At 37.4% G+C, this 288,358-nt stretch overlaps 1 protein-coding gene and 1 long non-coding RNA gene across 3 annotated transcripts; both read right to left on the bottom strand.

Annotated features, from left to right (window-relative positions):
• Positions 1-13,469: 13,469 nt before the first annotated feature.
• Positions 13,470-21,394, bottom strand: LOC130143822 (uncharacterized). Its single transcript, XR_008819884.1, has 3 exons — positions 21,287-21,394; positions 16,321-16,530; positions 13,470-13,572 (listed from the first exon to the last, which is right to left on the bottom strand). It is a non-coding gene; the product is annotated as an uncharacterized LOC130143822 (long non-coding RNA).
• A 48,343-nt stretch (positions 21,395-69,737) lies between these two features.
• SPOCK3 (SPARC (osteonectin), cwcv and kazal like domains proteoglycan 3) lies at positions 69,738-283,310 on the bottom strand. Of its 2 annotated transcripts, XM_056326565.1 has the most exons (11): positions 283,215-283,310; positions 282,886-283,059; positions 199,668-199,713; positions 180,309-180,423; positions 142,241-142,367; positions 123,839-123,953; positions 90,567-90,686; positions 79,374-79,595; positions 72,507-72,569; positions 71,116-71,253; positions 69,738-70,091 (listed from the first exon to the last, which is right to left on the bottom strand). In XM_056326565.1, the coding sequence occupies exons 2-11, from the start codon at positions 283,057-283,059 to the stop codon at positions 69,919-69,921; spliced, it is 1,293 nt and encodes a 430-aa protein (XP_056182540.1). In that variant the 5' UTR covers positions 283,215-283,310; the 3' UTR covers positions 69,738-69,918. The 2 variants fall into 2 exon arrangements, with proteins under 2 accessions (XP_056182540.1, XP_056182541.1); XM_056326566.1 differs by lacking the exons at positions 142,241-142,367; positions 180,309-180,423; positions 199,668-199,713.
• Between the last annotated feature and the right edge of the window lie 5,048 nt (positions 283,311-288,358).

Raw genomic sequence — 288,358 nt, 5'->3', positions numbered from 1 at the left:
CTTATCAAGAGTAAACCACACTTTCCTACTTTGTTACTTTAAAAGGACTACAGACCCCCCCCCAAATGTTTTTACAGCAAACCTTTCTCACCCTGAAGTTTACCCTTCTGAGGGACAGGCTCTCAGTCAAGTCTTTCTGCAAATGGTTGTTGTATGAGGAAGAAAGATCAGACTAAAATTGTTGGTTGCTGATACATTTCTGACAAGCTAACCAGATGAAGTAGTTGGGGTGTGGGTGGATGTTCCCCATCTTCTCCTGAATGAACAGCAAGTCTGAAACTTCTAGACAGCCCACACTGGTGGGACAGTTAAACTCTTCACTGGTCCTGAGACACTTGTATGTTCTCAGAGACTTGCCTACTGTGACTTGATCACAAAACTGGGAATCAAGATGAGTGTCATATTTAGGATCAGGACCTTATTTTGTGTTTGTCCCACCTCAGACAGGTAGGAACCATTGGACTCACAGCAGGATGGGAAAGATCTTCCTCCTGACCTGTCCTGCCAGGGCTCTGGCCCTGACAGCACTGCAGTCTCCTGAGCTGAGCCTGCAGCACCCCACATCTTAGTCTTCTGCAGACTGAAATGATTTAGATCAGCTTAAGATATTCAGTTCTGTACAGGAGTGATGCACCACTTGTCACACAGGTTGACACTCAACAGTGTGATACATACAAACCCACCATCCCAGCCCTTAGGATATCTTGCAATCCTAGCATTACTAAAGGAGACAGGTAAAGCAATGAGCATGGGGCACACACATCTAATCTACTACAAACTTCAGAAATACTCCTCAGAGGATTGAAAATATTACTGCTGGTTACTTTATGCACAATATTATTTTAAGTTATTATTGGCAAATAATTACTGATACCCATGAGCAATTTGTGCAGAGCAAAACTCTTGAAAAATACTTGTTCCAATCCTTAGCTTCATTGTGGAAAAAAATTTATTCATTGCTACGGCCATCACGTGGGCTATAAATAGTAAATCCATTTAACAGGATTGTAGAATCGGTCAGAACACTGAAAAAATATTTTCTTTTTATACTTACCTCAAAACCCATACCTAGCAGTATCTTCAGATTCATCATCTTAGGAGGGCTAGCATAGAAAAAAGGTCAACCTAACATTCATCATACTTCAAATTGTTCAAATGCATATTAAGATACAGATGTAGTGGATTGACAGACTAAATTATTTTTTCGCTACTCTCAGCCTGCAATCCCATAGTTCTCAGTGATGATGGTTACTGGGTATTTTTTCAAGACTTTGTCCCAATAGTACAAAATGCACATATGTATAGCACTGAAAGACATTAATTCCCTTTCAGCCTTCACACTCTGCAAATCTTCTTTACTCCTCCACCCTACTCTGCCTCTAGTCACATTAATGGTCACACCAGCTTTGTCAGATAGCTGGATTATTTAGGGAACGCTGTACCAGAGTTTGTACTTTTTCTTTTGCTCAAATTTGTAATCCAGATTTTTTTTTTTTTTTTAAGAGTAAATATACAAGTACCTAATTCCCGATTCCCAGCAGCTTCAGTCATTTGCAGGCAGCTGATTTGCTTGTAGATTATATACAAAGCCATTCAGATGAATATGACTTTATAGTCAAAATGACTTTATGTGGATACTGCAAGCAGATAAACACGACACATTATTTGTTTCTGGTTTTAGACCTGTCCCTGTCACCTTTCTGGTTTTCTTCTCAACATGAAGTTCATCTACTTTCTTACCATGTTGGGTTTTAGTCATATTTGGTTACCCAGAACAATAGATATTGCTCTGCTATCCCTCCATAGTTGCCTATGTGGGTTTTGTACCAAAAGCAAAAAAGGCCCAGAGATACACGATTTAGTCTCTACAGCTCTTGGAAGTTGGTCAGCCTTTGCCTGCAGAAAGATTAAAAGAAATGCATCTTGCTCTGAGTAACGAGCGAGAAGGGAAAGAATCTGTCTCTTAGAAGCAAAATATCTAAACTACGAATCAACCTCAGGAAAGAGCTTGAATAGGGGTTTCAAGATGCAGCTTAGTAGGAATTTGATAGATTTCACTTCGTTGGCTGACCAATTTATTTTCTGCCAGCCAAAACAGTGTTTGTAAACTGTAAGGCCTGGTGACTGATGATGCCAAGGGCAAACAACGAACAGAAAATAAGAGAAAAGATGAAAAGAAGCTCTGCTAGCATAATGAGGAGAAACGGTCCTTCATCATCCCATCAGGGCTGCTGATCTGCGAGTGATAAATCACTGTCATCTGCCTTACAGCCTGGGATAAGCACAGCACAATAAATTCATTAAAATAAAGCATTGGGAGTGTTTGCATGTGTTTTTATGTGGTAACAGGTCTGCTTTCCTGACAGCTTCACAAAAATGCCTGTTTTGTCAGAGTGTATCCACGCAGATATAAACCGAGCTGTGTTCATGATATACATTAATATCTGAGCAACAATAAATGAGAAGCACACTTTATTTGATAGTGTAAATCAGTTTCGATACTATTTTGAACTAAACAGTGCTTTTTCATTGCCTTTATGCCAGACTCAGTGGACAGGAGCACTCTACTGGGTCTCGTTTCCTTTTGAATAATATAAAACAAATTAAGAATGGTTTATGATTTGCTGCAGTTTGAACCTATAAAGCTAAGTTTAATAAGAAAGTTAGTGACTCCAATTGTCCATTTTGAAATTAGAGTATTATTAAAAACAAAACTATAAAAAGGGCTATGGAACTTCAAATTTTGGTATTGGGGAACAATTGCTTTTTGATGGGATTAATATCACATCATTACTTCATACACACACAAATATGTACATTTACACCTACTAATGAAAGAGATTCCTTAATCACTGATGAAAATGAACAGCACTTCATCCAAGACAAGCACACAGCATTTTGTTTTTATGTAAGGCCACAGGTATTATGGGCCAGATCTTGTAAACTCATAGTCTAATACAGGCAAAAATTCTATGGATTTCAGCACTATATGTGATTTATGGATTTGGACTTACACTATTAACAAGAAAAACACTTCACTAGATGTAAAGGTTTAAAGTACTACAGAAAACTGAGTTGAAGACTTAATTTTAAAAACAACCATTTAATCAAACCTACCTTTGTGGTAACCTGAACTTTTTAAGGATACTCAGCTGCACCATTGACACAAATTTGATAAGAAAAAGTTCCTTCAATCAAAACAGAATGAATATCATGAAGGTTTAATTGATTCTCCATCCACTCCTTTTAAAAATTAACATTTTCCCATATATTACTTATTTTTTCTAAATCTTTCTGAAAAGTAAATACAGCAGGAGATTAAAGAATATAAAATGTGGATTAATTTTAGACATTTATTTCACCCTCTTTCTGCAATAAGGTCATTTAGATGGTCCTTGTCATCTTTCCCTCCTAAGAGTCCTAGTAAGCCAACGTCACATTTTTCCATTATTATTCTGTTATATTTGCAGCATCTTCATGTTTCAAAACTAGTATCTCAAAGTTGTTTTAGCTTTTCCCCTCATTAGAGGGCTACATGAAAATATCAGTACCAAATATTATCTTCTTGTTTGTGTCTTGCAACTCTTTAGAGAGTACATAAACTTTTGCATATATTTATTCATTCAGCACTGCAACACCCACAAATGGACTCACTATTTGTTAACCATTGCAAAAGCCTATACAGTGTCTAACATACATTATGCAAACATTATCTCTACATGAAGAAAACCAAATGATTGATGCCTTCATGCCTGTGCTGAATGGAATCACTGAGGGTTTTCTTAAACTGAAAAGCAAATCTGGTCTGTCAAGGCAGTATCAGAACACCTACCCACTCTCATGAACAGACCACTTTCTGTATTATAAATGAAACTTTAGAGGCAGAATTCAATTATTTCTCATAGTTTATTTCATGCATTCAGAACCCCAGTCTGCAGTGAAAAGCAGTTTCAAAGGAAATTCTTTTGGCATTAAATTTTCTTTACATTACAATATGATTTGTGTATATCCATCATGTAAACCTCACATTAACTTCTTTAGTAAAATTTCTCAAGCAACTACTCCCACCATGGTTTAATGTATATATTATACTTACAATTTCTTGTTTCGTAAGTAAGGAAAGAATTAAACAGTGCTGTAAGGACATTTAGTTTTCTCACGTAATGGCTTTCTTGTGTGTATTTTATTTAATCTGATCTGATCTAATTAAACTCCATGCAATGTCATAAATCATTAAGGCTGATTAACAAAACTCAGCATTTTCCTCTGCCATTAAACACTCATAGTAATATTTCAATTCAAATATAAAAGTTTGATAATTTAATTAGTGCTTTCAAAAGAAAATACAAACTAAATTGCTTATATTAGAGGAACTGAGAGAAAGTTGAAACTAGGTTGTAAAAAATCTCTTATTGTAACCCCAAAACAATTGACAAATGTATTACGTGTTGGTTTGGAATATATTTCACATATATTACCATCTTATACCATGGACGTCCCTATGAAGTCTTAAAAACCTCTGTTGACCCCCACTGAAACTGCAGTAGCCTAGGCTTCAAGACCACACTTTCAAATACTAAACTTTCAGATAAGCTGTGCAAAATCACCCAAAGTTTTAGGAGGATTAGATGGAAAAGATTCAATCTCTCATAAGTAATGAACTCTTTACTGCATACTTGTCCTTTGGGTAGCTACTTTTTTATTTAGTTACTTCAATTTTATTTTGCTCTACTTGCTTTAATTGAAATGGAAATGACATTCCTAATAAACTGTTAGCTCTGGGCTTCAGGTTACCTGTGTTCCCAAAGGACATTTAAGGTTCAAATACGGGCACATGTTCTGACAATCTCTAAACACCATGTACCTGGGGCCACAGAGCGTGGCACAGAGCCATTTACACAGAGAAGGCTGCAGGACCACAGTTGCATTATATGGTGCAAATGCTTAAGTTAAACATTATTTCTATTTCTAAAGGAAGGGTGGAAGTCACGAAATGTACTTACTTACTAAACACTCTTCCTCCTCCCAGTGAGCCCACCTCTGAATAAATGGGAGCGATAAACTGAAGCTTTAGTCTGCAAGTGCATTATCTCATAACTGACTAAAATCTAATGCCTCTAGCAGACATTTGTTGTACATAGAGCATAGAAGGGTGCTCTATAGCCTAGCACAACCGAGAAATACCAGCTCAATCCCTTTCAAACAGAACTGAAGTATTTTCAGAAAGCAAGCTGCTTATATGACTTTGTGATGAGCCACTACCTAAAGCAGAGCTCAAAATTCCCCTTGCTGTAATGACACCCCATGAAAGTCCACAGGCCAAGTCACATGATGGCTACAATCACTGCTTGGACGGAGAGTGGATAACCTTCCCGACCACACAAGTTTTGTACAGTGAAATACCTGCGGCCCAGGGACAGGAACGTCGTAATTCCTCGCTCTGAGCCCAAGGGCAGCAGCAAGCCTAGGGCAAGCTTTGAGAAGCAGCTGGGGCTGCTGCAGCCGTTGTGTTCCCACTCAGGAGGGAAGCTGGAGACATCAGACCCAGCAGCCCTGCACCTCATTTCTGTATGTCTGTATGGGGGACACGACCCAGCCCAGCAGTGATGTGGCCCTTCCCTGCAGCAGAAAGGTGCAATCCAGTATCCAGGTGGAGGGCTCCCACCACCACCGAATGATAAAATCATTTAGATCGGAAAAGACATTTATGATCATTGAGTCCAGCTATTAACACCCAGGACTGCCAAGTCCATCACTAAACCTTGTCTCTAAGCAACATAGCTATGTGTTTTTTAAACACCTCCAGGGATGGTGATTCCACCACCTCCCTGGGCAGCCTGTTCCAATGACTGACCACCCTTGCAGTGAAGAAATTCTTCCTAACGTCCACTATAAACCTCTCCTGGCAAAACTTGAGGCCTTTTCTTCTTGTCCTGTCACTTGTTACCTGGGAGGAGAGACCGACCCCCACGTGCCTACAACCCCCTCTCAGGCAGCTGTAGGCAGCAATGAGCCCCCCCAGTCTCCTTTTCTCCAGGCTGAACACCCCGGTTCCCTCAGCCGCCCCTGACAAGACTTGTGCTCCAGACCCCCCACCAGCCTCGCTGCCCGTCCCTGGACACGCTCCAGCACCTCCCTGTCCCTCTTGCAGCGAGGGGCCCAAACCTGAACTCGGTACCTGAGGTGCGGCCTCACCAGTGCCGAGCGCAGGGGGACGGTCACTGCCCTTGCCCCGCTGGCCACACCGTTTCAGCCACCAGCCAGGACGCTGCCGGCCTTCCTGGCCACCTGGGCACCCTGCTGGCTCCTGCCCAGCCGGCTGCCAGCCAGCACCCCCAGGCCCTTTCCCCCCAGGCCCTGCCCAGCCGCTCTCCCCCAGCCTGGAGCGCTGCGGGGGGTTGCTGTGACCCAAGGGCAGGGCCCGGCACTGAGCCTGGTGGAACCTCGTACAGTGGCCTCGGCCCATCGGTGCAGCCTGCCCAGACCCTCTGCAGAGCCTCCTGCCCTCAGGCCGACCAACACTCCCGCCCAGCTGGGGGCCATCTGCAAACTGGCTGAGGGTGCGCTCCATCCCCTCAGCCAGGCCCTCCATAAAGACACTGAACGGGCCCCAGCACGGAGCCCTGGGGACACCGCGTCTGACCGGCCACCAGCTGGGTGTAACCCCACTCACCACAACTGCTTGGGCCTGGCTGCCCAGGTAGTTTTCTTACCCAACAAATAGCATACCCATCCAAGCCACGGACAGACAGTTTCTCCAGGAGAATTGTATTGGAGATGGGGTCAAAGGCTTTATAATGTCTAGATTGACAACATCCACAGCCTTTCCCTCAGCTACTGGATTGGTCACCTTGTCTTACAAGACCAGGTTCATCAACCAGGACCTGCCTTTCATCAGCCCAGGCTGGCTGGGCCTGATCCACTGGTTGTCCTGAACATGCTGTGTGATAGTGCTGAGGATGACCTGCTTCATCATCTTCCATGCACCGAGGTCAGGCTGACAGCCCTGGAGTTCCACGGATCCTCCTTCCTGCCCTTTTTGTAGATGGGGGTCACAGTGGCTAACTTCCAGTCTTCTGGGACCTCCCCAGTTTGCCAGAGCTGCTTATAAATGATGGAGAGTGGCTTGGAGAGCTCTTCTATCGGCTCCCTCAATGCCCTCGGGTGGATCCCATCTGGCCCCATAGATTTGTGTGTGTCCAAGCAGAGCAGCAGGTCACTAACCATTTCCTCCTGCACTGTAGGGACTTCATTCTGCTCCTCATACCTGTCTTCCAGCTCAGGGGGCTGAGTACCCTCAAGGAACAACTGGTCTTGCTATTAAAGACTGAGGTAAAGAAAGCATTAAGTACCTCAGCTTTTTCCTCATCCTTTGTGGCAATGTTCTCCGTGCATCCAATAAAGGATGCAGATTATCCTTGGCCCTCCTTTTGCTTCTAATATATTCGTAAAAACATTTTTTGTTATCTTCTACAGCAGTGGCCAGCCTGAGTTCTAGCCTTTTTAATCTTCACTCTGCATAACCTCACAACGTCTCTGTAGTCCTCCTGAGCTGCCTGCCAAAGGTGGTAAACTCTCCTTTTTCCCCTGAGCTCCAGCCAAAGCTCTTCTCTGTTCAGCCCGGCCAGTCTTCTGCCCTGCCTGCTCGTCTTCCCACACACAGGGACAGCCTGCTCCTGGGCCTTTAAGATTTCCTTCTTGAAGAATGTCCAGCCTTCCTGGACCCCCTAGCCCTTCAGGACTGCCTCCCAAGGGACTCTGTCAACCAGGCTCCTAAACAGGCCAAAGCTGGCCCTCCAGATGTCCAAGATAACAGTTCTGCTGAACCCCCTCCTTATTTCTCCAGGAACTGAAAACTCTATCATTTCATGATTGCTGTGCCCAAGACAGCCTCCAACCACCACATCACCCACCAGTTCTCCTCTGTTCATAAAGAGCAGGTCCAGTGGGGCATCTCCACTGGTTAGCTCACTCACCAGCTGTGTCAGGGAATTGTCTTCCACTCACTCCAGGAACCTCCTGGACTGTTTCCCCTCTGCTGTGTTGTATTTCCAGCAGACATCTGTGGCGTTTGAGGCATGGACTTGGCAAGGGTGGTGAAGCAAAGGCATTTATTATTAGTTACAGCTTTTATAAGTTCATACTCTGTACGCGCACAGCTAAAAGCTTTACTATTAGTCAAACTCCACTGTCCGCACGCCCAGCCACTGTTCACTATAGACTACTCTCTGCTGTTCATGCTGTTCCCTTATCTTCTAGAGGTGAGATCACATTCCTCCTTTGTTTTTGTCTCATCCGGGTTTCTCTTTATACTCCCTCAAAGTTATTTACCTCTTTGCTGCAGGATCACAGCTGCACATCGTCAAAGCAAGGCCACAGCTGCACATTATCAATTTAAAAAAAAAACCCACTGTCTCCTCCCTACGGACATCCAGTAGGCTGAAGTCCCCCATGAGAACAAGGGCCAGCAATCATGAGACTTCTCCCAGCTGCTTGTGGAATGTTTTATCTGCCTCTTCATCCTGGTTGGGTAGTCTGTAACAGACTCCCACCAGGATATCTGCCTTGCAGGCCTTCCCCCTGATTCTTGCCCATAAACCTTTGACCGTGTTTTTACCATCATCAAGTTCTAGGCAGTCAAAACACTCCTTGACATACAGGGCTACCCCACCACCTCTCCTTCCTTGCCTGTCCCTTCTAAACAGTTTATAGCCATCCCCTGCAGTCATGTGAGTTATCCCACCATGTTTCCATGATGGTGACTGTCATAGTCTTTCTGTCATGCACAATCGATAGGGCATGGAGGGGTTTCAAGCATGGTCAGCTGTAGTTTGCTCTCTCCTTGATCCTCTTGCCATGGCTGGAACATAAGTAAGTAGTCATGTGATGGAAAGAAAATGAGGGGTTGCTTTGTCGTGATGGTTTTTGGATTCATTGTGTTTCTAGTGTACTTTCATAACAGGGAACAAACCTTAGGCACCATTCTCATTTTATTAAGATGTTTACATAAATATTGAAATAGCTCACTAAACCCAGTAGGTGTGTATCAGAGTATAACTGCTGTGAGCAGGGAATAATATTAATGGCATGGAGATGTCTGCTTATAGAGGTGGCATTAGAAAAATCATATATTCATATAACAAATACATGAGACTGGAGAGTGTATTTGAAATACCTTGAAATCGGATAGACACTTTTCTGCCTGCGTGAGTGCAATCTAAACTAGCTAGCAATATAGTTGGCCTTTAAGTTATTGTAAACATCAAGACAGAGCAATTCTCTTGCTCTTCAGTAAGAACAAAAAACTGGCACACTAGGACTCCATTACCTTGTCTGGACTGATTAAGAACTTAGTTTTGTGTAGTATTGTTACTCCCCTCAGCTGGAAAGTATGTAAGGGGAATAAAATATGATATCTCATTATTCTGCCAGGTCTGATACTCTGGATAATCCAAGTGCATTTTCATAAAGAATTATCCACATACTCCTTTATTTTCTAAACAAAAATCTAAATTTCTAAACAAAAAAATGAATGTTGTGGTTTAACCCTGGCAGGTAATTAAGTGCCACACAGCCGCTCGCTCACTCTCCTCTCACTTAGAGGGATGGGGAGGAGAATTGGAAAGGAATGTAAAACTTGGGGGGCTGAGATAAGAACAATTTAACTGTTGAAATAAAATAAAACCCAAAATAATAATAATAACAATAACAGTAACAGTTATAATGAAAAGGAGGGAGAGGAGGAGAGGAATGAAATCCAAAAGAAAGGGAGGAAATAAAACCAGTGACACACAATACCACTGCTCACTGCCCGCTGACTGATGCCCAGACAGTCCCCGAGCAGTGATCCGCAGGCCCTGGCCAACCCCCCCAGTTTACATACCAGGCATGACGTCCCATGGTATGGGATGCCTCTTTAACTAGTTTGGGTCACCTGTCCCTGCTGTGTCCCCTCCCAGTGTCCTGTGCCCCCCCAGCCCCCTCGCTGGCAGGGCCTGAGGAACTGAGAAGTCCTTGGCTTAGTGCAAACATCACCCAGCAACAACTAAAACCGTGTGCTATCAACATCTCAGTCCACATCCAAAGCACAGCACTGCACCAGCTACTAATGAGAAAATTAACTCCATCCCAGCTGAAACCAGGAAAATTAACTCCATCCCAGCTGAAACCAGGACAATGAAGAAAGCCATTTTCTGATTCTCCTCACCATGGATGGGTTCATCCAGGAAAATTACATTTTATTTCCTGTCCAATAGCTTGCTTCCCAGTTATATTTCTGGCCCTGCCCAGAAAGAGATTTTCATTCTTCCTGATATCAAGCATAAAAGAAAAAAAACCAACCAACTAAACTCGTAGCTGTGGTGACCTCCTTACCTTACAGAGGACACAGAGTTAATGTGATGTAAATACCTTTGTGCTACCCACACAACAGTCACTTCTCCCCACACCATTATCCACCCCAGACCTAAATTCCACCTGCTTACAAGCTTTATATCTGTTCAGTGATCCATATCTCTCACTTCATTATGAAATCAGAGGGGGAAAAATGAAATGTATAGACCTAGTACAAATCAGAAAGAACACTTTCACAAGTACAAGGAGCACTCATTTAACACATTTGGAAGAAATACTTCTAGAAACCTACTTCAGAGGACCCATGGCACATTCTTTCCTACATTTTTATTCCAACTTCAATCATATTTAGGTGTATTTTGTGAACATTTCTAACCTTACAAGGAGGATAATCACCAAGTAACACCCTAAGAGCACCTTTGTTCAAAACATTTTCACTAGTTTTCCTCAGGTAACAACAGGAATACTCAAACAATGGGAATGTCCTTTCCCTAAATGTTTTACTTATTTTAAAGGATTTGTTGTTGAGTTTTGTTTGTAAAAAGTGATACAAAAACAACATTTGGAGGATGGATTTCTAACTCCATCAGACAGAAAATACAGAGGCTTAGGTCAGAATCTGGTATTTGGTTTGGGTTTTTTAATAATTCATTGATATTTAGGTATAGGACTAAAGTTAATGGCACTTAAAGCATTGTGAATCAATATTAATTAAAGTGAAAATTAAACACCTATCAACTAACATTAGGCCAATAGTATGATACAAACTGGAAGGTAAGTTTTTTATGCAACAGGGAAAGAAAGAAAATAACTTTTTAAAAGGACTTTAAATAAATTTTAAAATAAATTAATACAATTTTCAATCCCGTTGAACTGTAGAGATTATTTTAAATTAATCTTTTAAAATCCACTTTTAAAAATCCTTCCAAATGTAATCCTTGGTTTAGATAAAAACCCAATTCCATTTTATTTTTTGTTGTTTATTTTTTGGTTAAACAGGCTATTCTATTTTAGATCACATGAGCTGCTATTAGAGTCAATGAATAATGATATTTCTTATGCAGTAGGGGCTTAGTCAGTCCCCATCATCTGTGGTTTATCCAAGGGGATTAACAATTTATAATCAAATCCAGGTGGATTAATCATGCCCTGGATAGGAAGGCTCAGAGCTGGCCTAGTGCAGAGCCAGGTCAGATCGGCTGGGCTTCTGAGGGCAGGTGTGGGACAGGGAATGTGCTCTGCTGTTTCCAGGCCACCCCACACACACACAAAAGGTTACTCATTTCTGTGTTGTGCAGAACCTTAGGAAACCAAACACAAAGACGCAAGTTAGTCATATTCACTGCAAATTTGTTCTTTTGAGCTCCACAAAATTAAAGTATAGAAAAATATGATGCAGATACAAATGGTGGTATGCAGTTAGCTTGGGTGCTGTTGGATTTACCAGTCCCCACTCAGATGCTTCCCCAATGTAATTCACTGTTCTTTCAGTCCAGAGCAGCTGTGCATAAAGGACAGAAGCCAACTCAATTCTCACTCTCACCAGCAAACCTGAGAAGCTCCCCAGAATCTGAAGCACCAGGAACAAAGAAGATCTTTTGAGTGGATGCGTGTGGACAGACTCTGCCTGCGTCGAGAGGGCTGGTGAAGAGCTGAAGCAGAGTGAGCTCAAGCTGCCTTTGAGCAGTGCCACACCACAACCTTCTTTGTATTTCAAGTGCTTCCATTATGTGTTTTTCCTGTTCTTTGCCTACCTTGGTCTCTGATTAATGAAACAGTGGATCACACAGCTTAGAAATTCAGTGTTAGCTTTTGCACTGGCCTGTCTTACTAAGTGACATAGTCTAATTCATTAAGTACTACATTCAGGTATAACCCTGATGCTACAGAAGCAGACCACTAGAGGCTTTACAGCATCCTGTAGTGCAGAGGTAGGCTTGCATGCCTCTGTAACAGCACCATGGCACGGCTATAGACACAGCAAGCCCTAGCTCTGTGTCTTAGAGCCAGAAGTCTTCCTGAGCTGTATTCCTTTCCTTATACCTGTACAAGGGCTATTTACAAAATCTGCCACTGTCTTTAGGTCTGCCCTCATTTTCTGCACTACCTTTCATATGATGATTTGGAAGGCAAGAAAAAAAGGAAGAAAACATAAGAAATAACAGTCAAGAGGACTGCTCTTTTACAAGCTCATTTACTTAGTTGCTTTGTGCAGAACAAGTCCATTTTCTTCTTGTCTTATGGCAAATATTTTTTCATCATCTTCCTTTTGTACAAAACATTTCTTTTGGCTACATTATCTAGGTAGCAGCTGAAGGTGAAGCATACGTTCAAAGACTAATAGGAAACACAAAGCCACTTGAATTCCACACAACAAAAATACACAAAACAGATCACAAACAGACATAGGAAGTATTTTTTATTTGCTTGTCAAAAGCAAGTCAACTACATGTTTACATGTAGTATGAGTAAATTGTTCTTATAATTTCAGTGTTATCCCTAGCATAACATGTAATTCAGTAGGCCACATACTGAAAGAAAATGCCTAAATCATTTTATTTATGAAAGACTGAGAAAATTTTGCTTTGTTTTTATTGCTTCTTTGGAATTTTTAATGATTTTGAAAAGCCTAACACTAAAAAGAAAGCAAAATCAGCTAATATCAAGTATTTTGTAACCTGTATTGTCCAGCTCCTTGTAATACGCAAATTTATATAAAGTACATAGCTTTGAAAGCACTCTTGATTATGAAAAAACATACATAAATGTAGATTTTGGAAACCAACTCACTCCCTTACAAAAGTTGCACCAATAATCCTGAAATCATTTATGTATTCAGACATAAAAGTGCTCTTAGTAGCTGTAATTGCATATTTTACAACAGTCTAATTAAAGAGCACATCCATTATATATAATATCTTGTTTGTAGTGAGCAGACATAAATCAGCACAAGGAAAAGCAGACAGTCTATTTCCTGTTCCCACCTGCTGACTCTTCAGTAAACAGCTTGAGGAGAGGGCAGTCTCACAAGAGAGATGAATAAATAATAAATGATTTGGCTTCCCATTTCTGCACCTTTGGAGTAGACTGACACTGGCTCACAGGTCCCTGTACTTCTCCAAATAACACTAGTATCTGTACTAACAAGGGTTAGCTGTACCTGATCACTGCCGTCATCTAGACTGTGTCTGGTGTAATCCGTTGGTAACAAACGATTTGCTCTAGGGGAAAGATCAAGAAAGAATTGGTTACTGAGATCTTCCTCTCTCTAACTTTGGAAATGCTGGGATCAAGAAATAAAGAAATTGACTTTAAGCATGTTGTGGAGTTGGCATTTAATGGGGTATGGGATCCCCTGATTCAGATATCTCCTTTAACTTGGACAGAGCATGAATTTGAATTTGGGTTTCCTGTAGTCTGTGTAAGGGCTCTGAATATTACAGTGAGAGTCATAGAATAGTTTAGGCTGGTAGGGACTCCTTAAGGTCATGTAGTCCAAGCTTCTGCTTAGCACGACTAACTTCAAAGCTTGTTCAGGACTTCAGCCAACAGAGTTTTGAAAACCTCTAGTGATGGACAGAGACCCTGCAGCCCCGCTGAGCAAGTTGTCCCAAGGCTTAACCACTCTCACCGTTAAGTACTTTTTCTTATGTGTAATCTCAATGTCCTTTGTTAAAACATGCAAAAAATGCAAATTATTCTTGCACTGTTCACCTCCAAGGCGTGGAAAAACACCATCCTTTCTGTTCAGGTAAGCATGAATCTGGGCTGCTCATGGATCAGCTTAAGCATTAAACTAAAGCCAATCTTAAAGTGTCTATCCCTCTCCAACTATTTTTTTTTTTAAATTTCATTTTAGATGGCAATTTATTAATTTCAATACAAATTAACTACTGTGTATACATGACTTTGCTATTTTTGTAATACATTCCGTGTAATATTGTATCAGTTGAAGGTTTAGACTACAGGTCAGTATCAGATCTTTCCCCTATTCATCAGAAATTGTGCCTGTCCCTGCATAAAAAACAAACAGAAAAAAATTAAAGCTTTACTACTTCTGTACCTTCATCCTGATATAGCATAGCACAGCTACCATTTTATGGGGAAAAAAGAAATTATAAGGAATACCTACACCAATGCTAAAAACAAAAAAAGTCACGGTCAGGAAACCTTAGTGGTGATTTCAAACTCTAAGTGCTCAGTACAAAAATACTATGTCAACACATTTTATAAAAAGCAAAACTAACGAAATAAATAATTTTTGCCATTACAACCAATGAAATGTCACTCGTTTCTTCAATTTAAAAGCAAGATTGTTCTTGACCTTTGGAGACACTTGAAGTCCATTGCAAAGGAACATTTAGTAGCTGCAGCTTGTACAAAGCTAAACAAGAATAAAGCCGCTTTAGCACAAGAAGTACAATTTAATATATGTTCCTCAAGGACTTCTGGTGCCATTTGCCACATATTTATAGGTGTCTTATATTTAAAAAGTTATAAACAAACTATTCTTTTCTTAATTAAAAGAAGTATTTTACAGTGCAAGCAAAAAACTAGGTTACCTAGCTGCAGCTGAAATTCACAGTTTCAGAGTAAGTTAAAAAAATTGCCTTTTGCTCATTGCAAAATTAAGATCAGGTTCTGATACAGAAAATTCAAATGGTGGTGTTTTTCAATAGTGACTGAGAAGTAATTGAGTAACATAAGCAAGGGTGAATATTATACTATAATTTTTTTAAGGCACATGTTTACCTAACTGAAGAAATGAGAAACTGGCTTATATCCTTATTTGCTCTGGATTCTATCTATATGAATTTTGAAAGGTGAGTTATCACACAAGAGCTCTGCAGTCACTGACATCCAGTGGTAAAGGATCAGCGAATCTGCCGTCAGGAAAGAACTTCTCAGCTCAGACAGAAATGGAGCAATGTTTTTTTGTGGAATTTTGTTGGAGAAGGTATGTCTGGTGTTTTGTTTTACTTTTGTAGTCGAGGTATGGTCCAGTACCCCAAAAACTCCCTGTGATGTTTATGCAATAGTGTCTACTTCTGGAAGGCTTCTGGGAAACAAAGAACCATTTCTGCTTTCTCCTTGCAGCTTTCAGTCTTTTCTGTAGCTAGTTGCATGGGAATACATATTGATGACACCCATGTTCTTAATCAAACACCTACTGTTTGTGATTGTGAAGATGGTCTTTTCCTGACCATTATCACTTTGCTCCTAAATCTGAAAATGAATTGGTGGCAATAATATTCACCTGGATCCACACACAGAAAACACTGGCTAAAATTGATCAACTGATTCTCGTAAGTTAAACACATTGAAATATCAGTACTTTTGATGGAAAACTGCCTCCCCTCCCCAAAATGTGAGAGAATTTCAGAGCATGTGGAGAAAGCAGAAACTTATTCCTGCTATGTAATGCATGGCTGATAGAAAATTAATGTAAGATATGTTCAAACTGACTGACAATGGCAACATGGAAAATGAGATGGAGAGAACAAAAGAGGTGTTAAATGCATTAAAAACTTGAAAATAGAGTAGAAATATATGAAAGGAAATGAAGACGGGAAAAGAAGAGTGAAGAAAAATGTATGAGCAGGAAAAATGATGAAAAGCAGGGCAAAAAGGTAAAAAGTAAACGGTCAGTATGAAGAGCAAGAAGCAGTAAGTGCTAGGAAGAGATATTTAATGAAATGTGCTGTACAGAGAAATAATAGCAAAAGGAGGATATAAATTGGAAACAGATCAAGTGCTTAATTTTGTAAAAGTTACTTGCTTACAAGAAAATGTGTAATTTATGCTTCACATTAAGAAGAGATTTGACTATACCGTCTGTTACAATTTAATAAATATTCATTTTTCACACAAAGCCTCTGTAAACTGAAAAGTAAACCAGAATAAAATAAAATAAAACAAATAATCAAACAAAACAGCAGAAGGAGAAAAAACCAACCAAACACACACATCAAAACTAAATATGCTGTTCTGTGCTTTTTGCAGTACTTCAGCACTGAGGCTCTTAAACATTGGGGTCCATCAAATTCAGTCAAGAACATTAGCCTGTAGATAAGGGAAATGCAGAAAAATATATTGAGGCAGCCGTTCTTAACTTTTTCACCAGTCTATTATACAGACTTAGACTTCCATGAAGTATGTTTTGCAATGTGGAAGAAACTGTAAAAATGAGAGAAAATAGAGATGTTAATATCAAGGGCATAGATTAAGACAATTACATTAATTTCCACCTGATAAATTACAGATTAACAGAAAGAGACCTCAGTTCATGTGGCTCTGAAAAGTACTGAAAGAGGCGGTCCTGAGGAAGGTTACTGCTGATGGGCTATTCCGTGAGATAATGCAGGATCTAAAGCAGGAAGGCAAGAACTGATGCTGAGAAGAGGCTAGGCATGAAAGGCATTTAGGAAACAATGTCTTTGCACAGACGGTGATTAATATGTTAAATGCACCACCAAAGACAGCAGCAATAGCTGTAACCGCAAACTCACTCCGAAACAGTTATACAAGCACTTAGAACAAAAAAACTATTACAGAGTATAAAGTCTAGACAGGTATTACTTGGTTATTGTCAGAAAAGGCAATGTGCCACCAACATATATTTAACATTCTGCGGGAAGGAGTTTTCTCCCCACTGCACACTGCTCATAGCCATTATCTTGCTGGCTGTTTCACAGATCTTTTGCACGTGCCCCTTCAGCAAATAGGTGTGAAAGTTAGTTATTCCTTTGAGAATGAGATATATCTTTATGGAGAAGGGCATCTTACAGGGAAATTGACAGTTCATGAGGGAGAATCAGAAAACAAAGATATTACCTAGTCTGCCTAGAACACATGAGTCTCACCTACACTCCCCCCACCCCCCCAAAAAAATCCAATAATAAATTAATCAACAGAATTGGGATATTCCTTCCTTACCCTTATACTAGTACAGGACATTGATTATATAGGCTGAAAAGTTTGCTGGTGGGGTTTTTTTTTGTTTGTTTGTTTTTTAATTAATCCTATATCCACCATTTTTATTAACTACAAAGACTGAGTGTGTGTTTATGGCTGTCTATAGCAGAATTTTTGGTGAGTGCACATATAAGGGTGCATGGACATATATTTGCCTTTTTAATACTAAATTATACAAATTCTTACACGTAGATGTAATCTAATCCTGAGGTTTAACTTTGCAGTTACCTGTCATCCTCTAAAGTCATTTATTAGACAAAAACCTAAACTGTTGCTACTTGTGTCATCCTAGAAGAAGGAAGTCAAGCTGCTGCCTCCAAAAGGACGTACATCTCCTAGCCCCAGCACACAGACTGAAGGGCAGAAAACCAAAGTCTGCTGCAATGAAAGCAAATGGGAAAGTCTTGGAAAGAGATGGAAAATTGTTGGGGACAATGAGCTTAGAGAGGAAAGAGAACTCAGTGAACTGCTAGTTCAATGTCCTTAGAAACATCCCAAAGATTGACCTGTATGATCATTGCATCCTAAATTCTTTGGAGCAGTTGTCTGGCCCCATTTATTATTGTTATTGTTTGTTTCGTAATACCAGCAAACAAGAATCAGGAGTGCTTAGTAGGATATACTGCATGAATGAGGAGAAGAACGTTTCTTCTGCTGTGACACGAGCCACAATAATCTATGCAAGTAGAGATCACCAAGGAGAAGCAAATGCATAGAATTAAGGTAACCAACCTGAAGTCATTACACATTAGGACAGGAGAGCAGCTAGAAACAGTGCCAAATTATTTCATCCAAGTGTTAAAAGAGTTTTTCTTGTAATAAAGATTATATTATTATTATTTACCCATCAATATTGTTGGGGGTTTATTCCTCCTGTTAAAATGGTTTCTACAGTCTTGAGACAGTAGCTCTTTTCATAGCACATAAGTAATCAGTGTGTTAGATGCCAGGAAGGCTGGCAACCTAATATGGAAAGAATAGGATAACAAGGAGAAATAAAGGTAACAGTGAAATGTCTTTTGTGAAGAACATCCTGAAATACCATTGCAGCCACTATAGGGATATTGACCTTTGAAACAAAGAAACTGCAATGCAATTTTTTTTTATTTTTTTTTTTTTGGTATGCCAGCCCCTTCTATAGTGACTTGAACTTCTATATTTTATGGACACAAATCTTCTCACTATATATTAATTCCCTTTTACCACTATCCATTTCCTGTAACCTCTGCCTATTTGTCCTTAGATTCTGAATGTCTTGTAGCAGTCCAGCTCTTTTAGTGAATTTTTGGCAGATGTCTAGGACACTGTAGATGATAACAAAGGAATTACAGTTAGTATTGAAATTAAATAACCTCCTGCTTTTCACTCGGCTTTTGTGGGAACTGTAAGATGAAGCTATTCCTGTTTTAATGGCAGCAATTCTCACGAAGTCAAAAGTGAAAATAAAGAGGTAGAGGGAAAATATATTTATCACGCTTAAAGCAACTGTTTTCATGGAACTACTCATACAGATGAGCATGTCCTTTCCTAGTTAGTTACAGCTAAAACTTTTTACTTCCAATGTGTATCTAATCCGCATGAATTTTACTTTTTCCCATCAAGGTGGCTGGGTTTGTTAGGTACTTTCAAAGTCCCTAAAAATCCTCTCAGATTTAAACGAATATGAATAATTGGGTGACATCTGAAAAATGTTTATTCTTTCCCTTTTCACCCAGTGCTTCAAGGTTTTTAGTAAATACATTATGCCATGGCCTAATGTGAGTCTTGGAGGACTCTAACCATTACAGAGCTTTGCAGATGAGAGTTTGGTTTTCTGCCAAACAAGAAAAACTTAATTTTTACAGTAACAGTATATTAATTTATGATCATTGTGAAATAGCACTTACTGAAATCAAGTAAATTCATTATTGCACACAACTGATGACACACAATCAATAGAAACTAAATCCTAAGCAACAATATTCATTGCTTTAATGATAATGTAGCAGCTTTCATCAGTTTCCAGATCAGTTTGTATTTTAAAGTCTATATTTCTGAAAATCTAATACATCAATAATTAATAGCACATATGAATAAAGTTTTGCTTGGCTTAACATAACTGAATAGCATGTTTTCTGTCTTCTGCACATGCATAGCTGTTTTACAGTGAAAAAAGAACAAATCCTTGATGCAGTGTAATTATTACAGAGCACTCTATGCAGTCATTGTAGCCCTTGAAGTGTTAAGAAACAAGAGTTTTTGTGACTATGTAACAGATGGAAAAATAGATTATTAGAGATGAGACTGCCCAAAGGTACAATCCTGTTAAACAATTGTGGACAGAAGCATTCTTCATGCACCATTTTCCAGTGTTAATGATTTCTTACAATTTCTCTGTTGTCCTGCACTGGAACAGACTTTTTTTGCTTCACATCAAATTTGCACAAAATAACACGAAATACTTAAGGTTAAGGGATGTTTGTTCTACACCTGTTTAGACTGTGACAGAGAGCAACATGGGAAGGAAGGGAGCAGCGTGGGAAGGAAGAGAGCATCAATTAACTCATAATCCAGAGAAATGCAGGAAACAGTGAAAAACAATAAAGACACTAATAAAAGCAAATAACATGGAAAGGGAGAAAAACTAAATGATAATGCCATTCTGGGGCAGCAAATGCAACCAATTCATCCATTTAGAAGAAGAAATGTATCCTTAAGGGCAAATACAAATTTTCAGGACCTTGCCTCAAAATATCCCTGTCTACAAAAGATTTAGGCTATTTATTAGCTTAACTTATTTAAAAGGCAAAAGGCAACAATAAATACAACTGCCAGTTGGTTGCTGTGCTGCCACCCAGTCTCTCTCTTACTCCCTCAAAGGGGGATGGGGTAGAGAATCAGAAGAGCAAATCTCAACACTGGTGGGTCATGGTAAAGACAGTTTAATACGTGAAGCAAAGCTGTGCATACAAGGAAAGTGAGTGAAAGAATTAATTCAGTTTCCCATCACCAGTCAGATGTCCAGCCACCTCCTGGAAAGCCTGGCCTCAGCATATGTCATGGTTACTTGGACAACTCCCATAACCATGAACATTCTTCCTTCCTCCTCCTTTCCCACAGCTTTTACTGCTGAGCACAACACTGTAGAGTGTGGAATATTCCTTCAGTAGGAAAAAGAAAACCTCGACATGATGTAGACACTGTTCAGTAATAGCTAAAACATGGCTGTGTTACCCACACTGTTTTAGTCACAAATCCAAAGCACAGCATCATTTGGGCTGCTATAAAGAAAATTATCTCTGTCCCAGCCAGACCCAGTACACCCATAGATGAGGTACAGGCCAGATGTCGATTCCTGTGCCTGACAAACAACCAGCAACCAGAGTCAATGAAAGAAATGTAATTTATGTATTTTCTTATGCATTGATTCGGACATAGCAGACATTGTTTATCCAGGTAGCAGGTTGCTTAAGTACCGGAGTTTACAAAACAGCAGCATTATGCTGGTTCACAATAGTTAGCATCTGTTTCAGGCACATGACCTTCTAATAATATATATGTATAATAAATAATAACTATATATAGCTAATAAGACCCTTATAAAGGCTCAGAAGAAAATATGTTTTAGTGGATATGATCCAAATCTGTAAGCTTGAGCTGCAAGTGAAATATAATGCTTAAGTACTGCATATGAAAATACAGTAAAAAAAAAAGAAGAAAATAGACTAGTGTCCTATTTACTACATAAGACAATGTCACTATGAACTATTGTCATCTGTACTTTTATTAAATCTACTGATGCAGTGACAGAGATAAAACTATAGAAGAAGAAACAGTGCTCTGAGTAATGAAATACTATTTATTAGTGTGGTTTCATTTTGTAAGGAAGATGTGTGGAAAAGATGAATAGTTTAACTGACTTATAGTCAAAGACATCATAGCTGGAATTACAGGTAATTATAATTTCTGAGAAACTCACCTCTGAGTTTGGACAAAGCATCAAGGATTCTTGATTAGCAATCTGCCACCTTTATAATGCTGTGAAAGGCGCAGGAAGTAAGGAGGGCAGTCAAATCAACCTTCATTAATCTTCTGTGCTTAAGCTTATAGGTCTTATATAAATAGAATATTAAGATAAATTACTAAGAGCCAGTGTTCTGCCAGAAAAGCAGTCTCAACCTCTTTTGTTGGCATACAGCTTTGACAGTGTTTTAATCCATATTAACTCTGTGCTATATTGTAAGTTTATATCCCTCAAGCAGATGGCACTCCAATTATTTATATTTGTAATAGACTCCCTCCTCCCTTGGAGAAAGCTAACGTGAGATAAATTTTAGAGCACCAAACCAGTATTTTAAATTGCCTTCAGTTGATGAACTAACTGTGGAGGATTTCTTAGCCCCTCTACCTACAGCCTTGTGGAAACTGCAAGACACCCTTTAGGTCAGTTTTTATGAGATATTATTTCCTCATTATATCATTAGCTGTGGTTTCATTAAGCTTGAGGCAGATACATCCAGCTGCACAAATCACACTATCCTTCAGACACAATTAGATTTAGGCAAAAAAAGAAGGAAGATACTGTAATTCAAAATGTCTTTCTTAACTGGGATTGGTGTCTTAGAAAATATCCAGACATCAGTCTCAAAAGTTGCTTTAAACTTAGTTCTTTAGAGTCCTAAATAGTCACAGGTCTTAGGGAGCAGTAGCAGGAATATTTTAGATCTAGCAGCACTGAATTCAAAGATAATTTGCATCTGCAAATACTCATAAGGGAGGCATGATTCACTTGAGGGCAAGATTTTCATATACATCCTGTAATAGTCTATATGTTGCTTTCTTGTGGACGCCAAAACTCAGTTTTTGAGGACTTTCGTGGTTATATTTTTGCCTTGAAATATTAGTTGCTGACATGATGATATCTGTAAGTCTTTCATTGCTAAAGTAAATGATGCAGAAAACAAATGTGGGATCTGAGTTGAAACAGGACAGCTGAACCAAGGCAAAAGGTGTCTGGTTCCAGTGACATTTTCTGCTAGAACTTAAAAGTGATCATGAAGAAAGACTTTTGCATTAGAGATATTAAAAACCTATGGTCCTCAGTGATGAAGGGTGCTGTAATATATAAAGGAATCAGGAGCCTGTGCCATACTGGACAACATTTAGGTATTGGTCATTCTCATACCAAATCTCCTTGTTCCAGGCGGAGCTGATTTATAAAGGGCAGAAGATACCCCTGTCTTAGGGAATATTCATAAAATTTTCTTTTGGAATTTTTTAACCAATACACAAAAAATGAAGTCTGAAAAATGCATTCAAAAATGTCTGTGATTGATTACCCCACCTAATGCATCAGTTTGTAGATGTTTACCACAGAGACAGCCTAAAGAGGAGGGAAGGAGGTCTCTGAGTTGGTCTAAACTTCTGTGATAATCTGCTTACAGAGCAAAACTGTGTACATACAAACAGGTTTGTCAGTATGCAAGTTTTGGTCAAAAATCCATGAAACCAATTATGTAATTCTTAGCCCACAGCTACTGGTCACTGTAAATGCCATTAATACCCATCATCTAATAACACAGAGAAGACAGATGTGTGTGCCCCATTGCTCTTCCTTATGCTAACTTCTGCCATTTATGTGCTAAACCACAAAGAACATCCATAACCCTTTATGATTTATGACACAGAAAGCTCTTACGCAGATTTACTCTCTAGAAAACAGAGAACAAGTTAATTAACATCCATGTTGCCTCTGAAGCACAGAAACATTTTTTAGAAAAAAAAAAAAGTATACTTCTGCACCTAATATTATTTAGGTATTTACCCAGTGTAACTCACACTCCCCTATCAGGCCACTGAAGCGCATGCAATTAATAATCTGGTCTCAGGTAAGTCTGAGTTGCTTTGTCTGAAAAAATAACTAAACCCAAATTAAAAGGAATTCGATCAAATTTGAAATTAGATCATTATCTTTAAAGGCCAGATTCTCAGCAAGCACAAATGAAGGTATGAAAACTTACACAAGATGACAACCAGACTATTAGTGCTAAACTTTGGCACCTGACATTAGAAATACTTGATATTTTTTCCTTTACTACAATGCAATGATTTTAAGCCACGTAGATCACGGAAGTTATTGCCACAGTATCATACTTATTAAAAATACCAAAAACAATAAATCATCTTATTAATCATCTCTCTTGCTAGCATAATAAGGAGATATGGCGCAATATGTCTAAGCACAGAAAAAGTACATCAGCTGTACAAATTGTATTGACTAAATGGTACTGGCTCCATCACTCTTACCACATGTGTTTTTCGTTGTTATTTCCCTGGTTGTTTTAATGTACACGTTCTCCTAGCTTGTTTACTAGATAGATACCAAATTTACTTGGTATTCCTAACACTAGTAGTCATGCCACATGCCATTTGGAATGTCATTTTTCCCCCCCGACATTTGCAGAAATCTTCAGATTTCCTTAAACAGCAAAAATGTCAGCCTATTTTAATTATTCTTATCTTCAGCAACCTCTACTAGCTCATAATAATTTTTATTTGTGGTCATCAGTAGTACATGGTGTAACAAGCCTACAAGACATCAGGGACAGCTCAAGTTCAGCACTACCAGGCTTTTTTCACTGATGTGAGCAAAATCTGAAAGCCAATATTATATTAAGTGTGACCACTGTACAGTACTTGGGAATTCTTGCATACTATTTTTTCTCTAAGTCATCTATGGGACTTTACAGTCTTACATACTCTCAGCAGGTTAACATTTTACCTTCTTTATTTTGAAGGCCACTTCATGGAAGTTTGCAGTTTCCTCTCAAATTGGCTTTGGCTGATCAAGCACACCTTGGGGAAGACAGAGCTAAAAATATTTTTTTTAACTGTCTTGGTTTTTGCTGCAATTGTCAAACTTTGTATTTTTCAGAATTCAAACAGTCTGCAAAGATCACTCAGGACAGACACTCTGAACATTGTTAAAAGTAGGGACAGTTTATTTTCATCAGTCGGGTAGATTTTTCTAAACAGCAGGGATGCTCTTCTGTTTCAGATACAATGGCTGTTCTACTGCTTACATCCAGAAAATAACAGTTGTTTACGTCCTATATGATTCCAGCAGGCTCAGATTTAATATATGTTTCAGAAGTGTTTCTCATTTTGTTTGTCATCACAGTTTCCAAAATAAAATTCTCCAGCTTGACTGATATGTTTGCATTGCTCTTTAGGGTTTTGGGGATTTTTAACAAATTGTGTACACTTAAGGTGGTCAGATTTATCTTAGTTGTATAGATTCAGAATGAAAACATTTTCAAAGTGTTTTCTCCAACAAAAGCATATTACATATTATTACAGGATATCATATAAATTAAGTTATGGAACTATGCAATGTTGCATTTTGTCTAACGATAGAGAATAATTAAGCTATAAATACATGTTTAGATTATATTAAGTGGCATATTTTCCAGTTGATGCACAGGAAATTAGCTGTAAAAGTCCTATTAGTGTTAAGTGGAAGCTGTATTACTAAATCTGTTTGCATCACTCTAAAGTTTTACCACTTAAGTATAGAAGCAGTCAGGAAATTTACTGAGAGGAAAATTATACCTATCTCTCCATAAAGATGTCAAAGTTAAAAAACTCAGTATATGACAATATTCATCACATTCAAGCATAATTTTTAACATGTTCACATATGCATTTACTCTGTCAGAGGTAACATAACTCGAGCTATTATTTTGAGGTAACAGGTAGTCTATATTGAACCAACATACCATAAACCACATCACAAAAACCCTAGAGTCAGCAGTTTCAGCATCCAAATCCACTTATTATCCCCATTTATTTTGTAGGATAGATTTATGCAACCAGACAGTGTGAATACATCACTTTCTGTTTGCCTGTTGTCCTATTAGACTTTATCACAAATTTTGCAAAAACAGCATCTGCATAGAAGACAGATCATTGCCAGGGACCTTGCACAAATCTACAAGAACAATTGTGCCTTTCATCTAAACCACGGTAAAATCCTTCACCTCCATGCCTGCAGACAAGTCCCAGCATTCATTCCAGAAATCAGATTTTAGGAACCCTTGCAATTGTTACTCAGAATAGTCTGTTTCACACTTCATACCAAATCTGACTACCATATATATATACGCATGTATCAAGTGCAACACGCATAGACAAAATAGCCAGCAGACAGACTGGTGGCACTGTAATCACAGCTACATTGAACTTGGTAGGTGAAAATTTACCTTGCCTCAGTGGATAAAGTATTGGGTGTTTTTCTAGAGGAATATTTTGTAGGAATAATTGTTATATTTCCATCACAGGTGCAGAATAAAGAGTTTAGATGTAAAACTTGTCATCTTAGTGATTTATTAAAACAGCAGATCCAGATTATTTTTATTAAATATTTTTAATAAGGCTTTAAAAATTCAGTAAGATTTTTCTGTTACAAAATGCTGATTTATTGGTACTCAAAATCTTTACAAAAAAGGCCAGCTTAAGTGCATCGTTTTATCAAACTTTTCTAGAGTTCCTAGACACTTGTAATATTCAGTTTAACATTTTCAAACTGAAAAAATCTTGTTTTCTCATTTCAAGTCCACTTTTCTTTTAGGACACCTAAGTTTAAAAACAAAGAAAAAAAGACATAAAAATATAAATTCTTTAAAACTTATTACTGATATTTTTACATAATCACTGTGTAATCACTTTGTCTACACTGAATCAGTGAAATCAGTGGAATCAGAGAAAGACTCTTCATCTGCATTTGTTACATATGAAAAATCATAGTTCAGGTGCAAAACTTGTTTATTGACTCTAATGAACCTGTCATCACATCTTTCCTCCAATTCCAGTGTCAACAGAAATGAGTTACAGTACTCTGTCTTGACACCGTTTGTTTTTTTTTTTCTCCCCTCTAGGTTTTATTTCCAGGTCTTTTTTCAATATTCCATTTTTTTTCCTCTAATTAAGCATTACAGTAAGTTTCATGAGAGTATGTCCATTCTTTTTCAATTAGTTTTACTTTTCTGTCTGTGTCCATGGGTTTGTATCAGCTCACTCAATCCAGGAAAGGATATCCACTTACTTTAACAAGTACTAAATCCGATCCTAAATCTAAGGGAGTCTTCTAATAATTCTGCTAATGATGTAGGAATGGTTACAGTGAAAAGATATTGAGTCCCAGGCTAGCTAGTTTCTCTAGTATTCCAATATGCTGAAAGTGGTCTATTATTTGATTTGTTAGCTTTATCTGGTATCAAACAGCCATTGGTTCCATCATATGTTGGAACCAACCTTCATTCACCAGATCTGCCACAGCTACACTAAATCCTTCAAAATTGCCGGCATATGTAGCAGACTCTCCATATAAATAGAATCAGTCTTTTCAGCCACATCGAGACTGACATCAAATCATCTATACTGTAAAAACCCCAAATCTCCACTTACGCTTTTTTCTCTGTCTACTAGGAAAATTTTAAATCACCCTTCCAAACCAGCTGTGAATATCTGCATTGCCAAACAGCATGTCCAGAAAATTATTATGACAGAAAAAAATCCATTGTATGCTTATGCAGTATAAAACATGTAAATATTTCATTTGTTAAGGAGGTTAAGGACTATGTCCCAAAGGAAAACATCAATTCAGTGCTAGCTGTGGAGTGCACTTGAGTAAAACAGACCTAAATCATGAGTGAGACAACAAGGTGCTTGGGGAATGGCCTGCCATCTCTTTCATCTTGGCCCTGAGCACCAGAGAAATGTTCTTAAAATCTATTCTTAAAATCTATCATACAAGAAAAGGAGTATGAAGTAAAAGGACAACCGTGCTAAACATGAACCAGACTGAGTTGTCACTGTTTTGCACAGATGTATGCATAGCTGTGGACTCTGTCCAGGGGGAGAGCTGTTTATGGCACAGCACAAAAGCAGAAGTGCTGTGAGTCCTAACACTACAGCCAAGGTCTCGGTGGTGGAACAGAAAAAGGAGCAGAAGCCTGTCAGCTTTCATTCTGGCCCTGTTTCCTCAGGCACAAATTATGAACCTCAGTGGATCTTACAGGAAAATACAGCTGTTTTTCAGCAACATTGTGGGAAACGCCTTTCTTCAATCTGTAAAAGAACTTCATACAGAATAATCTCAGATCACCCAGTTTTATGCAGTTTTTGTACATACAGGCTATGACATAAGCATGAGATTCCAAAATCAATGGCAAATTGAAAAAGAAATAAGTATGTATTATACTAAAGCAAGTAAAAATCATGCAAGGAAATGGACACCTTTTATTTTTCATGCCCCTACTTGTTCTGTTATCTTGAAGTGGGACATCAAAGAGATACATGTCCCAAACATGACAAGCCATATGTCTCTTATCACAACAGTCAGGCAAATGAAGCAGAGTAGTTACCATGCCTATAAAAAAACATTTTAAAGTCTGCTTTTAAAAATAAACTTTATATCAATGTACATTTTACAAAGTAATGTTTTAAATGCATAAATCAAAAATTAAAAGTGTCATGGACAGGCAGCAGTATATACAACATAGATACCATGAATAAGCAGCTACGGCCCCCATTATGTGTTGCAAACCAAATAAAAACACTAGTCTTTTAGAAGCAGTTTCAGATCTTTGTTTTTAAGAAGACCAAATGGGCAGGTCTATAATTAATTCCTAGTACAGAAACCTGCTTCTAGTTCACTTAGGGGCAGTCAATTGCAAGGATGAAAGTCAACAGAAACACAAGTAGATAAGATTTTATTATTGTTATTGTCTTTATAAAGAATACTGTAGATTTGTAGGAAGATGTTAAAAATATATTTCAAATAATATTTATATCTCTCTTTGGTTATTACAGATTTTATCTGGAAAAATGGAACTCGAAATTGCTAGTGCTCTACAATGCTCTGGAGCCTGCACGAGTCATTAAGTCTGAATGTCACCTTGCTAGTTTCCTGTTGTCTTGAGGAATAACGATCAGGTGGATCCTATCACTACATCATTTGCTATTCAAATACCTTGATGTATTTTTCTGCTGTCTAGAAGTTGCAGTAATGAAGAGACACCCGGAACTGACTCTCATTTACTGGCACAGACAGTCAGAAAAAAAGAAAGAATAATCTCGATGCCCCAAAAACCAGCTAGCACAGGTCCTATATTCTCTCTTCTTGGATGTCTTAATTCAGCTCAAAACGCTAAGTACAATCGCCTCCTGTGCCTCCTATGACACAGCTACTTTAAGCTTCATACCAGAACCGTAACCAAGTTCTTTCTGATACACATTGATTAGTGCTGCTTGTCAGCATCTTTGATGGATATACCCTTGGAGAGAAACGCAAACATATGGCAAAAGCAGAGACAGGGACTGGAATCGCCTGCAACTCAGTGCTGCTTGGTTACGAACTGCTGAACACTAGACTGTTGAAAAACCTGCCCTGACACAATGACTCATAGCACAGTGTGCCCGGGGATGCCACTTTGCATTCTTTTCAAAATAAACAATCTCCACATATATTTAATTATCAATTACAAGGTGCACAAAAAAATTCACTACATACTGTGGGCTAAATTTTTCAGATGGGACTATCTTCTGGGAAAAAGCAGCAATGCTAATTTTAGCCCTTTATAGACAAGAATATATTTTATTGCATGTAAATACAGAAGAGACAAACCTGCTGATTAATATTGACGTTTATTTATGAAAATTCATAGTTTTTGTGAAGCATACATAAAATTGGCACACGTTTCTTAGCTTGTGATCTTACCATAAAATTCATCCTTTCTGGGTTCTGCAACGCAGGGGAATGTAAAGCTTCAGGATTTGGTGTACAGGAACCTCTTAGAAATTCCATCTCCTGAAACATCTCCTACTGGAAAAGTGTTTCCTGTGATAAATTGCACACAGTAACATTTCTCATTTCTTATGACACCCTCTATTAATGTAGGGTTTGTCTCCCCTTCAAGTACAATGTTTGTTAGCCCACAAAAAACTATTTTGCCATTTCTGCTGTTAATTTGAAGGGTATTCTACAATCCAAGCTTTTAAAAATAAGATTTAGTTTCATGTTTTCATTGTAAAATTGCTTAAGAGACTGAAGAAAAGATTTATTCTTCAATAATTATTCTACTTACAAACTTGCCATACATTCTTCTTTGTGAGTAATTATTCAGGCAAGCCAGCTATACAAACTGTCAGAATAAAGTAATGCATTTTTTTAAGAACAAGTTGAAAGGTAAATACACTTCACTCTTTTTAAAGCTAAGGGGAAGTTTACATTTAACAAGTAAATATGAAGCTTATAAAATTTGAGATTTGAAAACTGATGAAGGATATAAGTTACTGGACCCTACTCTGGGAGCTTAAAATTATGCACATTATTAAAAATAATACTGCATACAGTAACACAAACAATACTATTTTTCTTTCTATAGCACATGTAGAGTGTGACCAATCCCATAAATAATGGCACATTGCTGATGTTTTCTCATTCAAGAAAGCCTCCCCTGTGTGAGGCTTACTGAGAAAGATAAGACTTTAAAATTGATGGCATGCTGTGAAAATGTTAGTTTGTATGTCGTACATAGTGTTATGCCAGTTGTAATCCATTTTATTTTTTTGTGATTTTGGCAGTTGAGAAATGTTCTGGCTCAACACTAAAGACACAACAAGCCCACATTTATCTACATTTTGGGGAGGCAGAGCACAAACCTTTTCTTTCTGCCCTCCTTCATGTATACCTCATGCCACCTTCAATGAAATGTTTCTCAGCTGTAGAAGAACAACCCTCTGTGATGCGGCAGAAGATAACCCCATCTCCAAGCTCCAATGCTAAAAATGACAGAAAACATGTAAACACTATTTTCATGTTGAAAGCAGCCATTCACAAAGGTTTGTGGACTGAAGGAAATCTTCCCACTGACAGCAAAGGACCATTCTGTTGAAGGAGATACTGGTCAGACTTCAGGTGGAAGCAACTTTATGACATGACCAATGATGCATGCAGTTTGAGGGCTTTAAGAATCCTGATTCTTGGAGATTTTAAAGTATCTGCTACTTCTGAGTCCTCAATATGTTTTACGACCTCTACTCAGTAAAAAAAAAAACACTTGCATAATCACTTCCAGCAAAAGAAAGTTTTAAAAAATTAACAATCTTTAAAGCAAATTATTTTTAAGTGAAATAGATATAAAAAAATTATTTTTCATTCAAGAAACTAATCTTTTAAAACCTGTATCTAATTTATCTTTAATGAAGGTTCACATCTGGCACTTTCTCCATGAAGTTGCTGGGATCTGTGTTGGCACCATTTTCTGAGGAATACCACCATTTACTTTTTCTGAGTTGCATATATCAACATTCTTTTAAACTTAAATTTCATGAAGATTTCCTGTTTGTTTTCAACTTCCATGCCTTCAAGGGTGTCCAAATAGCTCTTTATTCCATATGTATCAATTTTATGACTAAAAGAGGAGCACAGAAAGCTATCCCTAGCCTGTCAGGTCCCTGTTGCCAATAAAGATCTCATTTCCATAGCTGTTGTGCATATCACAGCTGTTTCTATGCTCAATGGTAGTCTGAAAACTAGCCACACAACCTTCCTCCCTATACACTTCTTCACATGCAGAACCAGTCCAGTCATGTATCCCTGATAAAAGATATGATGTGTTCTAACCAGTGCTTCATATGCAGCCTTCATACATAGGATCCATATGTAGGATTCATGTTAGTTAAGCTGTAGCAAGCAACAGAACATCAAAATAAAAGCTAAATGAGGGATCTCCTTAATTCAGTCCTTTATTATCACAGGCAATTGTGCTATGTTTTTTGCCGTAATAATTTTGTCTTAGTTCTAAACACTATAAAATAATCAAGTATCTAAATACATACCCATAGATGCCTAGCTGTTGAGAAACTGGGGGCAGGGAAAATGAAAAAAAAACCAAAACCAAACCCAAAACCAAACCCCAACACAAAACTTGGAATTATTTTGCTTTAAAATACAGGAAGACATTTGGTTTGTTAATGAAATATAACATACTCATTTCTTGGAATAGAAATACTTTAAGGTTCACGAAGATGTTTTAATATTTTTTAAGAATTATAATTTAAGTGGTCTGTCACACTGAGCAACTTTGTAAAATACTTGTAAGATAACTAGGAACATAACAATACTGCAAGTATAAGTGTAAGATATTCAATCAGGGGGATAAAATGTAATATATCAGGAAATATTCATTAATTAGATGCTTTGAGTTATAAAAAGGCACATTTAAGAAAGAGGTTTAAGCAGGTTTTTTTCCCCAAGATGTTACCTTTTACATCTGTTGACTATCTCATTTTTCAATATCAAGAAGGTTGTCAGTATTCAAGAAAAAAGATACCTATCAAACTTTTTGCTTCTTTGATCTTAATGAGCAATGATGACACTTCCCTCCTGTTTTCTGTTTAAGTCAAGCTTAGGTTTTCAGTTAGAAGGTAAGGACTGGGAATAAGAGGGGGATAAGCATAATGGGGATAGTTTTAACAAACACATTAGGTTCTGATGCTGAATAAACATGTCTATTGACATTAAATATTCACTGCTTTTGATATATGGGATACTGGGAAGGAAAAACTGACACATTATTGTACTGCTTACCAAAAGAAAAAAACCCTGTCATCTGACATGTGGCGACTGAGAAGCTTCCTTTGATGTATTAAACTGCAAGGACCTTCTCTCTATAGAGAACGTTGTACAGCTCCCTCCAGTACATGGACTTAGAATAGTATTTCTATGACATATTCAGCACTAGGTCTTTGCCAGAGACTAATTCTTGATAGAAAAAGACAAACAGTAAATATCAAGCTATACTCTAGATTAGCTGAACAATTTATTTTCCAGAATTTTCAGCAAAATCAATTCTAATTAAAAATATGCCGGTATTTCAACTAGCTTTATAAATGAAAAGGAGGTGTCGAAGCCTTTTCGACTCCTCCTCCTCCTTTTTCACACACACCCACCCTGCCCCCAGTAATGAGAGAGACTCATCCTGATATCAAAGGCACAGGTTAATTCGGAGCAGCAGTTCAAAACTGCATTGATACAATTGCCAGGGTGTAGGTCTGTGATTCCCAGGCTACAACTCACTGGTACCTTGACCACAAGACCCTCTCAGGTTGCTTGTACCTTCTGCTTTCCATAACTGTGTCATCTCACAGACTGACTAGAAAAGCAACATGTGATGCTGCTCACAGAGTCTTATTAGAGCGGAAAAGCTGGAGATTGCTGCTTGGAGCATCAGGTTTCATTCAAGTTACTGAAGCAGGAAAACCTGGATAATGTTAATTCATGATTTTTCCATCACCCAGTAAATCTTGCAGCAGCAAGTTAAGGAGTGTTAGTGAAATATTTGTTTTAATGTGTCTTGGAGAACATATTGATGTCCGGCTTTGTTACTATTGCAGCTGAAAACATTGCTACCAAAAATAGAAACCAAATAATCAAATCTCAACTGATTCCTGTACATGTCTATTTCCAGAAATTCGTATTGCATTAGTAATGCATTAAAATTCTCCACAAGCATTATCAATTGCCGAAGTTAGTTAAATACTAAGCTTTTCCTCATTATAATGCCATTAAGGATGGAAGTGTCCCTTCATGTGATTAATGGAACCATGCAGAAATTTGTGCTAAGCACCAATCCATTTCTAGTACTTGCACTTCTTGGTGGCATTGACCTTCTTGTATCTTTCTGGGATTCTTGCATAAAGATTCAAAATAGCTTCACCCAGCCTCAGTAACTTGTAACCTCTGCAGCAGGGAGAATCAGGTACTGAACTGTCTGGCACTTTGTTGAAAGCTTTTGTTAGTTTTTATTAAGCAAAGTTATCCCACTGATATGACTGCAAATCTACTGACTTGTGTTCTGCCCATGGGAGGAAACTGTTCAATTAGGGATCAAAGCGATTGTACTGCTGCCAAAACCTAACCAATGGCTGTGGTGACGTGCCTCAAAAGACTATACAGTGAAGGTCATTGTAACATTGTTTCTCTTTTAATATTAAACTTTTAATTTAATTAACCTGTGCATTACTTCTTTCCTCATTATGCTGTTGGATTTTAGTCTGCTATTATTTCAAGGCTGATTTTTGTAGGCTTTCTTTTCTTGTGGGTACTATTTTCCTCCTGCACGCTCAAGAGGTCTATTATGGCATGAAAAATAGACTCCAGAACATGCATTTCACATTAACAGCATTATACAGGTGGGATTTCCAAAAATACTTCTCTGGTGAACTCTTACTGGCTCTGGGTAGGAGCAATTTTCTGCCCTTCAGAAAATTCTGCTGTCATTTGCGACTGGTATTGGAAATGCAACTCCTTACTGCCACCACTGTAGGGAAGGGTCAGTTGTATTTGGGATGCTACCCAGAGTCCATGGGTACACAGGTGTCACCGCTGAAAGGGGCTGCCATCAGAAACAATCCTTTTAATTACCCAGACAGTCTTTCTTTAGCCAGCAGTTTCTGCACTCACAGCCTGCTGCCTCCCATTCACACACATCTGCTTTCAATGGTTTTGCTTATATTTATTCAGTACATGAACAATTCTGTGTTTAGATTTTTAGTAGCATTTTAAAATGTATTTGTGAAAGGAAGAGCAAAGAAATTATTGTGGCAATGGACTTACAAGTCAATATTCGCATGTTAGTTCTGGTTTTAAGAAAAGGTTTTCTTTTGTCAATACACTGTAGGATTGATTTTCATTCTCCTTCAAAGTAGCTTTAAAAGTTTCCCAGTATTAGCAATAAGAAATGCTCAATATCGGTTAGCAAAGTTAAGAACCCAAAGATAACAATGATAATCATAACACTTCAATCAATACAGAGGTTATTAATATTTAACCTCTGTGTCAAACCCACAAAACAATGTGAAATAACACAGACCTTAGGGATATTTTTTTCTTCATCTTGTAGTATATAAACCTTGCTGAAATGTGGCCTCATTTTAGCAGGCAGACCTGATATTTCCTAAAGGGAAAATTAAATGGGTCAGAGAAAAATAATCTTACAACAATTTGATGCCATGAGGATTTGAAACTATTGCTAAAGTGCAGGTCCTTTGACTAAAACAAGAAGCTGTAAAGTTGGTAATTTAGGCAATATTCAGGGCCTCCACTTGTCAGGATCCTGCCTGAACATCAAAGAAAAGCTGTAGAAAAAGTCTAGAAAATCTGAAAATAACAAACCTTCCATCTTTTTCCGCATGCACCTCAGTGACTTTCTTCCCTCTTCTACCCCAAGAAATCAAGTTATGAAAACTGCTGCGTTTCCTCTGTCTCAAATACATTTCAGGCACAGTTTTACTTCTTAAACCCTTCAGAGTTTTTATAGTACTGTGCTATCACCAAAACTGTTTTTTACACCTTCAAATTTGCTAAGACAGTGATTTTCTAAGAAGAAAGGAAAAAAAAAAAACCCAACAACCCACCAAATCTATTGAATTACTATTTAGGACCAGATGGAATTTTTTCAGGTTTTTCAAACTTATCTTGTCTTTTGAAGCATTCTGAGAAATGATTCTGCAGAAAACTTTCATCTGTCTTCCCTTTGAGGTGCCCTGCTTAATGTGGTATGTATTTCAGGAGCTGTCTAGCTCCAAGCCTCTTCTGGGCTACGTATACAGGACAGTAGCGAAACAAATGTCAATTATGTTGGGACCTCAAAAGTGCGCAAACAAAATCTTTACTCAGTTGCCTGGCAAAAAAAGCTGAAGTTTTACAGTTTTAATCATTCACTAAGTAAATGTTTGAACGAAGATTAATGATTCTGTATAGAGTTGAAACAGTAAGTGCAAATGCTAATGCTTTGCTTCATTTCTTGTTACGCTGAGGATTTAATAGAACTATATAAAGTTCCAAATTAATTTCTTTTCAGAATTAATGTTTAAAACTTTCTGTATTTCCCCCCTTATCCAAGGAATTGTACACAGTGACCAGCAAGCCTGGGCTGGTGGTGTGCCCTGCCTGAGAAGGGTCACAGTCTCCTGGCTGTCAGTCCTACTCTTTCAGGCTGCCACTGTTCAGTCTGTCCCAAAGGACCACACCTGCCTGTGGTTTGGTCCACATAGCAAAAAGAATCCCCTTGTTACAGCTGAAGTTTCATGAAATCCAAAAATAGCCAACATAAAGCTATGTGCCTTATTTGAATCCCTGCCACAAACTCACCAGTGATCTCTAAAAATCTTCCCCTCTTCGTATTGTCCTCTGTAGACTGAGCAGCGTGGGTGATGGCAGTATCAGACAGGGCAACACCACTGTAGGTCCAGGGGCATTTCCATGAGCAGCAAGAAGAATTTGTACCCACAGTCAGAAATTTTAACTTCTGGAAATTAAAGGTTTTCATATTGAGCTACACACTGGGCAGCTGCCACAATATAACCTGAAAAAAAAAAAAAAAAAAAAAAAAAAAAAAGGAAGGAAGGAATGAAGTCCCCCTGCTTACTGCTGACCTCTGAAAGGGAGAGAGAAAGGCGGGGGGAGCACACCACATAAAATGGATGGAAATTTTAAGTAACGACGTGTAAGATTATAGTTGGATTACGGTTGATTTTCCACCCTGTTCTCCAAGCAAACAGAAAGCCCTAAAAATATGAAGTACTTCCACGTGAAGGAACTTGTCTGGCCACTAGTTACTGTCGATAGCTTTGGGACCAACAGCACCAATAACTTTGTGATAAATGATCATGAGTAATCTTCAGAGACATGGCTTGTACCGATGTTGAGGTCCATTCAAAAACCTGGTGGAGCCCCTTGCTTCTGTACAGCTGAGTGAAAAATACTAAGAAAACTTTTTCTTTTAGGTCAAAAATGCCCTTCAGGAAACAGTGAAGTGTCTTCTGAATCTGCATTCTTTTGGTTTACCTGTTTGATACAGTAAAAAATCCTTTGCGGAAAAATAAAACAGAACTTCTACTTCCCATTTGAAGCTGTGCTTGGATTTGCCATTTATTTCACTTTCAAATACTTTAAATAAAAATATTTAATTTCTTTCAATCTCTCTTTTCCCCCCACATTTAATTATTTTTTGAGGCAGGACTAAATTTAAAATGGGAAACATCAGAATTTTGTATCTGTCACTCAGCTCTTATTGCTGCCATTTAGAAAAGATAGTGTGTGTCTCAGCAGAAAAGCTGAGGATCAAAATAATTTTAATTTAATAATTATTTTAAAAACTAGTTCAGTCAACTTACTTGTGTCTAAGCATATAATAAACAAAGTGGCTATGAACATATACAATGGAATATCTTATCATTAAAGAAAAATAATCCTTCATGTTTCCCTGCTTATACTATTAATGGTGAAAGTCAACCTCTGCTTTCCAGCAATGAAGCCCCATCAGGAAGCACTCTCTTCCTTATGTCGCAAAGGCAATATGAGGTGATCAGGTAAACAATCTAGAAACAAAACAGGAAAACACAGCTTATACTAATACTATTATATGTAAAATTTTGTGCTGGTTTTGGCTGGGGCAGGGTTGATTTTCTTCCCAGTAGCTGGTGTGGGGCTGTGCTCTGGATTTGTGCTGGAAGCAGTGCTGGTGACACTGGGATGTTCCCTTGCTGCTGAGCAGCGCTGGCACAGAGCCGAGGGCTCTTCTGCCTCTCACCCCCCAGCGAGCAGGCTGGGGGGCACAGGGAGCTGGGGGGGCACAGCCGGGACAGCTGGACACAGCTGGCACAAGGGACACCCCATATCGTATGGCGGTATGGTGTCGTGCTCAGTGTATAAAGCTGGGGGAAGGAGAAGGAAGAGAGGGGATGTTCAGAGTGACGGCATTTCTCTTCCCAAGCGGCCATTATGTGTGACACAGCCCGGCTGTCCTGGGGATGGCTGAACACCTGCCTGCCTGTGGGATGTGGTGAATGAATGCCTTGTTTTGCTTTGCTGCATGAGTGACTATTACTTTACATATTAAACTGTCTTTACCTCAACCTGAGTTTCCTCGTGTTTACTCTTCTGATTCTCTCCCCCATCCCCCCAGAGTGAGCGAGCAGCTGGGTGGTGCTTAGTTGCTGGCTGGGGTTAAACCATGAAAAACTGTTAGTGGATTTTCTTGCCACAATAATAGGACTGAGAAAAAAACCTAGCAAATTAGTTCTAATTAATGAGAATTAACATTGATGTATTCACAAAAATAAAGCTCTCTTGCTTTCCTGCATCACCTATATTATCTCAAAGTCAAAGCATATATAATTTAGAAATCTCTTAACATTTCAGGGGAAGAGGAAAGAAACACGGCATTTGGTCATCATAACATCTGGAGAGAAGCAAGGGGAACAGAGAAACAGAGGTAGCTACCAGTGTAATAGGTATTAAGTATTATTACTAACAGGGAGAGGATTTGATGTTAGCAGCTTTTGATTGACTTGATCCTAAATTCACTGAAGTCAATGAAAATCTTCCCACCTATTTCAGTGGGATTTAGAGTAGTTTTCAGTATGTTACAGCCGAGATCCAGTTACCAAAACAATTATTTCTTCATTCCTCCTGGAAAGAGTTCTCTGTACAACCTCTAGGGGCACTTAATGCTTCTTAAGTCTGAAAGTTATTGCTGAAGAAAGAAATATTTGCTGAATGTAAAACCTCAGAATATAGTCAGTGAACATGAAACAAGAACTGAAGGATTTTTAAAAAAGAAGCAGGAAAGCATCAAGGACACTTCTCACATCTAATTACTGAAAGAATTATCATTGCAATATTTATATTGTGTTATATATATAAACTGTGTGCAAGGATGCGTTATTTAATAAGACATTCTACACAAGAATATCATTAGTTATAAACACAAAATTTGCTTAGTACTAAACCCCTGTCCATGAATAAAGACCTTTTTATTATATGGTCTGTGTAGATATTGCACAGAGAAGCTGTAAAGACATGTAACAAGCACCTTTCTAGCCTCCAAACAATCTCCACATTTCAAATATTTGTATCTGAGAACCAGTTCTCCTTTGAGAGAGATTTTCTCCATCACTGTTTTGAAGGCAAGTGTTACTTAAATGTAGCAAAAGGGAGACATATGGAAAAGAGAGCCGAGGAAGTACTTTGAAAAATCTCTGTAGTAAAATAGAGAAAATCATAGCATAATCTTAGCACTAATACTGCCATTCTTGTTTTAACAAGGTATTTGTTCAATATGTATATGCATGTAATATTTCATTGAGTCTTTAACATCTGTCATTTTGCACATGAGAAATCATGCTCAGTTCTTGAAACAGCTGTATGTAAACCTGCAGCTTAAAAAAAAAACAGCGCAAAACAACCATCAGTACCTGGTTAGAATAACATTTGAGAAAAGAAAGGTGAATCCTCAGCAATAAACAAAGCCAATTAATTTATCAGAGCTCTGCAAAGCACCTGGCAGCCAGCAACATCCCGAATTCAAGGTCTTCTTGCTAGTGCTTGCTGACTTTTGTCCTCATATTAGAACATAAGGAATGTTTTGCCATCATTCAGCTACAACCTCCTTTTCAATCTCTCCTCTCAACAACAAGCTTTTCCTGACATTTATTTGTGAAGTTCTTTAACATGCAAGAGAAAGCACAGAAACTTCAGTAGAGGCCAATGTCATCTCAGCTGATGAATCCATTATTTCAGAGCTCCAGAGCTTCCAAGTGGTGACAAAGCCATGCTGCAGAGAATAATTTAAAACTGAAAAATGTTCACATACAAAAATGAATGAAATTTGAACCTGTTAAGTAATAAATCTATTGGGCAAAAAGTCTAAATATTTAAAGGGACAGGGTAGAAGTACTCAGGACATGAAGCAGAAATAGAGCATATACAGATACAGATGACGACATGTCTGGCATAAAATCAAACTAAAGGTCATTTTTCTTATACAGACTTGCCTTTCCTTATATCTGCTGAGACACTCAAAAGGAAAACCTGCAGAGAAGGACTGAATGGAGCATCTATGTAGTTTGTGCGAAGGGAGAAACCAGCCAGGACGCTGCCGGCCTTCCCGGCCACCTGGGCACCCTGCTGGCTCCTGCCCAGCCGGCTGCCAGCCAGCACCCCCAGGCCCTTTCCCCCCAGGCCCTGCCCAGCCGCTCTCCCGCAGCCTGGAGCGCTGCCGGGGGTTGCTGTGACCCAAGGGCAGGGCCCGGCACTGAGCCTGGTGGAACCTCGTACAGTGGCCTCGGCCCATCGGTGCAGCCTGCCCAGACCCTCTGCAGAGCCTCCTGCCCTCAGGCCGACCAACACTCCCGCCCAGCTGGGGGCCATCTGCAAACTGGCTGAGGGTGCGCTCCATCCCCTCAGCCAGGCCCTCCATAAAGACACTGAACGGGCCCCAGCACGGAGCCCTGGGGACACCGCGTGTGACCGGCCACCAGCTGGGTGTAACCCCACTCACCACCACTCTGGGCTCAGCCATCCAGCCAGCTTTTTACCCAGCACAGAGCCCACCTGCCCCAGCCGCGAGCAGCCAGTTTCTCCAGGACAATGCTGTGGGAAATGGTGTAAAAGGTTTTACTTAGTCCAGGTGGACAATACCCACAGCCTTTCCATTCATCCACTAGGTGGGTCATCTTCTAGAAGGAGACCAGGTTCATCAACCAGGACCTGCCTTTCATCAGCCCAGGCTGGCTGGGCCCGATCCCCCAGCTGTGCTGCACGTGCTGTGTGATGGCGCTCGGGGTGACCTGCTCCATCACCTTCCCTGGCAACGAGGTCAGGCTGACAGCCCTGGAGTTCCACGGATCCTCCTTCCTGCCCTTCTTATAGATGGGCATCACGTTAGCTAACCCCCAGTCATGAAGGCAACAATGCAGTTCATTTAGCTGCCAAATGTGGCAGCAACGCAGGTCAAATATGTTACGATAGTTAATTATTGAAGATGCTACCCAGGACAGACTACCAGCTCATCAGGAAACCTCCCACTTCGCCTCTTGATCTTGCTCTTTTAATTACAAAAAGCATTTTTTTGTAGTGTGATCAAGAACATCTCAAGAACTTACGCAGTGAGAAAGTAATTCTAAATACTCCCGTCAGTCACCAGCTTTAAATCAAGCATACGCCATTATGGACTCCAGAAGGAATCTGATACTTTTTTGTTTAGATATTTTCTTAGCATCAAAAAGTTGGAGATGTGTAAGGTAGGGAATCCATAAGGTATTATGTAATTTTTTTAGAGAACTACGCTATTATTCTCTCTTATCACTGACTTGTCACTATCCGGGGAGATTACTGAACGGTCTACCCACTGCTAATGGATATCTTTGATTACCTTCTAAAACATCTGAAATGAACATTAGCCTGCTGAGACCCCTGGCACAGTTTTAAAGTAAAGTAATTTTTCTTCAATATAGACACAAGCTATCCAGCATTGGTCACATCCATTGGTGTATCAGATACTGTCATTCAGTATTTTCAGCTCCTGAGATACGAACTTACTTGATCTGAAATTCTGACAATGATGTGGCAGAAAATAGCAGCCTTTGAGAAAGATTTTATTTTCCTACCTGCAACAGCTTGAAAGCTTTTACCTTAGCAAACATATCTGTGGGCAGGACTAATTAATATTTTTTTTCATTTTGTGTTTTGAACCCTATTATGTGATACTTAAAGATATCAGATAAGGTGCTGTCCCAAGAGCGCTTGTGTTGGCCTTGTCACAATGAGTAATCAGGTCTTGTTGATTTTTGGATGCTTTCTGTTGTCTTGGGGAAAAGATATTCTCAGGTTTATCTTACAGTGACAGATGGTTTGATTAATAAATGTGGCAAGAACTCTGTGTCATAGTCCTGGCAGCTGAGGCTCCACGGCACACTGTACACGGTGGTGTTGAGTGAGTCAATGCAGTGTTATACATGTATGTACCTGTAAGCACCTTTTCTTCATTCTTTCCGAGCTGTTATAAGAACAACTTGCCATAGCCCATTTCCAAATGTCCATGGTTTCTGAACTCTCCCTGGTCAGCGGGAAGTTTCCTTGCCTTCAGTGACACCACAGAAGCAGCAGGGAGTTACTGAAAAGGCTTCTTTTATAAACTTTGAGGAAGAGTAGAGTGCACAAGCACCTAGCTCTCTCCCTCTCTCCACTAGTACAATTAGGATGACTCTTCAGGGTCTCTTCTGCCACTCCTTGCAAGTGCCTTTGTCAGTCTCAATGCTATGTCATTTCCTCAGATCAGCAGCATCTTTCTTGGACATGTCTGCAGGATGAGAAAAGCACAGGGAGTCGATAAAGAGGAAAACAGCATGAAATGATTCCCAAGTAGCCGAGGTATAGCAGAAAAAGCCAGGAGAAAACTTTATGAAGTAGATGGTAACAGGCTAAAGAAGACAGAATGTGTCAAAAGATGAGTTTGGGGATAAACAGATGGGCAATTACAATGAATTAATTACCAAACATGGAGTTGGAAGAAATCACATAACAGATTGGAGTTGTTCTTGGCCATTTTCAAAAGGTTCATTTTAAATAGATTTCTTAATAGACAGAAAATGGTGTCTGAAATGTGGAGAAGGCAGATTTCTAGTCTAGTTTCAGAAACATTAAGATTCACTTGAGCCATTTGCTAAGGTGGAACTGGAATCTAAATCTACCATTGTTCATAGGAAAATACAAGGAAAGATCTCAGAGACTGAATCCATACTTCACTTGTTCAAGTGATTTAGCCTTTCTTATCTGTTTTTTTCCCAATATATCTACATTAGTATAAGTTTGCCTCATTTTGGCTCAGAAGAAATCACCCTCTAAATACACTCAACTCAAAGATACACCTAATTAAAGGCCCAATGTTTAGTATTTTTCATTAGGTAGGTTCACAGGGACTAAACACGTAATACATAGGTGGTTGGTCCACCTCAGACAGATGCTCTCACCTCCCTTCTGCTTTTCCAAGCTCCGCTGCAGAACCCTCCCACTTCCTTTTCTCCCTCCAAACAGGTCTTCCTCCCTTGCTCTTCAGGATACATAAATCACTGAGCTCAATCCTGAAATAGCATTTGAAATTACAGGAAAGCATTTACAACAGATGAAATGGAGAGAGATAAGGGTTCTATTTGAAATGAGACACTGGTTAATCTAATCTGTTGCTCACCTCACAGGAACTGCATACCTTGGTTAAAGAAATGCCTGAGATTGCTGCAATTGCTTTCATTCAATCACACTCAAGAAACAAGAAATACCTTAGTGTATTTACAACCCATTTCTTCATGCAGGAGGTCATAAAGTAAAATATGCAAGGATAATACTTGTTAGTAAGCTGCAACCCAAAAAGTATTTGCTAGTTTTATTTCTAATGCGAGTCTGCCAAACTAACTGCCTGACAGAATGCTGATTCGCATCTTTGTTTTTCAGCTGTTAAACGACATTAAAAGATGCTAAATGATGCACTGAGTGCTTTCATAATATTATGTTTCAAATTGCTGCCATTGTTACAAGAATTCACTTGGTGGTAAAAAACAGAGGGGCTGGCTCAGGAGACTGCCATTGTAGTCTGTCTGTATGAGAAGGTCTGTGCTTCCTCAGTCTTACTACTCTCAACAGCACTGAGTTGCAAGTACTGAGTATACAATGGCACCTTCTAAAACATTCAGATTTTAACAGATTAGCTTTTTCTGGAAGAAATTTAAAGAAAGGACTATAAATACCCCCATCTCAGTCTCTTTTAATGTTATTATTTAATCTAGGAATGTATTTTTCCTCCTGAAGATCTACTAGCTTTCATAAATAATTCATTTGGAGAAAAATTAATTTTGTTCTCTTAAAAATAAAATAAACAAGAAAAGGAAGGTAAGGGGAGGACATTTTTGCAATCCATTTGTCAGTTCATGAACTAGGGGTCATGAAAGGGCTCTGAAAAGTCTGGACTCTTTTTTCCTCAAAAATAAGTGTTTCATCTCACAGAGCCATTAAATACTTTTTTTTTCCTTGCACTCAGAAAAGCGAGGACAATTCTGCTGCAGAGAAAACCCAAAGATTAAATCCAAATATTGGCAGGTGAAAAGGTGGGAGCTTTTTCTTTCCTGTTTGTTAGCTTGGCAACAAAATGAAATTACTATCTGAAAAGGCTCACAGCAGTGTATTGCACCTTTCACACTTAGTAGCCCCATGAACATAGTGACTGGATTCACTTTTTTCTTCATAAAATATCTGACTTACTCTGACAAAGATTGGGACAGAGTAATGACTGGAACAAGACTGAAAAAACCCTCTGCTATACATGTTGCTTTATATTTTTGTTCTGTAACATTCAACTCTAAGGATCATCTTCCTTTTGTTGTAGGTAGATGGCAGGTGGCTTCTCAGAAGAGATTTTTCTAACTAAATATCTGAAATAAATAGTAAATAATGTCATACCATTATACAAAGTCATGCAAGGCATTCAGGTACTTGAAAGTACAACAACATAGCATTTTAAAAACCTTTTAGAGAGCTCACTTTCATCTACACAACATGAAAATAAAATCAATTCTGCTTAAAAATAACATAAGTGATCTAGTAATTGAAGCAATCTTTACAATACAGCTTGTGCAGTGACAGGAGAAAATGCAAGATATTTTTTATTTTCTAGAAAATGGCTCAAAGGCAAAGTGAGTGTAGCCCTTTGAGACCTGCAATAACCTACAACGAGGGCAACAGCCATCATACAGAAAATTTAACAGATGGCAGCATGGTTGCCATACTTTCAGATACAGGTTACTGAACAGATGCCTTTAGGGCTTAATATTAGATTTTTTCCCCTTTCTTCCAGACCATGGCATGGCTTTGTGCATATGTTTATAAAAAAATGTAAAACACTACAGGGAAATGAATAAAGTTTCAAATGGTAAAATGTCAACAGAAATACAAATTTATGGAGGATAATGCAATTATCAATGTTGCTAGTACAGACCGAAACATAACCTTACCCTCTGCAGTACACTGTATCTATCACACATTATTCTGAGCTATGTTACCATAGTTCAAAAAGCAGAGACATAAAATCTGTTACAAACCCTCCGTTTTCTTTGCCAGAAAGGTCAGCCACCCAACTGGATAAAAGTCACCTCTCTTGCTTACCAGTTTTAATCACTCAAAAGCAGCAGGGCGAGCATAGGAAGAAAAACTGTCATACACAGCTAGCATGAGGATTTCTACAATCATCTGAAAACTAAACCATGCAGAGAAATAGATCATCCATTGGTAAAATGTAACAGCAAGAAATATTATTTCCATCTCCTTGGGCACCACAGAGTTCACAGCTTAAACCAAGTCGAAATCAGAGTATGTTAATGTGCTTATGGCAGATCTGCCTCCTAACACGGATTCAGCCTTGGATTGCTCTGATACATTACAAGACCCCTAAGGACACACTAGGGTTTTCAGGTCCTGGGTCTTTTTTCTAGGTGACAAGACAAAACTCCTTTTGCCTTCACTAAGACTAGAATTTCATCTTACATACGCATACACAAATACACTTGAGTGCAGACACACATTTTTTCTAAAATTCTTTCAGGACAAATTACAGCTGTGTCCAGAAAATAAAAGAATCATCTAGAGACTACTCATCTCCCTTTCACAATGGGATGTTTCTATATGAAAACGGTGCATTCTTCAGGACATTTTAGTGAATATTTCTTAGCTACAACTGTATTTGTACTACTAAAACTGCATTGCTTAACTAAGGGAGAAAAATGCTTAACAAAAAAACTGGCTTCCTTGTTTTAAAACAAAGGCACATTGTTTGTACTAAAGAAGCATTCAGGTGGAAAGCATTGTGAGAAGTGAGCATCACTGTCACTTCCGCAGTTTTCCCTGTAGGAAAGGAAACGGTATTTTTACCGGTCTAACTAGTAAAACTGGAGGAAAGATGGGGATAGTGAAATACCTGAAAGCAGATACTGTGTGTCAGAGTACTTGCTGTAGCTTACACTGCTAGAAATGTGGTGTCAAAAACACCGCAGGGAACCTTTCCTAAGTTTCACAGAGATTTTGACATGAATTATTTTCCTAGGGAAAGTAGGGTAACCTTCAGCTGAGGATGAACAGACATAGTTTGCTTTCATTTTACTATGACGATCTTACGACCTTATATAATCTATATTCTCTGCCTCAATTCTCCTTCAGCATTGTGGCTACTTTCCAACACTTTATGAAGTGGTTGGACAGTGTGGCATTGAAGGTTGGTGGAAATCTGTAAGAAAGGCAAACTTCAAAGGCTATCTGAACAAACTTTAAGTGCTCCCAAGGAAATAATCTAGTGTTAGGGAAATAGCGTTAGCAATAGACCACAACAATTTAATATATGGATCGGTGAAAACAGAAGAACTTTCTACTTCTGTAGCTCTCCAGTCAGTTTTTCATCATGCTTATGTCATCAAATCATTAGTTGATAATTAGAAGCCAATTTCTTTCTCTGGAAGCCAGTTCGGGACACATCATCATCCTTGTCATCTTACTGTACTTATTAAAACAAAACACTGTGGAAATGGACTATAAGAGAAAACCCATCCAAACTACCCTACAAGAAGAGTGTTAAGTAACTACAGAGTATGTTTCCTTCATCCTTTTCTCTTTCACAATCTCAAAGTATTCTATTACCATAGTAAACAGACTGACACGAGTAGACTGGCTTAGTAATAAAAAGCTTTCATTTAAACAATATTCTTTCACCCGACAGACTCACAAGGAGAAAGGCTATATCATGAGCTGGTTAATCTAGATAGGAAAGCAGAATATTTCAATGGAATCAATATAAGGTATTGTGTTGGTCCTCATCTTCACTGATCATTGCAGTACGGTAATAAATAGCACAAAATTATATATAATGATGAAGCCAAAATGGAAGGGGATACAAAGTATTACAAAAGAGAAACAAAACAAGAGAACTGAACTACAGAAAATCATACAAAACACAGTAAACTAAAATTTGAAAAATACTGGCTACTTGACCTTTAGATAAATCAGGAAAATTTATTCCATTATAGTGACATAGATACTAAATGCAAATGATGAAAAAAACCTGATAGTTGAAAGAATTTTTGTATCAAGTTGCAAAAGTCCCACTCACATTGGACAAAAGAAACAAGTGTACGTCAGCTGTAAGGGTAGCAGGAATACTGTGCCTCATTTCCAGGCATATAAATACAAGAAAAATATTTAGTAAGTGGAAGAGAATTCTAACCTACATGATTATTAAGAAAGAGTGAGAAGAACAAATGTAGAAAGAAGCTGGCACTCAAGCTGCTGAGTTTGGACTTGGCAATGCTCTCAATGGTGCATAATATGATACTGTAAATATTTGAAAGGTATAAATGCCAAGGTGGTACAGCAGACATAGTGGTATGAACAAACCCCTGTAAAAGCAGTTGAGTTGGTCATGTAGCTGGATTTATTTTGGATGAGCAGATCCTTAACCAGATCGTTCATATTGCAGACACTAAAAATACAGCTTCTTCTTGCCTCCTTTGAATCAGAAACATTTTCCACTGAGTACTAAATATTCCAAGAGATGTAAACCTTCCTAAGAATCCCTTTTCTTTTTATGCCTGTATACAAAATGTTAAAAATGTGCAAACTAACATAGGAAGCTCCTTGGTTTGACATTCAGACACTATCCTGCATTGAGCCAGCAATATAAATAAAATTTGGGGTCTATTCTCAAATGAGTAAGTTCCATGGCTGGTGATATAACCCATCACCAATTACACGCCTCATCTAGTTGAAGAAAGGTAGGCTGACTTTGCTAGAGAAGTGCAGCAGCTGACTTCAGCCCGCAGGGACAATTGATTCCACATTTAAAGAAGGCATATTATAAACTGAAGTATATATGACAGGAGGCATATTATAAACTGCAACACAAATTTAAGATGTTTACAAATGATTTTCTACCTTCTCTCCCCATCACTTCTTACCCAAAGCATATACTACATTGCAATTGCAATTAATTTTTGGGGTTTTTTGGGGGGGAGAACATGGGGCTAAAAACGATTGCTCTTTTCCCCTTTATGTTTACATTCACTCACTTGTACGTTAACCAGACTGTTTTAGTGCTCTGCTTCTAAAGCAAATAGTCTAGTGTCTTCTGAATCCACTTCAGCTTTTCAGTGTTAATTGCCTTTCCCCCATATGTTCATTATTCTCTGCTTCAAAGGTTTTAGTTTACTTTGTTTCTCAGGATTTAGATTGTATTGACTTGGTGTCTTCATCCATTACTAGCACACAGAAGGTAATGTCCTCAGTAGTCAGCTCTTTCCAGAACCAAGGTATTGGGTGTATTATTTTGAAACCCATAAGGTGAATAATAAATATTTTAGAAAAGCCACATATTGGACAGATCTTTTTAAAATGGTAATAAACCAGGATTCTAAATTGACAGATTTTCTTTCCCCCCCTTCCTCCTTGTCTCCCTCCTTTCATATGACGGCGTTCACAACTAACAGTAGGTAAGTAAACACACCTCATTTTTCTGTACCAACCATGCCTTCTCTTTTTCAAATGCAGTAAAAAATGCTGCTGATAATTTATTAAACAATAATCCATACCATCAGGGCAAAAAATATAGATTCATTTGTGCATCCAGAGTTAATTTGAGACTATGTTCCTTTTGTAAATCAAATGCAAGAGATAGCGTTCCCAATAGCATTGTTTTAAGTAGAAGTGACAGCGATCTTGAGACCGTAAGAGTGATTTCTACCTAACAAAGGCACAATCCCATCACAGCCTCTCAGAGCTGTCAGGGTAGAGCACCTTGCCTAAACAGCTTAACGTCTCTGAGGTATATATAAATACCTCCAACAGTTTATGTGGTACCTTGTGTTCCCTGTATGCGATGCTGTGATGAGCACTGAGTGGAGGTCTGAGCAGTTTGCATACAAGGTAATACAGGGTATACTTTGTGGGCTGCTTCTCTTTCCTTCTTCTTACTTCTTTTCCTTTTAATCAGGAACAACAAAATCCCCCATGAAATAGAACCCAAGAGCCACCAGTCCACCTATAACTTCAAAGGCAGCAATCCTGGGGCAGAGCAGCTGACCAGGTAGGCATAGCAGTGAACAGACCAAACACTTCACCTTCTTGAGTCGGATCATGACCAAGGTCAGTTTTTCTGTCATGATATATCAGGGTACAATAGAAATTTGGAAGGAGTGTTGCATGTAACTTTGGATTTACAGCATCCTTATAGTGTGGGGACCATGAGAATTGTGCTCATTAGTGCGGCCTTGGTCCCTGACACCCATATGCTAGTTTCTACCTGGTGCTTCATTTCTACTCAGTGTAAGTCATGGCACAGAGAACTCTCACAGGCATTTCACAGGCTTATTCCAGTGGTAGCCATAGATATTTTACCTAATTCATCAAGCTTGTGCTTAACAAGTCTCATCACTACACATGTATTTTGTAGGCTATCCCCCAATTAGAACTTGATGACTCATTAAAGTACTTGTGCCTATATTTTGTAGGAAAAATACTATTATAATCTACACATGTTCATATTTCCTGACTTTCTCATTCTATTAATATAATCAAAAAAACCTATATTATGTTAAAAAAGCACAGAGTAGAACTCAGATCAATAATTTTTTAAAGTCCAAAGGGGTCTGTATAAACCTTTAGTCTGACCTGAATAAAAGAGAAGTTGGAGGTTCCTGGAATTTCTGCCTCCATACGGATGCAGCAGCAGAGCAGAGCCGCTCAGACGGCAGCAGCCGGCCTTGCCTGCAGCAGCTGTGTGGAGGGAGGGACTCCTCTGTGGCCCACGGCAACCTGCTTCTCGTCTACCTAGTAACTAGTTCTCTCTAACCTAGAAGCTACCTCTTCTCACTAGTAACATTCTACAACATTACGCAAGACAGAGTCCGCATTGCTTGAGCTTCTGGCCATCAGTCCTTTCAGTTTTAACTCACCGTTCACAGACTACAGCACTGGCGCTCCTGAGGGGCAGGGGAAGTGTGACCCTTCTCAGCCAGCGAGCTGCTGCAGGTGCTGATGGCACACGTTATGGTGGAGTCCAGGTTCATTTTAGGCCGACCATACAGCGTGGCCCCACAACATCCTGAAGCTCACAGCTGGATACCCTAGACATGTTGCCACAGTTGTCTTAATATTCCACTATTAGCACACCATTTGGTATTTGGCCAAAATGTCACCTTCTGGCTGTGATCCACTAACTACTCTTCACAGGTCCTTTTCAGAAACAGTTCTGCCTGAGAGAGAAGAGCCCACCCTCTACATCACAGTCTTCCCTGTTTGTTCCCCAGATACATGGTTGAACCTTTACCTTTATTAAAATTCTTATGGGGAGTTTGGGTCTAGCTAACCAGAGCACTGTGGCCTGTCATCTTCACTACATATCACTCCACTAGGCTTTGTGCCATTTGCAGAATTTCAGTGCTCTCAGCCAAAAACCAACAAAGTACTCAAAAAACCTGAATAGTTGATACAGGTCCCCAAATGAACCAACAGAAGGTAAAAATAATAGATGCCCATCAGTCTGAGTCTATACTAAATATACTTCTATAATCCCAATAAATTAATTTGTAATCTCATCAGAAATGATGAATATGTTATCAAAAGTTACACCATTATCAGTCACACAGTTCCCTGCATTCCCCTCCACAGAAATCAGTATTTGACTGACCTGCCTATAATGACGTTATGCCGTTATCCTTCTGAAATGTTGGTTCAAACCTGTTTTCTTTTACTAAGAAGACATTAGTTGTCTAAAGTTTACAAGTCTGTTTTCTTCTGCAAACAATTGATTATTAACTCATATAGACATTGTTATAATTCCTTTTGAGGACTGTATCTTTTAAAAATGTACTCTTTGCCTCTCAAGGTTCAAGGAAAACAAAATATTCAGTATCTTTTATACAGATGAATAAATGAGCCACAATGAGATAAATTACTAGATCCGCACAAAAGACAGTGTGGGACTGGGACAGAATCTATGTCAACAACTACAGTCCTGAAATAAAACACTTACTTCTCCTCTATACAATTTTTTGTATTCCTGGGTGCATCAAGTCCTTTTGCAATGTTCCTCAAACAACAGGCTGGGTAAATAGGTATCTATCTCATGGTTTAGCTTGGGGCTGAATCCAGAAACCAGGAACTTCTTTAGTCCCTTCTCTCAAGACTTTAAATATAGAACACCTAAACATCCAGAAACTCTCATATTTCCCCTCAGAATTCTGTTCCCTGGATCAGACCTGTAGAAATGTGAGTATTGTCACACTAGAAATTACTCTAATTGATAGGTCCTGCGAAAGCAAACCTTTATCACGGCATCACCCTACCTATATTTCCCCAATATAATTCCTATAGTTTGTGGATGGTTTGTCCAATCTTCTTGTTATGGGCTGTGGGCTTTCATTCTATGCTACTGTTTTTCTTCAAAGATCCCTCCTACTACGAACAGTTTTCTATAAACCTTTTTCTTCTGATTTCAGTTGTGTAAATTCACTGCATTTCCTGAAGCTGCATCCGTGCTGCTGAGAAAAACAAAAAATCCAAACCAAAAGCCAGCAATACATTCTGTGGTTTTTAAAGTTCCATCACTGAAACATACTTCGGGGCAGCAGGTGCACTAATGTGACAGAGAAGAGTTTTGCTCATTAACTTCAGTGGTTTAAGTTAGGATAATATTTGGCCCTAGAGCATTATCTTCTAATCTTTAGATGAAAGCAGGAAAAGCTATCTATGATACACCAGTACACTGAAACAGATTTAAGCTGCCTACCATAAAACAAGTCTTTGATATGCCAAAAAAAGGGGAGTGCTTTCCTGAAATGCCTAATAACTCTCACTGTTGAGCACATCTCTGACTTTCAGTGTCCACCTACTGGCATGGACCCAAATATATAATGTTTGTTTTCATTCTGAGTTATATGTAAACTCTAACCTGTTCCACTTCAGACTGCACACAGATAAATCACTTTCTGTGGAGAAGGATTTTTTAAACTGATCTTATTTAAGAAGTGTTATTGAACTTCAGAAGAAGATGGATATATCTTCAGTATCAATAACCTCAACAAACACTCTATTCTGCAGTCACTACTGTTGATTCTTTACAGGTTGTGTGCTTGTGCTATCAAATAGTAAAAAAAAAACCACTAAAAAACCCCAACCAAAGTAAAAGCGTGCTCCTCCTTCAGGCACTCTGTCACACAGAAACCCTTCTTTTGTGTTTTTCCTGAGATCTCATTTTGGGCAGATAGATGGGGAATGAATAGCACAATCCAGTAACCATTGTAAGTATTTCATCTATATTTAGGGGAAAAGTATTAACTTCCTGTGCACACAGACACTTCAGAAGCTACTCTGAGGCATTTTGTCAGACAATATATTAATGGAAACAAAGACGAGGTGAAGTGGACCTACATGAGCAGTCTAGTTCAAACCTAGTGCTCCTTGAGGACATGCTGATTGTCCTCACTTACTGATCTGTGCCCAAAGGCAAGGACTGCCCTGGGGCACACAAGAATTTATTTTTTTTGTGAATGCATACAACAGTATGCATTTAACATTAGGAAATCTGAAGCTGCCATAGATTGTGAGGTTCCCTACGAAATTCAGAAAAACAGTCATTCAGCCCAGCACAGGTTTTATTTCCTGACTACGCATAAAATTACATGTGCAAAATCAGTGATGCGCTACATTAATTGGCCTCAAAACCAAAAAAAAAAAATAAAATAAAAATAGACAGATGTGCCTGGGCTTTGGCAAGAAAAAATTTTGTCCAGAGACTCAGCACAAGTAGGACTGTTCTGACTTGGCACAAGAGTAAGAGTCACTATTTTCTGGTTTTGCCGTTACTGTTGGACAAAGAGCAAGTTTGTCCCCATCCTTGCTGGTTTGGCATGTTTACAAGGAGGCTCATCAAGACCTTTTAGCAAAAGCTTGTTGAGAAGAGCAGCAAGTAACGTAATCGCCAGCCACACAGAGTTACAGACCAGGCTTGAAGGGTTCATGCATCTTTTATGGTATGGATAGAGATTTTAATCATATCTATGTTTATTCTGCTTTCCTTTAATATGTCTAGATGAGAAAATAAATAGAAAGGTAATATGACAGTGATAGAACAGACAGACACTGCCTAAATGCTTTTCCGAGCTTCTTAAGCAAGGCACTAAAGCTGGCAAAAAAAAATGTTTGCTAGAAGTTCTGTTTTCATCATTCACCCCTTGGCTGGCACCTGTGATTGCTCACAGAGTTAATGGCAGCCTTGCAATTACTTTGATATGTTTCACTTCTCTGCAACACAGTTTTAAAGAATTTGCATCAGCAATACAGTAATCTGTAATGGCAGGGACCACAATAACACTAAGGTTCAGTTTGACATACCCATGTAATCTGCCGTGTTTTCCTTTATGCCTCCCAGGTAAGTACTGCTCACATACGCACCAAGAAAATGTATAATATGAGCCAAAGCAAAGCCCTTGAGGAACGGGGCCGTCAATAGTAAGTAATTCTTACCAGCAACAAATCAGTGACTTAAAACATGGATCCAGGGGAAACAGCCTCTGAATACTAGGACAGACCTCGCTTGGCAAAATTCATTTTTATCCCCGCCAGTCCCATTCAGATAGATGCCATCTTTCCTATTACTAAAAGGATCCATACATTCTTCCAACCACCAGCTCAGATAATTCTGCTGAGAACTATTTTTTGCAGTACATCATTATAAGTTTGCCTTTAAAATGAGTTATAAGTATCTAAGCCTGAAATATGCCAGAATGGCAGTTAAGGAAGTTCAGAGGAAGAGAAAGAGGTGCTAAGCCTGTCAAGCTGAGACAGTGGAGTGTTATGAATGCAGCTACCTAGCAAATCAGTCATGGGAGAAAGTTAAGCAAAAAGCAGCAGTCTTGAACTCCACAGTAAATCTGAGTGTGGAATATTGACGGTCCACTAGAAAAAAAGTTGAGAAACTTTTTATTGACACCATCAAAGAAATTATTGCATGGTAAGTCCAAAAATGCCAAGGTCAGGTAATTCTTTTGAAAAAAGATTCCAGTTACATTGGCTCTACACATTTATAAATTTGCCAAAACAGCACAAAATTTAAAGCTGCACAATAACTCCACTTTCAAAACCGAGAAGCAAGGGATTCAGGTTCATGCAAATACTCGGTAGCAAAGGTTCAGACTGAATAACTCAACACAAAATGCATAAAACATCCAGGATTCTTCTTTCTTCAGAACATGTATATCTGAATACACAATCTCTTTCAGATTATACATTACCTCTGATTGGAAACAGAGGAGATCAGATAACCAATGATCACTTTTTATTGTGGGTTTATTACCTGTATAAAATGAGTTCAAGACTTCACACTAAACTAATGTAAATAGATGACCATAGAAAACTCGTTTCAAGCAATCTCTTTGCTGATGGCCTCAGTAAACCTTTCCAAATCCTCGTAACTAGAGAATACAAAATCCTGATCATATTTTTTCCAGATAAACGCATTTGTACATGATGTTTTGGGAAAAGCAAGCCTCAGCCTATAGATCAATCCCTTAGTCTCCCTGGGCTTCAAACTTCATTCACCACAAAAAAATTGGAGGAAAGGCCAGTCAACATGCTAAGGGGAAGAGGTCCAGCTCCCTAGCAGATGAATGTCTGGTAGATGTTCAGAGATAATCCATTTCAGATCTCCCGTAGTCATTACAGAAGGTCAGTTAACCAGCCTCAAGAGTTTAGCTATGCATCAAGTTTGACTTACCGAGGCTTTCTTCATTATTTGTCTTAAAAAGAGAAAACCAAACCGGTCAGGACCACTGCAGTGTTCACACCCACTTTAGGTTGCAGGAGAAAAAAAAAAAAAAAGAAGTACAAACCTACATGTTTTAGAAAGAGGAGGCTAAGGAGATTTTGCTTTCCTAGTGGTTTTCATCTAGAGCTAGAAATGCACAAGCAGGAAAGCATGTTCGGCTTATTAGCGTAACAGCAAGATGCCGGCAGTTCTTTGCGGTTAAGTTTCTCACTTCAGACACCCAGACTGTAACATCCTGAGCATGAAATACATTGCTCTCCCACCTTTCTGTAGAACTAAATGTGATGAAATCAACCATTAGACCCTTTCAAAGTTTTCAAGTCAAAGTTTTTTAAATAAGAAATTAATCAGACTATCTGGCTTAGGGAATTTAAATTACTTCCCTCTCACATTTGGTATTTACCTCTAATTAGATCAATACAGCTGAAACTTCACTAGATCAACAAAAATACCATTACCCCCTTTGTCCTGCATTTCTGTCCTTGCATACTACTGTGCAGTCCCAAAAGTATAGCTCTGCCATTCCCTTGTTGTCCATAGTATATTTTCACAAGAAGTTGGAAATCTGGAAAGATAAGTATTTTCTAAACCTGCTATTGGCTCCAAAGAGAAGACGGATCAAGCTTCCCATGCAGTGCAGCCCCATCTCCCTGCAGAAGAGTAGCAGATAAGAAGCCTACGGGACAGCTGAGCGCACAGCTGTGGGGACACATGCTGCCCACGGACTCCAGAAGTGGCATGTAATCAGAAATGTGGATCATTTTTTTATTTGATTTTACAGCTCAGCTACCTTGCCACTGCAGGAATGAATATGACCCTCCTGTAATGGATATTCATTGCTTCTCTGTGTATATAGATTTTAGACACCGCACAGACTTGTTTGCCAGTAACTTCATGACAGGGCATTTCCAAATTAACAGAGACTAAGTGATTTTTTTAAGCTCTTTTTAGGCCCCTTCCCACATATTTTACAGCAATTCAGGTGTAAAAATGTGAGAACTTTCTAATTATTAGGTGTTTGCTGGATTAGCTAGACTTCTTTTTCTTACATTTGACAGGCAAATCAGCTTATCAAGGCTGCGAAGTCTCCAGTGATAAAATGCTCCTCTTTGTGTTGTCATTAATTTGTCATTCTCTTGACTGCAAAGCAAATGAAAGTTCCTTAGACCCATCAGTGTTTGTGGTTTTTTTTTCCCAGGATGGTAAAAAATTAAGAAATTTGGTCTTAATATGAGTCCAATGGCAACTCATCAACCATGGGGGAGACTAAGCTCAAGACTGGCATTAAAAAATCCCACGGTGAAGGAATATGACCTTAGAGCAAACACAACCTGCAGCACTTACAAGGAACTTTGTCTGGTACAGCCTGCAATGTTTAGGTAATAAAGCAAGACTAAATTTTCCTCAGGACAGATTCTTCAGTTCTTTCTCAAACAAAAATACTGCTTACCAGGTGACAAGGAATTATTTGCAAATTGTGTAAAGGCTTCTGCATTTTGCTTCTGAACCACAAAAATTTACAGAGAATAGGTAAAAAAATCTGGCATCCCATAAATCATTCTTTTCATTGGAAATAATACAAACAGAGTTTCTTTTATCCTTAAGCTGCCACATCACATTGTAACTACAGGCTTAATCAGAGCTCTCGCAGTGTGCTGCCAGTCTGTCTCAGTCCCTGCTGTCACCAACAAACACGGCTGTTTCTGTCAGGAGTGTGGAGCTACTCAAACCCTGCTTCTCTTTATTGCTTAGCCACAATAACCTTTCTTTCCTGACAGCTAACATACAATAAATATGTAAGGTACGTAATAAAGACAGATGGCACACACATCAAACAAACAAAAAAGTGAAGATTTCTCTAGTGTTTTCCTTCATATTGGCTAAGAACATGCTATAGAGAGTCCCCGTGTCAAAGAAACAGGGAGAGGGTTGCTCCCTCCTGTCACTGGGCTTCCCAGTGACATCTGCTTCCATATTGCCAGGTGAAATCCGAAATTCTTTTCTAAGTAGCCCAATGGACCTACAGCTATCTGTTCCTGAATAGTGAAAGAATATGAAGCTTTTAATCCCAAATTCATTTTAAGGTCAGATCTGTAGTTAAATAAACCAAGTAGCAGGAGAAAGAAGCAGACAGCTAAAACCATTAGGAGGCAGGATGCGCAGACACAAAACACAGTGACATGGAACACTTTGCAGTGAGTTTCAGATATGGAAATGGTATAAAACCCCAACCATTTTCTAAAAGAAGAAAAAGCCACATCAACAAGAAGTATCAATATAGTAACAATTATGATTTTGAATAAAGTTTTATTGGACAGTAGTGATGCAGGGATTGTAGTAACCCTCGACACGTGCAGCAGTTTGCTTGTATTTTTGAGTTAAGAATCGTAAATGTCATGTGCTATATAGAACAGTTCTGGGTTTGGCGGAGGGAAGTCTTGTGAGTTTCCGTATACCAACTTTTGGCCTACTAATTCTCTCAAACTTCCTTCTGGGACTCCCCTATCTCCCCTGTATCCCCTGTTTCTACCAAAAAAAAAAAAAAAAAAGTCCCCCAAATGTAATGAAAACAATGCAACTCGTACTGATGTCTCCTCATCCAGGTCTTACACATTACTCAGGAGCACAGTCACTATACGCTCACAGCATTTAGAACACGTCTTCTCTTTTAATGACATTGTGTAAAAGCCACAGCAGTCCTGAGCTGACAATCCCATCCACATGAACTACTTAGTAGGCTATTTGCCAACTTCCATTTTTCTTGTTACACCATTCTTCTTTTAAAAAATATAAACCCATTGAATTATAATCCATAGCTCAGCCTTCAAAAACTTGTGTCTATCTAGCTGTTGGCATTTCCTAATTGGAAGAATCTGTTTATTAATTCCTAATAGATGTTACTCTCTGGAATTCACCAAGGGCAGGGCAGAAGTTCACAGCAAATAGCAACACACGTCTGCTTTACATATGAAACAGTTGGTTATTCTCATTTGTGTCACAGCCACACATAGATTCCCCACAAAGATCTCGGCTACATTTCTGTAAGTGGTAATTAAATAATGTGGTCCCTGAATAATGCATGCTGTCTTCTAGTACTCTCTAAGAGGAAACAGACGAGGAAGAAGGGTTGGCGTGTGCTAAACCCTATCTAAGATCAATGATGGACAGTGGATAGGAAATGGCTTTGTGATTCCTGTTTCACAGAATCACAGGATGGCTGAGGTTGGAAGAGACCTCTGGAGGTCATCTGGTCCAACGCTCTGCTCAAGCAGTATCACCTAGAACAGGGTGCCCAGGACCATGTCCAGCTGGCGTCTGAATGTCTCCAAGGATGGAGATATTACCACCTCTCTGGGTTCATTTCAGAGCTCTATTCTCCAGCTACATTATGAAACTCACTTAAAAAAAAAATGAAAAAGGAAAATTAATCCCGATTTTTAAAATTTCTAACAAAAACTAAACCTAAAAAAATTCCCAAATAGTTTTGCTGTGATTTTAAAACTGCTTTTAGGGCATTCACTAATTGTCAAGGTTTTAACAAGAGTAGTGTTCTCTATGATCAGCAGCAGAACTCAAATACAAATAGAACATTGATAAGTTCTTCCAAGCTACTGCACAGCACATGTTTAGTATTTAATACAGAAACACTTAGGCAGTATTTTGCACATGTTAAAAGCAAAATGGGCAATTACACAACTATGACATTTTACCATATTCCAGAACATATGCTACATAATAAAAACTTTAATTACCACAATTATTGCTTTCTATGTATTTCTTTGTGTAGAAACAAGGCCTTCCTCCTTGTGTATTGCAAAGGAGAATTTACAATCACTTTTTTTTCCTGAGGAAAAGAAGCTAAAATTTATCTTCTGGGCAGTAAACACATGCATGTAATATTCTGCCTGTTCTGTCATCTAGTACTTATCCAAGAGTAGACATGACCACTGCCTTTCTGGAATCACCTCCTCATAGAATAAATCCCATTCTGAAGTTAGTAATCATGGCGTTACCCTTGTCTACTGAAAATGTTCATTAGACACTGCCTTCACAGATAGTGTTATTCATAAACCCGGTCCTACCCCCACAAACTCAAATAAAATTTAAAAATGAATGGAATTACCTTTTAATTACATTGAAAAGTTTCATACTTTGCCCTCAAAAATGAATATGATAAATTTTGGTGTCCCAGAAATACTACAATCAATATACCTAAATCTTCAGAGTGCATTTTTAAAAATGGAAGTATGAGATATAAATTTTTCTATGTATATATTTTGACCTCTAGGAAAAAAAAAAAAGTGGGAGAAAGAAAAAGTAATAAAATCTCTTGGAATTGCTTTAGTTAAAAAGGCATTAATTACTTTTTTTCCCAGTAATAAAAAAGCCAAAAGCATTTATCTCAAAGAAACTTTTAGCATTTAACCAAGACTGAAATAAAAATCCAGGTTGTAACTGGAGCGGGGTATTAAATAATTTCTCATGAAAAAATAACATTACATTTGAACTGCTATAAAGGTCTTTTTCCTCACAAGAATGTTAAAGTAAATTATCAGTGACTCCTTTATGCCAGTCAAATGCTATTAATATCAAAAAGCTTGGTGAAAAGAAAGCTTACTATTTCTACATACATTGTTTAATACTACCGGATGAGATCCTTAAGCAAGATGTTACACGTACCAATTCCAGCCAATAGGTCATGCAATATTTTTTTTCCTGAGGATCCAGATGTGGCTTTCCCAGTATACTATTCAACCAATAAAAGTGAAGGGCAATAGGCCCCACAGGAACACTTGCCTTAACACTAGGTCTCCCTTTCAAGAATTTACAATGAAAGTCAACAATGGCAAGGCGTATGTCCCGATTATTTGGACTTTTTATAAAGCATTTGACAAATTTCCACTAGGCAAGCCTTCTTTCAAGGAACAAACATGAGAGAGAGGAAAGGGTGGTGTAAGAAGGAAAATAATAGAGCGTGAAGTGCTTGTAAAAACATTTATTTTCTGAGTCAACTGCTAGTTCCCAAGGAGTATGAAGTTGGCCATCTGCTGCTGCTCAAATCGTATGTGAAGGGTCTTTGCTGAAAGAGATCTGAAAGACTGAGACCAAGAGCAACCTTGGAGCTCCCTGGCTGCTCTAGTAATTCTTAGAAGACTGGAATTATTTAGTGGCAAAATAGATGCAATGAAGGTGGAAAATATATCCAGATGCATGGAGAACTGACTTGGGCAGCAGCCAGACATTAGCTGTGATCATTTTCAATAGTTAACAGCCTAAGAGAGCAGAAGGACAGTGAACAGGCTTTTATAATGAAAAAGTCTGCCCACTGAAGTCATGTTTGAAAAAGGAAACAATATATTACAGTTTGGCATAGTTAAAGCAGGTGTAATTGAAAGTCATACCTGTTCCCTCTGTAGTCAAGATCATGCCTTCAGAGGATGTGTTGATTTCTTCATGAGCCTGTTGAGAAGACACCACTTGAAGAGTGACTCCTAGGACAGGAAGGATGTGTAGAAGTTCTGTTTTGGTTCTCTCCAACAGCTTCAGGGAGGAAAGGCAGGATCTGCTATATACTTCCATAGCTCGAAGAACACTGGAAGCCATTTTCTGGAGAAAGACACTTGAGCAATGGCTAGAAGGCTAACTAGGAATTTATTTTCTGCAAAAAGAGGCACTTATTAATGTCCTTAATGGCTGTCCTTTTGCGCATGTGTAGTCCACATATTGACCTTTTGAATTTACTTCAGTGAAGAAATGATAGAATCTCATCTAAAAATAGTATCTGGTCTAATAGGATTTGGAGGGAAGGGCTCAGATTACCACTACAATTAGATCATACGCTGAAGAACATATTGTTGCACTGCACAAACAGAGGAAGTAACTATTCTCACAACCATTCATTTTCATCCATTTCCTTCTTTATCATATGTCAGGTAGCGTCTGCTAGACAGCACTGCTTAGGCATAGTGCTTTTTACTAAATGGCAGCTGTTATGGTCTTCCACGAGGTCAAGGTAAAGCCCAGTGGACACTGGTGCTTTTGGTTCAGTGTGTCCCATCTTAGGTGATTTGGTATTCTTAATACTGAGTTGATGAATATCTTTAGTAGCACATGAAATTGCTCCTCCAGAACTCAAGGGGATTTGAAAAACTGGTATTTGCTTCCTCTAAGGTACCTATAATTTTATCATAGCCTATCATATCCCCAAGTTATCATCTTTACTCCAGGACTCAGCACCCCAAACTGTTTATCTTCTTCATATGAACCAGTCTTAACTTTGATGATCCTCATCATCCTTTCCTTTTATGGCCTTTGGAAACAGGAAAGACACAGAGATCAGGACAGAGAAGGAGCAGCAAGGGTTTATACAATGACATAAATTATGTTGTTTGGGTTTTGCTCTCTATTTCTTTCCATTCACAACAAAATAATTCCTGATATAATTGGCTTTCTTTGACTGCCATTGAGCATCCAAGTGATATTTTTTTTAAAAACTTTGTGCATAAATCTATTCTAAGTCACTATCCATTTCTGAACTGGTAATATTTAATTTGGACCTTCCCATGTGCCAGTGCCTAAACACTGTTTTGTATTTCCAATATGGGAAAAAAAATAATTCAGCTCACACCTTCCAAACATGTATTGTTGAGTGGAAAATTGTAAAGCTACAAGCAGCCTGTGAGGTGGACTATGAACACCTGGAAAGGACTCCAGCTCTGACAAATAACTTAAGCCAGGATGAAACATAATATTGGATAACGTATCTCTGCCTATCTGTAGCTGATATTCTTACTTAAGTTTGGTAGAAAAACTTAGAAAATTTTCTTAACTTTCAGTTGGTATGATTTCAAATTTAAGGATGCCTGGAAACTGCATAATTTAGCTCATTTCTTAGCAACATAGCTTTAAAAAAGAAGTCAGGGAGCTCTAGAAATTTCACTGAAGCATTCTGATGCAGTAATCATTTGATGACACCAAGGTGAGTGGTGTAGTTGACATGGCCAAGGGACAGGATGCCATTCAGAAGGGCCTGGACAAGCTTGAGAAGGGACCCCACGTGAACCTCATGAGGTCCAACAAGGCCGAGTGCAAGGCCCTGCACCTGGGTCAGGGCATCCCTGGTATCTATACAGCTGGCGGTCAATGAACTGAGCAGCCCTGTGGAGGACTTGGGGGTGCTGGTGGGTGAAAAGCTGGGTGTTAGCTGGCAATGTGTGCTTGCTGCCCGGAAGGCTAACTGTATCCTGGGCTACATCAAAAGAAGTGTGGCTAGCAGGTGATGCTGCCCCTTCTACTCCTCTCTGGTGAGACCACACCTGAAGCGCTGCACCCGGCTCCGAGGTCCTCGGTATAAGGTGGTCATGGACCTGCTGGAGTCCAGAGGAGGCCACAAAGCTGACCAGACGGCCAGAGCACACTCTCCTACGAGGCCAGGCTGAGAGAGCTGGCTTTCCAGCCTGGAGAAGAGAAGGCTCTGGGCAGACCTGGCTGCAGCCTTTCAGTACTTAAAGGGGGCTTCTAAGAAAGATGGAGACAGACTTTTTAGTAGGGCGTGTTGTGATAGGAGAAGGGGTAATGGTTTTAAACTGAAAGAGGGTAGATTCAGGCTAAATATAAGGAAGAAATTTTTCACAATAAGGGTGGTGAAGCACTGGAACAGGTTGCCCTGAGAGGTGTTGAATGCCCCATCTCTGGAAACATTCATGGCCAAGCTGGATGGGGCTCTAAGAAGCCTAATCTAGTTGAAGATGTCTCTGCTCATTGCAAGGGGCTTGGATAGATGGCCTGATGACCTTTAAAGGCCCCTTCCCAACCCAAACCATTCCACGATTCTATGATTATTTCAAAAATCAATGGTTTTGGTTCCTGGATTCAACTAAAGGAAATTATTGGAAGCCATTGCTTTCTAGGTGAAGTACCTGACCTGCTGTAATGTCAGCATTCTTAATAGGAAAAAAAAAAAAGTTATAATTAGGTTTAAGAGAGTAATTACAATGCGTAACTTTCAATGTGTTTTTTTTAAAGTGTTTTTATTACAAACATGCTATGCTGAAGGAAAACTGCAACTTCTGGCTTTTTTTCTGTAGATAGGCTACAGTATCATTTCTTCCATCCCAAAGGAGAGGGATTGGAATCTCTCCCCGTGTGAAAAACATAGGCTTGACAATTTAAAGATGTTTGCTCCATGAGCAGGTATAATCCCAGAAGGATGGGATAAAGTGTTGGCTACAGACAGACATAACGATCACAAGACTAACAGCCTTTAGAAAAAGCGGTGGGGACCAAGATCATTGTGGGGCTTTCTCACTAGGTTACTATTCTGAACTCTGCCTTAGTAGTGTACTATTTTTTAGACTTCTGCCTTGTTTTTTCTCCCCTTTGCTATAATTTCTCTTTTTTTTCTAACAATAGTTGGACCAAGAACACTTTAAGAAAGTGAAGTTAAGAAGAAAAATTGGGAACAAACCTCAGAAGCACAATACCTGTTTCTTTTTGAGATAGATAAAATGGTAGGGAGAAGCAGCTAGCTATTCTGTTCTCATAGTCCAGCCCGGAGAAATGGTAAGTTGACACATCTGACCGAGCAAATGTCTTTTATGAAGATAAAGTACAGAGCCCAGAGAGGCCACTGTTGTGGGACTATCCAGTTTGCATAACCTCACTATGCAAAAAGAGAAAAATCTTTCCCTTTCTTCCATCACGCTCAGGCAAACAGCAGCACTACCATAAAGCCCTTAGGCTTTCCCCTTCAACAGATCATTACTCTGTGGCAGAGCTGATCCCTCTGTGCTCAGGTCTCAAAGTAACTACACCAGCTGCAGAGGAGCATGGAGAAGGGTAACACAGAGATGAGATGTGCCAGGCAGGAGAGGCTTCTGAACCCCTGCGCTGCTCGCCATAGCTACATTCCTCTGCTGCGTCAAAGGAGATGGGGGCTGCATGGCAAGGTTCCTGCCGGAATGTAGGAAGGAAAAGACCTGTCCCTGTAGAGTAGCAAATAATGGGAATTTTATTCCTGCTGTTGAAGATTAAAAGGCTTTTTTTCCTATTGTCATGTAGTGGCATTCAAGGAGCAGTGGAGTGGCAGATAATTTAAAACAAATTGACCTCTAATTAACAGTAAAAGATGACATGTATTACAGATTTGAAAGGGGAGGGGGGGGAAGACCTTTTTTCACTCAGGTTCTCATAATAATTGAAATCTAAATATGGCCAGAGAACAGTTAACCAGGCACCTAGTGCTTAAGGTGTAAGTCAGATCTATGAATCATAGAAGTGAACTGTAAATTAGAGGATCTACTTATTACCTGTTTGGCCTTAAGAGGTACCTTGTGCCAGCACTGTCATTTCTTTTATCTTTGCAAAACAGATACAGGAAATTTGCTTAGATGGCAATGCTTTTTCTGCTGATATTGCCAATTCAAATAAAAGTTAATATGCAGAGAGATAAAATAGCAATGCAATTTCTACTACCTAAGAATCGAGCTACCTTAATGGACAAGATAATACAATTTTCGATAGCATCATTCCCCTTTTATATCAGAATCTAAGTAAATTAACGTTTACATAAACATACAACTCTGGACAATTCCCTGCACTGAGTCAGGCAAGCATTTGTAGTGGATGTACTAGATTACATCTGGGCAAACACCTGCTATAAACTACTTCTTCTGAGGAACTCCTTAATGTGCCAGTAACACGTCCTCAGCTCCTAGGCTGGTCAATGGTGCAATTCCTACAGATGCTCTGTGCCATGATGCCACTATGGGAGCAGAAATTGTCTCAGCACTCGTGTAATTTCTGATGTGAATAATATCCTCTAAAGCTACATAGTCTAACAAAAACATGTGTGTGTGTGGAAATTATGAGGGGAAAGAGCAACATGAGCAATGAACTTAGAAGCCTCAGTCTTTTATTCAGTGAGAAGATCAGTCAGCTACTCAAATACATAAATGCCCCAACACTGTCTTATTCTAATTTTTCTCCTGCCTTCCTTTCCTTTGAGCTGGCTTTAATTACAATCTTACTTCTCTTTTTATTATTATTATTTTTCTTTAGCTAATAAAATTGTATTCCCATGAGTAACGATTATACTGAGGTACATTTTCAAGGCATAAATTAAATCTGTTGGTAGGTTTTCTTTACAAAAACAGTAAAAGTAATCAGTTTTAGACCATGCATTTAAAGCTGTTGTGCCTTCAAAGAAGCATCCTTCCTATGTTCTGGCGAGATTTCCCAGGAGAGATCCTAGAGCTCTTGCTGCTGAAGGAAGCTGCCCTACTCAACATTTGATTTCCTCCTTTAATTGGAAACTATGTTTCCAAGCATATGGGGGAATTAAGGGAAGCGAGATCACTTGCACATGAAGAAACATGGACTGGTATCATCAACCCATGATGTTATAGTGTGATTTCACATGGTGTATCCTCTCATTCGAATTACACTAACATATAAACTTGTCATCCACTTGGTCACAATTAATTACAACAAAGACAGTCTAGTGATGTTAGCTTTGCACAAATATTTTTATCACGTTGAGCAAACATGAAAACTTCCCAACACAAAACAAATACATAAACCTCCATATAGATAATAACTGTACTTTTCAGGTAGCTGTGACAGATGTTAGAACGGTAAGAATTCTTAAGACAGTTTTAACCACTTCAACCTCAATTTCAAAATGTATGCCTCATATGAACCAAGCACATTTTTATATTAATTTTTCACTTTGGGGGATTTGGCTTGGATTTATACTGGTAACATCTTTAAAATACTCTCTAGATTTTGTTTTCTTCATAAATGAATATTTACACTATAAAACAGATAAGCAACTTCACTCAACAGATTTTGAATTAGTGTGTTTTTCATTCAGTTCCTTAACACTAATGCAGCATAATGGAATACACAGAAGTGTGGTAAAACTGAGCAAGCACTGAAGAAGTTTTGCATAATGCTCAAAATCAATTGATTCTGAATTACAGTATGCTTTTAAATAACTGCATTACTCTTGAGGAGTAAGGAGAAAGAATCACAGCATTAAGGCTGCAAATTTGGACTCTTACTATAGATTGCTATTGCTGGGTTGCTGTATTTTATTTTTTTTTTGAAAGAGGAAACCTCTGTAATATTTGCTAGCTTTCAAACAAAACCAACAAAGTATTTTGTTAATCACCACTCTGTTCTAACACCTCAGACTTTCAGACTTTGTAAAACTTGGTGTGGCTCTCCAGCCCCCTCAGGCACATGGAAATCAATCAGAAGCATTAGAGTTACAGTAGAAAAGATCCAAACCCCCTTCTTCACAGGGACTGAAGTCCATCAGAGAACAATCTCCCCAAAACATGTTGGTATGTAACCCTGTGAAGTAAATAAATATGAAAAGGGAAAGGAATTTGAGAGTATTCCTCCAAAACGGGTACCTGATATTAATACCAAGATCTATAGAGCACACGCTCGGTGCCCTGTGTTGGGTATAGCCAGCTCTTTCACCACTGCACTTGCCTGATGAGCAGTACAATGACCCAAGTTGGATGAATGTGTATTCATAATATATATTTTTACTTATTTATTAATTCACCAGACTGCAGAATGTTCTAGGAGTTTACAAAGCAGCTGTGAATGCTATGGACAGACAGGGACAACAGGCCACCTCTGTCCATCTTGATTTTAGCTGATAAATTTCAACCATCTTGGCAAACATGGTAACACACACGAGCAGGGAGTTTGTGGATACCCTCGTCCGAAGTTTCAATCAAATTTTTCTGTGGGATCATGTGGAACACTGGTAAAGAGATGTACAATTTTCTATGTTATTATTAACATTATTTATATGTATATATAAACATTAACAGAATTACTAACCTTATAGCATGGAAACTCTTTTTTAAAATAGGCATGTACATTTCACTTGTAAAACTCACCTTCAAGCAGACAGACAGATATTGTGCAGTAGTCTCTTGTTTTCAGGATTGGGTTCAATTAGCATCTGAAACACAACAAAAAATGCAAAGCGATGTCATCTTTCAGGCTAGGCAACTCTTTCCCATGGTTACTCTGGCTCCTTAACTTCCAAGAATAATTTCTACTAGCACATCACATGAATTAACGAATTAGTAAACTGCACTCACCTTGTATTAGGAGTACAATGACACTGTGTTAGTAGAGATCTACTCACGACAAAGGGTTACCGTATTGCATCAGCATGTCCAATATGGTACTTGCCGTCAGGAGTGGGTTGGTTTTTAAAAAAACTTTTGATATTTTAATTACTTACCTAGTGATAACTGGTGAAGTTGGAGACCTTCCAATCCATTATATTGTTCTTCATGTTTATCCCAATCTGTTTCATCAAATAGAAACTTGGTGACAAACTACTTCGTGTCCACTCAACTAGCTGAAATAAAATTGTGGATGATTTGCTACTATATATTTAGATTAGTAGAAAAACTAAAAAGGATTACTGTGTTTCAAATAAATTTGTGCTGCCATGGCTTTATTTCAATCAAGTTCTTAAAAGCTTTTAGCAATTAGAAATATATATGCTGTTCTAATGAAGAAACCCTGTAAATACAGGTATTTTAAAATTTCCTATAGATCACAGAATCTACTTTCTGTTAAACGTTACTTATTCTACCTGGGCACTGTATTCTTTAATAATAATGAAAGAAAACCAGTTACTGTCCATGTGCACAAAAGAAGTAAAAAAAAAAGTAAATCATTACAGTCGACCCATTCTCAATCTTGTACAATAATCCAATTTTTGCCCAAGCAAACTAATGTTGCTAATTGACTTGCTTTTAAACTAAGTGTATCTACCTGTGTGGCTTGACCTGAAATACTCTGTTGAAAGACTATACAATAATCTATTTCACTGAACTCGGTATTCCTTACTTTTCAATGAATCAGAATTATAATTCCACACATTCTCAGAAGAGAACAAGGATTAATCAATCACTGTTTCTGAAAACCTCCACAATTTTATCAGTATTCTTTGCATATTTATAAGCACATATATATGTGCACAATTATAAGATACAGAAAAATCAACAATAACACTGTAAAAATAATGAAGTTTTAAAATCAAGGGATCCCTACAGTTTTCTGCTTGACTGTACTCATGAGGACATACCTCTGTGCAGATTTATGGATATGATGGAAAGAAGGAAAAAGATTCTGAATGGTTTAGTTATTTAGTGATTTTATATTACCAACCTTTGCCTTTATTTGTTCTACCTGCTCCTGATTTCATGTGTTTCTTCAATACTGCAGTGGCTTCCAGTTCATTTGGTGTCATGAAAGCAAATCAGCACCATAATATTAATCCACAGACAAACGATCCTTTAATTTTTAAAGGGATGTTTTCAAAGAAGTCTCACACTATCAGCCTCTTCTCTGACTTTTCCTCATGAATGAGAAACAAGTAAACTGTTTGTTATTGCTGGTTTAGTTTTGGATGAAAAAAAATCTGCAAAATTACCCTGAATCTCCACTGTCACAGTTCTTTAGTAAATTTAGCTATCTTGTCTTATTTCTGACTTTACGATAGGTAGCTTTGATACTCAGGAACTAACATCCATGCATATTCCCTCCTTTTCCAGTTCAGTAGGGAGTTTTCAGGGAAGAAATATAACCTCCTTTTGTGCTCTTCTGCATGACAGTTCATTTTAGAATGGTCTTCATATTGTAATCCCATTAGGCTAAACACATTATGAATGATCTTTCCACACTAATTCTTCTAATATCACAAGTTCTAATGAAACCCACTTTTAGTTTGTCATCTAATGACCATTTGTCACATCAGAAAAAAAAAAAACAAACGCAACAGTACTTGCTACATCAGCCAATAATGACAACATTTTTTCTTTAGCTTCTTTATTTAAAATCAATTTATATATCAGTTAATTTCAGCCATAAGAAATTGTTCGCTGATAAAATCCCACTAAATTGGAATGGTACACTCTTAACTACTTTTATTTAAGAAAATAATACAACTATGCCCCACAAATTATGACAGTTTGAAAAGAAACCTCTTTCTTTACTATGCAATGAAGACAATGTCATAAAAGTACATAAGAAAGCTCTTGAAATTTCAGGGAAAAATACAGAATATTAAAAGCTCCCTATGGGTTTTGCCTTAGTCAAAAATTCTTTACTGGAAATAAAACATTAATAAATGGCTTTATACAAATAAATACATATTTTAATAGGTGAAATATATCTGAAACATGAATTCTTCTTGTTTCACCATTTCAAACTATGCAAAAAGTCAAAATGATGGGCTATACTGGCCAAAGGTTGGTTACAAGAATCTTTATTTTGCAAACTATACAGAAACGGTAAAAAGAAAATGCATTATACTTTTCAATACCACATAGGATAAACACTAAATTTAGTATTTAATGTGTAGAAATTAATTCAAATTAGAAACTGATTTTACTTGTAATTAATGATGGGAAACTAGTGATCCAATTTTGAAATTATACAACCTGTAGTATTACAGTATACAGGTCACGTCAATTCTATTGTGGGCAAAAAGAAATAGATATGATATGAACGAAGATGGTGGAGTCCCAAAATGTCTACACAATTAATTAACATGCTAACATAAATACAGTGATTAAAGTAATTTTCTCTACAGTCAAATCTTAAGTGCTACTCTACACAATAATTATAATCTAGTCCACATGGTAATTACATAACAATAGGAAAAAAATTGAAATAACCCATTTTCTTCATTCCAGCAGCAGTACCTATACTGGTATTAATTTGGTAATTGGGTGTGCTTAGCTATTGCCTAACATCCTATACTGGTATGCATGCTAAAACCTCTCTATTTTGCTATTTTGCAAGGCACCTTTACAAAACATTCTCTAAGTTTCTGCACTAGTAACAGAAAACAACATGAATTAAGATGAAGATGCAAAACTATTTTCTGAATTGAGAAAATAAAAAGTATCATTATACATTTATTAAAATCTACCTTGGGGCAAGTGCCAATACTCTGAAATACAGTCATGTATAAAGGTAATATAATTTTAAGCATTTTTTCCCCCATGTAAAATATTTTACGCTAATCTGATTAGAGAGAAATACAGGGAAGCAACGAAGGGTAAAGCAATGTTTGAGTAAATAATGATAAAGCCTATATGATCTTGACATGAAATTAAAAAAAATAAGGACAAGAAAACTTTAGATTACAGAACTGGTGCTTGTCCATGCTACTGCTTTTAAAAAATCCTTTCAATAACCTAGCCATTTCCTAATAAAAAATGTAACTACAAATGCAAACACAAAGGAGGATTTTGCTTTATTTTTCCCTCCTGATAAATTTTCTCCATACCTTTGGTTAATTAAAGGCTGGCGAGATGCTACTCATGCACCAATGTTTTTCTACTGTAATACATTTTTGATTTATTAAATGGACAATTTGCAAAGCCCGCAGGGCCTAAAACACTGACAGAACTAAAGTTAAGTTACAGTATGTGTTCTGAAGAGGACATGCACATTTCCAAGTAAGGGCAAATATATTTTCACCGGAGTTTTAAAAAGACTGTTTGTCTTTATAGTGTGTTTTGCACATTTATATTTTCAGTAGCACATAACATCTCTTTCTTCAGGCTAGACTTCCAATGTGTTTTCTTCAGCGCAAAGGCATTTAAAAACTCAAAAGCACATAATATAATTATTCTTATTTAAACAAAAGAAGTCTATGACTCCAGCTGCAACTTTTGAAATAATTATACAAAATATACATGTTATTTAGAATCCTTTTGATCTCGGAGAGCAAAGGGATTTTATGAAATGTTGTCTTGTGAATTTTAGAAAGGTATGATTCATGGACCCCTTAACATCATCAGATATATCCATCATGATCATCATCATCATCGACATCATCATCTCCTTCATCTTCATCATCATCTTCAATTTCGTCTTCATCATTCATTATTTCATCTTCATCATCTTCATCATCTGTCCATTCATGGAAATCACCAGAGGCAAAATCACCTGAAGTCTCTAAATCGATAGCTAAAAAGGTATCATAGTTATAGAAAAGATACACAAGATACACTACATATTTATAGTATAACATACATACGCATACAAAAGGCACACCAGTATATCTTGTTTCAGGACCATTACTCATTTTAAACTACCTAGTGTGACACAGAAATAAAACATAAACAATAGGAAAATTCTTTTGTCTTAGAAGAAAACCACTTCAACAGGGTTAAGTTTCTCAACGTTAACAAAAGGAGACAAATTTTATGGATCTGTAGAACTGTAATAAGTGCCAGAACAACTTAAAGGGATTTAAGTCCAACTTACAGATTACAATAAATACTGCTGATAACATACACTGTCTATTGTTCAGTTCTTACATATTGCCCTGAACTGCCCATCCATCTAGAAAGGATTCTGGATTAGATGGACAATAGGATTGAGGTTGTACTTCACATACTGTGTTACATTTACCCTTTGTTTCAGGCTGTGTTCTTTTGTTGCAAAAGAAGTGGAAAGGAGTAATGTAAAACGTTTGTTTGGTTTTTTTAAAAAGGAAAATATTTTTTTGCCATTTTTTCTATCTATGACATCAAATGAAGGTGACATGGGAATTCTTGGAAGAAGTTGCACAGTGCTGCAGGGAAGGGAAAAATAAGGGAAGATTTAGTGCGCTAGGAACTTCTGGCAATTCCCTCAAACAAAATGAAAAGAACGTCAAATTGAATTCACTAGCATGCTGATTACCCAAAGGGATTTCATCAAGCACTTTGGGGCTTGTGTAATGCTGCTTTAGATAATTAACTTTCCCTAGGTTTATATATACCATGCCAAGCACATAGAAAAGGTCTACCAATAGCTGACACAGTGATAGGAGTTGCAAAAACTAATGAAGTAATAATAATAACAACAAATTATAATTTGTTATTTTTTGTTTCAAAATCCATGCAGTTAGGTCCCATGTCTGTTCTCACTGATGAAATTTAATCTGGTTGGTAATCAAAGGGAACAACACCTCTAAACTAAATTCCACAAACGGTTCTTAACTTACCGCATTCTGCGGCACCATTTGTCCTGGATCCTGTTACCTCATTGCCGTATCTGTCAACACACCAGCACTGCCCTACACTTCCATGGCACTGGCTTGGTTTGTAATATCCATCTTCATCACATAAGGGGATGTACTGCCCTGTGATATATAAATATTGAGTAAGAATATTAAAAACTGCCTGTTGGCCAATGTAACAATTATAGCAGAAAGTAAAACCTTTTGCTGTTTCCTCCCTGTTCCAGACTCTACACTGAAGAGTTTACTGTTACTAAATTCAGGTCAGCTGAAAGTGACTGGATGAATCAAATGTCGGAGGGAAAATAACATGTATCGGTCTTGGCAGTGATTTCAAGAAATAAAATGACCAGTCTTCCTTTAAATTTTTCACTGATCCTGTGATACATCTTCCCTACTCCCTGAACATCTTGGTCAAGATCTTTGCTGTATTCTGGAGAACAGGCTCAAAGGTAATACCCAAGCCTGAATGGGATATTCTATGATCTGTGGAGTAGAAGCGAGTCAGAATAAGAACGGCCAAGCTTCATGGACTAACAAACTATCTGCTATAAGGCTTTGGAGCTATTTTTATTTAATATACATTTTACAATCCATTGAGTTACATAGTATTTAATTATCCCACAGAAGACAAATGCAGTGTAACAAACCAATTTTATCAACTACAAATGTAAAAAAAAGAATGTTACATTTGCACTTACATGCAGATTACCTATGCAAATTAGGTTCTAAGCCAAAAGGGTTCCCCACCAAAAGTACAAGAAACACAGTCAGGGACTTATTTTGTGAGGCAGTGACTTCCTTAAAGCTGAATAATCCACTGTTTTTAATTTGGAATGAACAGAGACTTTTTGAAAGAAACACAAAATGTAGACAAACCACAATGAACAAAACACTCATATGAAAGCATTTTGAAGCGTATAGTTGTTGTTAGAGACCATCCTTTAGCAGAAATAAAGTGTTGACTACTTTGGGCCAAGCCTTTTATTGCAGCTTTTATAGAGTGGCTAACAGTAAAATGAAGATTTTACATTTCAGTAATATTGATACAGTATAAACTGATTCACAACAAAGATTTCAATTACTTAATATTACAGGTAAAGGATCAGCAGAGATACTAATTTAGGAGTGCCTTAGACTGTCCCCTCTATAATGGTAAAAACGTACCTTATATTAGGGTAATAAAACAGATGTAATATCTTTTGGTAGGTAAGGTAATAAAACTAAGTTTAACAGCTTTCAAAAATTTCATAAATTTTGTTGCTGGAATTTACTGCAGTCTATCTTTGTTGGATTAATATTGATTTTATGTTTCTGTTTCACTAGGGTTATTTATGTAAGCAATAAAACCTTCAAAAGAATGATCTGTGGCTCACCTAGGAGCTTCTTTCCTCCTTGCTGCTTCTGAATGTTGCTGACTTCTGTCTGGCAAGGTGGGTCTAAAACGACATTACAAAAGTTAAATAGATTATACCGTATATTTGAAAAAACCCATATGACTAAGTTTTCACAGTTTGCTACATTCTAAGATCACTTTAATTACTGATCTTAAGAAATACATCCATCCTGCATTAGTAGTCAAGTTCTAAGCTCTGAAATAAAAGAATTACTGCACCTTGCCACAGCTCCAGAATGATGAATTAGAGCATCATCATGGATTTGTGCAGAAGGCCACGCCCAGTTAACCCAGCTGTAAATGAGCACCTAGTCACTAATCTGGAGGATTGAGGAATGCTAGACCAAACTACTAACTCTATCACACCCTGTTTTATTGGTCTATAGAAATCAAGAGTGTGATGATGAAGCTTGCCTCATGTATTGGTTAAAAACATTATGGCTCTTTTAATTCTTTCCCTTTTGTCCTTGTTAGAAATCATGTTCAAGATTTGTATTTCACATACTACACTAAGAAAATAAGAATTTTCTCCACTGAAGTCTGCAAGATTGTGATTCCGTTGCAACAATTTAAGACTGAATCCCATAGGTACAAAGCCCCATGTTCAGCAAACTAAGTTAAAAACAGCGGTAAACTTTAGATGGCTTGAAGAGGCAGAATAGGTATTAACAATCAGTCTTCCATTTTTCAGCTATAGCTTACTCCAGTTCTGAATCACTTAATTTTCTACTGTCTACAAAAGCAAGTCACAGTACACTGCATGAATGGGAAGGAAATAAGACATGAATGTGTATGCATCAGTTGTGAATAGTGAAAGGATCAAGGACGGCAAAGTACTAATCTCTTAACGCTGATACTGCATACTACATTAGACTGTGAGCACAAAGCCATTTCTCATTCTGAATTAGTAGTAATATTACTGAGTTTACTCACATGTTTAGCTTATACTGTTCTCAGACAATATTCTGGTAACACCTCACTAAAGTCTCCAATTCTATGACTATTAAATGCATTTGCCATTTTAGCAGACTAATTATTTAGAATACATCTTTGCCATGCAAATAATTCAAGGCTCCCTTCTGAAATATAGTGAAACTACTTTTTTTTCAATGCAAACAGAAAAAAATCTGAGCTAGTTTAAAGATGAGTGAGATTGTCCTAGCTTATTGATGAAGCACACACTTTGACCAGAATCCAGCCACTGTGTAAGGCAACAGGTAGGCAAAAATCACTTGAGTGGTGATAGTCCAAAGCAGCCTTTCCTAAATCGCTCCTAAAGGAAAACAAGAGTGCTCACCTTTAGCCAGCTGAGAGTAGCACAGGATGCACAAAGGAGTGCAGGAATGGTAAGAATACATTATAATACACGGACGTGCCTTTTTTGTGGAAATGCTCAAACTCTGGTGACAAATGCCTAGATGAACTGGGGATCAAAAATGTATTTCTGGTGAACACAGAACCTCTTGGCTGGCACAGCCTAGATGTACCAACAGGCCTTTGGTATTATTCATGAGCTCTTCTCTAACAGAGTAGATACTGGAAAACAATAATAACCCCTTAATGACAGCAGGCTGTTAATCTCTCTTGGGTTTACATTTTAAATACTATTTGCATATCCCATATGTTTAAAGCAGTTTATAAACATTTAGAATGGCCTCGACTCTGGTGGACCAGGTTTTCACACTAAGTCTGTAATGACTCTTTTAGAGTGAAGGCCTTAAAAGTAGGCTCTGCTTTTAAAACACTGTTCACAGGAGTCTTAGCGCCAGAACAAATTTTCAAGATACGCGTTTCCAGACAACCAAGCAATTTTCTGTGTGTGCTCTTGAAAACCACTGGGACTTGACATCTTTGGGTAGGTACTAGGTTTTAAGTATTTAGTCTTTTGAATATTTGCTAAGGCTATTTAAAGTTATTTTTGTGTTGTAAGAAGTGCTTTGATGATGATCATGCTCACTATTATGCCAGGCAAGTTAATTACCTTTCAAAACTAAGGCTTCTGTCTTTCCCGATACGTAAAGTGTTAAGCTCTTAAGTGTACAATATTCTGAGCACTGATTATTTCTTAAATCAAAGGTATTTTCAATTAATTATTAATTTAAAAATTATAGTGATTTATGCACACAAGTACCACAGGCTAGAAGAATCTAGGATTGTGGTGGACTTGGCAGTATTAGGTTAAAGATTGGGCTCCGTGATCTTAAAGGTCCTTTGCAATCTAAATGACTCTATTCCATTCTATCTTTCAAAGAACATGGGAAATATGCTGAAGAAGAACTAGTCAAATAGGAAAAATACATGTATTTTGTTCTATGGAAAAAAAAAAATCCTAAATTAGAAACAGAGTTGCACACATGAGCACTAACGTGGAAATGTAAAAACGATGGACAATGCCTAAATCAAAAATAATCTTCATTTACAACTATAAAGCTTAGGTGGTATAATTACAAAAGGAATACCACTAACCAAAATGTAACAAGGCAATATGAGAAAGTTACTTACCCAAAACTCTCATCTTCTCAGAAGCTAAGTCTTCAAGATTCACACTTAAGCTCTGCTTCTCAGGACAAAAGCAGCAAAAACTCTTAACTAAATCACTCTGGTACTTAAAACTGTCAAAAAGAATGGCAGGCTAGAAGTTCAACCAATTCCTATTGGTCCACAGCATATCCTTTTTCCTCTCTTTCCAAATTATAATGCTTTCCTCTTTATTTTCCAGTTAGTTCCTGAGACTGGAAAAGCTTTCTTTTGCATTTCTAAACTTCTATAAAAAAGCAGTGTCATTTGACATTTTTTGGGATTCTCGAGCCAAGGAGAAAAAATTCCTTTACAAAAATCAGTATGGAGGCTTCCTTTGAAATAGAAATTAATCTGACATGAGTCTTTCTAATAATCTGAATACAAATAAGAGATCTAATCATCGTCATCCTTAATCTACTTGCACAGATGTGGCAGGAACTTCCTTTCTGACAATATCACTGCATTGTTATGAGTGATTCATGAACCACTTAACAGCATCCATCCACAGTTCTTCAGTGCTTGAAGTACTGATGTACACCTGAGTATCCCACGTTATTAATACTGGCCCTTGAGACATCAGTATCCCGTTGCGTCAAGAAATGCTGCAAGGCTAGTATAATTAAGCTTTGATTTACCAAAAGAAGGCACGTTTAACAGAGCAATGGGAGTGAAAGTAGTAGATTTGACAAAGAATGTCTAGGACTTTTAACAGACATGCCTCAAGCAGCTGCTACCCACACGGTAAGCCTCCAGCTTTCACAGGTTCTCCATCTTATTTAATTACAAAACAGTGATATTACATCTATTTGGTCAATAATATCTGGCAGAGCCCATAGCTTCTGGCACATGGACCACTGCAGATTAGGCTGCCAGGCTGTGCCTTGACTGTGCTTGGGGTCAATTATTATAATTGTTCTTGAACAAGGACAACATCTGACAAACATGAACTTTAAGGATTTAAAGCATCAACACTGCAGTTCAAGAAATCTTTCTGGGGACTGCAGTTATGTGTTAAGGCATGATACATCCTTCCTTTAGAACCATCTGTAAACATATTTGAAGTCCTGTAATTTGAAAAGACTGATGTAACGAATATGAATCAAGATAATTATAATTTTTCTGTAAGATGGACTAATTTTAAAGTCATAAAGATGTCTTCCAACACTGACAGACAGAAAAGCCTGTAAAAGGCATCTATAGAAGTGCTGGACTAATAGATCCATACAGAGCCCTGTGGTAACGAAATACTTGGCTGCTAAGCATTAATATTCCCAGCAAAATCAGGTAATCTCCCACTCGGAAGCAGTGATGCAACAAAAACAAGGCCGTAATAATGATAAAGTACTGGCAGAAAGAAATTTAGCCTATAAAAAGGCCAACACTGCCAGTGCCTCAGCATTTCGATAAGGACTAAATTGTTAAGCTACTGTCAAACAACTAAGAAAATAAGTTCTGAAGATGGACACTGAAGCACTTGCATGAACTGCAGTTGAAACTACAGGGCAACAGCAACCAAAGCATACAGAAAGACTTGCAAAGAGCACTGGCAAAATGCAGATTTCAAAGTCTTGCAGAAACACATTATAGTGTCTTGGAGGTATCTCAGAAATACTAAACTACACTTAAAACAGAATAAGGCCAAGAAAAAAATGCAATAAACACCACTGAGCCATACATAAGTGTTCAAGCATTAGTCAAGGCAGGACAGCTACTACAAGAAGATCTTTTCCTGAGGAAGAAAGATCTGACTTAAGTATTCATAAGAAGTTGCTTATATCAACTAGAAGTTGTGAGTAACGTGCAGTAATGGGTCTAGTGTACTGTAATGCGTCATGAAAGACCTCAAGCAGAAAGAAAGAATGAAAAAGAGTTGCAAGTGCTTGTCTGATCCTGACAGTCTTGAATTGTGAAGCTAAGATCAAAGGGCAAGAGGGCTTCTCAGATAATGACTCAAGCAAATACTATTTATTTTTAAAAAGCACAATGCAATTTCTATCTCAGTGTGATACATACTGTTGACTTAATTTTGTATTCACTTTGAACATTATTAATCAAAAGTGGTGCTGTAAAACTGCAGATCTGCCCAGAAAGCACCTACTAAGCTCAATGAATACAGGGAACTGTCTACATGGCTTGAAGCATTCTGTGAATATCAACTTAGTTTAGTAAACATCAGAAGAAGCCAATGAATTCCTCTACCTAGCTATCTCTCTCCTATTAATAGCACAGGTCTAGGTAAAGGTCTTATTTAGATTGTTCAATCAAGTAAAATATAACCAAACATGAACATACTACAAGGTTTAGCATTAACAATGTAAATTATGAATAGAGAATTCAGTGGGTCACTAATACAGTAGATAGGACTGAAATAGTTGTGCAAGAGCTAATAGTAAGATGTGACAAAAGATTACTATAAGCTTTTTCTTCTCCTTATACCTTCAAGAATACAGGTTTTGTTGACAGTGTTAACTTGGAAAGATGAAGTGCATGTTTAATGTGCAAGGATTGCCAAAACTGAGATTCCATCTCATTTACAATGTTGAGGATACATCTTTTTTACCGTATGCTCAAACACACTGTGGTATCAAAAGCTATCTAATCTGTTTTAAACCAGCACCTTATCACCTTAATACCATGGTCGAGACAGTGAGGAAACTGGTAAAAAGGGAAGAAAATCTTGATAATGTTAGATTTTGAAATGGGGAGAATCAGTGTAATCGAAAGTCAGATCCCAGATGTTTAGCCTTTGGGGTACCATTAATATAATTCAGGAGTGTCCAGATCAGTCTTTATGATACCATCCTTGGGTTTCCGCAGTATATTGAACAAATGTTTTAGATAATAAGTATTTATAGGCTATAGAATGCAAAACTACTTGAAACTAATCTGTGGGAGTGCTTTCTTAATGCCCTGGCTATGCTGTACATGAAAAGCCAAGTGGTAGAAAAGCCTTGGACCATACTAGGCCACACGTCATGGCTGTACTTCCTCTGACAACTGAAAAGTATTACATTGCCCTTCAAAAAATAAGGGTATTTACAGATTAACCTGAAATGGTTGTGATGGTGGGTTTTTTTTTATTTATTTTAAAGACAACTAACAAAAATGTGTTATGTTCTTTACTTTAAGAACAACTTTACTTCTGGGATGGGTTATTTTTAATTTAGTAATATTGTTAGCGACACATAGATGCTTATAAAAGAAAAATATTGTTCTACTACAAAACAATCAGGGTATTTTGAAAGACTGAATGTTAAATTTTTAACTACAAAGTTACCAAAGTTAACCAAAGCAGACCAAAGTCTGCTATTTAGTACTTATCAGCAGAAGTGCAGCTTTATTTTTGTTCAGATTTACAACTGGCAGATGTGCATGATAAAAATCTTTATTTCCACAGAAATCAGAGTCAAACCACAGATGCTGAGTGCTAATGGGAATTTATTGCAAGAGTTTTAAGGGCACAAGTGAGATTTAAAACCTGATATTAAAATTTTCAAGATCGATGAACTGACTTTGAAAATTTCCCACCAAATCAATCTTATCTTCTCTGCTGGCAGTAGAAATTTGGACCCTTGCTGCTATTTACCTCTTTGAAAATCTCCCTCATGTTCCTAAGAAAAATGAAGGGGCAATTCTGTCCAGTTTCAGCCAATATTTAATGAGTAAATTATTTGATTCATTACAAGTAGTTTGATTATACAATCTGTGTGATGTCTCATCTTGATCTAAAATTCTTATATGATTCTCAGGAAACTAATGCTCATAGGTTGTGTTTATTTGTTTAATGAAATCACATCAGGACATTAATAAGAGATTCATCTAGGCAGTAAAAATCAATTGGGTTTACGTCCAAATGACTGGAAAGAATGTTATCCGTAATGTTCATTCAGTTATTTTAATAGGCTCACAAAATAGAACATTAAGAATCCCTACTTTAGCAATAAAAAAGTTTATTTTATAATGTAGGCAAAGTAGATTGGGAAAGAAATAACTGAAGTAATTTTGTTCTTTATTTTGATGTCTTCCCTCTGCATACTTACTGGAATTTGGCATGACAACCAATATTGCTCTAAAAGCACTAGCTGCTGTTCTGCACTTTATTTAGAACCCTTGAATTTCTAGCAAGCCTCTCCATTTAGTTGGGTTGGATGGTTGGGTTTTGTTACTTCGCTTTAGGTATTCAAAGCAGGTCAAAAACCTTAACACAAATTATGGTACAGGATTTAAGAGCTTGTAGTTCACTGTAATCTTCTTAATACATTAAAAAAAGATAAAGCACTACAAATAGGTCAATCATATACATACGCAGATTGTTCTCATCTTTTACCTTGCTGTCTTTGGAAGCAGTAGCACCACTCATTGTTAGATATCAAACTGTCCTTGTATGTGTCACAAGAATTGAAGAACGCCCTGGTACATGGCTCATTCTTGTCAAGGTAAATGCTTCCAAGTTCTGACTGGTCCAACAATAGGTCATAGTTCGTATCAAGTCTGTTAAACATCCAGCCAAGGGAGTCTTTACAAATTGGCAAAATGCTGGTATCAAATCCTAAGAGGCAAAAAAAAAATTAAAAAATAAAATCATACAGCAGGAAAGATACAGCAGCTGCTGAGCTCAGCACCACAAAAGAATACTGCATCACGGAAACTGCTCCAGTGGTACATAGATACAGGACATAAGCAGTGTATGCAATTGAAATACTACGTATAAATTATATGTCAGCTTCGCATTAAAAATCATTAATCTGCTAAAAAAAATAATCTCACCATCAGTCTCAAAGCATTCAGAAATATGAGTTTTCTTGTAAAACATTATATATATAGCACACACATAATGTATAATTATAAATGATCTATAGTGATTTCCTGGAAAATAATTCTGCTGAGGAATTTCAGTGATATTATAAATCAGAAGAGCGAAGCTTAATTGGTTTGCAATGTTTACAGAACTAAGAGAATAAATTCCAGGTAAGTTGTTGGAGTCCATCTTTTTCTTCATATAACTTATATTCAAATATATGAAAAAGGAACATGACACTCAGCCTCAACTATGCCTTGAAAGTTATTATATTTTACCTTTATCTGATATGCTTTACATCCTGGAGGAGGCAATGGAAAAGATGATTGCCAAGAGCAGCTGGCTGCCAGTATCAGACCTACTAAAATGGCTTGCATCTTCCTAAAAATTATTGCTTGGAAAAAGGGCCATCAGGACCAGGCTAAGTTAATTATTCCTGTAGCCAGAGCTCAGACCTCATGTTTGTTTTTCCTGCACCACCAGTAAAGTACATACAAGACTTCCATATGGACATGGATGAGAAATTCAGAAACTACCAGGCTTCTTGCCTATGTAGGTGTGGGTTGCATGGGATATACACACACTCGTTTTCCTGTTCATGCGCTATGGGTTGTACCACAGGCTTATTGTGCAAGTGGCCAGGCAGTTGAGTATACATCTTAATATAGAACGAGATTTAATGCTACTAAATACTATTCTTCTGAAAGGTTTTCAGCTAAAACTAAGCACTGAAAAACTGAGATTGGTGAATATGGCCATAGAAAAGTTGACATGAGAGCACACAGGAATTCCCAGTTTCTACTGCTGTTATAATCAAACCTGCCTCCCTTAGTTGTTGTTCTGAAAACAATGAAAAATATCTGAAAAGTGTTTCTAAACTGCTAAAACAGGTCAACTTGGATAACTCTATCATCAGATTTAGAAAACAATAGATTTTCTGTCAGACATATATGTATATGTAGAAATGTCCCTACTGTGGTAGAAGAACCATTTCAGAAAGGAAAAGAAGAAAGGTGAAAGCACCAAAAACTCCCTGGGGAAGTCAGACAACCACATAAACTTCCTTCCCCAGAAATTCTAAGTTAGCTATGACTTTTTTTCAGGGCAGCCTCACTTTTTCTTCCTCCCTGTTGATCTGTCGTATTCATTATTATTTCTGCTTGAACAGAAGGAAAAGAAGAAAGAAAAAAAATATGGCAAGCCATTTTATATTTATGACGTGTTTAACACAATTTGAAAACATAGCAAAGCATTCAGCCAGTGGTCTCTCCCTTCCTTCCTCTCCAGCTCGTGATAAAAAAACAAGACAAAACAACTTATTTTTTGTGGATTTGGAAGAACAGAGAGAGACAGAACCTGAATGAATGAATAAGGATATACAGTTGAAGCGTTATTCAACTTTACCTGTAAAAGTTATCAAAATTATTTAACAGATGTTTCTGCTTTGAAAAATTCTGGAAGGTTCCTCCATCTTAAAACATTTTGTCTAAGGATGAATGTTCAGTATAACATATTTACATCTAAGGCTCTCTTCATGAAGGCCTCTTAACACTTCCCAAATATTTCTCTTTTCTCTGCTAGTCCTACTTTAGCTAGAGATCCTCCTCAAGACCCTGGATTCACAAAGGGCTCGATCTAAAACCTACCATTTCCTATCCTGCCTTTTGTGTACTTGCATGAAGGAAGGAATTATTGTGCTCACAAAATTTTTCTGCATTTGGCATTCTGGCCAGCTCACCAAAATGTAAGAGAAGTTGCAGGAAAAGAGCAACCATGAGGAGATAGATTTTAATGAATAAGATGCCAGCCAGAAGTGAATATTAGATAAAAGCCAGTTTTAAGGTGTATTCAAGAATGAATCTTGTGGGCCAAATGAGATAATTGTAGAAAATACATCTGCATGTAGAATTATAAGTGTAAGTTTATTGAAAGAGGTATCACTTTCAAGCTCCAGAAAATATTTTTAAATTAGCATTTATGCTCCATGCTAGAAAAGCTCACATCATTAAGTACTTTGTATTTTAGGACACTAGAACCTAGTGCTATGTATTTAATAAACTCTACTAAGGGGGAAAAAACCCCAAACACTTGCTTATTTTATTTCTCTCAGTCAGTTTCCAATTTTACTCTAAAAAGAAACAGATTTGTCTGAAGAATAATGAAAGACCACTGAACATTTCAAAAGTTTTACACATCACAAAATTAAGGCTGGAATGATACTATATATCTGCAGAATATTTTATCCCTACCTTTTTCCTGATTCCCTTAACTAGCAGTAGCCTGTAAATAGAGTTAATCCTCTATTCCCATTCCTCATTTTTTTCTCACTTCTTTCTACATAGCTTTTAAACTTTTTTAAAAGTGTGTCTAACAGTGATGTCCTACTGGATGCTTATCTATCATATTTATCATAGCTGACAGAGCTTGTAATTAAAACATTTGCACTGGAGTCATAATTAAAAACCAGATGATTTTGTTAAAATCACTGATATCAACAGTAAAGCACCATCAAAATGTCATTATGTTCTAATAATTTCTATAAATCTAGCTAAAATTCAACTTAACTACAGTTCAATATTTAAATATAGAGTCTGAAGTCTGATATTGGCGATATACACTCCCTAACAAACACAAATATATTACAACTGGCACTTCAGAATTAATAAAACTACTTCAAACAATAATATTTCATATTGGAAACTTATTTTGCCATTGTCAAGCCTGAAAAATAAACTTTACACATATTAAAGCTGTCATAAACTATCTATTAAATAGAATCATATACTAGAGAAAAAACACTATGGGTCATGGGGCCTCCACTGAATAACTGCTTGATATAATAATTTCAAAAACTAATCATGCTTTACCTTGAAAGTAGCTTATGTTTCTTTTTTTCAGAACTTGATTATAAAGTGATTTGCATTATTATTTATAGCCCCAGTATATTTTTTGTTGATGTTACTACTTTTTTTAATTCTTTCTCTTCTCTGGTACTTTTAAACAGAGAAAATCACATCCCTTCTTAGCTTTCATTTGGCTTGTTTCACCAAGCCAAACTTTCACGACCATCAGTCCCTGCACTACAGCATAGAAATGTCTGAAATCTAGGTCAAATAAAAAAAAATGGCTAATGTATTTCAGAGGTAAGCCAGGCACATGTTGACAGAGACAGAAGCAGCTTTGTTTGATCTAAAACAGAGTAGTGCTCCTCCTCCAGAACTGCTGCACCACGTAAAGATCATCACCTCAGTTCCATGTTCACGTTATAAACCTTTAAGAAACTGCTGTGGTAAAGTAAAACGCTTGGTTCAATTTTGAAGAACCTTTAAGGAACTGTCTCAGTTTAAGATTATCAAAAGTGCTTTTTCTCTGCAATTACCTTCTTCCTCTACTATAATGTTGGTAAAATAATACAGCTGTCACTCCTGAAGGTGATATACTTGAGAAAAAGTGTACAGGAAAGCACTTAAGGACATACCTAGGGTTTAACATCTGCTAACATGGTTTGACACAAGGGGGTCAGGTGATACAGAACTAAGAATCACAAAATCGCCAGGTGACCTTGAACTAGGAAATTAATTGCCCAAATCACAGTCTACATATATTATCACTCTGAGCACCAACCAGAATGCCGTTCTGACACATTATTCACAGTTGTGACATAAAACAAAAAGCAGAAACTGAAGGGGAAAAAATTAGTATAGTGAAGAACAGTAACTTATTCTTGATGATTAAGTACCAGGACATTACACTGAGGAGAACAGAAATGGCTGCCTAGAAGTCTAGATTATGAAAGAAGATTTTCTCTCATTTGAACCACTTATTTGAAATCTATTTCTATATACCATAACGAAATGAGCTTTAATGCAGCTATTTCTGAACACTGCCTAGAAAAATGTGAAGTACTAGCTTAGGCTTTTTTCCTCAGCTAAGACAATCCCAAGGGAAATATTCTTGAGAAATATACCTCTCCTCCATGGCTTACACACTTGCATTCAAAACATTTCCTCAAAAGGAACCAACAGAAAGGCTCCTGTGCTTCTGATTATTTCTCAGGGGAGAATTTAAACTTTTAGTAAATATAATCTACTTTTCAAGGTAAAACTATTGTTTGCCTGCTTATTAAGCTCATAAGCAATAAATTCTTGTGTACAATGAAGAAGATAGCTTTTGACATTCTGTGGAAATCAAACCAGCATACATACATACGGCTCACGTATTGAATTACAGAAAAACTGTTTATCTAATATACCAAAAAAAGTAAACTCTGTGATTCTTTTCAATACCAGTACTGTCTGGTACAATAAAAGACAGTGATAAATCATACATGTGAATAAACACACATGCACTCCGCTAGAGTCCTGACTGCCATCTAGACCACATCTTTGTGCATCTAGGCCATAGCTTTGACTTTTTCAGTGTACAAGCTGCATAGCAAGAAGGTTTTCACTTGTGATGGATTTGTCTAATATTTTGACTACCAGAAAATCTTCAGTTAGCAGCATCTCACAGCTGAGACCTACTACGCACAATCTGGGAACAAGTTTTCCTTCCTAATGTAGTTTTATCAGGACAGATCTGAGCAGGAAAGACTACACTGAAGAAAGAACTAAGCAGACATGAATGCTTTCTGTTGCATTTGCTGTTCACAAAAGTGCTGATGTAGCTGAGACTCATCTGGCTCCATACTAGGCCAGAAAGGAGGTTGCATTAAGCATGACATTCCCTGTCACATATCTAAAGCTGTAATGTATTCCTGCTCACAGTGATTACACAGCTAGGAGCAGAACCTGGCTTAGGGCAAGACGTGGGTCAAGTACTAAGGGTCTTACAATAAACCCATGATAACTGACACTTGTCGTACAAAAAAAACAGATAGAAGGGAAAGAAATAAAGCACAGCTGCAATGTACCTTAAACACCTGTGAAAGTTTGCATCCTGAAGCCTCTCCTTCGCCAGAAAGTGTTTTAGAGAATTTTATGGCTGGGGGGGGGGGGGGGTGTGCGATGTGGGAGGGGGAAGCAGAATCAAGATGAATCCTATTGCTGGAGGCTACCAGTTTGCTAATAGATCAATAGTTCAGATGAAATGTATTCTGTGGGACACCAGACTTAGCATTTTATTAATAGGAGTGACTGTTAAGGAAGAGAGAGAAATAAAATAAAATGCTACAATAAACATCTACATTTGTTTCATTGTGTGTAAGGATAATTCTTTACAAAAGATTGAGTCAAAACAAGCTTCAGTCAATAATACTGATTTAGTTAATTGAAAATATTACTTTTACGTAAAGATGAATTAATTTAAAATTCATGCTCAGAATTACTTCTAGGTTGATTCTTCTTCTAGACTGTTGCTCTAAGGGTGCCTGGGCCTATGCTAACCCAACACATGCAGAAAATCATTAGAAGAACCTTTTCTTTCTAGGAAATTAGAACCATGGTTCAGGTTGCCAGCCTGTACAACTTCGCAGTACAGCTTATGGGACATTTTCTGAGATAAACTCAGGAAGTAGCCAAATTATCAGGTAGTTAGCATATTCAAGATGTCAAAAATGATGTTTAAAACTGCAGTTCTTTTTATCTCTTCTAACTCTAGAATAACTGAATGTAAGAGTACTGACAGAAGTAAGCAAAAACGTTCTGCTTACAAGTTCTGTCTGTACATCAGGCTTTCGACATATTATTCAGCAATAAAGATCAGGGAAATTTAATTATCTCTGCATAATGTCAGCTGTGTCACTTCATCAATAAGGAATTAGGATAGTCAGAATGAAGTAAAAACCTCCAATCAAAGAACTTAAGTTGTTAATTTTATTTACACTTTTCTGTATGAAATTGGTCTTTTCTTGATGCAAGCTTGTAAGGGTAATTGGCAATTTTATTCTAATAATACCTGACTATGTTTGTTCTAGACAAGCCAATTACAGGTAATTTTTTTCAGACTTCTCATATTTTCCTGTTATTTTCAAAATTGTTAGTGTATTAGACTCCAAAGAATCATATATTCCCGAGCCATAAGTAGATTCTCTTTTACCTTTGGGCTCTGGTCTTTCATATTCTAACATGACAAGGCACACAAGTATTCTTCAGAAACAGACTGCCTGCTAGCAGAAATATTTGTGGGACTATGATAATTTCTGTGCTTTGCATTTGATGCATTAATTCCCTAGAATTTTATCACACAAAGTTAATACAGAAACAATACAAATTATTTCTAAAGACTTTAAATTGGTACGTAAAATCACAATTTTTCAACTTGTTATTTCCCCATCCACAAGGGAATAATAGTGGGGGTTTTACTGTAGTATGGTGGTAAAGTACCCTTTTCCCCTTTGTGTCATCTATTTAGACCACAAATGACCTGAGGACGTGATTTAAGTGTTTATATAGCATACATAGTAATGATACTTATAGTTACATGCAATCTGAATACATCTGGACACAAAAGGGATTTTGGAAATAAACCCCTATCAATTATTTGAAATATTCTAGTGCGCGTTGCTAAGAAGAGTCAGCTTTGGGAAAAAATAAGTGTCAGTTAAAGAAAATTATGTAAGTCCTGTAAAAACACAACCATGTAGGCACTTTACAATTTTTAACTTGTCAGCACATTGATGGCTGTAGCAGAACAACTTAAAACACTGTTGTTTGGTTTGTTTACAAATAATATTAATGATTGTACAGATCAATGTGGACTATTTAAAGCTGGAAAAAAACTCTGAAAAGCACCAGCAAGGCACTATAAACTTGCACCACATCTACCTTGGTCAGAAGGACTGTGCACAAGCCTTTTAATAAATTTGGTCCCAAGGGCCACCTGAGAGAATGAGAAGTGAAAAATCCTAAATGCAAACAGAGAACCAGAAAGGATGTCACAAATTACTTTTTTAAATACAGGATCGTTTACTATCCAAAAGTAATGAACAACTCCAGGGATCTACTAGAATAATCAGGACTCTGAAAGAGGGAGTTGTGTTCCGGTGGCTTTTTGTCATAGCCGTTGTTCTGTACAGATTACTGCACCTCGTGTGCTAAGTAAAAGGTCATTACACATAAGTTATTTCCAAGATCTATTTCCATGCGTAGCTCTCAAATATCCCCAAAATAAGGGCTGGACTCCCTGGCATATTTAAAAACTAATGCTCCTGATGTCTTGGACCTACAATGGCTTTGGAGACCAACTTTGAGGAATTTCATTAATACTTGAAAGCTTAGCTCTTGAAGACAGTTTTAAGAATTTCTTAATGGTATTAGAAAGAAAATTACTGTGTTGCATGGTTATCATTATTTTTGTTTCTTTGTGTTTACAGTGACATAGTGACCTAGTATTTTCTTCTAAACCACAGACATGTTAATTTCTCATAAGATGCAGTATCTTTTGCTGCCTCAAATGAGGAATTTTGAAGATCAGAAATGTACATACCAGAAAAATCATATAGTTGCATTAATGAAATCAGTTTTTAAACAATTTTTACATCCCCAAATCCACAAATGAAAGAAAACTACTACTGACTGTGCATTCATTCGATCACTTTCAGTCTACAGACGGACTGCCTTTTTGCGGTACCCTGTCAAATTAAATCAATCAGGTAAATATTGGCTATTTATAAAATCTAGTAAATAAGATCTTTTATAATTGAAAGCATTTTTTTTTGCACAAATAGATATATGCAATTTGAGTAACTAACCACAGTACTGCACCACTAGCCTCTAAGCAGTTATTGTTCAAATGTTTTTGTGAAACCCTGTGGGTTTTGTCGAAAAAACTCTATTTGAAAGAAGAAAAGAAGAAAAGATAGGACAAACTCAATGTTTTACATGTAACCAGTTTCTAAAATTTGATTGGCTTTAGTAAAGAGAAAATAAACATGCCAGGGCCTTGTTTACATCTTAGCATTCCTACAAGAAATAGCAAACTCTTCAAGACTCTTGTAACAACACCACCTCTGTTGTTAAGATTAATGAGTTACAACTCTTTGAAGCAGAAAAACTAATTTTAAATCAGTATAGTAATCAATTAATATTTTGCACAACATTCTAGCTGTTTAGGATTAATTTCAGGTACCAAGTTACAAGTGTAAATCAAATATGTCTGACAGCACCACATTTAAAGGGAATTTAAAGTCACAATGAAAACAATGGTTTTTTTCCACACAGATTATATTTCCTTACCTCTTGAAGAAAAAGAGACCTGAAGAGACTATTCTTAGCCGTCTAAATCAACTCTTGATTCTGTCGCTTGAAAAACTGGTAGGGTAGGATCCAGTCTGACTTATGCCTAAAATTTCAGATGCCTCCTAAAGTACATGTTAATACTTCATACTGTCAAAGGAAAGAACTTCATGACTTCGAAGGCTTCCAAAAGGACATTCTGAAAACTGGGCCAGAAACTCTTTTTTTACCCCTCAATTGGAACAATTGTATGTTTGAGGCAAATATATCTCTCTACCTGCCTTAGAATGAGTCCTCCACTAGCTCAGCTTAGGTGGAAAAGATCCCACAGACCCTAAACCTTTGGAAGAAGCTAATCAGAATGGGACCACAACCTTTTCTGCAGAAGAGCTCGTCATGCTCACAGACCAAAGTGCTTCATGCAATTGAACAATCTGTTCTAAAAATACCCATGTAACTCACAACTGCTTTGGTCTACATAATCTAAGCAGATGGTCATTATGTTCTGCATTGAACATGAAGTGCCATAACATGAACGCTTAGGATGTACTAGATGTAAAATCAACATTAGGTAGACACCACTCAATCTTATGCTGATTGAAGTCAGAAAACAACCAAGCAGTTTGGATCACATAACATATTTCTAGGTCCAAAAATTGACAAGATCCAAAAATCCACACGACTTGCATTTTCAGTCACATATATTAAAATCTTAGATCTTAAGTCTAAATACAGTCTTTGATTGCTATTATTGAGTAAAAATTTGCAAACATACAAGTGATAAAATATATGTGAGTAAAATATATTCACATACACACCGTGATACAAATACCTGTTTCAAGTACAGATACTAGGTCTTACCAATGCAACCTATGTGTCTAAGGAAAAAAGACCAAGGAAAATGTCTATGGGAAAAATCTCACACTCTTAAGAATTTTGTGCTTGCACTACATTTCAGTATATTCAAAGTATTGATTATGAACTTCACATTCCTATATTACATAGGACCCAATTACTTGAAACAGTGACTTTTTATTTATGTATGCTGTAGTACTTAATAGCTGTACAGTCGTTTCTTTTATCATTGCCTGAATTTTATTGAACTTTTACTGCATTATCAGGTTTCTAAACAGCTGTGCTGCATTTCTGACCTTACCTATTCAGTGTTACCCCCAACAAAGTGAGTATTCAGCAAGAAACAGGACCCTATGCAATGGTTCAGCTGACCTTTAACTGAGTGATGTGCTAACACAAGCTGTATTATTAGATACATTTTATTTATTACTATCCAATAAATGCTTACGTAGGAGGTGCAAACTTTGTATTTCTGTTGTTTTCATTACTGGATGAGAAGCAGATCATGTGCCAGTTATGGGCACCAACCAGAATGTAAATTGGAAATACATATTTTTAAATGTGTTTTTTTCAATACTGATAAAAAGTGGCATGATGGTATTACTACCTTACCTCAGAGACATTTTTTCTCAATATTAAGAGAAGTATTCCCAGATAACACAGAATCATCTTTAAATCATTGTTTTACCAAATTATTTGTATTTCTTTTAGCATGAAAAATCACACAAAGAAATGACATTTCCAATTAAATTAAATAAATGGATTTCTTAAAAAAAGTAATACTACAAATAGCAATCAAAGAAAAGGCAAAAAAAAAAAAAAAAAAAAAAAAGAAAGAAATCCCAAATACTTAAAACGTTAATAATGAATGACTAAGTAAGCAGCCAGTGCTGGCCAAGTTCTGTGAAACATACTTTGGAGGAATTCATAGTTTGCTTTTCATATCAATGAAAGGTAGAGTTTTATGGCCTATGAAATCTAATTTGACCCTCCTTCACAGTAGGACATCAGTCTTGAAACTATTATTGCACATTTATAAGCCCTTTGATAATTCCATTTTAAAACTTTACTACTTTCCACAAGGAAACACCTATTTAAATATCTGAGGAAGTTAAAAACAAATTACGCTCCCTACTGTTTCCACTTCATTAGTACGCCTGAGTCCTCCCATTTGAAGTATATCCTTGAAAGTTCGTTTTTGCTTACAAGCTTCTTTTCCTTATGTTCTTCTGTACCAGTACCTACAGTGGCATCAACTAGCAGTGATGGGTCACAGGTAATTATATCTCCTGTACATTATTTCTTAGGGCTAGCCATTTCACAACTCACTTTTCTCTATGGAAAAGCTGCTCAAAAATCCCTACTTGTTTCTTCTGTTTAGTCTCCTTATACAGCAGCTAATTATCAATCAAATAGACAATTTAATAACATTCACAAATGAAAGCATTGTGAATTGTAGCTGCCATACATTCTTACCAGAGTCCTGCAAAACAACACTGAAAGTTTGAAATGAATATTTTATATCAGTACTAAACCATAAATAAGAAATTAACTTTAGTAAAGCACAAAGTTATGGTTTGTACGCACGCCTATTTAAAGCACGTAAGAATAAGGCTAGTCTTAGCAATGGAGATATAGAAGTACAAAAAACTATCAAAGAGAACATGAAATAAGACAAGCAGAAATCTCTTACGGGTTCTTTCAGGCCTTTGAACAATCCTAGTCTTCTTATTGTGAATTCCACTTTCATGAAGTGCCTTAAACCAGTCTCTCAATCTGTTTGCAACCTCCCTGAATTCCAGGTCACTGCACACTGAAAAACAAAACATAGACTTGTTTAATGTTTTTCTCCTGAGTGCTAAATAGAACTTTTCAAACTATGCAAAAAAACCCCCACAAAACAAAAAAACCATAAAATATAAACGTATATGTTCCACAGCTTTCTTTAATTCATAAACTTCAGTTTCATTACTTCATGCCTTCAAAACCCAATTAAGATCCTCAGAAATAAATGACTGATGTATGAAGCAATTATGAAAATATATATAACTAGAAATTAAAATTATCCTATGCAAACTACCGCCAACTGCAAACAGTTCTAGCACAGGTATTATCCCATCTTACTGTAGATGAGGCTGTATGGCAGAGACACCCATGACGGTCTTTTGGAGTTTCATTTTTATGTTCATTAAGGCAATAGTAATGGAAGCCCTACCAGAACAGGCTGGAGATGTGATTTAGGCAGATAATGCAGGAACACCCAACTTGTGTTCCTATGCTGAAATGTGAAAAGAGGAAGTAGGGTTGGCAGAGAAACTGCTTCAGGGAGTGTCCTGGAAGCTTATCTGATTGAATGTGGTTTTACAAGCCAACATTCATGAGCACGTAACTGCAAACAGGCAGCCATACAGCTGCTTGGTGATGGAAAGGATGGTTTCTTTGACTAGAAACAGCAAGGGTAGAAAAAGCATGCAGGACCAAGGACAGCATCTGTAGCATCCAGAACAGCTGATTAGGAGCAGACTGGCTGAAGTGTTGTACAGTACTGGTAGTACTGAAACCAGCAGCAGAAGCAGATAATAGATAGCAGCGAGGAGACCTATCCACTATTGAGCTGCTGGAGAAGACGAAGAAAAGGTGTGCTTGGAGCAAGCAGATATCCCTTCCAGAACTCTGCTTTCATGTATTGGAGAGAAGCTGGGAGAAGACAAGAAATAATAGGATCTGGAAGATGACAAAAGCAGGAAAGGCACTGAAGATATGCTTCCCTAGGTAACAAAATACCTTCCAGTGCCCTTATCAACAGTTACCACTTCCAAATCACGTTTTCCAGGTCTACCAGTAAATGACTAAGCTACAATCTGAAGAGCTCACACCTAAGTTAGCAGAGCTTCACAGTGACACTCTTGCAAATAATTCTCCAGTTCAGCTTACTTTTCCTTTATTATGTAGCAAACCATAATATTTGGAGACCTAGCCTTCAGCACACCTTATTAAATTGAACAACACTGTGAAACACCTATTTGTACTTCACAGTTGGACTGAAACATGTCAATACATCAACAACTATCAATGCCTGTACAACTGCAGGCATCGAAGCTTTTGTTTATTCATTCTTTGCTGAAGTCTCTCCTGAGACTTTGTTTTTTTCCTTGAAAGAGTTAGGTTCAAACTATACATACATTTGCACATATTATGAATTGACATTTTTATAAAACTTGTATTCTGCTTTTCTGTTGTGTAATGGATTTTTTTTTCCCCTGATAATTTGATAGCGAACTGGGGAAAGAAATTTTTATGATATGCGGGCATGCATGCTCAAAACCATATCGCAACAACTAGATGGAAATATTCCCCTGAGCCAAGACTACACATCAGATTTAAAACTTGTGGGATTTCTATGTTTGCTATGATGACGCCTTCCATTACCAACCTTTGCACCAGCTGACAGGTCAGTATAAGAAATCAGACATGAACTTTGGACACCTTGCTCATCTTTAATTTCACCTCCCGTTACAGGTGAAATAGATTACAGGTGAAATAGATTACAGGTGAAATGGAATAATATTGTTCCCTCCTCCAACTACCTTCCCTTGGTTTAAGAGAAAGACTTCTAGAATGGAATCAAAGGGCATGGAGCACAGCACAACCATTAGGGGTACCTGACCTGCAATCTAACCACTTTGATTTATCTACCCTGCACAATACTGTGTACTGTTGCCACAGGTCCCAGAAATAACATAGCTACATTAATATATACATACACTGACCTGGCTATTTTCATCTACCTCTAATTTGCCTATTTGCAGCTCAACACCAATTAACCTCTGATGCTGAGCTGACCTACTCAGAGCCAGTATATAAACTCATTTACAGGCACAGACACACACGTATATCCATATATATTTATTTATTACATATATAAAACTGAGAGCATGAGGAAGTGTCAGTTTCAAGTAAAAGCTTAGCTTTAATAACATGAACAAAGAGATGCACATGACAGATGCATGACAGAGAATGTAGGAATTCCTCCTTTCTGTAGAAGCAGTGAAATAGATACACTGAAGCTAATCATCTATTAAACTCATTAAGGTGTAAAATCAAAGCATTAAGAAAAAGAGATAGTGCCTCTTTGATTATTAGGTATAAGAATAAAATAGATTTTGCTGTTTCAGCATGTGGTACTAGCCACTGTCATGCACGATATGACATAAAATGGCATTTTCTGTGCTCCTGTGAATTGCATTCCTTTCAAAATGGAGCGTATATATGGCACATTTGGGGAATCTGACGCGTCCCCTAAGAGATCGCAGATTAGGGGCATTCTTCCAAATTCAACTTCTTACAATCCTTTTCCCAAGCTTTACTTGACAATTTAAGTTACGGGTTTTTATCTCAAAACCAAGAATTAGAAAATTGTCATAATTTTTGGTTCATTGTAATGATTTTGATAAGTTTTGATAATATCTATAACCAATGCAAAACAAACTGATTAAAACTGTCATTTGCTTATTTTCCACCAGCTAGCTATTCAAGTGCTGGAGTCAGCTCTCAAACATGGCATGTAATGACATTTACTGTATTACTGATTTAAATGCACAGTGAAATTCTGGTTCATGACATTTCTAACATGTCAAGTAAAAGTAGATGTCTTCTATATATGAAATATACACGAGAGATGCAAAACTATACTACTCTACACATTTAATAATTTACATGGCTAAACTGTGTTCTCAATAAGTATTTAAAGCATGGGTTTATAACAAAGTCTCGCATTTCAGTATTTCAATATCACAGAATATTTAGTTTATATACCAGCACCTCAGGAAAAGATTTAAAAGGTAGAACCAGACAGCAAATTAGAATTATTGCCATAAACCTTTCTATCAATTATGTCATTTCCACAGGATGCCTAAAATTTGTTAAAATTATGAGTTGGTTAAATAACAAGTAATAATGCACTTCATTTTGACTGCTGGAAACTAAAATACACTGGGGTCTTCTTTTTGTTTCTGTTTCCCACTCCCCCACCCCTCCACTTTTAAATTTCTCAATGGAAAATTCCAAAATAGAGAAGAAATTTCAGGTTTTAGTATACTTACTATTTTCCAGAGTGCTTTTCCAGATCTAGCTATCCTAACATTAAACCAGCAGAATAAGAAGCATTGCACCTTAATTCACATGGATTAACATGAATAAATATTGTATTCTTTAACAGAGAGAGTATCAGCCTAACACTCCATTCACTAGAATGCTACTTGCCATTAAAACGTGCTTGCGCAGGTTTATGCTATATGATGAAAAATTATATTAATTAATGGTTTGGTGCATTCTAGAATATGTTTAGGGACTTCTCATCCTGGTGATCAGCTTCTAAAGATACACGTTGGTGAAATTATTGTACGCATTGGTCTGTACTGATTTAAAATAGGTCAAGATGAGGTAATTCAGATCTATTCAGACTATTATTTCATCTGATAGACTGGGAGATGAATCTTTAATGGCAAAAGACAGACAGTAAAGGTTGTAGAAGGTTAGACAGTAATAAAAAAATGCATATTAAATGACATGAATCCACTCGGGAACCTGCCAAAAAGTACTTCTGTTTTTGTCTAATGCCAATGCAAGGCATTCCTGCTATTACAATCAATTCTAGTAGCCATTAAAAGCATTAGTATGGGGTAAAGTGAAGTCACTAGCTCAAAGGTTACTGGAGTCTCCTGTCATTAGATGTAATAAAAACTGACTATCTTTTAAAACCAATGTATATGAATATGCAAAAAATGAAGGGATCTGAAAACTTAATAGGTACTCAATCCAGAAATATTTTTATGGAAGTATTATTTAAATGTTAGGTGGAACTAAGTGTTCAATTTGTTTTCACATGCAGTAAATGTTACAATTTGTGTTGGTATTTGAATAGAATTTACTGATTGGAAGTAGAATATTTGAAAATGCTAATCAATATGTGTTTGTTCAGTGACTTTCAACTCAATCTAATTGATGAAGTAAAACCAGTGCTATTGAAAGCTATAAAGACATGCAGAACATATTTGGAACTAGCATAATGGATTGAATTCCCTATTATATGTAAATAAGTCTTGGCTTTCTGACGTAACAGAAAATAAGTTAACAATATATACTTTTTATATAAACACAGCGACATATATACATATAATTATGTGTAGTTTAAAAAATGTAAATCATTACCATATTGACATAGTAAGCACACTGAAATACTGTTGTTTTAAGGAGTAGCTTTCATTACATGAAGGGTCAAAAAGTGATTTAGGAAAAAAAAAAACAAACCACACTCACATTGTGGAGCATCACACACAATAACATACGGGATCACAAGGCTGTAGATAGAAACTGTGTCTCTGTTTACTTCAGGAGAAGATAGTTTCATCTACTTTTTCAGCAGCAGACCTCAGTTAAATATTCACTTCTAAGAGTAAAGGCCTGCCAATTGTGAAAGAAGCTCTACAGACCTAAAGAAATTATCAACACAGTTTAACAGTAATTTAAGTGTAGAACTCACCAATTCATCTGTTTTCTTTTCTGCCCTGCAGCCAGAATATTCCTAAAGTCTTTTTATAATTTAACAACATGACACTTCCATTTCTAAATCCACTAACAGCCAGTTCCCCTGAAAACTATGATTTACTGACAATATGGCCAGTGGGATTAAGTTGTAGGAGAAAGATTAAGGCTTTGTTTCAGAGTCAGATATGAAGTACCTTGCCCTGCCAGAAGGGACACATCCAAGTCACGATGTGGTCTGCACTATCCCATTGTGTGGTTATGCTTGCTGCACAACTCTATCCTGTTTCAAGACACACAGTCCTTATAACCAGAACTTCAGAAGATCATCCCCAGCAGACAATCTCAAGCAATAATGTAGAACTATATTCATAAATTCATGTGTATAATAAAACAATAAGTAAATATACAGACAGCATATGGACAATATGAAGACCATAGAATCATAGAATCATTTAGGTTGGAAAAGACCTTTAAGATCATCAAGTCCAAACGTCCACCCGGGACTGCCAAGTCATAAACTTGCCACTAAACCATGTCCCTAAGCAGCACATGTAAGTGTTTTTTTAAACACTTCCAGGGATGGTGATTCCACCACCTCCCTGGGCAGCCTGTTCCAATGACTGACCACCCTTGCAGTGAAGAAATTCTTCCTAACGTCCACTATAAACCTCTCCTGGCAAAACTTGAAGACATTTCCTCCTCTCTTATTGCTGGTTACCTGGGAGAAGAGAGCAACCCCCACCTGTATACAACCTTCTCTCAGGCAGTTGTGGAGAGCAATAAATTCTCCTGAGCCTCCTTTTCTCCAGGCTGAACACCCCGGTTCCCTCAGCCGGCCCTGACAAGACTTGTGCTCCAGACCCCCCGCCAGCCTCGCTGCCCGTCCCTGGACACGCTCCAGCACCTCCCTGTCCCTCTTGCAGCGAGGGGCCCAAACCTGAACTCGGTACCTGAGGTGCGGCCTCACCAGTGCCGAGCGCAGGGGGACGGTCACTGCCCTTGCCCCGCTGGCCACACCGTTTCAGCCACCAGCCAGGACGCTGCCGGCCTTCCTGGCCACCTGGGCACCCTGCCGGCTGCCAGCCAGCACCCCCAGGCCCTTTCCCCCCAGGCCCTGCCCAGCCGCTCTCCCGCAGCCTGGAGCGCTGCCGGGGGTTGCTGTGACCCAAGGGCAGGGCCCGGCACTGAGCCTGGTGGAACCTCGTACAGTGGCCTCGGCCCATCGGTGCAGCCTGCCCAGACCCTCTGCAGAGCCTCCTGCCCTCAGGCCGACCAACACTCCCGCCCAGCTGGGGGCCATCTGCAAACTGGCTGAGGGTGCGCTCCATCCCCTCAGCCAGGCCCTCCATAAAGACACTGAACGGGCCCCAGCACGGAGCCCTGGGGACACCGCGTGTGACCGGCCACCAGCTGGGTGTAACCCCACTCACCACCACTCTGGGCTCAGCCATCCAGCCAGCTTTTTACCCAGCACAGAGCCCACCTGCCCCAGCCGCGAGCAGCCAGTTTCTCCAGGACAATGCTGTGGGAAATGGTGTAAAAGGTTTTACTTAGTCCAGGTGGACAATACCCACAGCCTTTCCATTCATCCACTAGGTGGGTCATCTTCTAGAAGGAGACCAGGTTCATCAACCAGGACCTGCCTTTCATCAGCCCAGGCTGGCTGGGCCCGACCCCCCAGCTGTGCTGCACGTGCTGTGTGATGGCGCTCAGGGTGACCTGCTCCATCACCTTCCCTGGCATTGAGGTGAAGCTGACAGCCGTGTAGTTCCCTGGAACATTCTTCCAGCCCTTCTTGTAGATGGGCATCACACTGGCTAACTTCCAGTCTTCTGGGACCTTCCGGGTTAGCCAGGACTGCTGATAAACGATGGAGAACGGCTTGGGAAGCCACATCAACCACCTCCTACAGAAAACTAGGAATTACTTCATGTGAGATGGATAACTCAAACAATCAGTGTGTGCTAAAGCAATACTTCTAATCATCCTAATGTTTTCTATGTGTTGGAATCACTGTATGTGTTCACAAAGTCACAGAATAATTTATGTTTGAAAGGATGTCCAGAAGTCATTCAGCCTTACCCTCTGTAAAAAACAGGTCTAATTACATCTGGTTGCTCAGGACAGTGTCCAGTCATACATGTCCTGTGATCATCCTGCCATTCACATGAAGGTTCCTCACTATGTGAAAGACCAGTCTTCCTTAAGAGGAACAATATACTACTATCTACTGTCTTGAACTCTACTGTTTACCCTGGAAAGCACAACAGCATTTTCTCATGCTGTAACTTGAGGATTGAACCCATGTCTCCAGGATTCCTAAGTATCCAGAAACTTGATTACAGCAGCAATTCCAGCTCAGTTGTGAGAAGGATTATTTAGAGCAGTTCACACTGATGCTTATGTAGTCCAACACCCTTTCAATGCATTGCCTGCCTTTCATGTACTACTGTATGGCTGTACAGTTAATCTTACGCATCTGAGCTGCACTGATTAACTGGCATATCCATGTGTGCATTTAAACATATTATTTTTCAGAGGGCCCTGTGTAAAATTACTGTAACCCTAATGTCGCCATTACAATTCAATGCTGCCTTTAAAGACAGCATCTATTAAAGTAAACGGGAACATTATATGAACCGTACCTACTCAATGTCAGTATTCTGCAAGGTTGCCATTCCGCACACCTTTATGAATTTAGCCCAGAGGAACTGATTGCTTGAACTGAAAATTCCTGGCCCCAGACTAAGGGCTAGGTCCCCATTTGGCTAAATCTATATGTCTAAGAAAACCAGAAGCAAAACTGTATGGAAATGGCATGATTCCTGCAATATACATCAGCATTTCTAGGTCTGTATCATATCTGTCACAAATGGGAATAACAACATACGGCAAAAAGTAATGTGGTCACAAAGCCCAATAAATTTGGCAGAAGGACAAAAAGCCTTTCAAAATTGTAAATAAAGGATGGTACAGTCATTTCAGTCATCTTTTTACAGTCCCATATGTACGATCACAACTTTTTTTTTTATATAAAAAAGTTTGTAAATTGGAAAACATAATATGTATATTTCTAGTTATATACGCTTATGAAGTTTATTAGCCATCTGTTACCTCTATGGCCAATGATTTTAGGAAGATACCTGGAAATTAACAAATAAAAGCATTCTGATCTTACTATTTCACTAAACATAATGAATTTTCTACTTCAGTTAGTCTATGTTACGAGATAATTAATATAAATGCTGCAGACACCATATCAGGGAACTGCAGCTGCTTATTCTTACTGCCTCAAATTAATGTTCCATACAAACATTCTGCTCATGATTAATGTTTCATAAAATCTAAAATTATTTCAATTAAATTCTATTTTCATAAAATAAATCTCATCTTTTTGTGTCCTCACAGTTTTAAAGACTTCACATTTAAATATAATGACCATTTCTGAGTGCAGGAAAAATAGCAGTAACCACAACATACAGAATTTGTGTCCAAAAATATTATCTTCAACTTAAAATACATAAACTTACTAAAACATTGCAACCTGCAATTAAATAAGACAAAAGTAATTCTTTAATCTGTCAGAAGTATCACAGACCTGTTGTGGTATTTGTTAATTTTCTGGAGGACAGTCAATATATATGGCTTCCTTTGCTAACTGCTGCTAGCCTTTAGTGTCAGTTATTTCCTATCACGCTCTGTTATTCTGAACTACTAATTACTGAGGATGAAAATGATGTCATTAATGTGTACATTGCACACTTATGAAGCTAGGTAATCGGCAAAAAATGTTAGCTAGCAAGGAAATGCTCTACTGTAACATGGTATAGTCCAAGATCTTTTCATTCCCAAATATTTTTATATATTCAATTGAATACGGTATTTCACATAATAGAATATATGAAAACTATCAAATGGGGACAGAACAGCAATTTTCTTAGTGGTGAAAGCTTTCCAGACAAATAAAGGTGAGGTAGTTTTCTGAATTTAGTTTCAAGGATTCCTGAAAGCAGTACACAGCTCTGGTACAAAGTCAGGATATTTCCCTCCTTTCAAGGACAAGATCAACAGGGTCCTGCAAAGACTTTTTTGCATTTGACATAAAATCCCGTGAAACCTAGACAAGGTTAAGGACAAGACTGAGACAAGGAAAAGTAGAAAAGGATAAAAAGACCACTGAACAATGCTCTTTATAAAGAGAAATAATAATAATAAAAATAATTTCCAGTATTTTAAATTAGACATTTTTTGAAAACAGAAATGTTTTTGTGCTGATAAGAGGCTTCAAAGGTCTACCACACCAGGTAATTCTGTGCACAGAACCTGGAAGGGACTAATGGAGTTTCTTTCTATTGTGAGAGAAAATTATCATTGTGCCTAGGTAGGACTGTCCACTGTTTTGCACCTTTTCCCTTGCAGAGAAGGACAGCAGAATTGAACATTGGGCTGAACAATCACCAACGTATAGAAATCAACTAAATGCTGTTCTGCAAGTGGCTGGCGTAAAGGTATTTTACATCACATCTGGATCCCACTAAAGCCTGACAGATTTAAGGCTGGCATTGCAGCAGTTTCCTCCTTTTTGTATTTAGATTGTGATCTGATGCTTTAAAACACATTGTACTTCCCTAACCATTTCCTTGTGTGTCCTTCTTGAATGCTTAATCCCTAACATTGCTCTTAATCACCTAGAAATGTGCATTAAAGAGCCTGTACACCTCTCAGTGAGGACTGAGAGGCCGGAATCTCTCTAATTTAGCTAATTATTTGTGGTTTTCCTAAAGTGAGGCCATCAGAGGTAGTAAAGCTCTTCCTCCAATACTGAAGAAAACTATAGCAGCCGATCCATTATATCAGTAATATAACTGCAGGACCCTCTCCCCCTGGCACAAATCACATGCACTGAGATGCAAACTCTGCTACACTGTACCACCACCTGATTGAAATCAGAACTCTAGTTAAGTAAATGTAATCTGCAGCTGTGTCTCCACACAAACTCATTAATCAAAAGCTGAAGGAGAAATGAAGAAAGTAATGATTTTTAAAAGATATGATTAGGGTACAAATCTGAAATGTTTACACATGCATATATGAAGTATGTTATCAAAGTGCAATTATGTTTTGCTAGTCTACGCACTGAACACCGAATGGATTGTTCATGAATGTATGACGTAGATCAGACAATTTTTATGAGATGTATATGAATATTCATAGGGATAAGAATTTATTTAGCATTGGTAATTCCTAATACATCTTTTAAATCCAAAACTGCTGTGTTACCAACAGTGACCCAACTGAATTACAATTACTATTTTTGGAGAGGAAGGGGAAACTTGTTCAAAGTGCCGTTTTATAAATAAGTAAGAAGGATACAAGAAGTATATACTGGTGAAGCATGTGGGGGTAAATGAAAATGTTGGAGGGTACAGTGTCCAACAGGATACCATTTGCAAGTTAAAGGACTATAAATCTGTTGTTTTTTCATTCATAAAGTCTGCAGGAAGTTGTCCATGGAGAAAACTATTCCCAGAGGTACATCTGAAAAGGGAACCACTACTTTACCTGAGCAGAGAGTCTGGCAGTGATATGTGTGGATAACCACGGACAAGAGCCAAGGAGCAAACCAAGAAGCTACATTATTTGACAGTGCAAATATACCCTTATGTATTCTCCCATATTTCTTCACCCCAAGTTTGCGGCTCAGAAACGGAGACCATGTCATGATCAACACAAGAAGAAATGGCTGCAGAGCAAGTTCATGGTCACTGAACTACTCCACAAGGCACAACAACATTCAGAAAAGGGATACATTTTAGGTGCTCTCTTAGTGTAAGGGACAGCTTTTAACACCTTTCTTCAGGGGAAATACTGAACTGCAATGCTGAAGACTAACTGAGTATCCTAATAAACTGCTTCATCATAAAGCAGTTATTAAATAAATATGGCTAAGTTAGCAAAGCTTTCAACTTTCTACAGAAGAGAAAATAAGACTTCCAGAGGTTAGCACCCTTCTTTCAAAATAAAATTGTTAAGACAGAATTAATGAAAAAGGGAAAAGTTTCCACCAAGAAAACTTCCTTTTTTCATCAAAATAATTCAATCTTTTCAACTTGTTATACCGACTGATGTACTCAGATAATACAGGTTTTGTCTGAGCAGACTGTATTCTAACCCCAGGGTTGCCGTTTTCCCATTACAGATAAGGGTCCATGCATGTAGACACAATACAGATACCCAGTTAAACCTAGCAACAGCATGTGCTTTTTGGAAAGCTTAAACTATGCTTTTCTGCCCTAACATATCATGTCAGTGAGCAACAAAACAGAAAGTTCCTCATCTATATAACCTTTCCATTTAAACTGAACAAAGACTACAAAGGAAGAAATAGAAGACATTTGCCATTTAACCAGCTGTATTGAATGACTCTCCTGAACTCTTTAAAAAAACTCGCCTTAAACACAGTGATAAAAAACTGTCACCTGAGACATTAAAACTAGAAACTAAGTTATCTGAATTGGCAGCTGAAGACCCTGTATAACTTTAACAAAATCAAAGCACTCCATGAATTTAATGTGCAAGGCCATCAGAGACTTTGTAGCTTTTGTCACTCACAGTAATACCAAATACAATGCTGAGGAAATCCACAGTTATACCACTGCCATCTAAGATTTCTGAAATCTATAAACTTTCTCCAGAAGAATTGATGGCATTTCTTTTGTTAAGATGAACACTTGGTCTCCAAATGTCTCCGTGCATTCTTTTGTTATATATATAACTTATGGCAACTAGGAAATGCAGTGTTTCTTGGGAACAGCGGTGGCTGTACAAGATCTATGGTATGTGTTACAATTCAAGCCCATCACAGAGGAAAAGCAGGCTTCAGTCAGAAAATCTGCCAGAGGAAGATAAACTAAGGAAAGGACTGTAAAACTGCCAGTGATGGTACTCCATTAACTTCCTCTGCAGGGGGAATAAGCTTGCTAGGCAAGAAAAGGAGATGGAATACAATTTTGACTACAGCAAATGCAGGAAAATGGTAACATCCCATCATTAAGAATGACAATTCAGTGGCTGCAGAGCCATGCCTAAGAATGGCTGCTTATGGTCAGCCCAAACTCTATCAAGCCTCATGTCTTGTCTCCAAGAGCAGCTATTCATACAGAGATGCTGTGGAAAAAAAAGTGATATTTTCATGGTATGCCTTCTCCCCTTGATCCATGGCTCAGAGGTGTCTTGCGTTCACATAATTTAAATGGGTAATGCACAATCTCATAGTTTCTGACTATCTACATATTTCACATTCCAAGGAAACACAGACTTTATTTTTATGGAAGAAGGAGAGAAAATCTACTTGATCAAGATCCTCCTGAAATCTATTCACAATTTCTTTGTTATCCATAAGGGTAAACTTGCAAAGCACCAATTGCAAACCCTATTAAGAAATCTCTCTGCAGCAAACACAACAGGATAGTGATATAATTCTGTATCGCCATTTATGAGACTCTCCTGCTTACTTAGCCAGCTAAACAGCCAGTGTCTCCAATCATTTTCTTTTTGTAAAATGGGTATGGCCTACAAATACTGGAAGCAACTTCTCAAAACAGCCCTTGACAAGACGTCATCTGTGTGGGTCATGGAAGAACGAAAGTGTGACAACAGTATGTCAGATCGAAGGCTCGTCTAGCCCAGTACTCAGGTCTCCAAGAATGGGAAAAAGTGGATGCATAGTGAGGTACAAGCATTTGCCTGGTCTCCAACCACCTGTGCACAAAAGATTTCTAAAGACAGATATGAACCTATAAGAGTAATCTGGCTTCTCTCTTGGTAGCCTCAACCCAAAGCACATGTAATAAAAAACTCCACAAATTTTAAAATAAAATTTCAGGTCATGCTTTCAGATATAAAACTAGGAAAAGAAGAGTACAAATACACCGAGTACAAAATACAATGCTAGTTTAACATTAACCAGCTGTTCTTAAGTCCTGAAAATGCATCCAAGTCTTCACTGAGACGCCCAACTCTCTTTCTCTCAGCTGAGAGATGTCAGTGTTACCTGTACAGCCATTAACTCATCTGGAGCAAACCACAGAAAAGAAATGGTCATTGTCAGAGGGACTCAGCTCCACCATCAAAGAAAACCATCAAGTCATCTTCATATGTGTGCAATTCTCATATAAGATGGGTGTGTTACAGACAATCTTTAATACACAAGTGTTCTGTGACATCAAACAACTCCAGATTCAAACCAAGCACCATGAGGGATCAGTCTTGGTATCATGATGTATTTTAGGAAACCTTTTCAAGCTGTAGTCTATGCGCATGGGACTGCTGTCTACCTGCATGCAGTTTATCTGCATGGCTATGTTGCAAGTACCAAAGTTTTTGAAAGGAGCTACTTAGAGCAGGCACAGATCAGCACCATTTGTACGCAGAACAGAGCAAAGCCAATACTGATAACAAAGACCACTGTCTCTTTAAGCAAACTTCTTATAACATTAGATTCTATCAAGGATCCTGGCATATTTTCTGACATTTAGAGAAATTCTCATCATATTGAACTCAGTAGTAAAATGCTTGCTGATTTCAGAACAGCCAGAATTTCACCCCCCCCTTTGCTGCTGTCTAGAGCAGCTACTTGGCCCTTTGAAGAGGAAAGGAAATCTAACACTGATCAAGAGACATCTTGGCTATCGATTAAACAATTTTTTTGACACTTTATGAGTTACAAATGAAAGAAAATAAAAAATATAAACTTTTTGCTTAAAGAAATATGATGTTCTTTTTTTGAAAAAATATATCTACGCAATAAAATGTATTGTATTATAGACAAAATGTATACAATAAGAAAGTACATTGCTTTTCCATATGGTAATTAAGGACCTTTCAAGACAAAAAGACTATGGACAATTAGAGATGCCAGGCAGTTATCTATTCAGTTATAATTCTGCTTGTTAATCATAAAGCATGAAAGGTATTTCAACTAACTGGATGTGCTGATTATCAGCACCGTTGCCTACAGCTAAAAAGAACTGTCAAATGTCATCAACTGTGAATCTTCACCACTGCATCTGTGACTTTGAAACAACTATTACCCCTAAAAACAGCATCATGGTTCTGTACTGCTTGTAAAATTCATGAAAATGTTTAAACTGCCAGTGACATCAAGACAATGAAAATAATGCAACAGTAGCCGAGGCTTTAAAAGTAAAAACCAAAAGTGGCATGTAATTATTTTAAGAAATAATCAAATGCCTACTGATAATAGTTTTGAAAATCTAGTAAGAGCAGTAAGAAATAGTTATAGTGTGAAATTATGTCAATTTTTAACAGACTCTTCTGTTCTCTGTCAAAAGATTTTTAACACAATTTTTTAGTTATTATTCAGATAGCGCTATATTTTATGTTATTGAACTTCAATTTCATACATGTTTTTCTTTTGCCCTTTGTAGGCTATGCTCTTAAAGTTCTGAACACGCATCATTAACTACAGAGAAACTTGCAGAAATATATCAGAGTGATATCTGAATTTTGGTGGCCACACAAAAGTAGTACAAATGATACTCAGGTCTTCCTTCAACAGTGATCACTGTTAAGATCAACACGGCATTACGGTGTCCTGAGAAACTATTATATCCTACCAGGCCAGGTGGATCACGAGGCTATTCAGGTAATTTTTAAAGACACAGGCAATGTGGTCAAAAAACCATGTGGTTTTATCATCACTGCGCTGAGCTCAGAATACCATTGCTTTCCTGCTGCATGGATCATTGCCTCGGTTTCAAGATGCTGATATCGCACCTCAATGACTTGCAGACTACAGCAGGCTCCTCTTCAGCAAGGTGAAGCTGAGGCAAGGTGCAAGGGTGCAGACAAATTAGAGGATTCAACAGCAGGTGCCACCACCATGAAAATTTACTTGCAGAGTAGCAGCTCCAAGTTTAAGACTTTCTCCCCTTACAGCTCTTATGTCATCAAACCCCAGAAATCCTGGTTCAGTGCAGTGGGAGTTTTGTCCCTGATTTTGGTAAGGCTAGTCTTCCCTCCTGTGAATATGAACCACCTCATCACTCTATTGCACAAAGCCCACCCTTCGTCCTCGTTTCACAGCTGTAATTTGAAGTCAATACTGTGCCTATTGCTTGAATATCTGACTGGACTCGACATTTTATTCAGTTGCTGTCTGTATGTATTACAAATGGACATCATCAACATATGTTTCTACTTTAACAGCCAAGATTGCTATTATTTCTTAATAGGAAAGCTACTTACATTTAAAAATGCTAATTTAGTCCCATTTTATATTGAATCCCTGTTTTAGCAACAGAATAATTTCTATGGCTGCTTGTGGATTAATATGAGTTGGTAGCTGTGCGGAAGAATAAATATAGCATCGTACTGTACACAACACAGAGTACTTTTGTTATAATTTAAAGTCAATCCTGGAAGACTAATTTGTGGGTTTATTGTTTTAAGTAGGACTGGATGTAGTTATGTTGAAAAGGTCATTTTAAATAAAATTATTCTCTATACTTAATAATAATATACAGTAATTACTGAATTACACCATTAGGTCAGCAGGAAATTGCTAGAAGCAATATTTGACAACTAAAATGTGACCACTGTGGAGCTTTTTTTGATTTAACTTGATTTAACATCTCCGCAAACTTGACTTATAAGCTTCACTGTTTCCTATAATGTTAAGACACTTGCAGGTTTGGTTTTCAGATGTTGTGATGTGTTTTTTTAACAGTTCCTACTGCAGCCCCTAGAATACAAATCCAAAATGGATTAAGGATTTAATTTTTATCACAGACAGGGACAGAGAACAGCAGGTTCTACACCTGCTCTTTTGCCACAGTGCCACAGACCAGCACCTCAGCACACCTGACAAAACAGGCTATGAGTGTTCCCAATCATCTTCAATGGAAAACCTAGTTAGTTTGATTTATTGATAATTTATGTTTAAATCTTGTTAAATTAAAGGATGTGACTTTGTGCAGAACCAGTTGAAAAGCACAGCATTCATTCTGTTGGCTTAGTCCTGACAGCAGCATCAGAGAGCAGACACATTCAAAGCATCACCACTAATTCTGCAGTGTATGCCGAAAGGTTATAATCACTTTTAAGCTTTTGCCATAGTTGACTAAAAACCTGTTAAAAAGTCAGACAGCTGAGAGTGTTGTCTACTGATAATCACACATAAGCAAGTGAAAAATGAGAATGTAAGAAGACTAAATAAATTCTTTTGCAAGACATAATGTAGCATGGCCAGGAGCTGCCATTATGGTAATCTCATTTAACTTTTCATGTCAAAAAATTCAGCACAACTTCAACTAGTATTTTCTAAAGTTAGCCAGTAACTTGAGCTGTGGAAAGAATTCTTTAAAAAAAAAAAAATACAATGAACCCCATCATTTCCACTTTGATACAAGAAGTTACAATCTGAACAGACATCCCACCAAACCCAAAGGCACTTATTTTGCAATTTAAAATTGTAAACATCATTGTTTAAGGAAGATGCATATTTTTCCTTTACTATATTTACTCAATATTGACTGCTAAATTCCTGCCAATGTTGACAACCTTCTTCAACAAGCTAAAAGAAATCAGTCCCATAGCATCACTCACGTTAATGAATTCCCATCAATCCCCCATGCTATATGTTAAGAACGTCCTGACAGTCTGGCTGAATAGGTAAGAGTGATCACTGCACCCTACATGACAACATTGCTTCCCCACAAATGAACACAACAGAGGCGCTTGCTGTAACCGGTCCAGACTGCTAATCCTTACAGTCAGCGACAGCTCTCGCTAATAAGTAAATGACTATCTGGATCCAGTATGGACCTGGTAAGTCAGTGCTTGCATTACAAAATCTACCCTTGACCCTAGAGAATGAAATTCTAGAGATGTGAAGAAATAAACACATCTACACAATAAGCAACTGAATTGCTGACTTTTTTTTTTTTTTTTAATAGCAAACTCATAGATGCTGATCTCTGACAACTGCCTGCGTTCTTTAGCCTTGACACACTTCATACTTTCAGCTTTTGACTCAGAAAAAGTATTTCTATATGATCTCTCAGTAGACTTTAGAACTGGTGGATAGCTCTTCTGAATTCAAGGAAGCCAAATGATACCAATCTATAATAATTTTCTTTTTAACTTGCTTTCCTAATATTATGTATCCTTTTTTCTATAAAGTCTAGTTCTGATCCAATGACCAATTAAACTGTCAGCAGCATCCCAAATGCCTTGGATATACTTGTACTAACTCTGTTTTCTTCTCTTGGATAGATTCAAATAGGGTGCAAGACAGTAACTAAGATCCTAATGTTATTATCCTTTTTCCTATTACTTGATTTGAGAGGTGGTAAGAGCAATGCCCATTGGTCCTTCTTGAATTAACCATGAACAAAATTTTATTATCAACAAGTTGTCCCTGTTTCATATTATTGAAACATCACACTCTCGCATTTTTCCATTGCTTTATTCATCTCAAAAGAAAAGAGCAGAAAAACTAATTGCATTTTCTTTGTTTTTCTGGGCTGCAGAAGTACTCCATTCACTTTAAAACAAGATGCTTTTTGTACTCCAGCTTCTGAAGTTAAACCTTCAGAAAGGAGGTAACTAAATAATACAGTGCATTAGTGGCCTCTGAGGTATCTTTTAATCCTATTAAACTGTGCATACAGAAATACTACAGAGGGTGATCAACTTAAAATACTGACCTTAAAAGAAAACTAGACAAAAATAATCAGATTCCTATGAGACACAGTAAACTGTGTTATAAACCTGCTTAAAACTTTCATCTACACCTAAACTCAGATGAGACAATCCTGCTGAAAAGACAAACAAAACCATCTTAATTACTTAGTTTCCCCTAAAGCTGGGTTTGTAACTCTCTTTTTAAATGTTTCATGCTCTCCTGCTATGAAGAATCTCTGGAATTTATAGCAGACCTCTATTATAAACAGGATAAATAATGTGAACAGTTTTGACAAGAATTATTATTCAATATATATCAATCCATGATTTCTTCTGACTCACCTGGCACTCTTATAAATGGCAAAGATAAGATTATTTTTTCTTTCTACAAAACCACCATTTTAGTACTAGTAAATCACAATACAAACCTGTTTTTCAAAGCCATTTAATTTTAGGGGGTAGTTATGTTTTAATGCTAAATGCTTTTCACTCAGCATTCAGACTATTATAAAGGTGCCACCATGCTAATGAGCCAACGCTTACAATTTGATACAACTGAACAACTGCTGATGCTTGCATGCAAGGTGACTATAGCACTTGATCTTGCAGTATCAGCAGGAACAACAGTTAAAACAGATGCCACAGTTAATTTCATAGATCTTGGTGCCTTCAGGGAAGAAGCTGCAGTTTTCATTTTCCATGAAGACTTTAATGTTTTATTTAGAGGATTTCTGACATGTCAAGTAGCCTGCATCTGGGATATAAAATTAAGATAACAAGAAAAAAAAAAATTAATATCGTATTTTGTGAAGCAGATAAAAAGCAACACATTTGGGTAATTACGATAATTGGAGCCACAGAATATCTATCTAATCATTTTACTAATATGTATTTTCATAATGCAGATTCATCAAGAGTACACCAAAAAAATCTATGTTTTTTATTTACAAATAGAAAATCTGCCTTCTTGGTAGCTAAATATCTTGGTAGTGGAGATACAAAAATGTATCAGCTAAAACAGATTTAGAACATGCTGATACTCTGCATATTTGTTTAATTTTTCTTATCAAGACTCTGGGTAAAGCTATAGTAAACTGCATGAAGACTCAAAGCTATCAGAACTTGGAGAAAATTGCAAAATGACACTTAGACATAAGAAAGACTTATTTTCAAAGACTTACACTCAGAAGCACGTAAGGGTTGCCCAGGAGAGGAGGCACATTGTTAAATCTCTTTTTAGCATTGCATCATCTTTTCAAACTCTTTGTAATATTCACAGCTTGAAATTAGTGAGATAATCAGATCATATGAACATGGCATAAGTGCCATCATACTTTCACTGCACTGATAACAATTTTCAGTGCATCAGTGAATATACACTAGCCACAAAAACTGTTCCGTTAATGCCTCAAAACATAACACCACCCAAAAGAACAGTGGCTCTCAACTGTGAAAGAGTTTAAGTATTTGTGCAAAGAAAATAAAAATTAAACAGTAAATCAATATTGCTCTCTCTGTATGCTCAGGAGAGGTGAGCAAGTCTTTTTAGTGAAAATTTTTACTTTTGTGTGTGAGAACTGGTTATATTTTAATTGTTGGAAAAAGAGGAAATTATGTAACCAAGTAAGGACATGCTGATATCAAGTGAAATTATTTTCTTGCATAGTAAGTTATTCACATTTTTTTAAAGTTAACTTAAGTAGCAATAAATTTTCATGACAGAGGTCAGCTTCAAAAAATAGATGTTTAAACTTTTGCCTGAGTTCCAACATACAACTTTTTAGAAAAAAATTACCAAAAAAAATTCAGAAAGTGACATGATATCACTAGGATATTAACTTGGTAATTAGTGCGTTTTATTTCTGTCATTTTCAGTGCATGAACTATAGAAACATTAAAAAGTGTGTCTTTGGCAGCTATTATTAATCTCTGGCTTTTAAAGGACTTTGATACTTCAAAGAAAATATCAAAATTCTACCAGCTATTAAAATTCACTTCAGAAAAGTGGTACTGCAACTATTCAATAGGGAACACAGCATAGTTGAAGCTGTGAAGTAAACAAAAAATTAAACTACTGAAGATTCAACTAGTGTTTGTAATTGAGAACTGGTCGCAAAAGGGTATCACAGTTTCCTTAAATACCACTGGGTTTACATCCTACTAGAAGATAACACAGTGAAAGTCACTGATCCAACATTCCTTCAGAACACTGCTGAGCCACCACGAGTCCATTCCCGAGTTTCTTAAGGATCTCAAGTCGCTTCACTATCCAATAAGCTCCAACATAATTACAGGTCAAAATAACTTGGCCATATATTATGCAATTGAGGTCGTACGTTTTACCTTCCAAAAATAAGCAGGATGGGCAAATAAACTAGTTTAAAATCATTGCCTGATATACAAAGTATTTTTCTAGCGGTTAGCTCCCATTGATGAGCAATTAAACACTTTTAAATTTAACTGCATATTGATGGTACAAAAATAGTATCAGTAAAAAATATTACCATCACATCTGTAATTGAGACACAAACATAGCAGCATCCTGTTAGCTTATGCATACATTGCATGAACAGAAAGATAATGCTGATCCAGATACTTTGCATATGATCTGCATCTCTTTGGCTATTTATTCTCAATACAACTACTGTGACACACTTCTAAAGGCTTCTAAAGCCTTTAATGTCTCCTAAGATTGGCAAGGTCCCTTCATTTACATAATTAAGGCAATTATAGCCATTATAATCGAATGCAACACCATTTTAATGGTCTGGGCTACATTTAAGCTTCCAGCTTTAGAATCCATAAAATCTGGTTGACAGAGAGCAAAAGAAGATAATGAACATATCCTAAAAAAAGCATGCTCTCACGACTACCTAAAATAGTTTAATAGTTTGTTGTGCTACACAGATTAAACTTTCCTAACAATTTGTATGTTTTGGGGACTCTAGGACTGAACTTGTTCATGAATTATTTAACCACTTAGGTTAAAATGAATGATTATCAAACATAAAATTTAACAGCATTAATGATCTTCTTTCATCATAATGGATTGTCTAACTGTTAAAATTGCAGCAGCACACACAAAACCACAGAAGGTAACCATTTTGCCTGTGAAGACGTATTTGCCATGAGATTTTGGTGGGGTTTTTTCCCCTACTAAAAAAACAAGGGAAAAGGGAAATGTAATCAACCAGCCCTATGAATGCTTTAAACTGATTCATTATGAGAATTATCTCTTCAAGAGAAGTCTTTTCCTTTGTGAAAAGTAACACTTTAGAGTAGTAAGAAAAAAACTCCAAATGAGTAATTAATCATTTTGTGTATATTGAGTCTTTACCTAAAAGAACTAGAGTGTCTAAATAGCCCTGAGTGTCACGAACAGTCCCACAGAAATCATCCTAAGTCTGAAGCGTCCATCCCTGGTACGTAACCTCACCCCCAGGTACTGGTCTGTAGCTAACCAGCCAGTTCTGCCTGAGATGACGTTGGGCAAGTTCACCCCGAAACTGCTCCCTACACACAGGATGGATGAGGCCATGGTGGAACCCGGCTGTGCTTGTGTCCTCAAGCAGGCACGCCTGCTTTCAAAGTCGCAGGGGACACAGGGGACACATGCCCTTGGTGTCCTGTGGTAGAAATAGTCACACAATGTGCAGAGATGCAGCACTCACATTATTTTAGATACTTAGAAATTAAAAACTGTATCATCCAAACACCTTAGATGCCCATTTGCTGGTAACAGAACAAACATGAGAAGCAACTTCGCAAAGCGCGGCCCACCGCAGCAGGCTAGAACTGCATTCCACAGCCTTGACACTTGAGGATTTTCCCATTTAAATGTATGTTTGGGGATCTAATACACCTGGATTTGACAAAGCTGTGTAGATTTGAGTAGCCAAGGCTGCCAAAAGCAGCCATAAAAGTGGAAAGACTTGGAAGTGACAAAGCGGCCCAAAAGAAAACCAAAGCCGAGTAGGTTCTGGAGAAGACCGCTGTCGCAAAGATGCTTGGAACTGCGAGCAAGGAGCCGTTTCCAGTGGCAGGTGTGTAATACTCCAGCTTTCCCTTTAGTGTTACAGGGCTCTGCAACATTGACGAGCACTTAGCTAACAATCCTGTCTAAAGATTTCACTTAATCCTGGCAACAATAAAATAGGTTTTTTTACAGCATTATAACACATATCTTCTGCAGTGTTATAAAGGGTTATTTTTCATAAACACAGCATAAACATTTTCTTGCATTCTAGCCTTTTTCATATAAACCACAATATTATGGAATGGACAGTCTCTCCTTAATCCTTCACTTCTTCCTTCTAACATTCAAGTTCAATGGAATTTTAATCTGTTCTGCAATTATGACTTCATTGTAGAGAATTAAAAAAATATAAATCACTGCTCAAACACACACTACCTTCTTCCCCCACCCCCATCAGCTCCATTCTGTTTCCAATTCATAGTTTTTACTACAATGTCTCTGCCTTGTTGCTTTACTCGCATTTGTGGTATCGCCTCTCTTCTGTGAGACATATTTCTATCCCTTGTTCCCAAATATTTTAACCCCTGTAAGAGCAGAAAGCAACAGCAAAAATTTATTTTTAGCCAAAACGATCACCTATTAATGACTAACCAATTTTGTTCTCCTTCATCAATTGTAAAGGTGTTAAAAACAAATGAACACACCCTGTTCCATGCAAGAGAAGAGAAATTACAGGAGAAACTCATGCATTTGTAGCAAAAATGATGAATGGAGTCACCTCTACAGCCTAACAACAGGTAACACAGCTACATCTCCATTTCCCCCCTCTTTCAAACACAGCCACAGGCCCTTCATCTTTCTCACACATTTTACCGTTCAGTCTCAGCCATCTGACTGAACTTTGGGGTCTTCAAATCTTCTCATCTGCCAAGTTCGGGCGTGCTTTTCTGGCAAGCAGCATACCCCCCTCCTCTTCAACCTTCCCCTGGGTGCCGGGCGAAGGAAGCCCAAGCACTTGGTGTGCTTTGGCTAAGCCCCAGGCTAAATGGCAAGGGGACCCGGGGACTGTGGGCACACAGGTCAGAGACACCTTCTCATTCCAAACACACTCTCTGTCATTCTACATCCTGTTAGATTGCTACTAATCACGCTACATTAGATTACTATTAATGATGATGGAGCAGTCTCTTTTTGGAAAGTCTTAACATGGAGTTTGATTAATGAAAGAAGATACTGCTGACAATTTTACTTGGTTCAGCATCACTCAAGCAAAAAAACATACTCCACTTAAGAATCTAAAAAAGATTAATGCAGAAAAATTATCTTAATATTGAAGGAATAAACACTAAAATTGGCTCCATTAAGTTTCTGTTATTACACAAACACAGTAATTAATATTAAATAAATGTCTTCTACAAGTAAAGTAATACAGAATTTTTGTGCTAGAAAATTCCCTTTTCATCATATCAGATATGAAAATCATTTACAGATACTAATGAATTCTTGCTAAGATTACTAGTCTGCTATCTTAGAAAAAAATCTAACATTTATAAATATGAAACTACTAAAGTAATACATCTGATTGAACAATAGTACTTCCTATTAAAGACTGAGTAAAAAATGGTCTATAATCTACCTTATATCCAACAGAGAGAAAAAAATATATTCTTAATCAGCCTGACCAAATTTCAAAGCATCAATATCTACAATGCATCAGTTTTCACTTTAACTTCAAAAAGCTTCTATTTATACATAATATATCCTTACAGCTCAACATCACTGTAAATGCATATAATGAAGTAAAAGTGAAACCCAGCATTTTAGATTGCATGCCTGGACAAATATAGGTCTAAGATGAACAGGTTTGAGATTTAAATGTGAATACCATGTATTATACTATAAAAAGCAATAAAAGCAAAATGGACATTTACTGGTAAGTCAATACCATCTAAAGAACTAAAATGGATATACAACAACACATTTTAGTTTTGTAACGTCTTTAAAATCACAAAAGGTTTGTAGAGTTCAGAAACATTTAGTAGAGTGAGAAAGCTTACTTACAGATAATTTCTTTTCTTCTAACAAGGAAACTGAGTCAGTGTGTTACAACTGATTTATATGGAAATCAATGGCAAGATTCATGCTGATGACAGTAATAAATGCAAGAGCAGAAATACTAGCCCAGATCTGATTTTTCTGGTCAGCCCAAAGTGACATTAATCTCAAACAGTACAAGCCAAAAGAGATGAGACAAATGCCTGGTTTTGAGTGCTTCCACTGATAGTTGTGCACAAGCACTTCAGGATTTGTCTAAAGACTATTTTGAGAAAAATCAGCAACATTTGCTAATGAAAATTAAGCCACTGGAAAAGCACAGAGGTTTTCCTTTAATGTTGCACTCTATAGAATTGCAGTAACACTTATGTAAGAAAAATATTTTATTTAATCATAAATATAAGGCTAAGAAAAGCAGTAGATTAGAAAGCTGACAATTACCTAATGCAATTTTAACTCGCATGTATAAAATGTTGCTACCGTCTACACTCCCAAACTACTGAGACTGTCTCCTTCCTTTTACTATGCATGTTCTTCAGAGAAAGTTAACAACAGAGTAGTTTCTCCGTGATGAAAATCAGCATGCTTTTCTTTGTACTTGTTTTTATAGGCAAGTCACTTATTTTCTGCAACAAGCATGGCAGCGTAAAATCAGATGCTATAATTAGATCTTTTGGGAAATATTTTAAAACATACTAAAATATTTGTAAATAAACTCTGAACAGCACTATAACAGTCATTTTCTTTGGTGAGTTAATTTTGTCTTATTTGAGGTTTGAAAGTTAAATTTTATCCTTGATCACTGAGCATGAACTTCTTCATCTTATAGATGGGAAATTTGTTTATTCTTCTATAAATGGCTTCTCCTGGCTACCCCATAACTGATCACTGATAACATCAGGCCTAATTGCTCTAGTATACATTGTTTATGATGTCCTGGGGTTAATCTTGCAGAAGAGAAGAGAATTGCAAAATAGTACTATCTGTCCTTGAAAGGTAATAATACAAAGTAGAGATTAAGGAGTTCGCAGAAGTGTTATTTTTGGCCCTAAATCTCTTTATTTGTGAAGCCTGGAAACCATTCAGTGCTCCCTTTGAACACAAACAAAAGAAAATCTGGGGTTTGGCATCTATACCTGTACTGTATGAAGAGTGGCTGAGGTCATGTGTTGAGAAGATACTGCTATGTAAATAAAATAAGAGGATTTGGGAGAGTGCTATTTCGCTGTTTGTTTAAAAAGAGTCCCTTTATTTGTTTTTCAAGTACTGATGCACACAGAGCGAAACAGAATCCCTAGTCTTTAATCCTGCTGTTACTTATCCTCATCTCTCCACAGCAATTAACAGTTTGGCAGTACTCAGTATAAAATAGGATGCAGCTGAGAGCAGCTATATTCTGTGATTAAATTTGTCAGGTATGCTCACTGAAAATACTTTCAGCATGCAATGTTGCCTTTTCACTTCCTTCTGGCAAAAGCTTAGACTCAAAAGAGTATGCCCTTTACAGCAGCTTCCTATGTTACCTATATAGCCCTCCTCAGATGATCAGATGAAAAGCCCTGTGGTTTTTTTTCATGAATGTAAGTTTATCTCTGTTATTTTAGTGAAAATGTCAAGTGAGCTCTTACTACAGGATTTATTAGAAATTAACTCAAAAATTGTTGAAAGCAAATTCTTCTATTTCAGTGCTAATGAAAATGAGTATTTAATGTTTCACCCACACTGTCACAGCATTTTCCATCTCAGCTGCAGAACCTTCCACTGATTCTGAGCTTTGGGGTGTGACTGCATGTCCCAGCTGCATCCTATCTTTGTATCAGAGCAATATTCCAACCTTGTTTCCATGAAGAACATATCCAAAGACATCATCTGGGAGGATGCTGTAGCACACATCACCCAAATCTTTGAAATAGACTGGGAGACCAGGCTTCTGGGCACATCACAGCACACATTGATCACAGTGTTAGCACAGCTTGACAGAGATATAAAACACAGGCACTTTGTCAAGCTTTTTGGATTTAAGAACAGTTAAATTTCCCCAATGTATGAACTCTAGAGTACAGCAAATTAAGCCAACTGACAACGGATGCTTTTCTTAAATATCTCTGGAAGGTATTTGACCAAGTTAAGAGTTGTCAGCCATACAATCGCCCGCTGTCCTAGCATTCAAATCATGTTTAATGAGGATCTTCCTGTAAATGCAGAAATGCCACATATGTCTTCATTAAGCATATTCCTTTGACCGACATACCCAGTGGGATGTTATCTGCATTTTGTCTCCTATTAGGGTGCTGTGATAATGAAGAGAGTCATACCCCGGGTATTTGGTCCAGGCAACAAAAAGCCCAACTAAAACAGTCCAGCAACACCATTTTGTGTCTTGAAGGTTTTAATTGGTATTAATATCTTATACTTTTTTCATTTATACTTTTTCATTTTTTTCCACTATTTAGTCAATAAATTTCTCTATATAACCTACACAACAAGTAAAGGAGAAACAGAAGGAAATGTTTGCAATGATGCAATAAATGTGGTATCATTTCAGGCATAATGAATGATGTCTTTATATCTCAGTTTCTGAATGGATGTGAAACAATTTTATTTCAGAGACTGATATATTCCTTCCTCTACATCATTCTGTGGCTTTTGAGAGATGTTAAATGCACAGAGAAGGCTGTTATCTGTCAGTTCCGATTTTATTTTCTGGAAGGTGGGGTGTGAAAAGTCCGACTTTCCTAAGAAATACTTACCAATCTAGAATCACTAGTTTTCTGTATCTCGACTAGTAATAGAAGTACGATGCTAGTAAAAAAGAAATCCAACGAAATATTTAGACTGGAAACAAAGTAAACTTCATACAGAAGGAGATTATAGATTAATCCAGATCCTGGCTTATGACAGTCCTACCCTGACTCCTCAACCAGTATCCAATGTAAGCCAGAACTGCTCTTTCAGTCAGCTAGAAAATGTAAGGTATTATACCATAAATATATATATATATATATAAGTTCATATACACTATATTAAATGATACATAAGAAATAAACAGTTAAAATTTTATGTCCTTATTTCTAAGATGTATATTCCACAGACCTCTGTAATCCTTTTAGTAGAAAAAACAGACAACATGAGTCTTGAGCTACACCATGAGAACTAAACAACAGCACAAAATGACTTTCACTTGTCCATCTTTTTTTTTGGTAATGTCTTGAACTAATATTTTTTGGTTATTAAAGACTGAAGATTTTGCTATTGGCATTCATTCCTCTTTCTGAATTAACAAAACCTTTTATTTTAAGTTAATTATTAATCTTTTGCAGAATTTAACAGAAGACTACAGTTAGTAGTACTGACAGGTTAATAGGGTGCAAGACTATACAGTGGGTCAGACACGTTTTCAGAATCATTTCATTACAATTAGAATAGCCAAAGTCACCGAACAAAGTTAAACTATCCCCAAAGTAGACAGGTTATTGTAACTTTTACAATAGCTTTTATTTTTGCCTGCTGTTTTCATTCATACTGAAAGAGCAAGAAGAAAAAGTGAACTTTCCATTATACAGCTACAGGTTTTTGTTAAAACCATATTGATAAGCATATCCTTATTCATTAAAGGTTTTCATCACAACTTTTGCGTCACATCACATTTGCATCTCCTGAATGAGGACCATTTCAATATATATTTTAAAAAGATAAAATGTAACAGGTTTCAAGTCAATCTGTCATGTTCAATAAATGGACTGTAAATACTTACTTGAGAATATGAGTAGTCTGCTATAGAAAGATACATTTAACATTTTGTTAAAAATTCAAAATAGAAAAAGCAACACTAAATACACTAAAAAGCAGATGATATTTTTGGGATCATGTCAAGGTATCACTGAGTTTGTCAGGCAATTGCAACGTCATTACTGATATTAACATCAAAAGAAGCTAATGCACCTGAGAAAAGTACTTTGAAGATAACAACCTGCAAAATAAAACATTACTGTGAAGTAGAAAGTTCAGTTGTGACTACATTTTGTCCAACTTCTTATTGATGTTTTCCACCCATTATTAACTATTAAGATTACAAAATGAAATATTTCTTTTTTCTAACAGGATAGTAAAATTCCTGTACCAAAGCCTTGAAATCAGTTAAGAACTTGAAAGAACTCTGCCACAACCTCACTCTTTCAGATTTTAAAACTTAATTTTTTATTTTCTTAAGGAATGTCAGCAATATGTACTTATGTTACACACATTTGTCCATTTGAGCTTCTATTCATCAGTTTCAAATCGATTCAGTACAAATCAAACATGAATCAGTACTGGACTAGAAAACTGGAAAAACTGAAATAAAATTTCCTGTTACTTAAATACATACTGAGAAAAGACACAACTGAAAAAAAAGAGTAAGTTAAAATTCGAAAAAAAGTGACAAATGACAGAAGAGCACTCAATAAAACTATTTTCTTCTAAAACCCACACTTTTTAAAGGAAAAACTACATGAAGAAAAATGAAAATCTGTTAATGAGACAAGAAAACATTCTGCTAGAAAAGCCTTATCTTCATCACCTCTACTTCTCTATTATCGTCACCTAATTTCTCCCAAAGAAATTCTGCTGTTAATGTTTTAATCTCAAGCTGGCTGAAAGGAAACATGATTTAAATAAAGTCACAATCGCTAACTGCCAAAAGCTTTGTAATACACTTTAAATTACTGAAAGAGTACGTTGGTGAATTGTACATTACTAAATTAATGTAACAAACTTCAAATAAATGTGCTAGTGCAGTAGGTGAAAAAATAGTTTAAAACGTGAACACTAAAACATAGCAAGTAAGTCTGTATGTCTGTGAAGGTCTAAAACTGAACTTTTGAACACTTCAAGCACAAGACTGCTACTTGCTAGCTGTGATTGGTATGGGCTGCTGTAAATTTTGATAAAACAGAAGTGGCATTTCCCAAATCCTCCATTAAATTATGAGACATGGGACAGAACTAATTAAGAGGCTGGTTACACATCGTGCCTCTGCACATAGGTGATTTAGTCTGGAAAAACTGGGGCAGGGGTGGTGGGGTGATAGCAACTGAAAAAGCAGGTCCTGGAAAAATTGCTTTCTGGAGAGAAGGCGTCCCTGAAAGACGACAGTTAAGATCCTGGCTGGTGGAAAGACGCTGGAAACAAGGAGAGATCCTGGAGATGAGCGAGACACATTGAGGACGAACACTGGGGGAGTCCCAGGGAGCATGGCCAGCAACACCCGAAGGTTTCTGCATGCAGCGGCACAGCAGAGGCCAAGGTAATTCTCTGCCTCACTGTCCCAGGTCAGCTGTGCCCTCCTGCCTGGAAGGCAGCTGGGTGGGAGGGTGAATGGAGTGTGAGAGATGAAGTCAGGTTGAGTAAAAGCTCTAATCTCACCAGTGCTTAAACAAATCCCACTATCCAGATGCACTACAGGTTCTCCTTTACTCTGTCTTGCCTGTGATCGTAACGGAACAGACTAAACTTCATTACAGACGGTAGGCCTACAAGTTCCGACTGATTCTTTTTAGATAGCTAAATATGGAAGATAAGGATGCTTCAGACCAAAAGGGAATGAAAAAAGGATTGATCTAGTGCTTGTTTTCTGGGCACTTGGGGATGGGTGGGAGGATGGGTGATCTGAATTGCCAGAAGGGAAAGCAGACAAGGTGTGCAGAGGGAAGTGTTAAAGGTGAACAGGGCTTTGTACATCCCTAAAAATGAGTGCAGCTTCTGCATCTAACCCATCGACTGGTCTCATCTTCTTATCCCAGTGATGCAGTTGGTAAGCCTACACTTCACATCATGCATATTTGTTATCCATCAGACTAAAGAGCAGGACTATCAAAAACATTATCCTCTAAGACAGGCAAGGGACAGGGCTCAGTATGTCTCACTGCAAAAGGATCATAGAGTAGAGGGATTTTTAAAGGACCGAGGACATACATTACCATTGTCTGGGTTGGACACCCAGGCCTGTTAGTTGAAGCTGCAGAGCAGTTTTAATTAGTCCTGGGAACAAGCAGTGGGAGAAGGAAAACAGGCTACGCACAAACAAGAAGCCAGGTGAGAGCAAGTCCTGGGAACCGCGAAATCAGCACACTCTCATCGGCACACTCTGATAAAGCACCTGCAGCATGCCCACCAATCAGCGACACGGACCCCCACGTGGCCCAGAAACTTTTATCCAATCACCTGTGTGTAAAGTCGAGTGAGCGGTCGGTTTAAGTTATAAATATAACCTGTTTGTTTAATAAAGTGAGCACGGCATGTAGCCATATTGGTGCGATTGTCGTGACTTGGCCGACTCTCCATGGGGGACCCTCTTCGTCATAACTACTCTTTGGAGCAAAAAATGATGCCCAGACAGTGCCAAGAACAGAAGTCTCCCCAAGCTTGTAAAATGTGCAGTGCACAGAAGCCTTCCTCATTACTGGTTCCACATAACCACTGGAAAAAAGACTCAGAAAAGCTTACGAAAATAAAGACCTGCAAACTCCAGCTCAGTGAAATCCCTACATTCACAACTGTGCAAGCCAGTATGACCTGGATATCCCAAATCCTGGCACATACTTGAAAAGCAGATTAGGGCGAAAATAGGATACAAGGCAATGGGTATGCCTGGAAAATAAGATAGGGTCCTAGAAGTGCTTCCTCACTTGTCTCTTTATTAGCACCTGTCACTAGTGGTGGTGCCCCCCATTCACTCAGGTTTACCCTTCTTTCTCATTCCGCTTCTAAACAACTCCCTAAGCCACTCTTCTCTTCCATACTGCCCATCTTCATTTACTTCTAACTTTGTGTGATCCTTCCCTCTGACACTGCCTGCAGTGTTTTTCAGATCTTTCCTCTCTTTTATGGCAGTACACTAAGTTTTCTTTTGTTTTCTTCTTAAAAATTATTGGAACACCTGATGTAAGTTCATAGTTTATATGACACCCACTGCTTTCACTAAACTGAAACCAAGATATGAAAGACCTTTATTTTATTATGCCTTTTTTTGCTTGTTTTGTTAGCAGTTTATAAATCTTAGTTCTAGATCAACTTCTTAGCCCTTTCATTTTTGGATTCGAGCTAACAGACTATACGCATAGGTCAGGTTCAATGTTATTAAATGTATCACTAAAATGAGCCAGCTTTCAAAAAACACAGAGATGGATTAGATTAACTTCAGAGTTTATTTTCAACTAAGAGTTTCCTATGATTTTATGATTAGGTTCACATCCGTTTTAAGAGGCAATTATGTTTCTCTAAATACTTCTTTAATTTTGCTTCCCAAAGGAGTATGGAGTTCCACACAAAGACTATATTGGGAAAGTTCCAGGCATACTTTGCTCCCTAGATATACCAAAAATTCACAAGAGTTTGTCAATCTGAAAAAATGAAAAATTGTCTTAGATAGGGGATGCATTTTAGGAAACCTTCATTTAAGTTATCTCTGAAACTGGAGCACTAATCTTACTTTGCCTCTTTAGTTTTGTCAATTTCTAAGCAACTGACGTGTGCGTATACAGCTTACAACATTTAATGGAGTTACATTTAAAGAAAATAATTGATTGCATTTTTACAACAAAATTGTAACAAATTTCATATTCTGCTACAAGAATGGCTGAAATTTCAGCAGTGATACTCAGCTCACTTTCACATTTCTCATGTCTCCTGGTCTTTGGCCTTGTAAAGAAATTATATTCAGATTTCAATGTTGCAGTAAAATGTACCAGTTGGAAAAGCCCTGTATTTTGCTTGCCCTGACAATCTGTCAGGACAGGATTAGTGTTAATTCCCATACTCGTATAGGATCTTTTTTCTTTCTCTTTTACATAACTAAGCGCAAGTAATCTTGATCTCTTGGCAGTATAAATCTTCAAGAAGAATTTAATCCTAGGAGTTAATTCCTAATTAAAAACAATTCCATTTTGTTGAAGCCAATAAAATTTGTCTATAGATTGTTTTCAGTGTTTAAGTACAGCAGTTCCAAAAATAGAATGTGCTTGAAAGAACACACAGAAAGACAAAAATCACCACACCAGGTGAAACAGCTTCCAGCAAAGAAAATGCTAATTTTATTTTGGTAAAAACTGAGGGCAATGTTACCATATTAAAAAAAATTATCACTGGAGAATGGTAGGTCTACTACGCACAGAGAGTTGCTTCTTGGCTCATAATCTTGATTTCACTTCATGCCCACTGCTAAAGAAATATCCCCATATCTATGCTGGGGTTGCAGACCGTGCTGCTAGTGAGAACTGCGTCAGACTGCACTGCACGTCTTACCCACGTAAGGCTGCCTCTGCCAGTGGTTCCCATTCAGGCTGGCAATGTGAGCAGATGACAGGTTTATCTATTTATTTACAGTTACCACATGAAATTGTAAATGAATGCTTTATAAAACCTCAAGGCTGTATTGCTTTGCAGAGGTTTTATAGCATAGGGAGCATTTAATTACACATATTCGATTAATATGTAATTCCAAAATCAATGACAATGCCAAAGACCAAAAAAACGGCCTTCAGGAGTGCTTCAGAGCAGTTTTTAAATTGAATTGTAATCCTGCCCAAAGCTCGGTGTTTGCAGCGGTCATCTATATTCACTGTTAAAAGAACATTAATTCATTTTCTAAACTAAGAAAAAACCCCAAAGTTTTGGCAGTACTACAGCTTATCACACAAACGATAAGATTCTCTTGCAAAATAAATTTGGAATAGCATATTAAACCATAACGAAATACCAGTATTAACAAAATCCAGGAATGTAACGCTGGTTTATTCTTGCAAGGGTGCTACACAAAAAACCCTATGATCTTCAAAAACTAATCTTGGTGTATTTCCAATGAGGATACAGGATATTTGTGCACAAAGATTTTAGCTTACTCATAAAAATTGTGACTAGACAGAAAGAAGAAAAATTAAATCTAACAGAGATCAGTCTGAAGAAATACAAAAATGCAGACCTCCAGTCAAGCTGTTCTTGGATTTCAGGTCCATGGTGGCCTAAAACTTTACACTACCAAGGCTCTCCATTCAGGAATTATATCCTCTTTTGTATAACAACCGCCTTTCAAAGTCAGCTGGGAATCACTGAAATACAAATACACTTAGCCACATTTTTTTTTCTCCAGTTTCACCGATGGTTAAGAAGCAGTGCAAAGCAACTGCATTTTCCAGCAGCCTAATGTCATGCATGGTCCAAAAGGAGGCAGATTTATTCCTATCAAACACTTTTCAAACAAAGAACCCACTTTTAAATGACAGCCTTTAGTAATAGTTCCACAGTTTAAGTGCAACTGCTTGCTCCCATGACAGTAATAAGGACTTTTAATTTTTCCTTTTTTCTATTAAACTTCATTTTCTTGAATAGTCAGTTGAAAACAGTGATGAACAAGGAATGAATTTTTCTTTGTCTTAAGTACAGCCATAAGCATTTTGAGGAATATTAAAGAGTGAAAAAAGAACAACAACTCATAGTACAATAGCTTCATTTGAAAAATACAGCGGTATTTTACTGTAGGCACAATTTCAAAAACTACAGCAAAGAAAAAAAAACTTGAATAAAATAAAGCTGGTTTTATTCAATAATAATCATTGTCTGTGATCACTGTACTCTTCAGTGAACAAAATATTATTTCCTTCTAGAAACAAGCTGTTAAAAATATCACACAAATTGCTATCACTCACCTCTCCTATCATTTTTGCCTGCATTTGTGGATTTGTCAGAAGGGCAAGGGCAACGTCCTTCGCATTTCACTGAGATTTGTTTTCCTGAGACACAGGCTTGATAGTCTAATTTGCACTGTAAGGAGAGAGAATGACTGTCATTAATATAAACATCTTTTATAATAAAAATTATAGCTCTTTAAGTATTTTGAAGCAATCTTTCATGAAGTGCTTAAATCTCTGCAGACATAGGTGCTAGGAAAAAACTTCTGCAGTATATGCTACCTTTGTACTAAGAATTAGATTAGATGGGAGGTAGAAAGTTTTTGTTCTTGTTCCCTAACCTGGCTACAGTTTCAGGCTCAATTCAAGCATAAATGCACTCATGGTGTTAGACTGATTTGTATATGCATACTAAATGGCAGTAGACTTCATTGATTTTGTTTGTATTATATGAACAAATAAACAATGTAACAATATTAATTATTGATAGGAAGTGATTTAATAAATTCTGTAATAATTCACTGTTAATTTTCTACCTTTAAGGTGACAGTATTCTAGTAAAAAGCAATAAAAAATGAAACTGAAAGCTGTGCCTGATGCAATTCTGCACAATGAGTCTTTCCCAATATAGAAACATTTGTGTGGTTCTGATCTGTAGACTTAGATCTCCAATCCAGAAACCATACAAAAATTAACTAAATCTAACCAAGAAATGGTGTTTCAAGCATATAAAAGTAACATAGTTAAAGACCATATACATAGTAAATACCATTATTGTAAACATTGTCATTCTTACTGAAAAGCTGAACTTGTATTCCAACAGAAAAGTTCTTGACCTACAGATCTTTCTGCAGGATATTTTGCCAACGTAGTATCAGAAAAAAACAAACCAAAACAAAGGAAAAAAAAAAAGCAGTTAAGAGCTTTTTCAGAAAAGGAAAGGAAAGGAGTAAGACTGTTACGCAGAACACTTCATCCTTGAGCAAAGGATGGACGATATCTCATTGGTCAGGTAAGAGAAATATAACTTAAAAGTGCAGGAGTCAGAAAACCAGTTCAAGTAACAAAAATATGAAGGGTTTTCTATGTATCACAACACTTCAGAAGTACAGTCTCACCAGAAATTGTGCCTTATATTCCTTGATTGTCTTCTGTTTGGGTATCTAACTTCAGTTTAATGCAATTCCATTATACAATTACCAGGATTTCTGACAAACCCTGAAGTTGACGTCTCTCACACACCCAAAAATGGATAAGGGGTGGGAGCCCTGTAGCTGTGTAAGAATAAAGGAGCCTCCCGAAAAACTGCACTCAAAGTTTTCACTAGTATGCAGATGTAAGTACTGTGAATTTACAGAACTTTATCTATGTTTTATGCAGGCTTCTAACCCTGTCACACTCCCATGCATTTCCCTACCTAGCACAAGATGAACTGCATCATTGTATTGAAATAATATCTTTTTGCACCACTGCCAATACCAAAAAGACAGAAGAGAGGAAATAATACATCAAATTTTGCGTATTTAAGTAAAATCATCATCATAGTTCAGTTTTGAATGTGCTACCTTTGGCCAAAAAGGCATGGTTAAAGGACACTGGGGCTAAAAGAATCTTTTAATTCTAATGAAAAAGAACAACAGATCTGCTCCAGCTGAAAGCTATACAAATAGCATTAGTGTCTCACAAAGGACCATAAAAGCACAGCAAAGCAAACTGCTCTGTGCACGTTGACTATGAAACAACTGAATAGCTTTTGTATCCTTGCACAATTATCCTGGCTGCATAGCAAGGGTGCTTGCATTAGCCACGATGCCTGCCAGACCTCCTTTCAGACAGTGTGTGAACTAATTCATATTTTAATACTTGAAACAATCTTCAGAGCTAGTAGAACGGATCATAGCCCAAATATAATACATGTTTCTATTGAAAAGAGATACCTTCCTTTACTGAAGATCTGAGAATTGTTATTGTTCATTCTTAGTAGCTTAAGGAATCAAAGCTACACGTATCTGTGCTTTAGGCTTTCATTACTCATGCTGGTGACTGAACGTAATCAGACAACCACTTAAAATTGGACATATAATCCCATTTCAGGTTTGTTTTATGGAGAATCACAATACGATGAGTGCAAAATAAATACTTTTTTTGAATATTTCTTTAATTCTGTTCTTGAGATATTATTTTTTACAAACTCCAATGCTTCTATATTGTTCCACTTGAAGGTTGCTGAAGGAATGAGTAAATACTTCAAAGCTGCTCCAGCTAACATAGTATGTTGAGTTTAATCCTTTTGATTCATTTTTATTTAAAGTTGTCTATCTGGTCCTATTTGCAAACAATACTGTTCTTTTAAATGTGAAGAAAAACTTAATGCCCAACCCCTGCCACAGTCACTGCCACCTGTGTCAGTGAGTGCAAGGTCACTAACACTTCCCAAGCAGTACTCCCATTCACAGGCATGCCAACCCTTACACTCACTGAACTAATTTTATGGACAGGCAGGCAGCAGAGACAGGTATCTTGTCTCCAGAAACAAAACAAAATCATGGTGCTTGTGTAAGTCAGAAATGAATCAATAGGCTGTTCCGACAATATTCTGTGAGCTAATGACAGCAGGAACATAATTGGTTAAAACCTCTTGTCCTTGTTCCCTAAACAAACAGTGCACTGGGATACTGCCAAGGCAGCTCAGCTAAATAACGGCGGGTCAGGCTCCCCTCAGCGTCACTTTCAAACTCATAAAAAAAAGCAAGCAACATACCTGGGATAAAAACTATAGAAAAAGAAACGTGGCATAAAGAATATGCGGACACAAATGAGAAGCAGTGGTACAAAGGAAAGGTAGTGCTGGAAAGAGTGATGAATTTTATTTTTTTTTTTTTGTGGGGAAAATATCTGAATAGTTTAAACAGCAGAAAAATACATGAACTATAATGTTATAGTACTAAAATGATTCCCGTGTATTTGGCTTTATTAGTGACTTTTCTATATGGAGAAAATATGTCATGCTGCTTGTTCTGCTTTCATCACAATCCCTCATATGCATGAAAAAATATCATTTTACTTCTGAATATATCTAGCATTTTACTTCTGATCTAGATTCCCCTTTCCTCTTAGCATATCAGTTTTCTACACTGGAGTTTCACTTTGTCTCATTTGTATGTTTGATTCTAAATATGCTTCCACTGTTTGAATTTTCACACATTTTGCTTCAAGACAGAAGAACAGGTATTTCTGACTTCAGAGCAATATGCTGCATAGTGCTAAAAAAAAAAAAACAAAACAAAACAAAACCAAAACAAAACACAACCCCCTTTCAATACAAAAAATATGTACCATGTCAAGGTCTCTTGGCAACATATTTCATAATGAAAAATTCCTAATTTCTGTACTGTCAAGTGCCCCACAGAAAAACACAATTTGTTTACTCATATTCTGCTTGTTTAAAAACCTGTTCAGTCTTAAATGGACTCAACATTCTTCAACATTTGCTCAAAGCAGTTGTTTAGTGAACTACAGACAAGCAATTAAAATCTGTGGGAAGAACATCAAAGAATATATGTCATATTTAGACATGACTCAGGCAGCTTTACTGTTACTACAGTAAAGATGAGAACAGTTATATTTCTGGAACAACTACTACAGTGTACGTTGTTTTGATATACCTGAGCTCTGCTCTTAGAACTACTGTCACAGAGTTAGGAAGATTAAATGACAGTAATATATTTCATTAAGTTCTGCCACTTTCCGTTCCAAAGCAGCTACCTGCCAAAGACTGCAAAACAGACTTCTGTATACTGTACATAAAAAGAGTCTAGTTTTGCCCCAAAATGCAAAAAAAACCCCCAAACAATCTACTTTTCCATGGCAAAATAATGAAAAAATGAAAATACAAGGGAAAAAACCCTATTATTTGTATGTGCATTTGACTGGCATAAATACAAGGACAGGATACACTTACTACAGTAAGTTCCAAAGAAGCCCAAATTCCCTTGTACTTGTAAACCAAGTTCAAGGTAAATATCATACGTTTCTATATATACACATTTGTCTTTAGAAACCCCCCAAACCATCCTCCTGTGCCCAACTGACCTAATTTTTCAAGTGTGAATGACAGTATGCAATTCATTAATATACGGGGAGGCCACCGATAAAACCTGTGACTTTGGAAAACGTGGTAAACTTCAAATACATAGGAAACCTCCAGGGAAAGCACTAACACGTCAGCACAAATGTCACGTATACACAGGTAAAATCTCTATGTGACGCGAAAAAGAGTATTTGGATAATAATTATACAGTCTAGAAGTTTTCAAATTAGTTGAATTTGATAGTTGCATCTGAACACTTGAACTGGCTGAGCAATCTTGTAGCCATTGAGAAACTGTGAAGGAAAGAAAATGTACTATTAGACTCTAAATGAATGAAAGATGAAGAAAATAAATAATGAGGGGAAATATTATCTCAGAAATCCTAGAAAAACAAGCAGATTTGAAGCTTGGTTTCTGGGCAACTAGAAGAAAGGAGATGGACCATGCTATAGGGTTTTATCAGGCAAATAGTTTCATTCGATGGAGGAATGTCTAGAAAACAGAGATATAGCAGATTCCAAGTACCTTGATTTTACTAAGGCTTGTCACACTTTTTTGTATTGCAACATGGTAAGCCATACTGGGAAGTATGCTATTTGTGTGCTTATGTTGTAAAATGAGTACAAAACTAGTGGGAAGTGGCCCTCAGAGAGCAGGGATCAATGGCTCACTTAAAAGGGAAGGCTGCACTGAGTGGACTTTTGCAAGGCTGAGTCACAACCCTGGAATTATTCCGCCTTATCATAAATGGCTTGGAAGATAAAATAAAAGATATCCTATTAAATATGCAAGACTCTGGAATAACTGTTAAAGATAGTAAGATAATAACTATACTCATATTATTGAAATAGGCTATAAATATAATGCTATTCAATATAGAAAACTGCTATATTGTACTCAGGTAGACATAATAATCATGTTTAAAATAAAACCTATGAAACAACTGGCTAGACATCCGTTCCAAAGGAAAAATAAAAATTACTGATCATTATGAACAATTGAATGGTATTTAACACCATTACTGTAACAGGATATATAAAGAGGATTGCAACCTACAAAATATGTAAAATAATCCCGCACAGCTCTGGCATTGCTTACAATAGAGCACCCTGCTCAGCTTTGTGACAAGGTTTCAAACAAGACAGGAATTAATTGGAAAATGTAAACAAACAAAAAAAAGTAACAGAAATTATCAAAAGCCTAGCAAACAGTCACTAAGAAACCAAGGAAGAGACTCAAGCAGTGGGGAAGTTCAATGTTGAGAAATGAGGATTCACGTAAAAGCTGTCAAACAGGTAAAAGGCATCTGAAAGATCCCTGAAAAGAATCCCATGACAAATGTTACAAGAAATAATTGGCTTAAATGGCTACAGAAAAGTTTCAGATTAGATACTAAGACGACTTGCTAATAATAAGGGTGGTGAAGTATTAAAATAAATTGCTGGAGAAGTTTATTGAATCTTAATCACTGTCTTTAGAATCAGGATTAGCTAAACCTGTCAGGAATGACACCTGTGTGGTTTATCTTGCTTTGAGGAAATGAGTGGGCAGGATGGCATCAGGCCTACTCAGTGGGGAAGTACAGGGCAGCCCTGCTCTGGGCACGAACCAGCGTCAAGAGACTATTACTTGCATGAATCTTGTTTATTTGCTGGGGAGATTGAAAGACGTGTAATGAATGAACTAGAGAAAATGCACAAAAGAAAAGGAAAATAACACTTATGCTGGTCGATGGATCTTAGATAACTCCAGCAAAATTCTGTTTGATACTGAGTGTATTTGTGCTCTCCTGAGCTCCTGACACCTGAGATTTGATTTGGGAACATGTTAAGTATTTTTCAATAAACTAAAATAAAATTGAGTTGAACATATAAATGCTTTGTCATGTGAAATACGAAAACAGAAGTCTTTCAATTGGATACCAAAATCTCAGAAATAACTGGTTTTGCTTCCATTTATCTGCAGAACCATCTTCGATTTGTAAAACAAGACACTCATATCACACAGAGGGACTGTGTGTGAGACTGTAAATTAGTTACTATTTGCAGACTTCTCAGAATATACAGGGAATAAAGACATATTAAAGCAGATGAGGAATTTAGTTTAACTGTGTGGCTACTGTATAATAAAAGACATAAGACTGTACTGAACAGTGCAGAGAAAATAAATTACTGATTAGATACAAGAGAGGAATGTCTGTTTTTTGTGTTAAGTGAATCGAGAGCCCTGTGGAAGAAACGACAACAGAGTTAAGACTGCATCGCACGTCTACCCAAAAAGACAGACAAACAGCGCTTGTGCAATGTTAACTTGGCATTTCCCAGTATTTTATCAATTAGCTTTTTCTCACAGGCTAATTTCCGTTCCTTTTTGAGAATGCTACTACCTCAGAGGTAAGATAACATTTCTCCACCATATTTTTGTCTTGTCAGGACTATCTAGCAGCTTTTAAAATAACTACCTAAAGCTAAGTAATTCTCTCATCTAAGCTAAGCAATTTCTCTGGCAAGCGAGGAACAGAAGCTCACACACTAGTGCCTTCAGATGCCATCTCAGATGCTCCCTCCAGCTCCTCCTTGCCTTCCCCCCATACAGACCATGCAGCTGGAAGCAGAGCTGGTACACCCTACAGATAAAGATGGAGGTCAGCTGCCAGGGCGATCACCTGGCCTCCCAACGCGTACCCCATCCATCACGAGCTTCAAGCCCTTAATATTGAAAGACTGAAGTTTGGAGAGATACATCAACACACACTTCTCTACCATATAACTTTGCAGCATCAATGAAGTGCAAATTCGATGTGAATTACAGTCTTTTAGAAATTTTCATCTGGTGAGGTATATGACACTTACAGAAATGCTTTCTAGAACACCATCATATTTAATGCTGAGCATTTAGTAAATGACTTTTTAGACAACCAATAACTACTACTTATGCAACTGTAGAAAGTGTTTAATCTTTGAAAGGTAACTGTCACTTTTAATTGTACCTTGTCTCAATAATGAGAGCTCTGTAAATGTCCAGGACTTTCCTGTGCATTTAAAATTAAATAGGGCATGCCATCTAATTCTAAGAAAAAAATGAGCTGATGGATAATTAACTTCAGAGTCACCTAATAATTATTAGGTCATATGCTACAAATACTTAATTTGAACACATACTTCCATATAGGGACAAAGTTAATAGGTTTTTTTTCTTATTGTTACCAACTGTGGTCATGACAATGGTTCTGACACCAACCAGTGAGAGGGGAGAGAGTAAGAGGCCCTACTTCTGACTCCTCAGCTCTTCCACACCCTTGTTCACCCGGCTCCAACCAACCTTCCAGGGTATGGAAGAGGAGAATAAGTGATCTAGTGGAGGTGAAAATGGGGATATCGGTAAGCATTGGAGAATTCCAAAATCTTACCACCGTATTAGAAAAGTTGTCCACCACAGCCTTCTGCACTGCTACCTACCAACTGAATGTTCACAGGTCAAGCAGAGAAACCTAGCTGTTATAGTATAAATAAATAAACTGAATGGCTGAGAGAATTTGGAATATCCTCTCAAATTTACATGTTCCTACCAAAAATGCTCACAATTCTTCCCTATTTTCTAGATGATCAACAATGGGCGGTTAGAAGACTTTTGTAGGATAAGAAAAGAGCTCTTTGCTAGAGTACCACAAAGATAAATGCTGAAGAAGAGAATGAAGTGCTTCTTCCAGCATAATCATGTGTCTTATTGGTAGAAATCTCTCCTGTAGAGCTCCCCATTCATGCATCAATACACATCCCTGCTTTCTCTCCGTTTTTAGAACCTGGTATATGACACTGAAAAGATAATCTCTGATTACCAGTACTCAGTACCGTGTGCTTTCAGCTTCATTTCATGCTATTTTGCTTAACCATGTTCCCCATTTTCTCACTTTATACCTGTTTCACAAAGCTTACATACAGTCCCCTGGTCCAAATTTGCTTCTGCTGTTTTTTGAGCAAATTGCTATGTGAAATAATGGCCTCAGATTTGAGCCCTCTAAAGTAAAATATGTAAGAAATTCTGATATGTTTTAACTGGGTTGGTGATTCTTGTCACTAATTATGGGGGCAAGGTGGGCAGAGTGAATGCTGCTCAGGTGATGTTCCAGGTGGAAATCCTTTCAAGGATCCACCTGATTTTCAAATCAGCCATCTGAATTTTCAGGCACCCAACCACTCTGGTAAATATATACATCACCATCTTATTCTATACATTTTGCAAACAGGTAAACTAATATTTTATACCATCAAATCAGCACGTAAAGCTTAATAAATGCGAAGTGACAAAACCCTGAACTACTTGAAAAATACTATTTCCAGTGAATTAAGAAGTATTAATAATAATGCTTCTAGTAATTTTTGTGTAAAAAACCCTTACTATATTACCTCATATCTGAATTAATGTTTCAATATTCCTTAGAGAAAATAAATTCTATAAAAAACAAAGTATTTCAAATATATATTAAAAAAAACCCAAAAAATATTTACGAGTGTGTTTTAAAAAAACGGATTAACAAAAGGGATGAAAATATATAACCATATTACTCTTACCTATATTATTCCTTCTGATCTTGGCTTATTCAAACATTATAAACACTAACACAGTTTTAAAATATACTAATAGCTTCTTGTAAGCGTGCTTAATAAAAAATATCCTTCTGACATACACACACATATATTTCAAGTCTATAAATTCTGGCTCTTATTCAGAGCTCTTGTCCATATAGTCTAAATTTCAGCACTTCATCAGGCTCCTTGTTTCCAATTTCAACATATTTAGCAGACCAAAGCTACAGATGCACCGAATGTTCCCTCAACACCATATGTACATGAGATCCTTGGTGTATCTCATTCCTGGCATTCACCATTTTGTAGTTTGGAGAAAATTTCTAGAGAGATAGAAAAAGGAATATTGCTCAGACAAAACCAACAACATTTTTCAATTTCCCACTTCAAATTTAAAAATTAATATTCAAAGAAAAATTTAAAACGTGAGCAAAACCATTGAATTCTGCTAAAACATCATCTTCATAACACTATATTGGCTCAAAATCAGCCAAAAAAGTTCTTCACTGATTTTCATCTGACACGCAAATTTCTGAGTAATGGCAATGGAAAATGAAAGTAATGGCAAAACTACAAAGCCTTATAAAATATGACACAAATAGCTTGCAAAAGCACGGAATTTTTTGTTAAAAGAATCTGCTTATTGCTTATTAACATGCATTATCACTGTATTTTTAATGTGATAAGGCTTCCTAAGCCATGCTCGCTGATTGCATTAGTAAGTAAACAAGTTCAATTTATGTAATTATCTCTAAGTTGAAATATTTATAAAGTGATATGTGAGCTAAAATAGCATCTAAAGGGCGTGCTCATTAGTCCTCAATTACAGGAAAAATAATGAAAGTAATGAAAGTTATGTGCATGGATATATAGCTAGTCCATGCTGGGTTATCCCATCCAAGATTCTAAGATATTTAAACTATACTATGTCAATTGCGGGGGAAAAAGGGGAAAACAAAAAAATTAATTCTGTATAGCTACTTACATTTAAGTGAAACCTTCATCTGTTTGGCTTGGAAATTTGACATACCACACCTAAGCCCTCAGTGTTCTTACCACCACATTGCCTCTACAGCTCTTAACTCTGTTTTTTCACCCACCTAAGAATGTATGCTAAAATTTATTTTAACTCAAAGAACTGAATTTTATTTATTAAACAGACCCAGACAGAAGGCTCCATGTGCTATCAGTGAAGGAAATGTTTATGAAATTCCACATTCATAACGGTTTTCACCCTGTGAGGCAATAAACGTGTTGTTGCACAAGTGGGAGTTAATATTCCAAAGTACGGCTGGTTTTCCCTGGATTACATGTATCTCTTCTTGAACTTAAAGAGATATATCTTGTGTAGAGATGCTCAAAACTTTCTTAGGTTCTTAAGTTCTTAAGCCTAAATCTTCCTACTTTTTGCTGTTAGTACTTAATTTCTAAAATGTACAAAAGATTTCCCTGTTCTGTCGCAAACATACGTGGATTAAAAACTGGACAAAAAGCCAAGGCTCCACATGTAATTTTCTGAATGAAGAGCTAGAGCGGCAAATGTTGCCACAAACCCTAATTTTTATCTTCCACTTAGCCCATGGTGGCCTATGATGTTCTTTTTTTTTTTTTTTTCCTCTGAAACTTTGCTATGATTCAGAGGACCCACCTCTGATACTCAGTCATATTTTTCAGTTCGCTGTCTGTCTCTCTCAATTCTCATCACTGTCTAGATCTGTTCTTTCAGGACTTAAGTTATTCCTTCAGACTTTTTTTTCTTGTTTACTCAAGATCTCATGGAAGAGTACATCTGTTTGTTCAGAAATACTCAGTTTCACTTTGATCTCATGATTGATGTAAAAACCCAAGCAAGCAGAGCATGCAGCATTGTCTTAACTTGTGGAAGAGAGGTCTATTGTTACTTGCTTCTTGCAAATTTAGCAGAGGTCAGACAGCTCAGAAGTCATCGGGCATGTAAATAAACACTTCAGACAAGAAATGACCGCAGCTGGGATAGATCACAACCACACCCCTGAAGAAAACTGATGAAGGTAGAATAAAGGCATATTTCCTGAAGGACTCCGTATTCTCAGGAGAACCTTAAGAATTTAGTTGAGGCTAAAACATTCTGAACATCAACAATTCGTTTCTTCAAGGTTTCTTCTTCTTCTTTGGGTTTTCTTAGGGTTTTCCCCCCCCAAGAGGGAGGATGGCACGTGTACATTAACATTTCAAAGGCTCCTGAAGTGAAGAGGAACTTCACAGCAACAGCCAGTGTTGTGAAATTCACAAAACCCAGAAACTTCTGGATGTGTGTTTCCATATGTGGCTTTGGATATTTTAAAGTGAAATCATTTTGGGAGGGAAGTGAATGCAGTTACCAGGCAGCCCATGAGAAAACCTGAATCCCAGACAGCTTTCTGTGGTCTGATTGAAGAACTATTTTATTTGAGAGCCATAAACGTAATATGCCTGAGCTCTGATAACATGTATTTGTCTAGTATCACAATGTTGAATGCCAAGTATGTCTTATTAAAGCCCACTAAATAAGATCAATATGCATATAACTGAACACCACACAAACATCATCCCCCTTTCAATAATAATTTTAGAATTCTAAATTACAGATGTATTATAAGCAGAAAATCTTAATTATATAAAATCATAGTATACCGGCATCAGAACGTCAGAAATACTGAAAATGTGAAGGAATATTCAAACAATCCTGATATGTCTGAATTTGTTTTCAGTCAAGTATCTACACGGTAATTGGTTCATGTTACAATATTTCATTGTGAGCTTCTCAAAACTGGAAATAATTAGAAAAAAAAAGGCTTAGTCTTGGAAGATGATTCTTTAATGTTACAGATGTTATACCACACTGACATCTGCTAAATTACTAGAACTGAACATTTTTGTTTTCTCTGGGAGAGTATTAGCTTATAGCACTGCTGGTCTAAATTTCCATTACGGTGTCTGATGTTACTACTTGAAATTTCATAGTATTTCAGTTTCTTGCTAAGTGCAAGCATGACCTACATCGACAGTGTGTAAAAATATCTGTTTAGAAGCTGAACACTTTGTCCTGTTTGATTAAGAAATTTAATTGCAAGTTCTAAAAAAAAATAATTTGAATAATTACATTTTTTTCTAGTAATTTTCATTTCATTTGCTGTTCTGTAGCTGTTCAAATGCTTCCTGTTCTGTTAATTGCTGAAGAAACTGAAATGGCTAAGTAATGTTAAGGACATCTTTTCTGCCTGCTACATCTAAGTTGTTCCAAAACCCTTCTTAAAAAGAAAAATAGAACTGATTTTTAAGTAAATTAAAGATGCAGAAAACGGGAACAGGCTCTGTTTTAAAGCAACAAAATGATCCATGGGTTCACTGCTACTTGATAAGCATACATTTACATTCCACTGTGATTAAGAGGAGACAAGGAGACATATTCAAGGAAAAAAACCCTCAAGGTTCCAAGGTTTAGTGCACTGGATGTCTGATTTAAATATGCTGTAAAAACAAATGGTGCACTGGAATTCAGAAAAAAATATAGAAGAAAAAAAGACAGCCAGCATTTAAGTTAAATTTTTGGGTGGGTTTTTGTTTTTTTTTTTTGTTGTTGTTCTTTGTTTGTTTTAAGGTACCATTGTGTAGCTACATGTTTTATCCTACAGGATATTTAGGAAAATGGCCCCCTTTAAGGATCCAAACTTACTGACTTCCATGGCACACTGGTGATAGGGAGAGAGAGGGAAACTGCTTTCGGGGGGCGGGGGGGGGGGCGAACTATAATCCTCCCATTCATACACCTATAGTAAAATGAGAAATGTCTTTTTGGTATATTTTCTTCCATTTCCTCACATATCTGGAGTGCCGCCTTGAGTACAAGGACAATGTAGATGGCCATGGCTCTCCCTTGCCCTTGGGACAGGAAAAAGAACATTCCAAGGAGAACAGGATGAGATGTCCGGGGTGGGATATAAGGCTTTCAGAGACACGAGAACAGAAATACACCACGCACCACTAAACTTCCTCCTTTACAGGAAGTGCTTACATGCATTTTCCATACTACCTCCTACATCAGCACACTTTAGTGTCTTCTTTCAGAGCATTATTACTGTAATATTTTAATATTTTCGCTGGGCCAAGACCTGAGCCAGTTTTCTTGTTTGCCATTTGCCACTTTCAATCTCATCTTCTTTAATCCCGTTCTTATAATAGATTGTCTGCTACAAACTCTCAAAATTTGTTTTGAAACATCTCAAAATAGGTTGACATCATCTTGTTTCATGCCCACCATCTTTAACTGCTCTCATTCTTCCCTTACAAAAAAGTTCTTTTAGATTTGTTTTGGAAAAAATGCCCAAACAAAAGCCTCCAAGATCATAAAAACCCTCTTACTCCACAATTTCTACCCTCTTTATACTCCTCTCCACCGAAATCATGCTCACTAATGAGCTTCTGCTTGGTAAAAGTGAGATAATCTTCTCTTTTCAGCCCCTGCCTGCAACCAGCACAGCTCACCAACATCTTCTCCACTGTTTTCTCAGGTGCCTTAATGTTTCAGACAGGTACACCAACTTAAGAACATTATTTATTGTCTCCTAATGCTGCAGAGACACCTTTCTATTTGTTTCTTTTCAGAACTGCTTTCTGCTCCCCACTACCACCCCACAAGCATATACGCCCATGTTCAGCTCCTATGTATTTCTGCCTGTATACGATGTGGATACATTCTCCTGGAAAAGAATTCTTGTGCCAAAATTATTCTGATTACTTTAACTGTTAGTTCTAGTTACATTTTGAATACTATTTTCAAAAGATTAACATTTGCTGGTTAACGTTACCATTCAGGGAAAGACCGTTCTCCAGGTAAGTATGGGTGTCTCTAATGCAACCCAAAAGTTTAAGACATCTGAATCCTTATCCTCCCAACTTCACTCCAAGCAATTTGATTTTTCTTGGTTTACTGGTTGTCCTGTTTGACAGTGAACACACAAATTTAGATTTTCATGAACAGGTTCTGAATGTGAGCTCTTTCTACATACATTATTTTGTACCAGTATACTGCTGCTGTGATATGAGAGTTATTTAATGAACAGTGACACTTGTTCACTTTCCCCTACTTGTCCTATTCTTTTATTGGTTTGTCCTTCTAGCCTAGATTGTTTGTATTCTAGAGAAAACTCAATACTGTCTTAAAAATCAACGTGAAGGCATTACATACATGAAGGCTTAAGAAAATGTTTTATAGATCATAAAGCAGTGATTTTTAACTTTTATTGAAGTATTAAAGTTTATGTATATTTTAATGTAAATCCAATATATAATTCCATATTAAACAAACACAGCATTCTGAAAAAGAAAAAAGGGAACCAAATTCAATTCTTGCTAGTATAAATACGTCATCCTAGTCTAGGAAATACTGAGCTGCTCAGAATTTCAAAATATTGAAGATTCCATAAAGTAATTTGTCATCTAAAGTACCATCTCCATTCTCTACAGCTTTAGCAGCTATTTTGAATGCAGTTGATAAAAAAAGATATCAGTTACATATCATTTGGAATTTTTAGTACATCAGCCTATTTGGAAAACTGGATTAATTAAAGTGAGTCACTGTTCTGACATTTCTCTGCCTGCTTTTGAGTCCCACATCGTATCAATTTACAGGTTCCAGACAAAATTTCAGGCATTGCTGGCAAAACCCATTGATGGCAGATGCTGGAAAACCAATCTTTATTTCCTGATTTTTGTTATTGTTAACCTTTTTTTAAGCATTTAAACAATAAACAAGGAGTCTCCACCACTTCTGTAAAGATCCCTTTATCCTGATCATGCACACTCCATGAATCACTAAGACAGACACATTTTATCTCACTGACTACTGGTCAGTCTCAGTCAAGAAAGTTTGCTGCCAGGTTGGGGGGTTTTGGTGGGGGGTTTTCGGGTGGTGGTGGAAGGAGGGCTGGTTGTGGATTTTTGGTTGATGGGGTTTTTTTTTTTATTATTTGGTAAATAAACCTGTTTTTTGGCAATGTACCTCAGCCATAAGCCCTTCGTCATAACAGTCCAATGCAGATTTGGTCTGTAGAAGGCTTTAAAGTTATCCACTTGAACAGGGTGATGTTGGCTGGGGGTTGTGCTTGGGAACTGGACAGAGACATGAATCTTTATACAGAGAGACCCATTTTAACAAAAGCTGCTTTTATGAGAAAAACAGATCCGTGCTGGCAGAGCACCTGGAAAAAGCTGCTGCTTCCAGCTGCAAAAATATGGACCAGCATGCTGTCAAATAATTTATTTCAGAGAGATTACATTATTTTATTACTAAAGATGGCAGGCAATGATTTAACCTTATTATTTTTGGCTACATTTCAACTGACAGTAAAGTCTACAGCAGATTGCTTAGTAACAAGGCAGATAAACACTGAAAGGCATAATGGAGTAGCCCAATTTAAAAAGTAAGACTGACATACATTGGATCAGGTTTGTGAAAATTACTTTCATTTCCTATTAGTAAATAGTAGATATATTTCTATAAATCTTTTCTGAAGTAGAAAGGAGATGTCAACAGCTCAGGCATGTGGCCTGAAAACTCACAATAACCTAATAAATAATTTTAAATCAATTAAAATTTCATAACAGGACCACATTTAAAATAACAAAGATTAAAAATGTTGATGCTTATTTTTTATGCTTCCTCCACACAAGCTGTCTTATGCCAAACACACTGCTAAGAGATACAAATTATCAAGTAAAAGTCTTAAGAATACCTAAAAGGCATAAAGGCAGCAATACTTTTAAAAAGAAAAATGTTAAAATAAGGATAACCTGAGAACAAAAAACTAGGAATTTAGGTTCATGTAAAATTATAAACAGAATTTGGATAAACAACCAGTACCAAACTTCCTCCTTCACACAGTGATTCTATGTACTGCCTCTCTTTTCACCCTTTAATGAGAAAGAAATCATAACTTGGGAGATTGAAGAAAACATTTGAATATTGAAGAAATCTAAATCCACATATCTATCTTTAAATATCTGACTGTTTGCTTTTCTGTACCTTTTCCATCTTTGAGAAACTAGTTTAGAAAAATCCATTATTTTTGCTATTTACACCTAATAGGGATGCCATGAATCACATGAAGTTTTCATAGGTAGGAGAAAAAATATTTCATAAAAAAAATCAGTGTCAATATGAAACCAAATCGAGCAAATTGTTGCTAACAATAGAACTGATCTAGGACTTACTGCCAAGATGATTCTGGAACAAGATCATGAGGCAATGAGCATATTCTAAAGATTAATTGATTTCTGTGGTACTTTCCATTCAAAATACTCAAAACATTGCTCATTGATTGTATTTAAGGTTAGATTTTGTTACAGCGGGACTACTTGTTGACCATGTTCAGCCTAAGAAAACTTCAGCCTATGATACCAGACAGCAGAGCTGTAATGAAAATATGCAAAAACCACTCAAAAGACAATTTATCTGATGCATGACCATACATTTTTTCCCTTGAGGCCATCTTTCAGAAGGCCCAGTTATAAAAAAAGTACAATATGTGAGAACTGTTCCAGCAGAAGCATCCAAGCCTGAGCAGCAGCATCTCATCCACAGTTACACCAGCTTTACTGTATGCATGCTGGAGAGCAGAGAGTTGCATCCCTAGGTAAAGTAACAGCAGGAGGTGTGTTGCTGCCACAAAACACCCCATCCAAGCTGCACTCTGTGTCCTTTTCCCCCCACCTACTAATCCCAGGAAAGACGAAGCTAAACACAGGGTGCAAAAGCTGTCCTGGTATCAGAGGCCACGTTTTTCCTGGAGAATGGATGGGGTGCAAAATATATAGGGGTACCAAAGCCCTATGCTACAGCACTGTTTGAGAATTCCTAGGGTTAAAATGAATAACCTTCAAGGTATAACTTTCAAGTGCCAAAGTTTAGAGAAGCGCAGAAGGTAAAACTAGGATAATGAAGTGTAACACACACGCAGTATTATTTAAAGGCTATTAGATAAAAGTTGTTTGTAACACCACCCTGGTAAAGAAATGGCAGGATCTCTTTATACTGAATTTCTTCTCGCATAATAATTAATGTTCACTTTGATTACTCAACATCTCAGCACGTCATATTTTTACTTCAATATTCTTGCAATGCTAATAATGAATATCTTTTCCTGTACACCGCATGTGACCAATTGTGGGCTGAGATCACAGTAAACCTGACCTGGCCTCCTAGAACAAATAGGAAACAAAACATCCTTACCTGACTGTGGATAAACTTAATTTAGAAGTTAACCTTTCTTTCTACACTATGTACCTGTTGTATCTTTTTTTTTTCCCAAAAAAGCAAAAAACATGTATGAAATATTTATAGCTACATAATTTAATACACACATTTGCATGGGCTTGGCCTGAAAATGGAGGGCATTCTCCCAAAGTAGTATCCATCCTGTAACTGCCAGCTGCCTGGCTTTGTCCTATAATACCATTACTATTTACAGAGTTTTCAGAAAATTTATTCTACAATTTCCCATAGTCATTGACAAATGCATTCTAAATACAAGAAAATTGCTATATAAACTCCAACTGGAGCTTGACGATACAAAGAAACGAAACTTGCCTGGAGTAAAGGAACACAAATATTCATCTTTATGTCAATTTTTAAAACGACTGTTCCTGAAATAACCTTGCAAATACTTTCCTTAAAATGCTATATGGAATTTTGTTATATATATATATAAGCAACAAACACAGAACTTATCCATCTCTATCAATTTAATCTAGAAGAATCTGCATCATTAGTATTATTACTATATTTGTCTTGAAGATACTATCTACTATTAGAAACACTTCCTTAGGGGAATGACATGATGTCAGAATGACAGAATACAGCAGCTCCTCTTGCGCTACTGAACTGCATGCTATTTCTGACAAAAACAGGTTCATCAAGAGTACACATTTGTTTCTCCTAGAGAGGATTCCATTGTTAATATTGGCCGAACATTCTTCCACTGCAAGTTTTAAGACATTGCTAAACAATTTCATTTGTTTTCAGCATTATGAAGTCTCCCCTACCTCATAAGTTTCACCTGAGCGCTGTACTAATGCAGTCCCACGTTTTTTGGGCTTCAGCACATTATCTTTTCTTCAAAAAAGGTTAGGTAAACCAACAGTAACATTTTTTTAATTACTATTCTGTCTCCAAATAAGTATGACAGAAAAGACAGGAGGGTTCAGGAATACAGAAAGATTTGATTACGATCTCAAAATACACAAAATGCTGCTCAAGAAGGAAAGATATGAAACAATTACTTACACGACTACATTTTTCACCTGGGTCTGTTGCATCTATACCTAGGTGCTTGGAATGTGAAGTATCCCCTCAACAGTTAACTGGAAAATATGATTTAACGTGTTTATCCTACCCCTAACTGGCCACATGCAACTCGTCTTCTTTACCCAACACCCTGTCTTGGTTTCTGTGGCAGACGGTCTTAACCTGGAACTCCTCCGACTGGGGAGCACTCGTACGCTGGCAGCCTTTGGGTGCTACTCTTTCAAGCTGCTTAGGATTTGCTACCATTCTACTTTTTTTGTCTTATGATATACTAGAATTGCTGTAAGTTGCAGTCTGTAATATATTTTTTTAGTCAAAACAAATAAATGGTGATTCATGTTACAATACAGTATTTTACTTTCCAAGAGCTGGAATTGACTGGTACAATGAAATAATAATTTAGTTCTTTATTTAATTCTTACCTGAGAAGAATATGTGTGACCATCTGATCCACAAACAGGATTGGTATAAACTACTGGACACTGCTTGCAGTTTGATGAAATGGGACCACCCCTCCACTGTTTATGGCCTAAACCAGCCTCTTTCATACTGTAAGTAAACAAAAAGTATGTAATTCTGATAAGCAGTAGTAAAAATAGAACATATTCAGGGTATTTTAATGAGCTTTTATAAACAGTAAGCCATACATAATTTCAGCTGTAAAGTTTTCTTCTAAGTAAAGAGCTCCCAGTCTTTGGTATGCACTCGCTCACCTTTGTACGTTACGCACTACCGTGATACTTGATACCTGTGTATTATTTCACTTTCTAAGACATCCTGGTAGAAAAAGACGATTAAGATGATGCTCTGGTGACTGTTAAACTGAAATATGTCTGATTTGTATGATATTTAGGTTTTGTTTTGTTGTTATTAAATATTATTAATGGAGCTGTTGTATTGATACTGGTGTTTAAGGAAGTAACATTTAGGTATCAGAAAATTATATCATAAATACTTACATTGGAACAGGTATGTGGTCATTCAGGATACTGTTTGCCCACCTTTGATCACTGCCTTTCACAGCTTACATTTCATAAAATTCAGACTCTAGCACCCAATGTAAAATTCAAGAGGAAAAAAAAAAAAGCCAATCCACAGCAGCACAGAATTGTTCTGCAAAAGCATGTATACATGCTTATGCAAACAGACAGATATAGCTAGATGGATCAGTTTAACCCAGGAAAAAAGCTACGCTGGGTCAGATTAAAAGTCTAAAATAAGTTACTGACACTTCCTCAGACTGCTCTGAGTCCTCAGACTAGTACCACCAGCATTCAGTCATTTGTGATACATGGCCATTCTCAGATAAACATGTTTCCTCTCTGTAGCTTTGAATTAATGTTTATTCATGATTTTTTCCAATAGCTTTTTGCAACTATGAAAGCATTTAGCAGCCACTATATCCTGAAACAGATGTTTTATGAAAGCCGCCTGATCCATAGGCTGACCTGCAATATGTTTTATATATTAACAACTTCCATATAAATAGGAAAATAGAACAATAATGCATGATTTTTATATTGTGTTTTCTGCTTGGGATCTTATGGAGAAATCTACAAATTATTATGCTCAGAATACAGCAATGATTTATCAGGACACACTCAAGTAGTGAAACAAAATCAAACAATGAGGCAGAACTCTTTGAGCTTGGCTCACGTACCGATAATCAAGAACTGTTTTGCTAATTAACCATGAATCACTGTTTGAGAAGAATTTGTCTGGAGTAATAACAAGAAATGAAACCAGAGAAAATAAACTCCTCATCCTCTGCTTTTACGATGTGCAGAGTAAAAGGCCCAAAGCATACACCTAACAGTAAACCGAAGATGATCAGAACCAAAACCCCACTTCTCAGCAATACTAATGCTTTAATGCTCTTCGTAATTTTGGGTGTAAAATTGTTTTTTAAGAAGAAAAAAAACACAAACATGTAAGTTATAGAAATTTACATTCAGATTGTGTTTTATGGTGAAATTTTGAACTGCGCAGATATTTTCACAGTGTAAACAGGAACCTGGAATATGTTGTACACAGAAATTATCAGTTATTGCTGAAAAAGCCAGTAATAGCTTTAATTACATGTAGCATAATGAGCAGTAAAATATTTGTACAGGAAGTTTTCACATCCATCAGGAAGTATAAAAAGAGGAGACAATTCAGACATAACCACACTAATTCATAACAAATAACAATCCCTTCTGTTGAGTTGTATCATTTGAAGACTAAAGTATAAACCCTTTAACTTCTATTAAAGAAAAGCAAATTTGAACTGTATCTTTGCTTATGTATAATATATAGCAATAATTTGACTATTATTGCTCCTCTCACTTGAGAGATTTCCCATCATCCACATGAGCTCCAGCGTAATTCGATTATTTAGATGGCTGCATCTTTCTCTTACTTCTTGTTACTTTTATAGCTCACAATTTTCCAGAAGTGCCCCAGTAGCCTGAGTTTACCTACAGGATCAGAGTCCTAACTATCAACCCAATGCAATTTCTATTTATCTGAGATACAGTAACTTTAAAACACTGCATAAATCAATTGCAAAAGTTCCAGACATCAACAGGGAGAGCCCTACTGATATCAGGGGGAAAATAAAATAAATAAATAAATAAATAAAATTGGAAGCAGGATTTGTGAGACATGCAGGGGCTGTTGGGTGAAAGACAGGCTAGTGGTGATTACTGGGGTTTAGCATCCTGCACCCTTGTACTTGCTCTCAATGAAGTTTAAAGACAAGAAAAGAGAGGGACCTGGGGGTGGCGTGTGGGTGATGATGAAGAAAAAAGCCCTTTAAATTGAGGAAAACAGGTAAGTACAATCACCTAAAGGAAGGAAAAGAGAACAGTATGTTTCAGGAAGGACCACAAGGCAGGTGGACGCTAGAACAAGTTCAGGACAGGGAAACTGCAGGTCTGTGACAGCCAGTGGAGACGTATAAAAAAAAATGGAAAATATTTTAGTAGGTCAGAGAGCTTCCCTTCTCTCAACTAACCTCTGCTTTGCTAGGCTCTTCAGTGCAGGCCTTCCCAGGGCACCCACTTAGGGTGAAGAGAGTCAGGTTTCCTGTTACATACAGAACCCACCTGAGACCTTCAGCAGATCACTTCTCAAAATCTTGGTTTCTATATAACAAATAATAATTTTTGACAAAACAGAAATATCTGTATTTTTCCAAATTCAGAATGGAAGTTGTAATGATAAATAAATGATAAATAATATTACTTTGAAGGCAGCAATACAGAAATACATGGTCATGGAAACGCTTTGTATGGACATATGTCCAGAAGCTTAAGTACAATAATGCAGAAACTAGATTTCTGTATTATCAGAGCTGCCAAACAGCTAATTATTGATTGTCAGTCACTGAAGTGACAGGCAAATATGAAAAGTCAATTAAAAACATTTTTAATACTAATTATGGTAGATGCACGTACTTCATAAACTATATTAATAATGCCTTTTACTTCTATATCCAAAAATTTCCTTTCACCGTTATTATCTAATTGCATTCGACTTGTTCCTGTTGACTAGTTCTTTGTTACCAGGCAGTGTGGGTGCTTTTTTTTTTTGGAAACTAGGCGATGAGGATACATAGAAACTATTGACATGGAAGTGAGAAACTATTTTGGTGATATAAATCACCTTGAACTAACATCATTGCTGTATGTCCACAACGTCATGAAATAAGATACAGAAAGACTGCTTAACTACAAAATAAATAATTGGTTACTGTTTGCTTAAGATATCCATATAAAGAAATATATTTTTATATTTTTAAATGATAGGAAAAGAAATAGTAAACAAAGAAATCTGTTACTTTACTGGAAAAATCACTTTCCCTTTTCTTTTCCTTTTATTTATTATTTTTCAATACAATAATCAAGAAAAAAACTCAGATCACTGCAACTTGCAATTACTAAAATTCTGCTATTTAGTTTTGTGATTTGTGATTATTTTGCCAAAATAAATATACGATGTCATGTAAAAGCCAACCTCTTCCACTGACAAATTTTATACTTCTAAATTTCCTGAAAAAGGCTTTGGAAACCATGTAATAATAAAATACCTACTACTGAATACACAGGCTCTGCCTTAACTTACACCTAAAGGGTAAAATCAAATATATGGGTTTAATTTAACAGGAAAGTTGTGATTGCATTAATTTGCATACACCAAATTGTGCATATGCTTTTATACTGCGTATGCAACAGCATGCCTAGAAACATAATTAGCCAATCTGCCCAATTACCCTAGCCTATGTACCTGTTTGCATACATAAACTTACCTTTCTGTATACAGAGTGATTGGGCCTGCAAATACTTTGAGAATGCTTAATGTAACCCAAGGAAAATTTAGCTGCAAGCAACTCTTTGGCAACGTGACTTATTTAATGATACCTATAAATGCACAAGTGCCCAATTCACTTGAAAAATATTAAATTATATACCAGATTTGAGAATATTCAAAGACAGGTCTACAAATACAGACTGACAGAAACAAATCTGACTTATTTAAACCCTAATCTTTCAAAGAACTCTTGTAACTCTTCTCTGATAACTACATTTGCACTTTTTAGAGCTTTTAGAATTATCCCAACTTAAGAGACTGACTGATTATGTTTTACCATGGCCTTTGAGGGACACAATCAGACTTTGTCAGAATAACTTAGTAAGGAAATACACTTCTAGCACAAAGTCTAATTTGCTTTCATTAGAGAAACCTGGATTACCTTCAAAGTTCCCTTTTCATATGGAAGCATCCTGGAAGAAAACTACAGCTGTCAATACATTGTGGAGATGTTTCTTTCAAATGTCAAAGGAAACCAAGATCATAGTGCCAATCTCTGTGTGTCTATGTTTATATTATTTTGACATGCTTCCTTATTTTGCACTATTCCTAACAAATACAAGAAAAATCTGTATTAAGAAACTAAAAATAATGAAAAGATGAGACAAAAAGTTAACAAAGTTAATATGGGAATCAAAATACATTGTAGCAACTTTAAATTAACAGTGTTGGCAAGATGTTTGTGTTTATTGATGGACCATCATAATGTATACCAGGTAGATGTAGGATTATAGAAATTCAGCTATTATTTATCCCCAGCATCTGCACTGAATACATTAGATTAGAAAATTATGCATGATCTGTCATTTTTGTAAGGATCATAAAGCATACATACTCAGTATGTAATACAGAATTTAGAAAAATATTTCTTTCTGTGCATGTAGAGAGAAAGTACTATTTACTTATTTGCACCAGAGAAGAAAAAGAAATAGATATCTTAAAGATATCCAATTCTTACTACACCCCTTCCCCTACTACATGTATTATTAAAAAAGATATAAACTTTTTTTAAAAAATTATGGTACTTTCTTACCTTACTGTCACACAGCTCTAATATTTTCAGTAAAATTCTGCTTAATTTTGCCAAGTAAAAAACCAGTATTTCATTCCAAATGTGCACATACTAAACTAAAATCAAAACAAAACAGCCTTATGTATTTTAAAGGAAAACAGTTTTAAGTAATGCTGCTGGAATTTCCTGGAATAGTATTTGCTTCATTTTGACTGAGTGAATGAGGTGCTATAGCATTTTAATGAAACAGAAAAAACAAAGAATGCACAACATCAATCATAGTATCATTGAATGGTTTGGGTTGAAAGGGAGCTTGAAAATCATCTCCTTCCAACCCCCCCCCCACAGGCAGGGACCCCTCCCACCAGCCCAGGCTGCCCCCAGCCATGTCCAGCCTGGCCCTGAGCCCTGCCAGGGATGGGGCACCCAAGCTGCTCTGGGCAGCCTGGGCCAGCGCCTCACCACCCTCACGGGGAAGGATTTCTTCCTAGTAAGTAACCAAAATCCACCATCTTACCATCTGTCAGCTGAAAGCCATTCCCCCTTGTCCTATCACTGCAGGCCCCTGTGAAATGTCCCTCTCCAGCTTCCTTACTACCCTCCTTTTTGGTACTGGGAGGCTGCTGTAAGGTCTCCCCGGAGCCTTCTCTTCTCCAGGCTGAACACCCCCAACTCTCTCAGCCCGTCTTCACAGGAGAGGTGTTCCAGCCTCTGATCAGCTTCCCGGACCTCCTCTGGGCTTGCTCCAACAGGTCCATGTCCCTCTTTTGTCGGGGGTTCCAGAGCTGAACGCAGTACTCCAGAGGTGGGGTCTCACGAGAGTCAAGTAGAGGGCGAGAATCACCTCCTTTGACCTGCAGACAACGCGTCTTCTGATGCAGCTCAGGATACGATTGGCTTTCTGGGCTGCAAGTGCACATTGCTGGGTCACACTGAGTTTCTTGTCCACAAGCACTCCTAAGCCTTTCTCCTCAGGGCTGCTCTCAATCCATTCTCCAGCCAGCCTGTATCTGTGCAGGGACTGCCCCGCCCCAACCCACGGGCAGGATCCTTGGACTTGGCCTTGATCAAATTCCTAAAGTTCACATGGACCTACCTCTCAAGCCTGTCAAGGTCCCTCTGGATGGCATCCCTTCCCTCCAGCATGTTGGCTGTCCCACACAGCTTGGTGCCGTTGGCAGACTTGATGAGGGTGCACTCAATCCCACTGGTCCATGTTGCCAACAAAGATGTCAAACAGCGCTGGTCCCAATATTGACCCCCGAGGAATGCCACTCGTCAATGGTCTCCACTTGGACATCGAGCAGCTCTTTGGGTGTGACCATGCAGCCATTTCCTTACCCACCGACCAGTGCCCCTGTCAAATCCCTGTCTCTCCAGTTTAGGGGCAAGGACGTCATACAGGACAGTATCAAATGCTTTGCACAAGTCCTGGTAGATGACATCACTCACCCCGCAGCCTACAACACGGAAACTCCATGACAGAATGTGACCAGATTTGTCAGGCACAATTTGGCCTTAGTGAAGCCATATTGGCTATCACCAATTACCTCCTTGTTTTCCATGTGCCTTAGCATTGTTCCCAGAAATATCTGCTCCGTGATCTTGCCAGGCACAGAGGTGAAACTCTCTGGCCTGCAGCTACCCAGATATTCCTTATTTCCCTTTTTACAAACAAGGCTTACCTCTCCCCTTTTCCAGTCAGCGGGAACTTCACTCGACTGCCACAGCTTCTCAAATAGGATGGACAGTGCCTTAGCAACTTCATCCACCAGCACCCTCAGGACCTGCAGATGCACCTCATCAAGTCCCATGGGCTTCTACATCTTCATGTTCCTTAGATGGTCTCAAACCTGATCTTCTCCTACGCTAGGTGATTCTTCATTCTCCCAGCCCCTGTCTCTGCCTTCTGAGGCTTGGGCTGGAGCACTTTGCCAGTAACGACTGAGGCAATAATAGTATCACTGAGTACCTCAGCCTTTTCCGCATGCTGGGCAACCAGGTTTCCTGTTTCCTTCCAGAGAGGGTCCACGTTTTCCCCAGTCTTCCTTTTATCACTGACATACCTATGGAAGCTTTTCTTGCTGCCCTTGACATCCCTGGCCAGGTTTAATTCTATCAGGGCTTTAGCTTTCCTAACCTCATCCCTGGCTGCTCAGACAATTTCTCTGTGTTCTTCCCAGGCTACCTGGTCTTGCTTCCACCCTGTCGGTTTCCTTTTTGTGTTTGAGTTTCTCCAGGAGCTCTCTGTTCATCCATGCAGGATTCCTGGTGGTTTTGCCTGACATCTGCTTTGTTGCAACGCATCGCTCCTGAGCTTGGAGGAGGTGATCCTTGAGTATTAACTGGCTTTCTTGGGAATATCTTCCCTCCAGGGCTTTATCCCATAGTACTCATTTCTCATCATTTAACTCTTCTGGAGTTGCCCGAGAGGTGAAAGGAAGGTAATATATGAACAGTTGAATGCAGTGCTCACTGCAACCTTTTTTTCCGTTAGGCTGGCAAATGATGGAGGCATTTCAAGGACTAATTTTTCAGAAATGACTGTGTAAATCACTAGAGGAGGGTGTGTGTGTGAAGATTTGAGATGTAAAAGTATAAAAAGTGCCTATTAGAGATATCAATATTCTATGATTATATTTTTTTAAGAAAAGTTATCAGCATAAAGTAGATTGGAGTTTTTTCTTAGGACCTGTCAAATTGCTACACTTGTAATTTACATAGGCTCTGTTTAGCACACATTTTTCTAACAAACTTAAAATACAACTCACAAAGAAGGAACAACAGTAAAAAAAGCTTGCATAAAATCATTACATGTTATCATAGTTTTCTGGTCGTAATTGCTACATGATAAGTCAAATCTTTAGGAGGCCTACAGCTACAAAAAAATTATAAAGAAAATCCAAGTTACCTAAATGAAGAAGAAAAATTAAAAAAAAAAAATGGGTAGGTAATTGGCAGATAATGGGAAAATAAAGGGCAAGAAAACCTGGCTTAGAGACTTTGACTTAAAAAAACAAAAACAACAACAACAAAAAAAAAACAAACACCAAAACCCCAAAACCACCTAAAAATATATTCAGAGATGTTTTTACCAAGGTCCCTAACTTCCAGATGGTAGTCAATTATGTCTATGTGGTGTTAAAAAAAACCCAAACAAAACAAACTAGTCCATGGTAAGAGAACTCTATTGAAATATGAAGGAAAAGTAGAAAAAAAATCCCAAATATCCTTTCAAAATTGTAAAAGACAGTAGCTCTTTTGAGTTCAACACCTCAGAGTCACCCCTCCCAGTTGTCACTATTCCTTAAAAAGTTCTGATGAAAGTCTTTTGTTTTAGTTAACAAAGACAGAAGGATGTTCAAGTATTGTCTGAGACAATGACAGAACATAGACATGTTAAAGGATGAAGATGGTTGTACTAGCAGAGATAGCAAAGAACTTCATCAACATCCTTCTCTCTTTCCTCCATAAATACAAATTTCCTTCCTTCCTAGTTAACACTATTCCTAAACACCTGAAGAAAATGAGTGAAATATAGATGGCAAAAATGAGCACATTCTTCACACTCCTTCCAGTATAGACCCGAGACTACTGAGATAGCACTCTCTTCAGTCTCAGTTCTACAGAGCACAATTTTGTCCATTATTTTCTAACACAGGTGTCTATATACTTCATAAAGTGAGAAATGTAATACATTCCCACTGAAGTCCAACATTATTTATGGATATGCCTACTGCATTCCTATGAAATGATCTGACAGTTCCATGCATTTCCTAGATATTTGCCTAGATGTGGTCACATACACATATCTGAAGTGGAGTTTGCTTGGCAAATACTGGAGACGTGGAAAGCATTCACACGGATCACAGACTTCATTGTCTGTCCATGATCACTGCACTCAGACTGTTCTAAAGACAGAGATCTAAGTTGATCCTTAATAGGAGTAACTAATAACACTATTACATTCTCTGTTTAAACTAGCAGATATGTAACATCAATAAAAAAGACTGAGGCACTTGAACACAAACAATATTTAAATTATGAGACTATTAAACAAATGAGTATTTACCATTTTGAACACTTCATACTTTGAATATAATGAACAAATGTTTGGGGGTTTCGGGGTTTTTTTATTTGTACGAATTGGTATAAAGTACTGTTGAACGTAAGAAACAAAACTGCATCTTCCCATAGAATATCAGCATTATTAGATGTTACAATATTTCAATACCAGAAATGTTGAATTCCTTGAAATCTGTATAAGATCAAAACCATATTCTCACCCCAGGATACTGCTGACATCCTTGATCCTTATTTTTATTGCTTCACATTATATACTTAAATTCTTAGTGGATAATCAGGTCAGACGAGAGCAGAGTCCAGGGGTTTGTTTCTTTTAATAAGAAAGCCACAGACTGAAGTAATTTTCTGTATGACTTCTGTAAACTTTTGATAACTCTTCACCTTTTACTCCTGCCTACTCTACAAATCCCCTTAGAGGTCCTGAGCCACAGAAGCTGTCAAAATCTTAGATTTACCCACTAAGGGTGACAGTTGCACATAAACCATCTTCTCACTGTCTCTAAGAAGGAAATCTGGACATGCAGGTCAATGGAGCACCAAGCACACATCATCACTCCATCAGTATCTGCAGTTCGGACCATCAGAATAAGGGAGAACAGCACCTATTTCACAGAGTTAACTCACAGCTAACTGCCTAACTTCCCTCCTAAGGACTGAGGTTTTGATATGGCATAGCTGAATAACCTTGGCTTAAACTTCTGAAGGAACTACTAAATTGTGGGAAAGTTATGGGAAATTACGTAGAGTTGAACCATGCAATACAAGCATAGCAAAACTGCAGAAAGATCTAAGATTGTTGAGATAAGCTCAGTCAGGAGTTGGGGGAAAACAAGCCCAGAGTATGAAAGTTGTAAAATCATTAAAGGAAAAAACAGAGTCAGAAATTTAATCTGATCCTCAGTTTAAACAACCCTGAGTATCAGCATTTTCAAGGAGCGACGGAAGGCAATCTTTGATATACTTGCTTGAACTGCCTGGCCAGCAAGGACTCATTGGGTATCTTGCAAGAGGTGGAGAGCATCCTCACGTTTAGTCTGACAGCAAATTAGTCCTAGCTATATACTGTGTGTATCTGGCAATAAAAAGTCTTCTACTTTCAGGTAGTACATACCCTGCTTACAGAGCCTTTGTGCACTGTAGAAATTGCTTGAACAAAGCAGTCCAGAGAGAAAAGATTGTAACTATAGGTTCAGAAGTAAAGAACACAGTGGAAGAAAAACTTGGACAAAGCAGGCATTTGCACATGGCAGAGCTATTCAGCTGTCACAGAAAATCTCATTTGGCTCTTCAACATAGTTACTTTGGGCTCCAACATGAAATATGACAAATTCTGCTTTAATGTATAGAAACAACCCTACCTCTAGAAGACAAGTTAAATTATATATTGGTTGATCTCTAGTATATTAATGTATTTTCCAGTTATTTTAGTTTTGTTTTATCTGTAATATTTCTCAACAAAACCATATGAAACACCAGATTATTTCATTTAACTGCTTTTACAGTAAAGGATCTCATTTCCCTAGAGTGTTTTCTATGCAGGCATTCATTTGACATCATATCAATGTACAGGATGTCCAAATCACTGTACCATCTGGAGGCCACACTGAGAAATCCTCATTAGTTAGCAAAGTTCATTACTTAATAGATATATGCAATATAATAAGGTAAAAAAAACAATATAGCCTGTGAGACAAGCTAATTTCCTACATCCTTCAAAGCTGGTATCATCAAATACAAACCTCACATTTTATAACTTCTACAGTACATTGATCAGTGAATTCTCATTGAGCAAAGCTAAGATGTAACATGTTTAATTTTTATCAGTTGTGCATAGGTTAGGATTTAAAGATCATAAATTAAATCCTGGTCCTGTCAAATTCAATAAGGAAACTCCTACTGACTTCCACTGGGCAATAGCTGTTGTCTGTTGCATCAGGCTCTACACTGGGCAATAGCTGTTGTCTGTTGCATCAGGCTCTACACTGGGCAATAGCTGTTGTCTGTTGCATCAGGCTCTACACTGGGCAATAGCTGTTGTCTGTTGCATCAGGCTCTACACTGGGCAATAGCTGTTGTCTGTTGCATCAGGCTCTACACTGGGCAATAGCTGTTGTCTGTTGCATCAGGCTCTACACTGGGCAATAGCTGTTGTCTGTTGCATCAGGCTCTACACTGGGCAATAGCTGTTGTCTGTTGCATCAGGCTCTACACTGGGCAATAGCTGTTGTCTGTTGCATCAGGCTCTACACTGGGCAATAGCTGTTGTCTGTTGCATCAGGCTCTACACTGGGCAATAGCTGTTGTCTGTTGCATCAGGCTCTACACTGGGCAATAGCTGTTGTCTGTTGCATCAGGCTCTACACTGGGCAATAGCTGTTGTCTGTTGCATCAGGCTCTACACTGGGCAATAGCTGTTGTCTGTTGCATCAGGCTCTACACTGGGCAATAGCTGTTGTCTGTTGCATCAGGCTCTACACTGGGCAATAGCTGTTGTCTGTTGCATCAGGCTCTACACTGGGCAATAGCTGTTGTCTGTTGCATCAGGCTCTACACTGGGCAATAGCTGTTGTCTGTTGCATCAGGCTCTACACTGGGCAATAGCTGTTGTCTGTTGCATCAGGCTCTACACTGGGCAATAGCTGTTGTCTGTTGCATCAGGCTCTACACTGGGCAATAGCTGTTGTCTGTTGCATCAGGCTCTACACTGGGCAATAGCTGTTGTCTGTTGCATCAGGCTCTACACTGGGCAATAGCTGTTGTCTGTTGCATCAGGCTCTACACTGGGCAATAGCTGTTGTCTGTTGCATCAGGCTCTACACTGGGCAATAGCTGTTGTCTGTTGCATCAGGCTCTACACTGGGCAATAGCTGTTGTCTGTTGCATCAGGCTCTACACTGGGCAATAGCTGTTGTCTGTTGCATCAGGCTCTACACTGGGCAATAGCTGTTGTCTGTTGCATCAGGCTCTACACTGGGCAATAGCTGTTGTCTGTTGCATCAGGCTCTACACTGGGCAATAGCTGTTGTCTGTTGCATCAGGCTCTACACTGGGCAATAGCTGTTGTCTGTTGCATCAGGCTCTACACTGGGCAATAGCTGTTGTCTGTTGCATCAGGCTCTACACTGGGCAATAGCTGTTGTCTGTTGCATCAGGCTCTACACTGGGCAATAGCTGTTGTCTGTTGCATCAGGCTCTACACTGGGCAATAGCTGTTGTCTGTTGCATCAGGCTCTACACTGGGCAATAGCTGTTGTCTGTTGCATCAGGCTCTACACTGGGCAATAGTTGTTGTCTGTTGCATCAGGCTCTACACTGGGCAATAGTTGTCTGTTGCATCAGGCTCTACACATCACAACTACAGCTCAGGATGCTATATAGGTCTCTATAGCAGCAACAGAATGCTTCCCGAAGACTATAAAGGTCTCTGGGGCCAATTCAACAGTGTTAGACAGAGACCTTGGATGACAGACTAACACAGAACTCTGCCAATGAACACAGCCAGTGCATCAACATTAGCAAACAGGTACCACAGAATTATACATACAGAGTGAAACACCTGGTGCTAAGAACCTAGTGCCCATGCTTCTGGAGGAAAGGGGGCGATGGGCTGGTTTTCTCTGTTTGGTTTTTTTTTTAACTCTGATCTTGCTCTAGTTTGGCATGCATTAGGTATGACCCTGGAGCACATCTCTTATTTTCATGGGAAGTTAATCCATTTCATACACTCTGAGAGCCACTCCACCGTTAAAACCAAAACAAGTTAAGTGAGATGATCGGATTTTCACACAGTAGCACACTCCCAACTGAATCAAAACAGTAATGTAGACATACAGGGGGGTTTGCTGCCTTGGTTTTAAGCTTCAGTTTTTTCCTTCTCCTCTTCCTTTTTTAAGTATATGTTTTTTGAGGAAGAAAAACATTTCCTTCCAAAAGAACATTACGTTACCCTTTTTATTAGCTTCATCACACCCAAAATCAAAGAAGAGCTTACTGAAATACAGAAGACCAGGAAAATTATGCCCTTTTTTCCTTCACACACACACACACACCCCCGAGTACAACAATTTGTCAAGTTTCTGTCTTTGCAAATTACAGCATCACTGTCAGAACTCTGTTTCTTCTAAGGACCAAATTGCCCTCCCCACAACACGAAAGATACCACCAGCTAATTTGCGCCAGCGTGTCCTACACTCTCTTGTCCCTCCCTTTTTCTCCAGGCTCCATGGAGACTGAAGAAGTGTCCATGAAACTACAAAGGAAGCAAGAGCTGCATGGCAGACACACAGAAACCTACTAAGACCCAACACACACATCCACCCATACTCAACAGCAACTCCTACAGGTTATGCAGACAAAGAGGGGTCCTCACTTCTGCTTCCACCCTTTTCACAATGAAAATTATTTCTTCACCGAGTTCCCAGGTGCAGACGGAGCCAAAAGGGCTATGCTAATACAATTCTCCAAAAAAACAAGGCATTGACAAGTAAAATCAAACTGAAGGAATACAAATTGCTACAGAATCCCAGGCTTTGAATCCAGACTCTGCAATATCCACATAGTTTGAGGAAAATTCTTTTTCTCTTTCAGATATCTTAAACAACAATGCAGAACGCAATCTCTCCAACAATTACTTGCTCAACCTAAATTGTTAGTTCTGTGCAGAACAGAACTAAAACCAATACAATGATCTGAGTTGACCTCTAGTGTTGCAATCGTGATTAAAATCTGCTGGGTCTAATACAGATAAATTACCACAGGAAATAATAATTTCTGACAAAATACATCACCAAATGATACGGCAAAGCTGAGGCCAAAAGAGTTACTAATGATTCATATAATAGTAGGAGCAACTAATGTTAGAAATTTTCAAGGATTACTGTTTTCAGAAACAGTACAAAACATAAAAAGACCCTTGCATATGAAAGAAATTTAATATAATCAAAGCTCTGTGTATATTCAGTATGCAAAGCAAAATGCCACTCAAGGGCTGATTTTTTTCTTCTCTAATGCCACATTTTGAAGGATATATTTTCTAGAGATATAAAGGTAGAAGAAAATCAGATCAGGTGGAAAAAGAACAGTGAAGTTACAGAAGAAGGTATTTCAATTGTTTTGAAATTATATGAAACCATTTTGTCATTTAAATGAGAAAGATGCTTCCTTTGCTAGATATTATTTTCACACATGGTGTAAAATTACCTTGGTAATACTGACTTCACAATTTTTAAGCTTACCAACTCACCTACTATTTGTCCTAATTCATGTTGTTTACAGGGTTTCTTCCATTTCATAAAAATATTGAATTAAAAATTACTTATTTCCTTTCAATGAACAGATGCGTTTTTACTCCCCTGAACAGACAGTGAGAAACTCAGGATCTCCAACTTACACACAGTCATTTCAGTGGTATTTAAAAAAATGGCTTTATAACTCTTTTAAATTGTACAATATTAGGAATTCCATGGTCTCTCTCAGTAATAATCAATGGTTAAATCTTTCCCAAGCACTGCAGAAATTGACAGTAATAGAAGTTGAGCAGGTTTAAATAGCTCCAGTGACTACACAGGATGCTCACAATTTTAACTGATTCCAGAACTGAGGCCTCAAATAATTTTATATATCCCACTTTGATAAAGCAAAGCCATATTATTTTAGAAAGCTCTTTAATAGTGTACATTAACTTATGAACTTATAACTCACCCTTTGATCCCTCGCCAAGATATGCAAATGTCTTTCATAAGTGCTTTATATGCTAATCTAAGTGTTTGACCTTGTCATAATGCAATTTTTTAATCATTTCTCTTAGAGTTATCACCTTTTCTCAAAACTGTTTTCATTTTATAAAGCTGAAAGAATTATTAAACAGCTCCCAAACCCATCATTTTCTATTTTACAAAGACAGAGCATTACATAGATTTTGTGTCAGCCTTGCAGTTTACCTCTTTGAATATAAATATACTCATTATCTATTAGTGTTATTGGAAAAAACTTAACATAGACATCAATTTTTATTTCAAAAGAAAGCAGAGATTCTTCAACATGTTTTCCAACACAGATAACACAGAAAGTGAAATAATTTTATTTTACTTTTATACATTGTTTAGTAAAGCAGAATACTTTTTTTTTTAAAGACAGAAGCCAGTTCTTTTCAGTAAATGAAAATAATGTTAAAAACTAGGTATAATAACCAGAAGATTCTGTCAAGTCTTACATTCTTGTAGTTGTTAAACAGAAATCTAAAAAGTCCCTAATAATAAGCAAAGTGCAATAATCAGATTTGGTTACTGTCACTTAAATGTAGGTCCTATTTATCAGTGTGTTTTGTATTTGCAAAATTGCAAGGTTGGATATTGGTTTAACTTTTTTAATGATTACAGCTTCTCGCTACACAACAGACACAAAGTTATTAATTCAGAGCCTATTTTGTTTAATTTGATGTTTTTTGTTACCTGCATTTGATAGTCCAATTACAGACTACAGTTCTCATCACAAAGCATGTTGGGTCCTATGATTTATAAAAAAAATTACTGAGTGGAGAAAAATAACTGAAACATAAAAAAGAAATTAAAAAATAAATGAAAATAAATGAAACAAATAGCTAATAATCACTTCTACAGCCCAAAGAGGACAAATAGTGACAATATTTTGAGTAATATTACTATCAGAAACGCTGCTCCTACAAGATTTACTATTTTATGTTGAGTATAATTACAGAACAGTTTTCACTTGACAATAGCTGATTTTCCTATTGGCTCAAAAGACTGTCTGCCACGAAAAATGTTCTTTTGCCATTAAAAAAGTAGATTGATATTCCACTCATCACATTCAGAACCCTGCAGACAAAGCAATTCTCACGCAATCTATCAGTCTCATTGCTCTGCAAGCGCAAGTTGCACTGCTGCTGCCCATGCTCCCAGCTTTCTTCCTTCACATGGGATCAGTCACAGTGTCTGCTTGAAAATGAAGACAGGAAACAAGGAAGACAAGCCCATTTATTGGTATCACAGTAATCGATACCTGAAAGAAAGATTTCCATTTTCTCCCTTTAATATCATCATCATACATGTCTGCTGTGTCAATCACTTGACTTCAAGAGCCAGCAGGCAGCCTAAAACATTTATTTGAGTACTTAAAATGTTAATTTGCACTCTTCAAAACTTTATATTCAACTCTTTAGGTAGGCTTATAGTAGAAGATATCAATTAATAATCAAATCAAAAAGAACATGCCTTTTTCCCTTCTGAATATTAAGTATATAAGATAATTAAAGAAACGCTATTTCTGCAAAGCAACTGATGTAGTGTAGGAGTTAAAATAATGTACAGCTCGACCATTTAAGCTTTTCATTCTTTCTGTATTTGCTCATTTTGCCAGAAAAACTCATCCATTTGTTTACTTTTTTAAAAAGATCCCTTTCATGTAGTAAATTAATACCTTATCTACTGGAAGACATTCTCATATTCATATACCAATGCTGAAATTACTGCATGGTGATGGTACACTCATGAGCAGCATTCCTAACATTCTGGAAAACACATCATCCTAGATGGTGCAACTCCCTTCAGGAGAAGAAACAAACCGACTCCAAAAAACCACCAAACACCACCCAACAACAAAAAAATCCTTTTACATTGTTTTTTATATAGTCATATGATGTATCTGATCAACCCTTCCTTTTTACTCTAGAAATCCAGTACTATCCTCTATTCATCTTCCTCCAAAGATTTTAGTACTGCTTTTAATACCTTTTTGTTTTTTTCTTACGAGTTAAATAAAGGGATTTGGCCTTTTTTTTGCCAGAAAGGTTATTCCCCACCCCCACCCCCCCCAACCCAAGGAAACATCTTTGGATTTGTCTTCACTTATCTTGTTATCCTAAGGCAGATGTTTCCAAATCTGCCTCCTCTGTTCTGTGAGAAATCAGAATACACAATACAGCTACAAGATTCAAATTACATTTAAATAAAGTGACAAACAGTGATAAAATTTGTACAAGTTCTGCATGATTGAAGATTCCTTTTTCCAGTGCTTTATGTACGCTACAAATGAACTGTATATTCAAAAATCAACGCAAGATATTCTCCTAAGTCTTTTTCCTATGAATTTTTATGGAATTATTAACACAAATTATTCTTTTTTATTATTATTTTCTCCCCCACAAACACCAATGATTGAAAAATTCTCAATCAACTTTCAAGTTGTTATGAATATTTATATGCTTTTACCATATATTACAACACTAATCACATCTTTAACTTAAGCTTAAAACTGAGATTGTGTAGCCAGAGCAGGTAATATTTGGAAGTGCCTACTGACTGCAGCATGATCTTAGATCTGCTTTATTTTCAGGTCATGGAATAAGAGTCCAAGATCATCTTATTTAAACTCTGTAGTAAATTCAGCTTTTTACAACAAGAAAGAGGGTTTTAAGTGTTGAGTGTTATACATTATTATGACACAGCAGTCAGTGAAAGAATAAAATGGTAAACACTAAACCCCCTGAGGAAATAACGTTTTAGCCTCCTCTTAGGATTTTTATTTCACATTTGTTAATTCTCTTAGACAAATGTATTTGCCATTCTTGACTTCATAAGGTCAGCCCAATCTGTTTTAAAAAAAACTTCCAATTTCTTTAAAATGTGCTTCACTTGTCAGCACTAGAAGTCGTCAAATGTATTCTGGTATGACCAGGACACTTATCAGTGAAGATGTGTAAAGAAGTAAGTCTTTACAAAATCAAACTAATGCTTTTCAGACTGAAGTGGACTGGAGTAGGGAGAAGAAAAATAAGCTGCTTTTTTTTTTTTTTTAAACTTAAAATGAGCAAATATAGTTCAGAAATAGTACCATTACATATCAGAATGGTTACTCATACTTTCCTACAATGTTGTGATACCAAGGCAGACAAATGAGACAACGATGTCATAAATTTTAATAAGATCATCTTTTGTTATTTTGAATAACATTGATAATTTCTGTATCCTCACCGTTCATCAGGAATATGAAATGTATGTACTAATATTGTCTCAGTCCTGTAATACCACTTCCCACACAGAAGCACTTTTAAGAATAAAGGCTGCTGGCGAGGACTGTGAACATATATTTTCCATTTACACAAAACTTATATGAAGCTGTCTTCACATCTCACAATTTATATTCAGTAACTAATTTACCACCCCACTCATTTCCAAATTGTGTATTTAAAAATGCCTCTACAGCTTTTGCAAGAGCTGACCTACAACAACTACAAAACAAAGAACGTTTTTTCCCCACTTTCATAATACAAACACTGGTACATGCCCTTTTTGCAAACAAGATTTAATATTAATAATAAATTCTAGTTTTTGAACTTGGTTATTTCTGGACTTGCTAAAGGAACTGAAATTCTTTTCTTGAATCTTTTACCCTTTCTTAAGAAAGGCTTAAAACAATAATAGAGGCCTAATGGTCTGGTCAGCATTGCTGCTAAATTCATGTATATGTTATTGAACTTACTTTTACTACACAGCTTTGTGTGAAAAGAATATCAACAGCACCAAAGATGTAAGAATCACCATCACACTCACAGACCAAAGCTTAGCTCTCAATGAAAAATGCTACAGTTAATGATAATTAAATAAATCACAGCAATGTATCATCACAAGGAGCTTGCTGACCACATTCAAAGAGTTTGGCTGACCATCCTCCTGCACAGTAGACCTTGTGGTCATGAATTTATTGCAAACCTCAAAGCACACTTGGACACTTCTCAAGCATTTGGACTTGAGATATCACCATCACCGATGAAAATCAGGTGTAAACAACTGAATACAATATACAAATAAATCCGCACATCTAGTGATGAAGGATAAGGCCCTTTAAGTACTTTTATGATCTTGACTTCCATTTCACTGGGTTCATTCTAGAAAAAATTTATTATGGTCACAGACATTATTTTTTTGGTTGCTGGCTTTTTTTTTTTTTTTCCTATTTGCAAGGCTTTTCAGGAGGGTTTGGGGTCATTTGCAGTTGTGTTCAGTTCTATTAAAAAAAAGACCAAACCACATGTGTCTTGCTCAGCCAAATCTACATAAGCAGGTATGATTGCATGTTTCTTCTGATTTTACTGTTATCAACATGTGCTGTCCACATGGTATTTGAGCTACATACACACCTGTCCAAAAGAAAGCTTAAAATAAATATATACTGAATAAACAATCATATGGCATTATTTTTTTATAGTTCATGATTAATGTATGTATGTCTCATACGATATATAAAAACTTGTTGATAAGTATAGCAACATACACTGTTCAAAGAAAGTACAGGGAAAAAAATGGTACAACACTATTTACAGAAGACTACGTCATGTCTGACTGAACTGATACCAATTCTGCTGTCATCACTTCCTTTTTAACAAGAACAGGCTTTGCATACGACACGAGGAAACGGGTATATTATGAAGTTAGAAGGTACCCTTAGACTTTTTAATTTGGATTCTTCTGTGAAATCCTAACACATCTTTGGTACTTTGGGAAGCCTGTTAAAAAACTTCTGTCTCCAAATAAGTATTCGGACAGAAACCGCACTGCCACCTTCTTCAGTTCCATTGCAAACAAGTAGAGGTGATGTCCCTGTTGTCTTTCACGATCGGATGTTTTCGGCTATTCTTGTGGCTCTTTTCTGAATACCATCTAACTCTCAATATTCTTCCTGAATTATGGGCATTCAAATGGCACAGTACTGTGGGAGCAGTTCCACAAGAATAGCTAGAGGTATTACAACTGTTCTACACCTAACTCAAGGTTACATTGGTTGTATTTACGAGTATGTTCCACAGACCCTGCAAGATTGTTCAAAGGAGCTTTGGACATTGCATTCCAAATGCCTTAGAAGATCCAGCCCAGTGCCTGCTCCATACTATCAACATTACTCCCATGCTGTCTAGTGACTGTAAAGCATGGAGGAATAGAAAGCACAACATTTGCATGTGCCTCCTAAGCCACATTTTATCATCCAGGGCTGGAGGCTGACTACTGCATCCGCCCACTACCTAGTAGTCTTTAAGGTCATAGCCAACTCAATGCCACCTGTAGCACTTTAAGCACTGTTTCACATATAACAAGGTTATTATGCTGGTCCTAAAGTCCTTCACGGAGTGTTGGGGTGGGGATGGAATCAAATGCACAACTGCTTTCCCTTGAGTAGGAGCTCTAAAGCACCCAGGTGCTACAACACTACAACATGACACATTAGTGTAGCAATTTATTACTATAGATTTTTACTAGTGTTCACAAATCCCTAACTCATTCCAATAATGTATTTGACACTATCATTTCAGATCCAAATGGCATACTACAGGTTTATTTCAGTAGTTTTTCAACATGGTGGTTTGTCACTGATATAGCATGCTTATTTTCACATTTTGATACATAAAATGTATATTGAGATATACAACATTCTGATATAGCATGCTTCTTTCTTATCTTCATATTTTGATACATAAAATGTATATTGAGGTATACACACATGGATGCACATGTATTGCATATCCACTTCAGTTCTGTGGTCTTGATTCCTGACTGCACAGCTCATGATAATTTTTGCAATTAGAAGCAGTACACACACTATCTCTGTTCATCTACCTTGCTTAAATTAGCAAGTCAGTCACTTAGAATGAGCAAAGCAAAAGTTGACTCTTCTCCATCACATCCCATGTTTAACTGAGAAAATCATGAAAACTACACGTGAAAGCACATTAGAACAAATACAGTATAGTTGATCTTAATGCATGCAGCTTGTACAAACTTTCTCTTTCTGTTCCCTTGCCAGAAACTACCAAAAAAAAAATCCTGTTGCCTTTTTCCTTCCCTTCATTCATGAAGAGAAGATGAAGCATGTATTTTAATAATTGTTCAACTGGCAAACTGATTTGCTGCACCACTTATCTTTGAATGTTTTACTGCATTGATATATTTGCATATGTTTTATTGTTTTTAATTATATAAGCTTTCATTTTAGCACTTCAACAGAAAAAAGGGTACGGAACAATATAACTTCCAGAAGTATCCTAAAATCAGCATGTTCCAATTTGAGTCTCTTGCCTCCGAATTAAAAAAAAACCCAACAAATTCTATTGCATTCACTACAGTTGCTATTTGTTTCTGCTCTTCCACCTTATTTATAATGATGACATTTCCACCATCATCATGTCTTTGCTCACACCAACTAAATAAGACATGGGGTGAAGAACAGACACTAGTCCATTTTTTAGAGGGCAAAATTTACCTAACGCTGTCCTCTAACACTACATACAGCAGTGTCTTTCAAGCTTAGTAGCTTGTTTTCCTATTATATGTATGTAACATGGAACTATTTTGAGTCAAAATTGTAAAATTCAAGGAGAGACATAAGGAAAATATTTGCCTTTCCAGATTGTATTTAGCAAATCCAAGCTCCTCATTATACCTGTGAGGAGAAATAAGGCACTTTTACAAAGAATACAGACTATTCATGTTCAGGTATCTGAGTAACCCTTAATTGCATAAGTGAACCAGGGTTCCTTCAGAGTCTTTTTATGGCACACAGCTTTGCAGCCATACATTTTAATAAATGTTCTTTGCTCTGTATCACAGCTTTACAGCGAGCATCGCTTCCCCACACGCCTTGCCATTTTGGCTTTCATTCTACAGTACTTAACTCCATCTATCAGCGTGTTCCTCTACATGGCTGATGCTGCTCCCACCACAGCTTAACTTCCTAAACCTGCCAGTTTTAATTTACTGTTGTCCCCAACTCCTGAAGTACTGTTTCGCTTAAACAGTAAAATATTATTTTTACATCAATCTTTTATATTACAGGTACTGTGCAATATAATTCTATTTACCCTGGACACCTGTTTTAGTTAAACAGTTTTGAACAAGTCTAGATCAAGAATAATTCTGCTAAAGAAGAAAACCATGTAAAAGATGGAAACAAGCCTCTATCTACTGTCTAGTGCTGAGGAGCAATAGGGCTTGAAATGGGCCAGCTGTCTTGATAATTCTAGTGCCAGTATTACTTGCTCTTTATTCTATAGCCAAAACATATTATCTTCCTAAAATCATCTCAAAAGCATCACAGTACCAAGTCTGTAGTTACAGATTCTAAGGCACAGCACATACTTGGACAGATAACTGTCTTATGCCGTGGTGCTAAGGATTACAAGTAATCTCTATACTGTATGTAAATTAAAAATGACACAGTATTAACTTGAACTGGTTTTGCTGCTGTGATGACGCTAATTCACTTGTGACAAAGGCCGCAATGTTTTTAGATGATGGCGCTAATCAGGTGTTAGAAGAGCATGTGCAAGCTGCAAACAATATTGCTTTAAGGCTCATGAGTTTTTGAGAGAATGAAGTATACATGTATCAGTGCCGCACAGAAGTACAGTTCTGTATTCTGGCACTGCTTAACAGCTATGGCATTTCTAGGAAAACAGAATCCCTTTAGATCACTGAGCCAGCTGTCAGCTTACCATACCGCAATCCTCCAAGTGCTCTTTAGATAGATGGACGAGCACATGTCAGCACCACTTCTCACACTCCCAGAGGGAGGGGTCAAAAAAAAGAAAGAAACAAACGAGACAGAAAAGATTTCAACTTGGTATTATCTTTTCTGTCAGTATCATACCTTCTGAATTTATGAATGGTGTCTGATAACATGAGAAAATGGGAAGATAAAACTGGTAAGCTGACACCCAGGTCTGCTGATAAAAAAATACATAGCAACAAGTGTATTGTAAGATGACAGACAAGCAAAAATGGGTGGTTAAACTATTCATGGAGTTTCATCTGCTGGGTTATACTACATTATTCTCTTGATGTTCTTGTACAGTAAAAAAATCCTCAAGATTTTTTTTTCCTTCTGTTTATTACTAAAGACAGGCTAAATTTCTCAGAGGTCAGGAGAGTTTCTCCTTAAATCTCGGATATCTAATTCATCTCAGTCTGCCCGCACAACGAAATCCAGGCACACGCAGAGCAAGCCCCAAGCATCATAAAGTACCACTTCTGTCACACATTCGCTGTCCAACAGGCTTGCACACTGTGGTCAGCCATATTGCCAAACATGCAGTCCCTGAACAAATATCAAAATTTATGCTGACAAACTTCAGAGGAGAGGGGAAAAGTGATAAATATCAAACCCAATTCAAAACACTGCAACAACTAAACTTACTGAAAGAAACTAACACTTGCATAGAATTCATTTTGGCCCTATACTGCTTGTGTTTGTCCTTATTCTTTGAAATGTAATCCTATTTTGCAACAACACTGATGTTCTCCAAAAGCTAGTTTTAATTTATAATACTCTTTTTTCCTCTCTGATCAAATCCAAGGATCTTCAACAGTAAGGCTCATATAAGGGGGAAAAAAAAATATTCCATTCATACTCAGGAAATAAATTAGCACTTTTTATGTACTGTACATGTTGAATTTTACAGCTTGAGAAGGTTACAATTAAAATTAATTCATAGTTAGTTTTATTTATTGGCCTGCTTTTCTCACAGATATATTAAACCCACAGAGACAGATAGGAATATTGTATTGGAATAAATCAAACAGTTTAAAAAAAAAAACCTTGCTATTTTCATTAGCATCTATAAACAAAGCTATTTTTAAAACAAAGTATTATTTGTGCTGTTTCATGAGGCAAGAAAATTAAATAATATTAAAAGTGTGAGGTTTTCTTGGCTGCTAATTCACACATATAAATAAAATAGATCATTTTAAAGATAAAAATTTGATATAAAACTGAGATATCCATGATAATATATCTGTGCCAGGATATGAAAGAGACGAAATTGTAAATAAGACTGTCAAAAAAAGTTTTACTAACTTCTGTAATGTTGTCTCACGTTATTTAGGCTAGAATGATGGAAGTTCTCTTTTGTATGTCATCATTATATTCCCCTTTAGGTCTCAAAAAAAAAAAAAAGACCTCAACTTGATTCTACAAAATAACTTGGTAGCCAAAAAGCTAGATACAACTTGTTCTTCTGTCATTAGGGAAGTCACTAAGGTTCCTATTTTAATTTGATCTTTTTTTCTATTAATGTACATAAGCATCCTCAGCCTAGCCTCTTCCCTCCTTTTTCCTTCTTCCTAATTACCCTAACGTGGGTTCCATAAAATGGTACCTACAGGATAATACATAATCTATCCCTTCTCCATTCAAGCTCTCATAAAGTGTCTCTTTCCAGGGTTTACTTCAGGTTTGCAGGCACGACTGCATAAACATTAAGCCACACTGAGTGAAAACATCAAGTACTTTGAAAGAGCAAAGTAGTACATAAAAATGGAGAAGAGTCATTTGATGAGAGAGAACAGTAAAAAAAAAAAAAAAACTACAAGAAAAATGTCAAGGGATCAAATCCTAAAGAAACAAAAAGATACTATAAAAGGTAAAATAGCAATAATAAATATGTATATGATGGTAACACAGAATTGTGGTCCAGCTTTTAGGGTTTTGTTTAAACACTTAAAAAATTATTTCCAACTGTTCAGAAAAACTGAAAAATAAGATACTTGAGGCCTTAGCTTTTGCTCTGCTCTGTTGCTCCTAGAAAGACTCCATCTTCATACAACAGGGGCGCTTCCTGTGCCCCAGCTAGGCACCCCTGGTATCTGCACACCAAAACGTAACATTTATCATAATCTCAAGTCATGCCTCTGCAAAACGACAAATTCATCACTCTTAGCCTCAGAGTTGAACATATTCCCAAATAATTTGCTTTAAAAGACCAACCACAAATCCAGCTTTTAAAGTCCCAAAATTGTAATGTAGTTGAGTAACAAAAGGGACATGGTTTCACGGGGGACAGAAAAAAGTAATCTATTGAGAGATAACATAAATGGAAACAGATATTTTCTGCCCCTACCGTGGGGCACAAAAAGCATTTCACAATTTGCTTCGGAAGCATGTGTTTGCACAAAAGCATGATTTTTTTTGCTTTTAAAATTCCTAAGAGTAGACAGTGTTACTTCTTCCAGTGGTATTTTTCCCTCTGTAGTTCACAATTTAGTTCAATTTTTTTTTTTTTTATTGCAGTCTTTACAGGTCCAAGTACATATAAACAACTGTATCTTTTGGTATCTGAGTCGCTTTGTTAAGAAAGAAAATTGTGGTGTCTAATTGGACTAGTCCCAGTGTGCTGGCCAAATACAGCACCTCCTTTTAAGCAGCAGTTGTGCTAAAAACTTAACAAGAAAGTGACCACAGGCAAAACTTAGACCTCTGACAAGAACAGGTTTTGCCACATGTCAGAAAAACTAGTTATCCTACCTATATGCTAGCTTAGAGGATGCTTCTAGCTCTCCACACACATTTCTAAACCTTCCTTTTAACCACAGTGCTGACCAAAAGCTCTGTTGCAGTAGTGTCATGTCAAAACGAAACAGGTTCCTGAAATACCATTTGGATTTGCTGCCTTGTACTCTCCCTGTTCCTTCATTATTAGAGGGTAAATGAAATTCAGCAATGACTTCAGAAATACAATCCTGTCACATCTTCCTTACTAAGTTAGCTTTAATCTAAGTGCCCATTTTTCAGTGTCTTTTTACCCAGAAGACTCTGTAGTTCTTTGATAATATTTTTAACAGCTCTGCAGTGTTTCTGTTTCTGCCGTGTTGTTTATCATGGTGGCCAGAGATAACAGGGCTAACACAAATAAATTGTGATACTTCACTCATGAAAATATTTCTTAACACAGGCTATTCTCTTTACAAATCTCAATGTTTTGTTTGCTTTTGTAACTACTGCATCTGCATACCTTTTCCAAGTTCTTCATAATGGCACTTTGTGCTCACTTCTCAGTAGAACATACAGACAATATTCAATCTAACATGCATTACCTTATTTTACATTTTGAGTATAGGAGAGGGGAATTGGAGCATGACAAAAGTCTTGCAGTGTAGGTAAAACAAACCCTCCAGCATTTGTACTTCGAAGTACGTGGCTGCATTATGCCAGCATACTTCTAGAATATGAAAGGAAATTCCGTTTTACAGAAGCCTCAAATCTGTGAGATACAGGGCTGAAGTCACCCTCGAAGCGTTGTTATTGTTAGTAACCTACAAAAGAGAATTTTATGGACAGAAGGGTGGAAAGTACATGGGTCTCTGTCTCCAGACAGAGTAATGAACAAGGGCACAGCAAGCCTTCGGATCCTACTTCATAACATGGAAGTTTGCTTTATGACATTTACAAGCAAGGGATTTAATTCTGATCCAGATCATCTTGGCTGTGCATTCACACCTTGTACAGGCTCCAGCAGCATGCCCCAAAGATGAAAAATCAATAATTCATATCCTCAGGACATGTTTCCTGTAGCCGTGTGTTTATTGTGCTACTCCCCAGCTTAAATGTCCTCTCAGATAATCTTTCCCCTTACTTGCCTCTTCCTCGCACAAATTACTTTGGGATTGGAGAGGAGACGTTTGGTGTTGTCTTTAAAAAGAAAGCCCAACAGCAAAAGCTTAGAACATGAGTAGTGTTGAATTTAGAGATCCAAACATCAAATTATCTTTCACAAGTATGCAAATCTTGGTACTACAAACACTCATTGGAAAAGAATGCGCAAGTGGTGAAAGCAAAGTCAAGGGGAACTCATTCCTCAAAACTTTCAAATTTTTCATAAATATTTATATGCCCAGATCTTCAGTTGATCCAGAAATTAAGTAAACCCTGAATTACAATAAAGTTAACTATTTTCAATTCTGACATATATGACACTGACAAGAAAAAGCCCAGCTAGGTATATTCCTCAGTGAAACATCTTTTTCAGTGGCATTACTTCTAAAATTCCAATGGTTGTATTTTACAACTTTTTTTACTTTAGTCTCTGCATTAAAATAATCTAAAATAAAAAAGTTAAGGTAGAAAGAATAATAATTAGAAAGCAGAATACACAAATGATGTCACCGTGTATAGTCATGCTTGAAAACATGAAGAATTAAATTATCTTAAATCACAGGAAAAAAATTAAGTGTTCATTACTGTATATTCTCTAAGATGGTAACTTCGGATGGCTTGATCCATAGATGCTACAAGCTAGTTCAGCAGTCAGTTACTCTCTGTTCCTATAGACAGTGGAGAAAAGTTGCCCTGACGAGAGGACAGAATTGAGACTTTTTTCTGTATTGCTTTATGGAACAGGCTTGGAATTGAAAGTCTATGTCTATTGGTAAAGTATTTATAGCATAACTATTAACCTACTGCTATTATAACTGCAATATCAGGTAACAGTCAATCTCTAAAATTATGATATATTCTGTATTCTGTGCACTTTACAGTCCTATAAAAACAACACCCTACTACTATAAAATGCTTATATAAATGTTACCCCAAAATTTTACCTGCCCTTGGACATTCAAACAGATCACTGAAGGTCTTTAACTTAAAGAAATCTCCCTCAAAGGAACTGAACCAGAGCATGCTGGAGTCATGGCTACTGTGAGTGCAGGTTTCCTTGGGTACAACTTCTTTTCCTCACGCAGAAATTTTGTCTAGACAGAACCTGAGCATTTGCCTGAGATTTCCGGACACAGAATCTACAGTGCCGTGCATCTTGCAAATAGTCTGCCAATAAACCCAAAGCATTCCTGAAACAACTGCACAAATATTGCCTGAATTAAGGTAGTGGATCCCAGATTCAGGAAACTTTAAATTCAGCCTTAACAGTAGTCTTGTTATAAAAATTATTATTATTGTCATCATCATTATTATTACTACTACTACTACCACCACCACTACTAATACAGAAGTTGCAGATGGCTTTAGGAAAAGTATTTGTATGGCATAAGTGTTCTAATATTTAGGTTAAACCATAAAATAGCAAAAAAAAGTATTATTTGTTTTAGGAAACAAGGATCTGATATAGAATATATAGTAGTCTGTGGAAGAAGCCATACCTGTAATTAAAATATTACTGTTCTCGTGTGGCAGACTACAGCATTTTATATAGTGAACTTGCTTTTGACAATCTGGACACATAAAAATGGATTTGGTGTTTGATTTTAAATGAAAAAGAAATACAAAAATACTACCAGACACAAAAACCCCTTCTATAACTGACCATGTAACAAAGATGAACATTTAATGATTCCTGACATGCCTTTACTGTCACACAAGTATGCTATTTGCTTGCCAATAGCAGTAGCACAGTTTACTGTAAAGTACCAATATATGTGCGTACTTCACTCTACGATAACAAACTTCTCCAGCTGCTACAATTTATGTACTTTTCACCATTGGAGACCTCAAATGTATTGTCTTACACAAATGGAAATTACTAGACTGATTTCTGTTCCCTGAACACTACTCCTACTCAACTTCACACACTTAACAGTTTTCTCACCACTGGTACATAAGCAAAACAACAGATGTATTTAAGCCTATAAACACAACCTATGAAGCAAGACCTTCATATAAAAAGAAATGCATTAAAATTGATGCTAGCTAGTAATAAAAACATCTAATTATAATGAGATCCAAATTTTAAAACCTGTAAAAGAACCCCTCACATACAAGTTTTGTTATTTCAGTAACACTGAAAGACACACACAAAAAAACCCCAAAACATACAACCCACCAACAAATTCCAAATTAAGCACTAATTGATTACAAATGTTTGCATCACCTATTTTACAATTGATAACATATTCCAATAAAGTATGCTGAAAACTGATACTGACAACTAATTTTTAAAGCACTACAAAAAAAAACCCTGCAAGGTTTACTTTAGACAGGTATTTGTAAGAAGGGGTATTGAACTGTTCCTGAACACATTTTGCATAATTTTTCTGGTAAAGGAATATTCAAAGATTTTAGTCTTATTATTTTGGATTATTTCAATGCTTATATAATAGTCCACAGTTAATTTTATTGCTATGGACTAAAAACATAACTTTATAGTTAAGGACAGATAATTCATTTATAAAGCACCATCTTCATCATTCTTAATTTTGTTATCAAAAAGGAAATCTTTTTAAGTAGCAGATTCTAAAGAATACTGTGAGAGAAAATACTGTTTTAAAACAACAACAACAAAATAAAAGCTCACAAATCATGTTTTATTAATGGGACTGTACATTAACACCCTCCAGGGTTAGTCAAAAGTTGTACACTCTAATAGGAACGCTTTCCTAGATCAGATGCTGCATTTCTTAATTCTTTCCTTTATTCTAGTTTTGAACAGAAGTGTCCTAACTTACTGCCTTTGGGGAGGTCGTACAACTGAGTGTGCCTTCAATCTCTGTCAGCAAGACTGACAGAAATATAGCAAGCGGAGATCCATGTTCCTAGGGGGAAAAAAAAAATTAAAAAAAAAAATCCCAGTCCTAATTTATAATTCCATTGCAGAAGTGGAAAGTAGGACACTCATGATCACTGAAAAACCCATCATGCCAACCAATTATCCAGTGTACTCTTTTCCTCTACAGGCCACTCAGAATCAGAACAAGATTACTGGAGCCAGTAAAACATGAATGAGACCAGAAGTTACTAAATTAATTGAAGTACATCTGCATTAGTCTAGAGTAGGACTCCATATTTTCCTTTAAACATAGGTGTATCATGGATTTTGAATGGGAAAAATATAGTGGAAAATACCTGTTCTACTAATAAATAGAATACGGAAGTTCTGTTTAGGTCCTCTTTAAGGTTGCTTTGATCTCCTACAAAACATATATTACATGCCAAGGGAAAAAAAAACAACACACACACACAAAACAAAACACACCACACCCGAAAAAAACCCCATAATATATTTTCAATTCCTACAGACACAGTTGCAGGTAGGGGTGGTGTTCATTTTTTTTTTCTCTAAGCATGGTAATTTTTGAGTTTTGAAGTTTGGCTGCAAAACCTATAAATGTTGTATAGCTAAGTCACAACCTTAATAAATAGTAAGGCTGACATGGACAACATTGGTAACTGCAACATACATTGTTGCAGCCTACGTATGTATCTTCTGCTAGTGCTACCATTCCATTAGAGGATCCTGCTTCCCTCTTGCTGTGTATCTGTAAATCCCACTAAAACAAACGCAACAAGCACATGCACACCAAGGAAAGCATAAGCCTTGACAACATATGCAAATGTATGATTCATGGTGTAGGTCACCTTTTTTCCTTCCTAATGCAATGAAACAGCCAGTAAAAAAGAAGCTTCGCTTTTTCCCTTTAATAAATTAAATTACACAGCATATAAATATCTCCAAAATTTTCATATTTTCACCTCTTTTAAGCACATAACATTTTAAATCATTTTCTCAGCAAGTTCAATGAAACTATGGCTAAGCAAATTTCTTTTTCAGTGCTTTGTAGAGTGTAAGTACGATCACAATGGCATAGTTATACAATAATTGGACTAATCAAAGCTATATAATGTTAGTATTGTGGATGAAGTGAAGTTGCTCATTAGCCTATTACAAAAGAATTACTGTAAATTCAGCCTACATGCAGCATCACTTCCTGTGCAAACACACACAGACAATACAACAAGCTTGAAACACTGCCAGGCTGGCAGACTGGCAGCACAAATTATGCAAAGAACCAGAAAGCCTTCAGTAGATTCAATAGAGCTTGGAGCATAAGAGTGATTAAGTGTTTCTCTGTACAACTACAAATCACAGTAATGAATCAGACTACAATTTCCAATAAGGGACTTAACTGCACCAGCTGGCCTTCTTCAGCAGCATTATAATGTGAAACGATGACATCCTGAAGAGCGGTGTTTGCAACTTTCACACAATCTCCCCAAAGCAAATCCTTTGTTTTGCATCAGTTTTTTGGAAACCTTTTTTTTGAAATAATACTAAAATGCTGCAACACCTGAAGATAAAGAAAAGCTACAAAGCTATACTGTTCTTTGTTCTCTGCTTCGTTTCCTTTTTTCTAATCAAATGAGAGCAAGGCTCTATTTGACTCAAATAAAGCATCTTCCACATGAGTTCTAACAAATCTCTTTCAAAACTGCTCAGATTACTTAATACAACTACAGAACTGCAATTACAGCTTTTCTTTTTTTGTTTTAAAATAAAAAAACTTAGTGGTAGCAAGTCTAAATAGAAAACCCTCTTTCATTTATTGTAAAATGAGAGTGACAGTAAAATACCTCAAATTCCGAAGTATGATGTTTTGGAAATCCAGGATATGTGTGTCCATTGTGATATGAACAGAAAAACACATATACAAGTGTAACTATTTACTTATATGCATGTGCACATGTATGTGCGTGCGCACATTTTTCTTATCAAACGAGCCTCTCACATACTTGGACTTGGTCACATGATATGCCTGGGGACATCATCTCAGCCATGCAGTACCACAGAATGGAAACAGAAGAGGTTTCCATTTGTTTTGCAGTGGAATCACTGTTCAGAGTTCGACAGCACTTGAAATTTGCTCTGGGATTCTGTCACATCATTGTAAAAGGAAAAGGTTAATCCATCTCACGCTTCAGGGCCCAACACTCATCACTTCAAAGCTGAGATGGAATGTGTTCCTCATGTTATAATACTAAAGTGAACGCACCCAGGGAAGAACTCCTGATAATCTAGTTTCTATAAAAAAAATATTTAGTCTGGTTTTCTGCATTCTTTGAAAGCACTGTAAGAGGGCAGGGGTCCAAGGAATGACAATGGACTAGATGATCAACGATTTGAACCAAATCAGCACTTGGAAGTGTCATTTATCTCAAAAGCCTAAAGGCAGTTGTAACAAGATGAAGTGCTAGGACAAAATCTTTCAAACTATCCAACTACCCTATACTTTAGTAAATTAGATTAAGTGATATAACATTTTTACCACTATCAGCTTCTGTGAGTCTATAATAAAGTGATGTTCTTTAACATGCTTTAATAGTGAAATCGTGGTAACTTGAAGACTGCGCCCACAGACAGAAATATTAGAAAATTTTTTGTTAATCCCTAAAAGTCCTACTTCACACAAGCTTAGGGACAGGGAAGAATTCTCACTAAACCTACCTTAATTTTCATAGGACTTTTAAGAAACATCAGAGGAAATATTTTACCCAGGTAGCACCCACTATTATTTGCTTAATTCTTAAAACAATCAATTCTTTGTCAGTAGGCTCTCTATACTGCTCACCTCCCATGCAGCTTCGCATTTTATAGAGGTGCAGCCTGCACACTTCTCTGGAATCTGCCTTGTGGTTCTCCAATACAAAAAGAGCAATCATAACTTTTTGTTCCTTTGTTTTAAGTTAGTTAGATGCTTACTTCTTATGACTCTCTATCCACGAGTAGTGAATTCTTCTCATTCTCTGGTTCATAATCATGATCTGTAAGTGAAATGCTTTTACCACAATTAAGTCACGTCTCCTACCTTAACCTTACTTTAACAAAATGGGTTAATTATTTTAGAATTGCTAGTATCATCAGAATCTATTGCTTAGTTAATATTTACTGGGAATCGGTTACTCGTAACAAAGATAAAAAAAGCTGCGTGCCCCTATGACAAGGCAATTCTATTCCTCTTATGAACACCTTCCCTATGTCATTAAAATTACCTAAGTATAGGAAATGTTTGAAGAGGATGAGAAAATCCAACAGAAAGAAAAAGGAAGTTCAAGGTTTTTACACAAGTAATAAGAGGTCCTTATAGAAGTTATCACATTCAGTCTTAAAACATTTCCATTCCATCTTAACACACTGTGGATATGACATGGCCGACACAAGTGCAATCTGTTTCTCCTCTAGAAGGGAACTGTCATGTTGTTCTGCACATTCTAGATAAACAAACCCATAGAAAGCATAGCAGGAGCTTCACAACGGGGACAGAGGGCATTATGTATGGTGGGGAACTCATGAAAGACACAGATCTACATTTACCTAGTATAATTGCACATGCATTTAGTGCACTGAATAATGCATCCACGCACTGATTGATTTAATGCATCCAATCAATTTTATGCAATACATTTATTTTACTTATGGAACATAAGTTTTATCATATTCCACTAGGGTCAAAAAGTAAGTACAAGGTTAGTCACTAGGTTCTAATATACCAGATACACTCAGATTTACTTGGAACATGATTTCTGGCCCAACACTCTTCCCATCTCCTCATTTTCAGAACTTATACACAAAACACATTTCTAAATATTACTGGGCAAGTCATCACTTCACCAGTTTCTTACAGTAAGCAGTCAAATCTTGGAATGGACTGTGTAATACCTGGGTCTCAACTGAATTAATCTCACTTGTAGATTGCCTCCTGCAGCAGGTTTGAGATAAAAGCAAAGAGAAGCGTTTGAAGCACATAGGTGCTTTCCCCTTCCCTCGCCTCACCTTTCCTTCACCTTTAAGCATTAGGCTTAAATATTTTTGTTCTGACAAACATGCAGTACCAAAAAAGAATTCCAGTAGAAGTAATCCAACTGAAGCCACAGGCGCTATCCCATGTTTGCTATTATGCTTACATTAAAATTGTCTGCTGGGTGGCAACACTGCCCCATTTTTTCAAGTTTTCTAGACTCATCCTCTTCACCTACAGGTAACCTACTTGCTTAAACTTCACCAATACACTGGTTAGTACAGTAGCCTATGATTCACAGCATGTTACTCTTAAAGCAAATTACATGATATGTCTCTTCATATTAGAATTGTCTATTTCAAGCCTAAGATAAAGTTAGCATTATTAATCAGGATCTGCAAATCTACAATAACTCGTTGCTGGACTATTCAACTTTTGTGAGCCTGGTTACCAGCTTTCCATGGCCTTAATGAGCTCATATGTGTTGCGATGTCACCACAAATTCTTTCTTTGCTCAAAGTGGCAACCACAAGTATATTAAGACTTAAGGATTTCTCTTATATCACCTGCTGTTCTGCATATACAAAGAGCACACATTCCATTGCAGGTATTCCAAAATATCCATTACCACCTACAGCTTTCCTCCTTTTACTCATCCCTTTTTATTTACTGTCCAATTCTCTTCTGGCTGCACATTCACATAACTTTTCCTTTTCCCCAGGCTCACAGGGGTGAACTCATAGTTCCCAGAGATCCTCAGCACCACAGATTCTAATAATTATATCTCCTGAAAGTGGTTGAAAACTAAAACAAGTAGATAAATTTCTATTGGCATGATATCTTGCTTGTCAACATAGCATTCACCTCACTGTATCACAGTGTCAGCAGTACTGTATTCCGATATTCTACAAGTTGTATTTAACTGCACAAGGTATACTCCAAAGCATTCCATATTAGTGCATGTACAGACACTTTACTGGGTTTTCTTTCCCCCGTAAAGCATATCACTTAACCAACAAAGATAAACTGGAAAGCACAGAGGAATGTTAAAGCACCATTTAGGTAAAAGGGAAAGTTACTGTCAATCCTCAGAGGTTCAAAGAACCAATGAAAAATTCTATTTTACACCAGACTTGGAATTTTTCATTTTATCATGCATTCTAGTGCAGGCAGCTATACCCTTCCCACAGCAATCCACATGGAAGTATCTGGATAAATAACATTAATATATATCTTATGTGTTTTCCCCTCTTAAAAGTATTTCCTCTTCTTTTCACAGCACACTGCTAAGAGCAGTGTCCAATGCAGTTATAGCCAGCAGAGATGCAAATGCAATTACCTGCTACCAGCAAAAACCTGTCCCCTCTAACCATGCCCCCATACTTTCTAAAGCTCTGGTACTCCAGACTGCTCTCATGACCAATGATACACAGAATTTCACCTTGTTATCAAACACTGTTCAGTCTTTCCAAGACAGTACTTAAAGGAGGCCTTTGCATCAGGATGCTGTGGCACCACAGAAGCGTGCTAGAAGACAACGTGCCATCATGGCAGTCTCCCAGAAAAGGAATTGAGCATTGCATAGTGCCTCCAGACTAAGGGGAAACCATGATCTCTGCTGCCATGGAAACTGAAGAAATAGCAAAAACATAGGCTTGCCTGACCCACAACACCATCAAAAGGACAGTAACATGCAGTAGCTGGTTTTGAAACCATGCAAAGGCAAGCACAGTGCAGCAAGAGCATAGTGCTGAAGTCCCAAAGTTAATACAAATGTTCATACTTCTGAAAGCACGGGTAGAATCACCACATCAGCAGAGTGCACTCTCAAGTTAATTAATCCTGTTGGGATCATGTCATATCGTGTCACTAACAGCACTGCAGATGGCTGGGGTATCCACCCATCCCATGCTTCATTGCGTGGTACTGAGGTTCCCTCTAATCCATACAGGGCTACAACAGCTTGGAAACTGCACTCTACAGATAAGAACAGGACAGCTTGGAATGAACAACAGAGCATCCCAGGCCCTGGTGGGTTTTTTTCTGCAAGTCCATTTTTAACAAAACAACAAAAGAAATTACTAATGTGATTTCTCCATTTGAGACAATTACTAACCTTCGCTGATTAGCAACCTCTCTGTCTATGCTATTACCTCAAAGAGTGACAGAATTTATGTACAGAAATTTATGAACAAGTTAATAGGGCTGCTTGGAAATGCTGCTTACAACAGAAGAGAATTTAACTGTAAATCTGAGAATTTCAACATGACACTACAGAATAATCTATTCAGATACAACGCTGTCTCATGTTTCTTGTGCTAGGGTAGCTCAAAGGTGCCCATAAAACATTTAATTTGCCTTGGAGGTATGCAGAATCTCCTGTCCTCTGTGTCTCTCTTGAGGATAGTCTTTGCCACTGCATCAGTTCACATGCTCAAAACTACTTTTCCTGTGCATTAATCTTGGCAATAATCTCTGGAACATTTATGGATCTATACTGCAAACATGGCCAAATGGAAATCTATGGGTAAGTTCTTTATGAAGAGTTTCCAGTAATCCAGGAAAAAGGTCTCAACCATTTTTCCAGAAGACATCCCCAACTGTCTTTCCTTTTTAAAAAAAATAAATGTTCAAATTACCCAATCTTTGAACACCACCACATGCACACAAACACAGATGACGTGGAAAGGGAAAATTACTCGGATGAAATTTTGTAAAGATTTATTCTCAATAGATTGAATACTCCCAACTGATATATCAGAAATGGATACAGGTAAATAACACAGACAGTCAATGATACAACTTTTCTCATCTAATTTTTACCGAGACTTATAAATGAGTGGACAAGCCCTCTGGGAACTTGGAAAAACAGATGGCTCTGTTGAAAATCAATATGCAAATTGTAGATACCAGTGAAGGAATAAAATCTTGAGCTGAAGAAATTCATAGTGGGAAAAAGACCAGCAGTCATGACTGCTTGTGAATATTCTATTCATACCCTTATCCCACCACACTACAGAAAGGTCAGAGACTGCATGAAGAAAACCTCTAGAAAGAAAGCACAAAACAGCTGATTCCTCCTTGAACCTGGTAACCTGGGGGATCCGGGAGATCTAAGCTTGGGAAGTCCCCGTCCTGGCTCAGGACACGTAGGTAGGGAACTGCTTCATGGAGCTTACCAGGCTACACTTGCAGTGCTTATTATAACCACCAAATTGCTGGCATTCCAAAGTTTCCCATTATGAGATTGTATTATATTCAGACAGGCTTTGCCTCTTAAAATACTACCTTTCTAAAAGGGTGCCAGGGACTGTGGGAGGAATTAATACAGGTATTGAAGGCAGATGTCAACACGTTTATTAACTCAGCCACTGCATGCAGCTTCGTCTATACAGCTGCACGTATACTTAACTTGGAGATACCATTTTTTCACTGTTTTCAATAGCATGTGTAATACCTCTCAGAAATTTCAAATTATTGCAGTCTTTTCACAGCTGACACTGACATACTCCCCTGACAGTTCACATGCAGTTGAAATAAGGCTACCTAGCTTTTGTCTGATAATTCTAGCACCTTATATAGTTATCAAACCAAAATGTCTAGCTCTACAGAGATTGTTTGATATAAACAGTTTAGCTTTACAAGCAACGTAGAGCTTTTTTGTTAATTAACTGCAGCTTCAGATCAAGAATAGTTTGAGCTTTTCTTTTCACTATGTACTACCTTGCTTGTTTAAAAAGCTACAGATGGGTGCATTTAACATAACCAGACAATCAAGAACAACATTCTATATATAATTCGTAAAACTGTACTGGCTCTCTAAAAAGCTTGAAATGATCCTCTTACATCAGATAAGAAAGTCTCTTCATTTCCTTAGCTTTTTTCAGCCCCTATTGAGCAAAACACTTGAACACACACTTCAATCAAGTTATTGAAGTTTAAACCTTCTACTACGCTGTTTCCCACAATGAAGTGCAAAAAAAAAATTAACAATCCCAAGTCAAATATGCAACTTGACTCCATCTCCTCAGCAAACAATAATCTTGTTACTCAACTAAGTGTACAGTTCAGGCCCCTACATATTCACTTTCTGCCCTAGATAAAGCCGCAGAAGAACATTAATATTTGCCACTGTTAAGACCTACATAAATAGAGCATCTGGAACTGTTCTCCAAAAAAAAAAAAAAAGGTAAGAATAAAAAAACATCTTCATTTGGATGCTGGAATAACTTTATCATACATTTTTTACTTATATTTAACCAGTCCAGAATGCAAAGAAAACTAGAATGCATAAAGAAAACAAAAAAAAGAAAGGGGGTGGGGGAGATGTGTAGAAATACACATAAAACCCAACTTACACTATAACAGGCCATTACCTACACTGTAATGGGCAGTTTTGTTTTCTCTAGCTTCATATAAGAAGTGATGAAGTCAAAGTAATGTACAGCAACAGGACATTATCATAATTCTATTCATTCGGTACTGGCACAGTATGTATTTCCTTAAATGTCTTTGTATCAGCAGCTTGTGATATTTAAATATGCACACCCTCTCGTTTACCAGCCTAACAAAAAATTCAAATATTGAACATTCTAATAATTTTTGCATATATAATTGGTTTGAAATCCACTCCTACTCTGCTCATATGTTGTTAAATAACTAATTATAGTGTAGTTACGTTTTACAGTCAGTCACGAACACTAGGAAAAATGTCTATAGGATAACTTTTAAAGTATTTACCTGTGCGTAAGCCTTCGGTGACTAATGCAAACCGCAGTTTGTTGATCCTGTGCAACACAGACCTTATGGCGACTACATTTCATCTTTAAACATGGATCTTTAGCCGGATCTAAAGCTAAAAATAATTTTGGAAAATTGTTAACAATTATCTAGACACGTGCAATTAAGTAAAGAAATACACCACACATAAAACCCACCAAGTATGTGGAGGTGGGGGGTGGCCAGCTGCTTGTACAGCACGCCGCACTGAAAGGCACTGATTGTCACCAGGATAAAATGCAGCACACTCAATGATAATGTAAAATGAAGCAGTGCAGAATTCCTTTACCAAGGAAAATGGATTTTCATGAAACATGGATATTTCTGTATATTCGCATACAATACCACACTATTTTTGTAAATAAAAGCGAAGTACCCTATCCAACTCTCCTGGTCAACATTTGTAACAAAGGCAAAGACTGCTGTTTTTTTTACTGTAGGTGAAAACACTTTTTTAATATTAGAATTTGCTTAGGACTTTTAGGAAACTTGCATACCCATTATGTCATTCAGAGCACCAAATTCCCTAATAAATCAATTTTGAAGCAGATTCTGCTGCCTACAGTTCTCCATTTCAGTCACGTCACTTCTAAACAGAATTAGGTCTGCGATATGAATATCTCAGAAGCCACCACATATCTGAAATCACAATAAAACTGTGCGCCAAAAAGTAATGAAGAAGTAGTCAGAAAGGAAAATGACATTTGATCAGGAGTTTGGAACTTTATGTTCATCCAGATGTTGGCTGCCACATCTGTCACATACAAGATATTTTTTAAAAGCTGTAAGCCAGAATGCTAATAATAATAAAAAAAGTACTTCCACTCAATCCATTTCTTGCCATTCTTACTATGAAATAGTAACACCTTCTCAGCTACATTGCACAGAAATAATTCAGTAAGACATAAACAGTGATGTGCTGGTCCATAAACATATTAACCCAGAGAAGAGGAAAATCATCAGTTCACTAAATTCCACTGTTGTGTAGCTAAGATACTACTTACCAACAATATCTGCAATATTCTAGGTCTCTTATTTCTGCTTAGTGGCTTTTTTTGTAGCTGGCCCTTAAGTTGTTAATCTATACTCATCTTTGAGCTACACTTAGAATTACAAATACTAATTTCTGGCTATAATACCAGAGAGGCCAAATAATCTTGTTTGCTACTTACTATTAAATTTGCATCGCATATTTCTTGAATAATCATGCCTATAAGCCAGTACAGAAAAGTTTACGATAATTTATGCTCTCACAATAAATAATCAATTTTTTCCTTCTCTTGAGCTCCATGGTGTCTTTCAGGTAGATCCAAGTACTCTAAAACTGATTCTTTTATTCATATAGATATTCTTTTTTAAAAAATAAAAGATAAAAATATAACACCCCTCAGAAAAAGAAAACCAAAACCCCAGAAAACAAACCCTAGTAAGTTAAACACCAATGCCTAGCTTAAAGAGACACTACTGAAAATCCTAAATCACAAAATCAAGCAAGAAAGCTATGAAAAATTAGAATTCAGTTTTCCTGTGTTCTTCGCTTTAGCATGTTACTGTCCAGTCTTCATTCATATTTCAGAAATGCTTTCCCCATTTTTCATGTTTGCTTATAATATATATGTATACATATTTTCTGAAAGTTATGTTTCTTGTGTTCTTCACAATCAAAAGTAAAATTTTAATCACACCTCTACTTGAACTGCCACATGATATTAACATAAGGCTGATTAACCATGTACCCAGGAAACAAGAACCAGACTGATCATTAATTGCATTTTTGACACATAACTTTGTGGTGCTAAGTATGATTAAATACAGTCTAAGCAGGGACTTTCTCATTTTTATTTCCTTCTTAACAAGATATTCAGTTGTGCATAATCTATACATTATATTACCAGCAAAGCATAAAATTGATAGAATCATTAATATAATAATAAATCAATGCAGTCAGAAAAGAAATATTTTGTTAATTACTGCATAAGACATATGCAAAGGTGCATTCCTCTTCCAGGTATTTTTATTTCTACAGAAAACCAGCCATAAAACCACAAGGAGTCATCCAGAATAAGTCTGATTACAACAACCCTAAACAAGGTGAAAGCAAATGCAGCAAAAAAATGACTGAAGTAGGATAACAGAGTTGAATTTAAAATTAATGAGAGCACATTCAGTACCCTTCTCCAATATACTTTAGATCTTCGACTCCATATCAAGTACTTTCTGTGTTTAAAGTCAGGCAGAACCTAATGTCAGCCCCCAGTAAACATGAGCATATTATCACTTAATCATAGAATCACAGAATGGTTCGGGTGAAAAGGGACCTTAAAGATCACCCAGTTCCAGCCCCCCCGCCACAGGCAGGGACACCCTCCACTAGACCAGGTCACTCAAAGCCCCATCCAGCCTGGTCCTGAGCCCTGCCAGGGATGGGGCACCCACAGCTGCTCTGGGCAGCCTGGGTGTTACGGTCCACTCAGTGGACTCGTGATGGTTCGTTAACTATGATCTCAAAGCGCAAAAAATCATGGCAACCACGCCAAGGGGTTATGCTTCAATCAAACAGCACAATTTTATTGTTTGCCCGTAAAGCGGCATGCAATAGGTAGAAAGACAGAAAGTAAAGAAAAGTAAAAAGAATTGGAAAGAGGACTATAGCTACCACCACGGGTCCAAAGCGTCTCTATGGCCCCAGGTACAGGCAACGTCCCGCCAGTCCTTCCGATCGTCGTGATCCTTGGTGGGGAAGATCTCCAAAGTTCAGTTGCTAAGAAGGCATCTTTTTATGCCAAGCAATACACCTTGCTCCTCCTCTGGTCCATAGACTTCTGCCAGTTCTCCGCCTTCTCGAGACAGGTTATCTTGCCCCAGAGGCGGGTAGCTTCAGACCAGGAGGCGTGTTCTTGTATTGTTTTCTGGTTCGTCGTTATGACCACAGTTGTGATCCATCTTCTGGACAGCTGTTATGTGGCCTTATTCAATCCCAGGTTGCAGGGAGCGGCATAGTACTCCTCGTACCATGCGGTTCTCTTTCCCGGGGTCTTTGTGTCTTGGTGTCCATGAGCACCACATTCCATCTCCAACAGGTCTCTGTTGGCAATGCTGAGACAATATTGTTCTCTTTAGACAGACTCTTACACTGGGCCAGCGCCTCACCGCCCTCACGGGGAAAGATTTCTTCCTAGTAAGTAACCAAAATCCACCATCTTACCATCTGTCAGCTGAAAGCCATTCCCCCTTGTCCTATCACTGCAGACCCCTGTAAAAAGTCCCTCTCCAGCTTCCTTACTACCCTCCTTTTTGGTACTGGGAGGCTGCTGTAAGGTCTCCCCGGAGCCTTCTCTTCTCCAGGCTGAACACCCCCAACTCTCTCAGCCCGTCTTCACAGGAGGTGCTCCAGCCTCTGATCAAGCCTCCCGGACCTCCTCTGGGCTTGCTCCAACAGGTCCATGTCCCTCTTTTGTCGGGGGTTCCAGAGCTGAACGCAGTACTCCAGAGGTGGGGTCTCACGAGAGTCAAGTAGAGGGCGAGAATCACCTCCTTTGACCTGCAGACAACGCGTCTTCTGATGCAGCTCAGGATACGATTGGCTTTCTGGGCTGCAAGTGCACATTGCTGGGTCACACTGAGTTTCTTGTCCACAAGCACTCCTAAGCCTTTCTCCTCAGGGCTGCTCTCAATCCATACTGGTGCAAGCACTTCTTCCCAGAATGCTCCCTGATGGAGACACTTAAGGTAGCAATACCAGAATATAATATTGGCATATCTTCAGGTAACTGTTTTTCAAAACTGAATAGGGTAATGGAATAAAAATACATGAGCGAGAGAAACCTGGAATCACATAAGGATGCTGTGTTCAGTATCAAGCAGAAAATGTATTTCAGAAAAAGGGGTGATGGGAGGATATCACGTAACTTTCCATTTCCATTGAAATGTTTCTTTCTTTTCCCTGGTTCCTGGGACTCTGAAGGTGTGTTTTGACAATTCCACCAAAATTTGACAAAAAGGTGTTATGCTCACTAATGTTACAGACAGAAGCCAACTTTACAACTGAGAGATGGTATTATAACACTTTGACTTTATAAAAATATAAAGATGGGTATCAAACTAGGGAAGACATCTAGTTATTGCTGGAATCAGAATGACTTTACCCCTAGAACACCAGGGGCCAGAGTTGAAGAGTTCATTTAAGACAAACACACACACACACACACACAAAAAAACCACCAAACAATCAATGAAACTCCAAGAAATATAACTAGGAAATCAAATAAATTGGCTTTGAACACATAAGTGATGACAGAAAGAAGTGCTGGATTTTGGCAGCACTCTCTAAAAGAAAACCATTGGGAAGAAAAAGAGACTGTGAGAATTGTATTGAGTATTGATGCTTCATTAGGTTCCTTATGTATTTAACAGGCTTTTGCCACCAAAGATAAACCAGATTGTTTAGAATTCTCTGTTAAAACACTTATTTCTTTGCAGCACTCATTCACAAGTTGCACCTTTTAAATGAAAGGTAATGACTGATGTTCATTGGTGAGAACCTAACGTTAGAAATGAGTTGTGCAAGAGAACAGAATATCTGCAAGGCAACCCTTTCCTGGCCCTGTGCTGTATCAGACCCAGCTGTGTTCCCTCCATTTTTCTCTTCCAAGAATTTTCTGTGAAGCAAATCTAACAGCTTAAGAAAAGGAAATCCTTAATCATAAACGTAGCTAACTGTTCCAGAGTATATCCAAACCTTACAGTACCAATGTAACCTTCCATGGTTTGCTGACTCGGTGGCTATCATGCCATGCATGATCACCTCAGATGTATGTCACATACATTTGTTGCACAGCAAGAATGGCTATGGGATTGCACTAGTACAGTGGCTACTACGTAAGCAGAGTGAGTAAGCCAGCAGAGCTGTGGTTGCCAAAATTACAAAACCATCTTTAAATTCAAAGGCATATTCAACGCTCATGGTCTTGCCATCGACATTAATGCCCATTATCACTCAGTGACCTGCTGGACTATTCTGTCACCTAGGAACCCCCTACAGAAGTCTTTTTTCTGTAATACTATGCTTCTGTTACCCTGCCCCCCCCCCCCCCCCCCCCCCCCAGCAATTGTCCCACATGAGTCAACTACCTGAAGGGTCAATGTCTGCCTGGACTGACACTGTAGTTTAGCAAGCCAGATGATAAAATACAGAAAGAAATTAAGTAGAAACTGAAATGCAGTGCAAGTCTTTCTCTTTTTTCTTTCAATATCACATGCTGTAAACAACCCTCTACTACGAAGCACGCAGGATCTAAATTTTATTAAACTATTTTGCACAATCTCACATTTTTTTTATTTTTAACCCGCCGTTTGACAACGGTAAGCTTACAGATTGCATCAGTGATTTTCCCAGCTTTGAAAGGACTAAAAAAATTTAGGTATTTATGAAAGCGTGGAAACAGCTCGTCTTTTTTTTTTTTAAACCTGTTTTACTTCATACATAAATCACACAAATGGACAATGCTCATGGAAAATGAAGACTAAGCCACAATAAAAACATTTTCCAAAACCATAGTCTGAAGTTTTTCATGCTGAGTGAGAACTGGATTCCCTTACAATGCAGGGACACCTCTGACTATGTCCAGTCTCTACATGGAGTAATCCTAAATATCTTAAACTACTATGAAAATGCATAGATTTATTCCAGAAAAAGTACCATTGATTTCTTATAAGCATATAGCTCGTTAACTCAGAAAATATATGGTATTGAGTCTTCAGTTCTTCACTGCATCTTCTAGCAACCCCTAGCAAAACATGCCTGCTTTACCCCAGCTCGCTTAGAGTATGTAGACTCACACTGACAACACCACATACCCTTTTCCATTTCTGCTAAAATAAGCAGCTATGAAACAGTGCAATGTTGACACCAAAAACATCACAAGTGTCAAAATCCCACTGTGGAGCCACTTATATACCCCTCAGAGCTATTTTCCTCAGCATGAAAGAGATATCAATTTGATTTTTACTCAATTCACATTTAATAAAATATCTTTACAATTATCAAAGGCTGGAGGCTTTTTCGTTTCCATAACTGCAGTGAAAAATGTAGATTGTACAGCATAATTATATTGTCATTAAAAATAGGTGACAGTTTCCACTCTGGTGAGGAAACTTTAGATAAGCAATGTGTTTATTTAAGGCTTGCCAGGAATCATTTATTAGTGGCTATAATGTATCAGCTGACTTCCTAGGAAGTCAGATAAAATCAGATCTGCATCTTTAGAAGCTGGTTTTAGCTTTGTTAACTTGATAATATTCAGCTTTATTTAGCTCCTAATATACAGAACAGTGTGCTTGCTATAGGTTATTTGCCTACATGCCTGCTTTACATCTGTCCACACCTCTGCCTAAAACAATATCAAATGCATTCATTAAATTTCAACAAGCAGAAAAATATCATTGTCACAAAAAGCATTACAAAAATATAAAGTACTTTGTAACATCTGCTATTTCTCTAAGAACTTATATTGTAAGCGAAAAATAATTTGCTCTCTGCTGAGAAATTATGGAACAGAATCAGGATCACCTGGTGAATTTTACAGATAGATATGGGTTTGTTACTCTCACATGCTAAGGAAGCAATCAATATTCAAAAATGTATTCAATTATTACTAATTGATCTATTTATTTATAATTCAAATTTAGAAAAGCAATTTAACAAAGCTTCCCATCATCTCGTCTGTAAATTATTTTACAATTGGCACTCCTGGAAACTGACAGTAGCCAGAACATCATTTTTATTGGGAATATAATAGGAAATCAATATTAGCAAGCCATAACACAGGAACCCTGTTAACAGGAGCTCTGTGGCAGAATAACAGTAGATTACCATTATTTCCCAATCTTCTGAGTGCATTCTGACAAGTTCCTAATTTTCCATTCCCAGTAAAATGAAAGGGGGGAAAGGTTAAGGATGAAGTTTTCAGACTTAAATTCTCCTCCTCTAAAGTTTGTGATTCATTTCTGATGGGCAAAATAAGAAGCGGCTAGACATTTTGCTTTACTACACTTACCAAAACTTAAGCTATGTTTTGAGTATCCCATGAGTGGTTTAATAACTCTAGTCTAAAAGGCAGGTCTGACTTCTTTGCCTACAAAGGTTTCACATTTGAGAATGGGGGAGAAAATATAAATTTTCTAAAAAGTTTTAACTAAAATAATAATTAGGTCATATGCCTAGGTTACAACGCTAGGCAAACAGACAGCTAGAAGGGAATGACTCATATTGCCTGCTTTGATAGACCACACAATTCCTGAAGATACCTAAAGAGCATTAGTGCCTTTCCTTTTTTTCTCCATTTTGAAAGACTGTGATCTCTCACCTCCTAAAGCAGAATTTCTTACTGAGTAATGTGCTATGTCTAGAAGGACAAGCAGAATCCCAGCACCAGTTTCCAGAAACAGTAGGGTGAAGCACATAAATGCTCAGCTGATATTGCCAGCTAACATAGAATCCAGACAAATGTTTAATTACAGTTAACAGTGATAGTGGTTATTTTTTGCCTAAATTGTAGTGATTGGCATCCAAATTTGCATCCATACACACAGACCCTCTTCAGCCATAGATGACTTGCATCCACATTGCTGTGGATTCACAGCAAGACATCCATGCCCTGCTATGCAACATGCCTACTGAGAATAAACACCTTGTAACTTCAACAAGGAAATGAATCATTGTGCAGCTAACAGTCTGAGATTCATGAATAAAAATGAGAGAATAAACAAGAAACAGCCTACCTCAGTAACATGATGCATATGTTCCGAAAAAGAAGAATCTCAAATTTTTGGTTCTTCTCCAAGGGACTGTATATGTGATTTAAGATTAGCTATATAATATGAAAAACAGAATGGGTAGCTACAGCTGGACATTCACAAGGGGAATCTTCTTGTATATTTGTTCCATCAGGCCACATGGATCTACAGCTTCAGTAAGAAGGGTGGAGAGAAGGTTTTTCTGTAGGTGGCCAAGCGAGTAATTAGGAGTTTCGATTCAAACCCCTGAATGTTGTGGGTGGTCTAGAAGTCTGGCTTCTAACTTGTGAGCAAATGCTTCAACAATTAAGTGGCTCTGTGCATGGAAGTTGCTTCTACCCAAGAAATACCTACTCTTACATGTGCTCAGAAGTCTCCATACTGATGGATCAGGAACAATTACGTAAAGCCTCTTATCAGGTTTTTGTTCAGATGCATCACTGTTCCTAGCATTTTATGTTACTAAGCTCTGGTACATTAGCACTGAGTGTCAAGTTGCCCTGCGATGGTTGCAGTTATACTAGATAAAGTTCTTATAAGCAGAGAAGTACCTAACACTGAGTTAGAACCATCAGACACACAAAATAAAGTACTGCCATATTTCTCTTTTGCTCACTGATGCAATTACAGTTTCAAAAAAAAATGTACATAAAAATGCATTTATACTTACTCATAATATGTACCTACTATTCTGGGTACTGTTAATGTAAGTTCAAGTAATTACTCAAAAAAATAAAAGCTAGTAGTCTCTATTCTTCCTCTGTGGGTGCCTGTACCTGCATGACTAAATGTATGTAAAACAGCTAGTAAGCATCTGCGTCCCACTTGTATTTTTTTTAAACAGAACTGTTTACTGCTGACTGCCAAATAACCAGTATATCATTTAAGGACCTCGTAATTTTCTTATAAATTTTTATTTTCTACATCTCTAAAATCACCAAAAATGCAATCGCTTGGGACAACTTATGCCCAGGTTCCACCTTTCTGGCCTACACACTTCATCTCAAATTCAAACTGCATGCTTAGCAACATCTGGTGATGCACTCCACCATCTTCCAGCACTGCAGTAAGCAACGGGCTTTAGATTCCTCATGTACGAAACAAAGATGTTGCAACTCTTCATATACTAATGCTTATTAAATGTTTTGATATATTTACTATTAAACTCTCATTTGAAATCTTTAAAAAATAACAGATATTACACTACCATAGGCTGTAGCTTTCCTATCAAGAGTTTTTACCTGAACAAAGGTTATATTTAATTCTATTTATTTCCTCGGGTTTCCAGCAAGAGTGTGAATGTGGCTGAGTGAGCAGGGGAAATATGTAATCTAACACTTTCATATGAAGATATTAAGAGCAGTTACCAACTGCATATTTCTCAAACATTGAGTGATTACCTTCAGACTTTCAAAAGACATTTGAGCAGCCTACACCTATGATTAGTAGTATGATTTAAAACACAAAACAAAAAGACACCAACCAAAAATAAAACCAAATCAAAGGAAACCCTCTTTTGGTTCTCAAGAGGTATGGCACTCCAAAATCCCTAGTTACTTTTGACAGTCTTCCCAGACCCACAGCCTCAAGTGACTGCATTTTTCTTTAATCAATGTCTAGGAGTAATGGGTTTGTAATTTCTAAATTTTAAGAAAAATCTCCCTCAAAAAATCTGTGAGCTCTGCTTCAAAAACATTCCCCTAATTTTGTGTTCTCTCTTTTGGCTATTCCTTGAAAGTTTATGCAAGAATAGCTTACTCATAAGTCAAAAGTTGATGTAAATAAGAAAGTCCACAAAGTAAAAGTCAAATGCCATGTTTACTTATAACTTTACAAATTTGGAAAAGATCCTGTTTATTTAAAATGCCAAAGAACAGAGCCACTTTGGACTTAAACAGGTGGAACTGACAACAAAATTAATACAATTACATCCAGTTTCTTTTATATGTAATAAGAAATTCTCAAATATTCTGCAAAAACATACAAAACAGTTATGACTAGTAGAAATACACATGCATACTTGGCTGGCATCCTTTAAGATTCCAGCAGCTTAATGAAGCACTTTTAAAAAAAGAAATCACAACATCCACTTCCTTAATTTAGCAGAAAGAAACAACACCTAAAGACTACCTCAAACTTCACAGTAGTAATGTATCACTAGCAAACAGTTAAGCATTATTATCTTTTCCTAAACACATTAAATCATAACTTTGAGACATTCTGGCTGCGTCAGACTTCTTGACTCTCCAACTCAGACAACTGGGGCATACCTGTAACCGCAGAAAGGCATCTTCTTGAAACTTCTTCCACCCATTATCTCACATGCCAAGACCAACGTTGCAAAACAACATGCTATATGAAGTATTTTAATTATTCCAGTCTCTGGGAGAACTGGTCAATTTCTGTATTTAATTATGTATTTTTATGTGAAATTAAAGAGAGCATTTTAATCAGATTTTTTTTTACTGTAATTCACTTCAGCTTTTAAATTTTTTAAACCAGCTGAAACAGAATCCAATAGACTACTCATATAGAGTATGCAATACATCACCAATAGACATATACATGTATTTTGAAAAAGCCTAGCAGAACAGAAACAATCAGGAAATATATCTGTGATAAAACTGAATTAAGACGTCCACATAAAATACATTCTGTAAAGAAGTCATAGAAGTTGAAATCACATCTTGCATAACAATCTACAGAGCACATTAATTTGAGTCAGTTAAGCTTCTGTATACATCCTGGCTCAGACAAACCACCTATGAAAAGTTCTTTGAGCTTAAAATACTGAAATTAAAGGCAAACCTCAAATGCCTCAGTTTTGTAATACTTAAAAGATAATTCCACTGTTATGACCTAGCAACCACAAATATTCTAAACCTGTAAAAGTTCCAAGTAGATTTAAGTGGCCATTAGCAAAAAAAGCAAAATCAAACCATACGAATTTATCCTCTGTAAGACTATAAATGAAAGAAATTGGACCTCCTCTATTAAAAATTCACTTTGTAATGTTCTTTCCACGGTTTCTCTTGAATTGCTAGGGGGTTTTTTGCATTAAGCACTTCTCCAGACTGAGAGGACCCTGTAGCTTGGAAATACAGGCAAAACTACAGGTGTTCTGCAGCTACTACCTTGTAATAAATTCAGAATTTCAGTCACTTTTGAGTAAGCCTCTGTGTCCTGACTCATAGCTATCAAAACCTGGCATAGCACAGAGAAGGAAGAAGTTGTTTATTCCCTGTATGTGGCCAAGATGGAAAGAACACTGGCGCTAAGAAGCCAAGTGATGTGAAAACAGAGCGGCAGGGCATGTAATACTTCAGGGCGGGCATTCCACAGGCAAACTGGCCTTTCCTCCAAAAGGCACCTTGACTCAATAGAACAATTTGACAGCTTAGACTTATTTTTTGTATTAGCAGACAAATACAGAAAAGTGTTTAGTAAGTACCAGCAAACATTTTACTAACAACCTGGGTTTATTACTACCACAATATTTTTATACTACTAGTATTATTTTTTTTATCTGACCTAAAAATATTTTTTGCAGTCTTGGCTAAGTCCTGCTTTGAAATTTTTATGGCTGTACCTATACATCTCACAGTCTATGTTTCAATACATGAGGCAATCCATTTGTTTCCATGCATGAACACATTTTTATGAATGAAATGTGAAGTTTAATATCTGTGACTTGAAGATGACTTACAGGGAGAAAGTTTAATTTAAGATAAGACCTAGCTATATAAAAACCAAAGCCTGAATATATTTAACTGCATATTACGTAGTATATAAAAGCAGAGTAAAGGTTCTAAAAGTGTATGCATCCTTTCTTTTCTATTCTTATTTAAAACATTTAAAAGTTCTCTCTCTGGTTGGGAAAAAAAAAACAAAACACCAAAAAAAACCCAACAAAACACACACACAAACACAACAACCAAACAAAAAACCCCACAAACTTCTGGATCTGTCCTTTAGTCCATCTCACTGGTTCTAAAATCTAATATATTCAAGGTCCAAATATTTTATTTTTTTTTCTGCTGGCCATGTACATTCTGGCATGTGAGGTCAAGTGTATTTTTAAGTTTCAAAAATGATAAATAAGAGCACAATTTATGTTAATTACATAAGAACTTCAGGCATAATCCTGAAATCCTACCATTCTCTCACAGTCCTATCCATCAAAATACAAGAACAGCACAGAGGTTACTAAAAGGAATTTTACATGCCAATGCCATACTGCAACTTATTTGTCCTGGGATGTATGTTCTTTACATGCTGTAAATTAAAAATTAAGAAGGAGTTATGTATATGTCAACTAGAGATAGACAGGAATACAGAAACAAACAAGAAACATTTTAGTTAAGAAAACAAATTAAATAAGGAAACAGTTTTTCAAATATGAGGAGGTCAGATAAAAATGGGTCAAAAAGGCAACTTTTAAGATGTAAAGTGTACTTTAAGAACTGTCATTCTTCTAGTCAAGTTCATGAAAAACTACGTATATCTTTTTTTGTTCTTTGCATTCTTTCTTTGGTTAGTGTTTGTAAAAAGATTTATTAAGCAATTTCTTTTTCCCTCACCACTAAACAATAACGCGTGATTTCAGACTTCATATTCTTAATAACTCCTCTATTAGCTATTTTACGAGCTTTCTTATTAAATTCCTGTGGCAAACATAAGAAAGCTCACTAGGCCGTTCATTAGGTGAGCCTGTAAAGAAGCAGCAGTCATAGCACACACCACAACTTCGTCCGGCACATATTCCTCAGGAACTGATGGCCCCCATGACTCAAAACAGTTAGCTGGGACATCCCAGCACAGTAGACAGAAGTAGGAAGACTTAAAGACATTTGCAGCACTAAACTGTAGCAGGTTTGTGAAGTGAAAAGAAACAGTCCCCCACACCCTTCGCTCAGCACTGCCAGCTTTAGCAGCTCTGGTGCGCGGCCTCTAGCCCGTCACTGTAGCCCTGTGCTACATTCCTACCTTTCTGACATAACTACTTGCTGGTTTGAATGGCTACCTGAATCCATGGTCTAGCCAGGTTAAAACAAACAAACAAAAAAATAATATTTTTCATTTATCTTATGATAATTCAAGATTTGGTAACTCTACAGACCTTACATCAGGGCATAAAGTAAGGATGGCAGGGGAGCAGGAACAAGGGGTTAACCTGCTACTGAAGGCAAGCAAAATCTCATGTTACGGGCTAGGTTTAGCCCCAGTAAAAATCCTTTATACAGTCTTTCTTAACATAGCTCTAAGAATTTAGAATCCGTTCAATTATTCTGCATAAATAAATACTGAAACAATTTGAGATCCACAACTAGAAAAGCAGATGTGTACTACCCAGTGAACCTGAGTTAGGAGCCAGGACTGTGAACTGTAAAGGACAAGGGACTTTCATGGTGTTACCACAGCAGAAAATATTATGAAAGAGAAATAATAAAATAGCCACTAAAGCACAGCACCAGATAATGAAGAAAAGGCACCATTAAAGTGTTCCTCAGAAATCTACGAAAGATCTTTTCAGGCAAGGCTGAAACTAAAAACAGTGGGAATCTGTTTCACATAAGATGTAGTGAATTTTCTTGGGGAACAGAATCCCTAAACATACCTAAAGACCTGAAGCTGGTTAAACTGTTCACCAGATTAAAATGTTGGCTCAGATAAAGGCATGGTGCCTTTGTAGGACACTATGCATTTCAAAAAGAACAGAACTGCCGAGCTGTTAAAAATATTTTGTGCTTATTTACTATCAAGACTAAACTATGTTTAAAGTGATACATTTTAATTGCACAGTACTGCAATTTATCTTGAAAGTGATGGATATATATTTCTAGTTTAAAAACATCAATAGTTTTGCTATAAAAACGAGATCATGAGCATACATTATCAAATGTGGCAAAGTTAAGTCTACATGACTGTTTTAACAGTCTTCAACTAATGGATCTTCATTAAAATTCCTTTATGACTTCCCAGGGCTTGCAAATGAGTGAATCAAATGATTTTATTGAATATGCCTCTAAATGGTTTCAGTTCACAGTACAGAAATATATTCACAAATTATAGAGATGTGTTTGCATGTATTTGCATATCCTTATTTACCCAGATTATTACAGAACTAGGTAGATGAAACATAAAAAGGTAAAAGACAGACTCAATTAAAATGTGTTTGAAATTGTTTCAAAAATCTATTTCTGCTGTAAAATGGTATCTACAATATTTGTACCGTAAACAGACATCTAATATAACCCAATGCTATAAAAGCGAAAAACAGTCCAGTGGAATGGTCTACAAGAAATGTTAAAAATATATCTACAAACCCAACTATACCTTCAGGGTGTTCACCCTCCATGGAAATGTCATTTCATATTTTTTCCATTACATGAAAATACTCCACTGTTCCTCCAAGGTATTTCTATTGAGCAAAGGAAAACATCCTTTCCGCTTTAAAAAATTACACCAGTGTTTTTGTGTATGCAATTTTATTTAATAGCTACACACTCCAAGCTCTGCTATCATCTTAATCTAAAGATAAAATGTACCAAAAGTATCCTGTATATTTTTATCTGATGTGAAAGTGGTATGTGAAGAAAAAGTGTAAGTTGGGTTTTTTGCTTTTTTTTTTTGTTTGGTTGGGGTTTTTTTATATAATTTGAGGAAACAATGATAAAACATACACTAAAGCTACTAAAATATTCAACTTGGAACAGTCCAAGACACAAAACAGGTTGTTTCTAAAACTACTGTAAGATCAAAACCTGCCTTTTAGCAGTAACTAATTACAACAGAACATTCACATTTATTCCAACATCTGCCCCACGTGATTGTTCATTAAGAACTTCCATTGTGATATTTATGGAACTACATGAACATTTATATGTGTATGTATATCTAGGTATCATATACAGTCAAAACATTTATTTAAATATGTTTTCCTATCTTAGATGCATATAAGCAAACAATTTCCATGGCAACAAGCACTCTTTGGACAAATGTCAGATGTTGCTTTAAGGAATGGCGTTGGCAGATTGCAATGGAAACCATAGTATTTTTCCATCTTTTGGAAATCATAGTGTTTTTCCATCTTTTAAAGTAACTTAGACTCTGCAGCCCAGAAGTAAGTATCAGCATACTTTTTTATGGTAAGGGTTAACCTCCTGGAATGTTTGGACTTGTAAGTCCATACAACCACTCTTACTAATATACCAGTGGAATTACACAGATGTATCTGAGCAATTTTGACATACTTTATCATATCACCATAAGAATGCCTTTCAAAATTCATCAAAGTATAGAAGAGTGAATTTAAGACACTATTAAGACATTCATTTTATTATCATACGCAAGACTATTGATTTGCTGGACCACTGACTTTTCAAATATTATGAAATACCAGCATTAAGATTCGGATTCAGATTATAGATGCATTTTGAAAAATATATTATCCATAAACAGTAAATCTATGACAATCTTAGAAAAGGCTTTAAAACTCATATAAATCTTTCAAAAATAGTAACTATGTGTAGACCTCAAAGATATGCCTACATGGCAAGCACTGGTTCCTCAAAAATACTACCTGCAAATAAATATGGGTGTTGGCTGAAAATAATTTGAAAAATGTCCCCATATATTACTGATTTTGAGCAGAATATGGACACACAAAATAATAAACTTAAATAATGAGAATATATTTGCCTGACTACTAGTGGTATCAACAAGGAGTTACATGTGTACCACATACCTATACCACAGCCTAAAAGACAAAGGGGTGTAATAGAGATTGAGGTTTGGTTGTTTTTTTTTTTAAATGGCAAGTAACAATTTGAAAACACAGGCATAAAGCTAAATTTTCCACCACCACTTCTATTTCATGTAGTTAGCTGGGGTTTATGCAGTTTAAAGGTCTTCATATTTTGTTCATATATAGATTTTAAAGCTTCCAAATAAATATCTATTTATAAATTCACCATGTAAAGTTGCTGTAATTTAAATCAGCAAAGGAAAAAAAATATCTGTAAAAGCACTGGTGATTCCTATAATCCATTGTTTTCATAATAAACAGAAAAAAATAATCTGTCTAGTATACTTGGACTTCGAATCTTTTAATGCCAAGAAGATTCTTTGCTTATTCCATACTTTCACAGATTTATAGGTAAGTTTCTGAGAAGCCAAATATTGATAAAACCAATAAAATGAAATGTAACACAGATAGAGGTAAGTTAAGGATATTATTTATTTATGTCTTCAAAGAACTTATCTGCCTGTCCTTTCAGCAGTGTTATTACAAACATTGCCACAACAGACATGGGAAGTTGTTACTGCTCCTGTCTAAACACCATCTTTATTGAGCAATCTTAGTCCCTTACTGCAAGTTTATCTCTATATTTTAAAAATCTGTACTTCACTTAGGAGTTTCGCATTTTCATTTGGGAGAATGTTTTTAATGGAATGCTCTCACTTGAGAGAGTAGCTGCTGCATAAACCAGAATGGCAGTAACAGAAGATTGAAGGGGAAACCCTCGTAAACATTCCCTAACACAGCCAGCTTGGCTTGCAACAAGCCCCAACAAATCACAGGGCTCCACAGTCAGCAATTCATGATGTCCCTATTTATTGTTTTGAATAGTTCACTTTAGTTAAAGAAGAAAAAAAAAAAAAGAGATGAAAAATACATCAGCCTACACATATGGTTACTGAGAGTAAAAAGCTAATTAATATCTAAACCTTGTTTTAAACTTAGTAGTGAAGCGGTACGCAACTGGAGTGGAATGGCACTGATGCAGCACTTACTTATGGCACAGCTTTGGAAAAACACTTGCTGAGACTATCAAAATCTACACCTGAAACTTAAGCTTTTATATTCTACCAACTCTCACTTTTTTCCTATCCCATTAAATAATAAAAGGGGGGGGGGGGGGGGGGGGAGTGCAGACATTGTCACTGCCGTATGTCTGTTATTGGCAAACACAGGAAATCATAAAAGACCTGATTTCAGTAAATCACAAACATCACATTCACTCCTAAGGAGCTGTCATTTGCAAGGCTGCCACACTTCAGAGTATGAATGGTCTTCCCACAAAGCATCACCCATGATCACCTTTCCATTCTGATGAGAGAGGCCTGAATGTATGAACAACTATATTGTTCTTCCATAGTACTATTTTATTCTCAGGAATATTTTGCTATGTTTCAAAAAATCATTTCCCATTATACCCAAAAGTAAAAGGAAGCCAATACTGCCAATATGGAGACCAAGATACTGACTGGGAAACCTATCTTTTAGCTTATCTCCCAGACCTAGTCAGTAATGTCATTTACAGACTTTCAAAGAAGTAACAGCATACAAGTTTCTGATAAAGAATACTGCATGTCAGTCAGAGTCCAGAAAGCATCTAATTCTTGGGAAGCTGTAAATTTTTGACATACTGCTCAATTAAATAACATTGCTAAATTCAATACAAAGACTGTAGCAGTTATTGCAGGAAAAAAGAAAAGCAGTGCACTGGCAGGTAAAAGTACCTGATATTCTTTAAATAGCATACTAACAAATTAAGACACTGGGAACATTTTTTAAAAATAGAAATTCAGGTACCTTTTATTATTTAAAAGTGTTTTCAACTAGCATTATTTGTTTTTCAGTTATAAATGACACAGTAAAATGTAGATAAAACTAATCAGCAAATACATTTCACTTTTCAACGTTAATTCTCAGTAAACAAGGTTACGAAAATAGAAAGTTGAACACTGTAGGCATGCTTTTAAAATATTCACTACCCAATACACAATGATTTTGCAAACAATGTAGGATAGATAACTTTAACATGTTTTCATAGTTTGGTGGTTTGCAAATTCAGAAAATTATTCTACAAACGTTAGCATCAGGATCCCCAGAGAATTCAGAGTAATGCAACAAGCTAGAGCATGTAAAAGTGTGAATCTGGTGGAAAAAAAATCGGGGAAAAAAACCCCAAACAAAAAAAACCAAAATCTATCAAGTATGTGATAAGAAGAAAAGAAAAACCACCCACGACCAAAGTTTACAGCATGTTCAATTCAATGTCTTCTCATAAAAGATTTTGCCACCAATAAATCGTTAAAGCATTACCTATTTCAGTTCTCATACTAAAAACATATGTGCAGACCCTGCCCCTCTATCGAAAAACAAAGAAGAAAATGAATGGACTAAAGGTATTTTCTAGTGAAGTGATAAGCCTGTTTCTTAGATGACATACTTCACCAAAAGAAAGTAACCTTTTGTAAAGTCAAGTGCTTTTTCATATTGTACTAGCATATAATGAGGAGAGAATCATGGTCTGAGAAACTGGCAGGTTGTAAAACACTCAGGCTGCCATGGATCTAAATCAACATTTACAAATTTTCACCAAACCAGAGGAAAATCACCACAATTCACAGAGTAGTGATAACATAAATGTGACTTTTTCCCCTCCTCCTAACTCTCTTCCATTTTTTGGGAGAGAAAAAAAAAAGCCAGGTGCCTTCATTTAAGAAACTAAGGCATTTCCTTTAACAGGCTTACTACCTGAATTAAATTAAATCATGAATTAAAGTGACAAAGACATAGAACATGGTGGAAAATTCATCTCTAAGAGATGTGGTGACAATAAACTACAATTAATTATAAATTTCCCTTAAAAGTCTGTATCCACTATGGAGAAAATTCTTTAAACATTATTTTTGCAACATATTTTTATCTTGGTCTCTTGTGCACAGGCCCCTACACTGTTTCTTCATTGCATTTGTACCTTTGGTATTATCAGAAAAGACGAAGCCTCTGAAGTGCATCTTGTAGCAATTAAAAAAAAAATTCTTCTGTCAAGATTCTTAGTAGCTTGATAATAGTAGTCACACACTTTGAAACAACATGCATGAAGTGGATTATATTGACAGTAAATATTAAGTTCCAGTGCCTGGGGAGGGAATGTTTAATATGAAAATTTGCTGCATTTGCCTAAATTATTCTAAGGCTGAAATAGTTGTACTTCAGCATTCTCAAAGCTCCATCTATATTTTGCCTCAAGACAGATCACTTGAACATGACAGACTTCCAAAACTGTTTTTCTAGATCTTTTATCAGCCAGATATAAAGAGACTTTCAACGTTTTAATGACAGGGTTTTTTAACTGCAAAAGACAAATATCAAATTGCACGCCTGGCAGGTTTTTTCGAATGTCCTACTGAAAACACAACATTGCTTAAGCTTCACTTAAATATATAAATAAAACAAAACCTCCCAAACCCCATGAACTTGTTTGTATGAGCGGAAACTTCAAGCTACTTTGGAGGTTCCTATTGCTCCCATCTCTGCCTCTGATCAATAAAAGTTTGCAAAAATCACAGATATAAAATTATGATTAGGCTGAATTTGTGGCCCTCTTTAAATGACTTATTCAAAGAGGGAGAAAATGATACAAATTCAATGAATTCTGTAGGTTCTCTAGAGCAGGAATAATTAAAATACTTAAATTTTACCCATACAAATAACTAGTAGCAGAATCTTACCTTGATCAAATGGTTTACTTGGACTCCATGTACGAAAATAATCATCCTGGAGAGGGAGAAACAACCTACATTTAGTAAAATATAAGGAATCAATGTACACATGAAAAACTCACAGAATCATGAAAGACAGAAGATGTATACCAACCTCTACTTCCTAGAAAAGGCAGGCAGTAAAAAACAAATAAGAAAAAGATTACAGTCATCATAATGGGACAAATCACTTTATATAGAATAAAACTGCATAATTCAGAGGCCATTTGTACTCATTTAGTAAAAATGTTATTCAGTGTTACTTACTAGCATTTAGAATAGTAAAAGTACTTTTCACATTACTTACATAGGTAATGTTTCTAAAATTGCTTTTAAAATGTTACAGTATTTTTCCTGTACTTTAAGTTCTAACATACTGTAAAACTTAAAATTACATTTTCCATTCAAAGCTCCAAAGTCACCATCAATGAAACATAACTACATTTTAAAGAATGATACATGCACTTTAGAAAAGTACATATTAAGCTATGTAGTTTTCAACTGCACCACTTAAGAACTGTCATTAAATAAGTCTAATTAGCTCTATTTTCTACAAATCGTCTTCCTAAACATAAAATACCCCAATTATGTCATCAGCTGTATTATGCTGCAATTGCAAGAAGGAAAACCAAATAAATTGCTTTCAAGATTTTAAGAAATTTGACAATAAATTACAAACTCATAGCTGAGATTAAATAAATTTATCATCTGCACACCTCAGATAATAGATGGAGCAGAAAAAATACTAGAAATATTTACTATGTGTTACTTAACTTGTCTTCTCTAGAACAAAACATTAAAAGACTGTACCCAACAATTTAACGTCTGCATAAATTAAGGTTCACAAACTGCAGACTTGCAGCATAAAGCAGTTCCATAGCACTTGCTAAAAGACGACCAAGACCACCATAAAGAAACTTAAATTTATAAAAACTGAACTACTGGGAAAATATGAGTCCTGCACAGTTGCCAAATTCACATAAGTACAACTTCAAAATGCACATCTTTAAAGGAAAGGGTACACTCTGGGTTTTAATACTTCAACAGTTTTACTGCAAAGGGAAAAAAAAAAAAAAAAGGGGGAAAAAAAATGGTTACAGCCTAAACTGCATTTCACTGATAATGTTTTATTTGTAACATCGTTATGGGAATGTGTGCTTTGAACAAGGAAGAACGAAATCAGCAGAATCAGAAAGTGCAGAACAGAACCATAGTTCTGTACCAATACTTATGTATTCCTTTCCTCCAATGCTGCTCAGATTAACAATCTATGAATCAGTTTATGTTATTTCCCTCTAATTACTATTTTTTGAAATTAAATACTGAAAGGCATATAAAATATTTTTTTTTATAAATCATTCAGGAGACAAGCAGAAATTATTATAGTCTTTTCCAATTATATCCCTCCTAATTGTAACTATGGAGATGTTATTCCTGCCATGATGTTCAGGTCTGAGCCAGCTTTAATGCAACACTGTTCCATGAATCAAACCACACTGGCAAAACTTTCAATTCATGAAAAAACATGAAAGTAGTAGATTCTCTTTCTATTCCTACTAAATCAGTAATGTTTACCCACCATAAACCTATTCACAAAATATATTTATGTCCCGGCTTTGTCCAGGATAGAACTAATTTTCTTCTTAGTAGCTGGTACAGTGCTTTGTTTTGGATTTAGCATGAGAACAATGTTGATAACACACTGATGTTCCCATTGCTGCTGAGCAGGGCTTACTCTGTATCAAGGGCTTTTCCCTTTCCCGTGCCCTGCCAGTGAGGAGGGACATGAGAAGCCGGGAGGGAGCAGAGCCGGGACAGCTGACCCGGACCAGCCAAAGTCACGTTCCGTGCCACAGACCGTCGTGCTCAGTGTATAAACTGGGGGGGTTTCACCAGGGCCAGCCAATCACTGCCTGGGGAGGGCCTGGGCATCAGTCAGCGGGTCGTAAGCAACTGTATTTTGCAATAATTTTTTTTTTTTCTTTTGGGTTTTATTCCCCTCTCCCTGTCTCTCCATTCCATTACAATTCTTACTTTTATTTTCTTGTATTTCAATTATTATACTTATATATATGGGTTCTTACTGCAACCCATAAGTTTTACCTTTTTTCCCAGTTCTCTTCCCCATACCACCCCCACCCCAGTGTTATGGGTAAGCAAGCAGCTGCATGGTACTTAGTTGCCAGCTGGGATTAAATCACAGCAATTTATTATTAAAATGAAGAAAAGTTAGAATAACTAGAACATAAGGCTAATGAAGAAAAGTTAGAATAACTAGAACATAAGGCTAATGACTAGAAGAGTAGTCATCCTGCTAGACAAAATTCCCTTCTAAGGCAAAGCACCTTGCATTATGTAAAGAAGAAAGTAGAAGTAGGGTTTGTATAAATTACAATGTTCCCAATTTGGCCTTAAACCAACCAGAAGATACATCAATTCTTGTTCATGGCCATACTGCTGACAACTTCACAGATCCCAAATATAACATCCCTCAGGCATTTCTAGAAGAGTCTTAGTTGACTGACTTCTGTCTACAAAGCCACTCCATACCTTTCTTGTTACCCTTCTCTGAATCTTCTCCAAGTCTACTTCTTAGATAGGGTATGACAAGAATTGCTCGGAGCATTCAAGATGAATCAGCACTACGCATCTATACACAACACAGTAACAACTACTTTGTTCTGTATTCTTCTCCCCATCATGCCCACTCCTCCATTTTCTTTTTAGGCTGAGAAAGCAGTTTTGTTTTTTTCGAATTGCACTATGGTTTAAATGGATTATAGTTTGCATGGAACTTTCTGTCTTAAATCCAAAATACATGTACCCAATATACCATATATATCTATACTGATTTTCCTGAAAATTTAATTTCTCATTCACTTGTTACTTAAAGTCCGTTACTGGATATTGTAAACAAAACCTTTAAGTGCCTGTAAAACCAAAATAAAATAGTTAATTGGTTCTCAGATTAAGTAAGGAAATTGCTTCAACAAATTGCAGTTCCACAATTTTACAAGTATTTCTAAAGCTATCTAACTTATCATATGTATAAGGACCTGGCTTCCTGTTACATTCAGACCTTTCCTGATCTTCAGTCAATAAGAGTTTGATTACTGTAATGTTCTTCAGAATATCATCAAGATGATTCAATAAATTGCAAAGCCTCGTTTTTCATGATTTTAATTTAAAATTAAAACCAGAATGAACAAATACAGGGTTTACAGTGAAGGCTGAGCTGCATCACAGCATCTCTAGCCAAATTATCCTTTAACAATCTATAAATGCAAAAGGTAATGCCTCAGGACAGAACTATGACTTCTGATTTTCTTCAGAGGCTTCACTGCTTTAGTCCTGAGCATATTAAAGGGCAGGTTGCAAAAGCATAGAGAATAAAGTCACAATTTTTTTTACGGTAACCATACCATTTTTCAAACACTTTCTAGCTAAAGGTATCCAGGCATTTTAAATAGAAACATCCTTACTGCTCTACTTGAAACTACGTGAAATGTCAGTAACTCTTTCAAGTTTTTCTCTGAAAGACACATAAAACACTTCTAATACCTATGTATCATGGAGTTTAATATCCATGCCTTAAAATTATGCGTGTTTAAGCATTATGGTCAGTAAGGGTCATTCATAGTGATGAAGTATTTCTAAGAACTGAAGTTACACTTACTACAATTACATAAGCACTTTGAGACTAATAAATATTTTTTCCTGAAAATGGATTACCTTAAAAAAATATCACGTATGTACTGTGAAAATCTAACAGCCTTAAGAAAGGATTCAAAATAACCACAAGCAGCTTAATCAGAAAAGCTTTTCAAAACAAGGTGGGGGAAGTATTTTGCCTTGAACACTTTCATTGGTTCTTTTCAGACTTCTATATTCTGCTATGTTCTTCTACCTTCATTCTTAAAAAAGCAGGTCTTATATGAGTTTTAAGAAATACACATTTAAGTACAGTAAAAGAAAAAGACTAACTGGAAAAAATCGTATCTGACAATGTAGCTATGCAACAAAAGTTTTCAGCTTTCAATACAGATACCAAAATATGAACCTATTAATTTTCTTTACTTGTGTACAGCATTTGTTACAGCATTTCATTGATAGTTCCTCTCCAACTGTTTCTGAAGACGCTGCCACATACCGCTGACATCACTTGAATTATTATCCAACAGAAATTTATGTTGCTAAAGAACAGAATGGTACATGGTAGATATAATGAGCTTGACTCAGAGAACATCAGGCGTCCTACAGCAAGAAACACAGTTTCCAAACAAGTATTTTCAGACCAAGGTACACCTTAAAAAAAAATGAATAAAGCAAATCCAGCCCTTGTTTCATGTATTATGGGCTACACAATAAAAGCCAACATATTAGAATCAAAGTTGATTTACGTCAGAGAATGCACTTAAATGGAAGCAGTTTCCTGAATTCATAATTATTTTTCTACTTCACCCAAGTATAACTTCACTACTAAAGCAAAGGCTGTATAACAGAAATATTAATTGTGCCACTTACAAAGTACCAACTCAGGGAAAAGTTGTTCAACGTGAGATACTGCTTCATATATACTGCCCTTGCAAGAAACAATACTTCTAACAGTCACCAAGGCAGGAAAGAGACAAGGTTCCCTGAACTATATTGACCACCAAACTAAATTCTGCCCATACAAAATTGCAAATCTTATACAGTTTATCAAAATTTAAAAAATACATTTTACTACTGGCCTCCCTATTCCTACACAGAGGGATAAGTTTGTTTTTATCAAAGAGGAGCTTCATACTCCACTCTGCAGACGGACTTGAAATCATATTTTGACAAGGCATCTCGTAAGGTCTATAAGGATTTTGTGAGGTTATGCATGCAAGGATGGAGATTAGAGAGGTGAAAGCTCAGCTAGAACTCAGGCTGGCCACTGCTGTAGAAGATAACAAAAAATGTTTTTACGAATATATTAGAAGCAAAAGGAGGGCCAAGGATAATCTGCATCCTTTATTGGATGCACGGAGAACATTGCCACAAAGGATGAGGAAAAAGCTGAGGTACTTAATGCTTTCTTTACCTCAGTCTTTAATAGCAAGACCAGTTGTTCCTTGAGGGTACTCAGCCCCCTGAGCTGGAAGACAGGTATGAGGAGCAGAATGAAGTCCCTACAGTGCAGGAGGAAATGGTTAGTGACCTGCTGCTCTGCTTGGACACACACAAATCTATGGGGCCAGATGGGATCCACCCGAGGGCATTGAGGGAGCTGATAGAGGAACTCTCCAAGCCACTCTCCATCATTTATCAACAGCTCTGGCAAACTGGGGAGGTCGCAGAAGACTGGAAGTTAGCCAGTGTGACCCCCATCTACAAAAAGGGCAAGAAGGAGGATCCAGGGAACTCCAGGGCTGTCAGCCTGACCTAAGTGCCTGGAAAGGTGATGGAGCAGGTCACCCCAAGCGCCATCACGCAGCACGTGCAGCACAGCTAGGGGGTCGGGCCCAGCCAGCCTGGGCTGATGAAAGGCAGGTCCTGCTGGATGAACCTGGTCTCCTTCTAGAAGATGACCCACCTAGTGGATGAATGGAAAGGCTGTGGGTATTGTCCACCTGGACTAAGTAAAACCTTTTACACCATTTCCCACAGCATTGTCCTGGAGAAACTGGCTGCTCGCGACTGGGGCAGGTGGGCTCTGTGCTGGGTAAAAAGCTGGCTGGATGGCTGAGCCCAGAGTGGTGGTGAGTGGGGTTACACCCAGCTGGTGGCCGGTCACACGCGGTGTCCCCAGGGCTCCGTGCTGGGGCCCGTTCAGTGTCTTTATGGAGGGCCTGGCTGAGGGGATGGAGCGCACCCTCAGCCAGTTTGCAGATGGCCCCCAGCTGGGCGGGAGTGTTGGTCGGCCTGAGGGCAGGAGGCTCTGCAGAGGGTCTGGGCAGGCTGCACCGATGGGCCGAGGCCACTGTACGAGGTTCCACCAGGCTCAGTGCCGGGCCCTGCCCTTGGGTCACAGCAACCCCCCGCAGCGCTCCAGGCTGGGGGAGAGCGGCTGGGCAGGGCCTGGGGGGAAAGGGCCTGGGGGTGCTGGCTGGCAGCCGGCTGGGCAGGAGCCAGCAGGGTGCCCAGGTGGCCAGGAAGGCCGGCAGCATCCTGGCTGGTGGCTGAAACGGTGTGGCCAGCGGGGCAAGGGCAGTGACCGTCCCCCTGCGCTCGGCACTGGTGAGGCCGCACCTCAGGTACCGAGTTCAGGTTTGGGCCCCTCGCTGCAAGAGGGACAGGGAGGTGCTGGAGCGTGTCCAGGGACGGGCAGCGAGGCTGGTGGGGGGTCTGGAGCACAAGTCTTGTCAGGGGCGGCTGAGGGAACCGGGGTGTTCAGCCTGGAGAAAAAGGAGGCTTGGGGGGGCCTCATTGCTGCCTACAGCTGCCCGAGAGGGGGTTGTAGGTCTCTTCTTCCAGACAGCAAGTGACAGGACAGGAGGAAATGGCCTCAAGTTGTGCCAGGGAAGGTTTATATTGGATATTAGGAAAAATGTTTTCAACTGAAAGGGCTGTCATACACTGTAGCAGGCTGCCCAGTGAGGTAGTGGAGTCACCATCCCTGGAAGTGTTTAAAAAAATGCATATATGCAGTGCTTCAGTTTAGTGGAGGACTTGGCAGTCCTAGGTTAATAGTTGGACTTCATGATCTTAAAGATCTTTCCTAACCTAAATGATTCTATAATTCTATTCTATGATTCTATGAATCTCAGAAACATAAGCCTTTCAGGCTGCACATGCTTCCTGATACAACTAAAAACCTACGGTATTAGATTTAGATTTTTTCCTTGCTGCTATTAACCATGAAACTATTCTCTTGTTTATAACTGCAAGGACTTCTTAATGGGTTTTCTATTCCATTTCTTGTATATTCATGTCAAGTACATACATCTGCTTCTCATCTGATCTGGAATCTCCTTACTTCTTTTAGGCTCGGTCTTTGCTGTTTGATAGCTATGTTATTTTCAGACTCCACCTCAACAAATCAACTGAATCGAGCCAACAATTCCACACCATAGCCCTCCACTTGCTTCAAGCTCACTTCTGCACCAGACAAGCCCATGAGGTATCTCCCCTTCACATCTTTGCATGTCTCAAATAGCAGAGGGTTTGACTCATCTGCACCAAACCTTCCTAGTGACCCTTAAATGTATTTACATTCTAAGTCTCTCTGAAAGAGCTGTAGTAGGCTTCTCAGCTGATACTTCTGTCCCAACCTCCTTCCAGCGCTGGAAAAAGAAAGTTAGCACCAACAGTGGGCAGATTTTTTTTCCCCACTTAGATCTTGCTCCAGAACCTTCAGCCTAATGTCAGCAAGATTGCCATTACCCTGTAGAGCCTTTAAATTGCTGGTTACCTGGAGAAGTGTTACAGCAATAAAAAGAGGAGACACCATCAACATTTCCATCATATGGGAAATCTACCACTCCTAAACACTGCAGTTTCCACAAACAAACGAGGGCCACAGGCAGCACACACAAAATAACTGAGATACTCCAACCACATCTAACAAGAGTACTACCCCAAAACATAAACCATAGTTGGGGAAGTCTAAGTTACACCATGAAAATGCATCATGCTTGTGTACTGGGAAATTCAACCTGAAATTTGATACTGCTAGAATCCTCATCCAGAATACAGACATGTTCTTCAGCAGCATGTGGATACCTATCTGCTTATCAGCTATTTTCATCTCTGATGAAAGATCCGGTGTCTGCCCAAACATCTGATCTATTATAAGCCACATGAGCACTCTGTCCTATACATGTGGAGCATTAGTTTAGCCAGTTAACTGCAGGATAGTGCATTCAAAGCAATAAGATAGCTACCACACTCCCCAACACCGTAATTACTATCACAGCATTTTATGTGTCTCAGAACATCTGTGAGGGAAAGAAGCCTGGATGGACCATGTGCTCCTGCACACATTTTTTTACTAATTGTCCCAGATGCATTCAATAGGTTGCTTCATCTGTAGGACAATATGCACATACCTTACATGATGGATGGAACTAAGAACCTGCAGTAGAACTAGGAGCAGAACTAGCTCAAAGAGGGCAGGGACTGCTTACCTAGACAATTTTTTGGCTCTCTACTCTTTTTAACATGATCCACCTGGCCTCATCAGCTGAGATACCTCTTATGCTTCCCACGAAGCCACCTTTAAGGATTCTTTTCTAACACTCCAAAGCAGCACAGAGGAAAAACCCTTCTTTAGTGAAAAAAAAAGGTTTAATTAAAAAAAAAAAAGCCAGATTTATTACTTGGACTTGAGAAATAAGAAAAAACAAAGTCTAGAAGATTTGCACAAGCTCACATAGAAAGGTGAATACAGCCAGATTTGACTCCTTTTCCCCAGATTAATTTTCCCATTAGAAATATAATTAGTTTAGCCAAAACGAGCAGAAGTAGTTCACTGCATGAAATATGTCAGACACAGATAAAGGCAGTGCAACTTCACATCCAGTACTTCTGGGAATTAGATAAACTTAAAGATCAGTTTAGGAAGTCAAAGAATCAATACAAGAAGAACTCCAGAATAATGAACCACCACAGACATACCAGCATTGCTTCTCTGGTAGTGAAGAACCTAAACACCTGTAGCTAGACTGAGCCTTGCAAACTCCTTCCCTACTTGTTTGACACCTAGCCTGCCTGAGTGGGATGCTGGAGTGTCAGGTGGAAGGATGCTAGTTTGCTGTTCAATGCAAGTCTCCAGGGAGGCTGATGCCAGCCTCCTCTGCTGTTCCAGACTCCTGGACCATGCCACCCCTGAGGCCTATATTCACAGGGCTGGCAAAGAACAATTAGAATCAATAGCTGCTTCCAACAATTCTGGCACTCAACCCCCCACATCAATGTTTATCCCACTCCCTTTCTTTGCCTCAAGCTTCTAGCACCATTGATGAGGTTGGGCTAAGAGCCACCACTTTTCAGCCCTCTCTCTCCGTGTTTCACAGATCTCATTCACTAAGATTTCTGTGGAGGCTGTCTATTTGGTACCAGCAGCATTACTAACAGCAGGGTTGAATAGCACAGTATTGAAACAATTTGCCAAGAAATACCAAATGCTCACTAAAGCTTATATTCAGAAACACTGAGAAAATGCTGGAAAATGTTTTGAAAAGGAAGGAATTAGTATCAAAGCATGAACACTTTAAGCTTCTAATCTAATCCCTAATTAATTTCTCACTGTGAATAACAAAAAAAAAAAAAAGAACAAAACACAAAACACAACAATGAACCATCTTTTCACTGCAAACACACACAGTAAGTTTTGGCCACGCTCCTCCTATTATGCTGTCAAGATTCAACTTGTGAGGATGGCCTTAAAACAGGTTTCTTAGCCTACAGAAATTATAGCCTAGACTGTTAGACTATAAAATCTGTGGTCTTAACAGGTGAGAGGAGTCAAAAACAGATGACATATGAGGTAGGTGGCCATCTCTGGGACTTTCACATGCTTGCTCATAAGGGTCGTTACCCAATTTCCTCAGGTGACTCTTCACTAATGCACAAGCCGTCGGCAACAAGGGCAAAACTTACTCCCTGACCTTTGCATACAATGGCACAGTGGAGAAGGACAACCAACCATGGCAGAACAGTAGTAGACTATACAGAGAGATTGGATCACATCTATGGGGCTGGGCAAAATTTACCCAAGCGTGTTGAAAGAGATGGCCGATACAATCGTGACACTATGGTTTATATCTATGAAAAATGGTAGACCGTATCAGGGAACTAGTAAAAAAGCTAGCATCTTAAAAAATAAAATGTAAAAAAGTAGATGGAGGGAACTACAGGCCAGGCAGCCTCACCTCAGTTCCTGTATGATCAATGGAAAAATGTCCTCTTTGAGTCCTTTACCATGCACATGACAGATAAGAATACTCAGTGCAGACCCACCAAGGATTTACAGTGCTTGACCAGCCACAATGCCTCCTATAACGAAAAAAGCTTTGTCAACAAGGGGAGAATGGTAGGTGTAGCAAACCTTCACTTTACTAAGGCTTTTCATAATAGTGTCCCATAGGGCATTCAATTGGAAGCTGAGGAAGTAATGGCTGGACAGTTAAGTGGGTTGAAATTTGATTACATTGGTGGTCAAAAGCTTTGCATCCAGCCGGTGTCCCACTAATGGCCAAAGCACCCCAGAGTCAATTCTAGGGATCATCTTGTTTAACATCTTCAGTAACAACCTGGATGGTAACACAAAGCATGCCATAAACAACTGAACTAGCTGAAGCAGATGACAATGAACAGCAAAGGCTTAATCCAGAGAGAACACTAACTTGAGGGTTTGTCCAGCTGAAAAATGAGTTTCAATAAGAATTCAAAAGTTCTGAATCTAGGAAGGAATAACTAGGAAGGAATGTGTGGTACAGGCTGCAAAACAACTGACTGTTGAAAATGGCCTGGGAGGTATAGTGGACAGCAGGAGAACTTGAGAACGCTGGATTTATTTAGTCTCAAAATGAGAAGCCTAATGGCTGGCTGCCTGCAACCATTTGAAGAGCAATTACCATCTCTTGTCAGCAGTGCCAAATGATTGGCTCAAGGTGCAAAGGTCACACACATTGCAGCTTGAGAAGTTCAGGCTGCATAAGAGGGAAAATTTATTTACTAGGAGTGTAGTGCAGCAGCACAACAAGCTGTTCATCAAGATCGTGGCATTTTTGTTCTTGGGGGATTTCAAGATTTGACTGTAAAAAAATCCACGGCTGACCTGATCAATCCAGTGTTGCAACAATCCCAACTCTAGATTGTGGAAGGCTAAATTATAGGTCCCTCAGGGGTACCTTCCAACTAGAATTTATCTGAGTCATTGACTATTTACAGTATGTCAATATTCTTAACTCCAAATATTTAAAGAAAAGGAACAATTTTTTTCTAATGTCCTTTTGCAATGTATTATTTTCTTCATTCACCTATTTTTCCTGCTTGGATAGCTGAACTGGCCTGTGTATATGATAGTTTATAACACTGGGATGCTAGGAAAAACAAAATAGAAGTAACTGATGACTGGGGACAAAAGCAGTAAGTAGATCAGGTGAGAAGCTTGGAGCAAACCAAACAAGAAGTGGCATTTGGAATAAGGTAAGCAAGCAGAGTAGTCATAAATTAGTTTCTGGTAACCAAGCTCTGGCAACACAGTCATTAAGAGACTAATGGGTAGAATGGGACCAATAACTGGGCAGGAGAAAAGATGTAAGCAAGGAGACAGAAGGGTGGAACTGCCACATGAAGGAAAATAAGGAGAAGGAAGTCATCATTAGCAACTGATTTTTTCAGCAGTGAACTGGAATGACATGCTATAAGAAGAAAGTGGAAATCAGCTGAAAAAAATAAATAAAGAATTTGGAAGTGTTTCACAAACTGACTGCATAAGACTGGTGTTAAGCCTAGGCAAGCAAAGGAAGGATAAGAAATCACAAACAGTAAAGATAGAACTGGTACAGGAAGAGGTCTGAGGAAATTTAAAGAAATAATTAAGTTGTAGAGGAAACAGGACTGCAAAAAAACCATAAGCAAACACACAACCTGCAAAGCAAACCTTTACAGTCTGAAAAGCAATCCTAAATTTCTAGGTCTCAATTACTCAATTCATACTGAAGAAAAGCACTGTCAAACTATTTCACCCACATCTTCCAAACAGAGAATGGCAACCTCTACAACCTAAACTGCAGGGGTCAGCATAAAGCTGGCTAAGAATTTCCATGGACTTTTTTCTTGTTTAGGTTTTTGTTAGCAAATTGCTATTTTCCAAAACAGACATTTTCTAGAAATATACCAAGTTTGATTAATTTAGACTGTTACACATACAGGTTCTTTTTACTGGAAAAAATGCCTTGCTTAACTTGATCGGCAGCTTCCCCTTATTATTTCAAGGTCATTGTGTACTACTGAAACTTCTTTGTATGGAACATTATGCATACCTAGCACCCAAAATTCCAACGGGACTTCTACTATTCATACAGAGCTTTCTCTGATTAGAATTTCTCTCTAAAACACTAAGAGCCACATGAAATTTTGATTTTTTAAAAGAAATTGAAATAAAAGAAGCTGTTTAATATATTTCTTGACAAAGAAAGTTTCAAATGTCTACCTTAAATTCCATTTTGAAATTAAAAAAAAATTATAAACATCAAAAATATCATTACAAGTTTGGTTTTAATCACATCTCAGCTTTCAAATGACCAAGAAGTACAAGTTCAGTAAAACTAATAATGTCAACACTACATTAAATACAAATTCCTAGAATTTTCTCAGTCTGCTTTTTAAAAAAAAAAAATAGAAAAATTTACATACAAATGCATGACTGATTAATATCATTAAAATCAACCCCAGAATCCAATTAGATCGAGGGTTATATCCAGTGCTCCAGTTCTACAGAGGTAATGGAGGCCATCCTTTGAGTATGTCAAGTTATAAAAATGCTGGATAGGCTGCTAAATGCTCAGATCAAAGGTTATGACTCTAAAGAGCATACACTTACAATCTTTATCTCAGGTCTCCCGCTACTAAAGAGGAGAATGGCATCTCATTTTCTTTACCTTCCTTCTTATTCTGAACATGAGTATTTTTTAAAGCATTTTGTGTTCTGGAGATCATTTTAAAAATTCCAGAGGAAATTGTCATTGTGTTCAGAATGGTCTGAGAGACACAAGATCAAAAACTAGGGTCACAAACTGAACAAGCTGGACAGAACAAAATAATGGAAAGTGTTTCATTCTATTATATGCAGTGAATGGTACAGGGGCCTTATGTATAAACAATGCATGAACATTCATTAAAGACTGTCATTAATTATTATAGAGCATGCACGACAAACTAAACCTAGGCAGCTCTAGTTTTGGCACTTCCAAACTTTTAAAAGCAAGACCATATGGTAGTTACGTTCTTTCATTAAGGTATCTGCAGACTACATGATATAAAATTCATAATTTAAAATTGGGAAATAGATGCATTTACTGATTAGCACATATACTAATTCCAAAACTGAAGACACTAAAACAAGAGTAAGAAACATCAAAAACACTTTTCAGTATTTTAAAAAGGGAAAACTTACAGTTTTCCGGAGGGGGGGGGGGGGGGGAAGTGCGATTCAAATTCTGTGTAACGGGAAGCAACACGCTGATCAAGAAAAAACCATTTAGTGGTTTTTAGCATATTCCATAACATATTTAGAAGCAAAGTCAAAGAGGGTTTTTTTGCTGTATTGCACCAGATAATGACACTTTTACCTTGCGCTGTAAGGCAGCAGGGTGGCACTGTCAAGGGAGTCAAACCTTTTATTTGCTCTGACACACTTCATTACAAGAACCCTCTAGAACAGTATCGGATACAGAAAAATACCAACTTCAGCAGTTTATTCAACTTACTGTATTAATTAAATCTACTGTAGCAACAATATACAGCTTAGGGAACAGTCTTTTTTCAAACTACTAGCAAGTCTACTAACAATAACCCAAAACAGGCGAGGGGTGGGGATGTGAGAAGGGCAGAGGGCACAGACATAGCACTAAAAATCCTAGATATAAGGGAACTCCAGAAATATAGGGTCACTTTGACAGACATGCAGAACCATAAAAAGAAAATTCAGAGACCAGACAGAATTTGCCATTGCTAAGTCTCTTTCATGACAGTCTCCACAGTGGGACACAGCAAGTGATGTATCTTTCAGTAGAAGGAAGCCCCTTCCCACAGCAGTAAAACCATGGCTGACCTACATTGCCATTGTACTCCATAATATGCGGGCCTTGCAAAGAAGATCACCATCGCTTCGTTTCCTCATTTAAGACTGAGTGAGGAATGCTCATTCTTCCCTTACAACAACCTGAAGACACCTATCATCTTTTTAGTCTCACAATTCCTGATGCTGTGCTCTTGTTGAGTGAAGAGTAAACCAAAAGAATGTGAGATAAATCACCAGTAATAATCAGAACAGTCACTGGAGGTACCAATTTTGATGGTACTTGAAGCACTTCCGGCTAAAAAAAATAAATAAATGGTGTATAGTATACTGGCTTAGCAGCCTACTAGGACCAAATGTGATGAATAAAAATTTGAAGAAAAATGTCCTTCTGCTTCAAATGTTGTACTGTTACACAAATGACAGAAGCTCATGTAACTTGTCTGCCTTTTTCTTCCCCCTCCTCTCCACACACCACCACCCCCCCCTATTTTTTATTTCCTGGTCTAATACAGCTATGAAAATTATTGTATTGTGTTCAGGATAGAAGACCTGAAAGACATGAAGGACATACAGGGCACAAAGACAGAAACAGTCTAGCTTTTAAGGGTCTACTTACTGCCTAAGAAAGGTATTTGCAAAGGCCTTGGCCCATACTTAATTTCTAGAAAACAATTTTTGAAACATATCTGAGAACAGCAAGAGGAAAGAAAAGTGCTTCTTGTCAGCTTTCTTTCAGGAAGCTGAAAGTTTTTGTATTTCTAGCACGCCAAAGAGAAAAATCTGAAATCAGTTACAAAACAGATACTATACTTTTCCTTCCATTGTTTTTGTTTATTTTTCAGTCGGGGAAAAAAATCTTTACAAAGATAATCATGAGGCCTGCCACATCATGCCAGTAACATGGACAGGATTTTGCTGTTTCTCCTGACAAGTACTCTTTTATGCCAAGGTTCAGAACAATGTTCTGGTCTACCTCTCATTGCCATGGAGACACGGAACACCCTAGTGTGAAAACAGTCCAAAATGGAAGAAATACAGGAATAAAAAAAATTATGAGAGGCATTACAGTATAATTAACATTACAAAGCAAATAAGAACAGATGTGGCAACGGAAAACAGAATAGAAGGAAAACCCCAGGTCTACTAAGGACAATATATTTGCAGCATAATAAAAGGAAGCAGTTAAAATTACTGGTCTCAGCTTAAAAAGAGTGCTGCATAGATTTTAAGTAGTCGTCCAAAGTTTTGCTGAAAGAATTAGGACCTATTTTTATATCATCTGTAGAATTTTTTATTTTGTAATTTTTTTTGTGAGAAAAATTTCTCTTTTAAACAAGCTGAAGGCTTCCATTTAAATAATCAACAAATACCTGAACTTAGAATCTTCGAAGATGTAAGCTGCACTTCAGAATCTGTAATTAAACCAGTGATAGAGATATTCATTCAATATTCTTTTTGAATATTAACACTGGGTGGTTATTTTTCTATATATTTATTATAGTCAAGCCTATGTAGCTTGTACCAGATGGGGGAGGGGGAATATCTCAAACTGAGTAGATCCACAGAGAGTGAAAACAAAAATGCGTATTGTTAAAATAGTATGAAACAAATCTATATGCATATATATCAATTTGTTCAAAAATTCAATCATTATACAACTACAACCTACTAGACGCTATGCTTGCTAAAGCTATTCACAATATAAGCGGACTACTCTGATTCAAGATAGGATTCAAGATTTCTCAAGTTATGACCTATTTTTATCAGTAAAGAGCATCACATTCAATGCATTTTTATGCCCTTTTGCTCCTAGTGGCCCTATTGCAATTATGGAACTTACAGATATGCTCAGTAATATAGAAACTTAAAAATACCATGCGAATCAACAGACCTTATTAATATATAATGGCGAGTTAAACAAAAATAAAGAAATCTAGAAAAAGCAGTCACTACAATAGCCTATGAAAAACAGCATGGACATTTTTAAGACACACTGTATTTTTATTGCCGTTGTTTGAATGTATAAAAATGGTGAAATACAATAATGAACAAAGAAATGCTGATCTTCTGACACACACCATTAACATGTTTTACTGATGCTGTCAGGCAAGAGTAAGTTTGTAAGACGTACAAGGGAACATAATTAAACGCTCATGGCATTTCCTAGATAAAAGCTTAGGAAGGTAGGTTTTTAATGAACTTGAAAAGACAAAGACAAAAAAGGCAGTATGTTCAAGTGTACTGTGAATTTTAGCGACATAACTAAACTCATTTTAGCAAGATCATCAATTATCTGACAATAAATTTTGTTCACTGATGTACTGGGTTAACATACCTTGCATTACCTTTATAATCCTTAAATTATCCCATTCCAGTTACTGAGAAATGTTACCTTAGGTATCTCCTACAGGCCGTGACTCTGGTATACCTTGTTTAAATGTCAAATACCTTCTCCAAGCTTTTAGGAAAAGCATTTTTGTCTTCTGGCAAATAACTAGTAAGAAATTACCCAATAACTCTAGCAGATAATGAGATAACTGATCCAACTCGTTATATTTTTTAACTTTTACCACCATACTTGCTCAGGTCCCAGTGCTTCCATTGAGGGAGTGGGGGGTGGGGGGGAGGGGAAACAACCGAAAAAACACCCACCACAAAAAAAAAAAAAAAAACCCCAAAAAAAAAAAACCCACAAAAAAAAAACCCCACCAAGTAAGTATTGTTTGACATTTTCTTGTTTACAATGTTTTTACACCTTTTCACAGAATTTTCCAAGCAAAGGCTAGTGTTTCCCGCATCCTGTTTGGCATCTATGAAACCCGAGGTGAAACTGTGCAGCCCTGTCTGCAGAGCACTGCATGTCCTTAGATGCTAGGGCAGAGGTCACATCCTTACTCAAGTGCCATAATGAGTGAATACCTTTTCAATATTCCAGAAGTTGATACATGCATGCAAAAGGTAACTCCATAGTATTAATTTATCTGGATAAGTACATACTTAGACTGTAAGCCATGTCCAAGTCCTACATGAAATAAGCTCCCATACTTAAGGACAAACTAAGTTTTATCATCATCTTTTATATTGTTTCTTCCCCTTTTAACAGAGCTTAGAAATCACAAGTCACAAATCTGACTACGTAACATGAAAACAATGCAGTCACATATGTGCAGCTTTACAGTTTTCCAGAAAATGAACATTTCCTACACTGTCCACAAATGCTTTTTCATAAAATGAAAGGTATGAACACTGAGAGGACTAAATAAATAGCTGTGATTCAAAATGCAGAAGGAAACTCGTTTTAATAATGTTCACTTAGGATATTATTGTTACCTTTGCCCTCTAAGGAAAAGGCTCGTTTACTTATATAATACTTACATATACTTATAACGCAGCAGTTTTTAGCTCATGAATTTACGTAGCCTGCCACTAAGTTGAGGAATTTATGAATCTAGTAGTAAAGTGTACAAAATACATTACAAGTCTGGATGAATGACCTGAGTAGGTTACTGCATCTACCTTTGGTCAGTCTCTCGTAGAAACACAGGTAGACATGCAAAGTTTCCTAACAACTGGCTACAGACAAAATAACAAAGCATAGACTGAAAATATTATTAGTACACATAAAACCATTAGATACTTTAAAATGGGAAATATTACTAATATAAGGAAGCATTCAAAACTTCACCACAACACCAAGCAAAGATGTTAAGAACTACCTTTTATGCTGCTGGCACACAAAGCATTTTTCAACGTAAGCCATTATTTAGCCACAAATGCTGTAACTGGAAAAAGATCCTGCAAGTTTCTTTGGGATGTGCTTCAAAAGGCTTAACCCAGTTTCCAGTATCTCTGTGACTCCCTTCTACAGCCATCCCGTATCTTACTAAAATCTTTTGCTCTACCAGTCTGGCAAAAAACCAGAAGTCAACAGCAGATAACACATGAAATAATGGGATGGGAAATGTACTTTTCTCTTTGTTGGTCTTATATGTACGTGTGTGTGTTTGTATATCTATTCTATGTACATGTAAGATAGATGCTTACATATTTTTATATATTAAATATAGGCATTTAATTATATATTGGTGGTACATATGTATTTTCCCCAGCTCAGACCTAATTATATATAGCTCCGTTGGTACAGACTTTTTTCAAAACAGGCTATTTACCGTCATCTCATAACCCCTGATCTATTCATAGATGAGTATTATTATTTTTACCTCTAACTTTTTTTCTATTTCTAGTACTCCTTAACTGTATTTTCATGTACATCAAACTACGGCACATAAAAGTTTGATGGTATGTTTTAGAAGTGATGTCTTAATTTCCAACAAAACTACTACAGTGTAGTGTTTAACAACAAAGCAAGAATGATTATATACGTACTAAAACTTTAGCTTGTATTTCAGATTTAGACAAAATAAAAATACTGAAACAGGAACATTTTTCAATTGAATTGTATTACCTGTCATACAAGATGAAACATGCTATCATCCCTACCTTGTAAAAAATACTAATGAAAATTTAAAAGGTCCCTCAAAACCGTTTTGTCAGTATCTATTCATAAGGAGCAACATGTTTTCCTTGATGCAACGTAATCTGTGTTTCCTGTTGGGTTAATCTATGGATTATATGAAATAAAGCATTCCCAGAATGAGAAACAGTCTAGACCAAACAGTCTTCAGTCTCGTTCTGTACATGAAAAAAGATACAGCATCCTCCAAAAAAAAGGAAAAAGTCATCAGATAAACATACTGAACATACTGACAACCATAGAACAGAATGAAAAAGCCTATCTCCTTGGCTCTAATCAATTACTAAGAGTCCAGACTTAAGGGAAATCAAAGCTAGTTTTGCTGGAATTGCACACCTGGAATCGCTAGTCAACTGCACCTTGTCAACAGTTTTCAAGGTTGAGCGCTACAGTCCGATAGAAACAGGGGCACAGAGAAAAATTTAAAAGATGAACTGAAATGTTCTAGTCTTTAGAAACTGAAATTTATTTTACTGCTGCAGCACCCAAACCAAGGCCATATACCATTATATTAGGTATTTCTCAAATACCAGAAGACCTTGGCTCTGTGTCTCAAAGTACTGCCTTGAGGGCTGTTTCGAGTTTTTTGTCTGCCTTAGCCTGACTGAGGAAATTTGACAGACAAAAAAAAATATGCAGCACCTGAACAATGAAATTACAAAAAAAGTAACACTTGGCAATAATTCAACTATTTTTAAAAAAAAAATAAAAGAGCTTTGCAGGCAGTAAAGTGTCAGCTTTGCTGTTTTAACTCTCAAAAACGTTTTGTGCGTTCGTGCTTACATAAGCTCATCATGCCTCACTAGTGAATGGGACAAAACCCACCAGAAATGACCAAGACTTATCTGGGGCTGTGAGGCTCAAGTGAGCTAGCAGATCTTGTACTCTGCGCATGAAGGTGAAAAAATGACATACACACTTTTTCTCTTCCAAAACTGAGCCACTCAGTCATATGTATTTCATTAGCACAGGACTAAATTCTGAGTGGTCACTGAACAACTGTTTCCTTTGGGGCTGAAACATATTTTTTTCTCTGAGAAGCAGAAGTGTTAACAGAAACAGGCCAGACCAGGGAGGAATAGATCCCATGTAGTGAGTCATGAAACAAGGATTAACAACAAACGTTGAATAATGGCTACTGCTCCTGAAGATTAAACACATCAAGGGGAAGGAATGCCCTAAATGGGCTGAAAAATGGGCTAAAGCCTGTATCTAATGTCAATAATTGGAGTCAGCATTAAGATCTCCCTAAAGCCTATTTATTTCAATCATTTACATTATCAAGTCCATCACCTCCGATCCTGGGGTCCTTTGAATTCTCAGTAGGAGGGCAAGGTGGCCGCTCAAGCACACAGCCCTGCACTGTACTTCGGAAATGACCTCGACACCCAGATCACAAGCATAAAGCTCCTGGGTTATTATTTGTTTGGTTTTACTGCAAAAGAGTAAACACAAGCAGACAACAAATAAAACTCTTTCGCTTCCTTCCCTCTGCAAACATACTCTTATGGTTTCTCTGAAACCCAACTCAATACAGCGTTTTTCCAACACTCGGAGGAGTCAGTTCTATAACAAAAGTAGATAACACTGGAGCCAACTTTGTGTCTTCGACATTCTGATTTACGTATATCACAGAAAACTGTAAGACAGTACCATAGGCCATTATTTTATACTCAAGGAAATTCACTAGCAAAAGCCAAGCACATTTATATGCTTAAGACAAAGTGAAAAAGTATCACACAGCCAACTAAATAGTGAAAAAGACTGCAATTATTTTATAAACAAAAGTCCACAAAAGCTGAAAATAATTCAAGTTGCCATTTGTTCAGCAATTCTAATAATGCGTCAGTGATATCACCATAATTTTAAAAAGTCTTTACTAAAGCACTGCATCTGTAACATCAACATATTGATATGTCTTCTAATAGAGTATTATTTTATAGAGTAAAATAATAACTGATCCTAGAATAAGGCTACATATGTGACTAGGCTGTGCTAACAAACACTAGCTCTGTTATCAGAAAACCACAACTTGAAGGCTGTTAAGAAAAACAGGAGATTGCAACAGGGTCCCCAAACGGACAGGAAGATAATACAAGATGCTTTCAAAGTACATAAAATCAAATAAAAAATGACCAGTTACTGATCACTAAAGAAACTCAAAGAAAGAGATGGGTAGAACTGGTTTTATAAGGGAAGCTGAACATGCATAGAATTACCCATGATTGACACAGGCTGAGATGTCTTTGACAGCAAGTAACAACTAGTTGCACTGTCACCAGACTTCAGAACTGGGAATGCAAAAGTCATCATTGGTTGTGTAGCAGTACACTGTAGAGTATTATTAAAGTGAAATATATATCCCAACTGCTTATAACTGTATCCTATTCTTGAGGCTTCGTTGCAATCTGGATGCAACACATTAAAATATTATCATATTTCTCCTCCATTTTTAATTATAGCCTTTACAGTTAGCATTGCGCATCCTGACTATTTAGACAGTTGTACGGAATGTTCTTATCGCAATTTCTAAATTATACCTAGCAAGCTAAGAACTTGCACAATTAAATATTTAAAATAACGTACACCTGTAACACACGAAACTGTATCACTTTATCAAGAACAATAAAATACATTCAAACCTCTGATATGTTCTTATTCAGAATTCTTTTATAGATATGATTAATCTGCAGAAGAGAGATACTATCTTGCTTTAAAGCTCTGTTTACCCGTACCACTGAAACAACAGCAGTTACATCTACATCAAAAGAAAACAAAGAAAAAAATAACCAGCTGAGATACTGTGATACAAAACTGTGCAGCAATTAAAAGTATTTGATATGGATTACAGTTTTGCATATACTGGTAATGTAAAAAAAAAAAATCCAAGAGAAATCTTAACAAGCTTACATGAAGTAACAAAAGAAAAAAAAAATCAAAATGGTAATAAAGGTTTCAAGATAGCACGTGTGATTCCAAAGCCCGACACTAAATGTGTGAGACTGTGGGTGTGCATGTGTGTGTATATTCCTGAACTATTATGTTGGGGTTTTTTTAATACAGTACCTCCTGTGAGGGTGCAGGTTACTATCAGTTTAGTATTTGTATCACTTAATTTGAAAGCATAGGCAAACACTGAGTCTCGATGACGGGGGAGCTCTCTCTGCACCACTGGCTTGGTAAAATCATATAGGATCGAACTAGAGTGCGGGGGAGGTCAGGGGACAGGGTCATCAGTTTTTACTATAAACACAACTGTCAGACAATAAAAAGGTACATGCTTTCTATATCTAATAGCGGCGAGTTATCAGGCTGGCACCTTCTTGCAGATTGTACTCTTAAAATGGTGCTCAGAAAAGAGTGGGGGTTTGACTCAAGTGAGGGTGGCGGGCGAGACTTCCGAGTTTTCTTCGGTCTCTGCCACTTCTAATATCAAGTTAATGGCTAGCACGTGATTTGCTTATTGGAGCCAGGAAAAGGATGATTAGCTTCTAGAAGCCTGTGTCTTAGACACTTTGTTTGAATCTGGACTACATGAAGTAATTCTACTACTTAAGGGTAGTTGTAAGAGTCATGATACTATGGGCTACCAAGTGTCAGAGGCAAAAGAATATTTTTTTTTTTTTTTTGTAAGGTGGGATTTCTTTGGGACCAAATAGGTTTTCAGCTGACTTTTCAGCAGCATTAACTTCTTTCAAGATAGTGTTTGCTAGGTTCTGCTACTTGGGAGTTCCTGAGCCACCTGTAGCGGTGGGTAAACCAGAGAAGCTAGAGTGAGGGTCAGTCTTCAAATGAAGACTGTATGGGAGCAAGTTGGTAAACATGGAATTGTGGCAAAGGACTGCTTTGGCAGGACAAAATGATGAGTGACAGATTAGTAAACTGAAATTTGGAGAGAACAGGGTAACACCTCAGACCTGTGTAAACGTAGGGGTGTTCCTCATAATCCCAAGACAGAATGACTTTTTTTTCCCCTCATTAAAATCTAGGGTAGCTTGTACTTACTTATGAAACACTAGAATTACTTTTAGTATTATTTTATCCATATATGTATATGTGTGTTTATACACACAATTTAGTTATATATAAAGCTAACTGTCATTCAGTCACACTTCAATTTTGATGTTTTTAACTAGTAGATACCGTTAGCAGCCTTTTCCTTAAGAGTGGGTTCATCACCTAGGTGACTTTTTTCCTCCCTCTTTCCAAAGCTTCACTTTGCTCACCTTCCCAATACTCCCTGCTGCTGCAATAAGATAACCTTCAAATATTAGATAAAAACCATTTACTTTATCCAAACAAGAACATAAGCATTTTAAAGTTTAAAAGTAGCAAAACATCACTTTTTATTTTGATACCTTCTAGGCAGGATCCTAACATAATCAAAGGTACTTGCAAGAATGATATAACTGGTCTCAAGTATTCCATCACTTGTAATTTTTTATGTATATTTAGCATTATATTAATTACTTTTTAAATTGTACTGTACTGTACATGTACTATAGACATAATGCTGGTTGAGGTATTACGATAGTTGAGTTGTTTTCATTTCTAAAAGTAGTAGCAATCTCATCAGTAGATTTCACAGCACTGAAAATACAATCATAATTGTGTATATACAATTAAGGAACATAAATAAGGTGTCATACAGTTTAAACTCAATAATGTAACAAGTATACACATGCAAAAATAACATAGGTAAGAAGAAAAGAACTATGTTCTAAGTAAGTCAGCCATCCCTTTTGATTTGTGGGATGCAAAGAATTTCCCACACTTTTTGCCAACATCAGAGAAGTACAAATTTAGCAAACTGGAGAACACAATAGATAAAGCACACACAGATTTCAGGGTGATATGTTATATAGCGAAGTGATAGTAATGTATCATGTTGCTTGGGAAACAAAAAAAAAAATTCAGCAAGTAATACGTACTTGAATTGAGTTCCATTATTAAATACATTTGAAAAAGATCAGCTGCCTCACAGCAAAGAAATAGTTACTTCACAGATGAAAGGAATTTCACAGGTATGTCTTAGTCTGTTTAAAGCAAATGAAGTCAGGGTTCTTTTCTTCGAAAAATATTTGTAAGCTTATGTCCCCTGTCCTTAACAAGAAATTTAGGCTTTAGATAATCTCCTTAGGATATGTACTTCACAACTACAAACTTTTTTTCCAAGAAAGTGTCAGTCTCTGTAACAAAAACTGGCAAGATTTGGGCTCATTCAACCTATATTGAAAGTGAAAATAAAATCTAAAATTCATAATACCAGTAATTATTTCGCCTACCCTGAACTTTACCTAATCAAAAGTAAAGTTTTCTTTCCAAGGAAAGTTCTGTGTTCATTATCAAAGATTAATATAGCACTATGATACTTTTGAGATAAATCAGAAGAGGTTTGCATCTCAAAAAGATTTCTGATGTTCCAATTTCTCAAACACTATTTCTAGCATGACCTTAAATTTCATTGCTTTTTATTCATCACTTAAGATTAAAAAAAAATATCTTGTGACATTTTTCCTTTATCCTACTTGTAAATACTAAATAATAAAAAATTGCTGACAGCACTGTACATTTTAATCACTTTTTCCTTAACAAAAGCTATGGCAAAATGGAGTTAATATGAAACAGTTTCAACAGTTTTAAACAGTTTTGCAAAAAATTCATTGGGGTGATACCAGGTATATAAACATGACAAGACATTTAGGCTGAATCCTACTGACACCAAAGTGACCAAAGCTTTATGAAACCTTGATACCCTGAATAAAAGTAAATTAATTTTAAAGAAACTGCAGATTTTTTTTCTTCCCTAACTTCACCCACCATGACAATATTGTGGAAAGTTTAGGTTGTCTGGATATCCTAACCATCTGTAGGAAATTCCTATTTATATATGATAAACATTACTAAAAAGAAAATAAGAAATTCCAACATGAAGTAAATACTGCCTATGATACATTGTATCCTAAACTAAATGCATTAAAAATCTCTTATTAAACATTAACCTTCATAAAACACTATACGAAGTATATATGTTTAAAAATATATAAAAGTATAGACTTTAGCAAGAAAATCAGCATCTGTTACAATGAAACATGAAGGGGTAAAAACACCCTCCCTACATCAGCACAAGCCACAAAATAGTTAAGACAGTGGCTTTCCTCTGTATTTCGAATGGCAGGTGTAGGTTTACTCACAGCAGAAGCAGCAGCAGCAGCCAGGGCTCAGACAGGTTCAGCTTTGACTATTAACATTCCCAGGTGCAGCATGCAATCTTTGTTACATGACACACTTGTTTTCCCCTCCTGCCCATTCATTTCCAGAACAGCTGAATTGACCCCAATCCTAGTCCAAATCCTTGGGAACAGCACTGAGTAAATTTCCGTAAGTCAGCCACTACAGTCATTTTCTCTTAGGCATGCCAATGTGCTAGACATCCTTTCTGCACTTCCATTCTCCTGGTTTTTTTTATATATATATATATATACACACACATATATGTATCTCTTGCCTTCGTTTTCTTTTCCTAACTGGTTCAGCTGTCTCTTTCTCCTGCATGTATATACAGATCCTGACCTTATCGTCATCCTTAAACTCTCTATTGAGCAGAGGTGATATGTACAAAACCACAATTTGGTACCATATATATTTTACAACTGTTTTTAATCACTAAATGTTATCCGTCAAATCTGCTGCATAAGAACAGATTTCTTCAGGGAAATTAATAAAGAATTGTTCTCCTCCCAAATGGCCATCTTCCATTGTTTCTAAAGAAAATAGAGACATTAGTCATTTTTGTTAAGAGCAAAGACTGGCTTCATTCTCATTTTGAATAATAGCAGCTATTCAGAAAAACAACACTTCAACATGTAGGTCTCTGTAATAGAGAGCATTATTTATCAGCCCCTGAAGGAGTTACTTTTACTGAAACAAAAAGGAAAAAGAAATAAAAGTGTTCAAAGGCAGCTCATAAAAGAATCTGGTGAATTTTAAGGACAAAAGAAAGTTTGAAATACCTGCATTATTCTTTTATCAGACTCATCTAGGATAATGAACCAGTATGTCACCAAGTACCAAATTTCTTAAAGGAATTATTCTTACATGTGATTTAACTTTAACTCCAGATAATTGACTCCATTTCTTGTAGATCATTAGTAACTGCATTATTCTGAAATAATATCTGACATCTTCATATGCAGTATAACATGGAGTTCCTGCTTATACAAAAAAATTCCCATCAACTTTGGCCAGCGGTTGATGTAAGATTCTAAAGCTGTAAGATGCTTTAGAATGCATCCCTTGCAAAATCCCAAACAAGTAACAAGCAGCCGCCCATTCCTAAACAGTTCCCTGAACATTGGTACAGATCTTCCCCAACTACAGACATGCTGAACACTTAACAGGTCAAAGTTCTACAGCGAGAACATCAGCAAAGACTGAGCATGAGTAAAGCCTCCTTCCCTGTGTCGGGATAAGACTGATGGTGGAATAATGACCCTAAATTTGAGACTAGGATCTATAATCTTCTGAAAGAAAAGAGTTTATTGGCTAGTATCCCTGCTTCACCTGCATCTTGCAATCTGCACTAATGGACACTATCCTATTTTCCAAATTTCATTTCCTAATCACCTACACTCTACCCTAACTTACTCTATCTTTTTTTTCCTTAATGTTTTTCAGCTTTTTTTCTTAAAAAGTACATTTTGCTTGTTTCAGTCTTCCGACATAGTATCCCATTCTTTTTTGTATTGGGTTTGCGTGGCAAGGGTTTGGTAGCGGGGGGGCTACAAGGGTGGCCTGTGTGAGAAGCTGCCAGAAGCCCCTGTGCCCCATGGAGCCCCTGCCAGTCGGCTCTGTGATGGACTCGCCACTGGTCAAGGCTGTCCGTGACAGTGGTAGCGCCGCTGGGATAACATATTTAAGAAAGGGGGGAAAGAACTGCACACCTGCAGCCGGAGAGAGGAATGAGAATGTGTGAGAGGAGCAGCCCTGCAGCCCCCCAGGCCAGTGCAGGGGGAGAGGCAGGGGGTGCTCCAGGGCCAGAGCAGAGGCTCCCCTGCAGCCCCAGGGGAAGCCCATGGGGAGGCCAGCTGTGCCCTCAGCCTGCAGAGATGCCCACCTGCAGCCTGTGGAGGACCCCAAACCAGAGCAGGCATACGCCCCGAAGGAAGCTGTGACCCCATGGGAAGCCCACACAAGCAGCTCCTGGCAGGACCTGGGGAGAGAGGGGCCCATGCTGGAGCAGGTTTGCTGGCAGGACTTGCATCCCCACTGGGGACACATGCTGGAGCAGTTTCTGACAACTGTAGCCCATGGGAAGGACTCACATTGGAGAAGTCTGTGGAGAACTGTTTCCCATGGGAGGGACCACAAGCTGCAGCAGGGAAGAATGTGGTAAGTTCTCCCCCGTGAGGAGGAAAGAACAGCAGAGACAACGTGTGATGAACTGACCGGAACCCCCATTCCCCGTCCCCCTGCACTGCTGGGCAGGAAGGAGGTAGAGAAAATGATGAGTGAAGTTGAGTCTGAGAAGAAGGGAGGAGTGGGGGGCCAGTGTTTTTAAGTTTTGATTTTATTTCTCATTATCCTACTCTGATTGGAATGGTAATACATTAAATTTCCCCAAGTCGAGCCTGTTCTGCCTGTGGCTGTAATTGTATTCTCTCTCCCCTGTCCAGCTGAGGATGGAAGTTATTGAGCAGCTGTGGTGGGTGCCTGGCATCCAGCCAGGGTCAACTCATCACATTTGCTTTTCAGAATCTTTCCTTATGTTTCTTCCCCATATTCTTTGCTCCTCTGCTTATTTTTTACGTAAGAGCTGCAATCTTATGCTGGTTATCTAAAACCAGATACCTGGGAACCGTGGTGTCCACCCACGACCACTGTAGATCCAAAGATCCCACAGCTTACTGGCATCAGGAAATTTTCTGAAATACCAATTTTTCTGGCATAATTTTCAGACAGTTTAGCACAGCACTACAATCTAGCAAATTTTGTTCCAATGAAATGCAATTGTTTCTACTTGGAACAGTAGAACACCACAGTACCTACTGTCTACTAGTCTCACAGCCAAGCCTCACACAAAAACCTGATCTATTTAATGTTTGTAGTTAACTCTATAGGTCCTATGTATGAACAGAAAACTACACACACCCCATAATAGAAACAATGTTAATTTAAGTGGAGTTGAAGATGAGAAACATGGAGGTATCTTGTTCTCTTCAAATGAAGAGGTGCATAGTGGAAGCAGAAATACAAGATGGGGGCTAGATAGGGGGAGAATCCAGTGAGCATCCTGGCCTAATCAGTAGGTGGTCCCTTGGGTATTACTCTGACAAAATAATTACAGACTAAATCAGTAAAAAGTATTTGTCTAATCCTAGTGTTTTCAGGGTTTCTCCATACCTCAAGGACATCAGCAGGAATATTTTTACTGACTTCAGCGAGACATGGTAAATTTTGAAATGCCTAGCTCTCATTCATTGTTTCTACTAAAGGATTAGGCTTACTCACATGAAAATGAAAAGCTAGGTTTAGCACAAAGGTTAGTTCTTACCTGCAAACGGCCAATACCAAATTTCAGACTATTATAATAAAACACCAGAATCAACACAAATGGTTAATGTCTTCCTACTCTCACAACCTTATTGCACCCCTAATGTCATCCTCCTTTCCCATCCACAAGAGCATTCTGTTATCTCAGTCCCTCAGGTCCTATGTCAGGTTATTGGCTTGAATCTCAAACTGAGGGGATTCGTACCTTGCCAGGATGACTGACAAAGGATAATCCCAGCCGCTGCAAGAAACCCTGCTGATGCTTCAGTACATGACACACAAAGTCAGCACTGAACTCGTAGAGTAGCAGTATATCAGAAAGGACTGTGCTGCTCAGAAGCATTTTCTTCTATGAGACTTAATACTGAAGACCTGACTATTTTACTTCGGCTAAATTCCTGGCAGCTATAATTACAACTGGCATGACTCTTTCAACACACACACACACAAAGATTAGCCTTTTTACTATCCAATTAGGAAATTACATTCTGCATTTCCAAGTTTCCTTATGCTTCAAAAACAGTGAGAGCCTTCAACTTGCCTTAAAATAGAATTATATTGCTAAGCACTAAAATCTGCTACATCCTGCCCCAGAATGAGATTATTTTCAGTGCTACCAAATGTTAATCGTTTGTACAGCATACAGTGCAATAATGTATTTTGGGATCTTTCCAAATAGAAGGGAATTTGCAAACTTCAGCCTCTTCCTACTCTTTCTTTTGCTCTCTTAGTTTCTGAATTAAGCCCTAATGCAGTGCTCTACACTAAGAATGAAAAAAACCACAACTGTCTACTCTGCCTCACCAAATAGTGCTCTCTTTTCTGTTCAGAAGTTTTCTGTAGTCCTTGAATGAAGTTGCCTTTCTTAAAAGCCTAAACTGAGCTAAAAGGATGTAAAATCAAATTCAATGTACTTTGTCTGGTATCTGTAAGCCCCCATCTATATACCTATTCTATCCTACTCCTGTAACAACCTCCACAGCATTATGCTGAAAACCACCTCACCCTATTTTTCGTTTTACTCTGTCAGGTTTCTAAGCCTAGCTTTCAGGAACACATCCTAGTAGACTTGACCCAAAATCCACATAAGCCAATAAAAGATTTTCCAAAGATTTTCCTCACCTTGGGACCTGGCTTCACTATTAGTTTGATCACTACTGGGGGAGGGCGCTGGGTGGGGAAGAGTGGAGAGTCACACTTAATGTATGAAGGAAAAGAAAAAAGTTACATTTTTCACACTATCCCAACCTGTAACACAAGAAAGCACAACTGATCTTTTAATAGCAGAAATAAGGTGGGTACTATGTACCACTACTTTTTACTTAAGACAGACAATCTGTATTCAGAGTTTACTTCATTAGGAAATACCAAGTAGCAAGATCTGTCTTTTTAGAAGACGACTGGCAATAAATTATATCAGTAAACACATTCTTTTCTTTCCATTTTACAGTGATGTCACTACAGAAATGAAGAATTTTTCTAACCAAGATTTATTAAATATGGCACACCAAATTCAACAAGATACTATATGTGTCTGCCAGTACAAACCTAGACTCCCTGTGCAAGTAAAGCTTGGCACAGAGGAGACTACTCTAGTAGAAAACAGCTGTGACCCTCCATTTCCAATAGGGAAAATGGAGATTGCAAAGAAAATCGTCATGGATAATTCATTATACTACTTAATTCTACTTTCATTCTAAACGAGATACATTATATAAGTGGAAGGAGAATCAGAGTCAGTCTGTGTCTCCTCCTTACCTGACCTTTCCTTGAAACATTGACATTAATATTTGATTCTGATTAACCCTGTAAAAAGCACAGGTTTTGCAGCTATCAAGTAGACCGAAAGAACATAACAAGTAAGAACAGAAGGACTTCAGCATTAAAAACTGCTATACTTATAGAGAATGATGGCTCAATACAGCAGATGCAAAGATCTACCATAAAACTAACCTCTAAAATACTGCGTACACCATTTCTTTTCTCTATCACTGAAATTCTGCAATAAAAAAAGGTTCATATCAAGACTGGGAATCAAATCCTTAGTGCCTTTACTGTGCACACCTACTTACAAGCTCTATGTGTCAGGTTGTCTTAGTTAGGGTGACAAACAACCAGTAGCAGAATGTCACAGCTGCCGATGTACTAGTTCCAAATGAAAACAAAACAACACACCAAATCTTTGCAGTGAATTCAATGCTAACAAGGACTACAGTTAACATTTAAGACTACATTCCAACCCCCTTCTTCAGTCTAGTGGAAATGTTCAGTAATAATGCACTTTATATATAAAATTGCAATCATAGCTGAAGACTGTCATTTATTATCCCTAATGCCCTATATGTGCCACCTTCCTTCTGCTGAGAAGAAAAACAACAGCCTGAAAGGGCACTTGAGTACATTAACATTTTAGTTCATTTCTTCTCCGTGATACTTTAAAGATAGATCCAGTTCCTGTTTTCGACTACTCATATTTTGGCAGGATCAGCTGTAGTTCAGTACAGTGATAAAAGCAAAAAAAAGAAAATGTTTTCAGGTCTACAGTTACGACTTACCGCACTGGCACAACAATCTTCTCCATGAAATACTTCAGAGAACCTGTCTGCTTTCAACTGTGAGGTCAGTTGGGACCTGAAGCCTTACTCCAAGCCTCTGCATTCAAACTCCTGTTTTCTCTATAGTCCTTAAAGTACTGCAGGAAAATCGTGGTGTCTACGAACACAATACATTGGCCCAAATCCTCTATCGCAGGATTTCTCTCAGGTTTTAGGAGAGATGCTTCAACAACGCTGTTAGATCCAAAAGTAGGGTGACACTCCACCAGCCCTGCTCCAAAAAAATCTTTGACCTGAGATTGTGTTTTCCTTCTCTCCCATGTCACTGTGAAGTGAAATAAAATAATAAAAAAGAAACCAAAAAACACACACAAAAACACACCACACCACAAAACAACCACACACACAGAGCTGCCTTAGCAGCAGCAGCAAAGATAAAACAGTTAAAAGGCTCAGACAAAAAGTATGCCTCTAAGCTGCCCTGCTGGAAAAGCCCTAACAAAAACGTACTGATAGAAGAAAAGAGGTAGAAATAGTCTACCTTTTGCTATTATGATCAACACACAGAGATCTCATTACTCTCACAAGATTGGAAAATTACTATACCAAAACTACTGTGCATACAGATCAGGAAACTTGAGCCAAAATGCCCTGAACAAAAATTAAAACAGAAACCAAGCAGTGAAAAAAATTGTTTTCAATGCATGCTTGTTGTTAGTCATATTTAAAATCAAGAAAAAACTCTGATTTAATAAAATTATAGGTTTTCCACAAAACTTTTAACTAACAAGTTACTGCTGCCAAATGGCATGAACAGAAAACTACCTTTGTAAGAGGTAACCATTTGTCTACCCTATACTCTATTATTTTTTACTAGACACTGAAAACAAGTTTCCTAGATTGACAGTGACACTTAGCAACATTTCTGAATTTGCAAAACAGTGCACATATGTTTTTAATGTACACATAAATCCACATGATTTTTTCTAAAAAAAGAAGTTCTGCAACCTAACTTCTATAACTATGTATCATTTGTGTTACATCTAAAAAGCAAATTAAACGAGTCATTTATTGTATCTTTCTCCCTCAAATATCTCCTATACTCTTCTGGTCAAACAAGCTAGGAAATAATAGATATTACAACACTCATTTTGAATTAGGGAAGCATGGAACATCCTGTAAATTTCCTCAGCAGAACAGTACCAGATCTAATACTTCAAGCTTTCAATTTACATTCACAAATTCCACAAATTATTTTCACTTTATAAAATATATAATTTATTATAAAATAATTCAAATTATTAAATAAGTCTTAATATTTTTTTATAAGTTATACTTCATAAGTATAACAAAATCTCCTATTTTACACTGATTTTCCTTGTCATCATAAAATAATCTAGGTTGGAAATGGCCTCTGGAAGTCATCTTGCCTAGCCGTTGCTGAAAGCATGTCCAATTAAAGCAGGCTGATCAGAGTCATGCCCAGTCAAGCTTTGAGTATCTCTAGGAATGGAGATTCCAGCTCCTGGTCTGGGCAACCCATTCTAGTATTTGTCCACTCTCATAAGATTTTTTTCCCATTTATTTAATTAGGATTTCCCATGTTGTAACATGTCCTTTACCTCTAATCCCGTCCTTTTTCAAGTACATTATAAACACTTCTTAATAGGCAAAAATAAGACTGGACATTCGGTATTACAATGGATTTACAAGTTTGGGTTTAAAAAATACACATGGCACATAAAGGCAGATCACGATCTATCTGTTTGTTATCTGCTGGCTATAATTTACAGATTACAAAAAAATATATATGCAGATCTATTTTCTGCCTGTCAGACCCTAGAATATATTCAAGCCACTATTCTTCTGCAGAAGAGACTGAATACTGAAGCTGAGCCCATGGATATCCTGCCAGTTTCTGAGCTGTTACAGTCTATCAGCATTGACAAGCCTAATTTCCAGCCACACATAACATTTTCAAGAAGATCATTATTCAAGACTTTTTTTTTTTTAGTAAAGTACTTTCATGTGTGATGTTTTTGTATGACAGATACTGAGTGTTCCTGCTTAGCTAACAATAAAATGACCTATGAAAAAAACCAGAAGCACAACCTTTTAGCAGCCTTCCAGTATTTAAAGGGGGCCTACAAGCTGGAGGGGGACTTTTTACAAAGGTACATAGCCGTAGGACAAGGGATAATTGTTTTAAACTAAAAGAAGGTAGATTCAGACTAGATATAAGGAATAATTTTTTTACAATGAGGCTAGTGAAACACAAACAAGTTGCCCAGAGACTCTCTGTAGATGCCCCATCCCTGGAGACATTCAAGGTCAGGTTGGACAGGGCTTTGAGCAGCCTGGTCTGGATGATGTCCCTCGTTGGGGGATTGTACTAGATGACCTTTAAAGGTACCTTCAAACCAACCCATTCTATGATTGTCTGAAATACATTCCAACAGCTTAATGCTTTTTCTTATTTTCCAAAATTCATTGGGTAAAACTGCCCATCTGTCTTAGTCCAATAATAACAATTGAAAGAGCAAGACTAAGAAGAGAACTGTTCTGTGATGCTAACTACATCTTTATTACAGGTTTCTACTCAACACATGGAAAGGTCTTGTTTGCTTTTTAAGATGAAATCTGTTCAATAAAGGAACGCACGCATTTCCTTGTCCATTCTGGCTTGGCAGCACTGCTTGCAGCTATGTAAGGACCAAGAGCTGCACCATTTGCAAGCTTCAGTTCTCTTGTCACCTTCCAGACACCATTTCTGTGTTTCCTCTGAAACAGGACAGCAACAAATTTGAACTAAACCTAGGTACCCCGTTGAGGAGACTCCCTTATTGCTAACATTCCTTTGGCTTTTTCCCCAAGCCCTTTAAGTCATCTTGTAAGTTTCCAGATGACAACAGAGAGAACAAGAGAGACTGGACCTTGTTTGATTTGGCTTACAACGAAGAAGGAAGAAACAATACTGCCGCCTCCATTTGTATGCTATCTGCATACAGATTGAGTATCTGAACAGCTTTGGCTGATATTAAGGAATTTATTTTTCCTAAGCTAGAGCACTCAGTTTCCAATTCTGAAGTACATACAGGGGAAGAGTGCTTTTCAGTTCCTACCTTCCCACTACCCATATCATTAGCCTCACTGCAGCCTTCTTACTTCTACTGAAATAGTAAGACTACTTCTGGAATATTTACAGATATCTCAACTTGGACAAGTACTTGTCACAGAGTTTTCCAAATTCACACACACAGACCCCCCAAAAAAAAAATCTAATATTGAGGAAATCCTCTCTATACTATTGCCAACCGCAAGAAACAAATCTTGACTAAAGCATTGTAGTACTTAAGATTACAACTAACATTTTAGAATAGTATTTCACATGATTGTTATAATGGCACGGGTTTTTTTGGTTTTCACTAGGAAGTAAAGACTGTCTAAAACAGCCAATGAAAATTACTGGTACTTGCTAAACAGTCTGATGGCTTAACGTGCTGTGGTGGTGCACTCGCTCCTCCCCCAGCTCCTTCCCCCCCACTTACGCCATAACCACCAGTGGGCATTGTGGTGCCTGCATCCATCCTACTCTGCACTTTGGGGGACAGATGGAAAAAAGGTATACAAGGCCTGCCTGGAGCCGGGATGCAGATGCTTTGCTAGTATGCAACTATAAGTCAGTCATCTTACTTTATAAACGGTGTACAGCCCCAGGGTCCATTGATCTCTCCTGCACAGCAGTGGGCTGCACACCAGAAGGTACTCTTGAGTAGGGACACCTCTCAAGGTTACCCTCAAGGCCGAGGGATCCCTCACTGTAAAAGATCTTCGGTAAGTGATTAACAGCATGTTAAACTGACATCTTGGCAAAGTGATAGAAAGGACTGATTGTGCACATGTTGTAATCCTTTAGACAAAAACTGCTGACCAAGTCTGGGTCTAGGAGTGGACCCAGCTGCACCTAGACTCCTCTGGGAGAAGGAGCATGAAAAGCAAGGGGATCCTTTCTGAGCCTCATGACTCAGCAGGAGCATCTCCCTGACAGTTTTGTCTGACCTTATCCTCTATGCATTAAATAACCAAAGCATACTTTCCCATGAAATCCCGTTAAACCACTGTGGCATTTATCATTAAATTTTGTTAACTCACTGTTTTATATCAGTAAAATATCTAGTTTCTTCTCTCATGAGTAAAACATGTGACTCCATCCACAACAGGGGAACAACATACAAAGCTTGGAAACAGCTCAAAGAATAACACAAAATAGGAAATAAAGAACTTTCTTTGTGACCTAAGCAATGTCTGGATTGCCCGAAATGGATCCAGATTATCAGCAGTACCCAAACCACCACTTAAGCACAAGGAATAATCAGAGCATGCCACCACTCTCAACGCTGAAATGCTTTCAATGAACTGAGAGAAGAGAAACACTTGATAGGCATTGTGCGTGCTGTGCTTGGGGGGCAGAGCACAGCAGGTTAAAATACAACGCCAAGATAAATGTGGATTTCCTGATCTCTTCAGATGAGTTAGTGTTCTTGTTACAGGGACAGAAGTTTCAGGCTCAAGGAAAAACATGCAGTATTACAATCTCAATTAAGTTCTTCCAACAGATTTGTTTTATATTTTTTTTCCTTTTCTCTCATTTTGAGAAGACTGGAACATAATGGCAAGGGCAATACTGTGGATCCAGAATGCTTCCTGGATAGATCCATTGGCCCTTTTTTTGGAAACACAGCAATTCTATACAAGAATCAGAACTTGTCCATAGTTTAGTTATTATATCATTATCAAAACTGTTTGAATATATGTTGCCTGTTCTGTAGCCTCTACATCCTGTATTGGTGTCTGTATAGAAGTTCAGTTTTCAACTGCAGAAGCTGTAGATCGCAGCCTTACTTTGATCTTACGTGTGCAGAAATCTTGATATTAACCTCTCTACATATATAAAAAAATAATGTATTATTGAATAGACAATACACTTCAATCCACTGTGCTCACTGGAGCCACTTTTCTGAATTGCAGTTCAACTCTCACCTATAAGCTGCTAAACATTATATTTATATATATATACATATATATACGATAAACACACCTACTGGCATAAATCAGTACAGTGTACTCAATTCTACCTTACCAAGAAACCAAGATATGAAACAATTACTAGCAGGTTTGGTAATACCTAGGAGCAGGACATTCATCGTGGAATTTCACAACAATTTTTTTTCGGTTCTGTAAAATCTGCTCATATTTATTCCATGTTCAAACCGAGTTTTTCTTTGAGAAGGAAATACACATTAGGAACTACAGGTATCATGGAGTAGAAGTTCAGAAGAAGGAAAGTAATGAAAGTACTAAAATAGTCTCTAAAAGAAAATATTTTTATCTCGTAGCAGTTTTGCCCAATCTCTATTTTACAATTTGGTTTTGGTGGTATACAGCTTCTTTATGCTTTTTTGACTTAACATTCACTGGTTTTATAGAACTGGTCACCTTGACTGAGCTATTGGCTACCAAAACACCATATAAATACAGTATGTTGTTGCTTCTCTTCTCTAAGTGAAGTACATGACTGCATCTGGGACACAGGTACATGCACACACACACTTAAGAAATTGCTCTCTTATCTGCCTGCTTATAAAGTATAAAGCCAGTTATTTTCCAGAAGTATACTGAAACCTCTGAAGTCCTGTATAAGAATTATGTACTGAAATCCATACACATCTTCATTACACTTACACAAAGAAACTTTTCTTTCAATCTGTTTACTTAATCCCACAGCAAAACATGCCAGATCAGGCAGTTTTCTTATGAGATACACACAGATGTAGTAGTAACATTACTAATAGGAATGCAACAAACATTTTCTATCTCCCTTTACACAGATCATGTTATGTTTTATTTGTTTTAAATAAGCTGCATGTTATTTTGTAAGCATTATACTAATCTAGAAAAATATTTCTCTAGAAAACTTGAGGAATACGAACATGAAAGAATAAACAAGGCTCACATTAAATCATACGCAACTGTCACCATCTAAAAGAAAGTAATTTTAAACTTAAAGAGCAAATGCTTCTTTGCAGGTAAGGTTAATCATCTATTTTAAAACCTCACTTCGGAAAACACCACATTCGTACTAGTGTCCTGGTTTTGGCTGGGATGGAGTTAATTTTCTTATTAGTAGCTGGTGCAGTGCTGTGCTTTGGATTTGGTGTAAGAACAATGTTGATAGGACACTGATTAGTGTTTTTAGTTGTTGCTAGATGATGCTTATACTAAATCAAGGTGGTCAGCTTCTCAGACCTTGCCAGCGAGATGACTGGAGGGGCACAAGAAATTGGGAAGGGGATATAGCCAGGTCAGCTGCCCTGAACCAGCCAAAGAGGCATTCCATACAATGGGATATCATGGTTGGTATAGAAACTGGGGGGTTGGCCAGGGCCTGGGATTGTTGCTCGGGGACTGGGTGGGCATCAGTCAGTGGGCAGTGAGCAATTGTATTGTGCATCACTTGTTTTCTTTTCCCTTTCCTTTGGACTTCGTATCTCTCCCCTTCTACATCCTTTTCATTATAACCCTTATTACTGTCTTTATTTTATTTCAATTATTAAATCATTCTTATCTCAACCTTTGAGTTTTACATTCCTTTCCGATTCTCCTCCCCATCTCTCTAGGCAGGGGAGGGCAGGGAAGTGAGGGAGCAGCTGCATTGTTACCTAGCTGGGGTTAAACCACGACTACTTGAAACTCAATGTATTTTTAAACTGGTGCATTAGTACCACCAAACACCTATTTCTAGTCATATAACAATGTACAGTTTAATCAATATAGACTGTTGCATGCTGTTTTACCAGAAGTATAAATTGATGCTATACGGATAACAAAAAATATGTTAGAAATCAACTTTGTGCTTGCCACAACTTGAATTGCATTGTTACACAACATATACAGAGCATATTTTCAGCTATACAAAAAATTCTGCTAAACACAGAGAAACAGAATGGCTAGAACAAATACAAAGACAAGGCAATGAAGAAACACAACATTAAAGTTCTCCCAAGACAAAAAAAACAAACCACCATGGGAACCAAAATATCCGAATATAATCCTGAGGATGACATTACTTTATCTTGAACAATCCAAGTCTGCAAGAATGAAACATTGGACAGAACCCAAAGATTTATCTTAGTCTTTACAAACAAAACCCTTTGTCGGACAACATAAAATACTAAGTTTTAAGAGCTGTATCATTTAATTTTTATATGTGTGTGTGTACACATAATGTACACTTGCACTACTGTCACGAGCTGCAGTTAAACACTTTATCAAAACATAAGTTGCATGCTGTCCCTGTAGCTGGGCCATACCAAAATGCCATTGCAAAAAAAAAAAAAAAAAAGCCACCATACCACACACAAGCTACCAAAAACCTAGACACAGAAGACATCTAAGGTTTTATCAACAACCTACTGTAAGATCTGAACCTGGAAGTAATGATTGATAGTTCCCTAAATGAAAAGATGAAGCTATCAGAATCTGCATTTCGCTGAATCAGAGACAAAATAAAGTTAAAAGTTGGTAAAAGCCTCTGAAGACTGTCTGCTTCCACCCATGCTTCAAAGCAGGGTCAACCAGAGCATGTTGCTCAGGGCCATGTTCAGTTGGGTTTTTAATTTTTTAATTCACTATAACAACTTGCATGGAAGAAACTGTATTGAAACTTTACGTTTATGCTCTGCAGTTTAGGCTCTACAGTCTATTCTGCAGTAAAATGTGCCAGATTTATCAGTTGCCTTCAATTTTCAAGTAGCATCAGATTTAAGAAATTAAACCAACTTACAGATGTACTCACTCTGGTGATATGCAGTCTTTCTCTGACTTTCACAAACACAAAGCCCATTTCACACCACCCTCAAAAAAGTCTTTGAGATTAGAGTCAGGCTTCTAAGTGTAACATTCTTTTCAGGTATGAGAACCAAGTGTATGTTCTGTTAGACAGGACAATGCTACAGTATCGATCCATCACTTCTGTTTCAGGAAACACTGAATAGCTGCTTTTGTGTAAAACATTAACTGACTTAAACTTTAAGTTACACTCAGAAAATCACTACTTCCTTCAAGTTAGACAGCTTGAATATTCAAAAAGTGGGGCACTTACATCAGGTCATGTACTGAAACGTAATCTCTCCTTTCCATGTTTATTTCTTAGTATCAGCTGCCTTTGCCAGAAGTCATTCCTTTTTCTTCTGGCAGTCCTGTGCCTTATTTGGTACCTGTGAAACGTGACTGAAACATGAACAAGATGACTCAAAGTCCTTCAAAAGACAAGTGTGGTTTATCTCCAGTTCATAGAAAAAACCCTTTCACTTAAAAGGCAAGAGGTACAAGCGTGCAGTTACAGCCTGTCATCATACCACATATCAACAAAAGGACCAGTTCTGGTATCAGGTCAAAAGTTTAAGCAATTAACAATTCCTGAATGCTTGACTTTATAACTTTCATATTCTAAGGAGCAGACTGATATTTGAAAATCACACAGAGTATTATGGAATTATTTACTTTTTCAGGCATTAGTAGTGAAATAACTTGACTTATGTATGAAAGGAAGTCAGAATAAGTAAACACTGATTATGGGTTTTTTTTTTTTCTGGCCTTAAAATTATGCATCAAGAACACTGCTTCCCATTCCTTGAACATTCTCTGTGGGTCTACTTGTCATATTTCAGGAACAGCATATGAAAAATTATAGACTCTCAAGCTTTAAAAAAAGTTAGACTATTAGAAATATTCAAGAAAGCAAAATTTGGACAGATATTCCAAAGTGAATCACAAGTTACCTATATTCACTGCAGAGAACTAGGGCCAAAAATATTAGCAGATTTAGACATCTCAGGATGAAAAAATACATCAGGAAGAATTTTTTTACAAATCAGCAGTATCAAACTTGTACTCCAAGGAGTCAAACTAACATTGCTAGGGGCACTACTAATGCAGAGCCCACTGCAAAATTCCTTTATATACCATGCACAGCTCCTACCACATAAGGCAAACCAGCTTTTTCATTCAATTGAAATAAGGAAAAAAAAATTCCTAGTGTATTTAGCAAAGATCTGTTTGACTAATTTCAGTTACGTCAATGTACCATTCACTACATGGAGGAAGTCATCCTGTTCTGCTACCCAAGATCTCCTTACTTTTGGCACGATTTTTTTAAATTCATCAGCTTTTTTCTAACCTTAAGACACTTTACTGCTACCAAAGTTTTTCTCTTTTTCAGTACTCATCTTTGTTTACCCATCAGGTTTTTTCTAACCTAGGACAATTTGTAAACCACATGGATCACAATATGCAAGTTCAAAAGAAAGTAAGCCTTTATAAAAATGATGTTGCTTATTCACACTGTGTTTAAGGGGCATTATCTTTGCACGTACCATAAAAATGCATACTTAAAATTCCACTGAGCTGAGTCAGAACTGCTTTAGTCCAGCTGCATCGCAGAAGAATCAGGATAATGCAAGAGTAATACTTCTGTGGTAGGACTACATGATCTTAAGGACTTTTCCCAACCTAAATGATTCTATGATTGTAAATAAGACATCTAACATGGTCTTAAAACATCCACATCCACCCCACCTCCATTATGAGGTGGCAACAAAACAAAGAGATACAAAACTACTTTGAAAAAATATGCAAGTAACCCCCTCAAAAAAACCAACAGAAAGCAGAAAATCCAAAGGAAAAAAAAAATAATCAAATAAAACAACAAAACATTACTTATTGCAGAATTGTCACAACCACAAACATGGTTAGGACATATTTGGTATCACTGAAATGACTGCCAAACAAAACAGTCATAACATTCCAAGTGTTCGCCTCATCTCTGCCAGCCAACTTCTCTTTTGGGAATTGAGCTTACTGTCACATCTGAAAGTTTCAAGCATTTTAAAACTTGGTTAAAATTTCTTCCAAATCTGGCTATAGTACTCGTACAAGCACAAAATGCACATGCTTTGACTGACACAGCCAATTACTTACTGAGTTATTGCATTTATTTCTAACAAGCGTACCAGGAGGAAACTAATTCTTCAGGCAACTTATATAGTACCAGTCCTTCCATCCCTCTGCAATGAGCTTCAATGCTCATTGAATGTTTTTGTATATCAAACAATCAACAACAGCAATAGGATTTAATGGACCACACTTCAAAGGCATCACTGCTTGCCTTTCCAAAATGCAATGTCCACTCCACTGGTCACACCTTCCCCAAAAAAAGAAAATCATCCTCAGAAACTAAGAAAAATAAATACAGCATAAAGAGTTTAAAGACTCTCTTACTAAAAGAAAAAAAAACCATGTCCAACCCTACTGATGCCATATTATGAAAGTCCTGAAAGACTGAGATCTCAACGATAAGGACAAAGCAATGCGAAATCATAGAAATCCTCACTCATATCAGTCACCAGGTGGTTTCTTCAGCAGCTCCCCAAATAACACTACATTTAACATTGCAGCAGTGATATTCCATACTTAAGATGCCACTCCTTCTCAATTACCAAAACCTACAACTGTTCTATTCATAGAAAGTACAGTGATAAACACGGGAGACTGAAACTTGTCAGAACGGGGCTAATGAATCATTATTGGCAGTGATGGTTTTGCTTACTGATCTGCAAGTTTTGGGATTTTTTCCTAAACCTAAACAAAAATAGGAAAAACACATTAAGAGGAACTGAAGACAATAAAAGCTAACAAAAAACTCTTATGATTTTTCTTTTATCTTTGACTGCTGGCTTTTTGTTGGTTTGTTTTGTTTTTTAATTGCCATCTTGTTTTTCACCAAGTAGCAAGGAAAACTACACTATGAACTACACATGAATTTTGTGTTTAATGCACTGGAAATAGATAATGTTTCCACAGAGGGTACCTGTTGTTATAAAATAATGACTTTAGCAATACACTTCAAAAACATGTCATAATATCGCCACCTGTTTTTCAGAATTCTTTTTGATTTCCAGTACTGGCATTGAAATTGCATTAAATAAAAGATTCACACAGCTTGTATGTTTGCTAGGGCTGGCATAAGCCATGGAAAATAATTTTTTCAGTGTCCCTGTGACCCTAAGGGTTTCTCCTGTGAAACTGAGCACATATTCAATGAAAAGTACCTCTTTCCTCAAAATGCATGGTCCCTGTCAACACTGAGAACCCACTAACATTGACATTACTTATCCCACCAGACCTTTCCTATTTTGTCAGAACTATTCTACTGTCTTCCCTTCTAAATTCCAAGTGAATCCATCTTGTATTCATTCGATTCGATTTCATGCACGTATAAATACTTACTTCCATTTACATACATGTTTGTTTTTAAAATATATACCATTGTATTTAGGCAAGTAACCCCTGCCCCATGGAGCCATCTACCTCAGGTTCCACCTCCCACTGGTGCCAAGAACAGACAGCTACACAGTACTGAACAGATACAGACTGATACACAGAGAGACAACCAGACATAGATCTTCAGAGGAAAAAAAAGCAAGGCGATATCCCTTTGGCACCATTCCTTCTCCGTATCACGGACTCCTAAAATATTAAGTAACTTTTTATGAGAAACTGCTGGTTTTCATACTGCTTATCACTTCTTTTGTTCTTTTTAATATATCTTACAATTCTACTATATCTTCAGGGTCAGCTGAAGGGGAATGACAATATACCCACTGTGCCCCATAGAGTTATACAGGAAGATAATTATAACTTCTGATTTGTTTTCTGTTGGGTTTGATAGTTGCTAACATATAATTTGACTTTTTTTTTGGGGGGGGGGGGGGTGGGGGGGTGGTCAGCTGGCTCCTATTGGTGATGATAAAGTTCTGTAACGCAGCATCTGAATTTTGGATGCATACTAACTGGACTACTTGCATAAAAACCACTACTCAACAAAAGAAGAAATTTTATTCATAGGAATAAGTGGTTCCACTGTTTTGCACTCTCTCCTTTATTCCACGGAATTATCCCGTAAGTTTACAACCAAGAGAAAGGAGAGAGTAAATGCAAGCAAATGCTTAAATGTACCTTCAACAGCACTGTGTTGTAATGACCATCACGAACAAAAGCCTTAGCCCTTCAGTGTTTTCAGGTCATTGTCAAACAGCAATTAAAAAAATATAATGTAATCAATAGTGACACAAGAAATATAGCTAACAATGAAAAAGGATGAAGTCTTCAATATTGCAGTCTTAGAAGGATCCTTGGCAAAAAAACAGGTATGTAGTACCCTTAATACATAAACTTGTTGTAAGGATGAATTCCTTGAGCTGGTCAGGCACATGACTCCGCAACACAGCATCCATTAATTACAGCAAAAGTTTCATAGCACAATTTCCATAACAAAATTTATTGTAAAGAAAGAATTTCCCAAGCATGCCAAAAAAAGTCCCCTCCTATTCCCTGATGCGCAGTAATGCATGTGAACATCTGATGGCATGCATGCTGATACATGTTCCTTAAAAAAAAAACAACAAACCTAACTTAATAATCATCATGCATACCTTATCCAACGGCATCATTTCAAAACCCTGTGTTAAGTTTAGTCAACCATTCTCATTTCACAAAAAGTCAGCAAGTTTCCATACAGAAATAGCATATTTGGTAGCATTTCTTAGATAGTTTGGCTCATTAGGACTCTAAAATGTCTGAGTCATCCTTTGTTTTGTCTGTTTGCCAAATCAAAGTGCTTATTTTGCATTAGGGAAAGGACAATAATAATTTTAAAAGATGAAACTATAATTAAGTTCATCAAAAACAAGTTTTATACATGTATTTAAGCACATACAAAATGAAATAAGCTGTCTGCCTTGACTCCAGCTGTTTTGGTCAAAAAGAGGGACAACACATAGCAAAAGAATTTAAAAAATAAAAAACACTAATGCAAACTGAGTGGGCCAGAAAACTAAAAGTACTCAACTCAGTCAACAGTGATGAAGTGGGTAATTGTCCTTTTAAGAGAGGAATACACGTGGCGGAGTAATTCAGCACTAATTCATCCCATAATGCTTCTAAATTAGAAGCTAAATTGGAGTCTGGGAGAAGCAGCTACCTCTGACTCCAACCATTTATGAGTAATGTATGATTACAGCACCAACTCAAAGTTTGAAAAGTGTTCTTATAGATAGAAGGAAGGCAAATTATGTGAAGATCTTGTCTCATCAGGCTTCATAGCAGGACAGTAGCAGGGGCAAACACGGAAGAATCAAGGAAGAGGCAGAACTCTGGCAAGGCAGAAAAAAAGGACTCAGAGCTTCAGAAATCTGACTTAATTTTGACAGAAGCCATGCAAGAGTGAACTGGAAACACAGAGCACCAAGTCTGGCTGGGATGGTGCTCCTTTTCATCATAGCAGCATGGTGTTTGGGCTTGCAGCCACTCCATGTTGGTAACACACAAATGTTTTAGCTATTGCTGAACAGTGCTCACTCAGCACCAGTCAGTCCCAAAATTAACCCAAAACTAACGCCTTCCCTGTTTCTCACCCTGCCCTCCCAGCAAGTGGGCTAAAGGTAGGCAACAGGATAGGAGGGGGGACAGCTACACCAAACTGGCCAAAGCATATTTCATGCCACAGACCACCATGGGCAACAGTAAAAACTGGGAGAGTCTCTTTCCAAGGTGGCTGCTGCTCAGACTGGCTGGGCACCAGGCTGCTTTGTGGGAGGTGGCGAGTGATTGCCTTTGCATCACTTTGTTATTTTGTGGTTTGTTGTGGTTTGGTTTTTTTTACTTCAATTACTGAACTGTCTTTATCTTGACACATGAGTTGTTCCTTGCTTTCGCTCTTCCTCGTCTCTTCCAAATCCCTCCCAAAGAGGAAAAGAGGGAAAGAAGAGCCCACACAGGAGTGAGCAAGCAGCCGGTGGAGTCTTAGTTGGTAGCCGAGGTCAACCCACCACGAAGGCACACCAGTAAAGTGGCTAAAGCTGTTAAACATTTCCTTCCAGACTTAAAAATACTGTTTACCTTTTTTTTTTTTTTTTTTTTTTTTTGAGGGGGGCATTATTTAACTTGACACTAAAGAAAAAAATAAAGTTATTAGCATGTATAACTCCATTCTCCATGTTTGGAAGGTACAAGTGTAAGTATCTGTGTGGTGCTATCACTGCACACCATCAGCGTGCCCATTACAAACACAGGTAACTATTGCATGGGTACATACAGTATGCATCTTCTTCCCAAGAATATTTATGAAAATTATTTTGTTCAAATCTAAAATCACATGTTTCTGTAGACTATGGAATGCATCTAAATTTAAACATGCATTATCCCAAATCTAGCATATATCTTAAAGGAAGAGGGAATCATAAACTGAATTCTTCCTGTTGTAAAACTTTTTTTGATGTTACAGTGCTATCATACACAGGTTATTATACCACAACCTAACAACCTACACAGTCTCTATGGTCCTTTACACAAACTCAGGGAGCTGGGATGAGGAAAAAGACAATTAAGATATGAAGACACCTTTGCCCCACAACCATTTGTCTCCTATATATCAATAGGTGAATGTAGTAAGAACGCAAAAAGAGAGGGAAAAAATTTTTAAAAAAAAGAAACAACATGCCTGTTGGAGGTAAAGAATACCTACGCTTACAGTTGAGAGAAAAAACAATTAATCTTCTGTCTACGACCACAAAGAAATCTTGAAATTGGAAGATGCAGTAACTAGTTGCAACATTCAAGCCCAAGAAGAAAAACTCGTTCTTGGTGAACTTTTAGGGATGTAAGGTTTAAGTAATGAAGAATATTTGATGCTTCCTGTAAAGATTCCTCACAGACAGGAGACATAAGCTCTGTAGACCTCAAAGAAACTCAAATATGCTATACATAGTATACGACAAGTAGCAGTTTACTACAATGACTGAATTTTCAGATTACCTCACTCTTTACCATGAATGTAACTTTACAATTTAAATATAGATATAGAAAGCAAACATTTTTGTACTAGATAATAAAGCTGTAATATAATATTATTAACCTACAAATATGCAGATGCTTAAGAAAAATGGCAAAGCTCTGGCACATGCCTACACATTCTCTTTTGCCATCACTGACTGCCAAATGCTATCCTCTACTTTTTTTCCTTGGTATCTATGAGACAGCTCCATAATGTCAGCTTCAATTATCTCCACAGCAAACCTAAATTAGATATAAATTCATAATTATTGGATATGACATTCCAAAAAAATACTTTGTGTACTAATCCTATGAATTATAGTCGAGTTACTGAAAAATGTACATTGCCTTTTGCTTCATTTAAAGAAGACAGAAAGACAGACAGACAGAGCAAAAGTGTGGAATACCGATTTTGTAAACTTGCAGGTGATCTGCACAATCTTAAAATTGTTTGTCTCTTATTTGAAGCCTGTGTGTTCCAGAATTGAAGACACCAGGCACCATTACAAAGTTTAAGACTTGTTATCCACATTTCACAAGCTTGCTGTTTTGTACCATATGGCCACTGAGGGCCCACTATATCTACTGAAGTTTTGTCAATGGCCTCATTATTTTAGATTCCCCTACAATGAATTTAATAGGCCATTTAGCTTAGCATGCTTCTAGTCTATGACAAGCAATTTTGCCATTTTCCCTCCTTTCTTTCTTTACTGACTGTTCCCTACAATATTAGAAAATTTCATATTACTTTATGGTAATTGTTTGAAGATCAGTGATCTGTGAAGAGAACAAATACTTAGCCAGTGAACTCTGCTTAAAAATGTAGATCACTGTATAAAATTATTCCAATTCAAATTCTTGTGATAAAAGATTGAAATTTGCCTTTGAACACAATGGACCAGTCCATTTCAGAATGTATTTCTAGAAATACTCATTAGTCTTTCTAACCTCAGTTGCTGCACGCCTCTCCTGTTCATTGTAGAAGCAATACACGAGTTCACTCCAATAAATTCGATGCCAGGAGAAAATACAAAACAGCCTATCTTATAAAAAGTGCCTAAATATAGCCAGCAAACTAAATTCAGTCATGACTACCACAATCCACAGTTTTTTGTTTCTTTGGGAAGAGATTTCCACAAAAAAAAAAAAAAAAGGACAATTAAAGTATCTCAATGGTACCTAATGAGACCCAAGTTCAACATGCTATAAAATCCACCCTGAAAATACGCACCATAATATTACTCATTACTGAAAGCCAATGATTAGTGGATAGAATACATGAGAATGATAAGAGGGGAGGATAGAGAGCACTTTGGTACTCACTTAAATTCTCTGGTAAATTGTTTTTATCCTTTTTCTTATCTGATAATCTCATATGAAAACACAGCACCGCTGTAATTAAAACACCTTCAGAAAGTATTGCAGATGAGACATTCCTAATTTGAAAACCCTGCATCTAACAAACTAAAACAGTTGTAACCTAGACGTAAAGAAAAAAAATACAGAATTGATTGTAGCTTGATGAGAACTGTCAGAACTGTTTTACTGGAACACAACAAAACCCAAACAAGCAATGTAAGTGAGAACTGAGATTTCTGTAAGAACACCACCGATTTCCAAAGAGTGATAACCCTACAGCTATTTGTAATAGTTTAAAACCCCTTTAGCTTAAATGGAAAATATGACTAACTAACTTAAGTTTTCAAAAGCAGGAAAAGGGATCCCTGACAGCCACTGATACAAATCAAGTGCTAGGAAACCAAAACTAACTAATGAAGAGGAAAACAGGAGAAATACATGGTCAAACTTAAGGAAAGCAGGAGTAATCTTTAAAGTAATTTAAGATCAAAATATAACCCTAAATATGTTTTTCCTCTATTATCAGATGGAAATGTATGTTGATTTACTGTTGAAAGTTCAAAGTCAAAAGTATCCAATATATTTTTTGTTCCTTGTTTAGGTAAAAGCCAAATCATGCAGTCACGGTTGGCAAAATCCCTTCTATTCAAAAGTAACAAGTAACTGGTCTATTCTAAGCAAAAGGTCAAGTCAGCCTCTGGTTAAATTCTATGAACTATGGATTAGATATGGTTCGTTGTAATTGAGTTACGTGGAATGTAGTTCTTAAATTTTAAAACATCTGCATGGGATAAAGTCTGGATTATGAAATAAAAACATTATCCCACCAACAGGCTAGCAAATTGTATTCAAGGCTACAACCTCAGCCATGAAAGGCAAAATGGAACATAAGGGCACAGCTATATCACTACAGAAACATAGAAAGATACCATAGCAATATGGATTTTCAGAAAATAAATGAATGTTTTTAAGATGATGGAAAAGAATTTGAGGAAGGATCTTTAACTACTTCTCTGCTTTTATCTGCTGTTTTACATGCCTGTTATTGGCAACTATCTGACATAGGCTGCTGGGCTAGATGGACATTATGATACTCCCACACTTCTCTCATACAAGTTAGTAGTATTATGTATGAAATTTATTTCTTGTAGGATGTTATGAGCATTAGGTTCCTATATTTTTTATCTTTTCAATATTTCTATGCTACGGGGCGGGGGGGGGGGGGGGGGGGGGGGTAAGTGGGGCCACAACAACACAACATGGGACAAACACACACATGACAATATAGCCCAAATAAGAATACTGCCAAAGGTAAGCCAACAGGTAGCTAAACATTTCTATAGCTGTGCATCACGGGCTTGACTTTTGCAAGCAAACAGTCTACGTTTCAAACAAGTTTCATACAAAGCTATACATTTATGAACAAGAAATACAGTTCAATTCAATAGGATAGCTACCCCCAAATATATTAAAAAGGGAAACTTTAAATGGGAAGATAGGAGTCACAAAACACACTTGTTCATCTGTGGTGTGTGCACCCGGACTAGGCACACTATTCTAAAAGCAATCTTGACAAGCAAGAGTTGATTGGTAAAACAGGGTAATTTTAATAGACAAGACAAATCAATAACCTGAGATTTATGATTTGCTTCATACCATGGATACCATTTTGGTGTGTAAGTGAAACTCCTGATTGCTAGTTAGTAAGTGCTTATGTAAACTTTATAACTGGCCAATGAAGGTTACAAGCTGGTTCAAATACTTGCAAATACTATTTATGACTCAACAGTGTCCTCAAATCAGTCAGAATGTGTCAAGGAAAAGGTACTGAAGACTATGTAGAGCTAACACAATCTCTGTTTAATATTGCATCCAGAAGCACAAACAATACTCAGATTCACACTGCAAATAAAAAATTGCTCTTCATACTTCTCATCTGTTGCTTAACTTTTTCATAAATTCATATTAGGACTTGGGGTGGGATGCAGCTGCCTAAACATTGCATTACCTGGGAGATTCTACACATCTGCCTGGGTTTGCTGTATATGACAACATTTAAAGCAGGGGTCCTCAAACTATGGCCCGCGGGCTGGATAGGGCCCCCCAGGGTCCTCAATCTGACCCTCGGTATTTACAGAACCCCCCCACCCAGGGTTGGGGGGGGAAACCGAGCAGCCGCAGATGACCTCCGGCCACATAGTCTGCACGCCGGCCCCCTGGCTAAAAAGTTTGAGGACCCCCAATTTAAAGGAAATCTGTACCCCTGGTGGAGAGCAGACAACAATTTACACCCTCTAAACTGAACCTAAACCTCTGTGCTTAGGTAACTTGGTTGTACTCACTCTGTCTTAATTTTGGTCAACTGTTGTCTGCCTAACATACCTTTCCCTTAAAATACGCAGCTTTACATCACAAACATCATCTCAAAGCCATTTTCCAACCTTGATGTCTTGTACTGCTATTGTTTCAGAGCCCTTCAACATCATCCACACACTTTACCTACTCTTTAAAGTTTCTTACTTGATTGAGAGCAGTATTGAAGAAGAAAACTGAAATAATAGAAATCTGTATGCAATCTTATCAGCATCTAAATGTAACATATGTATCTAATGTTTGATATATGGATTTAACATCTGTTTCAAACAACCTTATTTTTGCATAACTTAAGGAAAAATTGATCTTACTTCTTTTCTCAACTACACTACATTTATAGAAAATACTCCAGACATTGATATAGTTACTTCAGATACTATTCTGCAGAAGGATCAGGCCCAATTATGTTTTATTATAAGCTAAGATGATTGCTAAGTGACTACTGAAAACCTCCAGATTCAATTCAAACGTGGAAGGATTACAAAACAGACTGCTAATACCAGCATTGTAAAAAAGCAATAGGCAACCTTATACATGTGTGGGTTTGTCCATCAATGAAGGAATTGGTTTTTTTCTCTAGAAGACCTTAAACTTTAAATCCCCAAAGTATTTACAAGATCAAATAGACCACCTGGTTTATTTATAGAACGATCCACTTAAAAGATCCTAGAGAAGAAACAGAAAAAGTTGAATGGGTGTAACTACAAATGTGATTGCATTAACCAGCAAAAGACAATTACAAAGTGGATGTAGACTCTTCTTCCCACAATAATTACTTCAGTATGGTGCAGTCTATAATTCACTACAATCATAATAAAAATCCTGAAAGACAGTCTGTTAAACAAACAAGCAAAGTTACTTTCAAAAAATGCTGTATCACACAGCTACATGTACAACCTGTGTTCATAGCGATAGAAGAATAAATTGTTTAGGCTTATGTGAAAATACGAGGGTTTTAAAAAAACTCTACCACAGAGAGAAAACATACATCCTAAGTCATTAAGGTTCAACTTGTCAACACCATATCTGACACAGTTTTGACTTTAGAGAAACTACAGCAGTTATAAGGAGTACAATTACTGAAAAGCCATTTCTTCTTTCCAATGTTCCATGCTTGAACTGTCACTTACTTATCTCACACAGAGGCAGCAAGACCTTCTATCTGGAACAGAAAAGGCAGAGAAAGGAAAGCCATCTATGTCAGTTTTTCTGATGCATCTGGAAATCCCTCAATTGATGTGTGAACTGAACATTTTTGGGGAGGTCATTCATCTCAATAATTCAGTTGATACATTATGAATTTCCTCCCTTAAGAGTTGTTCACTACACCGTTCATAAAACACAAGTAATACACTACAAAATACATCAAGTGCCTACTTTGCAGTTATCTTCATAAATACTTCTCCTCTCTATGAGTCATTTGGAGTAGATATTCCTACATCTGTTCAAGAACAACATGAACAGGTAGACCAAGTCTCTTTGAGGGAAAAGAAAGGACAAGGAAAAGAAATGCTTACTATTAATACAGATGGGAGTTAAAAAGGACAGGAGTTGGTAGTACACTATAGAAACAACAAATTCTAAATGAATTTAAAATATGTTTCAATATTCATACAGGAAAGAATCTCGTGTAATACCACAGGTATGCCTCCTTCAGTTGTCCATGCCAAAACCACCATTTCATTTTAAAAAAATGAAACACTAGTAAAACAGGAGTGAATATTTTTTCCTTAAAATTGCCATGGTATTAAGGCATTATAAAATTACCTCCTGCATTACTGTTATAAAGGCATAAAAATTAATGCAGACCGTTGTTCCAATTGTAACATAGTCAATTCTTTCTTATAATGCAAGGCTTCATGCTACGAAAGAGCTACGGGGGACTTTATGGCAATTTAGTAGAAATTATGAAATAACACTGCCAAATATTCCTATTAAAATAAGATGTTCAAAGTTTACAAAAAAATTATACATTAACTACAGAATATTTTCATGTGCTCATCTGCTTTGACAGAAAAAAGGATCAAAATGTACATAGTTTTACAAACAGTATGCATCATCTTTAGAGTGATTTGCCAAAATAAGACAGGTATTTGACTTTTCATGCTTACAGTGTTCTAATTCAAAAGGAAAAATTGAAGTCAGACAAATAGCAGCCATTATATGCTACTGTGTATCAGTAACAGAAAAAATTACTTCCATTTCCTACTAACTTGAGAGCTTTTACTAGAGGTTTTTTTACTTTAGGGATTTTTGGGTAGTTTTAGTTCTGTTTTGTTTTTTAAAATTGGACTATATGAGAACATGCAAATATAAATCAGTTAATTCTGGATTATGTTTACGTGAATTTCCTTCAAATACAACCAAATTTTGTTCTGAGATAACAAACTTCTGTTGAAAAAGAAAAAAAGCATGGAATGTTACCAAATGAGTCTGTAAGCTGTCTGATCCACCACCGAGACGAGACACGAGCAAGTATTTTACAAAAGCCCTTGGAAAGTAAAAGGTAGAAAATGTCATTATGTAGGAATCTATTCGGAAAAGCTTAGATTTCCAAGCAAAAATTTCCCTTCATTCATCTTTCTAACTTCCAGCCCCACCTGTTGAAAACTGGAGCCACCAATAAATGAGGAGTCTATCTGCTTATAGGCTGTTCTTTCCCTTCGGAACAGTCACAGTCACTTTCTCACTTACATACAGTTTAACACACACACTTTCTCTAAAGCTGTTAAGTGGAATAAATGTAGATGAAGAATTAGTATTTTTAACAGATTAACTAAATCCTGAATAACAACACTGGACATTTTTATTTCCAACTTATATGGTGCAATGCAATTTCTGAAGTATTTTGCCATTATGATCACTTTTTCTGTGCTTGCTGACTTCACTGACCTCCTCTCCTCCCCCAGACATTGAAGAGATAATTCCTTCCACCAGCACTGAATCGCACAGCTCCACAGTAACAGCCAGCCTCTGGAGCCACATGATAAAAAGGAAATACAAAAACCTGTGTCTGAAACAGCCTTATAATCAAGTATGTATGTATGTATATATGTATGAGAATGCCTGGATTTTCTTCATGAAACAAATGTACAAAGATTGCCAGTTTTCTGTTTTAAGACAGCTTCCTGTCTTTTGTTTTCTGGGGGTTTGTAATGACTGGGGGACACACCTCAATACAATGACATGTTCATCTTGCCCACTCACTCTTTCAAAAGAAAAGCTGTGTGAAGTGTAATAGATATGGTCAAGATGCTGTGGAAAATACACAAATTGCCACTAAATAAAATTCTGTAATTCATTTTAGTAGGTATGTGTATACAGATGTAGAAGTTCAAAGTCTCCCTCTAGCAAAAAAAAAACCAAACCATAATTATTTTATAACATACTGTCTACAAAAGACATCCACTTACAAGTTGTCAAATACTTAATTTACTCTGTCAGGATCATTTTCCAACTGTCAAGTGTTCTCATTATGAAATGAGCAATTATAAATGAACCCAATCCAAAATTTCTACAAGGTCATATGCATCCCAAAGAAGAAATACAAGAGAGATTTAAAAATGTTGACAAAGAATTACATAAATTTTATGATAAACATATTGGCCATGTTAATCATTGTCTTGCAAAGAGAGCTAAAATTCACAAGGCTTAGTAAGTCCAAAATTTCTGCAAATCAAAGTTACTCAACAGAGAGTCTGTTCAAAGCATTTTCTATCCCACAATACCTCATCTACCTTCACAGTGGTTTTATCCAGACCATACTGAAGTTTTGATGAATTAAAATTAACCATGGCCAAGAAGCCTGAATTCAAACAGAAACATACTTAATCATAGCTTGGTATCGATAAACACTGGGAAGAAAGCGCCCTCTCCTATATTCTAGAGTAAGCATGTAAACTAACACCAAAGTCATTGTATCATTCCATTCCAACAAGAAGGACGTTTCATTCCATGTATTATTTCATCTGACAGCCATAAGATTATGTCAAATAGAAAAGATATTCTTTCAAGGAAAGCCAAATTAAAATATAGCTATCAGTACACAATGACAGAAGATAATCTTCAATTTAAGCTACTAAATTTAGTGACTATAATAAATTCCCTTCTTGTTAAACAATTAAAATGTCATTTCAGAATGTGTTTAATCCTTATACATTTTGTTTGTACATAATTCTTTAAAGAAATACATTCCATCTCTATTTCTACTGACCTAAGAACACATAAACATTGAGATTTGTCATCTTTCATAAGTAAACTGAGAACCAATTCAGTACAAGCATCAGCCAAAACTTTCCTGAAACACTGTCTAGTAAACTGGTTTGACTTAAAGGAAACGTAAATAAAAATGTTCTATTAAAGTGTAAAAGGAAACCTCTGCAACTATTTTGAATTACAGAACAACAAAATTTTATCCTGTTGCAAACACACCAGAACTTCTCTTTGAGTGCTACTGTTTGCATTATCAGGGAAATGGACTTCAGAATAGTTTATTCCAACATTATACAACTAAAAACTTCCTACTGCATACAGAATAGCCTCCTTGAGAGCCTCATACTGACTAATGCCCTTTCAAATAGCGAGGGGAAGCAAAAGGCTCACAGAAGTCATCAAAAGTCATCTAGCAGTAAGATGTATGACTAGTTTGTTCATGTTTTATGTAATTCCTAACGAACAGCTAATTTCTGTTTCAGAGCTCGTCTTTTAGGTTATTGCTGCCACAGAGTAAGCCAAGAAAATATGACCTCTGCAGTAAAAAAAAAAAAAAAAAAAACACTTTCTTGAAGAAATATTTACAGTGACTGTAGAGAAAAAGCAAATTATACTGACTCGAACAATTGTAGCTGATTTTCAAGAACATGTTCATTTGGTTTGCCCTCTGGTGGCCAGCACCAGCCCTGGCCGGCTTAGGGGAGAGAAGGCACGCGGGGATCAGGGCAATTAAAAGGCAACAGGTATGTTACTAGTACCCTTTCAGTTCTTCACCTAACCCCTCACACATGTTTTAGCACACAACGTAGCTGTTAACTTGACATTCCTCCTGCAGTTTCCAGCTACGTACCTTTGAGTGTCTATCAAACCACTGGTACAGATCCAGACTTTGGACAGATTTAAGATCTTCCTAGAACTAAAAGCATGTAACTTCTTCAATCACCTGGAAAAAGCAGCAGAAGGGAGGTACAGTTTTGGAGGACAGAAATAACAGGCTGATGTATGCCACTAGACTTCAAATCAGAGGACAGAAACAGAACTCCAGAGAAAATCACTGGAGTTTCCCAAAAGCACTTGTAAAACTGTCTGTACAGAAGTGACAACTACCGCTCAGAACTAGGTTGCTGCCACTATACACTTCTAAGTGTAGAGAATCTGATTCAGTAGTGCCTTTGGGAACATTTCTTGGTAGAGGTTGATGAAGAAACTTACAGCACGACAGAACAAACCTGAAATAAACAATGGCTACTGAACTGTCAAATGAGAATCATATTTGTAGGTGATCAGGTCTGACTGTGCTGCACAGAAATACCACACTAAAAATTTCACAATTTTCAGTTCTAGACACTTAGTCAGATAAGCATTATTTCAGAGTACGCGATTCAATGTGGTTCTGAACAGCAACACATGAAGTTGACTAGCATGCAACAGGACACCAGGCTGTTAAAAAAAACACACACACACAAAAAAGCCCCCCCCAAAAAAAGCGGCCCCCCCCCCCCAAAAAAGCCCCCCCCACACTCATTCCTTTCCATTTTCTTCTCCCAAATTGCAACACCCTGAAACAATTATATGCATCAACTGTATACTTCCCATCAAATCCAGGACTATTGTCACCCCCTTTTAAAACCAATTTTGAAAACAATTTGTAGATTCTCGAAGGGGCTTCCTTTTGCACAGACTTTCAAGTACAGAAAAATTAAAAAGGACTCAAGACTTCAAGAGTTGGCAAGTAAAGCCTGTATTTATGTCAATGACATTGACATTAACAGTTTGTCCCAATGAAGATGCTTGACATGCCCCCATCTCCATTATTGCCACAGCCAACAAAAGTATTCCAATCGCAAACATTCTCCAACTCTACCTCACACACTAAGTAAATGCACAGAGGCAGCTGCCCGAGTTTTTGGAAAAAATCAAAAGCAAGATGATAATGTCTGTTAACCACTAATGACTGCCTACCAGCTAAAGCAACAATTCTAAATATTTGCTTGTTGTAATCTGTACAATATAGCCAAGGAAAGGGACTTTTATGTGCAAATAAGTGGAAAAAAACAACAAGATTTCCAGTGACTTGTGCATAATAAGACATATTATTGCACCTGAACCAACCACTTAGTTTAAAAGAGCCTGCAACAAGCATAGCACCAAAATTACAAAGTCTTTCTGAGTATGTTTTATAGATGAATTGGGGAATTGTGGATGGAATGATGAAATCTCCCTTGGTTGTAGTCACTTTAACCATACTGGAGATTATTAGCATCTTTTGCCTTGTTATCACTTTAATCAAATACCCAATTATTGTGATTTGTACAGTAAAGGGAGTTTACAGAGGAAACAACTGATGCAATGCTGATAAAGTCTGTAATATTATTGGCTGCTCTGATGCACCTTTGTATCATTTTGAAACGACAGCATTATACCTTTGTGGCTTTTGCATTTCTATCTTAAGTAGTTTTGATACTTGAGTATATGGTGGAGTAAATGGTGGACAGCCTTTTGTCATAGAAGAACAGATTTTGGCATACAGAAGTTACACAAGGCCCTCCACTTCCAGGCACGCTTTATTACATGCAAGCCAGACACTTGCCAGCAATATAAGCTACCAAAAAGAAAAAGAGGAGAAAAACACACCTATGGTTTCTCTTCACACAATTCAGCAATACAAAGATCGAACTGTTTATCAATGGAGAAGCAATTTTACTAGTCCTGACTCAAGGTTTCTTTACCAGTAACATTAATTCTGACATCAGAATAACTTGTTTTTTAAACTACCTTCTGAAATAGTCCATACATTATTCTCCTTTCAGGAGAAATTCAGCATTGTTTTCCTTCCTTTCTATAGGACTTCATGATGTTCTTCAAAAAAAAAAAAAAAAAAAAAAAATCACATCATCTTCTTGAAAAGTTACACACTTTTTAAGAAAAAGATGCCTACGCACATAGTCAAAAGCAATCTTTTCTTTAGAATTCAGATTCATCTATGATTACCTAAAATAAGAAACAGTCCCTGACATGAGATACAAAAGTAGTACTGGAGCTCACCATAACAATACTGATTCTATTTTAAAGACCAGTGCAATTTCCTATAAATTTGCTAAAAATGGGTAGAAGGCTGGTAAGCATGCCATGTATTTAGTTCATAAATTTCAGAAGGTGGTGTGGGGTTTTTTTTCCAGAAAATTTCTTCACAGTGTTGTAAGACAGTATTAAGAAAAATAATAATTATACACTCATGGTCAGACCACTCTTAATTCTAAGCGTAAACACAGTAAAATCATGAATAAATAAAGCCACTACTGCCAGCAAGCTCTACCTTCAAATGGTAAGCCACTGTGTCAATACCAGGAATATGTTCATAACATAAATTTCAATACAATGAAATGCAACTGTAAATAAGAAAGATGCATGCATTACCTCCTTAATTGTTAAATTTATAATTTGTCAGTAACATTGAAAGTAATTCTTGTTTCTAGACTTTTGGAATGTCTTTGTCCTTTACAAGCAACAACAACTAAAAACATTTAGTTAAAAGATAAATAAATACTGTACTTATGAAAGAATAATTATGTCTGAAATAATTAGGGTATTATTCCTGTTTATTATCATTTAGAAATTTAAGGCTGTCCTATAATAGTTTCGTAACACCCTAGTCATTAGCATACTTTTTGTATGTTGTCTTAAGTTAACAAGAGAAAGGCTGCAATCTAGAAAGGCAAAAAGAAAGCAGAACAGTATTAGGGGGCTTAATTTCAATAAAATTTCAAAGACCAGTGACTCTTGGCTCTAAGGACAAGTCTGAGTTTTAAAGAGGATACATGATAAACCCTGAAATCCGTGGAAACACAAAACAAGACCTCCAAAAGACAGTTAGGTACCATTCAGCATGCCACGAGAGGTGGAGGCTTCCTGTCTCAGGTGAGTGAGCTTTCTTTGCCAGGTTACTGTTAAGAGGACAAGAGCATTCTAAATAAAAAAGGATTGTCAGGGTTCTTCAGAACAACAGTATTTAATTACTTTCAAAGGGATTAGAGACTATTTACGTTCAGTGGACAAAGCATACTTCCAGAAGGAGAAATAAAACATCTACCACCAGATGGTCACAGCTCTGAGTGACAAAAACTGCAAAAAGATCTCAGGGCTTGCCAAAAACTAGAGAACTCGTCTTCAGGCACCCCCATATAGGTGAAGTCACACGCCTGAGGATACATTCACTTTGAGTAAAAAGGAGTCAGACTTAAAAATACTTTGCAGTAAAACTACTTTGCCATGTGACATTAGAACAATGTATACACACAAGAACCATTTCCTTATTAGGGCAGATTTGCAGTTGTCCTTACAGAGAATAGTTACTTTAATTATTTTAAATTACTGCTATGAAACTACACTGTTGATTTTAAACAAAATAGAATTTCTGAAAAATATCCCATACAAATACCACATGTTTTTCCAGTTTCACTTCCTATCCCAGTAAGCTTTTTTGTTTAAAAAAAAAAGGTTGCTGTAACACTGAAAAAATAAAAGATATCTAGTATCATGAAGGAACACTGAAGAAAAAAAAAGTAAACACTAATCTTTTCTTCCAGTGTACAGTACCAGTCACCCTTTGCTTTTAAACACAGAAGCAGTGATGATCATGTTACTATCTTAACTCCTCTGCACAACACAGACCAGCATTCTTAAGTCTCAAAAATTCTTAAAGGCATTACTCTGTATTCAAAATGAGCACTTACTCCGAGCTGCTCACAATTCCTTTGCTTACTTTATACCATTAAATAAAGCTTACATCTAATACACTGAAATGACTTTTTTAATTTACATAGCCCGTTCATATAAAACAATCTACTTTTAAGTCTTCTTTCCAGAATGTTTTCCTGACTATAACCTGTTGCCCAAAACCAATTTAACTTTATAACCCAGAGACAAGAATTCTCACAGTCCATAATAAAACACTTTTTGGCTAGCTAGAAAAACAAATTCAATCAGTGAATGTTTTTAAAAGAACTACTTGCAAACACCTGTTGACAGAGCTTCCTCTTCTCTTTTGGCTGAAGGAAAATGCCTTTAGTCAGTATGTTTCAGGTGTTAATGAGCCACCAAAATCCTTTTTTAGCCCTCAGCCCTTCTCAAACAATGTTCCTTAATTAAGACCCTACATTAAGAATATTTTTCCTTTGAACTCATTGCTTCTTATGCAAAGGCTATGTAGGACAAAAAAAAAAGTTTAGAATAAAGCTGTTTAATTTCAGGAAACGTGCTGAACATAAGTCATCACATCCATTTTTTCAGTGTTTTGGGAATTTTAGGGTAAAATCCCAAGCTTTTATCTCTGCATAGGTAATTTAATACAATGTGCAATTCTCTTTTTTTACTTCAGGTTCAAAGATCAACAGTTGCAGTGCAAAGTTCCCAGGTTTCACAATTTTTCTTTGTATGTACAGTAGCAACTTCATAAATACTATATATGCATCCCTAGATAACCAGAGTATGACATCTAGTACACACAAAGCTGTTTTGTTTGCTTCGTTTCTTGTTTTCAGATTTGTCCCCTTTTTTGCTGAACATCTTTTCCTATGCATGGATGTATCTGCATTATTTTACCTCACATTGGTGTCATTTTTGCTTCATTTATGAAGTTGGTTTTTTTAAACATTGACCTAATCTGCTTTGTTTCCCTTTTTTCTACAGAATTTACTGCTGATCCTTCAATTTGTTACTCAGATCAGCAGCTTCTGAAGGTTCTCCCTGAAGCTACTGAAAGTAAATGGATGTGGTTAGTTGCATGACAGAAGAGCAATTCACAGCTATACAGCTACACTTCCTTAACAAACTATACCACAGGTCAGAATATGTTTCCTGTATGTCCCTGAAGAAAGCAACACCTGCTCTGCAGACTGCAGCAGTACTGCAAAAACAGAATTCTTGACAAAATACATATGCCTACACCTACTCCGTAGAAAGTACATTACCACTGTCATGTGGGGCAGAGCATGTTATGAGACATTCATATCCTCAGAGTCCATTAATCAGCACTTTGTCTTCAAGGTCCAGCCCACAGTGCACTGAAGTACTCTAAAAATTCCCAAGAATTTTAGGTCATGGTCTTTATCAGCCCTGCACCATACAGAAAATATACTGCAATATTTCACATTTAAACAAGCTAATCTGAAAATCAGCCACTTTTTGAAATAGCTGACAAATAATTATTTAAAAGTATGTAATGTATCTTCTCTAACATCGGTGTAGTCAAAAAAGGGTATCTACTGTTCATAAAAGGGCACCTATTCATCAACAATTTTACTGAAATTAAGATGGAAAAGAAATAAAAATCCTGAAAAGACTTTGTAGGGAATAACTGAAAATCTGTCTTATTCTTAAGGAATAACCTTAGACCTGATTGGAAGTGAAAGGCTGTTGAAACCAAATAATTAATTTTATGTTTCAGTAGATGTTTGGAACAAACAGGTTTTAGAGAAAGGTCAACTAACTACATAATAGCTATAGAGATGAGGGCTAAAATTTTAAATTTTTTTTAGCAGTATAATGCTTCACTAAAAAAACCAAAATAGTCTATGTATAAAGTAACTCTTAGCATGCAGGTTCTATACTTTATTTATTACAGACTGCATTTAGAGAAGAAAAAAAAATCCTTTCTATCCACTTTTAGAAAACACCTGTAATTTCGGCCTTGGTCTAACACAGATTAACTGTATCTAATATTAGTCAGTTCAATACTAGCTGTTTCACCTCTACAGAGCACCTAGGATAACTAACCTTCCTGACAGAAAGAGGTGACCACTTTGCAAGAGTGATGCATCAGACATAATTAAAACAAAAACCTGTAAAGCAGACATCTGCCTCCAGTTATTCCAGAGGAAGGCTACAGAAAATGAGCTTACACCAAGCTGCCAACCTGGTGTGGTCCGGCCCAATGGATCCCAGCTCGACCTTCCAAACGCCGCCGTTCCGCTCCCCAGCAGGTACGCAGTTAAGCAAGGAAACCCCGATTAACACAAGATACAATAATCCAGTATTGCTTACCTAGGATAAGGAAATAAAGTTTTCTTTGTTTTGCAAAATTTACCCAAAGATATCTGAACTTTTCCAAATGCACCTGTTTCGGGGATGGAACCTTTTCCTTGAAACTTTTTTTCTCTTCCAGATGCAACACTGAAGCGTTCCAAATCTACACAGTAGTTCTAGACCATAACATTAACCCCACTCCAAACAAAAAGCAATACATTACTGTAACAGTTAATTCAACCTCCATTAGAATTAGCTTTCTGCAAGTTAGCAAAACCAGATCATTTACATTTGTTATTTTTCCCCTGAAACAAAACTTTTGAAGTATTTTTAATGCTGATACCATTTTTCTCAGCAAAAGGAATCAATATTTCCACTCATAATATGGCAATATCTAATTTACTTTCTCTGCTGCACCTAAGGAAAGACAACTTACATGTCTAGCCTCAAGTCTTGGTGAAAACAACCTTCATAATTTGGAAGACTTGAAGAAAAATAGCAAAAATGTCATGACAGAAATTAGGTAAGGGAAATAAGGGGAAAAACCTCTGATTGTTTAAGGAACCATGTTAAGTGTCCTGGCACTAAACAGCCCCACTAGTCCAATACAAGCCATGGAAGTCATATTCTAAGTTTATTTCTTGCCCAGTAAGATTTTTAACAGAAAAATGAATACATGAAGATATATGAACTATATAAATCAGGTCTCTCCTTGAAGTTTTTCCACTACTAGCTACCCAATTTTCAGGTTCACAGATGTATCTAGCTGTGAGGAACAGCATGGGATCCTGACACCCTTGAGAAACAGCATTCTTCTTATAACTTTTTATGACCTGGTTCTTTTAGTTTTTTCACGTTCTAAGAATTTTTATCTACTGGCAAAGATACAAATTATGACAAAATTTGAGCTTAGAAGGAGATATGATGGGTTGCAGAAAATACCAGCTTTTTTTCTTCATTTATATTTCTACTACTAAAACAGTTCTGAAATAAAAATTAAAATACCCTCTTGCCTTATCACAGGACACTTTTTCCCTCCTAGCACAGAGAAATGCAATGAAGTTTTGAGTTACTTGGCATTTGGATTAAAGCAAAATTCCTCCATGAAGACTATGTTCGTAACTACAAAGAATGGCAACAAACACTAGTAGTACAGTAACTATCTACAGTTGAACTGATCCCGAGCAATTCTAACGAGAATTATTCAGCAGTGTAAAATTTAATACACGACGTATTTCTGCCAACTGACTGTTGCCATACGTGATCAAGAAAATGACAAGAAAACACACAGCACGCAAGAGATGGAAGAACAGGAAAGAAATACAAAAGTGGGAAAGACAGCAGTATTGGTGAAATCATTCCCTAGTGAATTCCATGTATTGGTACAGCAAAAGCAAGTCAAGTATTTACTGTTTGTGGCTGCCACAATGTGCAGTTACCACACCAGGATACTGGGATTAGTGGTGCACCAGTAGAGAGCACAGCCGTTGCACACACCAGACCTTTTGATCTAAGGCAGAGATGGTAACAGCAAGTCAGCAAACCCGGCATGGTCATCTACAGAGCTTGAAGGCTTTTCATTCCTCTGATGATCACGTCAATTTACCCGTGCCTGGGCTGTATTCTTAATGATTGGGATGGAGGGAAAAAGAAACTTACGTAAGGTTTAAAAGGCTCATACAGGGGTAAAAAGGGAGAAAGAACTCTTGAGAAGGAAACCCAGGCACTTGGGAAGCAGAATTTGTACTGATAGCAGATTTGCCCTTTTAATCAAGTGTAGTATCCATTAAGCTCACTCCCCTTTCAACCAACTCTTGCTTTTAATTACAACTCAAATTATGTGAAAGAGGGATGACCTTTCAGGAAATGGAAACTTTTGAAAAATTTCTCCCTCTCCCAACTGTCACACTAATCAAAGCTGAAAGGCTTAAAGGATAAATGTCTTACTAATTCCTCCATTTCCAGATAGTCTCACAATGAAAAACAGAAACCAGGGTCTAATGTACAGGAACATAGTTAACAAAGTAGAAAGGTTACTGTAATATTACCTAGTAACTCCTAATATCAATTCTGTCAAGACTATTAGAAACACACTTAAAAGTCTTCAATACTCTCATAATCATAAAGCTGTCATGGAATGGTGACAACAATATCCAAGATCAATCACGTGTTTTCCTACATGAGTGCAATCTTTCAGTACTTTGGGGTCAAGCTCCTAATCTGTCTTTACAGGAAAAGGGAAGATGCAATAGCCTAAAGTAAATTAAATTACATCTCTAGAAGTTACTTGAACACGTATCTTTATTTCCCAGAGGCTAGTTTATTTTTGAGAACCTTGAAGGAACACACCAACAGGAAAAGGCTTCTCTCATTTTGCTGCTAAACAGGCAAATCACTGAATTATGTGCATACATAGCAAAGGATACAAACACCTCAAACAATGCTTTCACTCCCTGTTTGACATTTTCTCCTCTTTTCAATCAGTCAGAAAGACAAGGGAAAAACCCACCTCTCCCTTCTATTCTAGAATTTTCAGTGTGCATACTATATTTTCCTCTCTCAATTTACTCTTTCTCTTTGCTCTTACTCCTTTAGTTAAGAGCTAAGGTTAACCATGACTGAAAAAATGCCTAAAGAGCTTCCCCTGTAGATTAAGGGCTCTCTCTTCCTCTCATACCTACTGCAGTTGCTATAACAAAAGGAATCAAAGAAAGTATGCACTCTGAAAATGAAAAAATAGTCACTTCTAAACCTTGAGGGTTCTGAATTGAGTCTCAGCTGAAACGTCAGAAATGCTATAGCAGTGGAGCTGATTTACTAATAGCATTTGTAAAAAGAGCCACTGATCTTCATGGGGTCTTTCTCTGGTACTCGTAAGCATTTGGACAGCTCTGAACTATTACTGAAAGAGAAAGCAAAATTTTCTTAAATGTGTCAACAATTCTTTTTTAGAAAAATAGTATTTTGTCTTCTTCATGTGAATTGAAATTTATTTACCAATTCAAGAAATTAGGCACACCAACAACTAAAATATTTTTTTAAGTTTCAGGTTTAACAATTCAGAAGCTATTATTTTTAGAACCTTTTTGATAAAAGCAGTGATTTTCAGTTGCCTCCAAATCACTGCACATCAGCAATCTACTTTTACAGCACTGCCACTGACATTTTTTTTGTTCCAGAAAGCAACAGTAATACACACCCTGCTACCCACGATATGTAATTTTTTTCAGTGGCTGTTGTTCAAAAATAAGCTCAATTAACTAACTGATGTGCACACACAAGCCATCTAACCATACTGCAATAACTTTGCAACTGGAGTTAGTGAAAATGAATTTTATATATTAAGCTACTGCATACAAACCCACTGAAGTACTTGGTTGTAAAACCATACATTTTGTTCAAGGTACGACACAGATATATCCAAGCCACCTTTGTACACAGAATTCAAATACCTAAATCAATAAAAAGCATGAGCATATATTGCTTTTTGTAGGCTTTGCTCAGAAACAAGATAAATTTGCTTGCTTAATGCCCTGCATTACTAGAGCTATAGTATTTCCATATTATTACTTCACTATCCTCACTCATTACACATCTCTCGAGAACATTTTGCCATGTAGATGCATCTTAAGTCTCTCTACAGGGAGATATGAGAAGGAACAGCTAAAGCATTGTAGTTTGCTCTCCATCCCTACTTACTCTAACACTAATGTCCATATAATATTGGTTGTCAATACCAATTTTGTAATTAGGACTCAATTCAGCAGATTATTTGTGACTTCAGCAAAGTATTACCTGAATCAGTAGCTTGTATCACTCTTCAAAATAAAACTCAAAGACATTTCCATCACTGATAGAAAAAATTCTCAATAGAAATTAATATCAATCACAGGAGTGATTGATGCTCCGGCGACAAATACTTTTTTGAGCAAATGACAAAGAATTGTAGTAAGATCTTCCATTTTAATTTGGGGAGAAACATAATTCCAAACTTTTCTCTGTACCACTAGATTTGAGATGGCACAGATGACATACTGTCTATTTATCACAAACTGATTTAAGATTTCCTAACCTTATGAACTTAAATGAAAAGCTTTTGTATGAGGCCAAAGGTTTAATTGTACACAGGACAAATTTGACAAGTCTGTATTTTTGCAAGAGTCTTTATAAAGTAAAATTATGACAAATAATAAAAAAAAAAACCTTTTAATTTTCATACACACTTAATTATGCCAAACCATATATGGCAAGGCATCCAGTAAAAAGTACCTAGAACATCCTTTACTCAAGCTTAGCTCTGTAATTAGTATTAAAGATAAAGTAAAATGAACATCTGGTCTCATCTGCAGGTTTTTTCTTGCAGTATAAAAATACAAGAATATTAATGTGTCAGTCCTATAGTTAATAAAGGACTTCTATGACAAAAAATTCTACCATGTACATATTATGCACACAAAAAAAACCTGTTACTGCTGCAAACAGCCACATATTTGCCCTGCTTCTTGCTCCTAAATAAATCTAACACACATAATACTGACTGTAAAATCCAGTTATTAAGAAAATACCATACAGTTGCTATATTTTTTGACATCAGTGAGAAGATCCTTCTAGTACTTAGGTTGTACATTTATCAACATATTTATTTTGTTGTTTACCCTAGAGAACCTCTCAGCTTCCTTTGTTCCATTAGTTACCTAATAAAGCAACATGAAAGTAATCACAAAATGCAACAATATGATAAATGCGGTAATAAAGCAATAAGAACAAATGGGGAAGTATACAAAAACGTAAAGCACATGAAATTACTCCTTAAAAACAGAAAGCAAATATTAAGGGTACTTTGTCCCTTCAATTAGAATATGTATGCTAAAACTATTCACCAGACAACCAAATTCATTAATACTAACTCAATAACCACAAAATTGAATTATATGCAGTAAGTTGTTTCTTTTTCAGTTATTTTGTTGTTTGGGTGTTGCAGGTCTTTTTAAATACACCTGTAAGAACTACATATACCTCTACCTATAGTCAATCACCAAAATCCATTAAGAAATATAATTCCTGTTGTGAAACCACACTGCAGTATCATGTTGTGTGCATTCCACACTACATCAGTGATACAGGGGGCAGTGAAAGAAGTATACATACTGACAGAAACAAGCCCAGAAACGCATAGACTACAAATAAATTTTAGCATTGCTAAAAATCTGTAAGGTTTGGGAGTGCATAATACCACTGCACTGTAAAGAGCAATATATCACCACACATATAGTTTTCATTCAAGAGTTCTCATCATGCATTTTACAGCATTTTTTCAATAGTCTGATAGTGTACATAACTTTCATTCCTAGGTCAGAGGTCTACCTTGAATTTACCACAACCCATGAGAAGCTTTCACATAAAAGCAGGACATCTTGTCATTATTTTTTTCTAGATGGTGTTGTGTAACACTTTATACTACAAGTCTTTGAGCATGCAGCTTTCTATACCAAGTCTCTCAAATAAATGTCACTTTGTTTCATCAAAAAAAAGTATTAATGATAACATATTGAGTGTTTACACTTTCAAACATTTCAGTGGAAGTCATCAGATCTGATGAAAATAACCGATTTCACACAAAAAAAGCCCAAATTGTTTTTTTGTAATAAAAACTATACAAAAATCCCACTGCATGAAGTTATTTCCATCTAAAAACCAACTGCTTTCTAGACATCTTCAATTTAAAGTTACTTCACCCTCTGCTGATTCATCAATAGTCCTACAGAACCTGAAACAATTTTTTAGCAACACAAAACTCTCCCTGGAAAGTCAAAAAACATACAAATGTAGTTCAGAACAGTGTCTTCAGAGTAGCAGCTCTAGCTGTAATGAAAGCACAAAAACTGTGGGATTTGGTTGTAAAGGAAACCTGGCCCACAATTCATAGTATTTACATTATACTTCATATAAGTGCTCCCTCAGGATAAAAACTATTGAGGTCATGCCATTGATCGCTGCTGGACTTGATTAGTCATTGCTTATTCTTCAGTAAGTTATTTTGAAAGATCTACAACAAATACACATTTACAGAAGAACAAGCAGGTATACAAATAAGGCAAGCTTATAAAATCTATGTCTTGCAAGGCAGGGTGCAAAATAAACTAACTGCCAAATTGTGTATTACAGAAGTGTTTAACTTTAGAAGCAGTAGGTCATTGGCAGGGGTGGGTGGGATGTGTCCAGACATTAAAGGTAACGTCACAGAATTTTCAGGCACAGAAAAGTACACTAAAAAGATGGGATACATAGCTGAAGTTACACAGACAGAGTGACATCTTAAATTGTAACATATTCTTCCTTTAAGCTTTACTGCTAAACACCAAAATTTCAAAGCTGTCTCAATTATGTGAACTACTGAAAAGACTTTGGGCTTCTTTAAACTCTTTAATAAAGTTTAAAATACTGAGAAGAACAGTGTTTACTCAGGATAGTCATACCTGCAAATAATTATCTTGACATTCATCTACAGGTTTCTACACACTTGATCTGATATTAACTGCCACCAGTATTATTTGCTCCTGGCACAGCAGATCCTTCCACCAATTCTCTGATTTGGATTCTTATATTGCATAGCAATGAGAAAATTAATTTAGAGTAAGTTTGCAAGTTTCACTGGTCCACAAAAGCGGCTATATTACCATTATCTAATAAAATAACCCAAAAATTCAGTCACTACATTTCAAGTGGTTTGATAGTTTATAGTATTTCCTTTTTTTGTGTTAAAACATGAACTGGGCTGTCAAAGAAACTGGTGCTACAATTAATCTTTCCAAAGCAGTACAATTTTACTTTCTGAAGTGGCAAAAGTAATCTTGTGCCGAGATTGTTTTATACAGCAAAAAATACTACACACAGACACACAAACTCCAGGTAGTACATAAAAACATAAGTCGTCTCAGGATCAGAATAAAAAACTTAATTCTGAACACTGGTGTTGGTTCCATTAAATTAAACATCTAATTTCCCATGCAACTAACATGGATAAAATTTGTTGGTTTTCCAAGAGAAACATCTGTTAATGTCAAAAGAAAAAATGCAAACATTTCTTATAAATGATAGGAAAAAGAAGCTGGTCTCAGAAAAGTGGATTCAAAAATCATGTAGATCACATCATAATAGTAGCATTAATTACACCGGTAGAGCAGAGCAACATATCCATCTTTTCTCCCACCAAAATAAAATGGCACAGCTTGTTTGACCACCACAGCCTGCAACTTTTGTTTTCTTTCTGCTCTAAACTTAGCAGAGAGAGATTTCTGTTTTACTCTAAGAAATTTATCAAACAAAATACGAATAATCCAACCAAATTCCTCCAATTTTAATATTTAAAGGAATGTAAGGCATAGATTATTTCACTCTCCACATTACTTCTTTCTGAACTTAATAAATTAAGTCATTACATGGTCCAGAGAGGTCTAATAATTATTAGCCAAATCAAGAGGTACACTTTTTATCTGATTTTTTAAACATGGGACTTTAGTCAACATAGAAAAAAGTTTCAAAACTTTATATACCTTACTTTAAATGGTAGTGGCACCAAAATTCATTTTTGGTAGTTAGTAAAAGACATAATAGAAGAGCCTTTGTAAGGAAAAAATACCTTCTAAACTTAGGGAAAAGCAACAAAAACCTCAAATTAGCAGCAGGAAAACCAAAAGTTTCATCCCTGGTAGCCTCTGCAGTATTACCGTCACCCTTGCTTTCAATTTCAGATTTCACAATCGAGGTCTTACAAGAAAGTGTTCAGCAAAGGAACAAAGCTCCTAATAACACTGTGGCATGTGTTTCTCCAGTAAGATATACAGTGAGTCACAAATTCTCATACAACTTTCCCACTGGTAGACAGTGCCCAAAACTTTTTTCCCTGGAAATGTCATGTATTTTAAACTAAGGTCATTTTATTAAAAAACTTTATGGGGCCCAACAACAACAGCATTATCTATACCAAAAGCAAACTCAACAATTATATCAATTAAAAAAAAACTATTGGCATGAACAGCAGAAAAAGAAACTGCCCAGACAGGAGTGATCTTAACACAAACTAGCAGTCTCACTTAATCAAAACGTAGCATGTGATTTCAAAGTAAGCCTACTCCTCAGGCCTACATTACACCACAGGCCTAAACCCTTTCCTGGATAAGAGAGCACAGAGCACTCAGGCCATGAGAAATTCAAATTTATCATATCGAAATAACTACAATCCCAGCAGCAAGTAACTAAGCAGTCAGTTCAGTTTAACTTAGAAACCCAGCATCAGAACCCCTCTAAGATTGATGTCAGTCATATTGATCAATGGCACTGGACTAAAAATGAATCTTTATGTTTAAATGCTGTATTAACAGAACAGTCTATCAGACCATCTCACCACTCATAGTTAAGGGTGCAATAAACTTGTGTTTTCAAACATTAATGATCATCGTGAAAACTAAGACTTGGCACTCAGTCTTGTTTTTGTCACATTCCTAAGAATTTATAGGAAACAAGCAAGTTATTTTTCTAGTGCAGTAAAGACAGACTCCTAGAAATAAACTAGAATATAGATAAAAGAATCAGATAAATTCCACTTCTCCATATAAGTACATATAGCAAGTCATCTCGCTAGGGTAACTAGACACCAATGGATAAGAACTCTGAGTACCCAGGTGCCTTTGGATAAGTACATTCTCACAAATTTTGCTGTTCCGTTGTCACAACAAGAAATCATGAAACAATACTCTGTCTTTTCATGTCATCATAAAACCATGATTTTTAAGAACCCTCTAAAGTATTCTTAAGCTTTTTCCCCCGAGTACCAATTTAATTGCTATGTGTAAGAAAGGGAGAGGAAACAACAAACTGAATATGGACTAGGAGAGAAACAGTAAATCAGAGGACAACATGGAATAATTCTTTCCTATCTGTGTTACCTATTTTAAATTTTAAAGCAAAGGTTACTAGGGTGGGATAATTCTATATATTTAACAAATGAAATGCTTACAATATCCTGTTGCTCCCTAAGATTTCACATATTTTCCTCTAACTTTTCTCAGAAACCTAATACAGAGTATTTGAAGATTTCAAGATTCTCCCGTCCCAGAAATCTACTTGGCAGCAGAGATACCAGCCAGTCATCACGAACTAGTCATCGCAACTACTTGTTCCTAAGGGCTCAAGCCAAAAAAACAGCAATGCACAGCTAAATTACAGTATCAGGTCCTTAACTAATTCCATGCCATTGGAGTGAAGCCTTTAACAACCTCTTAATTGCATATAACTAGATCGTTTATTAAACCTTTTTCCCAGTGAACAAGCCACACTACCTTCAGGATGTTTTCCCTGCCAAATTGCTTTGGTCTGTAATAGAAGTTAGGCACATTGTAACTCCTAAGTGAAAGGCAGAAACATTCAACAGTAACTGTTTTGAGAAGCAGAAAGTGTTAATCTAATCCCTAATCAAATTCCACAGAAAACACACATAAATAAAACCTATTTTTGTTATAAGTAATTAACTTAAGCAAGCACACCATTCATTCAAATCCTTCTTTAAGAAACTTAACCTCACAGTAGGCAACAAGGAAGACTTACAGATTCAGTCTACTGTCAGAAAGGACAAAAACACTCCAACTCCTGAACTCTCACTCAAAGTTTAAATCTCAAGCAGACAATAAAAAATTCTTCAAAATTCATGGGGTAAGTGATGATAAGATCTGGAATTCTGGTATGAATTGATACTCACGTTTTGTCACATTAATATAGTTGTGTTATATCAGAAATAGAACTTCTTATCTAAGCAGCTTTCTATTAACCTGTGTTCAAAGAGGGCAGGGAGTTACATATCTACTAAAACCACACCCAAAGTGTTCAACAGTTGGTGCTGTAGGCCTTCAGTTTCAGAGTTTGTAGTTTCATATATTTAACTGATTAATACAGAATAGATCTTAAATATCTAGATCCAGGCTGAAAGAGAAAGAGGTTATTTCTTCACCCCTTGTTTTCCAGCTCCTTCATACCAAATACATAAAAATAATTTCAACTGGTGTAAAGACATCATAAAATTACTGGTTCTTGTCTGGAGTTTCTGAGCAAGGACACTGCCATCAAAATGTTTATGGGAATGACCGGAGACTTCAACCTGGTCTACAGGTCAGATAGACAAGAATGTTTATCAGCATGACCAGTATCAAAGAAACCTCCACACAAAGAATGTAAATGCTGCAAAACCCTATAGTTGACATTAACAGCAATATGATTTTCATTTTGTTTCTTCTGGTGAAGTTCATAAAAGAAAAGGCATGTAAAATGTTTGCGTTTAAAGAAAACATTTGAACATATACAATGCAATCTCTGTGTTGCCTAGGCAGAGGAGGGATGTAATTAATAGTTTAACAGATTTCTGAATAAAGATGAGGAAAAATACAAATATTGGAAACGTCAAGTGACCCAGTAACCTCCTAAGAAAAAACTGAGACAGGTGTAACAGAACTTCAGAACTCTTAAGACAAGTGTAGTAAGCAGGATATACCATAATAAGAACTGAGAATAAACTACACACTTCAAAAAGTTACCATGAATTTTACTATGATATATCTTACTTAAAGCAGATTTTTATTTGCACTAGATGCCTGGTTTGTTAGTACACTGCAGTTGCTCATGTGAGATTTCTGACACAAAAAGAAACACCATATACTTGTAAAATCAAGACAAAGCATTGCCTACAGATTTGTGCCTTACTTTGGACATCTAATTACTACACTAGATGATCAATCTGCTCATCAGATGGAGGGGAGGGGGGAATAAAATCCTGTTTCAGATAAAAGAAACAAATACTAGGTAACTCCATCCTAACGATCAGCTTTACCATAAACTCTTATTTCCCACAGAACTATGGCATGAAGCAAATGTTTTAACAAGTCTCACAAAATAGGTTACTCAGTTTTAGGTTTTAATAGTATTATTATGTATATAAATGCCCTTTCTGATAAACGATGAAAATCTTGCTTCAGTAATATTGTCTTGTATGCACTGTACAGCTTTTTCATGCTTGTCTGATTTTCTTTCTTTCTACTTAATAATTGCCACCCTCCCATTTAATTGAATCTCTGCACTGTTTTGCACAGTGCAACATGGGATTCAGCTGGAGGGGAAAGCAGAGTGCATCATACAATATGCAATTCATCGTAGAAGCCTGGCATGTAAGGCAGCACAGAGGCACCCACCTACAACTCCATGAAGCAATGCAGCAAATTAATCAGACACAGACGATAAATGCACAAACAGAAATCCTCTCAGATGAATTAACCAAAATGAAATATTTTGATTCAGGTCAGTGAAACTGAAAGATTGTTTTCTACCCTCACCTCACAAGGGGGGAGGGCAGCAGAGGGAGCAGAATAAAAAACAAGTAACAAGTTACTCAGGAAAATAATTCATTTAGAATGAGAAATAAAATCTCCAATCAAATCCAGTAGCTTAAAAGAAATAAAGAAACCATGTTTCCATTGTGCTCCAAGAAGTAACAATGAATTAAGAATCCCCTTATACATAATAAAGAAAAAATAAAATAAAAAAACAAAACTGCACAACCATCTTGATATGTATTCTATTTTAGAACACTTGATAGGATTTTCTAATGAAAAGAAGTTACCATTGCATCAATGACTTAGTTTGTTCTCCAGTTCAGGTTTGCTTTCTTTCCATTTTTCAAAGATGAAAAACATATTCAGAAGTCTGTTTTGTAGACTTAATGTTCAAGTAATGGTTATAAATAAGCAGACTGACATAATTAAAGATTTACTTCACCTCTCACAAAATCGGTGAGCATATTATACTCTCAGTGAACTCAGACAAGGAAAGACTCCACACAAACTGGATTGAGAACCAGTCTGATACAACATTATCCCAGTTGAAACCCACAATAAGGGTTTGACAAGGGGGGTGGAGGGGGAACCAAACCTTCAGCAGAAGCGCTTCACTTCGAGCAAAACTCCTTAAAAACAGAATATTTGAAAGAATACCTATAACAATTCAGGCATTACAGGGTTAGTTGGCTACACATCACTGAGGTTTTTCAAATTTTATCATGGCAATTAATTCAGCAGATTTTTTTTTTATTTTTTCCTTCTTTTTCCTTCAGTCAGGCACTTTTCTTGATAAACACCAAGCATAAAATGGTAAATCACAATGTCTTTTGTTTCATCCCTATGCTTGATTACTCTTGGCAGGTTTTTTGCTCTAATGAGCAAGCTGTTTGGCTAAAGCTACTTAAGTAAAACAACTGAAAAATTCAGTTGTGAAATCTGAAAATACATCTACTTGAATTTCAAGCTTAATTTTGTTTTAATGTGGTGTAAGTAAATGCTGAACATTGATATATTTTTAATCAGATGTACAAATAATGTTTATAATTTTACAGCTATAGGAATTTTTGCTTCAACTAGTACATTTATCCATTTATCCAGTAAACAATTTTCTTTCTGACAAAACCAAGCAAAAGTAGAATCTGTGTATATGGGAATTAAACATGCAAATTACTATATCTTTATCTGCATTGGAATAAAGTTTTTAAAGCAGAAATATCTGTGAAAAAAACAGATATATACAGATATGTATTAATAATGAAAAGTTCAGCTTATTAATAATGTTTGACAGCAACTTCCAACATTTTAAGAAAAAAGTTTCTTGACATTCATGCTTTTAAATAATCCAACTACACTCAAACTGAGCTGCAGAGACACAGTCCAACTCTTCGTAAAAAAAAAAATCTAAAGATTCCCTTACTCTGAACTAAAGCGAAATCAGTTTGACAAGACTTTTTTTTTTTTTAAATGGAGTGTAAGACACCATCACATTTTACAATCAGATAAGCACTGTTAGATTCTAACCTCAGTTTCACTTCACAGAATAATTTCATGAATTTTATTAAAATATTTTTGATATCTTCTACCTTACTTGAGAAAACTGGAGTTCTACATATGTTCTTAAAATTCTCCAGACCTTTGTAGCAATACCTGTCTTGTTCTTATGTGATACCTAAATGCATGTAAAAAATCAGGTATTTCTTCCAGCCAATAAAATGAAACTGTTGTCAACAACTACCTAGTGTATTTGAGACATGAATCCAGAATTCTTTTATTCTGCACATCACAAACGTTGTTAAAACCATGTCACTCAGTATATATATCCAAAAACAATCTACAATCAATGGGATATCAAAATCTGGTGGTTAAGGTAAGATCTGCAGACATGATGAAGTTGGACCTATGAAATACTTCTAATATTCTGTGAGGTATTTTGCTCCCTGGAATGAGGGATAGACAGAATAAAAGCTCTTATAAACTGTTATTGATCTGAGATACCAGTTAGTCTGTGCACGCGTGTGCATGCGCTCACGCAGGCATGCGAGATGCATGTATATTTATTATAAAACACACAAGAGCTCGACTTTTCAATATGCTGAACATCAAATACTCCATAACATTAGTATTTTAAAACCTTCTGGGGAAAAAATTCAACATATGTAAGAAGTAAGCAAAGCCAGAAAGCTATGGTAGCTTTTGTCAAAACCAGGCAACAGAGGTTCCTGGAGATTAAGGCTGTGTAGAATCCAGTTTATAAATACACATTCAGTCCCAGTGAAGAACACTTAAATGCTTTGAGGTTTTATACGTTTATATTAAACTACAGTACAAAACTACATAGTTAACTCTACTTCTGCATATGCTCCCTCCTCCGTCTTTATGAGACTACACAGGCAGATCTCAAGAGCAAAATCCCATGATTCATCATCCTGTTACACCTTACTTCGTTAAGGTGTCCTTAGAGTAACTCCAATGCAGTTCTGGCCATACATCCCTGCATTCTTTGAGAGGATATTTTCTTTTAAGGAGACCGTGAATATCACATCGCAGGTGGAACCAACTGCCTGTTTTCCTAACATAACTGAGTATTTTCTTTATTAGTGTAAAGAAATTCTGTGCATTCATGCCCCAAGTACCAGAGTTCACCAAAACAGGACCTTGTAACTGCCTACCAAGAATTCCTAATTACAGTTAGATACATGCAACTCTAAAATAAACTATTCACAGGGATGAAAAATTATACAGCTTAACAGTTTAGGAAAGAAATGTTATCTTTATTGATATTTAGAACAATAAGATATGCACTTAGTGTGCTTTAATCCAGTTCATGTAAGAAATATTGCACATTATTTGCAGTACACTGCGCAACCTGATAGCCCTTTCCCGGCTTTGGAATTTATGAACATTAAGAACTCAGTAGGTTCATGCTTTTCATTCCTGGGTGTTGGAAACAAGACTGCCTACCCAATCCTCGGTACATTTAAACATTTACACTCCAGATTAAGACATCAAATATGTATCTCTGTGAATATCTTAATGGAAATTCGGAAGCTATTTCTCCACCTTTCTTAGGATTTGAACTGGCTTGTATTCCAACATAATTTGTGATATTTTGTGTAAAAGTAATTGACCACAATTACTAACAATACACACAAGAAAAAGTTATGAAGGTGTCAGAATAGAATTCCTTTTAAACAGCAAATTAGTATCAGAAGATTAATCAAGCACCAATCCTAGTTACTGTCATATTTGGGCCAAAGAATGAAACACTCATAGATTAGTATGAACTTAAATGGTATTCTTCCTTATTCTTCTGCAAAACACCACAGATTTACTGCCTAGATCATCCAGGAGTACTGCAGTTAATTCCCTCACACTGCAGGCCTTTAGAGATCAAATATTTATCTTAATCTGTGCCAGTAGCACACAGTACAGCCTCCCAAAAATGCTTTTGCCCAACTAGAACTTTTGGGTTTAATAAAATCTGTCAGGATGAAAGTTAATGAGCCGCTATATACAGGTAAGCATATTACCAAATCCAGTGGTCTATTTTGGCTCTAAACGTTATGAATACAAAGAGTTGTCAGTTTCACACGGGCTTACTAAATCTGACCAAACTGGTTAACTTTTTCTTCTGCAAAAGGCTAGGAGGGCACTTTATGCAATGGCTTCCTGGTATTGCTGCTTTACGTATCAACAACTGATTCTGCTTAAAAAAATCATTTTGGGGGTTTTCTACTAAAGTGATGTTTCAGTTCCCATTACAACCACCATCAAATCCTTACAGATACATACATCATTATATATATATGCCACAGTCTTAATATTAATAACTTCCCATTGTTTTAATAAATCGATCTGCATTTTAACAGCTTTTTCCATACTCAGAAGCCTGTATTGAGGAGTAAGTTCTGTACTTCTCATTGCTATGCTGCACATAACTGGAATGAGTTTCATCATCGATGCAAGCTCAAAAATGTCAAAGGAGTTTGTTTTCAGCTGTATGCAGGCCCTAGTGTAAATGCACTACATGAAATTACTTGATGACTTGCAGACTTTTTTAGAGATGCCGAACAAGCTGCGAACTGACAATCTCCTTTGAGGATTACATATCACTTGAGAAAATAAAAAACTAGTTCACATGAATTCTCTGCAGAAAGATGTCAAGCACTGGTTAGTCTTTAATAACAAAATATTAAGATAATACTCTCTGGAAGTGGCAAAATGCTAAGAAGTCTGGATGATTTACATCTTTTAAACCTATTCTCTTACTGTGTTCTCTTAAAGCAGCCACTTGTGAAGATAGTAACAGAGCACTGAAATCACATCCTCATTAACTTTGTCATGGGTTATCATTTCATACCAGTACTCCTTGTGTCCTGTCCAAGGTTGCTACCTTAAACTGCACCACCTTTCTTCAGCAAATCATTAATTCCAACAGTAATCTTCACTACTGTAATCTCTCAGTGTGAAATGAGATGACATAGGAAAGCAAAAGTGACAAATCATTGGGGGGTCGGGGGGGAGGAATCTAACAAATAACTACAGATCATTCACATTAGGTAAGAATGCCCAGTGAAGCTTTGAACGCTAGTACTACTAGCCACAAGCTTCTCTCTTTCAGAAATTAAACTTCAAAAATATGAAAGTTACATGAATTTTTAATACAATATAGCATTTACTACCATTGCCTCCATATTTGTTTCTAAGGCAAACAAGGCAGATTTTCAGCACTGAGCACAGCCAAAGACTTACCACCTGATGCAGAAAAATAAGCTGTTCATCTGTGGTTACTAATATACTCAAATATGTCAAATTAAGAGAAATACACATTGTCACAACTTTTAAGAAGGTCTACATTAGAAAAATATTCACACAGCAAAACTGAAGCCGTTTTACTAACAGGTACTTCTCCTGTACTGATAGGAAAAAAGATAGAAATACCTTGATTATAATAAAACTTTCCCTACGTTTGAAAACTTCAGAGACACTCTAAACCTAGGTACCAAAAAAATAACCACCTGTTCAAAGGTTTTATTTTGTTCAGCATATGTTGGGATGGGGCAAGGGAACATGACATGACATGGGAAAACACAGAAACAACTATTTAAACTTAAGTACCTATTTAAAGGGAAGACTTACACTTGAAAACTGGCCAACACTTGCAAACATATGAAGCCAAGCTATTATTTCTCCTTTCTGTATCTAGTTACTTCAAATGCTTCAATGATTATGAAGTAACAGAGCTGGAGGAGGTGAAAAGAAAGAATTGATGGTGTTAGTCTAGAAACACAGGTATTGTAATATGCTCATATTCCATCGTTTTCTACATTCAGCTTCCTTTCAGAATATTCCCCCTCCTCTAGACCTTTCCCTTCTGATTGTATAAACCTGACAGCCTATTGCATTTTCTGTTCCTGCTACCATCTACTAGTGCATTACAAAGCTATTTATACTACACTATAATAAGCACAGATGGCTAGAGTCAATCCCAATAAGATTTAATGGTAAGACAAGAGAAGACTGGGTATCCATATCCATTAAACAACGTACCGCAAATAAAGATTATTCTTCAGAGAAAGGAGATAAAGATAAGATGAAACAATGTTATCAGCTTTACTTTAGATTACGAGGGCAATCTAAGGAAAAGCACATTACAGTCTACTTAAATCCTAAACATTAGCTATATAGAGCTTCCAAGCTAATGCCTTCCAAGAGACAGTTAAGAGTTCAATGTTAACAATAGTTTGAGATTAGTAGACTCCACCTTTACAGACAAAAAAAATACTAGTCACTAGAAACAAGCAACAAAAACAGACCAGAGGAAAAGTAATCAGGTGAAAGAAAAAAGGAATCCATACTTCAGAACAAACTAGAAGCATACATTCAAAAAACAGAAGCCTTTTTCTACAATAGAGAAATTAAAACTTAAGCTTTCCATTACACCTTCCCATTATAATTTGCCATGTTCAGTCTAGAAGTGCTGAACAAACAACTGCTTAAATTTCCTTAATTAAAATCAACTCAAATTCCAAACATTTTCCTGCATTTCACAGTTCAAAAGACAGTGGTTAAGTATTTATTATTTTCATTTCAAAAGCATTAACTATAGGTGTAGGTACAAAATACTCATACTTTCTGCCAGATCTCCTAGCTTTCAAAATTTTTCTTCCTTCACCATATTAATAAAACTAAGATCGTACAAAATAAGTAATTATTAAAAAAAAAAAAAAAGGAGAGAGAAAGACTGAAAGACTGGTATCACTTTAGACTAGCCAGTAACAAGCTTCAAGTAACAAACTGGCATGTGGAAAACAAATTCAATGCCCTAACTGAAAAAATAACTTTAACTTATTAGCAAATTCTTGCTTTAACTTAGGCCTAGGACAACGTAATGATGAAGTTCATACTTCCTGTTCTGTAATTTCTTTTTTTTCCTGATACTGTAATTATAACTTTCTATCACAACATCATGTATGCAGTAAAAGAGCTGCCCTAGCCACTAATAAGAAAAGAGATATGGTTTATTTACCCTGAACCATAAGAGGTACTGGGCAAATAAGCCTACCGGACCTATTTTCACAGCTGATGAGTTCACATTAGTGCAAAAAGACTGACGAGTGCTGTACTATTCAATCCTAAATACTGACCTCCTCTCAAGTACATTCACGATCTTCCATAACCTAGAAGGGATTCTAGCCCAGTGCAAAAAAATTGTTGAACAGAAGTCCTTCTCCTCCTCAAATAAGGTTATCAGCACTTGATTCTGGAAACACAATAACTTTCCAAATATTTACATGGTGACAACACAATAAAGTGCAAAAAACTTGTGATGACTAATCCTTTTTAAAACAGCCTTTGGCTTCCTCTTAGTTGTACAGAGATGCAGTTGTGTAGATATACAGCTGGACAGAGGTGTTCTGCTCACAACAGTAAAGAAACACCAGGTGTACAGTTGGTGGAGAGTTTAGCAGCGGTGCAGGGAGGTGCTTGTTTTTGAGAAGCCTTAAACCTCCAAACAGACAAGAGAATTACTAATATTGGCAAATATTAAATTGGTATGGAGACCTAGTATTTGATTCATCTCCTTTCCAAACACAGAGATTTAGATTTCACTAATGTTGAAAACACACATTCTTCAAGTATCTCCAAAAGACTCATTTGGGAGGCCAACATAAGCGGCCCAAACTTGCCAAATGTTTTAGAAAGCAGTACGCTTTATGGTCAATGGGAAAACACTTCGTAGTGAAGCACAGCAAAAAGTGGTATTACCAGTGCAAACTCCCCCTTCACAGCTGATAGGTTTTAAGATCTTTGCTTGATTTTTGTTCTACCTTGTTTACCTTTGACAACTTTATTAATATGGTAGGATGATGGTAACACTGTGATATGATGCAACTGTTGACACTGATCAACTGACCATATCATTTCATAACAATGCTATGCCATAGTTGAATCGTGCAGAGTTTATTTATATAGTACTGCAAGTATTTTCCACTACGAAGTTCCTGATGCATCTTAAGTTTGCTCAGGAATTGCTTAAATTAAGAATTCTTTGAAAAGAACAAGTAAAAGTCACGAACAAGCAAGTTCAGTCATAAATAACTCTCCTCAAGCAGCAAGTAAAATTTACCATATAAAATACATTTATTATAGTGTCCTTTTAATGAACACAAATGGACAGGACACAATTTGCAAACGTCAATAACTAAAATGAGTTACTCCAAAGAATGCTGCTTCATGGAATTTTACAAAATAAAACTTAAGTTTCTGAAAGGTTTTCAGATAACAATACAACAGACAGTTTTGTGAAATTTTGTACAACTGGCTGTAAAGACCACATAAAAAGGCAAAGTGATTATAAATAACAAAGCCATTATGTTCCATTCTAGGATTAAAACCAATATCATTATTTGAAAACAAGTCATAAAGAGAATAAAGAATTATTCCCTTTCTTTTTTTCTCCACATATTTACAGCATTATGAGGAATGCAGGTTTGATACATAAGATCTAGGATATTCTAAGTAGGAAAGTATAAATGTAATGCTGTTATCCAATTTTTTTAAAAGAATAACCTTCATTTCAGACAAGCTCCAGTTTATTTATAGATCTTCATCAAATGTCTGGTGCAGCCATTGTAGACAAGACCATTAGCACAAAACACTATAAATATAATAAAATATGAATGAAGAAGATTCCCCTAATTTAGTATCTACTAAAGAACCTCGGTTCCCAAGCATGAAATAAATAAAGGATATGTACTCATGGGCTAGGACATCCCAGGAGCGTGACACCACTGGCTGCTGAAGCAGGCTAACCAAGCAGCTTGAAAAACCTTAACACACACATCAACCCTGAGACTTATTTTAGTGACAGACGTAAGAGCTGCAGCTACCCAGCAACTGGACTGCAGCAGCACTAAGACTGGCTTGAAAACCCTTCCTCCCCAGCTACTACAGGCAAAAAGTAAACATATCCATGTAGATAACCCAGAATGTTTGATTCACACATACAAGTTGACAGAGTTGGTAATTGACATATGAAGAATACACTTCCCCCCACACCCTCATCTTTAAGATGGGAAGTCTCCTATTTAAGAACAGCCCATTTTCAATTTTTACACAAGGAAAAGATGGGAGAGGATAGTCTCTAACAGAGCACCTAGCTTCCCACTGTTCCACTTTAAGGCACAGTTCTTGCCTAGGTATTTTTCATTATTTTCAACAGATTTGTCAGAACGATGAAGATCTTCCAAAAGAACTGAGGAGTCAGTTACATTTTTGCATGTACAAAGTACTGAAAAGATCTTAGCTAATACTATCACATTGATAACAGTCTTTACTGACGAATTTGACAATTTAGAGGACATTAAGCCAGTTAGATTTTGGGGGGGGGGGGGGGGGGGGGGGGTGTAGGTTTGTTTCAGGTTGTTTTTTTTAATAAAATATCGTATCCTGGTTTATTAGGTTTTGTAAGGGTTCCCTTTCTGAATGACTGACTACCTTCTTCCTCTCTGTGATCTAAAACTCTTAAGAAACAGCCAATGAGGCAGAAGTCAGGGTCATTATCTTGCACATTAATCAGTCCTGTCAGTTAAGTCTTAAGTTAAGCCTTTAAATACTTCTTTTCACACCAGAATTCCATCTCACCCTTACATCTGTAGGGTATTTAAAGCCTGCAAAAAGTATGCTACTCTCTGACCAGAGAATTAAGTTACAAACACAGGTCTTGCATACCTTTATTTTGATTTTAGCTCCACAAGACAACTTACCCATACATATGTTTAAAATGCAGTTGTGCTGTTCCTTAACAGCAGGCAACGTTTGAATAATTAATTAAACTGCTAATCACAATTTCAAAACCAACAAATTACAGTCATACAAGTAAATTTACTCGTTATATAAAACTGTAGGATGTTAACAAAACTTATTCACCTTGTTATATTTATCTCCTAATGCATTCTTGTGCAGGTAGATTAACTCATAATTTTTATTTTTTTACAATTATATCTTATGAATTACTGAAAACCATTCACACTTTAAAAGGAGTGCCTTCTAAAGTATTAGGACCATCCATAAATATTCCATATCAAGTACCAATCCATAGGATATAAGCTTTTTGCACAAGAAATACGAGCACATTCCTCACTGAGGTACCAGCTTTATAAAACTTAAACAGTGTAAAAATAAGCCATCATATTTATAAATTGCCTCGGAAAAATCAGTATGCAGTACTTCCTCAAAGCAGTCACTCTTAAAACCCTTGGGGACACCTACTTGTCACAGAATAAATTATCTGGCTAATATCCAACATTACAGTATATGTCAGCGGACACCCAGGAGACAGGCATTAGAGAGCACTTAGCTTCTTCAGCCTTGCAGGGTAGTCCTTACATATATGACTTTGCCCAATTATAAAACATAACTGATGTACTTATTTTGGAGTTTTCTAGCTGCACCCTTTCATCCTAAAACATTTATACAGTGCTGTGTATTTATTTTTTTTCAGAATCACAGGTCCCAAAGTACAGTACCTCAAACAAAGTTGGTTTTTTTTTTTTACATGAACATAGATTTTTAAGATATTCAAAGCAAATAAAAACATCCGCATACTAATCTGAATGTTCTCAAACACTTAAATTATGCTGTTTAATAGAAACTAAGGGGGAAATAAGTTCCTCTGCAACTCTAACTGCAGCTCTTCTTTCCTAGTTGCTTAACATAAATAGCCAAGTCTGCATCCAACAAACAACATATACATGAAGTTAGAAAATACATGCATCACAGGTACACTACGGCTCTCAAAACACTGGAGATTTTTACTTCAGTTTGCCATAGCAAACCATGGTCTCTAGCAAGCTGCAGCACAAGAAACCTGTTGACTTGGAAGTTACAAACCAAATAAATGCTTTACACCAAATCAAAGAAATCCAGTAAGCAATATAATAAAGCTAAATAGAAAATTGTTTCGCATGCTTAGAACTCCGATTTTTAAAAGCAACACTAAAAAATGCAACACATTGCAATGGCAAGGAAAATGCTTTTCGTTGAATAAAATGTGAAAGACTTTTTTAAATCGATTGGGTTTCACTCAACTTGCGACAGAGCACAAACCAAGTGCAAAAGCACGGCACTCCGGAGCACGAGAGCCACCTCACAGCAGCAGGTTTCGTAACTGACGAGATTCGGGTCAGGCCGGCGCTGGCGCTCACGCACCCGGTGCGCGGCAGCCCGGCCGCACCGCCGGCACAACTCGCCGCCTCGCTGGGCGGACTGGCCCCCTCCGCCCCCGGGCCGTGCCCGCTGCCTCCCTGTCCCCCGCCGCCCCCGGGCCGTGCCCACAGCCCCCCTGTCTCCCGCCGCCCCCAGGCCGTGCCCGCCGCCCCCTCGCCCCCCAGCCCGCCCTCCCCGCACCTCCGACATCGGCAAGGTGAGAGCGGGCGGCCTCGCCCGGCGCACGCTCCCAGGTGGCAAGGGCCCTGCCCCGGGCGGCGCTTGCACAGCGGCGCCGGCCGAGCCCCCTGCCCCCCGCCCCGGGCCCGCCTCGCCCCGCTCCGGCGGGGAGGGGAGCCCAGCGGCCGCGGCGCGCCCCCACCGCAGCCCTTCCCGCAGCCACCGCCGCTCCCGCTGCAGGGCGGGGAGCCAGGGCGGGGCGGGGGGTGAGGAGGACAACCGCAACTCCCCCTCCGCCAACCGCCCCCTCGTAACGGCTGGCGACCCGCAGGGCGGGAAGCGGCTCCCGCGGCCCGGCTCGCTGGGCACTAGGGGTGCGAGCCGGTCGGTCCCCGCCGCTCAGCGGCGGCAGCGCACCAGGAGCTGCCCGGTGAGACCTCCCTCCTCCCGGCGAGGCGCCGCCGGGAATTAAAATACGAATTAAAATTCAGGGAGAAGGGGCGAGGGGGGGGGCGGGAAGCTGAGGCTGCACTCCAGCACCGGCTGCCCGCAAGGGTGCCCTCCGCGAGCGGCACCAACCCGCCAGCCGCCACGGGAGCGGGCCGGGCGCGGCTGCCGGCCGGCGGCGTGGAAAGGTTGAACTTACGTCTCGGAATTTGTTCCACTGCCCGACCTCCTTGTCGTACTGGGAGATGGTCGTGAGCCATTGTTTATCGTCCATAAAATTGCCGCTGTCCGGCCTGCCCCCAGCCGCCGCCGCCAGCGCCGGGCTGCACCAGGCTGCCGCGCACACGCACACGAAGGCTGCTACCTTGAGCATCTGGGCGAGAGAAGAGACGGAGAAGGGGGTCACCCACAGCAGCGCCGAACCCCAGCCGGGGGCTGCCGACAGGGGCCCGGGACAACCGCCTGCAGCGGGCCCCTCGGGCAAGGGGCACGGGGGTCAGGGAAAAGGGAGGCTGCCCAGCCCCTCACCTTTGCTGCAAGCCCCCCAACCCCGCTCCTGGCCGCGGGCCGCTCCCTCCCCGCACGCGCCGCCGTCTGCAGCCGGCCGCTCCGCGCCGCGCGCTCCGCCCGCCCTTCGCCCCGCCCCGCCCCGCCCCCGTGCCGCTCCGCGCGCTGCCGGCGGCGACGCTGCGCCGAGGCTAACGGCCCGCGGGCGGGCGGCGCGAGCCGCGACCTCCGCCGGAGCGCCCTGTCCCGAGGTGAGCCCCGCCGGGCGGTGCTTGGCCTCGGCCTCGGCCTCGACCCTCCATCTCCGCCGCCGCCACGGCAGCGGGACCGGTCGCACGGGCCGCCCTCGTCGCGCCCCTCGTAGCCCCGCCAGAGCCGCGCCGTGCCGCCGGCACCTCCAGGTGGGGGTGGAAGCCGCTAGAACTTTTCTACCGCCGTGTTGGCACCCCGTACCCCAAGTTAAGTCTGCGAAAATCCCTTGCAGGATACAGGCTTTCACGACTCGCAGTAATTTCAAGATAAAACTTCCTGTACCTTAGGGAAAAGGCGACACGCCAGCTCCCATCGCCCCTGAATGCTGATTTAGGTACACGCCTTCATTGTAATGCCGCCTGTGATATTCCCTCTTGTAGGAATCATGTGCTTTTCCCCCTTTCTGGCTTTTTGTCTTTTAAACTGCAGCTGTGTGTTAACTCAAGTCATTCAGTGACATCCAGTTTCTTTCCCAAATTAGTTAAATTTAATACAGAAATGAGCAAGGTGCATAAATAGTTCAATTACCTTTCCAGCATAGCTGATTCCGTATTTAATTTCAAACTCCATCTGCCATCCAGTTGACCTAATTCATCTAATTTTGTAATGTTAACTTTATTCCCTGGACTTGAGTAACACTCTGCTCTTTAGGTTTCTACTGGCTGCATGCTGCAAGGTAGCACATGGTAGCGGGAGGGAGACGGGGACTGCAAGGGTGGCCTCTGTGGGAAGAGGTATGGGGCTGCCCCGTGTTGGGGACAGCTGGTTCCTGCCAGCTACACAGTGCAGGCACTGCAGTCGCCGCTGAGCACATCAGCAAAGCTGGTGGTATCTATGAAAGCATAGCTAAGAAAGGGCAGAAAATGCTGTGCGGAGAGAGGAGGTGGGAACAAAAGCAGTAAGAAACAAGAGGAAGCACCAGGGTCAGAAAGAGAGGATGAGATGCCCAATGGTAGAGCACTGCAGCACCTGGAAGACCCACACCAGAGCAAATGGATATGCCCAAAGGAACTGTGGTGCGCACACCCCGGGGCACATTTTCCTGGACTACAGCCATGGAGAAGCCATGAAGGAGCAGTGAAAAAAAAAAAAAAAAACATTACATACTGACTGTACCTTCCCTCAGTTCCCCCTGTGCTGGTCAGGGAGAGGAGTCTGGAATGAAGTTGAGCCTGCGAAGGGGGAGAGAAAAGGTGCTGTTTTAACATGTATCTTCTTGTTTCCCACTATAAAAATCTGCAATTACATTTTAATTTTCACTAACAAATTAATCTTCTCCAAGTCAAGTCTGTTTTGTCAGCAACAGTAATTGGTAAGCAATATCCCTGCTTTTATCTTAACCCAAGAGCTTTCTCATTCCCCCTGACCTACTGGTGGGGAGGTGGCAAGCTGCTGGGTGGAAGCTTGGCTGTTAACTAAGGCTAATGCATCACAAGGTTGCTAAATAAGTTAAGAGAAAACAACACTCCTAGGGTAGTATCCAAAAGAATTGTCCATGGTAAAAACTGAGATCTACTTTCAGACATGCAACTACTGCCAAGTCCATCAAGAGATTCTAAGATCCGATAAGCAGAAAAATGCCACTAATACAAAAAGAGAAGTGAATATGAAGTTGTGACTGATCTTAGCAAGTTTTCAGTTTGGTTATAAATTTTATCTACAGAGAGATAGTAAAGTATGAATTAAATCCGCTAACCTGCACCTTACACTGCATAATACATGCCGTTTTGTTCCTAAACCTGTATCACTAAAATCAATGAGAATCTTGTCACCAGTCTGACAGATACAGAGGGTGATTGCCAGATTAGGATTTATGTGCCCAACTCTGAAAATGCTACCTATCCAGAATGATATTATATTCTGTAATAAATGAATCTCAGCATTCAAAGCAAAGGGATGGAGGGACTGCACAGAGGCTAAATCAGAATCAATAAAAATCACGTTATTCTCAGGACAGGTTATAAAGTCAGTCCCTTATACAATCATTTTCTGACAATCCAGTTTGTATTTGCCAGTCTTAATGTTAATTTCCTACAAATCACTTTGCCCTTTGGCAAAGAAGAAATTTCTCTATAAAGCTAATGATATTTTAATATATTTTTTTTAGAATCACTTATTTAAACCTTTTTAAAAACATCCACATCCCTGAATTTGTGGTTTGACTTACCTAGCAATCAAGGTAATCTATTATGATTTTGCTTCATCTGTGTTTCACATTTTCATCCAGATAATATCATTCAGTACTTTTAACTTACGGTGTGTCGTGGTTTAACCCCATCCAGCAGCCAAGCCCCACGCAGCCACTTGCTCACTCCCTCCCACCTAAACGGATGGCAAGGAGGATCGGAATGTAAAACTCAAGGGTTGAGATAAGAACAATTTAATAGGTAAAGCAAAAGCTGTGCAGGCAAGCAAAGCAAAGCAGGGAATTCATTCCCCACTTCCCATGGGCAGGCAGGTGTTCGGCCACCCCCAGGAAAGCCGGGCTCCATCACGCGTAACGGTTACTCGGGAAGACAGTCGCCGTAACGCCAAATGTCTCCCCCTTCCTCCTCCTTCCCCCAGCTTATGTACTCAGCATGACGTCCCATGGTATGGAATACCTCTTTGGCTAGCTTGGGTCACCTGTCCCTGCTGTGTCCCCTCCCAGTGTCCTGTGCACCCCCGGCCCTCTGGCTGGCAGGGCCCAAGGAACTGAAAAGTCCAGCAACACCTAAAAACATCAGTGCGGTTATCAACATTGTTCTCACATCACAGCCAAAATGCAGCACTGCACTAACTACTAAAAAGAAAAATATCCCAGCTGAAACCAAGACACGGTGTATGTTCCCATACTTAGAGAAGAGGAATAAAATTGCCTGGGATTTGTGTTCAGTAAAAATCCTTAGAAAAGGGAGCCTGTGGTATGGCTTGGGGTTTAGAAAAGTTTCACTGTGATTTATCTAAAAAGTGATCTTCCACACCTATGACTGCAATTCCTACTGACAACACATACTAAATGATCAATTATATGTAATTTTGCCTGAACCAAGCTATTTGAAGCCTTTAATAATTCTAAATGTATTTCTTATAATTTTAAGCACTCTGATCTCCACATAATTGGTTTAAGAGCCTCATTCTGATCAAGGACTTTACACAAGTTGGTAATTCCATTTATTCAAGCACACAAAAAATGATACTTGATTGAAATGGCATTTTGAAGATAGAAAACTAAGAAGTTTTCTTTTTTTCCCCTCAATAATTTCACTGTTCTTCGAAGATTAAATTTATGTATCTTGAGAATTTTTCTTTCCTTTATTTTAAATTTACATACATTTCTCATAGAAAATATAACTGTATTGTTACATACTGATGTGCCTAAGAATAGTATCTTTAAGATGTGACAGGGAATCCAGTACTGGAATGGTGGTAAGAGAATAATACTAATGGTAACAGGTACATAGTGTTAAACTGAGAATTTAGAAACTTTGACTAGTAGCTCTTTTCATCATTGTCCAGTTAAGAAACATTGCTGTTACTAATAAAACATTGTCTTTCTTCTCAGTTTCAAAATATGATATATTTTCCAGGTTTTCAGTAATATAGATTTTTCAAATATTAACACTTACTAGTTTAAAATCATAACTATTCTAGGTTGCTTTACTTCTCACTAGCTGATGGAGCCCACAGGAAGAGAGCAAAGAAGATGGTGCAGCTGGTAGTATACTTGTAGAAGGTTACAAGATTGTCAAAACCAATATGGATGTTGCATAAGGAAAAGGATGGAGAGATGAAAAAAGTGGGAGTATACATGTAATGTATTTTGTATACACATCCATATGTTCAATGAACGGATGTTAGGCTTATGTGAATAGGTGCACCAAGATACATATTGGAGGAAAAGTCTGTATGTATAGACTAATGAAACAGAAGGGGCATGATGAGAAATTACTAGGAAATACAAATAAATTCATGCCCTAAACAGTCTCAAAAGCGCTTTACCCACTTCCTGCAAATGAAGAATGTGTTTATTTAAGGCACTAAAGCACGGAGTTAAGTTTATTCAAATGTAACAATATAGCCCTTTCAGTTAAAATCATTTTTTTAAAATTATGCTTAAGGAAATCCCAAGGAAACATTTTGCTATCCCACTGCCCACAAGCAAAACCAGATATATCTTGTCAATCCTGGCAGATGTTGATCTAAATCTAATTTTAGACCACAGAGTCACCATCAGTGGACTCTGTGTCAGTAATGGAAACTCTATGCTACTCTATGTCAGTGACTTTTACTAGTCTAACTTCAGAAGAGGTTTCCAATACCTGAAACAAGTTTTCTTGTTGCAATTTAAGACCAAAAACAAGAAGAACAAATTACTGTCTTCCTCTGTTCAGCAGTCTCTTCTAGACTGCAAACTATTGTAACCCCATTCCATATTTCCTCCCTGTGATATGTTTATTACCATATTTTTACCCTATTCTTTTAATCTTACACCACGGTTCTGAGACCTCTGATCACTTTATTATCCTGTTGAATCATTCAAACCAGGCTATCTGGGGTTTTTTTGTCATCAGTGCCTAGAACACTAGAATACCTTGTTTATGCCTTCCCACTGTTGAACAGAGCAGAAGGATTACTTCATAAACAAATTATTTTGGATTGATACGATTTGTTGTGTCAAATACATGCCAACTGCTATGCGTCTTTCTGGTATCTTCCAGACCCTTAGAAGCAGTGTCCTGAATTACCTGTCCCTGAGAAATCGAGAGTAGGGCAGCAGAAGTTTCATGTTCTGACCCTTTTTCAACCCACTCTTTCGAAGGTTCCTTTTTTAGAAAAAAAACTTTTCATTTGCTTTTTTACAGTCATCTGGTACCCCACTTGTTCTCTACAGTATCTCAAAAGCAACTGCTAACAATTCTGAGATTCTTTCA

The sequence above is a fragment of the Falco biarmicus genome, chromosome 1 (assembly GCF_023638135.1).
Source record: "Falco biarmicus isolate bFalBia1 chromosome 1, bFalBia1.pri, whole genome shotgun sequence".
NCBI lineage: Eukaryota > Metazoa > Chordata > Aves > Falconiformes > Falconidae > Falco > Falco biarmicus.
The sequence above is the reverse complement of the archived record's forward strand: the minus strand, read 5'-3'. Positions and strand labels throughout refer to the sequence as shown.

Coding starts and splice junctions, on each gene's coding strand:
- SPOCK3 (XM_056326565.1), bottom strand. CDS start 283,059: ATGCTCAAGGTAGCAGCCTTCGTGTGCGTGTGCGCGGCAGCCTGGTGC. Junction 123,954..142,240: donor GTCACACATATTCTTCTCAG/GTAAGAATTAAA, acceptor CTCTCCTTACAG/TGCAAATTAGACTATCAAGC. Junction 72,570..79,373: donor CTGCTTCCAAAGACAGCAAG/GTAAAAGATGAG, acceptor ATGTCGTTTTAG/ACCCACCTTGCCAGACAGAA.